The 286,574-nt window shown below is 45.3% G+C and overlaps 6 protein-coding genes across 18 annotated transcripts; 3 read left to right on the top strand and 3 right to left on the bottom strand.

Annotated features, from left to right (window-relative positions):
* Positions 1 to 22,969: 22,969 nt before the first annotated feature.
* BTRC (beta-transducin repeat containing E3 ubiquitin protein ligase) lies at positions 22,970 to 144,086 on the top strand. Of its 11 annotated transcripts, XM_077182954.1 has the most exons (16): positions 22,972 to 23,126; positions 39,675 to 39,743; positions 50,365 to 50,472; positions 71,482 to 71,559; positions 84,018 to 84,107; positions 114,665 to 114,896; positions 119,462 to 119,648; positions 123,798 to 123,894; positions 124,778 to 124,915; positions 125,395 to 125,513; positions 127,841 to 128,090; positions 128,761 to 128,879; positions 133,040 to 133,150; positions 133,748 to 133,826; positions 137,117 to 137,310; positions 138,327 to 144,086. In XM_077182954.1, exons 1-15 carry the CDS (start codon positions 23,079 to 23,081, stop codon positions 137,276 to 137,278), a joined length of 1,887 nt encoding a protein of 628 aa, XP_077039069.1. In that variant the 5' UTR covers positions 22,972 to 23,078; the 3' UTR covers positions 137,279 to 137,310; positions 138,327 to 144,086. The 11 variants fall into 11 exon arrangements, with proteins under 11 accessions (XP_077039071.1, XP_077039076.1, XP_077039069.1 ...); XM_077182956.1 differs by lacking the exon at positions 39,675 to 39,743 and having other exon boundaries at positions 22,970 to 23,126; XM_077182958.1 differs by lacking the exon at positions 84,018 to 84,107.
* Positions 144,087 to 149,427: 5,341 nt separating this feature from the next.
* Positions 149,428 to 156,832, top strand: LOC129123244 (solute carrier family 2, facilitated glucose transporter member 5-like). The gene is made up of 12 exons (XM_054637521.2): positions 149,428 to 149,632; positions 150,540 to 150,638; positions 151,096 to 151,256; positions 151,338 to 151,462; positions 151,683 to 151,828; positions 151,909 to 152,041; positions 152,341 to 152,528; positions 152,648 to 152,758; positions 153,918 to 154,019; positions 154,684 to 154,759; positions 156,255 to 156,382; positions 156,593 to 156,832. The coding sequence occupies exons 1-12, from the start codon at positions 149,492 to 149,494 to the stop codon at positions 156,830 to 156,832; spliced, it is 1,650 nt and encodes a 549-aa protein (XP_054493496.2). The 5' UTR covers positions 149,428 to 149,491.
* A 17,569-nt stretch (positions 156,833 to 174,401) lies between these two features.
* Positions 174,402 to 184,744, bottom strand: POLL (DNA polymerase lambda). Of its 2 annotated transcripts, none has more exons than XM_077182965.1 (9): positions 184,358 to 184,744; positions 183,286 to 183,403; positions 182,735 to 183,029; positions 181,958 to 182,123; positions 179,102 to 179,425; positions 178,418 to 178,591; positions 177,398 to 177,526; positions 175,294 to 175,462; positions 174,402 to 174,985 (listed from the first exon to the last, which is right to left on the bottom strand). In XM_077182965.1, exons 2-9 carry the CDS (start codon positions 183,398 to 183,400, stop codon positions 174,621 to 174,623), a joined length of 1,737 nt encoding a protein of 578 aa, XP_077039080.1. In that variant the 5' UTR covers positions 183,401 to 183,403; positions 184,358 to 184,744; the 3' UTR covers positions 174,402 to 174,620. The 2 variants fall into 2 exon arrangements, with proteins under 2 accessions (XP_077039080.1, XP_054493102.2); XM_054637127.2 differs by having other exon boundaries at positions 182,735 to 183,032.
* On the top strand, positions 184,717 to 191,850 carry DPCD (deleted in primary ciliary dyskinesia homolog (mouse)). Its single transcript, XM_054637269.2, has 6 exons — positions 184,717 to 184,860; positions 185,121 to 185,201; positions 185,772 to 185,896; positions 186,682 to 186,815; positions 190,426 to 190,528; positions 191,648 to 191,850. The coding sequence occupies exons 1-6, from the start codon at positions 184,797 to 184,799 to the stop codon at positions 191,750 to 191,752; spliced, it is 612 nt and encodes a 203-aa protein (XP_054493244.1). The 5' UTR covers positions 184,717 to 184,796; the 3' UTR covers positions 191,753 to 191,850.
* Positions 191,851 to 192,851: 1,001 nt separating this feature from the next.
* On the bottom strand, positions 192,852 to 252,349 carry FBXW4 (F-box and WD repeat domain containing 4). 2 transcript variants are annotated; one of them, XM_054637039.2, is made up of 9 exons: positions 251,855 to 252,349; positions 240,994 to 241,089; positions 238,032 to 238,217; positions 236,728 to 236,860; positions 234,168 to 234,262; positions 206,708 to 206,773; positions 194,157 to 194,297; positions 193,859 to 194,000; positions 192,852 to 193,607 (listed from the first exon to the last, which is right to left on the bottom strand). In XM_054637039.2, the coding sequence occupies exons 1-9, from the start codon at positions 252,103 to 252,105 to the stop codon at positions 193,491 to 193,493; spliced, it is 1,227 nt and encodes a 408-aa protein (XP_054493014.2). In that variant the 5' UTR covers positions 252,106 to 252,349; the 3' UTR covers positions 192,852 to 193,490. The 2 variants fall into 2 exon arrangements, with proteins under 2 accessions (XP_054493014.2, XP_077039081.1); XM_077182966.1 differs by lacking the exon at positions 206,708 to 206,773.
* A 24,738-nt stretch (positions 252,350 to 277,087) lies between these two features.
* Positions 277,088 to 286,254, bottom strand: FGF8 (fibroblast growth factor 8). The gene is made up of 5 exons (XM_054637532.2): positions 286,223 to 286,254; positions 286,103 to 286,139; positions 283,852 to 284,032; positions 279,543 to 279,649; positions 277,088 to 278,594 (listed from the first exon to the last, which is right to left on the bottom strand). The coding sequence occupies exons 1-5, from the start codon at positions 286,252 to 286,254 to the stop codon at positions 278,313 to 278,315; spliced, it is 639 nt and encodes a 212-aa protein (XP_054493507.1). The 3' UTR covers positions 277,088 to 278,312.
* Between the last annotated feature and the right edge of the window lie 320 nt (positions 286,255 to 286,574).

Raw genomic sequence — 286,574 nt, forward strand, 5'->3', positions numbered from 1 at the left:
ACAAGAAGGGGCTGAGTGTTGTTCCCTGGGATGGGGACTGCTGCAGCTTGGTTGGGCAGGAGAGGGGAGGTGGGGGGTGCAAGCTTGCTATACTTTTTGAGGGGAGGAACACGTCCTGAGCAAAATGCCACTGAAAGAATGTGCAGGCATGATTTACAGCCCACGGCACATCGTGCCAGTGCTTTTTTGGCCCACAGGGACTCACTGCCATGGGATCCTGAATGATGGGTGGGACAAGGGGGGTGGCTGACTCCATCCCCCCAGCTCTACCCACCCCACAAATGTCTCCTGAGAGGGAAGGGCTTAGAAAGGCAAGGGGGCGAGATCAAAGGGCCACAGCAAGGTGCCCACAACCACACAAAGATTTTGCTGGACGATGCCAGGTCTGAAATCAAGAGGGAACAGGAGGAGGGACAGGTGACCCACTTAGGATGAAATAGGAACCATCTGGGACCTCTTCCCAAAACCGCTGACCAGTCCTGCATTGCTATACCTCCGTCAACTCAGCTGTAATTTATGGAATGAAGGGTACATGATCCCAAACAGCCCTTTCACATCTCTGTTTAAGAGCTGTCTTGTACCAGCTAAAGTTGTGACATAGCATTGACATTTTCCTTCTGCCTTTCCAAGTTTGTGTGCAAGTGCCAATGACTTCACTTTTTCTCTTTTTTTTTTTCATATTGATGAATAAATACTCCAGAGGAGTATTGGCTGGAAGCACCCTGTCCTCCCTCTCTTCCAAAATCAGCTTTCAAAGCCAGATTTTGTAAAATGTGCTTGGCTTTCCAAAAATTAGAAGAAATCCCTGGTTGTGATTTTTTTATTTTGCCTTGCTAAGACCCCAAATGGACTCAAAGGCTTTGCAGAATTATAAACAAAACAATAAATAGGGGAGTTCTACTGAAGTGAAAAGTTTCTGCGAAGGGTTTGGTGTGCTTTAAAAAACATTTAGTCCAAAAATATTTTGTCACCCAGCTCCATCAGCACTTGCTGCAAATGAACACAGCTCATGAGCAGGGTTATCCTCTGCCCTTCCCTGCTAAGACATCAGCATCACCAGTTCTTTTGTCTCTCATCTCACAAGGAAAATAAGGCTATGACTCCACTGACTCCATCCAAGTAACACCTTGTTGCTTTTCCCAAAACTACTTGTAGAATGCAAAGCACCACCCTCCCAGGATCTCTGCGTGCCCTCTGACCAGCTGGCTCCTGCAGCAGGCAGCAGATGTGAGGTGGGGCGAGCCAAGGGGTGGAAATCTAGTAAAGAGGGAGATTGCTGCTGTCTCGTGCCCATGAACTGTGTCCCTGGGTAACTCCAGCCATGCTGCTGACCAGTGAAGGAAAATTTCCTCCACAACACAGAGGTCTGTAGACTTTTCCAATGCTGTGCAAATCACACAGTGTTTAGGGAAGACAGGGACTAGCAACCTTCTGTGTTTCCCAAAGTCCTGGAATGTTTATACCTGTTTCATAGAGCCATGGAATTGTTTGGGTTGGAAGGGACCTTAAACTTCACCTAGTCCCAACCCCTGTGCCAAGGGCAGGGATGCCATCAACTAGACCAGGTTGCTCAAAGCCTCATCCAATCAGTCCTTGAACACTTCTAGGGTGCAGATCAGTGCAGAGGTATTGGTGGCTGATCAGACTACACAATTTAATAGGTAGGACAGGGGAAAATACAGACACAGGAGTATCCAGTATCTAGCCCTGAGGGAATGGTGCTCTTGTGGGAAGGATGTTAATCCTGGCTACTTCACTGCAGTGCTTCATGCTGTGCAGAAGGGGACTGGCAAGCAAAGCACCAACAGAATGGCATCAAATTGACGTCAAAAGTGGGAATAAGGAAAAGTTGGGGGTGTTTGGTTTCACTGCAGCAGATGGGGAAAGTAAATTAATATAAGGAATTTAAGAATTTAGACCGGAACCTTGACTGGACTTAGCACCCATCTGGGCTGTCCTTCATCCATCCGTCCATCCAGGGATCTTCCATGAACCACCCATTCATCCGTTTATCTTCCTCTTCCTGCCTGCAGTAATTGTTGGCACAAGGCAGTGCACAGAGGAAACCAGCTGCAGAGCACAATGTCAATTTGCGTGGTACTAATTCCCCAGGAATGATGCTCCATGGTCCTACAGGCCTCTGAGCTGCTCTCTACACATTAACCCTTTGTGTGTGGCAGAACAGCCACCTCAGCATTTCCATGGTGCAGGGCCTGCTCCAAGAAGAGCTTTGCACCCAATCTGCTCCCCATCGTATCAGGACACAGGGATGCAAGGAGGCTGGTGGTGAGGCCAGCAGGACCTGGAGCAAGCAGAGAAGAGATGGAAGCAGAGAGGCAGGGTTTGGATGCAGGCTAGGAGGTACCCAGTGAGGAGAAGTGAGGACAGGAAAAATAAGGGCTGTGTGCTGGAAAATAAGCAAGAGACAGGGGAGCAAAGAGTCAGCAGCTGTAGTGCTGGGAGCAGATGGAGTTGTGCTGTGCACGGGTGTCTTGAAGGGGTCCTCCAGGGAAAGATAGAGCTGAGAGAGGTAATAAGAGAGGCAGCAAGACCTGGTGCCCATGTCCCTTGGCATGGGCAGCGCTAGCTCCCCAGCCTGGCAGGCTGCTCTGTCCATGCTGCTCCTCAGCCCCACTAGCATTTTTCCAGCTGTGCCCCCTCTCCAAGGAAAGCTCTTATTCCAGCAGGAAAATGGCAAGAGAGCACACTCCAAAATGGGATGTTCATAGTAATTCACCCTTCACACCCCTGGAACTGCTGTGGGCAACAGTGGCTGGCATGCTGAATGTGAGCCACATGTCACTCCCATCAGGAATGAGGCAGGTGGTTATCCCACTCCTGTGGCACTGGGAGGCTGCCCTGATGCTGTGTCCAGTTAGGGAGGGAAGTAGAGGAGCTGAGTAGGGTCTGTTGGCCAGGACCATGGCAGGGAGCAGTGAGAACACAGTGGGTCAGCCCTGTGCTGTGAGAGGATTTTTACTGCATTATTCAAGTGTTTCTCTGTGTTTCTGCAGGTTGAACTAGACTTGCAAGCAAACTGAGTTGTTATTTATTTAAGGCAAATGTGAAACATCTCTGTCCCTTTTCTCTGGGATCTATCCTCAGATGGCTCTTGATGCATCTTAAATCTGACCCAAAATGCTTCCCACTGATGAGCTTGGAAAAGGGACCAGGTGCTCTGAGCTCATGATATGCTCTGTTTGGGCAAGTCACCAACAAAGGTTTTTCTAGTGTGTTGGATCAAGGCAGCTTTCTCTTCATTCCTCTCCCCTGCAGCACAGATCACATTGGGGTCAGTCTCACTGCTTCTAGTTGACAGCCTACATAAACCAGGGGAGTCCCCTGGAAACCAAATCCCCCAGGATGCAGGGAACACATACTGAGAGAGGCTGGAGGGTGGCCTACGTGCTGGAGCCTGTGAAGCAAAGTTTCCCCTTTGGAAACATATATGGTGGTATCTTCTCTGGTCTCTGCATCATCACATGGCAGTGAGGTACAAACTCCTTGCGTCACCCCCATGTTCTCTACTGCTTGGTTCCCCTGGAAGCCCCTTGAATTTTGTGTGGCAAACCTGGGAGAAGACACAGCAGCTGCTTTTGCTATTCTGCACAGTTTTCTCCACACCCTTACATTCTTCTTCACATTCACTACTTCCCTGTTCTCTCCAGCTTTTCTACAAGGGAAAGTCTTTCCAGTTTCCCTGTCAGAGGCTCAGCCACACGTACCTAGGCAGGAAAAGCTGCAGTTTTCAGAATCCTTGTAGGGAAAAGAAATGGCTTAATGCTTAAATACCCTCCCTGCCATGTCGACACCTTCCTCCCCCCGACCTGGTGCATGTTGAGCGAGCAGCAGGGTACCCCAGGGAGCTCTGCTCCAGCTGCACGCTCATCAGCCAGACGGGGAGCGCGCAGCGGTGCTTCGCCACTAACGCTCGCCGTGTTTAATCACACATCTGTGGGCTCAAACAGACTTAGCCAGCATGGGAAGGGATGCACCAGGTAGCAGCAGGTGACAGAAGTTGCTGATTCTGGTTAAACTGTGAAAAACTGATCAGTTAGGGACAGGAAAGAGGCAGTGCCATGGGAAGCAGGGAGCTAGGGGCATTCTGGCCTGGGCAGCTGGGGTCAAAAAACATCTGTATGTGTGTGTGTGTACCCATGTCCATATGGGAATAGCCAAATGCTTGAACCACTTTGGTTACTGTAGTCTGTGCAGCCTAGGTCTGCCATGTTCCCACTACCTGGCTCACACATGGATTGGCAGTGCCTGAGCATGTGGGTGATGTCACCACACACAGAACAAACCCCAGATGGGTTTGGGCTGAGAAGTTTGTGAAGCAGTCAGTGCTGGCTGCAATGATCCCATGTGGGTGTGTTGGGACAACAGTGTATTGCTGTGTGTGACAGAGCTCTGTGTGGGCATTTGGCAGGAGGAGACCTTCAGTTTTGTGTAGGTGTTTGCTGAGGTCTGTGTCTGTGAGATGTCATTTTCTTTATTTGTTTGCATGCACCAGCAAAAAAAAAAAAAAAAAAAAAAAAGAAAAAAAGAAAAGAGAGCAGGGGTGCCATGCAGTGGGAAATGATGAAATGAAGTTTTTGGAGCTTGGGCTCCTGCTTCTTGCATGCATGAGTATGTGCTTGTTCTCCCTAATGGCACACGTGTGTGTGCAGGGACTGGGTGTGTGTTGCACACACATTCAACCAAATGCCTGCATGCAGGCTCCTGAGGAAGGATCTAAGTGGGCTGTGGTCTCCAGCTGTTGGCCATGGTACAGCCTGCATGGCACAAAGGCAGCCCAGACAGCCCCTCTCTCCTTGTGTCCCTGGCACAGCCTCTCCTGCAGCTGAGGAGAGAGGGAGATGTCAGCCTGGTGCCAGAGCCAGGCACAGCTGTACTGCCATGCCCAGGGATAAGGAGCCGGGGATGGGGACCGGATCGGCTGCTCATGAGCAGCTATTTAGGCAGTTCCCACTAGCCATCAGCACTGGCAGCCATGAGGTACTCCAGGCTGTACTTTACCCCAGGGATGTTCCCCAACTGCCTGTATGCATGGCCTGACCTTCCCTCTGCCTCTGCTGTCCCTGTCCCCAGTTCCATAGTGCCCTGCAGCCTCCTTTCCTCCTGCTTTTGAGCCCAGCTGGCAGCCTTCATGCTCTCCTGTTTCTCCAGCCAGCTCCTTGCTGCCATCCCAGCTCACTGTCCTTTGGTCCCAGCCTAGCCGGTGTCTGATGCACAGGGTGTCCTGGCTGGCAGCCACGCTGTGACGGCTGCTGGAGGGGACAGGTGGGGTCACAGGCAGTCTCTGCTCTGCAGCATGGCACATTCTGGAGCTGCATTTGACTCCCTCAGTGGGAGGGAGGCGGACGAGGTAATGGCTGCTCTTTTGGGAACAGGAGCATCCATCTGGTGCGCTGAGGCCACAGGGGGTTTGGCACCCAGGAGCTGGCTCTGCCACCACGTGTCATGGAAGGGCCAGGTCTGAGCTCTGCCTGCAATGGAAAACTTGTCCTTCCCTCTGACCTTGGTGCTGAGCAGTCCTTGTGGAGCAAGTGCATCCCTCAGTCTCTCTGCTCTGAAGCAGCTCTCCACACAGGCCAGGCACAATCCAGACTTTTCCTGTCTCCTCCCAGGCTGTGTCATGCCCTGAACTGTGAGAGAAAATCTGGGGGAGACTGCTCTGGGAGCTGCACCTTGTGCGATTTGCATCAGTGCAAAATGTGAGTGGAAGAGTATTTCATACACAAGGTGTGTTTGCAAATGGCTGCATAGCAAACCAAAGGGTGAGGAGTCTGGAGAGGCACAGGAAATTCCCACCACAGTGCTGCAGGTCCTCATGGGGGGTTGAAAGGGAAAAACAGCAGCAAGATGGGAGGCACACAGCTGAGCTGACTAAGAAAGTTCTCTAGTGGGAGTAGAGCACATTTAGGCTTGCTATAAACCCCACAGAAAGAAAGTAGAGGATATTTAGCATATTTCTAATGCTAAATATCTGCTCTTCCCACTTCAATATCTGCCTCACTTTACCTTTGTAAGACTAGTTACATTTATTTTCCTCTTTTTTTTTTTAATAACTTACCCTCTGTTTCCCTCAAACTTTGATTTTTGTTATTCTCTCAAACTATGCCCAGAAACACAAGGTAAATGCACCCCTTGGATGCCAACACATCTCTGCAGATGCAGGAGCCTGCTGGAAAGTGTGTCCTTGGGAGGAGAACTCAGGGACACCAGGTGCCAGTACAACCTCAGTGTTACTGCTGACAGCTGCACAGTTCATAGTCTGTCTTTTCAATGTCTGTCCCTGTGGGATCTAAAAAACTGGTGAGTGGAAGTTGCCTTGTGCTGCAGCATCAGGGCACTTGCTTGAGTTCCAGGCTGAGCAGCAACTTTCCACCCCTGGATCTCCTCTCTGTGACTGCCTGGGGGAAGCTGGTGATCATGACTTGTCCTCATCCCACAGGAGGTTTCCCAAGTGCTGCTGTATGACAGATAGCAGCTCCTGGTCTGGAACATGTTCTTGGACTTACAGGCTTTCCAGGATGCCAGGGGCAGGATGGGACCAGGATCTATAGCAGTCAGACATGAGTGACAGGGTTGACAGAAGAGGAGTGAGGTTGGAGGGTTTTGAGTGTTATCCTTTTCTTTGCATGGATTTTTTCCAAAAGGACTCATCTGCATCCCCACTACCTGCTGCTGCTGCTGCACGGACACCCAGCACTGTCCCAGCTGTAGAGCTGAAGCTGGAGTTTGAAGGAGCAAAGTCCAAGGTTTCTTCACCCAAGAAGCCTTTGGGGAATGAGGGGGAAAGCTGGCTAATGGATGGGACATGCAGAGTCCACAGGATGTCACGCTGACTCTCCATCTCACAGAAATACCAGAGGCATCAATAATTCACATCCCCAAAGCTCTTGCAGTCCTCTGCAGCCTGCAAACAGCACCACGACATTTACACTGATCCCCTCCTCTCGCTGCTCTGCACCCTCCATCACCCTGGATCCTCAAAACTGAAAGCACGGCTCAGTTTCCCTGGCATCACGAGCCAGCCAGGGCTGTGAGAATTACTGACAGGAAAACGCAGCCGGGTGCTCACACCCACTGCCCCCATCCCTGCCAGGCACTGCCCCCAGCCCGCAGCGCCGGCAGCGGCTGGGCAGCGCCAGCCAGCCCTGCCCGCGGCCCCGCGCGGCGGGAGCCCCCACGCCTGCTCAGCATCCCGGCTGCTCTTAGTTTCTCCCTACTGAAGAATTATGTAGCATGAAGAAGCAGGCTCCACCATCTTGAACTGGCAGTGAACTTTGCTTTCTACATATAAATACAGATAGCAATCACACCCCAATCAGCACACAAGCTTCAGGGCATCATCACGGCAACTCTAACTTTCCCATTACGATAATGTGATTTTCACTCAGTCTATAATATCACCAGCCATGAATAAAACAACTGGCTTTTTCTCTCTTTCTCTCTCCCTTCCCTCTCTCCCCCCACCCTCCCTCTCCCTTTCTCTCTCCCCCTCTCTCGGATCACAGTCTTTGCATACTAATGATGGCTGAATAAGGCTTCCAGGGTGCGATCTCTGATGGATAGGGAGGTCAGGCTCTGTGTGGATCCTCGGTGCTCTCCAATCCTCACACACACGGCTTCATCTCTCTTTGACCTCCTGGGTATGTGGAACCGGACTGGACTGACAGAGCTGGCTGGACAGACAGGCAGTCACTGCCTTCTTGTCCCATCTGCATCATGCCGCTAGAGTGGGGCTGGGGCATGCTGTTTGTGGGGCTGAGTAAAGGGAAGGTCCTGGTCCCCGGAGCCTACCAGACCCTGCCCGGCTCCCTGGAGCATCTCCATCTCAGCTCGAATGCTCTGGTGTGTGGGAAATGTGTCAAGCCGGGATTAATCCTGCCCCAGGGCACCCTCCCCCCTGCTGCTCAGCCAAGCTGTTTGTCTAACCCCGTTCAGGTCTGCTGTCCCTGAGGATGTATGGAGGCTGGATCAGGGAAGCAATCCCACTGAAAACAACCTACCACCCAAAAAAAAAAAAAATCAAAACAAAAAATCCCATAGGGATCAGGTACCCAATCCAACCCACCCCACAGAGCAGAGCAGTTGCAGGGTATTAGGGCATTGACTGGATTTTCCCACAGAGAGGCAGCTTGCTGGATCAGACCCATCCTCTTCTGGCTCCCAACATGATTAACAGCTGCTGCAGAGGAGAAACCCCTTTTGCAGGCTTCTCAGGAATAACCCTGACAAGGAGTTCCTGCTCATTTCAGCAACTCCAAAAACTGCAGCCTGGTGAGTTTAAGCCAGCCAGAAAGGGTTCATGACTGATTTTGGTGGTTTCTGGCAGACTGAGCATCACTGTGCATGTTCTGGTGCAAGTGGGGCACCACTGTCCCTGTGCTACATGCCCTGCTCTGCATTCAGCCCCAGCAAACATCCCGTGCCTGCTCTGCATGCCTCTAGCTGAAACTGGCACCCAGCTGTCACAGGAATGGCATGGTAGGGAGCACTCCCATATGGAGACACTCAAGATATGTCAGTTAGATTTTGTTTCCTATTCTCACTCCGGAAACTATCATGCCAAGGCACAGAAACCCAGGAACTTTCCAGACCATACTGATCCAACATGCAAAGCCAAAGTTTAATTCCCTTGCATCCTTCCCACACTTGTTGTCTGCTTTCAAAGTTTTCAGAAGTCTCTTGTTTGGGAGCACTGGTGGAGCACTGTGAGGTTTTCTAACCCCAAAATCTGTCTCAGAGACAAAAGCACTGTTTCTTAAATTCCTTTCCACCCAGTGCTTTGCTTAGGATTATTATCTCATGTGGATAATTAATTCTCTTGAACATCAGCATCTGGCCCTGGGTGGGAGCTGTGCTGGAGAGAGCAGCAGAGCACAGGATTGGGTTATAAGGTGCTAGAACACCTGTTTGTGCCTTTTGTGATCTTCCTCAAATCTATAAAGCAGGAGAAGGAAGGAGATAGGGTCCCTACTCTGCCCCAGAAAGGTGCCTGTGGGTAAGCAGCATTGTGGAAAGGACTAGTTATCCTTTTTGCAAGATAAAGGGATGTATTGAGTACTAATTGCTCAAGTGGCTGTTGAAATGTCAGTGTTCCTCAGAAGCACTCCTTGCTGTGCCAGGAGAGTTGCAGGGTGAGTGTTGAGTTACTGGGGCGCTTCAAAGGCTGAAGCAGCAATAAAGGGCATTCAGAGCAGAAATGGGATAGGATGGTGCCTAGACTTTGCAGTGGCTGAAATTGTGGATGTTAAGTGTGTGCTTGCAAGTTTTGAGTGCTCAAAGGGGAAAAACAGGCAGGAAAACACAAAGGAGCAGCAACAGCCTGCATGGGGCAGACTCTGATGCTGTTAACCTGCCAATTCCTCAGTGGGCTGTGGCTGACCTGGCAGGACAGTGCATGCAAAACCAGCCCTGCATGCACTGAGCCTGAAAGCACATGGCCAGGGGCTGCCATGTTCATGGCACTGCTGTGCAGCACTGTCACTGCTCCTGACTGCTTTGCTGGAGAGCCACACAGGGAGATGGAAAACTCAGTCCCTGCAGCTTGTCTCTGAGACAGGATAAGCAGGGAAGGTGCATATTACAGACACTTGAATCCTAGTTAATATGTGCCAAGGGGTAGCAGACAGGGCATCTCTCAAAATGAAAGACTGAGACAGGCTACCTGTTCGCTCCTGCCTGTGAGCACTCATGACTTGTAAGTGTCCTTATATAAATCAAGCTTCTTTCCCAGCTGATGGCTGTCCTTGCAGAATAAGTGGCTTTGGGGATGGCTCTGTCTCTGCCATCTCTCAGATGTGATATAGGCTGATTCAGAAACTGTAATGGGTCTTGCTGCAATCAGCCTGGAAGGTGCCCTCTGCGGATGAGAAAAGCATGCTGGACTGGTGCAGCACAAAAACCTATGCTGGCATCTATTGCATGTCCTTTTCCCACCCCCAGCAGCCGTCTCAGGTATGGGTCGCTTTGGAGTTACAGAGACAGGGAGGGATGAGTCCTCAGCCTTGCAGCTGCTTTTTGCTTCTCTAGCTGGAAAAGGCTTCCTTGCCTTACCTGACATAAAGAGAAGAGCAGAGGTGCTCCAAAAACGAGAAGGCACCTGTGCCAACTGATCCCAGCACAGGGCTCACCCCACAGCAGGCTATGAGTCCCCTGGTGGGTGACAGAGCTGGCTGAAATGGATGGGGCTGTAATGGAGGTACCTGCCGGCAGGGCTACCTGGGAGACGCTCTTATCTGTCATCTGATTTATCCAGGTTAAAAGGCTGCAATCAGTCACCAAGGTAGATTCATTCCCCAGTAAATAGTGCCCGAGGGCTTCCAGGACCTATTTTACTGCTAAGCACTCTCTTTCCAATGCTTGAATACCTTTGCTCCCGATGGAGCTGTTGCTGGCTGATATATATATGATATGGGGAGTCCCAGTGACTTTTTTATTTTTGCTCTGTACAGCTCCTGGCCTTGTCTCGGCTGCATCGGGCTGCTCGATGAATTATCTGTCCAAGGCTTCTTGCGTCTGGGGGCAAATCCAGCTGAGACTGCTCTCAGCTGCCGGGAGAGCTCTCTCTGTGAATCAGCTCTGCCTGAAGCCCAGACCATTGGCACAGCAAGAGGAGAGGCTTGGAGGGAAGTGATGCTCGGAGTGCAGGTTTTGGGCTGGGGGCTGGGAGGGACCAGCCTCTCCTGCCCTTGCCTCTGTCACTGGGGCATTTTGTGACAGGGGGACGGAGCTGGGCTGAGAGACAGTCATAAGCTGTGGTGCCCAAACAGCTGCTTTCTCCAGTGACTTTTTCCTGCTGGATCTGCCTATCCAGGAGCCTGTCCCCTATCACAGGTGAGTCCTTTCCAGGTTTGGATACCTCCAGGGTCAGGTATCGAGCTGTGGAGAGCAGTCACTGAGATTACTTAGAGGATGGTACCTAGGCCCCAGTGATCCCCATAAAAAGGACACTCTCTGCCCTCTGGGGTTCGTCACCTCTCATGACATGTCACAAAGCCAATCTGATTTCTTCTGAACACTGAGGTGCTCTACCTTGGCCCTGCTCTCTGGGGGCATGTTTGCATTAAACTTCATGGTGGAGAAGAGGAAATTTCTATCAAGAAGGCTGTGAACAGAATAGCAGATTATATCCTCATTTTAATTTTTTACTTCTTTTTTTCATCCTGGTTGAACTAAACAACAGATCCACCAAACTGCTGGCAAGGAGCTGCCATCCCCATCAAGCTCCAGGTGCTACCTGCTCCCCCATCCCAAAGGACAGAGGAAAGGCTGCATCCTGCCCCCTCCTTTGGGGAGAGCTCAGGAGCCCTTGTCTACTACACCTTGTTCTTAAGTACCTTCAAGCACTTGTCCTGCAAACATTAGAGGTTTGACTGCTTTTATTCCTTTTCATGTCTTTGACAAACCTCTTATGTAGTTTATCAACCCAAATCGGTTGTTAACTTCCTCCTGCTCTTCCCATCCCCTCCCACTCCTCCTCCCACTAATTGGAGTGAAGGACTAATGGAGTATTACTGTGAGGGACTAGGCAAGCTTCCCAAAGTGCTTACCTAAGAGGAGAGCACTTTGACTAATAGATGAGCATTAAGGCTGTGCAGCCTCTTGTCCTGAGAGTGGGAGGAGGAGTCCAAGAGTACAGAGCAGAGCTCCAGACATCGGCATTACTGACTCTCTCCAGATATCCAGACTGCACAGTTAGACCATCTCAGCTCTCAGAGTCACCCTTAGGGATGGGTTTCACATCTAACTTGCCCTTTGGCAACCCCCAGCCAGGCGGATTTCACTCCCAGTAGGTGCAACACAGCCCTTTGCCAGTGATGGATATCAGCTTTCCTGCGTGGGCAAAAGAGGGCTTTTCCCCCATGCTGTGTTTGTACAACACCCAGCACAGGAGGGCTCCTTCAGTCCCCCAGGGGATGTTTTGAAGTGCTTGCACCAGTACTTTGAGTATTGGGTCACCCAAAGCTGCCCTGGGACAAGGCCCTAGGACAGCCAGAAGGAGAGCAGGATGAGTGTCTGGAGGCACAGAGCATTTCAGGAGCTGCTGTATACCTAGACCTTCCAGCCATGAATGTCAAAATTTCCTCCTAGTCATTTGACTTTGAAGCCTCCTATGCATTTTCCAGGGACCATATCCAGCACTGGAGGAGGGTTTGAAGTTGTAACTACGCAGAACCACAAATCCTGAACTTTGGAGATGCACTGGGATGATAGGCTGTGATGATCAATATGTGCCCCTATCCTTGCTCCTACAATTTGGTTTCTGAACCTATGCTAGGGTGCAGTACCAAGTAGAGCACCTGATGACCATCACCAACATCATCTGCAACCTTCAAGTGTTTTGTAGCTCAATCCTCTGGACCCCTGGAGGGCATTGCACTGACATTTAAACATTGTAAGTGGCAGCAGTGCTCAAAAGCACCAGGAGAAAGGTCAAGTGCTTCAGTAAGAGGTGGGCAGGTGTGGGCCTGCCATGGGCCTTCAGGGAGGGAGAAAGTATTTCCAGAAGCTAGGTTTGGACAACTAAAGGTTTGATGTCTATAAAATGTGGGTGCTCAGGTTCAGCCGACTCCTGATGGCTGGGTCTGGAGACAGCATCAGGGGACAGCTTACAGTATGTTTCCGAGACCCCTTGTTTCACCAGGGAACCTGCAACTTGCTAAGTGGGTACTGGATGTGCGTGTGGCCACCCCTGCCTTTGCTTCACTTGGGCTCTCCAGATGTCCCAGATTTGTCTCTGCCACTTCCTACTGGGAGTCACCCTCAGGCTGTCTGATCTCTCAGCAATCTCGCCTAGGTAAGTGCTGGCCCTTTGGAAAGCTCTTGTGTGTTCCTGGCTTTGCACCCTGATTAGCAGTAGCACTATAACAGGAGAGATGGAGTGACAAACAAGATGGAGTGATGAACACAGGATGGGTTCAACTTGTCCAGCTTCACTCCCTATAGTCAGCACCTACTGAGTCACCCAGACTTATGATATTCTTTATCAGGATGCTTCAGGAGGAAACTCTGGCAGACTGAGCCCGAGTGATGGGAAATGGCTCTGTGCATCTCATTCATCTCCTCTTACGTGGGGCAAAGGCATGAAACTTACAAGTGCAGACACTGATATGAGAACTGAGTTTGGCCCAGCTGCAGCATGGATTGCAGTTTGTGTCCCTGGCTCTCAGGCTCTGGGCTTTCAAGCACTGGTACCCGACACGGTGTGTGCTGGGAGAATGAGGAATCCATCATAGCAAGAAGAGTGTTCTCAGGACAGCTGCCTATGTGAACATAAAGATGAGGGGGTGGGATAAAACACTCTCCTGATACAGGGAATGGGGTTGTCATCATCCTGGCCTCCCCATGCAAGGGGATCCTTCAATCTCTTTATGTGAGCTCTGGGGAGGAGGAATATCAGAGCTCCCCATGAGCTGGACACTGCTCCCTCCCTGCCCCAGGGAAGGCACAATGAGCGGCCACGGAGCGGGGTCACTCGGCAGTGCTCCCATCAGGGAGGAAGCCTTCCTGTGCCCCGGCAAACCCCTAGTGAAAGACAATCAGGCTCGCTGTCACCGAGCTAATTCCGATGGCATAAAAGCAGTAATGAAATTCACGGCAGGATTAGCCTCTCCATCCAATGGGCCGGCGCCACAGTGACATATCGTGCTTCTTGCCCGAATGTAACACACCATCTAATTTACGTCGTGTAGCGAGCGGGAATGAAATGTTCATAAAGAATTGCTGAATCTTGTCACCTTAACTGCGGCCCCGGGCTCTGAGGCATCTGTCAGGGAGAGGAGAGACGAGAAGGAGGCTCCTGCCTTGCAAAGCTGCGACCAGGGCTTTGGGAAAGGGGAGATGGCTGCATTAATCTTCTGGGTCTGTGCAATGGAGATGTAGCACGTGGGGATGAGGACTCCAGGCTGGAGGAGGGGGGCTGTAGAGCTTCCTTACATGTGCATGCTGTAGAGTGGTGTTAGCAACAAGAAAGGGGCTTTTAGAGCTTCCCCACCAGGAGAACTGCATGCCTGGGATGCATGAAAATGGACCTGTGGTGGCATGGAAACAAGGGGCAGCATCCTTAGAGATATATGTGCTCACAGCATAGCACAAGTTCCCAAATTCCATGTTGGGTCCCATGTGCAGGTACATACTATTTAGCAACTGCAGGTGCTCACCTGTCTGAGGAAGCACGTGCACAACCTTTTTGCTGTGGCTTGGCAGCCCCATTCCCCCTCCCCTCCCCAGTGTTTATTTGCAGTTAATTTTCATGGATTCTAATGGCTCAGATCCTGCTAGGGGGGATTGTGCTTGCCTCTTCAGTCAGAAAGTTTGCAGAAAAAAATAGCCCTTTCCTGTTGTGTTTGGAGTAATAGTGTCTTGGTGTCCAGAGGGGAGTTGGCAAGGAAACAGGGAAGTTTATTAAGAGTAAGAGATTGAATTCCACTGGGTTTAATTGGAAGTGCTTGAGCAAACAGCGGAGGGAATTGTCCAGTCCAGCTCTCTGGAAACAGCAGTACTAGCCCCGGGCTTCATGCCCATGGAGCTGACTAGTTCCAGGGCCACCTTATCCTCTTGACTGTTGGGGAAACTGCAGGGTCTGGCTTGTTTACTTCCTTGGGGTCATCTGTGCACCTCAGCCTTGGCTTTCTATCCCATCAGTTGCTGGGTTCCTACATGGGATCTGGAAATGCCTAAAATACAGTGTCTGGATCTGTATTTTACTTTGGAAGCTGGTTCAGGACATAAAGTATGCAATGAGGCATGGTCCTGTCCTTCCTGTCCTCTCCCAGTCCTCTCCCATGGAAATCTGGCTTTTCTTCTTTAATAGGGACAGTACAGCTCAAGGCTGGGGCTCAGCAGCAGCTGGCTGGGCTGCAGGTATTGGGTATGCAATTTGCAACTGTGAAGTGTTTTGGAAGAGTAACCTAAACTTAAGATGCCTGCTCTGCTTTCCCATTTTAAGGCCAAAATGGAGAAAATCCACTTTTGGATCCTAATCCCCACACCATCCTTCAGGGCACAGAAAAGTCTCCAAGTCAGATTCCCATGGATGAAACCATCTGCCTTCCTTGGGCTGGTCTGGATGCTGCCTGCAGAATGAGCTGCAGCACCACTGTGCCTCCCCTGCACCGATAATCACAGGTATGCAAAGCAGTATGGAAATGTGCCTTTGTGGTAGGAAAAGGAGCCAAGTGCCAAAAGTCTGATTCCCTCCTAGAAAAGCCTCTCCTTCAAGACCTTCTCCCACACCGTGCTGAGTTGAAAGAGGCATCAAGTGTTCTCCTTGCAGATGAAGGTAAATGGGGGCTCAGACATTTGCTTTGCCTTGAATTCAGCTGATCGCTCTGCTGAAAAATTCAAAATTAAAGAACAATAAATAATTTATTACTTTATTTACTTTAATTCAATAAATTGCTTCCCCACAAATTAAGATATATTGCTTCAAATTAAATGTTTCATTAAATCTGAGATTAAACTTTTGGGGGCTGGGGAAAGTAAGACTTTTTAATTTGGCTGGAAACATGAAAACTGCTGTTTTCCATTGCTTTAATTGCAAACTCCAGAACCAAAGTGACACACATTTTACGAAGTATGATTGTGCTGGTTTGGTCTCTGCTCCCACTCCTCTGGGAGATCAGTGGGTTTCTCTTTCTGACTCTCTCACATGGCTGCAGACTTTCAGCTGCAAATCCAAATGGAGCATGTCTCTAATGCCAACCAAACCTCACACAAATGCCCTCTAATTGAAGCACTTTGTGTCTTCTAGACTTTGCAGGGTCTTGTTTCTCCATAATCTTGTTTTTTGGGTGAAATTGCCATAATGGCTGGCTGTGTTCCAGCACACACTATGTTCTTTGTTTCAAATATGTATAAGTTAAATATATATTTATAAATGAAATATTTTTATTATATAAATATATATATTCAATTTTCTTTTGGTTGATGTCCTGTGCTGGGACTCTTAAAAGTGGGATTTGAGTCATATGCTGTTTTCCAGTCTCCAAATACTTTCACCTCTAATGAACATGAGATAAAACCTCATGTCTCTGTTTTCCAGTGGTTTTATTCATGCAGAGCTCTTCTGCAGATTTTCACCTGTATGATGGCCTAGCCATAGAGATGAATGGGACAGGCAGACTTACAAATGTGGAAATCTACACAGACTGAAATGAAAGTTTGCTAGATTCCTGGGCAGTGATCCTCTGGTAATGTACCTATCATGATTGAATCTGCTACAAAGTGGGATCTCTGGCTGCTGGATGTTTGTACCAGTTTTGTAATTTATTAGGGACTGCTGGAGGGACTTCCAGCCAGTTCAGCACATGCCTCCATAGGAACTCATGCACCTCTGCACCAATACAGCCATTGCAGAGCATCTCAGTGCTCTGTGACAAAGTCTGAGCTGCTCAGTATAGGAACAACCTGCACAAACACAATTGCAGGAGCAAACAATTGCTAAAGGGCTTCTATTTTTTTCCCCTCAGACTCTGCAAGCAGATGAACTGTAGGTGCTGTGAAACTGTGCTTCAGGTATCCTCCCTTGCTTGTCTAACCCCTGGTTGGAAGGCTTCAAATGACAGAAGTGTTCAAAGTAGTTGCTTGTGACTCTTTGGTGCCCTCTTTGCCCATGGCTACGGGCTTGTATCTCTGGGTTCTTCATTGTCCTGGTATCTGCTGCAGGTTGCAAAACTGATACCATGGTTGTCTTCACAGGAAGGTTAGAGCAGCAAAAGGAGTGTCTGAGATATTGGGTGATGGAGGAAGAAGGTCTTGTGATGCCTACTCTGCTCTGAAGAGGATTGGTAGGAACCGGGGCAGAGCAAGGCTGCGTGAGTCATTTCCTAGAGGGAAATCTTTCCTGTGAGGGCCTTTTGCTTTCAAGAGAGGTGTCCCTCTTGGGAGTATTTTCAAGGGCTAGGAAAATCTCCTTTTCTGAGTTCTCCTTCAGACACCAAATGACAGGAAAATGCCCCATGAGAAACGGGGTGCACATGAATGAGTGGGTTAACTCTGCAGGGAGGATTCCAAACTCCTCCTCTGAGCAGTGAATGATGCTGTAGCAGCAACCTCCAAGAACTGCATGTCTGTCAGCTCCTGGAACCCAGGCCACTCTTGGACTTGTTTGGTCCACGGCAGAGGGCAATTGCTTTTGGATCTATGCATTGTAATGTGGCTCTGTGATATGGAGAAAGGCACAGTCACTGCAGCAAGTGGGCTTTTGCCAGGAAAACTCTCTTATGTACTTACTCTGTAAGTCAAAAGTATTTACAGGAGATCTTGCTGCCTGTAACTTAAAGCTTTAGCGAAACAAATTGGAATTGCCTTCTGGAGGCCATTGTTATAAATTACAGCCCCAACATCTGTCCACAACTGCAATGTCTAGACAACCCGTCTCGGCTAGAAGAGTGAGCGAGGGGGTGCTGTGATCACAGTGGGGAGGGGAAGCAAAGGGTTTGTGCTGGGGCTTGTGCCAAGCACCCTGGCTCATGCTGCCCCTCTGCTTTTGAGCATGATGCTTAAAGCAAGGTCCATCCCAGCCTGGCCAGGAGGGACTTCAGGGGCATTTAAGGTAGGAGGAGAAACGTCTGCCTTCCTCCATTGCAGATTGATGCCAGCATCAAATTTGGCCCTTGGAAGTCTTGACTGCTGTTGCCTCATTTATTGCATGTTGAAGGATGTGAGAGAAGGCAGTGCCTTCAGCCAGGTTTGTTCCTTGTTTCCTTGGCCCCTGTGCAGCACTTTCGATAAAGAGGCCAGGCCCGTCAGCTGAACGATTGTATTTTTTTACAGTTCCTAGCGAAAACCTTCTCATTTATATGTAAAGTAGCCATTAGTCATAGCTCTGTTCCCTCACACTGCCTGATGTACAATCACATTTTGCAGTGGATGAATCTTTCCACACAGCTGCTCTGCTATGAATAATCCGTTGCTGGGCCCATAAATCAGAAAAAAATCATGCACCTCCTTTGCCTGATCCTTACACAAAGTCATATATTTTACATGAGGACTAACTAAATATTCATGAGGCTTTAAAAGGCTGTTCTGACTACAAGGTACTTGTTGGGGCTGTTTTTGTTCTGTCAGGTCAGGTTTGGTGGTTTGGGTTTGTTTTTTGTCCTTGTAAGAAGAAATCTTTCTTTCCCCTTTGCCACTCTTCAGGCAGCAGCACTGGGCCCCCAGCAATGCTCCTCTGGACTCGTGTTTGCTGAAGGACTGATGAATTTGTCATTGCTGCTGTGTCAAGGACAGGCTGATGGAAGGTGCTGCAAACACGAAAGGACACATCCCAGGGGAGGTAGCAAGGCCTCAGAGAGTGAAGGAGCAGCTTTAAGGGTAAAGAGGCACTTCCAGATCTGTGCCGGGGCACTGGGCTGGCTGGGAGTTGGGGTGCATGTTTCTGTATGTGCCTCAGCCTGGTGCTCCTCACCGTGGCCTCTGGCAAGACCATGGAGACTGGGAATGCTGCTGAATAGTTGGTCTAGTAGCTGTGTAAGAATGCTGTCACCCTGAATTATTTTAATTCATATTTTAAACAAAGCACCTACGGAGTCTATGGAGAGGACTGGGACCAGGGCTTCAGCATCTTCTGCTTCCCAGTGGCCAAGTGAATCTGGTGGGGGAGCAGCACCATGCAGCCACCAAGGTAGGATGGGAAACTGGGAAGTGAGCTCAGATTTAATCTGCTCAGGATCCCTGTAAGGACTCCAAATTCAGGATCTGCCCTGTCCAAGACTCTCTGCCTTGGCCATCCAGAGCAAGGGATGATGATATTAGTGCAGGGAGGGCTCTCAACCCCCAGGAGGGTCCAGAGATCCTGACAAGTGGGAAGACAAGAGGTTTTCCACCTTCTATTTGCTGAATAAGCAGCTTCCAATAACTGGGAGGGAGCAGTCTCATCCTTCTCTGCCCTGGTCCACTTGCCGTTACAGGAGCTTTGCCATTTGGGTGGTCACAAAAAAAAAAAGCCAGTTTGACTTGCCAGAAAAGTGTTTAGTTAATATTTCCTGAGTATAACTTTCCTGCCACTATAGTCAACTAAACCAGCTCACTGTGGTAGCAAACAGGTTTTGGAGTCAGCAGAAGGTGAGAAGAAACACGTGGCTATCAGAGACAGGAGAGAGGATGCAGCTCCCCTTTTCAGCAGCACAAGGGATACAATCAGCTCAACCTGTAAATGTTAATCTACAGAGTACAGTGCTGTGGTTTCTCTGCAGACAAGTCTTTCTGGTCATCCCCTCCATACGTGCAGCCTTGCATGTCTGCTTGTACCAGGTAATGAGTACTGTCCTGCTCAGTGAGCATAATTCATACTGTGTGGTCTGGACTCCCTCCCTTTGCTCCTGCATGACTGAATGTCCCTTTGTCCTAAAAGACCCTTTGCCCACAGGCTACAGGGAGCCATTCTGCCCTCAGTTTCCCCAGGCCACTGCACACCAAATGCCTTTAGCTGAGATGCCAGTGCCCTGGGGGAGCCATGCCACCATCAGAGATCAGCTAGGCTGGAGAGGCTCAGCTGAACCACTGGGATGTTTGTGGTTGCAGGGGTCCCTGTCACCTTCTCACAAGCTCCTATGCTACCGTGTGTTCAGCACTGTGAAACACAGCCCCAGCAGCAGCTGCTGCCACTGCTGCTGCCAAGTTCTTGCAGGACAAAGGGAACAACAAAAGATTCTTCCACCAGTGAACTCCCTTCTTTTCACTTCCCTTCCTTTTTGCTCCAACTTGGAAAGAATGAAGCCAAGGCACTGCCAAAGTAGAGGAAAACAAGGCCAAGCCCACACAGATGGCGACTCCACAAATTTAATTTAAAATCATCCTTTATTATTCAAAATTTAAAAATTCAGGCAATAATGCCCAAAGGAACTGCACTGATTAAAGTTCCCTAATGTTTCATGGCCAAATCTTGCTGCTTCTACCACGGGTCACTGGGACAAGAATGGAAACCCCTCTGGAGTGCAGAGAAAGGTAGGGCTGTACCTGCTGTAGATCTCTTAACCACTTACTTACTGACCCAATCAGCTTCATTTGGAGCAAAGCACCAGCTGTTCCTTACCCAATTAATGACTGCCACAGCAAATTAACATGGCGTTACACCAGGCGTGGATGTGGTCCGCAGAGTCCGGAAGGCACAGAGCAATATGCTAGTGCAAAAATAATCACAGCAATATCTTTACTGTTAGGTAGCATCCTTCATCTGGAAGGATGGTGAGGCCCCTGAGCACTATATGGGCTCGTTTCAGTGCTCTGCAGTAAGGGGGTGGAGGGCAGGGAGGGGGAGTATGGTTGCTGTTTCAAGGAAAAGTAAAGAGGAGCTGGTCAGGGCAGCTCTACTGTGGCAGAAACAGCACTAACTACACGTCCAGGTCCTGCAATTCAAACAAATAATTGTTTGTTTGGTTGTAAATCTGCTGAAGTGTGCCTTCTCCCTGCCTTATACACCACAGACCTCTTCAATTGGTCTCTTTGCCTGCTGTGTGATGTGAAAGCTGATGGTGTCACAGCTTGGTGCGCTGACCAGTCTCTCCTCTGGCCACAGAGGACATAGCAAGCTGGTGGGTGCAGAGCTGGCCATTCAGCTGCAGGGAGCATCCCACAGTGGGAAGGGGCCACAAGGTCAGGCTGCAGATGCAGAGATCCAGGTGAGGTTCCCACAAGGTTTTACTCCATGCTCAGTGCTGCTGAGCCAGGTGCTGTTTCTCTGAGTCCTTCCTCAGTCACTCTGTGCTGTGGTGGAGGCTCCTGCCCTGTCCCTCTGCAGTGGTTCTGCATTGTGGGGTGCTGATGGCAGTGTGGCAGAATAACCAAGCCATGACCTTCTACCACCAAGTTTAAGTCCAGCACCTAAACACTCATTAGTTTTGGCTCCAGAGAGTTCAGGGACATTAATCCCCTGTAAGTTACAGTCCAGACAGATCAATCAGCCTGGAGGGCTTTGGGACACTGGTGTCTAATGCTGAAGCATTACACTTTCCAATTTTCCAACAATTAGGCCAGCATCAGATATTATTGACAAATAAACCATGCAATCAAAGCCCTGAGCCTGCCATGCTGCTACCAGAAGGATCCATTACAACCCAAGCCAGCTGCAGGATGCCTGCAGGAAGGAGACATGGGAGAGCCCTGCCTCAAGCACCAGCAGCCCCTGCTTGCCTTCAGTGCTGTTACAGGAGCCCTCCCTTTGTAATTACAGGATTCCCTCATTATAATTACTGTTATTTATATAATTGTGGTGAGTGTTTTCAGTGCTGTCAGCAGTCTGGAAAGTGCCCAGCCCCACTAGAGCCAAGCATTTCAGGCATTTCACTGCTAAGAGTCTGGGCTCAAAGCATGACGGCCGGGAGCATGGCTGGGTCACTCCAAGAATGGTAGCCTCTGCTCCTGGTGACATGGAAGCTCTGTTTGGGAGACTTCTATGCCCTGGGATTGCAGAGGGAGAACATCAGGTTATCTCTTCCTCCTTCTCTTAGCCCACTGCTCTGGAAGTGTAGATCATGCCAGCATCACACCCTGCAAAGGCTGACATTCCCTGACATTCCCTGTCACCTCTGCTGGGTCACTGGCTGCAGCAGACACTCCTGGCACTGGACCATGAGGCACCACCTAGTCACATGGCCCTGGGAGGAATCCAGTAATGGGCACATTCTCTGCATCCTCTGCTTTCTCTCTAATCATCCTGCCCGAAAATCTGGAGGAGATGGAGTGTTTAGAGAAAATGAGGGAAGGCACTGGGACTCAGGAGATACAGGTTTTGTACCTGCCTGAAGCTTCACTTTTGTTCCTGTGTCAAACAAGGGAATGAAAACAATGAGTTTGAGCTGAATATGGGCAAGCAAGCCCATATGTTTGTGGCTGGCTTCTTTGCCTTTAAATAGGAAGAAATTCAGAGTATCTCACTTAAAATGCAGAGCCAAATATATAAATGCAGCAAGGAAAAGAACCCAAGTGTTTTACTAGATGACAAACTGGCTAGAAATCAGTGTTGTGTTTGCTATAGAGAAATAAGAACTTATCAGGGTCTTATAGTTGGTATTAAAACTACAGGAAGCAATTCCTCTCTGCTGCTCCATATGAGGCAGCCTCAGTTTTTGGGCACTAGAAAAACTGGAAAGAGATGAGAAATTTAATACAGAAGAGGATTAGAAACAATGGTTGCCACGTGAGCTGGTCTTGTAGGGTGTGCAACGGAGAAACGGAGGAGATATGGTAAATATTGTTCTGTCTATATGCAGCTGCTAGTCAAGGAATGCTGATCAATTATTTTTTCTCTTTGCTACTTAGTACAACAAAGAAAACTTGGTCCAATTTTCAGGGAAAATTGATCTAGAAACATTATTAGAAAAAGGGCACCAAAGCAGCACGGGAGGCTTTTTATGTACAGAACGGCCTCAAACAAACACCTCTCAGTAATGATGTCAGCCTACTCGATCCATTCCAGCGATGCAAATTGCCCTGTTTCACATCCCCTGCGGACCTTCGGTCCGGTAACTTTTCCCCAGACATTTCTGGCACCCAGAGCAGGGGCTCAGTTTAGGTTTACCAGCAGCAATCGACTCCAGCACGGAGCGCAGCCGGAGCAAAGCGGGGCAGCAGCCGAGCCCTCCTGGGGGGCACTGGAGAGCGCGGGGCTGTGACTCAGGAGCCAGCCGTACCTTCCACCCCGGGACGGTCTGGAGCTGGAACTGCCCACACCGCACCTGCAGGACGCGCCTCTTCACCGCCCTCCTTCTCCCGCCCGCCCCGAGCGGCCGCGTCCATCCCGCCCCGGCCCGCACCTCGCATCCTGACACATTACTACAACCCCCGTCGGCCCCCTGCACTGCGCAGAACGCATGCACCAGCCGGCTCCCAGCGTGCCCCCAAGTCCGGACTCTGCCGGGATTTGTAGTTTTATCCAGCAGGTCGGACCTTTGCCAGGAACGTGGCCGGGGACTCCATTTCCCGTGGGCCTGTGGAGAAGCGCATGCGCCGTGCGGGCAGCGGGGCGAGGTGGGGGGGCGCGGGGCAGCGCAGGTTCCCGTCTGCGCTGGCTGCGGCCTTCACTGAGCGGGGGGGCGGCCCCGGCCCGGCCCCGCAGGACGATGGACCCGGCCGAGGCCGTCCTGCAGGAAAAGGCGCTCAAGTTCATGGTGAGGGGCGCGGGGTTGGCCAAGGCGGCGCGGGAGGGTGGGCACCTCTGTCTATGGAGGGCTGCGGGGGGGCGAGATGGAGCGGGGGCAGTGGGGAAGGGGAGCCGGGCCTCGGGGCTGGGCCGGGCCGGGCCGGAGGGCGCTGGGCTGGCGGGCGGGGAAGGCGGTGAGCGGGGCCCGGGGAGGGGGCGTCCTGCCTGCGGGGCGGGCAGTGAGCAGGGTCCCCAGATCCGGGCACAGGGAGCTTTGGGAGGAGGGGGAGGCGGCTGCGGGTGTCATCTGGGAGCGGGAGAAGTTAAACTGGAGTGAGGCAGGACCTGGCAGAGGGGCCCACAGGCACCGGCAGCCTTTGCGCATGTAATTCTTGGTTTTTTTTCTTTATTTGTGCTCCTTAGACTATCCTGCTGTACTGCTCACCATCCCTCTGTAATTTTGTTTATCCTCCCATTCTACTGCGAGATCTCTAAATACTGGCACTTGAATGTTTCACTTGATGCTGCAGCAGCATACCACTGATAGGGACTGCGGGGAGCACGTATATTGTTTAGGTTTTGAGTTGGCCTTTGGTATGGAAAACAGTACACGGCATCAAGATGCTCTTCAAATATGGCTAATCTCCATGGATTTGAGGCATTGTGCACTTAAACTGTAACTTCATTCTTTTTTTCTTCATTTGTTGATATTTCTAAGCATTTTGGCTAGAAATGTAAAAATTAGAAATGAAAACAAAGTGTTGCCAACTAAATTGAATGTAAATTTCAGGTGCCCCAAACTGTTCTTTCCCTAAGGATATAATTTTAACGACTGGCAACACTTGCTAAAAGTTTGTTTTGGGTTAGTGCTTCTAGTGGCACAGAATTAAACTTGAGCTCATCAGGAAGAAGGAATTCTATTAAATCTTCAGACCATATGCCCAAAATGAAATTGAGGAAACATTAGCTGCAAATTTTAATTTCTAATTGAGCTTCGATACACTTGTTTGGCTTTTGGTTTTTAATCTGGAAGAACTTGTTTCTCTCTTGGGACTTTTTGATCTGTTTGCTAGTAATCTCCAAGTTTGCCAGATTTATAGTCTCAGCTAGGTGAAGTGGAAAAATGTGTGGACACCTAAATCAGCAAGATAGCAATTAGTAATAATTAATGGCCATCTTTGGTGTGGGATTGGCCAAAGGAGTGTCCCAGATCTGCTGCACTTGTGTTTGGCCAAGCTTGGTAATTACAACCTGCCTCTAGATAGTGAGTTTCGCATCCTGAAAAGTTTCTGCTGAAACATTCTTGCCTGCTGCCAGGCAGCATTGTGAACATGCTATGCTGACTTCTCATACATTACTTTTTTCACCCCCTGTGCTAAGATTCTCATTCAAGGGCTTAGTCCAGGTGGTTTGAGGTTGTCTGTAAGATTGGGCCTGGAAGCTGAGGGAATCCCTGCCCATCCTGCAGCTGGCAGGATGATGATGGACTCCAGCAATAGATGGTATAGATGGACAACAATGGATATTGATGGACTCCAACAATAGAGCTCCCTGACACTGGGGAGAGGCATGCCCATGAGAGGAAGCTGCTCTTCTGGGATGTGCATCTGTTAAGAGCACCAGATAAAGGGAAGAATTATCAAGAGCAGACTGCACTGAGAGCTAAAAGCTAACCCACCTTCTTTCATGTTTTATTAAAGTGCCTCTTGTATGCAAAATGCTTGTGAAAGATGTGAAAGATTTCACCTGCAGTGAAAGATGTGACTTCCCTCTGTCCACTCTGAACTTGTTAGGGTTTTTTGCTTACAGGTTGAGAGGAGAGGAAGCAAAGATTTTGTTAAGCACATCCCAGGCTTTTGCTTTAGTGTGCATCAGTCCAGAACGTGGCTCTTCCTTTAATTCTGCTGATGAAGTGAAGTGTTTGTCAGACTTGGGGGGTCTTCTGGTGTTCCTGGCAGGGTGGCACAGATAGACACATCAGGATAAGTGAGGAATCAGTTGCAAGTATCATCTTGGCCCTCCCTGGAAATGTCTTTTCTGGGCCTTGCAGCACTCGGAGAGTGCTCAGGCACTGCAGTAGTGGCACTGGTACAGTTATCCACACAGAGGTAGCAGATCAGCTAATGCTGAATCATTCACAGTGGATTACCTTGTCCATCAGAGTGTGTGATATGCTTCATTTGCATCTTCTTATTAGGTGGCTCAGAGTTTGGCTAGAGGTGGGCTTTGCTATTAATTATTGATTTTTCTGAGAGCTTCCCAAGGAGCATTGTAGGTAAATATTCAAATACATTTTAGAGGTATGAGGCCTATTATCAAAGGCAGGAGAGAGTTTTGATTTTGGTATGTATTTGGGGTAGGTTTCATTTCATATTGAAAAGCAGCCCTCTAGGTGGTGGTTTGGTTATGCTTCTCTAGAAAATAATGTTTTTTCCACTTAAAAATGTCAGGACTTAATTTTTGACATTGACTTTGGGCAGCCCTTTTGAATCACAAGGTACCAGGCAAGATGGACCTGGTGATTTGATTTTTATTTTAATGTCCAACTCTAACAGAAAAATGTCATGGGAAAGCTTCATCCAGTGCTAATAATATGAATGAAATTATTTTTCTTTAAAGCAACTATATTTGGTGTTTTGAAAGACAAACAGTACTCTGTTGTTTTTCTGTCTGCTCATGTCTGTGCAACTTTTTGGTGGAGTAGAAGGCAGCTGCCTTCTCACTGGCTGCTGTTGGCTGGATTACTTGCCAGTGAAGCAGTATTAAATGCAATATTGCATTTAACTGATATCTGCTACAATTTCCTGGTTATCTGTTCTCAGGTACAATATATATAATCTAATATTTTAAGGTTTAAGTAATTTATTTAATTTCATTTGCTTACTCAGTTTATCTCTATGTCTTAATAAGACCTACTTTATTCCAGATATTAAATTGCTGTGTATTAACACCACACAATACCAAGCAACTCCTCACAAGGGAAGACTGTTTTTGCTGGTGAATGAGAGTCTTGTATCATGTATTCTGCGCATCATCTTTCAAAAGTTTTGTTGGTGTTTTTAGTTTTGTTTTTTTGAATGAAAGATGGTTCATAGGTTTAAAGATGATCTTTAAATAGTCCAGTGTTCTGCAGCTGCAGCAAAGATTTTACCAGAGTCTTAGTTCACTTCAGCCTCTTTTATTTTTCGTACAGTCCTGCTGATGAAAGTACACTCTTTATAAAGTACAGTGTATAAGAAACTGATGCACAAGCTGAAGAGAAAGCAGAACGTGCCCATTAATCTAAAAAAATGCACACAAAAGTCCCACCCAAAGCCCCCTGCCATAGACAGCTCTGCTTTTATACATTCAGGAATATGGGATTTCCGTAGTCAGTCATTTACAAAAGAACAAGAAATCGAGGTGCTCAGTAAGTAACTTTCAAGTTTGAATAAGTGTTTGAAACAGTAGATACAGTAGTGAAAGTACAAGTGTGATAGGCTCAACTGAGACTTTGATTAAATGTCATATAAAATAAACTACATAAGCCTGCATAGAATAGTAGATATTTTTTCAAAGTAGCTTCAAATGGTTCTGTTAAGTATACGAATGTTCTGATGATTATCTTTTTAATTAAAATGAGAAATCTTTGTTTAAAGTGGCATTCTTTTTTACGGCCTGTTACAGTCTCTGTAACAATCATTTCTTAAGTCTGAACGTTTTTAATTCCAGGAATCCATTTATATAAAACTATGTTTAGACTTAATTAAGGAACGATTCTTACAAAGCTTGTAAATAGCCAAGAAAAAAGGGACAGAAAATAAAACTGACATTCACACTTAACAGAATGATTGTTACAAGGTATGTAATATGCTATAAAAATACAATAAAGCCCTTTTTATAAGAGTTCATATTTTTTGTTCCTCATTTTGAAAGGTATTTAAGAAAAATATCAAAGCTCTATGAAGCGACATCTGTTTTCTTGAATGGACTAGTGACAACTTCAGTTGTGTTTAATTAGCAGTGCTTGGAACAGTACCTGACCAGTTTGGGGTCCCATGTAGGACCATTTGAGAGGCAAAAGCTTGATACTTAACAGACTTTCACTTTCTCAGGCTTTATGAATTAATTAATTTGCAATAATTTACCTAATTTCCTGGCTCATGAATAGGAAGAAGTCAGCCTGAGTGTTCTTCGTGGTTTTTTGCTGTTTCACCCCCAAAATACCATTTTCCTTTTGGTTTTGGATGGTCAGATTCTAGGACTTGCTGATGGGCTTTCCAGTTTCACAGGAGAACCAGAGCCTTCTGGTTGTATTTTAAGATTCATCTGTGGGTTGTTTTTTTGGTTGTGGTCTTTTTCTTGGGAGGAGTTTTTTTGGTGATTGTCTTTTTTTTTTTTGGTTGTGAGTTATTTTATTTTTTAATGAGGGAAAACTCTGAAGTTCATTAATTTTTATACTTGCATGTTTGTAGGAGCTCCCACATAACTGGCAGGTAATATAGCAAAGAATAGCCAGTGTAATGGAAGGCTGAAAGGTAGTGAAGTTGGAAATTTTTTTCCTGCTGTGTGCATGTATATATATGGAACAGATGGACAAAGGCTTATACCTTAAAAGAGGCTCTGCTTGCACTGAACCTATGTCATTCATGGTGTCAGTAGGACCAGAATTTTTAAGAGCTGTTATTTGTTAGCTATTTAAAAAAAAAAATCTTTTGAGAACTTAGCAGTCTTCCCAGTAACATATTTGTGTCAGGGACATTGTGGCAGAGAACCCTTGGGATCCAAAGCAAGGAAGTCATGAAAGCAGTGAGAATAATTTCGTAAGCTGGGGTAGCAGAGCATTGCCTCTTGAATGTGGGGTTGCAAATCCTGCTTGAATATTACACACGCACTTACCAGTTTTCCCAATGGTACTGAAATAGCATCCTGTTTTTTTGGGTGTTTGTTGGCACTAGTATATTGTATGGAAAACATTGGTTAATTTTCTTCTACCCCAAACTTCTTGCTGTAGATTTTTCTGCACTTGGTGCAGGCCTTTGGTACTTCAGTAACTTCACCCTTGCTTCTCTGGCAATGTTTCATTTCAGCCACTTTGCTCCATTAAATGTATGCAATTAGAAAAGCAAATGGCAAATTTGCTATCGCATCACTGAAGTATTTAGTTTCATAGACTTAAAAAGCCAAATTTGTTGCACCATGCTCTCCTCACTGTAATATGTACTATAAACATCAGAGAGAATAGGCTGACCTTAATATTTGCTTCTCAGACTAAATCGCCGCCTTGCAGCAGTTATTTCCCACTGAATAAAAAGTTTAATTTCACGCCCTGATTAGTGCTAGTATGTGCAGGTGGATATTTATTTTATGCAGCTAAACTAATCTGCCTTGGCAAATTATTTGCCAGTCAGCAGAGCTATAATTCCTCTTGAGTATTTGGTACTAAATTATCATTCTCATTAGTGAGATAAAGCAGACTTAGTTCTAACCACGAAGTTTGGTTAGGCAAAGGACTTCCTAAATAGTCTTTGGAAGATACAAGATGTGCAGTGGCCTCAACATTCTCAGTATCCTAAAATGGTTTGTGATATACAAAAAGGTGATGAGGATTTTAGAGGAAAAAATAAAATTATTCCATAGTTGTGTATTATGTCTGGAGATAAGGTAGGAATGTACAGTGTTCAGAGATCACCTCTTTAAGAGGTGCCTAATGAAGAAAAAAATCAAATGGTCATCTTTGGTTGGCCATGAAAATACTCCAAGCTCTGATGTCTGGGCCATAAATGAGATGAAATATAAAGTTATGTTGTTTTCTTCTTTATTTTCAGTGCTAGCAGCTTCTGAGGTAGCAGAAATAATGACTTGAGACAAAAAGTTAAATGGTTGAGGAAACTTCCTGGTCCGGTCTCATTTAAAATTCACACTCTGAAAACATTTAAAGTGGGGATCAGAAAGTATTTCCTGACATACAAATGTTGAGTGGATATGTTTGTCAAGTGAATGTGTTCATCCATTGTTTTGTTTTCTATGAATTTTACTGTTTTGATAGTTTGTTTGCATTATAAAACATGTTAATGAAAGATAGTTATTTTCTGTTACAAGAAGAGTAATTTATATCTGGAAATAAGAATTCTCACTAAGTGGGATCCCTTCACATAATACTAACTTGGTTGTCATGTATTCTTGTCATATTCATTTTCTCGGTGATTACTGCAACAGTATTTAGAGTCACACTTAAGACCAGCAAAACCAGCAAGCTGAACAACTTGATTTTTTTGTATAAAAATTTTCCTGCTAAATTCATCAATGCAGATGGAATCAGCTGTTTTCTCACTTCCTTGTCTGCTTGTATTGCATCATCTTAAACTCCACGCATTTGTGTAATATTTAACTGTCCTTAGTAGCAAGCTTAACTGGTATTTCCAGTACTGAGTGTTTTCTTCAGTCTTCCTCATTTCTTCCTTACAATTCAGGAATGCTCAACAAGGATTATTCTTTATACATTTTAAGTGTTTTTGCACAGAAGGGCTGAATCCACTGTGTGTTCAGCTGTGGAAGCTGGAAATTAATTGTAGCATAGCAGCGTCCAGTGGCTGCAGCTAAAGAGTTAGTGCTCAAAATACAATTAATAAGCAATCAAACATGAAGCTGTTTCCCTGACAGGGTACTGATTAGTGCTGTGAAAAACTTCTTCATACCACAGAAATGGTTGAAAATAAACATCCTGGGAGTTGCATTAAATATTTCCTGCTTATTAAACAACATAGCTTTCTAATGACAGTTTTTCTGAGGTGCTGGGGAGCTCTGGTGTTGGACAAATGCTGCCACTGCTTGCAGAAAGAGAGAGCTGAAGCTCAGAAATTTGCCAGGAGTCATGGACTGGAGGAATTTGTGTCGGGTGATAATGTACACTGATAATAGGAGGCAGAATACAAAGAAACTAGTTCTTCTAATAGCTACCCTTGTGCTTCTGACCATGTTTTGGTTAATTTTACAATTGGCTAGCCACCTGTTAAGATAACCCATTTTATCATTAAACAAAATTAATTTTAAAAATGGCTTGAAACTGTCTGATTTTAATGGGATCTGAATATTCTTAGTTTTAATCTGCCTCATGAGGCTTGTCTTTCTTCTGGGAAGTACATTGTTACATCATTAAAATATCATCCCCTACTGAGAGAGAAATCGGTCCCATTCACTAAATGGCAATGCAGAAACAATGACAAGTATTTCTAAAAACTGCATTAAAATTCATTTTTTTCTCTTCGATGTGCAAGTTCCGTGGTCCCATTAAGCAATGGGTGCTCAGCCTATTTGCCACTGTGCATGCACAGCCAGATTTGTTAGCTGGGGTGGCAGAAGGGTTCAGAAGCAGACACAATGACTTATAGTTTTAAATTGTTTCACTTTTTCACAATGATTTTGCTTGGAAACAAATGATTGATCATAATTTTGTTCTCTCTAGCTACTTCTAGTCTTCCTCTGTACTGAAAATTGAGAAACATCTGATTTAATTTTCCTTCCCCCACTGCTAAAACAGGGTCTTGTGCAGTCATTTTGATGAGAGCAACGGAAAGGAGAGAATGAGGAAGAATGGGAAAGCTCAGCATGGGGCCTTTCTAGTCTTCTTGAGGGAAGGACAGAAGTGTTTCCAGTCTGTGGGCAGGAGACGTGCAGCCTCTTGGCAGAATACATTGGAGTAACCAGTTTGGACTAGAAACAGCAAAAAGGCCTAATGCTGGTTTAATTTGCTTCATCCCATGGTGAGAAGGGAAAGGTTGCAGGGGCATACTACAAAGGAATGAAAAAGTTTTTAAGTACAGTTTTATGTTAGCAGAGCAATAGTAAGTATGTTCTTTTAACAGTAGTCTAGATGGACCTATCTATTTCAGAAGCACCTGAAGAAGATGGTAGAGAGGGAATTTGGATAACAACAGCCAATGCAGAACTCTGGTGTGAATTTTGTCAGCTGGCTCTGTGCCCTGGATGGGATTTTTCCATTTGTAGGAATACTTGCTCATGATATTTCCACCTTAGGACACAGTTATTCTTACAGAATTGTAAGAATTTTCCTCAAATAGAGTGGGATGGATGAAACACTGTAGAGAAAGGTGATGGCAGTCTTTGCTTGGATACTAATCAGGGCTGGATTGTCTGCTGACTAGAAAAGAGTCTGAATGTTTCCATGCTTACCCATATAGGAACCAGAACAGTCTGTAGTTGTTTCAGAGAAAAATGGTCTATCATGAAAGTCTGTCATACAATGTAGTCAGTCTCCCTCTCTACACACATCATCTGTAATTTATTGTGAGAGCAATACAGAATGGAGCAGTGTTTATGTGGGAGTTGCTTTTAGTTTATGGATAGTTGGCCTTGAATCCTGTCTATTAGGAAGATGTTGGCAATTCTCCAGGGGGGTTGTTCATTGGGACTGCCCAATGCCCTTAATTCTTTTTTGCCAAAACTGCCAGCGTGATTGAGAAATGCAGCCAGCTATCATTCATCTCCTGCAAATTAGAACAATGAGAAGGGGGTGTAGTCTCAAGAAATGATGGATTGATCTTGTTTTAGAAGATGAGTCTTAGAGGCATCTCAACAGAAAGAAATCCAAATAATGTTAACAGCCTCTTCAAACGTGACAGAAGCTGTTTCCTCTTGTTAATATATTCCAAAGGAGAAAAATCTGCATTCCCTATTCTTTTTGTAACTTTTTCCTTTTTATTTTTCCTTCTCTTGACTACGATGACTCCAGTGAAGGGTATTGCTCTAGCACTTTGTTACAGCTGTTGTTATAAGCAAGCATAAATACCCTGCAAGTTTTTTACTGACAAAATATTCCTGTAATGTCCTGACCTTAACATAAGAATTTAAGTGGGGGTGATAAAGGGCCCATCAGCGAGAAGACGTGTCGATGTTGGACTGCAGTAGGTCTTGTGGAGCATGGGTTCAAGTCTGATATTGGCAACCAAAGTACTCTCTAAAGCTTTCACAAACTAGTGAAAGCAGTTGCTAAGTGGAATTCTCTTTGCTATGCCATTGCAGAGCTATTCCAAATTTGACTACTTTGAAAGTCAGAATCCTAGTTCTTATTGTCCTGCTTAACTCCTTTCATGGCTAATTCATTCTCATTAGTTCATATGCCAGTGTCCTTGAGCTTAAACAGCTCTCCTTGTTCCCCTGTGTTCATCTGCAGATTCTTGTGGAGAGCAATCATATTCTGCTCTGAGCTGGATCTGGTCAGGCTAAACAAGCATTCTTTAATTTATTTTTCCTTCTGTTGTAAAACATTTCCTGGAACTTTTGATCATCTTAGTAGACCTTTTTAAACAGCTGCAAAATTTGATTAGTGTTCCTGAAACACAAATGATCAGAGCTATACAGAACATTCCAGGAAATATTTTATGGATTCCTTGTGCTAAAGCAGTGATCCTACTTCCTCTCTTCTGGGAATTTTTTACTTTATACACTATCCTGTAATAGTATTTCCCATTTATTTCTGCGGCCACATCTTATGGGTGAGCCATCATTATCTAATGAGTAACATATCCCAGGGCCTCTTTCCCTCTTCTCAGTTACTGAGTTCCTAATTTATAATGGAAATAATGTAACTTTTTGATTTATATGCATCATGTGTCACTTCTGTTACCAAATCTTCAGGATGCTTTGTCCTATATATTTATGATGTCTCTTTAATTTCATTAGCACATTGGAAATTCTTGAGTATTTTAGCCATTAGAGAGAATATTTAACATTAATTTCAAAAATAAGAATAGATTTCAACAAGGGTCATTCTCTGTACAGCTTAATGGTTCCTTTTTCAAAATTGCCTGTGATGCTTTACAATTTTTAGTTTCTTAGCCTCCTTATAACTCCAGTATTAATCCTAATCCTCTTAATTTTAACTAGTAACTTCCTACATGTCATCTATCAAATGCTTAACTACTTCTAATTTGTCTGGACTTCAGTGATCTTCTTAAAGAAGAAGATTGGGTTAGTCTAGCACTAATTCTCATTTGTTCTAAATTGGGAGTAGATTTACTTAGCCTCCCATGGTGACTGTTTCATTTTGGCAATAGTTATCAGTACTCAATCTCAGTAGAAGCCCTTTCTTGGGAGACAGGACATCCTGTTGTTATTTGGCTTTGGCTTTTTCTTTTTTGGCCAGCCATTTCTGCAACATTTTAGGTTCACTCTGGTTAGAATTACAGATGGTTGTTCTGTGTGAGGATGCTACCAGGGGCTGCCCATTAGATGTCTTCAGCTGCTGCTGTTGCCCCTGGTTCATTCTGGCATTGCAGTCTTCCAGGACAGAAGGTGATGCTTTGGTGTTTCTTGGTTGAAGGAGGAGTTTGCTCTAGTTAAGCCAAGCAAAGGAATATTTGAATCCTATGCCAGGAATTGAGAACTGTCATGGAGCTGAACTTGGCACAGGGTATTTACATAAGGAAAAGAAATTTAATATATTTTGGTAAGTTTTTGAGGCAATTAGTTACAGATTCCAAGTTACTTCTGATGGGTGAAAAGGTCCTGCATTGTAATTGTAGCAGAATGCTTTGTAAGGGAAATGTATTTGGACAGAACAGCCATTCCTGCAAAGAGGAAGTGTTTTGGTTACTTTATTGAACAGGAAAATGTTTGGCTAGTGCTGGAGCCTGCTCAGAAGACAAGAGCTCAGTAGCTAAGCAGAAAATGTGGTGGAGTGCTGAAGTGTGCTCTCCAAATTGTCTTGTTCTCTTTAGAAAAAAATGGTGTTCCTTTTACAAATTCATCTGCTTAATGTGTGAACTGCAGATTTCCTTCCAGGATAGTTGGTACAGACCTGTAACCCATCTCTCCTGCATGCTTTCTTGACTGTTACCTAAAATTCAGCAGGAGATTGGGAAGGTGAAAGTTAATACTGTAGGTTCTTAGGCTGATTATGGAGATTGTCATTTTCCAAACTCAATTTTGTTTACCTTGGCTGTATTTTTGTAAAGTACAGGACTTTCTATTCTTGATGCGCTGAATTTTAGTGAAAAATTAGAATCCAGGTGAGGTCTCTGACTTTTCTAAGGACTTAGAAAAAAAAGACACAATACTTGGAAGGCAGCAGCTTCATTTTGTTGATCTCTGGACTAGCTTCCAGCTGCTGTTTTATACATAAAAGCTTGCACTGTGAATGTCACTGTTCCTGTTGATACTTACCTGGCACAAAGTCAGGAAGTAGCATGAGAAATGGTCTTCACCACAGATCTTGCAGTCTTGAACGAGGCTGGATATAGCATTTGAATTTCATACTTAAAGTGTCAAATGGTTGTGAAATCAAGCATGGGCACAAAGAGAATCTCCACACTGCTAGAGTAAGCACGTTTGTGGATCTTGCTGTTACTTTGCTCAGAGATTAATGGAGTGCTGTCATGGGTCTCCATTTGGTTTTCAATACCTTAGGTTAATATTCTTGTGAGCCCTAAAGAAGGTGTCCAGGTGTTTCATGTTACAGAAGTAGTTTACCTGGTTGCTGCTGCTCTTGAAGGATATAAAAAACTCTTGCATCTATTTATCTGTCAAGTTGTATAAATAGACCCTCTCCAGTGGGAGTTGGTTTTGAGCTGATCTCAGTCGAGGAACTCAGGCAGGTTCATTAAAGAGCTGGAGTAGCCATGTTCACCACGTGCAGTGAACTCATTAAGTTCACAGGCAGTCAGAGCCTACTGTTTGAGAGTGCTGTGTCCTTCTGAAGGAGCTTGTATCAAACTGTGAGACCTGACAGTCAGCTGACTCAGTGTTTGTTCCTTCTTTCTACAAAATCTCACAAAGGACACACTTAAATATTAGCAACTTAAGCTTTTAGGATCAGATAGCTCATGGGTTTTTCTCCTAATAACAATGAAAGATTTTGAAATCGTGTGTTTGGTTTTGTTGAATTGGAGTCCACAGATCTACCTCTGCCTTATTTTGAGTATTGCTTTGGGCAGTAGAGTCAGGGATCTGTTTGGGCCATGAAGTTGTATCTTCTGTAATAGGAATTCAGTTTATTGCTGTAATGGATACAAACTCATTACAAGTTCTAGGCCACAGGAGATACTTTCCTTTGCTGTGGAAGTCATCTCAACTGGACAATCTTCAGTGCAACTGGCCATGCCCTTCCATGTCAGTGACTGACAGATCTAATTCTGCTTTTGTAGCCGACAGCCTGTTAGTTAATGGAGTCCTGAATATTGTTACTCAGAGGCAACCTTCAGAGTATTAAAATGCATTATTCCTGTTCCTCACTTGATAATTATCAAACAAGGTGTTATATCTAATGAATTCAATGCTATTGTCAAATAAATACTGTGTGTAGATCATGACTTAAAAGAAATGGTAATATAAGTCACTTCATTATTGCTTTGCAGTGATGGAGAGAGATGGGTTTAGTTTGCTTGTTTAAATCCCATGTGATGGAAACCCAGAGTGAATGTCTTCTCTGAGGGAACAGCAAGCATTATGGGTGATATGATCAGATTAATAAGATCCTTAGTACATATATATTTCATATAAGTCTCAATTTTCTCCCTCCCTCATTTCTTTTTACATAGAAGCAGATGAAATGGAGAAGCAGCAGTATTGCCTTGGAAGTACCATAGTAGGTTTCCTTTCATAATTATCATTCTTGACATATTTATCCTTTCTTATGGAAGTGAAGATGCAGATATTTAAGAACCCTTCTTGCACAAAAAAGCCCAATTTCCGCTCAGTACTTAATTAGCACTTGTTTATGACACAGCATCTGATTTGATTTTCGAAACAAATTGCACAGTAAAGAGGCTGATATTTAAACTGTATAGTAACCACAGCTCCAGCTGTGACTCAAATCTTGTAAGCCTTCAGGGGTTGTGTTTAGGCTTAGAAAATAGGAACTCAGGCCTGTAATTAAATGTCCTCTGAAAATCAGCCTTGGTAGAGAGTGGAGAGGGTACCACTGAATTTTAAATTACTGACTTGTTCTCAAGAATCATTCTCTTGTTCTGGGCCTTGCTAGGGACTGCAGAAATCAAAAGGATTAAAAATGGAAGAGTAGATTACTAAAGGAAAAAAAGTCAGGGGTTGCAGACAAAGAGATGAGCAAAGTAAGCTATTTTGGCTCCCCAGTTTATAGACGTATGCAATATATATAATTTTAATACATGGCTAACGTATAGAAAACAAGTTCTGTGGACACCAGAAAGACTAGGGAGAGTTAAGATTTCATACACAATAAAACTGCATTTCAGAACTGTGAGTAAGGTGCTGATGGTTGTGGAATAAGCCATCTGGGATAATGGAAGGCTCATTTTTAAACCAAGGCCTCAATAATAAACATGAATGTCTTGGAAAAGGAAGTAGACTAAGTTATATTACAAATTAGTCACTGACCTAAATCAAAATGTGAAATATTCACAAAATAGCATGATATAAATTAGCAGTTAGAGTGCTTTCAGAGTTACTTTTTGAGGAAAGCAATCACTGTTGATGCTATTGAAAAAGAGAGCAAAATTCCCCTAGCAGCCTGACTTCTAGTCAAGGAAAATGCTGGAGCAGATGCTACGAGAAAATACTGTGCTTATGAATGGTATTGAACCATGAGCATAAACGATGTGTGCTCATGAAAATACAAAAATGAGTAGGTCTTGCTGGGCAATTAATTGTATTGCTGGTGGAATTGCTTTGAATGGATCATAATCATGGAAGATTTTAGTGTTGATTTATAAATTAATACAGCTTCCAAACAAGACCGTGTTCTGGATCCTACATATTTTTAAGACTGGGGGAAAGAGGGGCAATTTTATTTTATTTTTTAAAATTGACAGTCCTCTTACAGACCTGTCTGCTGTCATTGGGATACTGCAATTCAGAATATTTTAACCAGATGTATTACTTTAATTGCCTCTCTCTGCTGAAGAATGCATTCCTAGGGGTCATTTACAGTGTGCCTTGGAAAACCACAGAAATTCAGAATGTAGGAGATTGGCTAAACTTTTACAACCAGTCATCAATCTGAGAAATTTTAATTAAATTATGCTTTTCTATTGTGCTTATTTTGATGTAAATGGGGGTTCACTTGTGCAAATATCCCACTTTAATGGCATAAGCAGCAGTATGTGGGTAATGACACACATACCTTGTAAATGCTGGTAAAATTTGCTTCTCTTCTGTGTAGTCTCTCATTTCTTCTTAAATGAGAGCAGGTTTATCAAATGCAGAGGAGACGTACCTCTGATGAATACAGTATTGAGAATGAGTAGTGGGTCTTAGTTTCTCCTATTTTTATGTTTCACTTGTCAGCATTGAAAAATAAATTGAGTTTACAGTAGCTGCTAATCTGCCAAAAGTCCTGATTGCTTTTATTACAATACTCAAGCAACTTTACTTTTGAGTCACAAAAAATTGTGTTGGTAAGAGTTGTCTAAATAGAAATGCATTGTTATCTTTACTACTGGAAACACTTCTGTTGGAGAGTAATCCTGTTGCTGGCAACAGATTTGTTAATACACTTACATATTTGCAGGACCAGGGTCTTCAAATTAAATGGTTCAAGTCAGTGTCTTTAAATCAATTATTCAGACTGCTCTGGAGTGATGGACTACCACGTGTTAAGCAGCTTGCTGGTCTGAAGAGCTTGACTGTTATCTTTTAATTCGTAGGTTAGGTGGCAGAACTACAAACAAATGAAGTAATTTTTCACAATTTATTGTGAATGCAATTTGATTCTAGCATCACAACAATTTGTTGTGTGAACTTGGGCACATCTGAGACTGGTATTCAGGTCTCTCTACTTGTGACACTGATTTCAAATGATTGTTTCTGCTTATGAGGACTTCTAATTTTTTTATGAGGACTTCTAATTTTTTTCCTGGATAGATACATATTGGGCTGTGCTACTTTGAAAAAAGAAACTGAAGCACTTGAACCAGAACTATACGTATTTCTGTAGTGTTCTTGCTAGATATACAGTACTTCATATAGTTTCTTCCATTTCCAAAGCACATAGAAATGTCAAGGGCTCCACTCAGCAAACCTGTGAGGTGGGTTAAATGAGTGTTGTCCCCATTTTACAGTCATAGAGAGACTAACCACCCATGAAGTTAATGCTGAAGGAGGCTTAGGTCTTGGAGGATGATGCTTCTAGCTGTGGGAGAAGTCTCCTAAAACAGAGTTTGTTAATGTGTTAAGCATTGCAAGTGCAAACGCAGCAGGTGAATGCAGTAACCAGACATACTTGACTTTAATTTATCAGCACAATGGTGGTTATTAAAATTCATGTTCAGCTGAGATCATTGGCTAGGACACCAGGGCATAATCTTACTACTACTTTGGAAGATTTAGGAGGATTTAAATTCAAACTGGAGAGAAGCAAAAATAACAAGTGCTTAAAGTATACTGCAAAATCCTGAGTGTGTACTTCTCTTTAGAGGCAAGATTTTAGTCCGTTCTAGTTCTTATTTTATTTTCAAATTCCAAGGCTGCCCACCATAGGTGTGAAGGTTTGTCATTCGGCCATAACACTTTTTTTCTCTCCAACAAATTGTATTTTTTGGTGTTACAAGTACCAAAGTGGATGCAGTTTGTACAAACTAAATGTTGTGTTGACTCAAGAACAAGTGAGAGTAAGCTTATCTTCAGTAGAGCCATTCTGAAAATGAGTAAGCTTTTTCCAGCCTTCCAGGAGGAGTGAGTGGTAGGGGCACACATCTGATTTGGAGGGGAGATACTGTGAGTTAAGAAAGGGATTGTGAAGTTGTTTCAAGAAGTAAGAAAAATCTCTGGACTTGGTGTTTGTGGATGTTCTATCTGGTCCTGTTGCTTAGACATGATTTTAATTTCTAAGCATCTCCTGTTTTGGGGGAAGGGGAGGGGGAGCACTTGAATCCACTTGAATGAGGGAGTATCTTTGAACTACAAATAAATGTCACGTCAGACAGTGTTTTGGGGTTTGTTGCATACTTTTTCCTAGCTGAAAGTTATGTTATATATGTTTTGTGTTTCTAGAGCAATTTGGTGTCTTGCCTTTTCTTCAATCCAATAAAGCATGAAAACAGTAAATGGGGGGGAGATTATATTTGTCTGTCGATTTGACACAAAAATTATGGCTGTGTGTAAGTATAATAACCTGTTACCCTGGTATTAAGGCTACACTTCTTCAGGAATTTTCTGTCATATCTTCATGTTGTCCAGTGTCTGGTCTTGATCATGTTGAGGATGGTAACTGTGAAAACATTCATAGCTTGACTACTGCTGTTTTGACACCATTTGCTTTTTATGTAGCGTCAAAAGCATTAACGACCATTGGTCTTTGCTGTTGCACCCACCACAGAGGCTGTGCTTATCCAAGTGCATTTTTGTGGAAATTAAAAGAAATACCTATATATATACTGGACTGAAATGTAAAATGGTGTAAAACATAAAAATGGTGACTTCATTAAAAAAGTGTTCTTGAAGCAGCTGATATCAGAGCAGTAAACGAGAACTAATCTGGGGACTAAACCTTCATATGGTGCTTAAAAAAATCTGCATTGTTTAAAGTGCTCCAGAATTTAGACTTAGGTTAGCTAGGTCCCAGTGTAAAAGGAGGTCTCTCTTTATGTCTATTCTCTCCTAGCCCCGAATACACATGCCAAAAGATGGATTTCAACTTATATCTTCTGGATACCAAGCATGGCTAAAGCAGGTTGGACTGTATTATTGTTATTCATCTCATGTGAGGGACCGTGTTAGACACCTGTGCTTGTCTCATTAGTGAAGTACATAAATGAGGGTGTAATGAAGTTACAGTGCCATGTTAGCTGATAAACCTCATAGCCATCACTGTTTTGTGTTTATGCATGCTGTGTTTGTATAACATTTTCTCACCAGTCTGATGAATGTGCACTTCCTGTAAATAAAAGTTCAAAATGCAGTCACCTGGAAGCGAAGAGGGTCAGAGTCTGAGAACAGATCTACAACAACAGCTTGAATTACAGAATTAAAATGGGCCTTCAAACACAAAGCTGCATGGTGGTGGTGCTGGTAATAATGGGGAGGCCACTGGGTTAAAACTCAAGAGAATTGCATCTAGCATCTAATTCAGATCTGCCTGGGTGAATCAAGTATGGACACTTACTCACATCACATAACAATTGTGCAGTTTGACACAGTCTGACACTGTGGGGAGTCCCCACTCGGAAGTGGCCTAGTGCTATATTACTCTGGCTATTATTAAAGGCCAGGCTTTAGATGTCTCAGCAGTCTGCCTCTAGCAATTGCTGTCAGCTTTTCACTTTTGTGAGTGAAAAATCCCCCTTCAGAAAAAATAGCTTAATTTACAAATGGCCTGTACAGATCTGTTCTCTGATGAACATATATGATGAATCCTGTGTCCTTGAGAATACATGGCTTAAAGTTGCTGTTTCTATAGAAAGCCAGAATGTGTTGTTATGGCAACAAAAACTGAAATATGAAAACAGCACAGATAAGCTGCATCCTGTTGTCATGGCAACTGCAGTTGTGAAATGACAAAACGTGGTGGTGTAGGGATCTTCAAGGTGGTACTGTGAGCCCAACATAAACAAAGAGCCAACTCACTTGAGCAGAGTGTGAGAATGAAAAGCTGCACCAGCAAATCCCCTTAAAATATGAGAGTTTCACTGAAGGTGCTAACAGGATGGTTTTGATAGTCTCCAGTCTTGTGTCAGTATCTTAGAAGCAGTAAGTAGTAGTGTGCTTGTGCAAGCTGCTTACTGCTGTCAGCTTCAACAGACAAGAGCTTCAACACCAATTAGAAGATGGGCACCAAATCTTATATTTGCAAGCCATTTCTTTGAATGAGTGATGTGCTGCAAGGGTGAAGTGTGCTTTGGAGCTTCTCTCCGAGAGACCATTTCTCTCTCTCTCCTCAAGTCCACTCCAGTGAAGGTCAGTTGGGACACTGAAGCTTCTGTTTTCTTGATTTAAACTTTGCTGAGCCGGAGGCAAGGTGTCTCAGAGGAATCTCAACTCTGCAATTATTGTCTCACAGAGCTCAAGTTTGTTGACCTATGGGGCATGGCATCAGTTTCTGTTTCTTATGTGGATTGGGAGAACAATAGGAAGAGGGTTGTGTGGCTGTTCTGTTTTCCTTTTACTTCTGAGGCCAAGAGAGCAGCTTTACATTACCAATGCTGTGATGCAGGTTGGATATATGCTTTTTGGACTCTGAAAAATACCAAGGGGGTAAAAAACCTAAAGTGCACAGTAAAATTTCCAAGGAGGCTTTACACTAGGCAACCTCAAATAATAGAAGAATTTGCACTTTTTGAAAAAGATATTTTTAGTAAGCATGCTTTCCCTTTGATTTTTAATTTATTGATATTCGTTCTAAAGTCTATCTCAATCTTCTTACTCCTTGATCCAAGGAAAAGTTATAAACCTGTGCTTGTCATCAGCAGATACTGTCGTGGAAATAGCTTTGCTATTCCAATTTCGTGCTGTGATTTCACCACAGGAAGTATAAGGGTAAGGCAGTTGATACAAAGGCTGGGAAGAGCTTTCATGAGAAGCAGAGAGGTTAAATTTTTTTGAGGTGAGTTTGGTTTGGTATAGGATATCTATCAAAAGTACTACCTGTAGGATTCCTTAAAACCATGTATTGAAAAGAAAGCCACTTTTGATGTATGTAAAAGCATAATCTGCCTTTGCATCCAGATGGAATGGGGGCTGTGCATCAGGTTTATTCTCCTGTTGTCTGTATTTTTAACCAGATCCTAACTTAATGATTTTTTTTTTCCTCAGCGGGGCTGAGTATTGATCTGGTGCCTGACTTACACAGGATGTGAGAAGTATCCCAGTAACATATTGTATTAATGTGGACTAGAAGCAGTTTATATTACAGATGAGGTGGAGGAAGATGGAGTTCTGCAAGACTGGACACACACTATAAATATCCATAAAACTGACAATTTTATCTAAAACCAGTGCTGGCTGCATTTGCATATTTTCAGCCTTCTTAAGCTGGAGATAATAGTTGAACACTACCTGAGCATGGGTTGCCCACACTGATGTCATTACCCTCTGCCCTTTAATGGCAGGTTTTATATTTAATGTTGCTGTGCTGTAATGGAGAGTTGTGTTGTGTTTTTATGTGGGCTAGAGGAATACAATACCAATGGCCAGAAATACATGTTGCTTTTGGACTGGCATTTTAAGTAACCTGCATTGTTCTCTTTACTCTAGCTCTTTCCTGTTTAGGTGTTTGTCTTTTTGTAGAAAATGCAGTTGTTTTATTCAGCCTTGATCTTTGTTTAAGCTTTTGACTTGCTAGCAGTCTGTAACATCCCATCACCTAGATGCTGCCCCTTTGGAGACATGCCACAATTGACTTCCGAAGGGAAACAGGGAGAGAATGTTTGTGTATAAATACAGTCAATAGACATGACATTTTAATTCCTATATTATATGGGCACTTTCTATAATTTAAGCCAAACTATGAAACTGGGCAAGTTAAGCTAATTAGGTAAAATACTTACAAAAGCTTATTTTGATTACATAAACAGGGAAGTAAAAGTATCATTTTTAGGTGGCTTCTGAAACATGGTAATTCAGAAGCCTCCCTTTTTCATAGCATTGTGAGCAAGTATGCATCACGTAGGATATGTAATGTAATGCACTCATCTGAGCCTTTCTGCCTCCCACTGTCTTTTTGTAGTAGAATTTTTAAAGCCAAGTTATAAACCTGTAAATGTGTTTTATGCTGGAAATTCTTGGTGATACCTTAACTAGATTGGTACCAGCAAAGGCCAGTATAATCAAAACAAGGCACTTCAGATATTAATGGTCTGCACTTCAGTCAAGTCAGCTGGAAAAGAGAGCGTAAAAACCAGGACTGTGGTGAAACCAAGATTCTTCTGCTAAAATTGCACTTTGCTGAGAGAAAAATGAAATTATTCTGGATATATTTTGGTTTTGTAATTTTGTCATTTAGCATCCTTTTCTTAACTTCTAAAACATCTATTTTCAGTGGATCCATATGCTTTTTAAAATTCAGATACTAACTCCTTGGGTGGAAAGTTGAAATAAGATTTCTTTCTGCAGTTCATTTATTAATACTTGGCACTCATATAGTACATTATGTCCTCAAAGTGCTATGCAGGCATATCAGTTATCCTTGAAACACTTTTGTGTGGTAGGTGCATAACAATAACTCAGAGATTTTATGGAATTAAATAAAGCTAGAGATGAGGGAAAAATCTAATGAAACTTCTGTTTCATATCTCCACCAATGTACGTTTTTTCTCTGCAGTTTGTGTCATGAAAATAGAGAGAAGTTCTAGAAATGTTCCAAGATGAAGGGGTTTCAACACATTCCTTAGTATGCTGTGTTACTCTGCCCAAACTCATGAGGAATTGTTATTGATCAGGCTTTAGACACAGAATTATAGAATCATTAAGTTTGGAAGATATTTCTAAGATCAGACATAACGGAGCTTAGTGGCAATTGTGTTTTCTTGCTTACCAAAGAGCCAAGTCCACTTGGTCTAGTAAAATCTCCATTTTAAGCCTTCACATAGTTTCATCTTTAGACCTTGATGAGATTGCTCTTACTAAGTTTGGTGTTGTTTAAAGAAGCACACACAAGCCCCTGCAAGTTTTACTCCTTAAAGCAGGGTATGGCACCTAAATCTTAAATCTCTGCAGCTGCGTGGCTTTAGATTTATCATCTTCATGCATTGAAGAGCTATAATTATGAAAACATTAGTATTGTCGAGTTCAGATGTGATCCATATAAGTTTCCTCAAACACTTGGCAAATGAGGATCTTGTACACCTTATAAATGGCAGCTGGCCCCTTGCTGGGGCATGTAATTTCTGTTGACTTGAAATCACAGAGGTTGAACTCCAGTAACCACTCTTGGGGAAAACATTTCTTCACAAACATTTACCTAAAAGCTGTGATTTGACTCTCCCAGATCCCACTCAGGTAAGTTATTATTTGGATAATCTGAATACGTAAATCCTTTTCCATGTGTCTTATCTTTGATATTTAGAAGTAGTTAGTGAACTGGAATATCTTGTAAAAAGTTACTGTTAGCTAGGGAGTTACCAGAAGGTTAGAGAAGAGTTTGCATAATGCGTACGTTAAGGAAAATTTACTGAGCAATTACACGCAAAGTGGGTGGCTGAAGGGAAAAGAACCCTTTACAGCAGTTGGAGTTCTGTGTGCACAGCAAAGCTGGCAGAATGTGGTAACACCCTGAGGGTGAAGGGGAAAACTGCTGCATTGAAGTCAGTGATCTGTACCAGGCTAAGAAGTCCAGTATTACCTAAGTTTGGAGTCTAGGAAGAGTGTTATAATTGAATCTAGTAGCATGTTTCAGCTGCTGATTTGTGAGACCTAATTGTTTGGAAGTCAGACCCTGGTTGTGCCAGAAAAATACGCTCAGCTTTCCCAAAGTGAAATGTTGGTTTGCTTGATTCATGAAAAATGATCCAAGGGTCTTTAATGAGATAGCTCAGCTTTTGTTATGGCAAAGCAGGAGCACAAGCCACTTTGAATCATACCCGTACATGCTTGTGGATATGTGACCAAGGTGTCTGAACACAGTAGAAGATGAGGAATTGTGCAAAGCACTGGTTATTACAGCAGCCACATCTGGCCCTTCACCATTTGGGTGCAGTATGTGCAGTTAGAACTGTTGGTGGGCTGGTTGAGCCCTGTGAGATCCTTCCTATGGTCACACTCCAAGGATTACTACAGTTGTCTCTTTATTTTTATAAATTAATTTTTGTACTGTGGAAAGACTGTCAAGAAAAACTGCCAGTGATAAAGTCAGAATTACTTAGTTATAAGTGTGGCAAACTGGTCTGGAAGGAGATGCAAGGAGGTGCACAGTTTAACTGGATGGCTTTTGACTGTTGTTTTTTTGTCTTAATTAAGACAGCTTTTAATGTTTTTCTTATTTTCAAGTGAAAACAGGCAAAAAACTTTCTCCAAAAGTTATGAAAGTATTAATTTGCTCTGAGACATGCTAGTCTCTTTGGTAAGTTCATAATTGGGCAGAATTTTTTTTAAATGCATATTCTTGTCTCCCAGGTATATAACTACTTCATAACTGGTAAATCTGTATTCATATGTTAGGGTTTTTAAAGGCATATTATTTACACAATTCACTTGAATGGCTCCTCTGAAAGCTGTGTGGCTCTCTCATGTAATTATGTATTTAGTATGCCTTGCATCCATTGTTGGGATAGGGGAAAAGAAAAAAAACAACTAAGCCAACTAAGCCTCACAAAATCTACTAAAATAAATAATAAAAGAATATTCTCGTTCTGTTTTGGCAGCTTTTTTAGAAGTTGTATTATATACTTTTTTTTTCAGATAAGAAGAGCTACCAAAGCTAAAAAATGAAATATGTGTGGCAGGTTTTTTAATTGCGAAAGTATACAAGATGCACTGGGAGTATTTTTTTTAATACTTATATATATTTAATCAGAAAACACCTCTCAGAACAGTAGAGGGAAAAATAAGACATACCATTTCATTTTTATGTGTATGTGAGAGGTTAAAAGAATGAAAAGTGGACCAGGGAAAGGATCCAAAATAATTTTTCATCCAGAAGTAAATTTCTGGCATTGTTATTAAGTTTCATGAGACCAACATTTGTAATGTAAATAGCAGCTGCCTTATCTGATATGTTTCATGCAATGTGTTGCATTCTGTGGTGACAGGAATAGTGCAGACTGAACACAATGTGAAAGTGATGTATGCTATATTTTTGGCATTGGCTTAGTTAAGTATGTGACCAAAAAAAGTGTAAGAGGAACAGAGTGAGATTGAAAGGTATTAAAGTTTGTTCTCCCATTTTTTGTGGTGTATGATAAAAATAATTCTGAATATTAGGAATCCTAGTAAGATCTGAGTGTGTGTTTGATAAAGGATTAAAATTCCTTAGGCACATTTCCTGAGAATTAGGTTTTATAGAGCATGCAGGAAACAGTAGTGTGAAAGAGACTTTCAGGGAGAATTGTTCTTGCCAGCCATCCCATATTTGCTTTCTGAAGTGGTGATCTGTCTCCTCATATCAAGCTCACATCTGGTTTATATATTTCTAATACCCTTCAGAGCATCCTGTATGTTTTATCTGCTCCAGTTTGGCTGGTAGAATTTCTAGGGCCTCGTTTCCCCTCATGTCTTGGTTTCTGTAAGAGTTAGAAATTGTGATTGGTTTATTTTTAGAGTTCACCTGCGTAAGGTGCTGAATTCTGTACTGGAAACAATTCTGAACTAGAGAAGGACTGCAATAGATATGGTTAGCATCTGAAATTAATTTTATGTACAGTACTCCAAACACCAGCCCTTGGGGAGAAAATTTGGTTTCCTCTTGGGCTTTGTCACTAATTTGTGAAGATGTACAAAAAGTTATTAGGCTGCCTGTAAATCAAAGGTGTTTTAAGTGCACAGGTTATCATAAAGTTCAGGGGTAGTAGGTAATACCTCACTATTTTAAAATGTTCCACAATTAGAGACAGTAATTCTATACTACTGTCTAATTAATTTCTCTGAAGTGACTATGAAGAAAATATCCTTCAACTACTGTTTGGTTTTCTTTTGGTCATTCTTGTCTTACAGTGAGCTCAGTATAGTCAGTTTATGCTTTCATACCTGTGCATTGTAGTTGTGAACTGTAGTAGTTCAAGAGCTTTATTTTTCCCTGTGTAGAGCCACTTAGTTTTACAGGACAAGGTGATATATTTCTGACCTGTAACACAATTTACTAAAACTGTGTTAGTTACCCCTAGTATATTGTATTTGCTGAAGGACTAGAAGAGAACAAATTTGATAAGAAAAACCCAGTCTGAAATGGTAATGTATAATCTTGTAATGCAGTAGCAAATAAAGTAAATAACCAATTTTTAGCACTGGCAAAAATTTAGCCATTGAGTGTGTATTGAAATTTGTCTTTAGGACATCAGATAATTGGAAGAGAGGGTAGACTATTAGAGGCAGAACATCTGATGTAGTCAAAAAATGTTCTTGCAATATAATTACAAGAATAATTGAATAGGTTAAAATACATCTTCCCTTCAGCTAATGGTTACTGTCCACTCAGCTCGGGCAGAGGCTGTCAATGCTTCTAGCCTATTTTAATTCAAAGTAAGGCAAACCCATTTTAATCACCAGTGGAGCAGCTGGAACCGCCTCTGTCAGAAGGAGGATGCTGGTCTTGTTGGAAACTGTACTCCCTGTGTTTGTTTAGTGGGAAAATACATTTCAGAGTTCAGGGAGTGGGATTTTAAAATCAATTGGAAAAAGAAATTGGGTTTTTCATCAAATAATTCCCTGTTTTATGCCACTCAATGTGTATTAAAGATGCTTTGCTTTTCTAAATAAAAAGCTTTGCGTCTCTGGGTCTGAAAGTTGTGCAGACATCGAAGTATTAATGCAGTTGGGAGTTAGGAAAGTAAAGAGATTCTGCATCCTGGCCCAGTACTTAGCAAGCAATACCAGCATTCCCATTTGGCTCTGGTCCAAGCACTGTGCTTCTGTATCTTTGTTTTGATGAATCGATGTAGATTGACTTGAGTTCAGGAGAGGATTTTTTCAGTCAGCTTTCAAGTCATGAACATTGAGGCCAGTCCCTTGTTTGTGGAGCTGACAGTACAAAAGTGAGTGTTTGACACGTGGCTTGCTCAGTGCATGGGGATAGAGGCTGTTGAGATTTTTCAGAGATCAGGCTCTAAATGAAGTTGTTCTGGTGGGTCACTCATCTGATTTACACACAAGCTGTTTCTATTGAAGCACCTGGGGCCTTTTGTTCAGGCTTGTGAGTAAGCCTCTTTCAGTCACCAACAGTAATTTAGTGTCTCTGCTTCCTTCAATAGGTAAAAGGCAAGTACGAGAATGACATTTCCTTCCACACTGTGCAACTTCACGCTTATGTTTTTGAGATAGGTAACAGAACTGTGCCACTAATGTAGATTCTGTTATATACTGGAACAGATTCAGAAATCATCTAAGGTATTGGTAGTTTTTTACTTTGTACTTCCTAACTCTGGAACAATACTAAATGGCAGGAGTGCATGGGTGAGGAGTGATATCCTCTGTTGGACAGAGAGCTCTGCAGAATAGCCCTTCAGTGTTTTCCTTTGTTATTGTGGCAATTTTAGAGGAAGACATTTCATTGCCCTGTAAGTTCCCTGGCACAATAGACTGCCCTACCTGCAGATTGTAATGACTCTGACTTGAGCTGTAATCTCACCTAAACCTTGAGTCAACTTAAGCTTGCCTTTCCACTGACAGAGTGCTCCTGATTTTTCCTGTCTTTGTACCTTTCCATGCTTCAGTCAGTACAAATATTTAAAGTAACTTCTTTTTTTATATTGTCAGTCAGTTTTAATGGCAATCAGTTCTTTGAGTTCATTATCACAGTACAAAAACTTGAGGCAGCCCAAGGGATGGGAAAGCTTGAGAATATGGAATAAATGATAGCTGCCTCTCCTCTGTCATTGTATGAAAAAAAAAATCATCCCATTTATTCTGTATTATGTTATGAATCCTGGGATGGATAATAGTAAGCAGTTGATCCTCACCTAGTGAATTTGCTCTGCATCATCAGAGGAACCATGTAGTGAATCTCCTGTTACTGTGGTGTTCTTGGAGACTAATAAACAACTTTGATTTAAATAAATAAAATTGGTGAAATGCTTAACCATGGATGTCCATTTCATGTATTAATTTTTTTTTTAAAAGGTATTGTCACAACAGTTTTCAGTAGCTGTAGTGATACATATTACATTGCAAAGAAAAGATTGCTGGCATTTGGAAGGTTTTTTATGTGTGGGAGTGTTTGGGAGGTTAGAATGGTGGACAAGGAAGTATGGCTCACTTTTGTAGCTTGTTACAGTACTACAGCTGTAATTTGTAATTTTTTTGGCTTCAGGAGGGGCATTACATACAAGTAGCAAGTTCATGTGATATGTAGTACTATGATGTACTCAAATTCTTGAGTTTCATTATCTTTGTAAAGGGAAGAGTTGTTTGGTTGGTTTTTTTTAAATGAAAATGCAGTGAGGAATGTATTTTAAGGTATCATAAACTTCTATTGAGAATGTTTCTATAGGTTATATTCCCCAGCAGTCCTTAAATACTATTTCTGGAACAGCAGTGTAAATTGCAACAAAGTACAGCAAAGAATGTGGTGACAGACAAGGTTAATCTCTGTGTCTGTCTGCACAGGACCAGATTATGGATGTTGGTGATCACCTTTCTGCTCATTCAGAGATGGGTTATGTTGCTCTTACATACTCATTTAGTGCAAGATTGCGCAAGGTTTTCTAGCCCTCTCAAGAGCAGGAAGAAACGGAGGCTCAGAAGGCAGCTGTCATTTCATACCCATTCCAGCTGCCCTTTCCACTCAAATTTCCTCCCATCCCCTCCCCCTCTATTAAAAAAAAAAAAAAAGTGGGGGCAGGATTGCAAAAAAGAAGCATATGAGAGTTTAAAATCTCCAGCAGCTAATCTATCACATCCTTCAGTTTTCATGGCTATCTGCCAATTTAAAATACACTTGTTTTTTCCTGCCTTGCCAGTAATTAGACAAATGCAGTACTGCTTATGGCATCAAAAACTCTGTGTCTGGTAAAAGCAATTGCTATCATAATGCATCCCTAAATTTAATAGTAGTGGTGTAAAATGAATAAGCAGCTCTCTATTTCAAGGGGTAATGGCTTTAACTATCAAAATGGCTAGTATTTTCCTTGATTGGCTGCTTTGGCTCCTTTTTTGAATTTCTGTTTGTAGGAACTGAATCAATTTCTTATAAAAATTGTATTTTATTTAACAAACAACAAGGCAAGCAGAAACATGAGACTCTTATAAAAGTGTCACAAACTTTCTATTCACCTTGGATCATAGGTTTTTCCTTTTATGCTATTTACAGACAAAACACAAACCTTTTTTTTCCCTGCAAATATTACACTTAAAGTTGCCATTTACTTTTCTGCTTTCCTTGCACAATTGCTTGCCTTGTGTTCTGCCTGGAGCATTGCTGTGGATAGAGAATAGGTCTGATTAATTGGAAATAAACTTTCTATTACTGGGAAAACTCAACACATTGTTGTGGAATATTAATCAAAATTTACTTTCTTGATCCATAGTGCCTTTTTCTTTTGCTACTATGCCATCTGTAAAGCTTCTCTCAAGGAAAAAGATGCTTCAGCAGTTAGTGCTCTCTTAAAGGGCAGTTGTGTTGATGCCATTTGGCTAAGCCTTGAAAGTTCCTGTAATCTGTGCCATCCTGTCTCATACAGTCCCATCTCATAGTTGTCCTTTCTCTGCAGTGCTCTATGCCCAGATCTCTGTGGCTGGGCTGCTCCAGCCTGGCGGACAGCATGCCCTCGCTGCGATGCCTGTATAACCCAGGGACTGGCGCACTCCCAGCTTTCCAGGTACTTTCTGTCTCTCCCCACTCCTTTTCTCTCCATCTGTGTGCGTGTGCATCTCCTTTACTTGCCTGCTTGACCTCTATTTATTCTGGTTCATACTCTATGCCTCTCCTCCGTCATTCTGATCTCTGGTATTTTAACCCATCTTGTGTAGATTCAGGGCAGCTGGGGCATTTCCATTTACCTTGATACAATTATTTTATCTAAGTTGGCTTGATACCATCATCTTTTTCATTGGTTTTAAATTGTGTCAAAAAGATACCACTTAATTATATCTGGCAAACAGCATCCATCACACCATCTCCAATCTGGCTGTTCTGGCTACTTGCGATTCCCCTCTATCTAAATTTTCTGTGTGCCATTTAAAGGGCTGAGAGGGTGAGTTCATTGTCATGATGATAATTGATGCCAGAAATTCTTTACTTCAGCTTTGTTAGCAGGAGTCTGGACATTTTGACTACAGAAAATTATTATCCAAGTAAGCTGTCAGTCAAAAGGCAAATAAAGGAAACCTTTTTTTCCCTTTGATCTCTGAGTTTGTTAGATTCAGGCTTTTCTCTGTCATGAGTCAGTTTTCTGCCAAACCAGTTTGTTCAGACCCTTTGGGTGACAGTGAATCTTAAAAAATGCAGACATTCTCCCATGGGTAGAGAGTAAGACAGGTGCTGGGTGAGCATCAAGAAACCTAGACAAGGATCTCATGATCATTGCAAGCATTTTTGATGGCATGTGGACATAACAGCAGAGATTGGGCTCCGGAGATATTATATTCACTTTGGAAACTCTGAGGTATTTTATAAACTGCAGTGGCTGAGGGCTTTATGAGTATCTCTGCAGAGAACATGTTTTTTTGAGCTTATTGTAGCATGAACATTTACTTTGAGGTTTATGCTGCTAGATTATGCTACTGCTGGCCTAACCTGTGGCAGAGTTTTATTTACCAGCATCTTTCAAAACCAGAGAAAAAGAAAAGGCCAGAATCTTACTGAAATTTTCACTTGTTTTGGGGTAAGTTCATTATGCGCCTTAAAGGAAAGCATGCAAAGATTATTTTAAGTTTTACTTCTTGCTCCCAGAGTTAGGATAGTGCTGTGGAAATAATCCTCTTAGTCCCAGAGGAGGTTTAAGTGTCTTGCAGCTTTTTGGTGCAACTCTTTTTGCTGACACAGCAGTAGCATTGATGGACTCTGGAAGGTGTCCTGCCAGGCCTCCTTTGCTGATCCAAGCTTTTAGTGGGGCTTTCTGTGGGGGAGGGGGAAACACGACTTTTTATTAGTCTAAGAGGACTCTAGAGACACCAGGCAGAGTTTAGACTCCTAATCCTGATTTGCATAATTTGACTAAATCATATGGGCCTAATTTTTGAGCTTTTGGCTATTGAAGGAATCTCAAATCTCTTTAAGCTTAGCAGTATATGGAAAGTAATTTATAAACTCAAATTGAGACTTCTTCCTTTCTGCTTGAATTATTTTTGATTACTTAAAATAGGCATATATTACAAAGGGAAAGATTAATTTATTTAAGCTTAAGGTGTCCTTACTGATGGTAGATATGAACAATAACTGTTCTGCTAATGCAGTGCATTGATATTTGGGGTCAAATGAGTCAGCTGCACAGTGATTCATTGTGCTGGGATATTGGTAGGACTGACATTTGCATTTGCAGATTTTGAGAGACATATCCATGTGTATTTAGTGACTATGGGAATTGGGGAAGTATGTCCTACTTGCCATCTGAAACGGTAAACTGGTACTCTTCATTGAACTCTGACTGTTGTGTTAAGGAGCACATTTACTGCCGGTTGAGGGAGAAACCACATTGCCAGCAACAGCTTCTGCAGCACTGAGTCATCCACATTTCAGTCCATTTTTTTCAATGGGCTCTGATTGATCCTCATTAGCTTGCATGGTTTGAGGAAAACTCCCCTCTGAGGCATGGCTTCTGCATTTTCCAGTGCAGAATGGAGTGGTTTGGAGCCTGCTTGAAGGAGTGATGTTGCAGTATTTCATCATTCTTTAATGCTCTTTTTTTTGGTATCAAATCTTCAGGAAAGCATTAAAGACTTTCTTGTAGCCCAGTGAATTTTCTCATATTAAGTTACTTTCTTTATTCTGTAGCAAGCTTGAAGTAACTGGAGAAGCATATCAATGTTCTTTGCTTGTGGCAAAAGAGAAGATGCCATCTGGAAGGCTACTTAGTCACTGCTGAATTTGTCTAGTTATTTACATGCCTGCCTTCAGATGCTCAGACAGAAATGTGGAAAGATGCTCTTTTTGAATAGCTCAGTGAAAGTCTTGCTGACTCCTCATGGGGAGCATTGGCAGGTAGTTGATTTAGAGGGAATTCTGTTAATATGCCAAGTAACTTCATTTTTCTTCTTTGTGTTTTTATTATTGGAGACAGGTGAAAACAGGATCTTCTGGTTCCTCAGCCCTGTTTTTAGGCAATCATCCTGCAGTGGGAAAGGCTTTAAGGCTAAACCCATGAATAGGGGAATAAGGAGCTATGAAACAGTTCTTTTTTACATCTTTTATCTCAAAGGACTTTGCAACTGATAGCCTGCTGTGTAACTGAATTTCATAGCAATCATGGTGGAAGATGGCAGCAGATTGGAACATGAACTCCTCTAAGGCACTGTGGGAAGTGGTCAAGTCAAAGAGGGTATTTTAACAAGAGAAAAAGGCCAGCTATTCTATTTTCAGTGAGTTGGATGCCAGATTTTATGGTACTGTTAATCTTCAAAGCAACTGAAAATTAGGTTGCATGTAGATTCTCCTAATAATAAAAAATAAATTATGCAGAATATGCTCTTTTTTTCTTAGAAATTTGTGCTTTGGAAGTTTCCAGATGTGCCAACAGGTGTCTGTTTTCATGACATTTTCCATGTAAAGATAATTACCTGTTAAAATATTTTTCCATGCATGCTCACAAGGCTCTATTTATGTTGCTTTTCATAGTTGAAGCTCTTTGAAAATTCAAGTTTACAATTACACCCATCAAGTATGCCAAGGGAATGATTGTATTAATCCTTCCAGGTTTGCAGAAGACCAAAGTATTTTCTTGAATTAATTTCTGTAGGCTGTTGTATAAATGAAGAGGCTTGAAGAGGAATTTGAAAGTCTTGCCAAAGACTTTATGTATCACCATAATAGCAGAGAGCAGTCCACCTCTTCCTTTACACCTAATTCACAGCCAACACATCTAATCTAAACAGCTCCTGTTTAGATTGTAAGCTTCCTGGGACAAGAGTCATGCTTTTACTACCTTTGTCTGGAGCCTAGACACAGGTGGAAAAGAAGAGTTGTCTTGTCAGCTTTATTTTGCCAAATCTGAAACTTTCATTTCTGTAACAGGCTCTAGTAGTCAAAGGGGAGGATTAACTTTTGTGGTGGAGGTAGCAACATCTTGTTGAATACAGAAATGTCTCTACAAAATGTCAGAAATTTGCATTTTGTTTTACCTGAAGATCTTGTCCATAAGGAACTACACCTGTTTGTCAGGTGAAGGGGATGAGCTTCTGCTTGGTTTTGCAGAAGTGAGATGCATGTGAGACTTCCTCAGTCTGGGCTAAAAGCTCTGTCCCGGGTAGGACAGCATGGGTGTACTGTGCTAGGCAAATTGGAGTGCCCTTGAGCTGTGCAGTATGGATGTGACCTCTGTGGACTGAGATTACTTTTGCAGAAAGGTGAACATGCAAAAGATGTTAAAGGTATGCAGTGATGGAACTCTGTGGTCCCTGTGAGACAGGCATGAACTTATTCTTCAAATTACTTTTACTTTTTTTCCCCTAATGTTTATATTTTTGTGTTACAAAGCAGAATATTTGTCAAAGAAGCATTGTCAGTGTATTGGTAGAAACAGTTGTGTCTCTAAATTTCCTTCAGCCTGTTCATGCACTTCAGTGTTAGAAGTTGACATTTTATTGCAGGAAATACAGTGTAAATGTGAGCAGTAGTACATCATTTCTGGTTATACAGGAGGTTAGAGCTAGAGTCTTGGGGTGGGCAAACTGCATGCTCAGAAATGTGTTTGTGAGAAATACATTTGAAGGAAATTGTTTGGCTTTGGAGTCAGTGTTTGCTGGTGTGCCTAGCTCTGTCTCTAATTGGGAAAGATAAGGGGTGTCCAGTCACAGACTCCATCAGCATGGAGACACTAAGCCTGCTTTGTATTCACCCCTCTCGCTCTGCCGGTGAAGCCTGCCCGGGGGCTGTTTACAGTGCACCTCTAAAGCAGAATCCTAATTTTGGTGACTAATAGCCAGAGCATGTGGCTCCAGCACCCCCCTGGCTGGCAGCAGGCTCTGCCCTGGTTGTGAATGTAGTTAGGTGGCCCCCAACTGTTTACAAGACAGCAGAGGTGAGATCTTTGATTGACAAGTCAGAAATGCATTAGATCATTCCTCTGCCAGTCTCTGGTTCATGCTGTTAAAAATGTCAGCCTCTCCAAGTTTGAATGGCAGCCCGAGGGCCTCAGAAGCTTTTTGTTTTCTGAGATGGAAACACAAATTGGATGTGTGCCTGAGCGCTTCATCCTGGGCTGTAATTTCATCTTTTAGCTAAGAACCACAAGGTACATGAGCAAAGCACCCTGTAAACAATAATACTGGGGAAAAAAATAAACAAGGTCGTGTTTCTGGTACGTTGATCCACTGGTGTCCTGACCTCTATCACGTTGAACATCTCCACTCTGATTGCTGTTCCCTTTGGCATTACAATGAGAGGAGATAGACTGACACAGGAGGCAAAGATTTAAAGTTGCAGTGCTGTTGCACATTCCTTGTATTGGCTATGAAATATTGAACTGCCACAATGTGACACCTGTTTTTTTCAGCAAAGTTTCTTGTTGGAGGTGCTCAGCAGCAGTCTTTTCTGTTTTTCCTCATTTTACCGCCTGGCAGGAGCAATTATAAAGGCATGAGAGACAATAAAAGAAGGAGCAGAAATGAAGCCAAGTCGCATTTTTGTGTTTGCCTCCAGCCCCATTTGTAGCTCAGACTTTTGGGAGCTTCACTGTAGGAAGACCACGATCATTAGCCTAGCTGGAGATATCTTTATTTAAAGTGCCCAGTGACTACAGAAGAGCTTTCTTAAACATATTTAGGATTTATCCCTCTTTAAATCTGGTGATGTTATCTGACTGGTGGTGTCACCTGTGCAGATGCTGGGGAGCTCACCAAACTCAGGCAGTTGCCCAGGGTGTGCTGCAGATCTTAGCTCATGGGTAGTAGCAACAGCAAGAGATATTTTCCTCCTGTCAGGTGGCAAAGAAATGAAGGGGACTAGAAAGAAATCTTTCTTTGTGGATCAGTGGGATGGGTTTGGTTGTTTTTTGTGGCACATCACTAATTTCTAATTACATTGAGTAATTACATTTAGTAACAGAAATCGGCATTTGTTCTGCACCCATATTGATCTTCAGAAGTTCCATGTGCTTTTATTAGCTCTTTAATCTGAGTATCAAGAAGTGTGACAGTATCTCTCACTGAGAAATACCACCTCAGTGTTTCCAGCACAATGATTAATTTAAACTGCATCGTAGCTACAAGGCCTCCCCCTCCTTCAGCCTCTGTAGTGATGGTCCGGTTACTACTAATGTGCTTGTCCCGCTAAGGTGAGGGCAAGGTTTCTAGCACACCAGCACCAGTTTGACTGTTGCGTTTAAAAGATGAAACAAAACTCATCCGAGTTTTTCTTCCTCCCTCGTTAGGAGTCAGGAAGGTGTGTAAAGCCGTAGTGACAAACGGCATATGCAGCGCCGCGTTGGAGGCATACAGGTATCTTTAAAGCTAGCTCCGGTTCCTCAGGATTGCGAACATCTGCTTGGAGGTATTGTGGAGCTCCACAATGCACTAATTGAATTACTCTTTTCTGGAGTTGCAGGCTGCGCTAATTGAATTAGAAGGCGGCTGTGCGTGTGCGCGCCGGGCGCGGGCGCGGCGCGGGGCGGGGGCCGGGCCATGGCGCGGACTGTGCTGCGCTCCCCCGGCCGCGCCCGGAACTGCAGCCCCGGGGCTCGCCGGGCTTTGGCACGTAAATAACATTGCAGCGACCCTTCCGTGCTGCCCCAAAGCCTACATCTTTGTCCCTTTCTGTGGAGAAAGGAGGCTCTGAGGGTATCCCGCTCCAAGCCCCTCGCACCGCTCATAGATGGTGCAGTGCGTTCAGATCCAGCCTAGTCCCTGTAAATCTTCCCATTATCGCTTCGGATTTGGTGACTGGGAGGACTTCGGAGGGAGCCGGTGGCACAAGATCAAGTTGTACCTATTTGTGCACAACTGGAAAAAAGATAACACCAATGATTTTAATTTAAAAATACAAATACAGAATTTTACGACAAATTTGGAGAAGTAATGAAATACTTTCTTACCTGCATCTGAATTTAAGCAATGTTACAATTCAGTCGCTCTTAGGAAATATGCAGAGATAGTTCTGAATAATTCTGTATAAGGAGAAGAAAATGAAATATTTCTTCTCTGAAATAAGGTGAACACATGCAAAATTTCAGAGAATCAACCCAAACTCTCTCAGTAGAAATGCACCTGCTAAATCATAAAATTGATAGCTTGAAGAAGTACTTTGCTACACTGTGTCAGATAGATTTCATCTTATTTCCTCTGCTTTCTGTTGGCTCTTACTTACATAGTATGTAAAAATACTAAGATATTCTCTTTCCTTTATTTTTTCCTCTACAGATAACCAGATGACTTACTTTTCCATAAAATCTCAGCTATTTTCACTCAGTTTTATCTGTGTTTGGTAGGTCATTCTCATAAACATAAATCATATCAGAGACAAGATGGTATTTGTTTTGCTTTAATGGTTTCTTATGTTTTGTTATATTTGAAATAAAAATAATTTGCTAGAATACTCTGCAAGCTAAGTAAAATTAAACTCTCCTTGTGAAAATACGTAACCAGTATTCTGTGATATGCATGATTCTTTTTTATGATGTTTGTATACTTGTCCTGTGTCTGGTGATGTCAAACAGGGGCATCTAATTACCACTAAGAATTGGCAAAATTGCTACTAAAGTCATTTATTAACCAGCTGCCCCCGAAATAAAATACAGGTTTTTTGTTAAATAGATTAAACATGTTTTTGTTGCTTTTTGAGGAGAATTCCCAAAGAAGTTTATACTTTGCAAATTCTGTTTTTCAGATTTTATTTATGTTTATAGTTGTTTCTCTCTAGCATTTCACTTATATATTTCCTTATTTAAATATATGTGTATGTGTGTGTATAAGTATAAAAAAAATCACATTGTCAGTCTTCTTGAGTCCCTTTCTAAGTAATCAGACTGCTTCTAGTAGCCATTGTGAATGAAATAGCCAAGTAACTCATTGATCATACCCAAATATTTATTTAGTGCTCATGTCTAGTTCTTAAATGGCTACCAATATAATTTGGTACCATTGTAGAATTTTCTAAATTGTGTCTGTGTATAGCAAGATCAACCATCGCTTTCTGCCTACCTTCTACAAAAAATCCCTGTGATTCATTCCCTCAAAATACAAGCATATATCCAGCGAACAAAGGAAGCAACTCTTCATTCAGCCAATAAAGCTGCATACACTTCTACTCTTTCTTTCTTGCTCTTCTATCACATCTTCAGAGTAATAAACTGTGCAGCAACCCTTTGATGTAGGTAATAACATTTGACCTTGCCACACAGTACGTTCTCTTGTGCAAATGAAGACAAACTTAACACGTTGATGTTGTGGTGGTTGTTCATTAAAAAAATCCAAACACACACACACAAAATTAGTGTGTAGGATAACACACTTATATCCAGTGCCTTCTTTTGATAAGTCAGACGTGAAGATGGTTGTGGTAAGATTGTCACCTTTAAAATAATGTGAGAGTGAATTTGGTGCTGCCTTAAGAGGCTGTAAATGGGAAAGAATCTATTCCATCCAGTGTATAGAGTGCTTTTAAAATCAATCTATTTCTAGAAACTAAATTGTCCTGGGACCAGCTCTTGATATAAAAATTCATAGAAACCTGTTTTTCTGAGTGTGGTAACTTCTTGCCATAGTGCTGTAGTGTTAGAATTCACATTGGCCAGGTTGTTCTGTAAATTAAACAGTGACAGCTTCCCTCGGGGGAACAGCCAATGTATTTATGATGATGTGCTGATTACACAAAATACACTGCAAGCAGAAAACAGCTGCAGAGAACAAACCTCTTAAAAGAATACAATTACAAATAGCACCCTCAGTATTTCTAGTGGTGAGAGCAAAATACAGCATGCTAATGCAGGCTTCTAGTTTGCTTCCAAAGAAGAAAAGAGATCTACAAAGAGGAGGCTGAAGTATGGTTGGATGCACACACAATGCCAATGTGGAGCAGCACATAATCCCCTCCTGAAGGTGAAGGGCAAGAACACACCTCAGGCCTGCTTTTTAGCTGTCCTTGTTGCTGAAAATTCCTGTGACTGCAACTCCAGCAACATTGGCTGGTGAGGTGTTGGGGCTCTCTGGCTTGTCAGTGTTTCGACTGCTGTGGTTCATACCCTGTGTCCTGGTTAAGAGCTGAGATGTGATTAGATGACTAATTTGTGCTACCAGTATGACCATTATGAAGCAGATCGTGGGAGATACTATAGGGAAAAAAAATGACCCTGGTTTAAAGCTGAGCTTTCTTTTGCTGCTAATTATTGCTTTGAGGGAACTTTTGGAAATAAATTCCGATTGTTGTTTGCAGTAGCCTGCAAGTGTTTTGTTTTTAAAAGGTTCCTGTTTTGTATGTGTGGGGCAAGGTCTTGTACAGTCCAGTTTAGGATAAGATGAAACTTGAAACATAATATTACTGAAAGATAATGGAGGTGGGACTGTGATTATAAACGCAGGACACAAACAGACACATGAAAAGAAAAAGGTCTTCAGTTGGAAACAAAAAATGAGAAGTAACTGGAATTGCTTTGTGTAGTGCATCTGTATGCAAGAGAGTTGTGATAAGGACCATTGTGGTGGGATTTTCTGTGAGGGCTTTTTGAAAATGAGAAGTACATGGCAGTGGCAGCTCCCACAACTGCTAATATCTCACTTTGGAGGGATGCAAAAGCAAAAAACCTCCACAATTCCACAGCACATTATTTTTTTGTCTGAGTTGATCTGTCACACTTAAATCATTAAAATATAACGTTCTACTTTTGGCTATGCCATGTATGTATGTGGGAGAGTGAAAATACAAAGAATGCCCTCTCCATCTACTTTTTCAGAGTCACTGATAGGTAAGAATGATGCCTTTTAAAAGTCTGGAATTAGTGGTATTTGCTATCTTTGTTATGTTCTGGGACTGTATCAATAAAACATATTTCAGGCAAAAAAATTACCTTTTTAAAATTAAGAAACGGGGTCCTTTCAACATACAGATGATTTTAGAGCAGATGAGCTAAAAGCATTGGTACTCTAATTTGGAAGGACTTAATTCACTAGATTTGAAGTAGTATCAGGTTTTCCCGCTATGGATTGCTGGTTTATACTAATAGACTGTTATTCATCTGTCTGTATTTTCTTTAAATCGTTTTTGAGCCTGTGTGTGTTGTCCTGCTCTGCTTACATGTATCCCATGTGGCAAGAGGGAGTTTTGTATAATCACCCTGCTTTAATCAATAGAATAATTGATAAACCAGATAAGATTTAAACTGATTACCTCCCCGAGTAGAACTCCCCGAGGGCCTTGGACTCTCTTAATTTTGACATGTATGTTGTGTACCCCGTGGATGAAGTGCAGTTTGAATTATCTGTTTTTATTTGCTTAATGATGGGGAGGGTGTTAAAGTCAAATGTTTAATTAACCCAGCAATGGGCTGCGCTGTCACTTACACACACATCCAGCTGATTGAGATATCTCACCGAGAATACTGAATAGGAATGATAATGTGGCACTGAGACGGAAGATTGCTTTTTCAATCCATTTGCTGGGTCACTGCTTTGAATGTCTTACTGGATGAAAGGCATTCAGCCTGGAAAAAAAATTCAGCATTTAAGTACATTTTGTTTTCCTGGCCCCTTTCCACCAAGAAGTTAAATAAAACAGATATGCTGTAGGTTTAATAAGCCATTCATGTTGTAGCAAAAAAGCTGCAACTACTGGATCTTGAATAGGTGGTGGTCTAGACTGTATCATTTCCTATAGGAACAAAATGTTTGCCAGCCCCAAGGTATCTGAAGGTGAGAACCTATGTACATCTTTATCTTCCCTTCTTTGGTTGCTTGGCTACTCACCCTATTTGATGGTCTCCAAAGCATGTCCAACTCTTTTTTCTTACCCAGTGCAATGAAATTTAAAATAATACTTTATAACTCCTAGTTAAAGAAAATGGTGTTGTAGAGTTGGAATTATTTTACAGTGGTAGAACCTAGTAGTGAGTTGTTAAATTTAAATATTGCAGGAGGGGCTGTTGTGTTGCCAATTTAAATTTGCTCTAGCCAAGTCAGGAGAACCCAAGGGTTTGTTTCTGGGGTGGCAGCTGTTCAAAGGCTGCAGTGCTTGCTAGCCAAACATTATAATGTGCAGTGCCTAATCTGTAACTTTCAATTCTTTTATTAGAAGATTATAATTTTTTTTGCTTAATTGATTGAGCAATCACACTTTTTTTTCATATCTGCAGTGAGGTTTTTCAACAGCACTGTATGGAGGTAAACACGCCCTGTATTGGAAGCTAACTAAATTTGCCTCATAGTCCAGTGGTGTGATTGATGCTTCTTGTGATAAATGTAGCTCTGGAAGCTTGAAAAAGCACCGAAGCCTGACTGTATGGACTAATTACTACTGTGAGGCACATTGGGGAGGTGGAGCTGTGTCATCCACACTGCTCCATGGTGACTCCATAGGTACTTTGAACCTGTTCCAGATTGAGAACCAAGTAGCTTTGGCTGCAGGGTCACCTGGCTCACAGTGCCTAAGACAAAGATCTGGGTGCCTCCACATTCAGTGGTGTGGACAGTGTGCTGTGAATTCCCATCAGTCTGACACTGCAGTGACGTCTCTGAATCCCCATTTCTTAACAAGTGAGCTGCTTTAGGGGAGGAATTGTGCCTAAAAAGTTAACAAGTTTTGTTCCCCTGTGCTGCCATTTTTACTTTGGATAACTTGTGCTACAGGTTTTTGTTTTGTGTCTCATTTTCCCCCTTCCTGCAATAAAAATAAAGAAGGAAAAAACAACAAGTAAAGCATAAAACAGTACTGTGAGATGAGGATTGTGTGGTTGATTTAGGTGTTTGGGAGTGAGAATGCCACAGGCTCTGAGGAAGGGATGTGATGACAAGTGCAGGTATTTTGTCCGTTTGACAGGAAAGCTCAGAATGAGAGGTTTTGGAAAGGGAAAATTATAATAATAAGTGTAGGTGGTGACCAGGAATGAGAGGGGAGGGGGTTTTATAGTCAGGCCAGTGAGATGGCATTGGTTCTTTGAGAGAAATAGCTTTAAAAGTTAGAAAATAGTGCTTGAAGAAGGATGATTCCTGTATAACTTAGATCAAAGTTACAAGGTGCTTATGTAGCTTGAGTTGCAAGATATCAATATAACCTGATATATCTATATAACCTGATATCAATATAACCTAAATCATGACTTTTTATATATCTATATAACCTGATACCTATATAATCTGAATCATAGCTTTTTATATCCATATAATCTGAATTATAACTTTTTTACCTATATAACCTGATATAAATAACTTTTGATACAATGTAATGGCTAGTATATGGTTAACTAGTTGCTTAATGCTGAATAGACAAAAAAGAAGAAAAAACCTTGCCAGGTGGATAGCTTTAGAGACAGATAAGTGTAGTACTAATGAAAGATTGGCAAGTACAAAGCCAGTTAGCCACAAAACAAAGAATTTAGGCTGGTTGAGACCAGACAGACCAAGGAACGCTGTAACTGTGCTTGTTCCAAAGACAAAGTTGAAAAGTTCAGATGTGAAGAAGACCATGGAAGCCTTCATCAAAGGCTCCCGAACTGCCTGAGTCGGGTGGCGCAAGCGCAGTGCAGCAGAACTGTCTGATAACCATGAGCTCATACGATGTAAATCAGTTCTGGCACCTGTGTGATGATGTTGGAGTGACACAGTGACATGAAGCAGTACTCATTGTGTAAGTGGAGCACAGCATTGGACAGAGGTGGGTGAATTAGGTGAGATATCCCCCTCACCATCAGCACTGCAATAAACAAATACCTGCTCTATAGACATCAGTCTATGGAGGTTTATTTCCAGCCTGTCTTTTGGGCATCAAGGACATGAAATCTGCAGCAAAACTAGACACTTCTACAACTGGTTTCTAAGAGCACTTGCAGCTCCTATGCAGATGAAGCTGTAATAAATATTGTACAAAGAAAGTTAAGCTGTGTCTAGAGGATTTTAATAAATAAAAAGTTTTTTTAAAACTCTCCCTGGATCCAGTGGCTCTTGCTAACTGCGGTTAGTACAAGAAATATGCTTTTGGCATGTATTTTGAATTTTGGCTTATATTCTAAGCCTGTAAAAGCTGACTTTGTGCTGTCCCCCCCATCCTACATGTAGGGGAAAGAAATCAAGAAAACATCTTATTCCAGCATACAAAATCACTGATAAAAGCCTACAATTCATGAGCATGGGAGGGAAGAATGCTGTGAACTGTGAATAAGAGTGTATAATTTCAAATTTTAGTACTTTTACACTCTGGGATGAGTGTTGAAAATGAATTTTTGTGGAAGGAATGTAGCAAAATGAAAGCAACAAAGAAGAGAGAGCCATGCCTGGATTGATTCGGTTCTTTTCTAAAAGGCTTCTGTTGCATGCAAAATCCTTCTTCCTGAAGTATGTGTGGCACAATTCAGCAGTCTGGCAGAAAAATTTAACCCCAGCTGAAACTGTTATAAAGGAATTTTAACATGAATTTAAAAGATGGGAGAAATTACTAATGTTGCCCTGAAGAATAGAAAGGGAAGAATATTGTTTTGTTCAATGTGAGGAGCAGATGTACAAGGGTAAATTAGTAGGAAGAAGCAAACTAAAGCATAGAGATAATGATATTCAGAACAAGTCCTGACACCAGTCTTACATAAGTGATCTGGTTGAATATTTGAAAGTATATACATATTATGTGTGTTGTAAGGTTTATTGGATGTTTTCTACCATGCTTTTTTGGGAATGTGTGCTTTCTGTTCCTTAAAAAGATGTAGATGGCTTTGAACTACATAAAATTTTGGAGTACAAGATGTACACTATAAAATAATGCATAGAAAGTGCTACCTATAAAAACATGTGCATACCTGTGAAGGTGCTGATCAATTTGTGCTATTTAGGAAAGAAAATTCCAAAACAGACCTGGCTGTGAAGAAATGCAAATAATAAAATTCAACTAGAGGTCCTTGAGGCTTCTTAAGCTCTAACCTTGTAATGAGGAATGGGGAAGTCAAACTGCCTAATGCAGATGTCTGTGAGTTACAAAAATAACCAGATGTCCTGATTAGCAGAAGCAAATGTTCTTTCCTTAATCCACGTGAAATTATATTCAAAGGCTCTCCGGATGTAATGTGTGTGTAAATAAGGGACCAACAAACATTGGAATAGAAAGAGCCATTGGCCAACTAGCTTGCAAAGCTTGAAAGATTGAATATTAAAAACAAATTTGCCACTGCTGACTCTCTTAAATTCACAGAACAGAACTGTTAAGCAGGGCTGCTTCCTGGGAAACATGGAAAGCCTGTTCTCATTAGCTATTCTCTCTCTCTCTCTCTTTCTCTCTCTCTCTCTGTTGAAAAATATGGGTGAAATGAAACCAGCTTTTTAAAATTCCCCTAAATGACTTGTTCCTAGCATCTGTATTTTGGAGGGGGGTGGTGGTGGTGATGATTTTTTTGTTAGCTACAACTAGATTTTTGCTGTTCGAAATGCATCTGTTCATCAGATCATTGATATTTGTGCTGGGTTCTAATGTTTTAATGTTAAACTGAATTTACTGTTCTAGTAATGCGGACTTCCCACACCATTAAATTACCCTTTATAGCCAACAAGTAATTACTAAGTTAAAGAACATCATAAGAAGCTTTTCTGTATGTTATGAAATTCTGTTATCAAGTCTCGTTACTTGGAAAATTTATACTTTTCCAATTATTAATTTGAATGAAAAATTAGGAAAACCATGAGGATCCATTCTACAGATGTGAAAAGCAGAATCTTGCCCTGGTTGTTGAAACTTTTGTTATCATCATCAGTGTTAACATGGAGGCAGACCAAATTGGGACTTGTGTGAACATGAATGTATGTGTCTGGTCAGAGGTATAGTGTTGTACTTCCCATTTTCACTGCTGTGAGAGATTCAGTTTTAAGAATTTACATTTTAGTAGGTACCTGAGCTGCTTGGGCATGAATTTCAACTTGTAAATGTTCCAGGTGGGGGGTGAAGTCTTCACCCCCATCACAGGGCATTTATAAATGTATTGGAGGATAAAAAAGCACCATGCTTCTATGCAGCTAACAAGCTAATAGATATAAGAAACAGAATAGACATGTGCATGCCAGTCTGTAAAGCAGACACTGAACTGGAAGGCCTTTTAGTTTATTCCTTTTCTTTTTCTCTTATCAGTCAGTGCAAGGCAAGCTGCAGATTCTCTGCCCTCCCATCATTCTAATACTCAGCCAAAACCCCTTGCAAAAGTACCATTTAACTTTAAACTTGTAAGAGCTGGGAAACTTGTCTGTGCCTTCATTCCAGGCTGAAGTCACCCCCTTGTGCCTACACGTTGCAATTTATGGTGTTCTCTAAAAGGATCTAATCTCGGTGAATGTTCAGAGCAGCAAATGCCAAGGAGGAATGGGGTCTGATACTTATCTCTGCATTTTCATTGCTGTGGATCTCCCTGTGTGTTATAGCTGTCATTTTTGTTTTATCTACTGAACAGCAGAGAATTGCCTTCAAACTTGCAGCTTTCATACTTGTTCTTCTCAAAGAGCATTACCAATCCTAAGGACTGGTTTTATATATGTAGTGATTAGCCAAATAAGTGTGAATTGGGATGTTTTGGACCTCATGATAGGAGAAAAAGGAGAAGCTATCCTTACATGTTTTTAGTATATATTAGACACTTTTTTTTTTTAACAGTAATACTGCTTCAGGCTGACACTGGCTATGCCAGGATTCATCCTAGCACTGTTTGAAATGGCTGAGATATTTATAAACTGACAGACAGCATTTATAAAATGAGGATGCTGACAGTCCCTTAACGATAACAATGGACTTGGACTCATCTATCACTTACAGAGGTTATTGGAAAGGGAACATAAGGCTTCTGTGTGCCTCTGGTCTTAGACTGGCACTTATTTCCACACATAGCTCTCTCTTTTCAGTCCTCTCTGGCTGACATTGGCATTAGGCAATTACAGCTAATTTCTCCATACCTTTACCTGATGATGCTTTGTCCTGTTTTCTGCAAGACAACTAACTTTGCAACATCTTGGAGCAACACCCTCATTCTCCCAAATTCCCTCCTTCTAAACAAGAGGAACATCCTGACTTCTGGCAGGCTGCTGGCTTGAATTGGGAGAGAAGAACAGTGTGCCCTGATTGACAGACTTAACCCAGGGCTGGGCAGGGGTTAAACAGGCCTTCTGCCTCCTTTTACTTTCATACAGCACCAGTCTGCATACAGAATGCTGATGTACCTCTTTATTCAGTGGCTCCCTCTTGACTGAGAGAGTACCCTTCTGTCCTTGGTGAGGAGGACCAAGTGCAGCACAGGGACACTTCCAGGAACATGAAAAAGGATGTCACTTATTTTCAGTTCCTGATAAAATGCTGTGTTCATTCAATGCACTTAGGAGCTTGAGGGTCAGGTCATATCAACAGTTTGCACTGGAAAAGGAAAAATGCACTATTTCACTGGTGTGTGCTAAAGCATCTATTTTAGTGTGGCAGCAGAAATACTGAGACAGCTATGTCTGGCATCCAGTTTGCCCTTGCAACATTTACTCTACTCTGCTTGCACACTGTGTTCCCACTGTATTATTTGCTTAGAGACCTAAAATACCCAAGTAGATTTCCTACATGCAGTTGGATCTGCTGATACCACTAAAAGCACACTCTGCACACCCAGGCTTCTGTTCGAACTGATGTATACGCACGCAATGGCTGGAGCGAGACTTGATTGGCTTGAGGGGGTCTATTTATCAGGGAACTCGATTAAAATACAGACTGCACATGACATCAAATTTGTAATCATTTTTCCACAGCAAGCAAGCAAGCATTTTCTGTATTGGATGCAGGTGTTTAAAGCAATAGTGTGTTTTAAGGGCCAGTGCAGCACAAATTCTGGCCTTTGGGATAAAGACAAGTGTTTTGCCTGCATAAACAATATATTATTTTTTTCCCCTCCCCGAGGTCCACACACACCTAGTTTCCCTCAAGCTCATCATCTCTGTCAGGTTAATCAATAGGCACCGTATGGCAGAGGGTCAGTAATCAGTGTCATCGTGCCTTTAAATCGTGTTGAAAATTTGCTTAAAGCCTGGGCCAATTAACATCGAGATGATGAATGGATGGGTAGATGGGAAGAGCCTGGCGCTCAGGGGCTTTGTGAGAAGGAGATGCTCAGCTGTTGAGCAGCAGACACCAGCGAATAAAATCAGCCATTCATGTGAGCTCAGTCCACCCACTCTTAATGATAATGTCAATCTAGCAAAATATATACACATTGGAGTTGTCATGAGTTCATAAATCAAAGGAGTTTGTCAAAGGCATTCAGATTAACGAGGCAGCAGCAATAACAAGTCAAATTTGCATAGAGAATTGCCCGAATCTCAGTAAATTATGATCCTGTTTTTCATTTGATTATTTGCTAATGTCTCAAGAGGGAGAATGATTATATTAGCATGCAAAATCTACTCCAGAAGTAGAAATCCGAGGTATAGCAGACCAGCACACGATGACAATTAATCAGTTTCTGCATACTAGCATAAACACGCAAGGCCCAGAAATGAACTCCTTTTTTATTATTATTTCTCCTTGCTACTGATCCAAATGGTTCAGCTTGACAGAGACTTTATATTGCTTTAACAGTGTTCTGAATTGTGCCTGCAGGCAAGACATAGTTATGCAGCTATAACCAACCTATCCATCTGCCAACCAGATTGGAATTCTCCTATCCAAGGCTTCCATTAACCCCCACTGACAGCTCCAAACAGGATTAAGAATTTGAAAGCATAAAAAATAGTTGTGCTCTTCACATAGACACACGCTTCTCCCCCACCCCCACCTCCATACACTTGGAAAAAAGGCTGTGTCTGTACTCTTTTATAATTAGTGCAGGGCAGAACAGCATCAAAGAAAGCCTCCCCCAGCTGGCAGGGGTTTGATTTCCACCACGAGTGAGGCGGTACTAAAGGTAGCTCTGCCCAATTGGTAGTCCCTGGGAATGCATTTCTCCATGTATTATATCTCATTCCCAGCAGTGTTTTGCTGGGCTGTGTACACAAAATACTGCATGTCATCTCCTGTCAAATGCTTCAGTCTGGGGATTTTGTATGCATTGTAGCGTGTTGTGTTTAGTGGTGGAGGAGGCTTCATGGGGAGAGTTAAATAGTAATAATTTTCTAGTGGTCTTTAAGACAACCTGCCATGGAGTTATATTCTGTTAATTACAGGCTGAAGTTTTAAATGCAAATCAGATTTAAAAGGATCTCGTTACAGCCAGTAGCCATTTTAGGAAAAATGAGCTATGGAAGGCAGAGCCCCTTTGCAGGAATCTTCTGTTAGAGACAAATTTTCAAGGTTACAAGAACTATGAGCTTGGGTTTCCTGACTTCTCTTCTCAGTACTTCCCCTGTCATTATGTGACCTTGGGAAAAAAAAATAAATAAATTATTTTACCTGTCTGTGGAAAGAGGGTGTGCTTTGGTGACTTCAGGATCTAATCTTGCCTATATTTGTTCAAAAGAAGAGACCCTTGCATGCAAGCACAAATGCTTTTAGCTAGTTCAGCTTTAGTCAAGAATGCTTGCCTGTGGGAAGTAAAAATTTTCCCTGGTGGAAGGGAGTTTGTATGGCTTTCCATGTGCACTAGTTTTCTTTGCTTCTTTCTCCCTAGCAAATTCCATCGTTCCCCTGCTATGTATGAAGTACAGTTGCTGCAGATCTTTAATATTCCCAGTGAGTACACCCAACTTACCGTCTGGATACCAAATGCTCCTTTCCAGGTCTGTGCCCGGGACGTGCATTTCAGTAACCACGAGAGGGTGCTCAGAGCGGTTCCTCCCTTTGTCTGCCTCTCCTGTGGCCGAGAGCATCGCTGGAGTCCTGCTGAGACAAACCTTATTCTGACCTCGCACATGTTTATCCCTCCTCCCACCTTGTTCAGCAAGGAGAAATATATAGATGTACCGTTTCAGTCGATTACGTTATGCTCTTCCCTTGGCCATGGCTAAGTGTTACCCTGTCAAGTGAAATTCACTTCCATGCAGCTACAGTTAGTCCTGAAATATGCAGGGTCCTGTAGCTGCACCTGGATTGATAGGTTTCCTTTTCCTGAGAAATGAGCGGGAGTTATAAACATCTGTGCTGTTTCTTAAGTGTAATGCTTTCCAGTCATTCTGTCTTCACCAAGCGTAACTTACTTGCCGACAAAAGTGCATGAGCAGCGCTCCTCTTTAATAGTCTGCTATCGGAGCTGCTGTGTTGGTGCTGTAGAATGGTGAGACGCCAAGCTGTGAACCACCATATGCACTTGGCAGTCTTTGTCTGGTCTTTGTTCAGCCAACCTCTTAGCCTTGCCACCTATAAAGATAATGAATGCAAAATGGTCCTCTGCTTGCTCTTAAAATTAGATGCTCAGCTTAAAGAAAAAGTAGATAACTTGATGCTTTGCAGTAACTAGAAATTTCAAAATACGGGCTAACAGTTCACTAGCAGTTCCTGCTTTTTGATGTTTCTGTGAGGGAGGATCCTTAGTGGCTTTGAAAGGCGAGATTCCACTGTCAAAGAGAGATTATTTGGGAAGGGGAATCGTTCTGACACTTACTGTAGGGAAGGGGATGGGTGTTGAAAATGAATCCAGAAGTACTAAACAACCCCTTTACCCTACAGCCACAACAAAATGCATTTCCTTTAGTAACTCACCTCAGGTTCTTATAGGTTTCACTCTTGATCTTTTTTTTTTTTCCCAAAGAACAAAAATGAAAATTCTAACTTGAATGAACCACTTATTAAACTAAATTTCTTGAGCAGAAAAGAGCAGCTTTAATGTCTGTCCTTCCTTTTTGTATATATGCGATTCTAGCTTGTATGTTTTTATGATCACAGTTCATTCAAAGCAGGATTTAATGTAATAACTTGGTCCTGACTGTGACCTCATACAAAAACTTTTAAAAGCTGCCCTCTTACAGTGATTTATCAGGCCTGTTTAGGATTGATTTCCATTATAAAACCCTGGTTACAGCATTCGAAATGTCATGGTGTCTTATAGGTTCTATATCTTAAAGAATTCAAAATCACTAGTTGGTCTGCAAGCCTTGATTTACTCCTGACCAGTTTATGACATCCCAAGTGTGGTTTTACTGTTGTGTTCCTCTCCCTCCACCCGTTGTCTGCCATTTCTCAGCAGCTTCTGTCCCTGCCCTGTGTCCTGGCTGTCCCTTTGGTCCCGTTGCTCATGCAGCGCTGCAGTGGGCACACACTCCGCGCTGCTCTCAGCTTCCCACAACCACTGCCGTGCTGCTGCTGGCCCTGCGCTGCCACTGCTCTCCCAGCCTGCTCCTCCTCTGCCAACACGTGCCACTTGTGTCTCCTGAGGTGCTGGAAGCTGTCTCTGTGAGAAGCCAGGAAGAGCCATGCTCAGCAAAGGACAGGTTATTTGGGAGACAGAAGCAGAATGCAAACTTCTACTGTAATAGACGCGGTCCTGAGCTTGTCTGCAAGTACCCTTTTCCTGGCAGAGCTCTCCCTAGGCAGTTTTTCTGCATCTCTTTAAAGCCTGTTTAGTTGCTCACTACTGAATGTGTGGGAATGTGGCCTAAGGCTGTGAATACTGTGGTGATCAAACTTATTTTAGATGTGTGTGTGGGATTCCCCCAAAGCTGGCTGTCATTGCTCCGCGAGTGCAGTGGCTGAACCTGTGCAAAGGAAAGCTGTCTTCCAGAGTAGCTGACTTTGGCAGTGAGGTCAGGATTCTCCCCACTGTATCCAGCAGTTTTTAACCAAACATTTGCAAGACTATTCATGTCCTGATACAACTATAGTTTGTCTTTAAACCAAGCAATATTTGGTTTTAATCATGTCAGTAGCATGACAAAAGTTTCCTGGTTGTATTTTTAACTCATGCTGGAAAAGCCCTTACATTTCTTGTCTACATCCTTTTGTCTGACTGATCTTTTTTTTGAAGGTGGCAGCTTACATTTTGGAGAATCAGTCTTTCTAGAAATGGCACATCTATGTGGAGTCAGGCAGCAGGAGAGAAAAACACAGCTGTATTATCATACACTACCTACACAATATTTGGGGGTGTTTTTGGAAGGATTCCCTGACAACCTCTTTTACAAGAATTTAGCTCCACCATAATTTCTCTATTATTTTAGGCAGTCAGGCAGTCAGTGCAATTAGTAATTGTTAGGCAGATTAAAAACATAGAGGCACAGAGGACAACAGTTGCACCCATTAACAACCTTTGTTTTCAACAGGTTCCACTCTTTTAAATGGTTATTCTGGGGTATTCAGGAACACCAGTGTTGCCATGCTGATTCAACCACCATTGCAGCTTTTGGAAGTGGCTGTTCTTGGTAGTTTCAGAAAAAATCCCTAAAGCACGGGCTTCTTCAATAGATACCTGCACTGTATTGCATTGTTGTGTTGAGGAGGAGAAATTCTTTCTCTGCCATAACAAGCTGTTTGGCATAAAAGTACAAGTTAGCCTCCAGTATGTGTATATGTAAAATGCTACAGCCTGTGTAGGAAAAATGTTCTGTTTCTTTTCTCCTCACAGGGTAATATTAGGGATAAGAACTGAATTAAAGCTTACTTTCTTTCACAGAATTCCTCTGAGAGAGAAGACTGTAATAATGATGAGCCCCCTAGGAAGATCATTCCTGAGAAGAATTCACTTAGACAGGTATGTGATCAGTCTCTTTAAAAATGCGATAAAACTTTCTAGCTATTTGAATCCTTAAATGCTTCTGGAAGCTCAAGTCTGGCTTGTGCTCATGGAAATCTTTTATTTTCTTCTTTGAAGTCTGAGCAAGTCACATTGTACCCAGGATAATCAGACACAGAGATTTAGCTTTCAGGGGAGTTTGATGACTCTGAAGAAATCTATGCTTCAGTATAGTTCAGTCAACTGTGACTTTAGTTTTACCTTTCTCCAGTTGGTGTTCATCAAGACCTCTTCAGCCTTTTCTTCTGTAATTGTTTCTGTCTTGTTTGTAGTATATTTTGCTTTGCCTCAGATCAAGACTCTCAAAATGTTGTACAACAATTAAACTTTTTATTGCCCTTGAAGGTAAATTTTCTTGGAGATGATATCCAATTTAATAACCTGAAAAGTGACCTGGTCTTGTTTCTTTTACATTCATATAAATTACTAATGGGTAAAAAGGAGAAAGGATGGTTTACTAAAACAATATTTCTTTGTCCTTTATATATAGTAAAGCAAATTCCTTACCAATTCAAAATAATTCCTTTTTTAATCCCTGTGGCCAACAAAGGGAGGCTGAAATGTGCTTTCTGGGAAATTTAAGTTCGGCTTAGTGATTTCTGATCCATTTTCACTTTGGTCTTTCTCCCCACTGCAACCTTCAGGCAGCAGAAGCAAAATTATGTCCATGCCTTAGCTGCCTGAGGTTGCTGCCTGGTGTATCAGAGTGAAACCATTGGTGAATGTGACTTAAGTGAACACCCCAGGCTATGCATTGCAAGAGCTGAGGAGTTGTTGCATTTCCTTCTGCATCTCAGCCACAGGAGCAGCAGCCTCAGGCAGAGGAATAAGATGGCACAATCCTGCCCCACATCAGCTATTTCCAGAAGTGGGTCATAGTAAAGGAAGACGTATCTTTTTGATACAGTGCACTTGTACTTAGAGCTGTTTGGTTTGTGTGGTTGGTTTGAGGGGTTTTTTGTGTTTTGATAGGAGTGTTTGATTTTGTGGGAGGAGGTGTCATGTGAAGGACTACATACATGTGACTAAGAAAGGTCCATCTAACAGATGTAGTGCATATAAGTCTTTTAGACATGAGGCACTATGCTGGCATAATGGCTGAGGTCCCATTTATGGCTGAGAAGGGTTACCTTGCAGAATTGATTAAATATGTTAGCTGAAACAAACTGTTTCTGGCATTCAACAACAAGCAAGAGCTGGAGGAAGAGGGCAAACCTACTAAGAAAAGGAAGAGGGCAAACCTACTAAGTCTCTACTGTGTATCCCCAGGAGAGGAAACAAGGTCCCCAGCATGCCAGAAAATGGGGGGTTTATCTTAGAGTAATATTATCCATGGCAAGCCATCAGGTTCAGCAAGAAGAGATATATGATTCTTCTTCAAAACAAGCTTCATAGTAAGAGATGTTAATTAAAAAGGATCATGAGTTACTTATTTTGTGTGTCTTCTCATCACACAGAGTCCTTCCTCGTAATTATTGACTGAGGAAACAGATATTTGCAAACTGTATTATACAGATGAGGAAGGTACAGTTTCTTGAACTGGGTTTCCATTTTGTTATATCTCAATCTGCAGAGGTATTCTTAGTGTCACAGGAAAGCTGTCTTTTCCCTCAGGCCCACAATTCATCATAATCAAGTAGATACCAGGAATACAACTGAAAAACCACTTGTAGTGTCCCAAGATTTCATATTGGAAAAAATTCAATAGGCATTGTTTATGTTGAAGATGGTTAGCTGTTTTGCACAATATTGTAGAGACGTTGTGTCAATCTCCATCTTTGTGCCCAGTCCTTACAGTGAAAGATGCAGGATAAAATCCTTGGGTCCTCTATTGCCATTGTGTTGAGAACAGTCTTTGTAAATAAATTCAAGATGTAGTCTTAGTCTTAAAGCAAGTGCCCTCTTGTCTAGATCATAGGAGGTGGTTGTCAATGATTTTTTGCCTGTTATGGAGGGAATTCTGGTTCTTTACATGGACAGAAATAAAGCTGTCTGAGCATTTTGAAAGCTCAGATTGTTCCTCCTCTCCATTAGCAATGGACAGGAGCAGTGGGAGTTTTCTGGGGCTCTCATTCCAGAAGTCAGACACATTTAGCCACGTGCCTAAATACTCACAATCAATGAGTAATGCTTACTGGAAAGATCTGGATCTCCTATAGGAAGGGATGCAGAGTGACTGCTATGTCTTACATATATCCACGCTTTGTAGAACCAACAAAATGTGACCTGCAAATGCTGTCAAAGCAATAATACACAAAAAATGCCTTCCATTTTACTGAAAAGATGCTAACTTGGTAAATATTATGCGAACAGTTTCGTATTTTTTGTTCCTCCTGTGAGACTCCCTTAATATTTCATTATTGGGGAACGTGGACCTACATGCACAGAGAAATGGAGTGTATGGGGGTAGAAGAGGAGTCTGTTTATTTAAATGGTCTTTCCAGTGGATGTATCCTCATATTTAGTACTTTTTGATTAGTCTTAGAAAATTAATGAGATGCATCAGACCACTTCAGGGTAAGTACTATGTCTTGACATGTCCAGCTGCTAACAAGTTTAAGTAAAGGTGGGCTTCCTTTTCTTGCCTTGTTTGCAGTGCTGTTATGCAGCCTTAGCCACAACATTTTCTCAGGTGGGTTTGTGGATCAGACGTACCAGAAGGTGGAGGTGTTAAGGAAGTGTAATGCTTACTTACACATCTGAAATTGTGTGCAGGAGCTGAAGACACCCATTGCTCACTGTTGTGGAACTCTTAGTAAGAGAAATATCATTTTGCTGTTGATTAAAATGGTTTATGGAGGTGGGTGTCTTCAGAAGTCTCAACAAGTGGGGCAGTGTCCTTGAATTGCTGGAAGTGGAAGGCACGGGCACCGTTGGGTGCATGTGAGGGCAGCGAGGGAGAAAAGACATGGAGATTAGCACTGGGAAACTGAAGAAGGCAATGAACTTGACACTGTTTGCTGGAACAGTGAAAAGATCTAAGCTATGACAGACTTTGGAATATGGATGCAGACGTTCAGTTTTTGTTGAGTGCTTGATCTGACAAAATTAAATTTTGAAAGGATAAACTGAAAATCATAGTATGAAAACAGACCAGAAAAAAACAATGACAAGTGGCAAAAGTTTTTGGCAACTTTATTTAAGCTAACAAACGAATTTTCACACTGCAAAGTTATAAATTAATTTTAATAGGCTGATCCAGATGGTCCATTTGGAAAATGGATAGCTTGATCTGTTGAAAATTAAACTAAATTTATCTCTCTCATACTTCAAACTGAAGTAAGCGTGAGAAGAGTGCCCATTAAGTCCAGCTCATACAGATGGACCGGCAGGTCACACATGGGACTAATCTGATTCATTTTAAAAATAAATGCATGAGTTATTGAATCAGGTTCCTGTTTCAAGCCCTGCATGTGAGCGTGTGTGTATGCTGCCCTTTCAAAGGGACTCGCAAATGCTTCAGTGCATTTTTAACCTGTGTGTTTCCATTTTAATTCAACTTCCTTGCCAAAAAACATAATTAGTTTTCAGTGCCTATCATTTAGTGTTAGACCCAAACACTAGATTGATTAGGTCAGCCATTTGTTATTTTAAGGGCTATGTCTCCATCCTTCATTTATGAAGAACATGAGCTCAATAGTCTTGGGGAGAGAGCCGGCCTTTAGAAACTGGGAAGAGGAAACTCTCTGGGGGCCCCTCTAGCCTTTTAGCTTCTGGGTGTTTTTAACAGAGCCATGAATGCAGATTTGTAAATTTATTGCAGTGCCATCTGGTTTTTTTGCAGGAACCGTATTATTGTTGGCTCGTATCTGTCTATTGTGGTGGTCACTCCCCGGGAGCTTGCCCTCATAGTCCTAAGGAAAGTGATGAATAGTGGGGGTCAACATGAATAGGTCACAGGGCAGCTGTCCAGGGCTGCCCTGAACTTGATTACCCTACTGGTTTTTAAAGAAGACGGGCACAATGCTGGTTGTTTAAAACCCTCCCTCCCTTCTCTTCACTGCAGCAATAATGAAGTGCCTTTTGCTGCTGTGGTTCATCTGTGGGCGAAGGTGCCTTGTGGGGAAAAGCTGGCAGCAGCAAGGCTGCCACAGTGTACCTCCTGCAAACCTCACATTGGACTCTGCTGTCTTTCTGCAAGCTTCCAGATGGAAGTCTGGGGGAAAAAAATCCCTGTCTGTTACCCCATTCAGACAAGCCCCTTAGCATTTTCAAGAATTCTCCCTCTTATGGTTTTGGCACAGAATATTACTTCAATTCACTCTTATAGACTTGAGATAATTTTCTAAAATTACATGTAGCACCTAAAACGTGCTTTGGGCACTATTTCAAAGTTAAAATAGGCACAGTCTGATCTCAAGAGTTTAAAACCAGTACTCAAGAAAACCGTGAGAAGCAGAAAGTGGCTGAAGAAGGTAGAGCAAAGGGAAAACAAGAGGTAGCAATTGTTAGTGGTTTACTTTCAGTTGGCAGCCTCATCCCACTGCTTAGGGCTCCTCTCAGTGTGTATTTCTCCGCTGCAAAAGTGTTTCTGCCATGCAAGAATGAAGCTCTCTTCTTGAATGATGAGGAAAGTTGCATGGTGTGGAGGAAGAGAGGGTCCTTCATCTCCCTCCATCTCTTTGGGGAAGATGCTGCACTTCAGATGTGCCTTGTGTTGGAGAGCTATCTGAGGCAGGGCAGTCCTAGTCTATAAAGTTACCTTGGTTACCTCATCTTTTACACAACACGTGGTAATAAGGAGTTGCTGATTGAAAAGCCCCCTGAAATTGCTAGAAGTACACCCTTAGCCTTACTTGCCAGATTATTCTTTCTTTTTAAGTTTTGGTTTTTTTTTTTGCTTATTATTCTCTAATAACAACAACAAAATAATTTCCATTCCTTTGTGACACCTAGTGCGTGTTACAGAGCTGGCCAAAGCGGGATGTGCTGGAGTCTAAGTTACAATGGGAATGCTGCCTTGTGGCGGAAAGGCCACTGGGCTCTTTCAGCATTAGTGCTAATAGGAATCTGTCACCCCGCCGCATTGCTGCATTCCTCTGTAATTGAGTAAATTGCAAGTGTTGTCTGCTCCCCCCTGCCCTTTGTGTCCATGTCCACTTACCATCCGAAGAACGTGGGCAGTGATAAATAAAGCGCTGAACAGGGCTCCCAGCTCTTTGAAAGCAGCATGTTGCCAGCCCCCTAGTTATATTTCTTTAAGTGTTTATGTTTTTCTGTATTCTTTCCCTTGTGTGGCTGGAACCCTGGGGATCCAAAGCCATGAGAGAGGCCAAGAAGCTAACAAAAGTAGCTGTCCCCTTGTTAGCTTGTTCCTTTCTTCTTTAAAAAACAAGATGAAAACCATCTGGCTCAGGGCATTACATTTTCCTCCCCCATGCACCTCTATAGATTAAGAGTTTCACCTGCAGTGAGGGTTTACATTGATTAGGGAGGGAGCAGTAATTCAAGCCTCCATCCACTTCAGTGGTACTTTGCAGTCTTTAAAGGTGCTGACCCATTGAGTTAAACTGTCAAGGGAGGATAAAAAAGGATCTTCATCCCAGGAGGTAACAGCTGCCAGGTTTTCAACACCTTGCACGCTGCTGGAAAAATGTCACAAATTGTCAATGGAAAGAAAAATCACTTGGCTGCCATCTTCCCTTAATGATACGCCTTATAAAATGAAAGATTTAAGGGTTTAAAAATCAGCAAGTAGCTGTTAGGGGTAAAAAAAAGTCCTGGGGGGTTTTGAACAATGGGCCCAACAAGATGTATCTTGAAAGAGTGAGAATAATGCATCCAAGTTAGAACAACCGGGTCTGACTGGGATGGCCATGGTTATGTCTGCACAGTGGGACAAGAGGGAAGTGAAAGGAGCAGCGCAGAGGTCTAACATTACCGTGCCTGTATTAAAAAAAAGTAGGAAAAGTAGTCTGATTCATAAGCCAGTGAACTGCAAGAAGACATACTGTATTTCTGCTCTTCTGAGGACAATTTGTTTTCCAGCAGCTACCAGATGGCTAAATACCACATTTTCTTTTTCTTTTTTTCCCCTCCTTCTTTTCTTTAACAAGAGATCTAGTTTGCCTTGCTCTTTGTTTTTGTTTGTTTTAATGCTTTTACATAGCTGAACAGCCCTGTGGTGTTGGGCATTGTGGCATACTCCTTTTTGTGTTTCTCCCCCTTGTGCACTGATGGATGGGTTTAAAAAAATATTTAGCTTTAATGTAATTTCAGGTAACAAGCATATTGGACTAAAGCTTTTTGTTTGCATTGTCTTGAGGTTTTTTGTTTTAAGGGCCTTTTTTTTCCATGTTTGTTTTAGGTAAGTCATTTTAATTGTACTGGGTAATTAGAAGGTACACACAGCCAAGGGAGCTTTGTTATGGTAATTGCTCAAGAAAACCCACTCCCCAACTGCCATTGCCGTGTGTTAAGACACGTCTTCCCTCTAGTGGCAGTATTAAGGACTCTGGCTTTCACAGTCAGCAAGGTGTAATTGCAATATGACAAACTGTACTTTAGGGAAAATCCTGTAAATGATCTAGTTTTTTGTTTGGCTAGCCGTTATTTTGTCTTATGACTTTCTGTGGAGACTATCCTTCCCAAGGCTGGGCTAGGGATAACAAAAATTTCATCTTAAGAAAATAGTCGAGGTGGATCCTGGGTAATGTCTTACAGCTTGACTTAATTCTAGTCTTCTTTTTAATTACCTCTTTATAAAAACGTTTTTAAATTTGTTAAGATTACTTAATTCTTTCAGAAGAAGCACCTCATTTGAAATAAATAAATAAATTGCATTTATTTTAAATAGTCCATGTGAAAGACCTTTAAAGGGTAATTAATACAAGTCTCCTAAGACTCTAAATAAGATGAAAGCGATCTTTCCAAATCTGCTGGAGTGATTTGTTTATATAACTTCCCACTTCTGCTGAATTCTTCAGAGCCTAATAACTTTTTTTTTCTAACCGTTTGGCAATTTGTGCTTAGCTACAAAAGCCCTTGTTCAAAAAGAACAGTTTAATAATCTTTTCCCTGAAAATGGCTTGAAGGGAGGGTATGGGTTTTGTCTTTTTGCTGTGTTTTTATTAGTGTTATCTTTCTCTGATAAATCATGTAATTACTAACTATTGGGGGGGAAATCTTATTGAACTCCTGGGTTGCAGCTTCTATTAAAAAGCAGAGCTTTGTTCAGGGACTGGGGATTCTTGGAATGAATGGCCAAAGAAATGGATTTCAGTTGGTAGAAAAGCTGCACATACATGGAGTTCTGCCTGGGGTTCGAGGCTTCAGGCTGGTGCTCAGTGTTCATCCAGAGCTGCAAAGACAAGAGCAGAAATGTTTATGTGTTTGTGTCAAAGAGCAGGATCATACTTTCTTTAAAAATAAAAATGTAACCAAAGACACTTACGGAATGAGATCAGATACAGCTCTATCTTTAGTGAACCATAGTCTAGTGCCTCTGTGGCATTTTAAGCCTTTGGCTGAGAGTGAATACAGCTTTGTGGTTCCCCTGCTTCTGACATCATTTGGTGCTCCCATATATTTGTAGGTTTCTTTTTTTTCTTTCATTAGAGCTTGTTTGGCTATAGGGCTGCTTAACACTCTTCTCAAACGGCTTTTGCAAGGTTAAAGAAATGCAGCTTGGTAACAAGTTTGTGTCATTTTAAATATATACCTTCTAGTAAATAAGGAGGAGTCTTGCAATCAATCCCTTTTAGTGTGTTATATGTTTCACCTGACAACTAAACCCTCTATTGATTAACCATTACTTTGTTAGATAATCTTGTGTCATTGAAGCCACTGTAAAAATTAAACTCTTTAAAATGTTTTACCCTAGCAGCAGTGTGAAAATTGAAAACTTGTTCAGAATTACAGCCAGCTTCCACAAAGAGGGTAGTTTTCAACAAACTGGTTTATGTTTGCATGCTTTATATGCAATATAAAAACATATTAAAGCACTCCGACGCAAAGCTATCTGCCTGTAGCGTTGAACCAGGCTACCATTTCAGAATACTTTTCCTTGATGAAGAAACCTCTTATTTTGATGAAAGGTGAGGAGAAACTTGAACAGTTTTGGAGTAGATTAGATGAGATATGTAAAAGGGTCAAGCTTTAAAGGCGAACTTGAGAAATATCCTTCTCTAAGGCTTAGTTTTGGCTTTGATTTTCCTGCTTTTCTTCCAGGTGAGTCAGTGTTCCCATGGGCATTGGAACAAATGGAAGGAGGTACTCTTATGCTGCTCTGTAGCATTAGACACCATCAAGTGTTTCACCTAACATGAAGTGCTCTGCATTATTACTTGATGATATGACATTAATTCTGCTTTCAGAATTCACTAGTCTATTCACTGACCTGTTCACAATAACGATTAGCGTACGAGCAATATCAGTGAAACCAAATCTCCGTGTCCAGCAGCCATTTTGTGTCTCTCAGTAGCCAGTAACTGCTGCCTGCAAAAAGCATTTGGAGACTACCAAAAAGCATTTGGAGACTACCATGTAGTACTGCCTTGACAATATATTCTCCAAGCTTCTTATGACCTGGCCTCATGAGCCAGATGCAGCTTCTTTGTAACATTGGCAGTACATTTCTGTTGAGACCTGTCAAGTAGAGTGACATTACCTCTTTTTCCTCTGGACTTTATGAGAGAACTAGCTTTGCTGTGGTTTGCTTTCAACTCTTTAAAACATACTGTAGAACATGTGTGAGAATCTTCTTTGCCCTCTTTATTCATGCCACAAGGCTAATAAGGCATTCTTCTGTGAGAATTTGAAAATAAGAAGAACGTTGTAACTTTGAAAAAATAGTATTGTATGTCAAACTGAAGAGTACTTTATGTTTTATTCTCAAATATGCATCCTGATGTGTTGAATCCACAATATATACTCTTCTTAATTTTCCCTTTTTCCCTTTTACTTCTACTGAGAAACAAAGAGCTGCTGAAGGACTAAATGGTCATCTGGTAATTTGGGACATACATAAATCCTTATGTAATAAAATTACTGTGTAAAAGTTGGCTCTTACTGTAAAAGCATGTTCTTCTCTCCTTCTATGGTTGAAAAGGTTGGGAAGAAGGAGGAAGGAGGAGTTCCTTGGCATGTTCTCAAAGGGCAGAGTGGTGTACTGATAGCATGAGAATGCCCAGATCAGTCAGACAGAGTCAGCTCATCCACTGCCAACTCCAGCACTGTCAGTGGAAAGTGCTGGAGTTGAGTGGGAGCAAGGAAGTCTGGCCTCTTTGGTGCCCCATTGCCCTCCTGTCCCTGCAGCATCTACTGCTGTTGCACTAGGGATGTCTGGAAGATATCTGTGCTGAATATCTGTGGAGCTGCTGTCCATGAGTTCGGTTAGTCCCTTTTTCCACTTCTGATGATGTTTCTCTGCACAATGTCCTGGGGCAGGAAACACCAGAAGTTCACTGCCAACTGTGTGAAGAAGTGTTTCATTTTATCCTCTTTAAATTTATGCTATACTAGTTCTGTCAAATGTCAGTAGTCCTGGTATTGTGGGATTTGACAAACAAGTTATGCTGGAAGTTCAGTTGGTACTGTTCAGTTGGTACTGTTACTGGAAATGTAATGTGTGGGTGAAAGTAATCAAAACTAAGCAATTTACTAGAATAATTATTTGTATTTGCATTCTGACGTGTATGTAAGTTTTGAATAGTGCACAGTGCACTTCTTTCATTCTCAGAAAATGCTGATCCCAAATCTCTAGGTTTAGTATTTAGTATTTCACATTTTGTGTTTGGATTGTCTGCTCTTTCCCATCTGTAAATGTGGAGAAAGCCTGTTGTAAGCCCAGCTTTTAAAAAGCTGGCATGCAACCAAGGTTTGTGCATACCTGTCTTGGGAGGAAAAAGACTGACAAGATTTGAGTTCATGGTTCAGTTCACAGAGCCACAGACTTCTTGTTGCTTTCAGTAAATGTTTATGTGGCTGAGCTTTTGATCTGCAAAGTGGAGTTAGTAGTAGCTTTCCTCAATCAGGGCTTCTCATAAAACTTACAGTGTGTAACAGACAAGTTGTGCAGAAATACTGCATATGGAATTCTAGGAGTTAAATTGCAAGTGAAAAAAATCAGATTTACAATAAATGGGTTAAATTACACAAATGTGAAAACTGAACAAAGAATCTTACCAACTCTTCATGGATTTTCCCCTTCGCAATCTGGTTGAATTTAACTAATACCATGCCTGTAAAATGAAGTTTGCATGGTATTGTCTGAATGTCAGTGCAAAGCAGATGGTATCAACTTTTTGTCTATCAGTTGGGGTGCTATATCTAAGCCCCAGTTTATAGCAGTCTATACCGTTCTGATCTTTCTTCTGAGGAGAAAGTTTTATGCATACCAGGGTGATGGTTTTATGATGTTGGCAAATATTTGCAAGAGGCAATCAGACTTCTGTTTGCTTGTGGCCTAATCCAGTTTCAATCTGAGCCTCTCCTGCTGAAAGATGCACTTTGTTCATCTGCACAGCACCTTGAAAGAATTCATGTGTTTGAATTTTTGAGTTTCTCCTTCTGGGTCTAGAGACAGAAATTGCTTGCTGGCTGCTAGTCAAAGCAGATATCAATGTTGTGACATGTGAGGAGAACTGCTGGAGCCAGAATATTTTGCATTCCTGTCTGTCACTGGTTGTTTTCTGGTTAGAGAGCTAGCTGAGAAATAAAACATGAATGCTAAAGCAATGGAGAAGATAGGGCTTCTGTGCTCTCTTTTGTTTCTGTTTCATGGTGAACTTTAAAGGGGCTCTGTAAATAGATAGAGTGTAAAGGACTGATTTCCTTAATTTCTCCAAGAATGTTTGTACTGTGCTGGTCCAGTACAGATCCACCGAAGCCAGTATACTGATTTCCCATGGTGTGCAGTAAGGAATGTTTCATGGGGATCATAAGAACTTAGGTGGATGTTATAAGCTGATTGTGAACACTCAGTGCCCATCAGTTGGTGTTTACCTGAGCTGGGGGCTGTTGGGAACATTGGCTTTGTGGACACATCTCCTATTGCTCAATGTAAACCCCTTTTAATCTCTTTGCATCCTTGCCTCTGACATCCTTTGCCATGTGCCCCTCTCCCAGTCTTTGTTGCTGCTGACAGCATTTTGCACAGAGTCAGGCCTCTGGCAGAGGGGCAATAGAGGGAGATTGTTTTTTGTTTCTTGGCACTGAGGGAATCTGGCTCTGGTGATGGAGCTTTAGGGCAGAGGGAGAAGTTTACGAGCCCTTATCATGCCAGTGTTGTCCACAGGTTTTGTAACCTATAGCAGGTTTGGGGTTGAAGTCATTTCAAATCAAGCAAATGGAAATCGTAGCAAGCCCTAAAAAAACCATCTCCAGAGATTGCCAGTGAGTATTACAGGGAGATAACTGACAGGCAGCTCACTACAAGTCTTTGTGCATCCTCCCATAAAGGCAATCTTAAAATATAATGAATGTTAGTATGCTTTACTTAGTGCTCTTGAAAATGTCTTTGTAACAAGTTTAATTTCATTATTTTTCAGCATCTTTCTTGAGGTTTCCCCACACAGCTTTTTGAGGTGGCAGCATCTTCTCTGTGGTCCACTTTCTATTCTTGAAACAAATTAAGTTGGTGCTTGCTTTTGAGCTGCCATTTTTGCATGAGAGCATTTTTCTGTAAATGGTGGCTCGTGTATTAATCCCATACTGAAGGTCTTAGATGCAAAGGTGCTGGGGGTGAGGAGAAGAGCCTCAGTTAGAAGCTTTTGAGTTCTTCAGGCATACTAGTTAAAACAGCCAAGTAAACCAAATTATTTTAAGCCCATTTTGTAAGTATTTTTCATACACTTCCCTCAAAAGAGTGAGAGACCACAAGTGATGTGCTCTGCAAAGACTCTGAAGAGTCTGCAGCCCCAACTGGGCATCACTTGGGCAGGACAGCGTTAAAGAAAAAAAGACATTCTACTTTAAAAAAATTTTGAAAGCTTTATGTAAGTGAGAAGATTAAATACAGCAATGAAATGTCTGCATTTGCTCCCTTCTGATTATAACCTTCCTTGTGTCCTGTGTATTTTACATTTTATATTCTGATAAAGTCAGATATTTATTCACATTTGATGTACTCTCTGATAACCAGTGTGTAGAAATCACCTTGCTTTAATTATTCCATTATGCAGCATTTCGTGAAAGAACGAAAATTGAGATGAGATTTTTTCCCCATTTTCAAAGGAACAGAGAAGAAAAATCTTTGTATTTCCGTACTGTAAAATTGTACATGGCTTCTCAGAGAACATGCATGCCCTGAACATAGACTTTCCTATAAACTAGTTTATTTTGGTTTGAAACATTTACTTCTTAGAAAAAGGAAATGTTGTAGAGTCGTAGAGTTAGTGTAGGTTCCTGTGCCAAAAATGTGGTGCCTGAAAGAAAATTGTGTTCTTCTATGCATAACCATTTTAATCTTTCTGCAGACCTACAACAGCTGTGCCAGACTGTGCTTAAACCAGGAAACAGTATGTCTAGGAAGCACTGCTATGAAGACTGAAAATTGTGTGGCCAAAGTAAGTAAGAGAATGGCTTTGGTTTTGAGGGATTCTTAGCAAATTGTTTATTGTTAGTCAAGGAAAAGTTCTTGTTAAATATTACGCTTAGGAAAAAATATTTAAACAAAGAGTAAGTATTTTGGGTAGGCTTTTCTGTCCTTCAGTGTAGGATTCTGTTTTGCTGTTTTTCTCTGCTGGAAATGATTACTTGAGTCCTGAGCTATGTGGGATTGAAGGGTTCATTCTGCCATACAAGTAATAGGCTTTTCCAGTGGGATGACCTATGCCAGCCATGTAATTAGCTGTGGCAACTTCAAATGACAAATGTCCAGATATATATTAGAAATACTGCATGAGAGCTCTGTGTATCATGGTTCCCTTTCTTAGCTACCAGAAGGGAGGTGCAAAAAGACTTTTCAATTTAAATACAGTGAACACTGTATTTAAAGGAAAGGGGCAAGGGAGATATTGCAGTCAGACTGGTAAGAAAATTAATTTATTAGCCTGTCACAGAAAAGTAATTTCTTGACAATTAAGGTAGATGTGATTGGAAAAGATGAGGTGCCATTAGCCACCCTCTTTTCTTAGAATTCAGCATAACTAGAGTAAAAATGTACAGCTTGGTCTGTTTATGAATGGAGGACATTTGAACCATGATGATGTGTGGAAAGGCTGCATGAAAGATGCGTTTAGTCTTGTGTAAGCTTTGTATTTCCACTGAAAGGAAGTTCAGAATGGGCATGCAGGACAGATCAGTGCATGCAGCCATCTGTTACTGAAACCAGCTGGCATTTTGTGGCTCCTCTGTCACCACAAACCTGACCACTCAAAAGCCTGTTTTCTCTTTCAGTTATTATTCCTTGATCTTTTTGAAGTCCATTTCTTTCATACTTTGATTGGTTGTTGAAGGTGCCTTGTCCCTTCAGGGGCCACTTTTGTACTGACCTTTAAGATAATTTCCCAGCGAAATCTTTGCTGAGGTTTTGCTGGTGAAATTTGGATGTCCCATTTCTTTTGACTCTTGTCAGGGAATTGGCTACCATAGAAGTTTGTAATGATGGTTGCAGGTGGCTTAGCTCTCATAAACTGTGCTTGACATGCCAGTTACCTTCCACTGGAGAAGCACTTCTGAGAGAAGCTACCAGTCCTGGTACAAAGTTTGATACTGGCACTTCCCTTCTTAACATGACTGCTCTTGCCACTTCCTAAGGTGCTTTATGATACAGACTAGGTGAAACTCTTTAAGCAGAGCAACTCTGGCTGAGTTGTCTCATCATAGAGCACTGTTCCAGTGCCATAAAGCAGCTCACAGCAAGCTCAGGGAGTAAACCCATTCAACCCCATCTGCTCTACAGTATCCTGTTTGACCTGATTGTCTCACTAAGGAGCAAGGGTGTGCAAGAAGTACTGCCAATTTAGGTGGTGCCTCTTTTAAATAAAAGCACATACTTTAACAACTTCATGTACTTACTAATAAGCTCTCCCAAAGTTATGTTTTCAGCAGGTTTGTGGTGAGAGGTGTGGAGGTGTGGGTAAGATTCAAGGCAGGAACAGCAAAACTTGTTTCATGCTGTTGAGGATGAATTTGAGACATCAGCCTGGAGATAAAAAAGTGTATGTTTTTGAAGTATCATGTCTCTATATGCTGTAGGGCAGTATATGTGTATATATACTCTTGGACAGTCTGCCATCATATAGGTATGGAAAACCATATATAAACATACATATATGTATGCATACATACATGCACATACATGTGTACATATATATATATATTTCTATAAAAAAGCATAAGGACTTTTCTGGGGGTATAATTCCTCTATTACTTGCTTGCCTGGCTGTTGTACTCCTTTCCTTTGCCTTCCTATCTACAAACCAAATGAAGTTGCTTCTAAGAAAGCTTGTCTTTCAAATTCCAGAAGTTTCAAAGCATTTATAAATCCAGCTATCTAAATGCAGATGGTTCAGTGATGGCATAGGCAAATGGCACAACTCTTAAATGTTCCCTAGGTGAAGGGCTTAAATGGGATTTAGGGAGTCCAGAGGCTTTCTCCGACCACATGCACACAGCGAGTTTTATCCTCCATGACTGATGTATTTTCTAGCCTCAGACTTTAAAATGTTTTGTCAGGGAGGTGAATACTGGAAGGTGCTGCAGTTTTCATTATCTGCAGCAATTTTCCAAATGTAGGGGGTTCAATTTTTTTTTTTAACATTCAGTGAAACACAGGAAGGGTTACTTTGAAAATCTTTATTTATTTTTTCTGATTCTGCAGTGCAGTATCAGCCCTGACTGGGATCCACTGTCTGCAATATCAGCTGCTTGTCAGATGTGTCAGTCAGCCTGCAAGATACAATGTTTTTTCTGAAACTAAATTTCTGATTCTGCACCTGCTTTCAGAAAAGATAATTGTGCTCTTTTAAGACTGTATTAATGGCATTTGCTGATGGTGTGCTTGACATTTCTAAAAGTTTGTTCAAAGTTTGTTCATGAAATGCAGTTCCTTTGCGCCCACACGTATCAATATTGAGATGTCTTCTCTCAGACTGGAGCATTGCCCATTTGTTAAACTCTCTTGTGAACAAGTGCTTCTGTGCAGGACATCCAGTGTAGACTACCAACCTAACAACTGGCATTTTCCTAAAATAGAGGGGGAAAAAACAGATACACATATTCAGGTGTGGAAAGCAGCATAGGGCCACAGTATTTTGATCAGTCAAGGAAGTTTGTGTTTGTTAGGAAGCCTTGTCTGTCTGGTTTGGTGTACAGTGTTATGCTGACTCTGCAGCCAGGTGCTCAGAGCCTTTTGCAAAACTATGAATTAACTGGTTTTATTCAGACATTTTAAAATAAAGCTAGAATATAATATTTTGGTGAATCTTTGTGTCTTGTTCTTAGCCCTTCTTTTCTGGTATTTGTCCTCTGAAACTCCATTGATAGGACTTGGACCTGTTTGGGTAAAAACAAACAAGGAGCATTAGAAATTGTTTCAAGTGTGTGCATGTTTTGACTGAATAGCTGGGATCTTAAATTAAAAATTATACATTGTGATGCATAGATTTCATATGTGTGATCTGTGACATCATTTCTCTTGCATGTGCCTGAGTTTTTCCGTTATTTTTTGGCATCTTTTTGCCCATTGCCTTTGAGCGGTCAACAAATCTGATGTATATTCAAGCTAATGTCTTTTAAAAGGAAATGCAATCTCTAATTGTGTTTTTTCATGTGTGTGTATACACACACAGGCATATATATAGAAACTCCTTCTTATCGTTTCTTTAAATACCAAAAAATCTCTGCAAGAGGGTTTCTTTTAATGATACTACTGGTGTGCAACCAGAAGTGGACAACTTCCTCAGGAATTGGTGCTAGGTGCTTAAATAAGGTAGAAATGTAGCATGAACCTGGGCTCCAAGGACAGGGTGTTTGATTTTAATGAGGCTTATTGAAATCTGGCCAAATGAGCATCTGTTCCTATTGTTTGTTCCATATTTTGTAAGCCAGTATCTTCAGGCAGATAATGGTGCTTCATCCTCAATTAGAGAGGGACATAGTTAAAAGTCCCCTGGCATCTGGTATGTCACTAGGATTCTTTTGATGCTCCTGGGTGTGCAAACAAGTTTCTCTTCTGTTCTGGACCCAGGAAGTCTTTCTGTAGTGGCCTTCACACTTTCTGTTTGATGTGGGGTGAGGGATGCTCTGGTGTGTCTCCAGTCTCCTTGGCTGAGTATTTGCTTGGATGGATTGTATACAGTTCTGTTTTTAAACAGAGGTCTTGCCTTTTCACACCTTTATGTGGTGTGTTAGGTCTGAGTTCTGCTGTTTGCTTCAAGTTTGTTAGATTTTGCATCACCCTGGATCCTAGAAATACCCTTTTGATTCCAAGTGCTCTTTCCTTTCCCAACGGGAGATTGTATAGCTGATCTCAGAGCTCTGCAGTCAATACCCATTTCCTCCATTCATTAGATAGGTCTTACTGTTTGTTAATTCCTGCAGTTGGTTCCAGTTCATCTGTATCTCCTGTACAAAGGAGTGTTCTCAGTTTCATTTTGCACTTTGAATTCTTTCCTACTTGTGCCAGAGACAGGCACCCTGTGACATCCCTGCAAGAGACAGCACTGATGAGACACCTTCAAAATGGCATACAGCATCCCCAGGTTTCTACTTAGTTCTGGACCCAGCAGCAGCAGCTGGGAGAGGTTCTCTGCCTCTACCATGATCTAAGTAAAATTGGAAGAAGAAAAATATAGTCACGCATGCCACCCTTGAAAAATCAGACTTTTGTTTCAGACCAAGCACTGCTTGCTACTCACATAACTGGTCCTACCAGTGATAACTGGTCTTGCTTTTTAAGGTCCTGGCAAACTAAGGGACTTCTCAGGGTCTTTTAAGCATTTTCTGTCTTTCAGGGAATCTTTGCTGTTCATCATACTTCTAAAGGTGGGACAGAGCTCTAGTGTGCTTAATTCTGGTAACACAGAACAGGCCTTGGCACTTCCAGCATGCTATGTGAAATTTCCTTTCAAAGATGCATCTTATTATTTAGCTGTAGCTACACATTTACATTCAAGGGTGATTCAGCTAAAGCAAGGAGTGGTGGAAGTAGCTGGTAATTGAAATCTTCTTTCCTTTGTCAGTTCTTTCTGCATCACTACTTTTGAATTTTTAGAACAAACATTGTCTGCACAATAATAACATTAAGTCTGGAATTTTTATATGAATTTAAAGGAGCAGCCACAAGCACTCTTTAATAAAGAAGCGTTTAGGGTTCCAGGCTGGATGTTCCAGTTGGCAGTAGGACAAATTGATCTGAAGATGTCCCTCTTGTACTCTCAAGTCCCTTTATGTCACAGATTGATGGCTCTTTTTTTCCAGAGTGTGTGTCTGCATTTACTTTGCATGAATAGCACTACCAGCTCAGAGTTCTGCTGTGATATACCACTGAGTCTGTGCATCTTCAGATAATGCAGTTTTCTAGTGCTTTTGAAGGCTTTCCAGTCCTTCAGATTGAAATGATAGCAATTTAATCATGAACAAATATTATTCAACTAGCAACATTCAGTTTTGAAATATTTCTTCTGCTGTTTAATAAGAAGGTATGTTAAGAATAAGAAGCTTCTGTGTAATGATGCAGAAGGACTGTCAGTGGATGTGCTTCCAGCCCTAAATCCCTCAATAAAGTGTCCTCTACTGTGTCTTGGATATACCTTTCTCTGGGAGGGACAGCAGTCTGAGGTTGTTGCAAACTGGATAAACACCACCTCAGCCACTGGCTGATAGAGATGTAAGCATGTCATTTTACCCTTCTGTTGGAGGTATTCTCTCTGTAATGAGAATTGTGTGAATGGCAGGCATTGCAGGGACGTTGCTGGGAGTACTTAACATGCAAAAGGTGCTTTGAAAGGGAATTCTCAGGCAGAAGAAATAGAAAATGGCATTGGAGTTTTATCTAAAAGCTTTGCCCTTAATGATGATTTTCCTGTCACAAATACGACTACTTTTATCTTCCTTGCTAGTTAATCTATCTTTTTTTAGGTCAAGACAACCTTTATGCTTTAGCTTTATCTTGGTCTAATAACCTCTTTGCAAATGATGGAGAAAGAAATGTGATATTCCTGCTCCCCCCACTCCACCCCACCATACACATTCTCCAGATTTTGATAGACTTGTTTTATTTATTTCCAAAATTATATCCGCAGGAAACAAGCTGTTTAAATTCAGATTATGCTGAAGCAAAATGGTCCTGGTATGAGAAGCAACGTGCTGTTTTATGAGCGCAGAGTCCCTTTTCTCATAACTGATTGATAGTAAATATTTTCCTGAAGAATTATTGCCAACCATGAACAGTGCAACTGTTTCACTTTTTTTTTCTGTGCTACTTGCTGTACCAGCCATTGTCTGTAATTAAGATCTACAATTCACAATGCAGACGTTTGCACTTCCTCTGGGTCTGAGCTATTTATAAGGCATTTCAGCTGTTCAGAGTTTCTTTTGAGTGTTAAACTATGTGTAAACAGGCTTCTTTAGTCTTCAGTTACGCAAACATTGTGGAGTGGTTGTCATTTCTGCTTCTCTTACCACCCAAAATGACTTTGCATGTCAATGAAACCACAAATTAAAAAAGAATTACACTTGGGGTTTTTTTAAATGCAACAGAGACTTTGAAGAAATAGCAATATAAAAGCTAACTCATACATTGCTTTGTAGCTGAGGGTCTCTTAAGCATATTATGGAGATCAGTTCTCCAAGCTCTGCAGTAAGGATGGTCAGGCAGGGGATAGGCAAAATCTTGATATGAAGAATTTTTTTCAAAATTTGGTCAACTCAATGGAGATGTTTCTACACTTTGGACCCCATGGTTTGGAATCTTGATAGAGCAAATTGCATTACATTTCAGATTGAGTTCAATAAATACTGGAAGGTCCCTCCACAGATCATCTCATGTTTGAGGGGTGTCAAGGAAGAGTTTTCTTGTGGTGATGACAGTCAAGCTGGAGCAGGTTATTTGTGGAAGGTCTGCAGCCTCCATCCTTGGAGTTTTACAAGACCAGGCTAAATGAAGCCGTGAGTTCCTTGATCTGACCTCATACAGCACCCTGCTTTGAGCAAGAGGCTGAGCTGGAGAACTCCAGGGATCTCTTCTAAGTGAAACCATATTGGAATCCCCTCAGTGTACAGACAGTGAAGATGTAATGGAAGTCTTGTAAAATGTAGAACTTGACCTGGCATCCTTAGTCAGAATTCCTCTGCGACAATATTAAGTGTAGGATCACATGCTGTTGTTCCTTGCTGTGTGTTTGCTGGTTTGGTGATGGGTACTCTGCATAAAGAATTACAGTCTTGAGGTCTTCATTCCAGATCATTGCATCAAGCTTGTAAGAAGTGTTGACCAGGATAAGTGTTACAACCAAACTGGACTTGCATTTACAAAGTACTTTAGGATCCTTCACGCTGGAAATATGAAACAATTTGGGATCCAAGTCATCTGTGGCTTTGGTGATAAATGGTGGCAGACATGGGAAGCATTGCTTTTTAAGAGTGCTGCAGTGACAGGACCCTCAGATGGTACAGAATGCATGACATTAGATGTATTTTTAGTATTTTTCAAATACAAGAATTAAAAAAGTTGTTTGAAAATATGCCCAATTCTTCTGCTAAAGCTTGTGGTATGAAATGCTGTAATAGCAGTTTCCTAGTGTAGCCCACTGCAGGGAAGCCACTGATGTGGCCAAGTATCACATTTCAGAAGGCTGAGTGAGTTCTGAGTTCAGCCTAGTAAGAGAGCACCCAAAAATGAGGCTGTTTTTGTAGCCTGAGAGGGACTAAGGTGGGGTGGGCTCCAGCATCTTTGCTGTTGGGAGCGGGCAGAGGAGGGAGGCGGCGAGGAGCGGGTTCATGGCGAGGCGCGCACTGCAGCACTGCCCAGTGGTGCATGCCGGATCACCCGCACGCAGAGATCACATGGCTCCTCCAAAAGTCAAACGATCAATTCGCCTCGTTTTGGCTCTGTACTTAATGCACAAACAGTGCGATCTGCAGGGCTGTAATTGCATTGTTAGGGCCAAGGAACAAGCCTGTGCCTTTTCAGCAGACAGCTGGCAGGGAAAGAGGCATGTTGTTAGGAAAGAGAGAGGCAAGGCAAATAAAATTACTGCTAACGCTCAGAGATCGGCAGGAGTCCTACTTGCCTAATCTTACCGGTGGGAGCAAGCGGCTGTTGTAATCCAATTATAGCAGCATAAGCAATTTGTTAGACACTCCGCATAATGTAACAATTTCCCAATAAACTCTGACTTGTAATAACGTCGGCAAGAGCCCACATAAATCTGCCCGAATGGTGGGGGCTGGAGTGTTCGGCTGGGGGCTTGTAATTTGTGCCATCAGCACGTTTTGTGGAGTGTGGTGTGGTGCAGTCTTTCAGTGCAGGAATTTTAAGAGGAAAAGCGTGGCACGCCCCTCCAAGAGAACACCATTAGCAAGGGTCAAAAGAGATGCCAAACAAAGCTGGGAGGTGGCTTTTCTAGGAGGGAGGAAAAATCAAACCCCAAACGCACGGCCCTAGCTGATGAGGATTTAAAAATATTAAAAAGCAGTAATGGAAATTGTAGCATTTTAAATTACATCAGAGGGAGGAGGGGGAACTAGAATTACATCTGGTTTGGAGCGGGGGGGGGGAGGAGAATACCCTTCTTCATATATTAGCCATTTAAATATTAAAAAAGAAGCTCAAATCTTGAAAGGGATGCTCTGTGCTTACAAGACAGAGAAACCACAGATCCTATCCCAAGCAATTCATAATCGACAAAGGAAAAAATTAAACCTTTTCTACTATCCAGTTACTCTCCCGTTGTCTTTCTTGCAGCTCCTAGCTGGCTTCATGCATATTGGCACAGCATCTTGATGATGCATCTGAGAGATAAAACGTAGGTCTAGAACCATTCACTTTGAGCGTACCCCAGTGAATTTAACTTTTTTGGCACAATGATGAATGTCCCCTCTGGTTCATGCAGATCTACACAAAGAACTAATCTAATTTAGATATTATTTAAAAGTAAAATCAGTCTGCTGTGCTCTGGCTGTCACTCTTGGAGTACGTTGCCAGTTAGAGCATCGTAGACACCAGTTAAGGGTTTATGTTTAGCAAGATTTAAGGTATCATATTTCTGTTAATCCCATTATTTAGCATTTCCCTTTGCTAAGATGCAGATAGGCAGCAGGCAAAATAATGTAGGACCCTTTATATACAACATAGAGGCAGTCAGAGGTCCAGAATTTTCAAAACACATTTTCTAAACACTGTTGTGGTGTAGAAATTTCTGACTTCATACTGCTAACAATACTTTATTCATTTCTTAGCTCTGGGATCCTGTGAGGCTTTAGTGTGGAGTGACATTTCTGAATGTGTTCCCAAATTGTGGCAGCATAATGCCTTTGCGTAGGGTAAAAAGTAGCTCCCAGCCATACAAAAGAGTTTCTCTTATTTGGACCTTCTGCTACTCTCAGACCCTGTGTTTTGACGCTGGGCTATGCAGGTTCTTTTGCTTAGCCAAAAAAAAAACAACAGAAAACCAAACCCAATACTAAATCACTGACCTTGTACATACAGCTCATACAATCATGCCTGTACCGTGTCTTCCTTTACGGTAGTACTGTGTTTTGTGTGATTATGGGGTGTATTTACATATTCACCTGCCATACTAGTCCTGAGATGATTTTTATTTAAACTATAGAAGAGTAGCTGAGACGTGCACGCAGGCTGCCGTGCAGATAATGCTGCATATTTTGCCCTTCTTTATGTGGAAGTCAAGCTTCCATTGTTCTTAATCTTTGTTGTCTGCCAGCGTATCAAGATAACAGGCTGAGACAGTGAGCATTTCCAAAAGTATCCTAATAAATATTTTCTTGCTACATAAGTGCACCTTAAAAAGTGTGTTTAAAGAGGACAGGTATTATCTTAGTTTACCGAAGCTGAATCAATAAACTGCAGTGCTTCTAATAAAGCCACTCAGTGTCTGGGTTTAACTAATGGCTGATTTTCACGGCTTTGACAGTGAGCTGTGTGCGTTATTTTCTCCTGATATTGTAAAAATAATGAGAGCAAATTAGAACAATCAGTTTACCCCGATAGCTGCTGATTGGAGGTGATGGGCAATATGGCAGCGGGTAATCCATCTTCGGGCTCCTGTCACATTAACTTCAGCAGTGTGGAAAAGATCAGGCGGAGCGAGTGGGAATCCTGCCCAATCAGAAAGCTGAAATTAATGAGAAGAGCATTGTTCTGTGATCAACCTTTTAATTAGCAAGAGTGGAGATGGAGGGAGTGATGAAGCTGGCAGCACAGCTGCACAATGTTGGGCATGTTTTCGGCGAGGGGGAGGAAAAACATGGGTTTTAAATTACCCCTTCTGTGCTCCCTGTACACCAGCAGTGTGTCTTCATTCTAACCCCCTTAAAAGATCTTAATAAACAGCCACATCCAGGTTAATATTGCAAACGTGGCTGTTACTAATGAGTAGTTTCGAAGTAGGTCGTTTCAGGGGTCATTTAGGAAAATGTTGATCACTGTTTACAAAAAAGAGAGAGAGAGAGAGAGAGAGAGAGACAGGGTTTGGTGTTAAAGTTTCACTGCATCAAGGAAAGAAGAGGAGGGAGATGGATAAAATTAGAGTAAGGGACTGCCTGTTTTAATACTCCTCTCCTTATTTAGTATATGTTTGAAATAAGATTCCTCAGCATATATTTGAAACAAGACTCCTCAGTTAAAAATACTGTGTGCCATGTGGCTTTCAGCAGCAAAAAAAGAGGAGACATCAAATACTGGGTTGATTTCCTAATGCTTCTTTTTGTTGTTTTTTTTTTCCAATGTGGTTTTTTTGCCCCAGTATTTTTTTGTTTATTCACTTAACAACAAGATATTGTAATTAAAAATATTTGACTGTTGTAATTGCTAAAATTGACTTGATTTTTTTTCCTGGTGGTTTGAGAAAATCACAGTTTTCTCAAGTGCATTCTAAAAACAGATACTGGAGTTAATGGCTGTCAGTTCTGAATACCAGTCTTAGGAAAATCTTTATTTTTGTAAAGGGAGAAAAATAATGTGGGGGGGGAAGTGATATTACAGAGCAATTTCTGGAAAGGAAAATAAGAAATGTTAGAAAATAATATTTATGTTTGCAGTGGGAACGCAGCTCCTTCTGATTGCCACAATTCCTGTTTTTCCTTCCTTGCTCTCTGTATTGTTGTTTTCAGACAATTCTTTTCTCCTTCCCCGTAATACCTGAAGAAGTTGTAGTGGTGGAAGAGTGAGGCTCCATCACACTGTGCACAGCAGCTGTGCTGCTTTCCTTTCATTTTTCCAGTCAGAACACAGACTCTCTTTACTTTGAGGTATTCCACTTTGTGATGCTGAACAGCAAATAAACTCTTGTCAGTTTGCAGGAGGAGGCAAACGCCGGCGCCCTGCACGCAGTGAGCCGAGCAGGCTGGTTGGGTGAGTTCTGAGCTCACTCCCACCGGCAGCTTCGTGCTGCCTGCTTTGGGTAGGCAGCACTGAGCTGGGGAGGAGAGCTGCTGTGGGTGAGCTGGGCTCCTTTGGGGTTCAGTTCCAGGCAGATCTCACCATCATTGCTTACTGTAGTATTTGGGATATTCCGAGTTTTGTAAAATCTTTATAAAATGAGGGCTTGGTATGAGTTTGGTGGTGTCCACATAGCTTTTATAAGCTGAAAGACACTGCATCTCCACACAGAAGTTAACCTGGTAAAACACAGGCTTTTTGTACTATCTAACCAGTTGGATTTCTAATACAATAATGAGGGGGGCTTGCAGTTCTGCCTGTAAAGGTTGTCTTAATATTTTCGTTTGTACAAAACAGTTCCAATTTTCTATAACTTTTTCACTATTTAACCCTTCAAAGTAACATTTTATTTCAGCCTCCCACTCCCTGCAGCCTAAGGCAGAAAAAAAATTTGGTGTGTGGGATGAACTGTATTCACTTAACAAACAGCTGTTCAATATTTTATTTTATTCGTATTGCTTGTTCTGTGCCCCAGGCTGTATTTATTGCATGCCTTTCAAGTCCTGGTCAGAATATGGAAATAGGGACTGCCTCCTGGGGGTTTCCCCTACACTTTCAGTGCTTCACAAACCTTAATTAATCCTTCCAGTGTTTCGTGGAGTGAGTGTTGGACTCACAGCATCCCTTTTTTGCAGAGAAGTTCAAAAGTTATTTTAACAACTGAAATTTAGGAAGGAAATAGTTTATTTGTAGTAAGCAATGAGGTCTCACAGGAGGAATATTTGATTAGGAATTATAGCACCAGATTTTGAGATATCTTTTATCTTTGCCATAGTCTCCTTTTCTGTCTCAGTTCTTTCATCTGTAGAAGGATAATGCTGCTTAACATTTCCTCCTTTGACTTTTGGGAATCTAGAAATGTGGTATCAGTTGAAGCATTTTTTGTATTTAAACACTATTTTTGTTCATATACACCTCATGTTGATTTGGGCTCTGTTCTTGTGGCATCTTCTCTCACCCCAGGACCATGTACATTTTTTAAGGGCTGTGTTAGGCATACATCTTGGGAAAGATGCACTTACCAATGGTTGCATTCTAATGGCAGTCAAATATGATCCTTGTGGGAGGCAAGGGGAAAGTCAAAGAGAAAGTGGACAGTTACTAAGCCAAACATTCTTGTGGCATAAAACACCAAAAGCTCTCAGCACCTTTTGTTCTCCTTTAATAAAACTCAAGACCCAGTAAATTATTCCACAGCTGCTTAAATCAGTTTTTCAGCTTCCAAAGAGATTCCCCTGTGGGCGGAAACCAAGTGGTAAATTCTTGCCCCAAAGTAATCATACTGCAGGAGAATAACTGGAAAGATGCAATGTGTTGCAGAATCCACCTTAAGTATGGAGCTTACCACCGTGACTCTGTAATGTGATGTCCCAACATGGGGTATAATATCATAAATACTGTAAATATGCCATTTGTGAACTAATAGGCAGCCTTGGGATTGTTAATGTTTGTATATATGTTAAAATGAACGTAGAGCCAATATTAATTCTTTTTTAACCTAGTAAAATAATTCATTCTAGCTCTTGGCTGGGTTTTGCAAGAGTATGTTTTTATCAGTGTTGAAATTCTTGGTTAGGTCTATGTTTGACTTAATCAAATTACAATTTCTTTCTTTGCTCTCTGAGGGCTAGCAAACTGTCTACTAGCTGTTGACAGAATATCAGCAACATTTTTTTAAATTCCTCTCTTTTTAAAATTTTCTATAAAAACTGTGTTAAACAGAATTACAATTTTCAGACTCAATTTAGCCTGACTTTTGCATGTTGAAAAGTAACAGCAAATTTCATATATCAAAAGGTTTTGTATGGTTTTTGTACCTACATTAGTAATGCTCTTCTTTATACTCTTTTACATATAGTAATACTCTTCCACAGAAATCCTTCTTTTCTTAATGCAGTAGTATTTATTATAGGTGAAACACTTTAAAATTTGAGATTCAAAATTTTCACTTGATTTTAACTGTCCCTTCTCATATAAGCAGTATGAGTCAATGTGTGATACATAGTAATTTTGTTTCTTGGGTAGTCAAACATAGTATCTGTTCTATAAAATGTAAGTATGTTAAATTCATTTTATTAATTACCTTAAAACACAAGGATAACATTTATTTTAAGAGAAATAACTTCGTAAGTTTGCTTATTAAGGTTTTTTTGTTAGCTAAACTGTTTTTGTTAAGAAAAACAGTTTTTGTTAGCTAAACAGTCACTTATAAACTGTTCCAGAATGTAATTTGTCTTTGAAGAGATTATAAGACCTTAGCTGTACTAATGAAATTAATGCATACTTTAAAGTACTAGTTCCTGAAATATATCTTGCAGTTCCTATGAAGGTGGGTCAGAGAAATGTGAATTTATGCATTGCATAGATAAGTTATCAGTTGGGAAATGGGAGCATCACTGTTGATTCTGCAGTCTCGTATCCTACAGTAATGCTTAATAGAGTAAAGCAGTTCTCATAGGACAACCTGATGTCTTGGCCTCAGTTTACTTCCAAATATGTAATTACCTTTATTTCTGGGCATTTGTTACCATAGTAGCGTCTTTGGGTCAAGTACTGACAGGTGGAACCCCTTCAAATATGAAAAATCAGATCAACGCACTTCAAATCCTGTCCTCAGGTGGAGACACATTTTCTTTCAGAGTTTCCTGATACTGCACTAAAGAACTTTTCATCTTACGTAGGACCTCAAGTGACTCAACATAAATAGTTTGTGAGGAGGTCAGACACTTGCCTCTATCTCTATTCTTTCAAAGTAAATCACTATCAACTGTCAGGAGAGGTTTTGTTGGTTGGAAGAGTTGATTTGGAGTCATACTGGGATCCAGCTGGCACCTGAGTCTGAGTTTTTGCTCTTTGCAATCTCAGGAGTTTTCAGATAGCCACTGCAGTCTATACCCACATAACTGATCAGTTAAAGGCACAAGACAGCAACAATAAACCATGTAACTTTTCTTGTAATCGTAGAAACAATAGACAATTGGCCCTGGAGAAAATGGAGTTCATAGGTGCAGCATCTTGCTGCCCAGCAGATCTTGGCCTGATCTTCCCAGTAAGTGACTTGAAGGCAACTCCTCCAGTAGAAGTGCCTCCATATCAGGGACTCTAAGGTCACTTGCATTTCTCACATCAGGGTCTTCATCTGACATCCAGACATCACATGAGTGAAGAACTTAAAGATTTGTCCCAGGTCCTGTGAGAGATTACCTGGAGGCAGTGAAGGTATGAAAAGAGATATTCTCTGTTCCCATGTAATACATTTATTATAAATGTATCAGGCACCATGAGGGATATCCTGTGAAACCAGTGACAAGCACAGTGAATATGGCCTCAGGGCAATTTGAAGTTACCTGGGAGTTTCCTGGAGGCAAGATTGATGGATAAAACCTCACCAGAATAGGTACTGTTCCTGTGTGTCATGTGCAACTCAGCAGTTCAGCACATGGTGGAAAGGTGTAGGTTGTACATTTCATAAATCTCAGATAGGCTCGAGCTCACTGGGCACTTGCCAGGCTGAAAATTAACAGCTCTTCCAGACATTCATGGGAGAGGAATGAAGCCCCATCTTTGTGTATTAACAAAGTGGAGTGTACAGTCCCATCAATGTTCTCTACTCATTCAAAGTCAGTTTGCTCAGCTGCCAATCAGCAAGTTTGCATCTGTGCCTTTTCAGGTTTGCTCTGAATGATGAATGTCTCTTGCAGAACAAGACATTATCAGCCTTGTTACACCAGAAGGGCTGGAAGGAGGATCCAGGGAACTACAGGCACCAAGTCTGACCTTGGTGCTGGGGAAGGTCATGGAACAGATCATCTCCAGTGCCATCATGGGGCACATATGGGACAAACAGGTGATCAGCTCCAGTCAGTGTGGGCTGTGAGGGACAAGTCCTGCTTGTCCAACCTGATCTGTGGTAAGGGAAAGGCTGTGAATGTGTCTACCTAGACTTAGTAAATCCTTTGATGTCATGTCCTGCAGCATTCTCCTGGAGAAACTGGCCAAGCCCAAAGAGTGGTGGTGAATGGAGTCAGATGCAGCTGGTCACCAGTTACCAGTAATGCTCCCCAGGGCTCAGTATTGGGGCCAGTTCTGTTTAGTATCTTTATTAATATGGATAAGGGGATCGAGTTACCCTCAGTAAATTTCCAGATGACACCTAATTGGGTGGAGTGTTGGTCTGCTTGAAGGTAGGAAGGCTCTGCAGAGGGATCTCTGGATCTGTGACTGGCTGGGTCAATGTACCACGGCCAACTATGAGAATCAGGAAAGTGAAGTGCCAGGTCCTGCACTTGGATCACAACAACCCCACACAGAGCTGCAGGCTGGGGCAGCATGGCTGAAAACTGCCCAGTAGAAAAGGACCTGTGGGTGCTGGTCAACAGCAGCTGATCATGAGCCAGCAGTTGCCCAGGTGGCCAAGAAGGCCAATGGTATCCTGGCTTGTATCAGAAGTAGTGTGGCTGGCAGGACCAGGACACTGATCATCCCCCTGTGCTCAGAACTGGTGAGGTTGCACCTCAAATTCCAAGTTTTGGACCCCTTACTACAAGAAAAATATTGAGGTGCTGGAGTGAGTCCAGAGAAGGGCAGCAGATCTGGTGAAGGGTCTGTGAGGAGAGGCTGAGGGAGCTGGGGGTGTTTGGCCTGGAGAAAAGGAGGCTCAGGGGCACCTTATTGTTCGCTACAGCTGCCTGAGAGGAGGGTGTAAAACAGTGAGAGTCACCCTCTTCTCCCAAGTAACAAGCAACAGGACAAGAGGAATTGGCCTTGAGTTGTGCAGGGAAGGTTTAGATTGGCTATTATAAAAACATTTTTCACTGAAAGTTTTATGGAGCACTGGAAGCCTGCCCAGGGAAGCTGAGTCACAGACCTGGAGGTATTCAAAGGCTTGTATATGTGGCATTCAGTTTAGTGGTGGACTTGGCAATGTTAACATATAGACTTGATGATCTTGGAGGTATTTTCCAACCTCCATGACTCTACAATTCCACCTTCTGGAACCTTGCAGGTCACTGGTTCCAGCCTCTTGTAGATACTACTACTTTCCAGTGTCTAGTAGATACTACTTTGTCCCTTTAGTGAACTTACTGAGTTTCATCTTACAGTCAGTTTAAGGTCTGGTCTGCAGTCTTTTTTTCCACTGTTTCCATCAGAAGATTTTTCCAGAACCCAGTTGTTCTAATAACTGGAAATCCCCAGCTAGAGTTTCCAAGTTAGTTCATTCATGGAGAGATTGTACCACTGGTTCCTTGTTTCTTCCTTTTGTTTTAATAGTTCTTGTTCCATTTTTGATGTTTATCCACATACAGTTTTAGAGAGCTGTCATACCCGCTTTGTTTTATTAGGACAAATTGAATGGTCCTTAGGGAGTTGTATGATTTAAGAAATGGAAGAGAAAAGATGTTTGAGCATTTGTGGGGTTGAAGACTTTGTTTTCTAGGAAGAATTTATTTATGTTTACTTTTCTGATCACTCTCTCTTAGACAAAAGTTGTCAAATTATTGCCCTGAACCGTACTTCAGGTATTGACAGTCTTACATACATGTAAAGATTTAATCCTTCTGGCTGATGCAGTGATACAGCCTGCATCCTTCTAAAAGGAAGAGTGAGCTTGGTCTAATCACTGCATCATTCAACTTGTTATTGTCAGGTATCATGGTCCCTTGATTTTCCTGGAATATTGTTCTACCCTTTGCAGTACTCAGCAAATACTACTGCTTGACTGGAATACAGAATCATCAGTAGTCACTGCCACTAATTGGCAGATTTTAAAATTTATCGTTTTCTCGGAGGGAACTTGTAATGGGAAATAACTCATGTTGTGCAGTAAAAGCAACTGTTCCATATTTTCCTTCATGTATATTTAACACAATCTGTAATTTACAAAAATAGATTTGAATTAGTCTGCCTGTGGAAGCTCATACCTAAGATAACTTGAGCAAGGCAGGCAGTCCCTTGTTGCTTGTAACCGATGGCTTCGTTGAGGCTGCAGCTTGGAGGGAGACAGCAGTAGTCACTGTATGCATTGCTGAGCCTTACTGTTGAGGAAAACTAAAAATAAGCAGCAAAGTAGTTGTGCTCACTACTAGTCCTGAAAATAGTATTCTAAGTGGCTGCAATCTTTAAAATTTTACCATAATAATGAATCTTGACAGGCAAGCAGTCCTTAGCTGCTCAACTCATGTGACTAGGCTGTTTGCCTGAGGCAAAGTTGCCTTCATGATGCCCTGAATTTTTGAAATACAATAGGTCTATCCTAAATGCATGTGCACAGGTTCAGATTCAACTTCTCATAATATTAAAGTCTGGAAAACTCCTGTTGCTTCTCAACACACAGTGAAACCTTTGTAATGGTGATGATGAACTGAGAATTCAGTTAAAACAAGAATAAAATATTTCAGCATTGTTTTTTTCTGACCTCACTTCTCTCACTTTAAACAACTGCTTTTGTTTAGACTAACATTCATTTAGAAGAAAATAAAAGTGAAAACCACTTAACAACTATACTACAAAAAATTAGATGGTTAATTAACTAAGACTTGTAATTTCTCAGCAAAGAAAGCTCCCTCTCTGACAAGTAAACCTTCCTTATAGGTCTTTGATTGTAGGTAATAAAAATGTTCTTAATTAATGCCAATTATGTGCATTTGTTGTTTTCTTTCAAGTCACTGTATTTTACAAAATTGTGTAAACTACAGAGCTGAATCAGGTTGTTCTCCTGCTATGTTGATTTAGATCTGTCAGCCTTATTCTGGATCATAATTTGTAATCCCAAATAGTTCTGAGCCGCGTTGTAATGGGAGTATTTCAAGGTTCAATTTAGAAGACTGCAGATGATTAGACTTCACAGGCAGTTCATTAATTGTAAAACCTGAGTTTTGAAATTGGCTCAGGTCATAAGTGAAGATCTGTTTGGAATTTAATAATTTGTGGAGAGTATCAGCTGAAGTTCCTAGAGAACACAAGCATCATAAAAAAATCGATAGTTTTTGAATTTTTTTTAATAGTTGGACAGATGTAGTTGAAAGTCAGTATTGGATGTCTGAACAGATTAATACTGCTTGCTCTCAGCTTGTAAAGCCAGAGGGCAGGTATATCTGCAGTACTCTTGAAGAACTTGGTCTTTAGTGGCGAAAAAATGAACAGCAAAGGCTTGTGAACCCTAGAGTTGGAAAGTCTTATTAAAAAATAATTGTCTATACAGCATCTTTTTAAAAGAGTTCCAGATTTTGCTTATGATAAATTAAATACATCAACACCCAACAATTGTCACTATCTAAAAGCCTGTTAAGTGTATATGAACTTTGATAGTGAGGTTAGAAATACAGGTTGGAAAAGACCTCAGGAGGTCCAATCTTCTGCTCACTGCAGAATAGTCAGTATTGAATTCATTACTCCCAAGTAAGCTCCACTGCCAGGAACCTGCTTCTCCTGGGTTTTGCATCTTCAGAACATCTGCCTACTATCTGAGGTCTCAGACTGCACAGAGAAATGAAGCCAGCACCTGCTTTGCATAAGAAGGGCTACATTTTGCCCTAGCTGCTGCCTGCCTTTATCTCCTAAGATAGCACCAAGGACCCCATCAAGTTCTGTAGTCTTGAAGTAACAAAGACAGAAAGCCAGCTGCAAGCTGTTTTCCTAAAAGGAAGGGAAGTATATTGCTGCTAATATACAGAAGTGATCACAGATCTCAAAAGTTTCAGTACTCGGTCATATATGTGGGGGGAACTGCTGCTGCTGCCTTCCTGCTGTGTGGTCAGCACCACCTTTTGCCTGTCTCATTCAGACCTAAACCACAACTCTGTGGAGGTGGGGGGAGAACAGATGGGTTGTGGTGTCAGCCCAAGAGACACCCAGCTGAAGGTCACCAGTCCAACCAACAGATCTGCAACTGCAGAGATCTTGCTTTCACTTGAGATGTCCTTTCACTGTTGCTGGACAGGTCAGATGTCACACTATAATCCTTTCCTGCCACATGCAGGAAGTGTGTGGAGAGAGAAGTTGTTGCCAGTGCTTTTCTCCAAGTCCTCTTAAGGGGATAAAAGGAATGGCCTTGGATGCCATCTGTACTGCAGAAGGAAGGTCTGTGTGTCAGGATTTGGGTGCAGCAGCAGGACTGTGTACAGAGTTCGGGCCCAAAATGGCAAGGACAGCTGACAGATGGGACTGAGGGACATTGGCAGGCAATGTTGGGAAGTTTTGGTCAGGTGCTTCTGTCATCTACTCGGGTCTAGTTACTTCTAGTCTTTCTTGTTGGACTTGTCAGAGACATAAAAACGTAACTGTGGATAGCCTACTAGCACATCCTACTGTATTTCCTCATCTCTGTCACATACAAATATTAAAATCACAAACTTCTAAACCCAGGCGATGTTCTGAAGTCCCCCGGTGGTTACGCGTCAGAATTGCTATGATGACTAAAGAAACTTACCTAAAGCATATCCTCCCTAGGGCACTTACCTTTGGGATGTGAGTTGTTGCCATGTCTGTATTGATTTTGGAGTGGTAGCTGGGTGTTTCAGTTTGAGAAAACTCAACGTGAAATTTTTCATAACACTCGCCTTTTGGTTCTGCCTTGGAAGGCTGTGGAAACAATTAGTACTGCTGCATTTTTTCTAACTGGTGAAGTGAGACCATGCCTTTACTAACGAGTCTGTTTTGTTTAGCTTTCACATGACAGATTTGTTTGCTGACACTTGAGAGGAAGTTTACACTTGTATGGTGTGGTGTCACTTTGTGACATTGCCCTCAATGAGCACCTTTGGTGCTGGGGCTTCCTTCCCAGCATTATGCAGTGCTTTGTCTTTGTGTGAAGTGTGTTGGGACACATCTATTCAACTGATAGGCTTGTGAAATGGAATGGCTTGCCTATGGCAGGACAGGAAGGGAGTGGGAGAGATAGGAATAAAACTCAAAAGACTTGGCTCCCATTTCCCTTTCTCATTTTTACTGTTGCTCTGCCAGCTTTCAGTTTATCAAGAATTAATAAGTAATAACCTATGATTGAAAAGGCCTGACACTCTTTCTGTCGTGAGATGTTTCTCTGTCTTCAGCATTGCGCAGAGCTCAGAATTGTTGCACCTTTTTAGCTTTACTTAAGCGGCATTATTCAATATTTAATGTGAAATAGAAACACATTATTCACAACTGCAGTCAGCTGCATTGGGATGTTCGTCAGCCAAAAGGAGGTGAGGTAGCAGGACTTTTTGATGCCATGAAAATTGAAAATTTTCAACAACTTTTTCATTTAGTTTCTTGCTGCATCTCACATTGTACACACAGCTGACATGATAATCCTTCAGCTTGTCCTAAATTGCATTTTAAAATAGAGATCAGTTAATTACAGCAATCTGAATATTTTTAATCAGTTGTAGAGGGAATTTCTAATGACACTTGTTTCTCTTGAATTTCAGATAAACTAGTGGATGTGTTCTTAATTATGCATTTGACAAAAAAGTAAATCAAGTAAAAATTACAAACAACACTACCCAAGACTGCTTTGAGTGAGATCAGATAGTCACAGCTCAGCATCTATGACTCTTCTGTGTGGAGAGTGCTAGAGGGAGCTCTAACCCCTCGATCGAGGAACAGGCTGTCAATGGTGCATCTCAGAGTTTGGGCTCTGGCGGGAAATGTTGACTTTTTTTGACATTTTAATTTTATTTTGTAGCAGGAAGTTGCATATGGTTTTTCCAGTCATGAGCCCAGATTGCTCTTCCTAGATGAGAAGATGCAAATAGTGTGTTTGTGAGTGCACTATTGTTAGATTTAATACAGCTATTGTGAGCTACCTGAAAATACAGAAAACAAGTGAGAGGTATCACTGAGATGTTTAGCAAATAGAGAGTGCTAAAGTCTAATGGTCTTTTCCTTTCACAAAGGAGAAAAAATTCTCACCATAGAAGACCTAATGGTATTTAAAAGAGAATACATTTCAAACTATTGGAAGCAGAAGTTACTTTACTCAGCATGTAATAAGTTCTTAGATGTTTAGCCAATTATTATAGTAGAAGTTATAAAAAATGGTGGTGGTTGTTAGATAAATTTAGAAATGGGATGCATCAGTGTATGAGGATGGGAGAGATTTCTCACATCATATACTCCACACTGGTAACATTCTTGATATGACACGAAAGTAACTCTCAGAATGGGATGAAAAAAAGAAGAGAAAACTTGGGTTTTATTTGTAGAAAGGAAAATACAGGTGAATTGATGCTATTTTCATTGTTTATTAACAAACTCACTAAAAGGAATTGCAGAACCATGGCTTTGAGTGGAGGAATGTTATGTGGAAAATACAGTGTGTTGAAGGACCAAGTGAAGCTAGCAGATCTGTTTTGCCACAGTTTACTGGGGGATTTATATTGTTTATATGCTACATTCAAACCTGGCCACTTTGATTGAATCTACTGTAGGGAGAAGAGTAATGGAAAGCTTCCTCCCTCCTTTAGTTTGAGGTATTTTTTTGAAAGATTATTGGCAGCTAAACAGTGAGCCAGGAAGGGATCCCTAGCAGAACAGTCTGTGACTTCCGCTTCTGAGTTATGCAATTTTTAGTGTCAGCTGATAGGGATAAAGTCTGCTCAGCTGTGGAGCTGCATATGCCTTTCTGGAGTGCTGTTATGGTTAGACCTGGTACTTTGCTATAGCAGAGGGTACTGGTTTCTGCCTTTCTTCTGTCATGTGCTTTCACATATCAGCAGCAATTGGCCTAACCCAACTTAATGCAATTTCTGAAGATACAGAATTCATTGTCTGCAGCTTGGATTTTTGGAGTTTGTTCCTCAGGTCATTAATCTTTTGCCAGCTACCAATGAAAGAATGGACCAACACAATCTTAAGATATAAAGTCAAAGAAAACTTCAAGGTAGGATGGACCTGTGGAGGTCTGCAGTTCAGCTGCCTGTTCAGAGGAGGATTACTTCACAACCAGTCCATTTTGCTTGGAACTTTGTCCACTCATATTTTGAATATCTTCTTTTTAATGTCCAGAGCTTTGCTTGTCTGCTGCTGTTGCCCCTCTTCCTGTTGTAACACACTTCTGGAAAGATTCTCTTTGCTCTGAACCTCCCTTTAGGTAGTGGAAGGCTGGTGGATAACCCCCAGACTTCTCTGGGTGAAACACATCCATCTTCCTTAGCAATCCCAGGGGTCCTCCATGGGAATCACCCTGGTTTGCCAGGAAGGTAACGTTTGACTGAAAGTTTAGCAGAACAGCTTATCTGGAGAAGACAATGCTCATTAGTGAGAGAGGGTTATTGCATGACCTCATAGAGGTTATAGGAGGCTACAAGGCAAAATCTCAAGATTTTGGCTGCAGACCACTGACCAACTTTAACTTGGCACTGTACAAGAATATTTAATGGATTTGTCCTCTTACAGCTGCCTCTGTGGTAGCTGCTAACAGCAGTAGCATTGGTATCAGCCAGTGTGAGTTGCTGAGATGTCCTCTTCTAGATCTGGCTGTAGTGGTGGAAAAGAATACCATGCAGCCTTTGCCTGGCTGCTGCAAGTTACTGCCCTCCAGGATCTGTCAGCAAAACTGCAAACCTGCTCTCAGTTAAGATGAGGTGTTTTAGTGTAGACAGTTTAAATAGCAGGTCTCTGCTAACAAGCTTATTTTGACTGAAATAGGTTAGGGAGTGCTCATGTAGCCAACTCCTCCAGCAGATCCAAGGAGTACATTTGCAATGGGAGCAGAGCACATACATGAATCTTGTGCTTCTTCAGAATGCTGCTGGGTTTTTGTTCTTTACATCTCTCCAGTATGCCTGGAAATAGGTATACTCCTGTAGCTGGGAAATATTATATGATACCCAGCATGTATATTCCTGACTTCAGCTCTGAATCTCTCACATTGCCTTGGCCAAGTAGTTTGGTGTGCTTATGCCCTCTTTGTTGTTGGTAACAAAGTGCATCTCAAAGGAAAAACTCATGGAAAATACTACTGAGTAAGTCATCTTGGAGGACTTGTGTTTCCTGGTGCTGAAAGTTTTACATAGGCAGAACCAAGTGGTTGGAAAATCTCAGTAGTGTTATTGAGAGCAGGTTTTTACGATCATTCTCTCTCCCGTTGTGTTGTTCACAGTGGTATCAGTCTTCTCTGTTACTTAAGCCATGTTTTGGATCACTTGAGTCCATCTACCTGCTCCTGACTGCCATTCTCTCTGTTAGGGGAGCACAGGAAGTAAGGGGGAAATCAACAGTAACACCCATTAAGAGTGACTTCACTCAGGCAGTAGATCATGCTTGAGTGTTTTAAAACTAGGAGCAACTGTTCCAGAAAACTGTAAAACTGCTGCTTAGAGCATTGTTTACTTACGTCTCTCCCTGACATAAATGAGCACTTTGCTGCTACTGGCCATTACCTGATGACTTCAGTAGACTGGTTCTCCAAGTCATAATGTAAATATTCCTTCCCTCCATTAACAGTAATAACATGTAATGGTCCCAGCAATTCAACTGTGGTTCTGGTAGCCATGCCAAGGAAGAAAGCATTTCCTTTGGTGGTTTCCCCTGGAAGAGATTTGTTGCTGGAGTATCTGCTTTGAAATTAGTATATGATCATTTTACAGCCAGTAAAAGGTGTGCTCTGAAATCTATCCCTTTAAGAGTGATGGTGCCTGCCCTCCCCCCCATATGTCTAGATAGGCATTTGGTCAGGGATCATAGTTTGGGAAAGTAACATATGCCAGTGCTGTGCTGATGCAAGCAGATTTCTCATCAGTACTTGTTATTTGCAAAGACAACTTGGAGATGAGGAGGAGGAGAGGGACTCCCAATTCACATCCATTGCTGGCATCAGAGAAATTTTATTTTGGAGGTTTTTGTCAACACTTAAAATCTAGGTGGGAGACCTATATCGAAGGAAAGTTTACAGTAAGAGCTATGAGATTCCAGACAATTAAACTTTATTAGCCTGTCTGAAACATTAAGTATTAGCTTAAAAGAATAGTTTTTTAATCTCCTCCCTGTTGCTGTTTACCGTGTAGCAGTGTGGGAGGGGAGCATCTTGTCCAGCAAGGTATTATTGCTGCTCTTTGTATAGCCTATGTGCAAGTGCCCATGGCTCAGTCCTATCTCCCCAGTCCCAAGAGAGACTCCCCACGTTCCTTCTCTGGTGCTTGCAGCTTTTCCTGGCCTTGAACAAAATCAGCCTTTTCCCTCTCTTCTGTATCTGAGGTAATATCCTTAGCCAGGTGCCCTCCAGGCTGACACCATATCATAGGTACTTAGATGGTACTTCTGAAAACTATTGCCCTCCCAGGATTTCAGAAAGTGCAGCAGGTTGGGCTGCTGTGTCCAGCGTAATTCCAGTGATCTTTCATCTAGATGTATCCTTTCTTACAAAGCTTTTCTGCAGTGTGATTAGAAACCAGATGTGGACAAGCAGCCTAAAGCTCCAGAGAAGCAAAATTGCTAGTTCCTAGGGTGCTGTTAATTTCAGTATGTGTGTTTTGAATTTTCTCTTGAAAATAAACAGTAGAGATGCTGTGGTTTCTTTCATGGTGCTTTCTTTTTGACTCTCAGATGTGATTGATGATCATCTACTTCTGGGTTATGTTCGTTTTTCAGAATGTTTCAGTGAGCTTTGCAGCGTGGAAAGTAATTCACTACTGAGCGAGTAAGTCCATATATGAGCTAAACCCATGGTTAACCTCACAGAGGCTGTTATGTGAGATGGAGGCAGGCAGAAATGGGTAGATTCTAAACTGAGCTTTTAAAATAAAAGTAAATGGAGTGAGTTGTTTAATGACCTAGCATTGTAGCCTTGCTGTCAACTCAAACACTGGAAAAGCAGGTTCATCCTGCAAAGGAGAAAAATGAGGAGCTGGCTGCCCTACTCATGTCTCTCAGGTGCTATGGCTCATGAGATCGTGTTTTTTATGGTGAGACAACCCCCTCACCACCTCCCAATTCTCAAAGCAAAGGAGTTCTTTTAGAGGGAGCTGCCAGTGAGGAGCTGCAAAGGAACTGCTTTCCTTTTTGCTTCACCTTGACAGTCTGGGAATCAGTTCTGCAGCATTTGGCCATTGCAAGCCTAAAAAAAGAAGAAGCCAGCCATGGAAACTGAACCTGTATCCTCTTAATTATGGTGTTACTGCCTTTAGGCCATGCAAAAAACACCATTTGAACTGCATTCTCAAATAACTATCCCTGCCTTTAGCATGGAGGGCTGGCATACCTCAGCTCGTTTCACCACTTTTGTTACATTGCTGTGGTTGCATTGTGTGGCATTGAGTGCTACTTCATCAAGGGCAGTAGCAAGCAATTCCATGGCCACACAAGTAACTTTGGGAAAGTCAGCTGGGCTGAGGTTCTCTGGCACCTTTTCAGGCATCAAACCAATTTATCCAATGGCCATGCTGGTACTTTTTAATCCCTCTGCTTTTCCCACATGCTTCTAACTTGATCCAGAATTCCTGAGCTTTTGCTGCTGGTGAAAATAGTTTCATGTTTGGATTCACAGTTGTGTGCATTTTTAAGGTGGTCAATCTTGAAGAATATTCAGGATATAGAGACAAGCATGGCTTTTGCTTCCATTGTGAAGTTCCTGTCTTTCTCCACCTTCCTTGGCCCCTGGACATACACCTCTGTGGTTCCTTTCTTTGTCATTCCATTGCTTGAGTTTTTTCCCCCAGTGTCTTTTATCTTGTGAGTAAAGTTTGAACAGTACGCAGAAAGTTAACTGCCTGGAGTCTTTTAAATATAAGTAACACGCACCCAGTAATAAGCTGTCGGTTGTTTTTTTGCTGCCTGCAAAGAAACATAAACACAGCGCTCATTTCTGGCAGGTTTTTACTGTCAGAGTTTCTCCTATTATATTTATCTTACAATTTGCCAGGGGGTGAAGTTATTAAGTTTTAGCAGCAGCCATCGATCAAGTTCACAAGTTAACACGATAAAGGCTCTGTGCCGCTCCGATCCGGGAAAATGATGATCCTCACTCGGTAATTAACTAAATGAGAAAGTTAAATCTTACTTGAGAGCTGGGAGAGATGAAAGAGAGGTGTTTGTCAGTTTCTCAGTGGAAATTAGAAGCAGTTTTCTGCAATTCCCTAAGCTGCTGCTCTGTCATATTTTACATAAGCACTGGGAAAACGTCTTGTAATTAGTGCTGTCATGGAGGATTTTTTTTGCTGAAGGATGTTGGAATAATTCATTAGATTATCAAGAAAGGCTTGTGTCCTGAAATGATTAGCACAGTGAAATTTAAACCATTAACGATAACAAGTTTAGAGCTTGCTGCAGTGCAGAGGCACCCGGGGTATGTCTGTGCCTATTTCAATCATTTCTTATAATTAAACATTATGTCCTCTTTTTTCCTCCCCTTCACTAAGACCCATCCAAAATTCCTGTTAAGGTGGCTCTGTCTAGATCAGTGACTTAGCCACAACGGACGGTGCAAGCAATTGGAGGTGAAATGCTGCAGTTGCAGAAAAGCAGTAAAGGACATTTGTCTGTGTCAGAGCCTGTAGTCCCAGTGAGTCCAGGAAGGAGGGAGGAAACCCAGTATGACCTGTTGGTACTGGACTGTGGAAGAGAAGACCTTTCCTTTTATCTAGGGAGAAACTGAAATTTGCACTGGTGGTCTAAGCTCTCTCAGTATTTTCAGAGCTTCAGTGTGAAGATGTCTTGAAGGTTCAGAAGGTGCCAAACCTTGCTGGGATCATTTAAGTCATTCTTATTATTCTAGGAGGCAGTTTCTCTTTGACTTGAAGAGATATCTTCTTGCATTGAGTAGCACAAAACCTGAATTCATCTACCCAATGAAAGGTGCCTGAACAAAGTCCTCTGCAATGACTAGCAGATATAATTTTTTAAAAAAGTGTATAAAAGTTGTGACCACTCACATTGGTGGGTAAACATATTGTTGTACTACAGTCAGGGAAGTTGCTTGGTTTTGGTTTTTTCTGTGCTTTAGGAGGCTCCTTGGTCCCCTGTACTGAACAAAACCAAAAGTAACCTTGGTTATCATATATGGGTTACAGCTGTGGTTTACCATAGCTGGTTTGTTTTATGTGCAAAGCAGGAGATTTATCCAGTCTTTATTTATCTGTGTTGAAATATTGCACCTTCCTACAGTTGCAAGCCATTATTTAGATTAAAGTCCTTTCATATATTAGTCCTCTTCTACTTCACTGGGCATACAAATGTGCTTTGTGTTAAATGTAGCCATTTGGAGAAATGGTCTTGTAATTACGGGCTGCACTGGAGCATAGTACATGGATCCCTGAGCTAGTACCAACCTGAGGCACTCAGTCCCCTGGGTTTCCTGGCTTATGAGCTCAGCTCAGCATTGTCAGAGGACACCTCTGCCATTCCTGCAGATGAGTTGTGGTGCCCAGAGCCAGCTGGGGCACCTCTCAGCCCTCACACACGGGCCTTTGTGAAAAGGGACTTGGGAAAGCTTCATCTGTTCCAACTTAGTAGTTTGCTCTGTTATACCCAAATTTCCTCCCAGATGATGAGCTACCAGTGCTTATTCTTCTTTGCCATTTTTGGAAGTGAAGTTTATAGAAAATGTGATTGTGAGCAGTGCATTTGGATGGATATTTACCCTAGCAGTGTGGATGGCAAATGGAACAGGTTTTTCTTTATCAGGTGAGGCCTGATTATTGTATCAAGAGAGGGAGGAGACTGTAGATGATTCAATAATACAGATGCTTGATGATGTTGTTTTGTTGATGCTTTATTTTGTAATAGGCCTTTTTAATTGAACTACCAGTGGATTTTCAGGAATCTTTAAATTAAAATTCTGGAACTTTTGTTCTAAACTGCAGTTTGAGTGATTTGAGAGCCCTATCAGTTTATCTGTCTCTACTCTGCAGAGCTGGTGTGTTCATGGCACATCTTGTCTTCTTGGTCCCCTGCTGGCACAAACCATAGGCCTTTGTGGGCACACTCTGGGCTTATGCTCACTGCTTTTGGTGTGAAACCAGAGCAGGCAAGGATGCAGACCAGGTCTCAAGTGACATTATAAGAATGCAGCTGAAGTATGAACCTAAAAAATATGGTGTTCTCATGTCCACTGATTTGGACATAAACACTGTAACGTGCTTTTCTTAGCAGAACCACTTTATAAATCTGGAGTTTCACTTCCAGAGCTGTTAAAAGTACTGGTCAATGGATTCTTTAATTTACTCATTATTCCTATCCAAGAAGCCTGTGTTCAGGCAGAATTAATTGTTTTGTACCATCTAAGCCATCTATTTGCACACACATAAGCCATGACTTGTATTTGCAGATGTTGCAGCTTCTGTTTGATGCCACAAGCCAATGTTTTAGATGTAATTGGGAGTTGAAAGCTGCTGGGAGAATGGTGTTCAGAAGGCAAGGAAAGGCCAGAATGTGGTGCCACCCTGTGAAAGGAGCTGCCCCTTCATTGGCTTTGCACATGAGCTGTATGCTCCACTCAGGCTCAGCATGTTAGGCAGACTTCAGAGTCCCTCAAATTAAAAGACACTTGCATAGGTTTTTAATAAATGCTTTGTAGAGACAACCTGTTTTTGTAAGATGCACAGCAAACAAAATGAAAAATTAAATGAGATCAAACTTGTGGGTTACAATATCTCCCCACTGTCTTAACCCAGTATTTTTACTGGGATGCCTGTATTGCAGGCAGTTTAACTGCAGCAAAAATTACCAGAATCTCTTTAACACAGGTGTTCAGTCAACTCCACTGGTAATCATCTTTTGCCAGGCCCTTAACTACTGTGGACTTTGCTAGAAAAACTCCAGTCTTTCACACACAAGACTTGATGCCTACAGTCCCTTTAGTGATTTCTCTTGGCCCAAGAGAGAGTTTTTCTTTCCTGCTGCCCAGTAGTGGCTCTATGACTTGTTTGCAGTGGTGCTGTCCACGTGAGGATTGAATGAAATCATAACTCGCTGTCCTTGTCTTGCATGATCTTGCTGGACACAGCCACACACAGCCACAGCCACACATTTGCAGGGAGGAGTGGGGATAAACCTGAAAACACTGAGCTGCAGAATGGAGCACTCATGATATGATCACCATGCTCTGTGTTCTGAAAGAAGCTTAAATCAAACTGTAATCCAGAAATAGAAAAGAGCTGCTTGTTAAAAATCACAGCTCTTTACTGTCTTCTTCTACCAAAGGAAGATCCAGCTCTCTAGAAATGTTAAAAAGAGTATTTAGGTGCATTATCTCTAAGAAAATGAAATTTGTATGGTGATCAGTTAAGTAGATTTTCAGATTTTCAAATTTTGGTGTTCCAAAGTCAGGATTCCTGTTGGGATTGGGAGGTATTGAAGTTCAGGAGTTATTTATTCCCGAGAAATGAGAAACTTCTGTATTCCAAATCTACTACTGGTGACTAAATTTTGTGGTGTCTAAATAGCCTGCTGTTTTGGCACTTGCTGAAAAGAGGCTTTTTTGTTGTTTTTCCTTTTCCTGTAAAATCCATTAATCATTGCATTTCTTTTAGTTCATTAGATATCTTTGCAGAGAGATTTAAGGATTCATTTTTTTCCCTTAAATTTAATAAGGGCCCCTGGCAAGGTCAGTGCTTGGAATTATCATAGAACAAAAATAAGGCATCCCTACCTCAGTATTTTATGTGTTCTTAGATCTGTAAGTTATTTTAAATTATTTGATAATTAATGAAGAAGCTCTGTGTGTATTTTGACAATAAAAATGATGTAATGATATTAACTGTTATTATAATGCTGTCTGGTGTGAAACTGTTGCAATGAAAAAGAGAAAATCACATGTTTTCAGCAGGAAATAGAAACTATTTGACCAGCATAAGAAAAATAATTTCCCAGCAAATGGTTAATCTTACTTTGACAAAGGATACCCTTGCAATGCAAAATGCAGACTTTTCTTCCAGTTAAATCATTTAGAAAGCAGAATTTATATCTTACCATCAAGTAGTAAATTGAAATGTCAATGTTTTGCTTTGTCCCTGAAACTCTTCTTTGAGCTGACTCCTTCTGACAAGATATTAACAGTGCTCAGAAAGTTGAAAATATTTTATTCTGTGAAAGAAGTATTTACCAAATGTCAGGGTTTATTTTAGCTGGCTTTGCTCTCGAGGTGTAATTCAATTTTTTTCATCCCTTTCATGCATTCCCTATGAATTTTAGCAGCAATCCATTCTTCAGAAGAAAAAAAAAAACAGAGTACAAATGCAATTTGCTGTAGGTGCATTGAAGTAACTGGTATATGTACATTAGAAATCCAAATGCATTTTACTGTCTACATGTTAAATAAAGTTGTGTTTATGTTAAAGTGTTGCTGAAGGTCTCCCTTGTGACCAGAGTCCTTTGTGTGCAGCTCTGGCACGAGGCAGCGCATTGTCCTGCAGGCTGCGCTCGGGCTGATGGCACCAGCCAGGACCTGTGGTCTCACAGCTTTCATGTGTCAGAGTTCTTTTTGCCTTCTGTTGTCTGCCCCCTAGAAGAAATTGTACAACTGCTTGTGTTTCTTCTCATATGCGTTATTTGGGTTGTTCCTCTCCTTCCTGTTTACAGACAAAACTTGCCAATGGCACTTCCAGTATGATTGTGCCCAAGCAAAGAAAACTGTCTGCAAGCTATGAGAAGGAGAAGGAGCTCTGCGTCAAGTACTTTGAGCAATGGTCCGAGTCTGACCAGGTGGAGTTTGTGGAGCACCTCATCTCCCAGATGTGTCACTACCAGCACGGACACATAAACTCATACCTCAAACCCATGTTACAGCGGGACTTCATCACTGCACTGCCAGGTACTTCTGCAGGCAGAGGGGGCTTGCTCCTTGTCTTTCAAAAAACTGTTCTGTTCCACCCTACCCTGCTGGAGAGGTCTCTTGTAGAGTCAGTTTGCAAAACAGATAATAGCTTTTGAATAAAAAGCCCTATACCAGTATGAAATGTCATAATATTTTAATTTGTGTTCCTACTGTATGTCAAGGCATGATCTAACACCATCATGGTTTGTCTTGGAGTAACTGATAGCTAATCTCTGTATTGCATGGGTAGTTATCCCAAGCCACAGGGCAGGTAGTTGTGCTCTTAATGCCCACAATGATGCATGAATAACAAAATTTTTTAAATTAAAACTACTACTCTTTCTGGTTGCTCAGCTGAGGTTTTCCCTTTTCTTATTTAGATATTTGTCTCTCTTTCCTACTGAAATAACTTCCTGAAGCCATTGCTTTGATTATGTGTTTATTGCTAATAGAAAATGGAGGGCATAAGAGCAAAAGATGGAAGTGTTCTGGTTTTTGCACCTTTGTAGTGCTTTCCATTGAAAACATTATGCCAGCTATTCTCAGATGTGGCATTGGGCAGATCTCACAGAATGCACACATAAAGTAGTGTACATGCAGTTTTATATCCCCCCTGTCTTATAGATTGGAAAACTAAGGTGGTGAGAGATCAGATATATACAGCAATAGAGTTTCAGAACCAAACATAAATTCCTGACTCTTTAGGTCATATTTTTTCAGACCATTAGGTCATACCTCTGTAGATAGATAAATAGTTAGATACTTAATAGATTAGCATTCCCACACCTTCGGTCCTTAGTTTTTAGAGGGACCTGAGCAAGAAGTGGTACAGGTGTTGTCTCTAAACAGCCAGTTGAAGAGAGGTCTTTCTTGCTAAAAGCCTATTCTGTGGATACCTTTATAGAAGTGCTGAACTTTTGGCAATTTGATCAATCTAGTCACTTGATCATTCTTCAGAAGGGAGTTCTCAACATGAAATATAAATTCTAGCCTTAAAAGATGGAAAAAAAGCATGTTTAACTGTGAATTGTATAAAGCATAAAGGCACTGCAGGAGTTTTGCTAGGAAGTTAAATAGGTAGACTCATTGGATTTTAAGCTCATTGTGCCCAGTAATCAAATGGCTGTTGTAGCATTAAAAAAAAATCTTAGTTATGCTAAGTACCTGCTTTATGTTAGTTTTTAGTAGTCCAATGGCAATAATCTTCTTGTACTTAGAGCAGCATTATAACTTGTGGAGCTGCTCTGTTTCAGAAAAATAGGAAGTGTTTGGAAACTGCATTGGTTTCCCCACTATTAAAGTGGAAATATACATGTTGGTGCTTACACAATTTTTCCAGGTCTTTCTCCATGGGACCCCATGAAAGCACCCCATGAAATCAACACATCTCACTGCTCCTGGTTAATTTCTTCCTACAGGGCTTTTTCTGAGAATTTTGGGCAGGTGCTATAAATTCTTATAGAGACATTCCAAATTTCTTAGCCATACCATATTCGTTACTGGTCTATTCCCAGTTGCCCAGGAAGCAGCTGATTTTAGTCTATCAGAATGCAGAATAAACAGGAATCAAGCAGTTAATATGTGAGTGTTTTAATAGTTGGGGGAAATGTGTATGCAAATAATGTATGTGCATCAATTTGCATATTTACAAAGTGCAAGTGTCCTAGTGAATATCACTCTGAGGGAGAAAATTAAAGGCAAGGAATTGCACTGGTGCAGACTCTGTGCAGGATGTCCTGAGTATAAGCAGGTTCCAGTGAAGGGAATAGGAGGGAAGAAAGTAAGAAACTGCCTAGGAAAAGGTGATGAACACAAAATTCTAAATTAAGTCATATAAGGAAAAAAAACCCCGTAAACTCTGAAAGTATTTTTTCACTTTCTGAAATTCTCAAGTGTTCAGTATTCTGGTTTCATTTTTACTACTTCATTCTCTCTCCTGCTCTCCCCCTTGAGTGAATAAAACAATAAAGCTACTTCAAAATCATGAGGCATCTTATCTCTGTCCTCCTAGCACAGTCCCAAGGAATGACCAGAATTAAAGGTAATTTCAGATCATGGGCATGTGTTACTAATAGAGTAAAGTTGGCTCAGATTATTTTCCCAGTGCTTTGAACAGAATTAAGGTTGTTTGAAAAATACAGCTTAGCTGTGTACTTAACAAAGTTTGTTCAGTTTCTGAAAAAATAAGGCTTCTGCTTAGCATTTTCAAGCTATTTAACATTTTTTATGAGGAAAGTAATTTTGATAAGGATTTCATGTGTGAAATAGCTGAAACATTCTTGTTGGTTCAGAGGGCTGAAGGGCTAATCGTGTTTCACATCCATTTAGCAAAATCTTCTGTGAGCAGAGTTTTCCCTTTTTAAGGAAGCAATGCTTTGTTAGATACATGCCTCAGTGAGTTGTGCTGGTCCTAAGAAACAAAATAATAAAACTGAGTTTGCGACCAGGCCAGAATAGCTCTGCCCATCCACTTATCATAAATGTGAGGAGGTGAGGCCAAACCATTAGTATTCTTTAGCTGCAAAGGGTCTAGTATCAATGGCAAAGGATGACTTAAGGACGTGGCATAAGTTACAGCACCTTATTGCAGCCAAGATGTAAATTGCAACTCCTGATGAAATAGAAAGGGCACATGGGTGAAGATTACTGTGCCCATGTGTTGCAGTGTAGCCCTGCTTCCTAAAACCACCAGTTGTTCCCCATATATAAAATTAATTCATCTGGTGATGCTGCTGACTTAAAGCCACCTGTAAGGATTCTATGGAGGCAGGCATTTGTAAGTTTCCTGGTGGGTCTGTAAACGTCTGTGAGCCTGCTGGAAGCAGCACAGACTGGGAAATCTGCCATTTCCACACAAAGCTTCAGGAATGGGGCAACAGGATGTCCACGTCTACCTCTGACACTTGTGGAATTCCTGCAAATTCCTGTTGACATTCACTAAACCATTATCTTCCTCTTTCCACAATTTGCTGTGAAGTCAATCTAAATTTATAAACGCTTTTGTTTTTTAATAGTGTACATGTCTTTAATAGTGTACATGTCTCTTCAGATTAAATACATAATAAAGGCTGATGATGCTTTTATTTTGCAGGTTGACTTCTAATTTTGCATCTCTAAAGATAAGAAATGTCATACCTCTTTCTCCACTCTCTGGCTGTGCCTGGAATCATTCACATGCTTTTTCTACATAAAGATTGAAGCATAAAATGCTGAGCAGAATATCTGACCCAAAGTGTATTCTAAGTTTAGTATATTTGAAAGCAGCAGGAGGAGCATGCTGAATTGTCTAATTTTCATGCAGTGGGAGATACTTTTGAGATCTTTTCATTAAGGGAAAAAAGGTTGGGCCATTTTTGTGTCATGAACTCTAACCAAAGTCAGCTGGTTGCACCCAGTTTGCAGAAGTCCAGACATGTGATTGTAAAAACGTACTTACTGCTTTTTCTTACTCTCTCACAAGCAGGGCCTGATCTTTGAGGCTGTTGTTTTAAAAGCAAGAAAACATGTATTTAACTTTGTCCCAAATGTGAACCAGAGGGAAGATGCATGTAATACCAATCTGCAATGCTTCATTTTTGCTTGGATTGAACATTATGCCTGAGGGATGATGTGGTCTAAACTTTCACAAAGCGTATGAAATTTAACCTGTGAAGTGAGATAATCTCTTGGTGGTGTGTCTCACTTGTGAACCAAACAGCCTTCAAGAGAAGCTGTATTTACACAACTTCTCATTTAAAAGGCATCTTGTTTTCCTGAAGTTTTGATTGTGATTAAATTTGAGTTGGTAAGGGCACATTTTGACTGACTACATCCATCCAGTTAAGAAATACAGCATAACCTTCCCTACATAGACATTTCGTTGAGCTGCTTGGTGCTAACCAGGCAATTGCTTTACATTTCATTCCAGTCATACTGAAGTAAAGCTAGTCCTGGTATTCACACTGGGAAATATTTGCAAATGATGTTATTTTGGTGTGTATTTTTCCTTCACCTCCTAAAATAAATGAAACTAGCAAACCTGCTTCACTTTCTCCATACACAGCCTCTCCTTCCCTCTTGACGTCCCTGTGCATCTGCATATCCTTCCCTCCCCCCTGTCTAAAGGTACCACTACCCTTCAGGGCACACATTGGGAATATATATTTTTTTCTTCATTACATTTAAAAGCTACTGCTTTAGCAAAAACAGCTTTTGAGCCGTTGCAACATGAGAACAGCTGTAGCAGTGAGATGAGAAATGGTCCTAATATAGAGAGATTTTGGGGGCTGCGTTGCTGAGTTGGAAATGCCATCCATAGAATATCCCCCTAGTGCTAAAACCCATCGAAGTAGATTGGAATGACTTCTTGGATTCTTTATTATTTTTAATGACTTGTTGTTCTATATCCAAAGGAAGTTGGATAACACTGCTCACTCCTGATCTTAGCCTCAAATGCTCTTCTGTGCATTTTGTCCAGCTCCGCATGCAGAAGAGGAGATGGAAGGAGAGTGTATCTTTGTACTAGCAGGGGGAGTTGTCTGTCCAACAAATAATGTTTTCCTCTTGTTGTTGTTCTCCTCCAGCTCGGGGATTGGATCACATTGCTGAGAACATTCTGTCATACCTGGATGCCAGATCTTTGTGTGCTGCTGAGCTGGTGTGCAAGGAGTGGTACCGGGTGACGTCGGATGGGATGCTGTGGAAGAAGCTCATTGAGAGAATGGTCAGGACAGACTCCCTGTGGAGGGGTTTGTCAGAAAGGAGAGGATGGTAAGGAAACTGAATTTTCACCTCTTTTGCCCCCATTCAGGACAGCAGGGATTGTGTGTTTCAAACCATATTTGAAGAGGGTTATTCAGCACTGAAACATCATGTTAGTTCCAAACCTGACAGTTGCTTACATCAAAAATCAGGCATTGGGGAGTTAGGTGCCACATTTAGCTATGTGGCAATGTGGGGCATTTTTTCCTCAACTTCCTTCTGATCATGCTCTTAGCCCACTGTGACAAGTGAGATATACAGACTGAGATTTTTACACCCAGCTGTCTTTCAGTTCAAATTAAGAAGCTGTGTGTGCCTCAAGGGAACCCTAAACCGGTCAGCAGTTCAGAGCAGAAGAGCTTTTTCAGGAGTGGCAGTGAGGGAGCATGTGCTATGAATTAGTTCTTTCCTGATAGGTCTGTTTGTTTTCCTCAGCAGATTTTCACTATTAGATATCTGTTTAATTTTCAAACTGGAAGCTGAGGGTAGGTACCATGGAGAATAGGGGACTTTAGAAATGCAGATAGATTAGTTAATAATCATCTGGAATAGCCTTACTACAATGTAGGTCTCACTCAAGTTTGAAGCTGCTCTGCTAACATTTCATTAGAACTTTCTCTCTCAGGGGTACACCCTTTAATACATAATTTTCTTTTCCAAGGGTGTCCCTAGGATGTTGGCAGAAGGGAAGCTGGGTATGAATATTTCATAAACAAGATAAAAGTGACAGCTCAGGCATTTTGGTTGCTATTAAAAAGATACAGAGTTGCAAACAAAGACTCCTGGTTTATGGTTAATTTTGTTATACTGTTTGTCTCAGGAAGTAAAGGCAAGTAAATCAGGATTATGAGACATTCTTTACAAATAAATACTACTTTGATCTGTTTCCAATAGTGCAGTGTTTTAAAGAGTATAAAATAAACACAAGCATGACAGTGGTAACTTTTGCATTTCTTTTAGTGACTTATTCTCTTGAGGACTTCAATTTTTTCTCCCTACTGTTGAAGTCACAGTAGGTCCTAAGAGGAGCTTGAGAGGTCATTTAGCCCTTTTTGTTTCCCATAGGAAGGGACAGATTTTTCTTAAGTCATCCCAAATCTTTGTCTTAACTTGTTCTTAAAATCCTCTATTTATAATAAAGCCTCTATTCTGGCCTTATCATCAAGCAGTGCAAGATAGCCCGGGAGCCCAGTCCTCAGGGAGACAGGGTGCCCCAAAGCTGGGCTAGCTCGAGGCCGATCGCCGCGGGCTGACCCCCTTAGCAAGCTTGGTGATTATCAGCTCTTTAGTGATTGCAAGCTCTCTTAGGATCTCAGCTCTTGCTTGCTAAGGTAGGGTGCTCTTGGCTTGAGGCTGCAGCAGACAGCGAGAGAGGAGAAGGAGAGGTCCTGGCGTTCCACAGCCATGTTTATTGGGGGAGTCTGTGAGGGGTCCCAGTGACAGCTCTTCTTCTGTCAAATGGGCTAAAGCAGGCCCCTTTTATAGGGTTAAGGGGAACCCAAACTTGACCAATAGTAAGGGTTAAGTAACATAGCCTATAGGGTTACAGAGATAAGCTTTGGGGTGGGGGTCAGGAGAACTTATGTTGCTGTCTCAGTAGTTCCTATTGTTCAGTTCTCCATGGGGCCTTAGCCAGGTCCATGGGATTTACTAAATCTACTGATGGAGATTCCCCAGGCAATGCCTGGGAAAGGCATTCGATGGTTTCACTTTTTTACTCTTTCTAATTTCAGTGTTTGAGAGGTTTTCCTGATATCTAGGCTGTCTTCCTAGCTACAGTTTGACTTGTTGCATTTGACCTGCACAGATAAGCAGGACAGTTTCTCATTCTCCTTTTTGCAGTAACCTTTTCCACGTTGGAAGATGAGCACATTTCCTATGTTTTGGCTGCACTAGCCAACCATAATGATGTGTTGTCTTGTCCTCTTACTATTTTCAGTTTTCTCTGTTTAGACCCTTCCCAATACTCATACTCCATTCTTGGAGTATGGTGTAATCAGCTGAGTGTCTTCTGCTGAGGCATCACTGGGGTTTGCTCCCTCCACACTTTAGAAATAACATTAGCACCAAATACTGGTCATACAGACACATTACATTTCCAAAAGACAGGTGCAAAATTTTGCTTCTCATCTCAAGGACAGTCACCTTATTACGGCACCTCTTCTTCAGGTTTGTGCTATGTGCTGGAGGTTACTTTGACTCAAGAGCATGTTGTGCCCAAGTCTTTCATATTGCCCTCTGGTTATCTCTGTGGTGAACAGGTAGAGCTGTGTGGTTAGGAGATGCAGACAGAAAATACCCAGTGCTATAGAACTTCATAGCTTGTAATCAGTGCTAGCTCTGTGCATGGCAAAAGGAGATTACTAACTGGACAGTTCAGAATGATGGACAACTGGTGTTACAACTGGTGACAGCTCCTCAATTTGCACATGAGCTGCCTGATTTCAGCATTTGCACCTCATGGTTTACAACAGAACTCCCCCCCAGTTTTGCAGTATGGCAGCCTTCACTGGCAGATTGTCAGGGAGCAGTAAGAGTTACACAGATTTAGAGAAATATAAAACAGAAGCCCAAAATCTGGGTGTGCTTGTGTCCATCTGATTGAATTGGCTGGTCATCAAAACCTGTAAACAATAGTTCCTTTTATCCCAGAGCCACAGCACAACAGCTACTGGGATGCCATGGAAATTCCAAGCAATCCTTCAGCTGAACAGTAAACAGCTGACTATGCATGCAGCACAGCACAACTTACAGGTAGCAACCAGACTTTGTGTTACATTAGCTAGTAAAGTTAGAAAGAATTAAAAGGTTTTTAGGCACACAGGCTTGTACACAGGTTTTTCTAGACCTGCCCCAAGTCTTCCAGGATGTCTCCAAGGTATTCTGTGCATCTCGAAAGTGGTTTTCATCTTCCTTGGCCAGTAATACTAATTTTCATGAATGCATTTCCAGGCTGGATCACAGGAAATAGGCATCTGTCTAGTTAGTGGCTTGTCTGCATCCATGTATGCCATCTTCATGTGTTTGTTCCCATATGCATGTCTGCTGGTCATTATATTTGAAGAAAGAGGTAATTCCTCTGTCCAAACATGAAAGCACCTTTCTCTTGAGTTGTACTTAGAATTCTTGATTTAAAGAAGTATCAAAAGTTCTTTTCCTGAGCATTTGTCATTTTGCTTGTCCAGTCCTGTAGTTTGGTATTGCCTTACAACCCAAAGATTTTGGTTCATTGTTGTGATCTCTCTAGTTCGAGTGTATCAGGGCAGCTGCAGTCTCTGAAATGGGTTTTGAGGTGTACTGTATGGAAAGGACAGGAAGGAAATGCACAAGGAAGTATTGAACAATTAATTATGCTGTAATGGAACAAGGGAGGGAGAAGTGGAGAGCTGGCCCAGTGTAAACTCTGTGCCTCTGATGCCAGGATTACACTCGGAGGCATTTGTGCCTCTCTCCATTTTGTGAGGCATGTTGCCAGGCAGAGCAGCAGTTAGTACGCCCATGGTGGGGTTTACTAGCTTCCACACCGTGTTTGGTGGCTTCTTAACTTCAGGATGAGGAATTAAAGTTTTTTACACAGCAGGCAGTGATTGCCGTTTACAGATTTTTTTGGTAACAAAACTCTAGCTTGGGATGTGAGTATTCCAAATCAGTGTTGAGATGAGGGAGGCACCACAGATGAGGTGTTGCTTACCAGCACAGAGTAGTAGCAGTAAAATGTCCGTGTACCCAAACTGATACTGTTCCTGCTAATGCAGATAAAAGCTAGCCTTGAATGTGTAGAGGGTTTGAGGGTTCCTTGGCTTCTTTCCTTTGCTTTGCATGCTTTATTTTAAAGGTGACCTCTGATAATGTGTGTGAATATTGCAAGCATGAACCACTGTCAACCCTTACTGTGCTGAATGGGCCCATGTCCATAATAGAGAATTTATTTCCCTTCCCCAAGTTACTAGACACAGATTTTTCTTGGGTATTTCAGTGTTAAAATGCAACACTGACACGTTGCAGGGCAAACAAACAAGGAACCATCCCATCTTAGTAAATTAAGTTTGACTGTGAATCTGTCAGCAGTGGTTATCCATTTGTAAAATGCCAGGAGGACCTTTCTCCAAAATGCTGAAAGATGATTTGTGTTCAGTGGAAATGTTCTTTGTCTTCCAGGGGGCAATATCTATTTAAAAATAAACCTCCTGATGGAACTGCGCCACCCAACTCCTTCTACAGAGCACTTTACCCCAAAATTATACAGGACATAGAGGTAAGAAACAGCTGCCAGATATGGTGGTGTTTCACTATTGCTTTTTTAGTTTTGTTTTTTTTTCAAATGTTCCTGATTTATTCATGATGCTGAAATTCTGGGGATATTCCATTGCAGTGTAGTATTTCATTAAATCTGACATGTCTGTGTTTGTCTGGAGTTTGTAGATATGGGATACTAATAAAAGATCCTGCTGCTCCTTTAGACAGAGGATGAGTTGGATTGTGCAGTAAGCTGTTTGCAGGTGGATTCTCCACACTTTGCACATCAGATATCACAGCAGCACTGTAACATCTTGGTTTTCTCTGTTCCATGGTACTTTGCTCCTCCTGGTGCAATGAGACCTAGTAGGCTGTTAAAGGAGAATATCAAGAACTGAAGCAGGGAGAAAGTGCATTTCTGAACTCTGCAGTCCTAAGACTCAGGGAAGCAGGAAGCAGCTGAGCATGTTTGCCTTGCATTTAGTGTCAGCAAAATGGCATGTTCTGGTTGTTTCCTAACGACAGAAGCAGTACTCGGGCACTGTTGTGACAAGTTTGTAAATGCATTTAGAGCTCAACTGAGACTTTCTCTTCAGTTATTTAGCTGTTGAGTCAGCAGGGGCTAAAGGTTGGAGATAGAAAAAGACTTTTAGGTTACTTCTTCCTCACCATTCGCAACAGCACAGATCAGTTTAGCCACAATATATTTTCTAAGCATTTGTCTGTTTAATTGGTTTTATTACATGTATTCTAGAAAGCAGTTATGTCATTGTATGGGCCTGATTGCAGGAAAAAGCGTAAAGAAAACTGTCTGCTGCCTTCTCAACCAAAGGAAAAAAAGGGGAGATAGTTCTGTGCTTTTATTTTTCCCCTACATCTCATTTGTCTCCTATCTCTTCAAGACGATAGAGTCGAACTGGCGGTGTGGAAGGCACAGTTTACAGAGGATCCACTGCCGAAGTGAGACAAGCAAAGGGGTTTATTGTTTACAGTATGATGATCAGAAGATAGTAAGCGGCCTACGAGACAATACTATTAAGGTGAGAATGCTCCATCATGGCATACTAATGGCTTGGAGTGCCTATGCCATAAATAATAGTGTCCTAATTTCAGTGACACCTACCCAGTCTCTTGTTAGTAACCTAGCCTTCTCCTTCCCCTTCCCCCATCTCCCACCTGCACAGCAGCTACTCTTTTATCTGGCTAGAGAGACCCTGTTTGCAGACAGACAGCCTTCGCCTGCAGAGTTTCTGTCCAGCAGTAATTACAGGCTATGTAATTACTGGGCCCTGTATCCTTGTGAGAAAGTAAAACCAATATTCGTAGTAAAGCCAGTAATATCAAAGATGTCAATGTATTGCACCAAAGAGCCTGTAGAAGACTCTGCAGATGCCACTAAATGTGTTCTAAGTGCACTATGGAAGATGTGCTGTAGTAAAAAACAGTCTAGTCAAACGAGTAAGTGCTGAAAGATGAAAACCTTACTGAACTGTCCAGTTTTGAATGTTTGCTGTCTTAGATCTGGGATAAGAATACATTGGAATGCAAGCGAATTCTCACCGGCCACACAGGTTCTGTCCTGTGCCTCCAGTATGATGAACGGGTGATCATTACTGGATCTTCAGACTCAACAGTCAGGTGTGTGCCCCTGATTTGCACCTTTCTGTTTGCCTCTTAAGATTTCAGGTTTGCAAGCTGCTGAAATGATCTCTTCTTAAATGTGTGCCGTTCAAGCAGTTCCATGAAGTTGTTCAGCATTGTGCTGTCCTTATCAGATGTCCATGCAAATCGCTGTCAGGGAGAAATGAGAATCTAAGCCAAGGCCAGTCAAGGTCAAGATGACTTAGGAAGGCCATCTGGCATTTCACCAAGGTTTTGCATGTTTTGACACTCCCTGAGAATGTTATAAATTCTCTTTGAGAATAACTTTTTAAGAGTTGAGGTTTTCAAAGCAAGTTTGTAGGTTTAGTTGTCTGTTGTCATTTAATTTTAACAAAATATGTATGACTAGATGTCCTATGACTTCAAATTAAATTTTAGCATGATGTTTCTTTTCATTAAATCTTTCTAACCTTGCTTTTCTTCAAGTCTCCAGAAAAAGGATGGACACCTCAAGATAGCACTTGTGATGCATGTTGTGCATTTGTGAAGTCCACCAGTCATATTGGAGGATACCAAAGAGTGTAACACCTGTAGTGTAAATAGAGGCACTTATGAGTTAATGAATTGCAATATGAGCTTGGATGTGAAGGGGCAGGTCTGACTTCTCCATGTTGTTATATACTCCCTCCTTGTCAGAGTACAAGCACTGCTCATGTAGTGAAGTTAGACAGCAAAAAGCTGCATTGGTGGCCTTTTCTGGAGTTATTAGCATGCATTCAGATGGCTGCAAGCTCCTCTGTGCTTGTGTAAAATACTATCGTTAAGCTCATAGTAGTATTGTTAAGCTAATTAAATCGAATTATAACATGTGATGCATGCAGTCTTGCAGTTCTGCTAGGTTTTGGGGTCCTGTCATTCACAGGAATCCAGAATTTCAGCAACACTGCCTGCCTGGAGGTGATGTGGGAACTGCACTGGGCTAAACAGATCACAAAAGGAGAGGCTGATTTCTGTAACAAGCACTGTCATTTTCCATATCAGGCCAGGCAGGCCAAATTGCAGACTGGCTACTTGCCCAGGAATACTTTGTCTCCCACTGTATCTATAAATGTTTGTGCAGACCCCAGAGGCACATAGGATGCATCACTTTTATCCTTGGGTCTCCTCAGGAAGAGAGGCTTCATCCAATAGACAGTACAGATGGGCTCTTAATGCTTCTGAGATCTCAGGGATGCACTTGTCCAAAGAAGTCAGTGGGTCTCCAGCTCCTGTTCAGTTTGGCAACCTTGTCTGCAAACTGCTCGTATGTTAATGGCTCAGGTCTTTAGTATTTTCTCCTTTGCATTTTCTAATTGGAATGTGGTTTTCCTTCTCATTTAGAGTTTATAAGTTGATGCACTTTAGTTTCCATAAGTTAGAAAATAAGACATTAGAAGTGTTTCTCACATCTTGCCTTTTCTTATTGCTTGCCTTATTGGCAGCAGGAAGTTTTAACTTCTGCGAGGTCTGATGTGCCTGATGATACAGCCATTTTCTGCTTTCATATAGTGTATCTGGGATAAAGGTGTCATAGTACCAAAAGAAATCTCTTTATGGAGGGCAAAAGAAGTTTGCCAACAGAATAGCCCAAAATAAATATTTTTAAGGCTTAAAATTTTCATTTCAGGTACTAAAAGTTCTGTATAAAGCTTTTATCTAACTTGCATCTTAAATTATCTTTCAGTTGAAACAGTTGGTTCCAATAACATTAAATTGACATAAATGCTATGTCTTAATTTGGGTATTCAGTGCATTCCTGGAATGTAGCTGTGTACCAGATGCACCGCAGGGTAAATGCAAATCGTGGTGCAACTTGTGGCAATTACTTGTATTTGTTTGAAAATAATTGTCTTGTCTTCTGCTTCTGTATAAATTACCACTTGAGCTAATAGTCCTGTGAGAGAGGTCAAAAATGAAGCCTGTCAGGGAACTTACTTCTCCACATTGGCTGGAAATGAAGTGTATAATAGGCTGGCACAACCAGGAAACACCAGTCAGTAAGGCCATCAGTCTGCTACCTTTCCTCAGCATTAAATTTCCTTAATTAAAGAATGCTTTTTTCCTGGGTGCATTATTTTTATGGTGTTAACTGCATTGCAGGGTTTTTGGCTGCTGGACTGTCTCAATGTACACATAATCAACAGGTTTATCTAATACATTTTTTAATGAACTATTTAATAGATGTAGATATAACTTGTGGTGTTTGCTTCTCTAATATCACTAGAGAGTCAATTACCTCTCCCTGTCCCTCTCTGGCTCTGCAGAAAATTCGCAGTGCAGGTTGTTAACTCTCGTCTGTCTGGTTTGAAATGTGAACCTTGCAGAGTGTGGGACGTGAACGCAGGCGAGATGCTGAATACGCTGATCCACCACTGCGAGGCCGTGCTGCACCTGCGCTTCAACAACGGCATGATGGTGACATGCTCCAAGGACCGCTCCATCGCCGTGTGGGACATGGCCTCCCCGACGGACATCACCCTCAGGAGGGTGCTCGTAGGGCACCGAGCTGCCGTCAACGTGGTGGACTTTGATGACAAGTACATTGTATCGGCATCAGGTGACAGAACTATAAAGGTGAGGTGTTTCAGAGGCTTTTTGTTTGCTGCTCTGGGGTATTTATTAGCAAAGAACAGTGACCAGATGGGGAAGATGGCCCCTGGCAGGATCTTCCTTTAGAAGCAGTGTTCTTCCTCCTGCTCATTTGCAGTTGTCCCTCCTCAGTTGAGCTGGCACCGCTTATTTACAGAACCTATGGCAAATCAGTTCCAGGTACAGATGCAGTTAAAAAAGAACATTTTTTTCTGTGTTCTTTTTCGACTTGACCACTTCCATAACCTGTTCAGTCATTTAAACAGTTGTTAGAGGGCAGCGTGGGGACAAAAGTGAAGGTGAGTTGATAGGAGATACTTAAGGAGGCACTTAAGTGTTACTGCTATGATCCCAGTCTGCAGCATTAAACTTCAGGAGAATCTATATCGTGTGTAAACAAAATCATAACCCAAGAATGCTGAACCTGGAAGCTAATTTGATACTGTGTGGCAAAAATCTTCTGTGTACAGTGACCCACCCTGCTATCAGTTGCAGACTAATCACAGGTCATCAGAGGGGTGATTTTCCCAGTCTTAATGGTAGCATCTTCATTAAGAGCATTCTGGATGCATCTATTTATCATGCAGACACCATCTTTTGTTAGTCTCTTCGTAATAATTTGTCTCTGTGGTTCCCTCCCCCCTTCCTGTCACAGGTATGGAACACTAGTACCTGCGAATTTGTGCGCACCTTAAATGGCCACAAACGAGGCATTGCATGTCTGCAGTACAGAGACAGGCTAGTAGTGAGCGGCTCTTCAGATAATACCATCAGGTGAGAGACACACTCCCCATCACAGGGTTCTGTGCAAGCACACTGTCTCTGGTGCCTTGGGACGTGCTGAGGTTAGGCAGCTGAAGTGCTCTGTACCCTTGTCAACTTTGAAATATGCTTTCTTTAGTATAGAACATTGGGAACTACTGGAAAGAGATATTAGAAGCCTGTTTTACTGTGTTGTCTTTCATCCTCTACATCTCAAGAGGTCCCATACTAATCAACAAGTTGCATTTGCTCTGACAGTTCTGGTGTATGAGGGAGCTGGCAAGTACCACTTTCTACGATGTCCTCTTGTGATATTTTAATTGGACTATGTGTCTAGTTAAAGGGGTCAGATTTGCAGTAAGAGGCATTTAATCCTCTGCAGAAATCCTCCTGGGCTCTCGCCAAACTCTTCTTGTGGTACTTGGCACCTGGTTAAGTTTGGAACAGCTGGTTTAGAGCATGAAGTTCAGTTTGCTGCCTTTTGCACTTCTCCAGCTGCCCTAGTTGCAGTCTGAGATTTAACTCTTTCTGGTATCACAAACCAGAATTTCTCCCTACATCCTGCAGATGCTGGCAGAGGGATGTCCCACTAATTTCAGGATGTATGGAACAAGCTTGAATATTAGTTACGTGATATAAAAAAAATGGCTCTGTCATGGAAATGGGAGTAACAGCAACCTCCCTTTCCCTTTGTCATTTTTTAAAGTAATTGTCTGCCTTTTGGTGAAACTTGAAAGCTGGGTAGTGTGAGCAGGAACCCTTCACTTCACATGTAATAATTTTTCCTCAGTGAGAATGACCTGTGCTGTTGTTTGCCTGTGGACTTGGTTTGCAACATGCTACCTCTCCCTGCTCTGCATTCTATAGAAAAACAGTGGTCCTTTGGTTGACATCACCAGGTCACTGTTCCAAATTTTAGTACAAAGCTGTCTCAGAGCATGACCAGGAGAGCTAAAACTTCCATCTCTTAATCAAGGGAAGAGGTATTACAGGCATTGTGTAAGAGCAGCACCACTGCTGAGAACTGCACTTCAAATAGAAAAAATAGCCCTCTGCAGTTGTACCATGAAACTTGGCCACAGAAGTAGAGCAAGAAATAGTTAAATACTACAGCAGCTAGGGAAGGATCTAAAATATGCAATGCTAATAAAAATAAATGTCAAGATAGTGATAATGCTAAACAGGAATACAGTTACTTTTATGCTTGCATTTGACAAAATCCCTACTTAAGAGATAAATTGTGCTAGAATTTCAGGAATGTCAACAGTGAATCTTAATGGGAGTCAAGTTTAGCAGCAGTGTGAGCAAGGCAAGAGACTTAGCCAATGCTGAAAGACAGTTTTCTCCCATCCCAGCCATTAGCAGAGGGCACAAGTCAGTAGAAGGATGATTAAGAAAAAGTTTCCTAAGTCATCTTTGTGGATGGCTTGGTGCTTTTTAGATTTGATTTTAATCCACTATCAGATGTTGTGTGCTGGACTTCAGTACAGGCTGATCTAGAACTTAAAAGCCCATTATTCCTCAGTTGCAGAGAAAGTTTTTTCCAGAAGATGAATTTGTGATTTCTAGTTTTGCAACTGCAAACGTTGAGGACATGTAAAGTAGCTGAGACATAGAAAAAATGTTTAGGTTTTGATTTAAGCCAGAAATTTCACCTGCTACATAGACATCACTATCATTGTGCTAATTTCCATCTAGCAGAAACTGGTCCGTCAAGTTTAATCCAATCACTTCAGTATCTTAGCTTCAAAGTTCCTAATTGCTACAGCCAAAAAAAAAAAATATGTAGAAAAAAAAAGGAACCAGAGAATTTAGGGCAAGAAAATAAAATTAGACAATATCATGTTGGGTTAAGTTTTTAATGAGTGGTTGGTCTTCATGTGTCTGTTTCTAGGATGTGCACACATAAGGATCTGATATGAATTTGTTTAGACAACAGCATTCTTTCTAAGAGGTGGGGATTCAGATTCACCTGCCTTCTGTACATCTCCCTGCTCTGCTTTCAAGTGAATTAAAGGCTGAGATAATTGCAGACCTCCCTCTATTTCCAGAAGTTCTCTCAAAGTTATAGGAAAGAGCAGTGGTAGTGTTTTTGACTGCGTACACAATTGAAATGATTTTTTTTTAGTTAGTTCTCAAGCCTTAAGTTTAGTTCTTTTACTCTTTGTTCCTTTGAGTATTTAAAAAAGTAAAAGTTAGAGAAACTTATCAAATCTGAGACAGACCCTTGGCACCAACTCTTCTAAGGGACCCTACTCTTAATAGCACTTATCCCCTTTGTACATGAAAGCCCATTTGCTATGTGACAAGGGACATGATCACCTCTTGTAATCCCATCCAGGTAAAACCTCAGACTGGGACCTGAAAATACAGGCCTGAGTTAGTGTGATGCAGCCTCCCAGAGCTGCTGGCAATTTCATGATCAATGGCAAGGAATGGAAACACATGGCACAAAAGTTCCTGGCACAAGATTGCTCTTCCAACCTTTCTGCACCAGTTAATGTCTGGCATTGTCCATCCTGTTTACAGTCCTTGAGAGAGGTAATGCTCTCTAGCAGCCAGAGTGCCTTTGGCTGACCTTTTCATGGAGTGGCTTGCTCTGACCTTGACTGGTGTGCTGTACTCAAGTAAAACTGTTGGGCCCTTCATAGATTCCTGAAGGATCAACTTCACAGATTGAAGAATCACTTGGAGCTCCTTGTTGGCTTCAAACATGTGCATAGACCTATCCTTTCTCAGTTCCACAGTGACAAAAGCGTTCTGTTCATTCCTCTGTTGTCCAAAATGAGAGCAACTTGTTGTGGCAAGACAGCTGCAGCCATTATCCACCAGCCTTGGGCACACATCAACCAGATCTGGATTATTCCCTGGGGAACCTCAGGAATAAAATACAAGGGGGATGGTTTATCTCTTTCTTTGTCTCTCAAGCAAAAGTGACCTGACCTCTCAGCAGCTGTACTGCTTCAAGATGTGTCACCCAGAGAAATTCCACAAACCCCCATATTTCTCACTGCAATGAAGTTCATGCCAGTCAGAGCACTTACTGAATGAGCATTTGAGAACATTTGTGACTGCTTTCTTTCTGCTGTGTGTCAGGGACACAGAGCAGATATTGCTATTACAGGATTGCTGTAGGAGCAGAGCATGTCTCAGCCAGAGATGGAACACCTCTAGACTATACATGTCAAAGAATTTCAGTTCTTGTAGGCAAATAATCTTTTTTTATCCATGGTAATTGGGAGTCATGTCAAAGAGCTGGCAAAAGTATGGAAAACAAATAGACTTACTTCATAACTGTTTGAAGCCTTTAACTAGTTTTCAAGGTAGTGTGCAGGTGTAAAAATTATGTATTTTAATTATTCTCCATGCTGAAAATCCATCACAAAAGCTAAAACTCTGGGATAGGTACAGTTGAAAGAATAATGTGTTGCTGGGCCTCTTACTGTATATTGGTTTGGGTGCCAGAACTTTTTAAAAATACTGTATTACTAGAAACAGTTCACATAGAGCCACAGGAGTTATTTGAGAGCAAGAAAAAAATGCATTTAAAATAATAAACACAGAGCATCCATTTTAGTATATGCATAAGGTGCCTGGATTACAGATTAAACATACCTTCAGGAGGAGAAACGACAAAGGAAAAGGTCTTGTTAATTCTTGTACCTCTCACCACTATATTGATAACTTAATTTGTCTGATGGAAGTCTCCAAATCAGAAATGGGCATGTAGGGGAACAGAAAGGTCACATCCCCCTGAAGGTGATCGTATCAATTGAAACAAGCTGCTGAGAGGATTAGTAAGTCTCTCTCTCTCTTAATATCTTAAAACCAAGGCACAACACTTTTACAAACTATGAACCTCAGTAAAATAAAGTGAGGCTCAGTGTGAAGATAACTGGGAGATATCTTGTGTTACTAGAGCTGTAGATACTAGACACAACTGGTTTGTGACTCATCTCCTGTGTGTTACTGTAACATCCTAGGGTCATGTGGAAAATCATGTATCTATTTAACTGTGGGGAAAAGAGTGATGAGTGTGGTTTCTTTCTTCTTTGTTGTTCCATCATAATCTTTATTTCCAAGTTTCCATTAACTACAAGGAAAGACCAAATGTTTCAGTGCAATGCTAAGGTATTCAAAAATTCTTAATGCTTCTTTGTACTCTCTTCCAGGCTGTGGGATATAGAGTGTGGGGCGTGTTTACGAGTACTGGAAGGCCATGAAGAGTTGGTGAGATGCATACGCTTTGATAACAAGAGGATAGTCAGTGGGGCATATGATGGGTGAGGATATCAGTGCAGTCAATGCTTTGCATCTTTCTGTCTGTCTCAGTGTCTCCCATCCCACTTTGTGCATCTTCTGCATAAATATCAGACTGTCTGTCATACTAAGAGGACCTTTTCATGGCCAGTAAGTGAGAACCATGCTAAAGAGCATAGCTTTCATTCTTCTTTTAAAATAAGTCCATGTGATTTGATGTGTGTGGTCCAGTTCTTGTGCTTGGTAAGAATATCTGACTGACTCAACCTGAAATTCCTTCCAGCTCAACCACTTTTAAGAGCAATCTTTCCCATCTGTGGTTGTCTGCAGGACCATTTGCCATTACAGACAGGTTGTCTGCACTCCCATGTGTTTCTGTTAGTTATTACCACCTGCTTTTTATGTGTTTTACTTAACTGACAGCATATTTTTACCTCCCATTAAGTTCTATAAGTTTTACAAAGGGGAAATGCAAGAAGCAGGTCTCAAGAGCAGAAGGATTGCTGTAATTTTCCTTAAACTGGTGTATTAGCTAAGTTGTACTAACAGTTATTTTTCTGTGAGTACTTGCTCTTTTCTCTTTAACAGAGCCATGGTGTTTGTCTATTTTTCACCACTAGGAAAATTAAAGTATGGGATCTTGTGGCTGCTTTGGATCCTCGTGCTCCAGCAGGGACCCTCTGCTTGCGAACCCTTGTGGTAAGAGCTTTAGCTAGAGGTGTTGAGGAAAGTGTGCTTGTTCAGAGCTATCTTGAGCTGTGAAAACTCAAGTCAGTTTAGCCCCAGTCTGCAGGATCTTGAAATAATTTCTAGGAGTCTGGCTTTTTTGGCTGTCCAACTTCTAATTTTGCAAGCTATTAATTGCAAGCATTAAAAGTTAGAATCTCTGACCTTTTCACTCCACTCTGGACTTTTGAACAGTTTTATTCTGTGATTTGAAGTTAATAACTGAATCCATTTTTTACCTCATCCTTGGAATCCATATGCTAGTGGGTTTACATTAATCTGTGTGTACCTGATGATGTAGTATAAGTTCTATGAATTGTTGGCATGAAATTTCTTAAAAACAGTACATTCCCAATTTGAGGAACAAACACACTTGGGATTGCTTTTAACTGCCTTTTGGGTGCTTAAAGAAAAAGCAGGACAGAAACAGAAAGTGAAATTGCCTTATGCCCAAACAGCAACTACTCTTTTCATGCTGTCCACTGGTTTCTAGTGCAGGTCAGTGATGATGTGGTTGAAATGTCATTATGTGAGTGTTAACAACATTCACAGTCATGTTTAAAAATGGCTCTGCTTGGTCTTAGAATAATGTGGGAAAGTTTTGAGAAAAATGCCAGGACAGCCAAGGCCTTCGGGTGGTTCTGTAAGTGTTCCTCCACCACGTTCCATGCAAAAAAAACTGCACTGTTGCTGGGGATAAAGCAAGATTTCAACCAGTACCAAAATCTCATTGAAAAATAAGTACTGTATGTTTTTATTTCTTAGGTTGAAATTGTTTGGGCAGTGTTTCAATAGGTATATGTCAGAACTTTTCCTGCTGTGGCTCATGACTGTAGTCTGTGCTCTAAAACAGGATCATACCAAGGCTATCTGATTCTCTAAAAAGTGTGGTTACTTCTCACCAGCTGAGCTGTGCTGGCTGACCTTCTGCACACCCATCAACCACCTGAATTGCTCCTGTTGTAGATTTCACTGAAGTACTTTATGTCACATTTGGTGCAGGCTGTGAGGTTACTGGGACTCAGTTGACAGGCAGTAAGATCATTAAGTCATGCTACCCTTTTCCAATCATGTATTTGGACCATCAGCTACAGGATCAGAGTCCATGAGAGCTTTGGATGCCCACAGGTGCTACGTTGAAAAACCTTCTTGTTAGCCAAATAGAAGTGCAAATAGTTTCATGGCTGAAATCCAGAAAAGCCCTTTGTCATTGGTCACCCAGTTCCAAGCGATGGAACAACTCTGTGCCCATGAGCTCATATCCTGAGAGTCTAAGACTTAAGACTTGGTATTAGTAGTGTTTCTCTGCTCCAGCCTGAGACAAATGTGTGCCTAGTAACCTGTAGACTTAATTTAACTGGTGTGATTTCCTCTGCATGTTCCAGCAGTGGACAGCCAAAGTGCCCCAGCTAATTATATTATAAATCAGAAGCGGTGGGATGGAAACACTGTAGGAATCTCAACACATGGATACTCATAAATCCCTGTTTGATAGCAATGGAGGGGGCCAAAAGCAGGGTGGGGAGCAGAGGAAACTGTTGCAGTGCTTTTAGGACTTTTATGACAACAGGGTGTCCTTACACCCGCTTACCCATGCTTTGGTGTTTTTTTTCCTCTTCCCTCGTCCTCCAAAATTAAACCTGGCTGCACAATGAACATCATGAGTCTCCTGCTGCTTGTGTTCAATTTTCAAACAGTAGGAGGAAAGTGCACAGATAACAAATGTTCGCTGCATGCCAGGTCCCTTCCAGTTTTGTCTTCCGTTAGCTGGAACAGTGCGACATGAATTTGACAGAAGCTTTCCATGAACAGAATAAGCTCATGGTTCAGCTTTCCTTATGACATAAACAGTCCAGGTAGGGCAGCCTTACTTAGACCACAGTGACTGGGATCAAAAAGAGAGTTCTGAACAGAACTTTTGAAAGTACCCCTCCCTCTCTCTTCTCTCTCTCTCTCCCCCCACCACCATCTCAGTGAATAATCCATCAGTGGATCTGACTGTTGTAATGATACTTTTTGGAAGAACTTCTTTACTGCTATAATAAAAAACCTGGAAAAACACTTCCCTTAAGAATAAGTGGGAAGACAGAAACTCATAAGATGTTTATAAAACAAACTCAAATTAGAAGATCAAAAAGGTTCCATTGATTAGAAATTCTAAAAAAAAAATCTTAGAATCTGGCTTACATTTGCATTTATTCTTAGATAATTTTGATTTAAAGATTCAGAAATTCACTTTAAAGCATCTGTTGTTCTTTGTAAACTGAGCTGTATTTTTGTAGTCTTGTGCTATAAGACAAAGATTTCCCCTTTAGTAACTAGCAATTCTCTTTTGCCTAAATGTTTGAGAAACCTGTAGATTCAGTATTAAAGCATTTTAAGACATGTTTTTTTCCTGACCTTCAGAATCCCCTTACAATGTGTGAGCACTAAAGAGAAATGTGTGTTCATGGAAGAGGCAGGGCTCACTGTCACTGCACAGTTTCTGTTCCCTGGTGACCGAGGAGGAAGCCACTGCTCTTGGAGTGTCACGAGCACCAAGAGAAAATAGGCAACACACAAGTGAAAGCAGAGTGGATTTGCTCTGTGAAATCCAGGATCTTGCCATTGCCTCCTGTTAATTATGGTCTGAACTCTTGCCAAATTGTCATGCCATTTCCACTCAGCCTCGGAGCAGAATGCAAACTGCCTATAAAGAATGCCCTTTCTAGATCATATTTTTAGAACTGCTTAGGAGGAATTACTGCTGTGTCACTGGACTTTACAATAGGCTCCTTAGTGTCCTCCAGTGTTGAGCTGTTCCCTCTTCAGCAGTGGCAATGATGCCAAGTCTTGAATGCAAAGTTCTCATCTCTTACCCTGTAACCTACTGTACCTGGGAATGCTGTAATTTCAGGAAGGAGTTTTGCCATGGAATAAGGAAGACAGTGCACCTGTCAGCCTCACCAGATGGAATTATATGGGGTGGGAGTTTGGTTTGTTCTGCACGGTGTGTGTCTAATACTGGGATTTAAGGAATAGTGGGACAACTGTAATGTAAACTGCCTGCAAGTCAAGTACTCAGATATTTTCCTTGTACCCAGACTTTTCCTTGAGAGAGGGTTTAATTTATGCTCTGGGATGGTGATGCACAGTGTGTCATCTAGGGTTTACTGACAAATTAATATGGCACTAAAATCAAGCCCAACTTCATCTTTCCTACCCCATCCCAGGTGCCAACTAGTTTGCAAAGTAACATGCTCTGTCTCCCACTGGCATTTCAGGAGCATTCTGGAAGAGTCTTTCGACTTCAGTTTGATGAGTTCCAGATCGTCAGCAGCTCACATGATGACACCATCCTCATCTGGGATTTTCTGAATGACCCAGCTGCCCAGGCAGAATCCACTCGTTCCCCGTCCAGAACATACACCTACATCTCCAGATAAATAACACTACACTGTACCTCACACTCGCACAGGTAAACAACAACAACAAAAAACCTTTAAAAATAAGGTGAGGCTCAAAGGTGGCACTGGATGTCGTGTGAACCTGCTGTTTGAATAACTGGCTGGGTTTAGCAGTGTTTGTCATCTTGGTTATACAGTAATTACAGTGTCCTGTAAAAGGACAGGAATTGTTCTGGTACCTTAGAACAGGGACTTTATTTTAGGATTTGTGACATGTGGTGCCTATGACTCCCCCTGAAGAACTCCTCCTCCTCTGTCCATCATCATCAATAATTAAATCAGTTACACTGCTGTCCAGAAGGAAGAAGGGTTTCTGCAGAGTGAGTAGAGCAGCTGCTGCCTAACAAGAGGATGCAGATGGCCTGACCCTGGGCAGTTGTCACCAGGCAGGAGGGCTTTGCCAAGAACCTCCCTCTGAAGTGATGACCATTCTCCTCACTCTGCAGCAAGCTGATTCAAGATTACAGTTTGGCTAGGGGAGGAGACACTGAGGCACAAGCCCAGGCAAATTAAATTGAGATGCATCAATGTGCAAAATAATTTACGGATAGGGCCTATCCCTTGTTCTCTCTCTCATGCCATGGATGTTAAATTATTCCTATCAGATCCTGCTTGGTTTGCTCATCACCTTTTGTCTTGGCCAGCACAGTATGGGGAGTACAAAATGTTTCATATGTTTGGGTCAGCTGTAGAGTGAATTTGAAGCATATGAGTGAAGTGGCATAACATGATTGCCTGTGTTGGTGGGTACATGCACAATTACTGTTAATAGCAGTAAACATAAGAGAGAAGAATGGCAGAAGAGCTGACAGGCTTCTGCAAAGGGGTGTCCACAGTGACATTTTCCCATGAAAGTGCTCTGTCATGGGGCACATCCTGTATTCTGTTTGGTAACTGTACCGTGATGCTCTGGACCTGTCAGATCTTGATTTTCTCAGACACTCTGGTCAATCAGATGCTATTTTAAATCATTAAAAGGCTTAATATGAATGGGGTTTGTTTGGTTTGTTCTGTTTTTTGTTCCCAGGACTCATTTAAGCTGCAGTATTTAAATGCCAGGACAAAAGAACTATCCACGTAACCAATACTTGCTGAAGAGAGAGGCTCTCAGACTTGTTTCTGGAACAAAGTTGGCATGCGGTTGATCTCAGACAGGGTCTACTCAGCGCGGCTGACTGCTAAAGTGCTGCTATATCAGAAGATGACTTTTATCTTTCATGAAGAGTTAACATTTTTAAACCTTTCCATCCCTTTCTTCCCTCGTTCCCCTCTTCATGTTCACTCTTCCCTTTACCCCATTTGATTCCCCTCCAAGCCCAGTCATCAATGTCCTATGAATATATTTAAGATGTCGCCAGAACGTGTTGCTTTGCTGTTAAGCAGAAGACTTACAGCCACAGTGCATCCTGCTGAGAGTCACTTCAGGGTGGGTGGGAGGGTGGGTGGGTGGGGAGGCTGCTACTCTCAGGCTGAAATCAATATCCATTGCTAGGCCTTTAAAAAAGCATTCAGCTTTGAAGAGCAGCAGAAACACTTAAAACAGCCAGACCATCATCCCCCCAACCCCAGCTTCCCTGCGGCTTTTGGCTGTTCTAACTGCAGACTTATTATTTGTGGAGAGAGGACCCTTGAAATTTGACTATTATGAGCCAAATCCATCTCTTTCCTCTCCTGCCTGCTATGCTAACCCTTTGGAAGCTGGATGTGTATTGTAGTCTCCTTTTAACATCAGCTTTGCTGGGGAATGCTAGTCAATGAAAAGTTAAACTCTCTCCTGCCAAAGTCCCAAGCATGATGGACTGGGGCTGAGATCCTGTCCACCCCCACCCCAGGTGAACTGTTGGCCCAGGACAGTATTTCACTAGCAAAGGGATTGTCTCTACCATCTTCCTACTGCTGTTTTCCCTGAAGACAGTATGTTGCTGATGGCTTATGAATCATTCTGTAAATTGGAGAAAGTTTGAGGCTGGGCTGAGAAGGAAAGCTGGACATTGCTCCTATCCTTCCATTCCTTCTCCCTCAGAGAGGCTGTAGATGGGTACTGGAAGAGGGAGCTGTTAAAAATTTCATGGAGCTCTCAAGTGCCACCCTAGAGTGACACACTAACAAACATTTTGGCCATGACTATAAGACTTTGCCTCACTTGAATGAGCAAATGCACACCCTGGAGATGGTGGCTGAGTAAAATGAGTTGGCCATGAGGACAATCATTGCATTTAGCAATGACTCCAGGCCAGTTCTGCAGCATTTTTGGGACTGGCTTTGCTAGAAGGGATTGAGGAGTTTTTGGTCTGCTTCTGTAACCTATGTACTGCCTTGCAGTTTAGGGACACAGGCTGATTAGTCCTTTTGCTGATAGCTGAGATGGGTCTTTGCTTTCTGGCTGAGACTTCTGCTAATTGTCATTGTTTAGAAGAAAAAAATAGCCCTGAAGAGTAGGTACATGAGAAACAATTCTGCATGTCTGAACTAGACAGAGGTCTGGGGGTAAACAGCTCTCTTCACAGAGCTGGAACAAATTGCAGCTGGCCTGCATTTAGATTAGAAAGGACTCTGTAAATCAGTCCCTGGCCATTCCAGGTTTAGGCCCAGATCTTCTGCTGTAGGTATGGAAAAATCTCCACTGCTTTAGTGGGGAGTTGCTCTAATCCCACAGCAGGAAATCAAGGTCCTTTGTCTCTGGGCTGGAGGGCTGCCTGCTTTGTTAACACCCTCTGAACTTGGCAGATGGGGTTTTTTTTAATAAGTATTTCTCATCAACTTCACTTTGCTGGGGAAGCTGTTGCATTGTTTGTAATTGCTGGGGATGCGCTTTTTCCACCAGTGAAACCTAGCAAGGAGCTGGTCCAAGAGTCCCCAGAGAGCAGTCCAGAGACTTGAGTAATTTAGGTGATAGCTAGGACAGACAAGAAGGCAATGGAGTTAGGGAGGAGGGCAAAGCTGGTTCTTGGCTAGTACCTAGTGCATTTCCTGAAGCATGTGGGCAGCAGTGTCAAGCATCTCAGAGCATGTGATGACACTCCTCTTTTCTGTTTGAACTATTCCTGTAAAAGAGTCAAACAGGTTAACAACTCTGCTCAGGTAACAGTGACAGAGTGACTTACCTCTGCAGAGTCATAAATAAGTTTTGAGTCACAATGTTTATCCACAACTAATTTTAAGTCCAGGAAGGCTGTTTTGGCTTTCAGGCAGCTCTACATATCATGAATACTGCAGTCCCAATGCCAAAGTGGCAAGGGATCAGAGAGAATCAAAGTTCACATCCCAAACTTTGTTGAATTCAAGTTCTGAGTCTTAATACTATTTTAAGAGTCTCTCTAAGTTCATGTATTACAAGGTCTGCAGCATGGCTGCATATCAGCAGGGGTTTATATGACCTTGGGTGAAGATTTAATAATTATTTTCCTCAGTTTGGTCATCCTCTGTCTTTTCCATTTCTGTTACTGTAGAAAGCAATGATCTGTTACTCCAGCTGCTGAAGGCTGCAGAACTTTCTAATATGTTAATTACATCTTTGTGGCCAATACCTTCAAGGATGTGTTGTATTTTTGGTGGTTGAGAGAATTTGGGAGAACTGGCAGACTGGCTGGCCAAACACGAGAGATGCCACCACTGCAAATTGTCCTTGGTTGTCATAGCCCTGCTGCTCTATGCTGCTATTCTGTTGGGTCTTCAAGTGGTACCATACTGTATAGAGTGGTACTGTGCTGTATAGAGCTCTTTAAGGTACATTTAGCAAGCAACTGCTGGAATCCATTTTTGGCACATGGTAAGAAAGGTGTGTCACCCTCACAAAGGGACTGTGTGTAGGTAGGGACAGGACTGCAGAAGGGTGAGGATTCCTACCCCACTCCCCAAGTTGTACAAATTTTCTGATGGCTAAGAAGGAAACTGAAGTTAACTGATCTAACTTGAACTTGAAACTGCCACAGCCTGACATTTGGTGGTGGTTATTGTGCACCCAGGGAGGAGCAATCTGGTAAGTAGATCTCCCAATGTCAGAAGTGGCTTTTTCAAACTCCTTTCCCTTCCCTTAGGATATGTGTGCATGTGTGTGTGAGTGTTCAAGAGTGCATGTGAGAGAGAGGTTTCAGCATGAACAGGATGGATAATCCCTCAACCAGATTGGAGTAATTGCAGAGTTTATAATGAAAAGAACTAGAACATGCCTGCTGAAAGGAGATAAAAAAGGGCTGGAAGTGTCTGTGGGCTTTAAGTGTTGCACATTGCTTTGAAATGAAATACCTCTGCTGCTTAGATCGTCACTTCTCCCGCAAGTAGGAAGCTCATGCTAGCCTTCCACCTTGGATTATGGGATGGAAAGTACTGGAGATGTGGGACAATCTGTTGTGGCCACACCATCTCCTGCGTGTGACTCCTTTGCAATAGGGCACAGTTTTGCTGCAAATATTTCTCATCCTCAGAGGAACACAGCTTGCTTTCAAATATGCAAATAGAAAATGGCAAGAAGGAGATTGCAGTGAGATAACTTCTACAGATGTCTCCTCTGGAGCGGCTCCCTCTGCTCCCTGTTAACATTCAAGGACAGACACATCCACTGTTGGAATGGAAGGATTCAGGTGACAAGTTGAGAAGTCTGTGATCATCAGAAACATTGAAATGCTTTACACTTGTTCCTAAACTGGAAGCTGACTTGGACCACCATGCTCTACCTACCCACCTCCTGCTCCAAAGGATCCTTTTTTCTTTTTCTTTTTTTTCTTTTGAACACTGAAAAAGCTGGAGAGTATCATGCGTATTTCTCCACTCCCAGGTATGTGTATCTGCCCCTTCCACATGTCCCTTCCTCAGTCTGAGCAGAGCTCCAGGCTTGGTTCTAAGTTTTTTTGCATCCCACCTCCATTGGGAAGCACCTCTCTAGATTGGGCTCTTGCCTAACTTTGTTAGCTTTCTTTAACATGATTTTATATCTGCCTTTTGTGGCCTATTATTCCTTAATTCACTGGGAAAGGACAATATTTGCATTTAATAAATCACAAATACTAGCAGCTCTCCTTAGCTAGAGAAGGGAATAAGAAGGAATGTCCAGCCTTCCTATTGCAGGCTTGCTCTTAACTGTGGGAGGAAGAGGAGGAGATGACACAAGTGGTTGAAAACCTGGCATATGTGGGGATGGAAATGGATCTCTACAGAAGTGGGGATGGTGCTGAAAATAGATCTTTTAGCTTGTGTAGTTGGCTGTGAAAAATTGAGGTTTTCCATGATCAGGAGTCATCAGGAGGTGATCAAGTAAGGCCTCCAACTGTTGAACTTGCCAGCTGATGCCCCTTTTAGGATGCAGTGGAGATATAAGGAGAAAGGGATGGTCTAAACTATGCTTGCCAAGAGAAGAATGAGCTTTGCCAGGGTCTCCAAGTGGCATGCATGATGCATTTGACATGCTGAGCTTTGCCCTACTGTTCCCCCCAAAATGATAAGCAGCAACTTCCCAGAAGGAGGGGGGAAACAGCAAGTGACCCAGCTGTCCTCAAAGGAGGTCTCCATATAAAATTTGTCTATCCTGCTGGAAACTGGGTTGACTGGCATGAGGGGGTTACAGTCTTTCTGCCGCTCTTGTAATTCAGAGATGGGAGCAGCAGGTCCCTTGGGTGTGTTCCTTCTCCAAAATCCCAGTAATGGGTTGAGAGGAATGGCTACCTGCTGAGACTGAGCATTTGGCTTCCCCTCCATTCCCCCCTTGCCCCATATTTTTAAGATGAGGTGTAGCCAAACTACTGGGCAAAACTCCCAAAGCAAATCCCATGGGGGAGCCTTGGCACACTGCCAGAATAGATCATCCTTTGATTGGTCAGAAAACTCTTCCCATGACTTTGTGCTTGTTCCCAAAGATCACGGGGCCTCCACGTATCTTGTCCAGCAGATAACCCATGGGAGTTGGCAACACTGGTTGATCCTTGGGGATGTTAAGGTAATACTCTCAAAATCACAGAGATTCTGATGTACATGGATGTGCAGCAAGCCCTTTAGATACTATAGACAGCTCCTAAATAAGTCCCCTTTTTTAATAGCCCTAAGAGATACCTTGATTTCTGCTCAAGCAGGAGCCAAGTACAGCTGTGGCCAGAAAATCAGCGTGAAATACAAGTCTTCATCACAGAGCAGCTGTGCTCGTTCCTGCACAATGAACAGGTTTTTGCCTTCACAGGCAAAGTGTTTTAACCTCCTGGCACTGGAGCACTGGTTTACCTCTGAGCAAAACTCCACGTACAGGAGGCGGGTCAGTGGGCTGTTTGCAGTGGCTTTTACAAGGAGCTACCTATGAAAATTTTTGGGCAATTCAGTGTGAAAATCTGGAGCTGCTTTTGAGTGTAAAACTTTGCTTTGGCTACTGTGTCTTTACCATGCAGGCACTGCAGGACTTAGCCTAGCCCCAGTTTTTAGCATGGCAGAACAATAGTGTGGACCTCAGCAAAGTGTATTGTCCTGTTTCTTCCCATCATTTTCCATCACTGCATTTAGGAGAGCTGCATGCCTGCCAGGCCAGCCTGTGCTGCATCACTCCAGCCTGCTCAGGCTGGGGGGGCTGTGGAAGTGGGAGAGGTGAGAAAGAACATGGTTTCTCCAGAATTTTCTGTTTGTTACTCTGCTATATTTGTTATCTGGATTCTTAAATAATGAGTGCTTTGAATTTTGTGATTATGTTACGGTGATGTGTAGTTAATGTACTAATGTTCACTTGAGCTAGGATCATGGTAACAGTGTGGTTTGTTTTTTTTTTTTTTTAACTGTTCAGAAAATAACTTAAATACAAAGATTAAGCTGTGAATCTCTCCTGTTTTCCTTTTGGGGGGAAAGATGCTGTCAAAATACCAATCCTGTATCTTCCTCAAACCCATGTGTGTGGGATACACTTCTGCTACACATGTACTGTACACAACATCTGCAGTGTGAACACCTGGCAGTGCTGGGGATGGAAGGTGGACAGCTTTGCCCCAAACCTGAGGTGGTTGCAGCTTCACTGGACACAGAGTCTGCAGCAGCCAGTCCCACCTCAGAGACCAATGCAGCATAAAAGACTGCCCTGGCAGTCAGAAAAAAAACCCACTTATTCCTAAAACCACAGCATACTTTTTAATTAACACTCTCTCCATTCATAGTTGATGGCCTCTGGCTGGGGCAGATGAGTCTGCCCTGTGAGCCAGAGAGTGGATGTGACTGATAGAAAAGAGTTGCAGCCATCCTGCCCATCAAAAAAGTGTGGGGGAAAACCTGCAAAGATTTTGTGTTTTTCTGGGTATTGTTGCAAGATCCTGGTAGGAGAAGCACAAATTTGTTTTATAAGCTAATCAGAATCCTGCTGTTCAATAATGAGTGAGTAATTGACATATCGCAGCACCGCCACGCAGCTCCATGGCTGGGGATGCTTCCACGCTCACCGCTCGCCCAAATCAGAAGGCAAGCACCCTCGCCCTCAGAATACCTTCCTCTTAAAAGTGCTCCTTGGATAGCAGCCTTGGATCTTCCCATTTGACTTAACAGCCCCTTTTAAAACAAAGGCCACCGCAGTTTTAAGATCCTGACTCCAGGGGTGGTCAGAAAACAAACAAACCCCTGCACTCCCGACATCTCTCTCCCTGCTGGCTCCATTCTTGGGAGACAGCGGGGGACTGGAGATTGGGAAGGCTCCTGCTTTTCTCAAGTGCTGGGAGCAGGATTCTTGTCACTTCCAATCTCCATCTTTCTTTGTGACAGGGTTCCCAGCAGCCCCGTGCTTTATTTGGCAAGGCTTTGGTGTTTATATGTATGCGTGGATGTGCACACATATATAATAAATATTTTATATACATATTTTTATATAATATGTAATATATATATATATTTGCACTGCTTTAACCTCTTCTATTCCCTCTCTGCTATTTCCTCCCATCCAATAATAGATTTGGAAGAGGAGTTGCAGTGACAGGCTACATCCATTGTTTTGGGTTGGTCTGTAACACAGAATGCAGGCTTGATTTCAACAACCTGTGAGTGCCAGCACACACAAATGAAACTCCTTCCATACCCACAGCTCCAGTTGTCTGTGTGTACCCAAACAACACACATACTGCCTGCTCCCATGAGAAACAGGTTCTCCTTGTGGGTTATTTCTAGATGTTCCTTAGATAGTCCTTCCCCTTCTTCTCCTTGATGTTTAAAGATGAGAATCAGGGTCTTTATTCCAGATTTCTAGGACTAGGACAGTGCTGTCCTGTAGGGCATGAGCTGGAAGACTTCTCCCAGGAAATCTAGACTGGAATCCAAAAACTCAAGTACTAAAGAGAGTCTTTGAGAAAGAAAAGCAATCTCAATTGTAAATTTCCACTGGAAAAGGATGAACAGCTTATCTTAAATAGATTCAGTGGTTAATTACCCTTTCTGTTTAAAAATGTGTGCCTTATTTCCACTTCAGATGAAGAAGGAAAGTAATGTTTGCCATAGCTTCAAATTAACAGCATTTGATCAACCTACAGCTTTAAAATGAAATCTTCTCTTGTTTGGTGGTTTTTTATTGTTATCTTATATACATGCTTCCAAGAGTATAGTAAGGTACTTTTTGGAAAGGGGGAATTGGCCAGCTTATATTAGCTAGGCTAGAAAGAATGTAATTCTTACAATAACTGTTTAGGATGAGTTTAGCAATTGGTGGTTTGAAGAGGATGATGAGCTCTCAGGAGAGGAGGCAGCATGGCCAAGGAAACAAAAGGCCCTGAGCAGACAGACATGCTGTAATGCTGCCAATATATTTCTGTGGGTGAGCTGTCTGTCTGTCTGTCCTGGGAGTAAGGGCTGTTCCTGGCTCCAGCAGTGTCCTGGCCCCTTTTGTTCCAAGGCAGTGTGTGGCACAGCTTCCTGTGCAATGGCACACATCAGTGCCCAGGATGTAGAAATGATTCCATGTTTTGAATCATAAGATGGGAATAAGGTGGGAATAATAAGGTGGAATAAGAATAATTTTTAAAAAAGGAAAACTAAACTGCTGCATGCACTCTCCCATGCAGTGGGCTGCAGCCATTAGAGATCTCAGCCTGACCCCTTTGCCAGCTGATCCATGCCCAGCAGTGCATATCTGTGAGCACCAGCCACTTTGCTTTACCCTAAAAGAGCTTAGACCATATTCATTATATCCCCAAGAGAGATACTCTTTGTTTCACATCCATGTTACTGTCCCATCCTGAGCTTTCTTTCCGAAATCATTTGCTGACATGCACCTGGCTGGTAGGAGCTGCTGGAAATCTCCAAAACCACAGAGAGGTTGCTGAGCTGTGAGGCTGATCAGCCTCACCACTGAAGAGGATAAGGAATGTGACCAGGGACACCTGGGCTGGAAAGGTCTCACCTGTCCAGGTAAATTGCCTGCCTGCAGATGGGGAACAGTCAGATGGGCTCTCCAGTGCAGCAAGGCAGAAACAGCAGCCTGAGCAGGGCTTTCACTGGGGACTGCACTGACCTCCACAGTGGAGGCCACTGTGGTTTGAAGAAACTCAAGCCCCTGGTTAACATCACACAGCTGATGTATCCAAACTCCCTGTGCCATGCCCCAAGCACCCTGCTGGCATTCCCCAAGGTGGATCAAGGTTTCTCCTCCAAGGGGCAGGAAGGTGGGGAAGCTGCCAGACCATCTCTGTTTCTGCAGTGTCACCTCCCAAAGGGCAGCCCTGGCCAACTGCTCTGACCTTCGGAGTGGCACCAATGTCTGTGAGCAGCTCTGCCTGCCCAGCCCCTGCAGCCCAGTTCCCTCTCCTCCAGCACAGGGAAAGGGGTCAGTGGCTGCTAAGCTATGCATTGTTTTGCCTTTGCATGAGCTGCTTATTGCTTCCTCGTGGAATTTATCTAGTGTGGACTAGATGGTGCTGGGGAAACCCCTAGAACCAGCATCCTTTCCAAGGGATTTCTATCTCATCTTGAAAAAGGGGACAGACCTCCCCATGGGGAGCTGTCAGCTCAGGGGAAGCCCTCAGGTGTCCCAACTGCTTCTCCATCCTCCTGGCCTCAGCAAATGCCATCACTCTGCAGGATGTGTGCTGGGACCAGCTACACCTGCTGCTCTGCCTCTGCCAGTTCTCATGGGTTTCTTTGTGTGCCTCAGGCACTGTGTCAGATGCCTTGAGAAAAGGAGCTGTGTGAGTATCCCGTGACATGGAGTGCTGGGACAGGAGCCCTGGGAGTGATGATGGGTGGGGATCAGGGTGGTTTATGGGCTCACAGCCACTTTCCCAGCTACAGGGAATATTTTAGCCAGGGACACCTTGCATGGAGTCAGAGGAGGAATGCCTGTAAAATGTGGAGACAAGCTCCCTTGCAGCTCAGAGCAGTGGCTGTTTCTCACCAGCCCTTGTCTATTGTGTGCCACTATCACCAGGTCAGGTCACAGGAGTGTCTCCAATTAACCCAGGCCTCTGGTGAGCCTTAATTGGCACTCCAGGCTCTCCTCCTCCCCTTCTTGAATTTCTCACCTCTACATCTGCTGCTAAGCCTTTGCTCCCAGCATCCCAGCCACTGCTGGGAACCAGTGACCATAACCCATTTTACTCCCTAAATCAAGGCAGCAGCCATCCCCTGGCTTGGAGCTGTGTCCTGAAGATGTCCCTGCTTGGTGCCCAGCATCAGGCTGTGTGGCAGGAGGGATGAGCAGGGGCTTGGGGACAGGTGTGGGCTTCAGTGCAGAGGAGCTGGGAAGTTCCAGGAGGGTTTTTTGGTAGGTACTTGCTGAGAGAGTACCAGAGTGGGGGAGAGATGGCTGCTGCTGTTTCCTCTTTCCAGTGCTCTTTCCAGAGACCTCTGGAAACATTTTACCCTCCACATGCTGCTCCCAGAGGTGAGCCATGTACCTGAATGACCAGAGTTGGAGCAGGCTGCGGGACACAGCATGGCCTGGCTCATCATCCTGTCCCAGGTTTGCTGCTTTGCTTGGGGTGAGTCCTGGGCATGTTTAGGGCTGCCCTGCAGCACTGCAGGTGCTTTGGGCATGGCTGGGACCCACAGGCTGCATGTTCTCTTGCTGAGTCATCTCACCCATGGTTAGGTCCAATAAAATGGATCTTCATCCTGCTGCTCTGGGAATGAACCAGGACCATCCCCAGAAGGACTGAGACTCCTGCAGGTCTCCCCCACTGTGGCCCTGTCACCAAGATCTCTGCAGTCACCCAGCAACACCTGCACAAAGGTAAGGGTGATGCCCTGATCCAGATGTGAAGAAGCCAAGTCTGGGCAAGACACAGGAACTCCTGAGCAGGGGCCAGCCCTGGGAAAACTGAACACTGGCAAGCTGGCAAGGGCTGGTGGCTGGGGGAGAGGCCCGATGCTTTCAGGAAAAGCTGGAGGCTCGTGGACAGGAGGGAGACCAGGGCTGGAACATCCTCCGTGGGAGAATGTGGTGCCTGGACTTTCCCACAGCCCAGACAGCCCGGCTGGGGCTGGCACTGCAGGCCTGGGGTGCCCGTGGGGCTCTCCCAGCTCTGCTCCGCTCTCCTGGCCCCACGGGACCGTCCTGAGTGGGGCCAGCCTGTCGGGACCTGTCCCTTTTAAGCCCTTGGAGCTGTTGACAGCCGTGGCTTAGTGGGGTCCCCATCCTTTCAACTGGCTGTTCGGCAAATTAAGAGCTTGCTATTAGGCTGCTAATTAAAGGCACTTCATTAGCAGCAGGGGAGGCAGCTCCTGGCCGCAGCAAAATTGGATTCCTCTGAGCTGCCATGAGCCGGTTCTCTCCTCTCTGGGGCTGGGGGCTGTGTCCCTCCGTGCCCGGGGAAGGCAGCTGCCTCCAGCCATGGCCGGGGGCTGCCAGCCTCTTCCCGAGCGCGGGGGATGGGGCACATCTACCCCCGCTGGGCGAGGGGCCGGGGGTGATCGGGGTGTTGGGTGATGTGGGGCCGCCTCTCGCCGCCAGCCTCGGGGATGGTGCAGTGCTGCTGCTGCCCCACTGACGGTTCCCGGGTCACTCCCGTTTAGAGGGGACACGCGAGAGCTCTCAGAGGTGACAGAGCATCTGTCAGTGGTTCCGCTGCCCCGGGCTGGGCCGGGACCCCTCCGCGGGCTGAGCAGTCCGGAGTCGCTGCCCCTGCCCCCGGCGCGGGGAGAGGCTCCCGGACTCCTCCTCCGGCCGCTCAGGCGCCTCCAATGAGCCCCGGGGGCTCCCGGGCTGCCCTGCCCTGCTCTGCCTTCCCTTCCCTCACCTCCTCCTTCTTCCGTCTAAAAATGGGAGAGAGCAGCCGGGCCGCCGCACCGGGGCTGCCTTCCTCCCCCTCTCCTCCTCCTCCTCCCTCCCCGCGCTCCGCCCGCAGCCTCTCGCCGCCGCTCGGGAAAGGGACCCCGCGGCCCGGCGGGGACATCACCGGGGTGAGCTCCCTGCGGGCCGGGAGGGCTGCCCGTCCCTGCTTCCCGCCTCCCCACGGTGTCCCTGTCCCCCTATAGCCCCTGGCCTGACACCCCTCGGCCTGACATCCCCCTCCCTTTTTTCCCGGCTTGGGATTCCTGATGGGATTAGGGGGGATTTGCTGTGCGTGAGCCGGGAGCTGCTGGGTGCTACGAATCCGGCTACCGTGCGGGAGGGGCGGGTGTGCTGCTGGGGAGCGGGGCTGCTCCTGGGGACACAGGCTCGTCTCATGTCCACGCCCTGCGGGGACTTCCATCGTTCCGGGCATTCACTGCAGCACCCCGGGCTGTCCCTGCAGCTGGGGGTGCTCTGAATGCTCCCGAGCACCCCGATCCCGGGCTGGGCTGGGTCAGAGCTGCAGGGGGCTGTTCCCCCGCACCACCGGCTCCCCGCAGTGAGGAGCCCCAGCAGGAGCGGGAGGCAAAGGTGTTGGAGGGGATGAGGGTTCAGGAGATGGGTCCACGTGGTGTTTTGGGGTGCCCTGGGACCTTCCACGGGAACATTTCAGTGGTGTTGGGCCACTCAGAGCAGCCCCACTCAGCTGCTCCACTGAGGTAGGGGGATGGGTGTCCCTCCTTTTTCCATCTGCTGCCCATCCCAGCTAGGCAGGGGTGCCCAGGTTACCCAGGCTGGGTCACCACCACGGTAAAAAACCTCACACCACAGCCACAAGACCAGCCACCAGGAAGATGGATCAGCTGGGCTGGATGCTGGGCACTGTCATGAGGCAGTGCTCAACACAGGATTCCATTGTACTGGAGTCTTTGCTCTGGGCCAGGGTCATCCCTCCTGGAAAAGGGGCAGTCCATGACACTTTGGCTTCTAGCTCTGCTGGCCAGGACTGTGCTGATCCTTCCTCCTCTTTCCCAGCATCTCACCTTCCCCCTGCTGTCTGTCACCCTTCTGGTATCCTTTGGCTCCTCCATGCTCTATGGCTACAACCTTGCTGTGGTGAACTCACCGGCAGAGGTAAGGGATGGGCAGCCTCTCTGGGAGCAGGCAAAACAGCCCTGCATCCCTCCCTTGGAGGGGGGAGGGATAGCTGTCCAGCAGCCCCACATCAAAACACTGGCACTTTCCTTGAGCAGTCACCCAGAGATGAATGGCATAGGAAGGACATCAGAGTCCATGTTCATGTACTCCAAACTGGTCCCCCCAGGAAAGCAGGGCCTGGAAAGCTGGCCACAACCTCCCTACTCCAGCCTGAGCACTCTCTTTGGTATCTCTAAGTCATCCTTAGGCCTCTCAGGTGCTGAGAATTGCTGAGCAACCAGACTAGCACATCCCAGTCATACCCAAACATGTTCTGCCCTGCATCTCCTTTGATGCTGTTAAACCCATGATATTGTCCCTCTAGGTCCTCTCTTCCCTTGCCTTCCCCTTTCTGCCAGCACACCTGGTGCCCGTGTGTGTCTCTGCCCTGCAGCACATAAAGGCTTTCTACAACACCACGTGGTTCCAGCGCTACGGGCATGGGCTGGGCCCTGCCCCCCTGACCCTGCTCTACGCCCTGACTGTCTCCATCTTCGCCCTGGGCGGCCTGGGGGGCTCCCTGCTGGTGGGGGTGCTGGTGGAGCGCTATGGCAGGTAAGGGTGTCCCACCAGGGGCCAGGGTGGTCCAGAGGTGGGGTGGGACTGGAGGAGCCGCCTGCTGCTTGTGCCTGCCAGGAATGGGGCTCTGAGCCGCAGCGCTCTCCTCGTCCTCCTGGCCGGAGGCTTCATGGGCTTCAGCCGGGAGCTGGGATCCCCCGAGATGGTGATCATCGGCCGCTCCATCACAGGGATCCACTCAGGTGGGTGCACAGCCCCTTCCTCATGGCTCAGTCCCCTACAGCCATTCCTGGGGGGATGGAGAAGGCTTTGTATCCCCACGGGCTCTGTGGAGGGGTTCTCTGCCACCTCCAATGCCACAGGGTCCCCACTGTGAATGATGCTGGACATGGGAGGAGATGGACCTAGGGTCTGGCTTCTCCTTTCTGCCTCTGCCATCCCAGTCCCTCCTGTGCCCCCCAGGTATCTGTATCAGTGTGGTGCCCCTCTACCTGGGAGAAATCGCTCCCAAGAACCTGCGGGGATTCCTGGGCCTCATGCCCAGCATCTTCATCTGCCTGGGGGTTTTCTCTGCCCAGGTCCTGAGCCTGCCAGAACTGCTGGGCAAGGTGAGCACAGTACCCCAGCCCACGCGTGCTGGACGCTGCTCTGCTCTCTCCATGACACATTCCATTTCAACTCCTCCCAGGACAGGTTCTGGCCCCTTTTCCTGTCAGTGGTGGTTGTTCCTGCCTCCCTCCAGCTCCTGCTGCTGCACTGCTTCCCTGAGAGCCCTCGGTACCTGCTGATAGAGAGAAACGACGTCTGTGGTGCCACCAAAGGTGAGAGGATATCCTTGGACAGACTGGCTCTGGAAAGTGCTGGTCCATTCTTGGATGTCCATACCTGACAGCCCAACGCAATCCTGATGGTTCAGCCCTTCTGTCGCACCTGGTTGTGCCACAGCATTTCCATGGTGCCCAGCACTGCGGTGTGAGGCTTTTCCCCATTTCCTATGGATGCTGAGCCCCATACAGGGCTACTGGGGAGGTTGGGCCAGGGTAGAGCCAAGCCCTTACCTGGTGCCATACCTGTGAGCATCCACCCTGTGCTGGGTGTCCATGGCCCGCTCTGCCCACAGCCCTGCAGCGGTTCCTGGGGAGCCCCGAGGTCCAGGATGTGATCGAGGAGATGCAGGAGGAGCAGCGGTCGCTCTCCTCCATGGAGATGGCGTCGGTGTGGCAGCTGCTGCGGGAGCGCTCGCTGCGCTGGCAGACGCTCTCGGTGGCGGTGCTGAACGCCGGCATGCAGCTCTCGGGCATCGACGCCGTAAGCCCCACGCACCCCTTGCCCCGGCACACGGCTCTGCAGGCTCTCAGCTGAGGCCTGGCAGGGCATTTCCCTGAGTGGCTCCATCCCCCTGCTCATGCTGTGTCCCCTCCTGGCAGATCTGGTTTTACACCAACACCATCTTCGAGAACGCCGGGATCCCCGTGTCCCAGATCCCCTACACCACCATGGGCACCGGCGCCATCGAGGTCGTTGCCGGGCTGATCGGGGTGAGTGAGGGACAGACAGACGGACGCAGCCCCTCTGTGCCAGAGCCTGCTTGCCAGCTCCCAGCACCATCAAACGAGGGGACAGAGTGGACCCCCAAAATATCATCTGTGCCACAGCACAGCACCTTTTCTGGGGAGAAAGCATTTGGCATGGAAATGGGGATGGGAGATGGGATGAGACAGGCTCCATCTAGGAGTGGTGAGATAATTGTAGGGTAGCAGGGAGGTTGGGTAGAGATGGCAGGCAAGGAAAAGGTTGGAGATGATGGAGAGGAATAGAAGTTCCTTCTGGCTCTCGCTTTCATTGTCCTTCTCTTAGCAGAGTCACATGTCCCCCTTTCCCCCGCCCCCAGCCAAGCACTGGCCTGGCCCCAGGCAAGCAGCCCCCCCACCCCAGCCAGCCCTCATTTAGCTGGAGAGTTAGCACTGGGCCAGGCAGATTTATGGCCCTTGTCCCATCTGCAAGTGTCACCCAGGGCCAGCCCAAGCCACCCAGCACTAAATCCACTCCCTGACAATTACAGAGATGGATGGGGGTGGCTGCTCCCAGAAAAGAGGGAATGAGTGGGGGGCTGCTCCCCTCTCCCATAGCCCAATCCAGAGCAGAGTGGGGTCCCCTGCCTCTCTGAAGGGTACCCCCTACTCCCCTCCCCTTTCTGTGGGGGTGTCCCAGCCCCCCAGAAGTCGCCTAGCATAGAGCCAGATTGCTTGGGAGCAGCCCCACAAATGGCCCCTGATGGACATGCTGAGATTGGTTATAAAATTACAGGCATTTGTTCTGCTGTCAATACCCTGCCTGCTCTCACCGCCGCTGCACTGCCTGCCCACACCCTGCTGTGCCCACTGCCCCACAAACACCCCATTCCCCAGCACCTCTGCCTGGCACTGATGCCAGTGTGGCTCGTGGGTCGCCCCAGCCAGCCCCAGCCCTGCACCCTAACCCCTGCTCCGTGGGACCCATCTCCTGCCCCATGCATGCTCACCCCTGGCACTTTCCATGCCCCAGCCCCAACCCTGGAACTCTGAGCTGGGATTTCCCCCAATCCCCAGATGCCACCGGGAGCATCCTCCCACCCACAGCTGGATCTGGGGTTCAGAGATGGTCCCATGCACCCTGGAGCTGCCCAGCACCCTGTCAGTCTCTGCTCTCTCTTGGCAGTGCTTCACCATCGAGAGGGTGGGCCGGCGGCCCCTCATCATCACTGGCTTCTGTGCCATGGGTGTCTGCTCAGCTGGCATCACCATCTCCCTGCTGCTGCAGGTAGGGCCTGGCCACTGCCACCCCCTGGGCCATCATCTGGGGCTCAGTGGGGGAGGGATGGCTAGAATCCTGGGGGAAGGAGCGTGCATGGAAATGAAAGCTGAGCTGGCTCTTCCAAGTCATATTTTCCCTTCAAAGTTAAAGAGAAGGTAAATTTAGCACCAAGAGCAACAACAAAAAAAGAAAATACAAATCCATAGGAGAAAAATCCTGCTGCTTCTGGTAGCTTTTTTTCAGAAATACTTGTTCCCAGGGAGGCAGATGTGAAATGCCAGGGCAGGTGAAGGGTCCTTCTCCTGCTGTCTGCTTCCAGAGGATGCCCCTGTGGCTCTGGTGATTCTGCACCATCACGAGCTGCTGAGCTTGGCTGAGGCTGACCCTCACCAGCCTTACCCCAAACCACCCATTGCTTGTCTGCATCTCACCAATGTGTCCTGTGTGGTTGCTGTCCCCAAGAGCCACCACCAGGCCGAGGGCAGGCCTGAAGCCATGTCCCAGGGACACTGAGTGTGGAGCTCTGGGCCAGCCCCAGCAGTGTCCCCAGCCTGGTGTCCCAGGGATGCTGGGTCAGGGCCAGCCCCAGCAGTGTCCCCAGCCCGGTGTCCCAGGGATGCTGGGTCAGGGCCAGCCCCAGCAGTGTCCCCAGCCCGGTGTCCCCTCGCAGGCTGCCCTGCCCTGGATGCGCTACGTCAGCGTCGCCTGCGTGGTCGGCATCATCGCTGGCTTCTGCATGGGACCAGGTGGGTCTGGGGCTGCGGCACTGGGGAGCACTGGGGTGGGAATGGGGCTCCAGGAGAGCAGCAGTGGGGTTTGCAGGCAGGTGACAGGAGCTGGGCCTTGGCCCTGTCCCCGTGGTCCCGCCCTGGTTTATGATGCTGTCTCTCCAAGTGAAACCCCTCCAGCCCCACACATCCCCAGGGCACACTCTACCTCCTCCTGCTGGGCCACGCTCCAGGAGGAAGCAGAGTGAAGCCCTGGCAGCCTTCCCCAGACCTCTGTGGAGGTGTCACAGCTCCTATCACAGTGCAGCTGGTGAGAATCATCCTGCCCCTAATGGACAGGCTCCAACAGCCAGGAGTGAAACCTGGACTGGTTTACCCAGTTGATGTATTAGCAGAGCTCCTAACAGATCTATAATTCATCCTCAGCCCAGACTTTATTCACTGTAATTACATCTTTAATTAGGATTTTAATGGCTCATTGTTCACAAACAATGATGAATAGGAGTTTTAAAACAAAAATATATATATCTCTGTTCTGGGCGAGCTGTGAGTAAGAGTCCGTCAGGGGCCCCACTCCTCCCTCACACTTGATTTTTGGTTCATCTTTTCCCTGCATTTTGTAAAGAGGTCCAGCCAGCCCTGTTTCAGGCAACTGGGACCCCAGGCATGTCACCATATCAAAAACAATCCCTTGCCAGATTCCTGTGTGTTTTGGAAGGTACTCTGGACCTCGGATCTTGCCCCCCAGCACAGGGACAGTCCTGGGACCCAGGACTTCTGGCTCAGTGACACTTGGCTGGAGAGGCTAAGTCCTTCTAGAAGAAATAGCCACAACCTGGGTCCAGTTTTCAGACCACTTACAAGTTGGCTTGGGAAACCACCTCCATCCATTCTGGGTTTTTTCACTCTGCATGGGAAAAGCAGGTTGGAAAATGGCATTTCTGTGTCCTGAGGGAGATTGTGATGCTCAGAAAAGTGGTTGCTTCTTTCCTCCCTGAATCAGCCAGAGGAGCAACAGAAGCTGGATGATAGAAGGAAGTTTTCTAAAGTCTTTTGATCAAGGGAGTCTGGAAAGGGCATTATGGAGGGTGCCAGGAAGATGGTTCTCTATGCCTGTGATCTCCATGAGATTTAATATATCAGCATTTAGAAACATTTTTGGAAAATGAGGATCCACATGAAATGTTCCACCTTTATTTTGACTCAGTCAGAAACTTTCCAGTCATGCAACCTGGGGAACTGGCCTGAGCACCCAACAGTGTGCCAGTGTGAATGTCAGGGGACATCACATCACCCCCCACCAGACATATCCCAAGGGTATGGACCAAGGGTAGGACACTGCTCCACCACTCCCTGTCTCCTCCAGCTCTCCCAGCACCACCAGTATGAACCATGAGCCTTGCTGGGCTCCAGCCCTTTGGCCACAGGACTGAGGTGGGCAGAACCTGTTGACCCCAGGGGTACCTGAGTCACCCTGTCCTCCATACCCTCGATGTGTCCCCTCCCTCTGCAGCTGGTGTTCCCTTCCTGATGACAGCTGAGCTCTTCACGCAGTCCCACCGCCCGGCTGCCTACATTGTGGGGGGCTCTCTCAACTGGCTCTGCAACTTCACCGTCGGCTTCATCTTCCCCTTCCTGCAGGTACCAGTCCAGAGGGGCTCTGGGGGATGGAGGGAACGGACACAGCCCTGCTGTTCTCCCAGGATGGGGTGCCAAGGCAGGGATGCCTGTGCTCTTGGCTCAGCTCAGTGCTGGAGAGAGCCAGCCCAGGGCTGGGTGTCTCTGCCTCGTGCCATGCCCAGTTTGGGAATGCCTGGCAGTGTCTCTGCCTCATCCTGCTCTTGTCCCCAGATGTCAGCTGGTGCCTTTTGCTACCTGGTTTTCTGTGGTGTCTGCCTGCTGGTGGCCCTGTATGTCTACCTTGTCATCCCTGAGACCAAGAACAAGACCTTCATGGAGATCAGCCACATCTTTGCCACGCGCCGCTCCGTGCTGTCCATGCCAGCCCAGCTCATTGGCATGATGAAGCTCAATGGCTACGGGGCATTGGAGAGCAGCTCCCTGGAGGGCTCAGGCTCCAGCCTGCCCTGATCTCAGTGGGCTGATGGGGATGGGGATGGGGAGGAGGCTCAGGGCTGGGGAAGGGTGTGGGGGCCAATTTGTTCCAACCTGGTCATCTCTGGGTCTCCCAGGACATCTCTCCATGGCACGGTCTGGGCCCAGGATGAGCCCCATTGATGCACCAAGGTTGCACTGACTGCTGGGCATGATCCCCATGCTGGAAGAGATGCTCCCACAGAGACAAGGGGACCTCCTGAACCAGGGGGTTCTCATTGCTCCTGGGTGTGGGGCCTTGGCAAGGGCTTCTGGCATGAGCTGTTTAATAAAGAGCATTGCCGCCAGAGTCATTATTTGGCAAGTTTAGCCTGGAATGGCAGCAAGCAGGAAGGTGCTGGAATGGGCAGGTGCTTCTCCGGCACCAGGGAAGAGCAGAATGGGAAGAGGAGCTTGTCCTCCTCCCCCCTGTGACTGACTGGAAAGGTCAAAGTGACCCCACATTTTCTAGGAAAGGTGGTCAGGATGGTTCCCAGGCTCTTGCATCTCACCCCAAGTCGGTCATGCAAAGCTGGAGGCTGTTGCAGAAGGGACATGGAGCAGCTCTGAGCTGGGGGGGACTGTCCAGCCACTGTGCCCCTCCAGAAGCTGCTGGAAGCCCTTGGTGCCTGGCCTCGTGTGCTGGCCCCACAGAGTGCTCCCATGGGGACTCTGCGCACTCCCAAACTCCCTGGAGGACAAAGGATCCAGGATAAACCCTCATCCCCTTACTGCACCCTGTGAATTGCTGACCCCAAGTGCTCTCCAAGCACAACCTCTCCCATGTCTCTGCCCTGAATCCTGGGGGCTGTTTTTGGAGGGAGAGGCTGTCCTGTGTCCCAGGACCCCCCACAGCAGCTCCCACAAATACCATGGTAAACCATGGGGTTCCTAGACCTGCCAGGAGCTGTCATTTGCAGGAAAGCAACACCATTTTGTTCCGGTGAGAGATAAGCCCAGGTGGGGGGGAAGGGCTGTGTGGCCAAAACACTCTCATGCCAGCACGAACATCATCTTGTTGCAAATAATTTAGCCCTTTTTATTTTTTTTCCCCCAGTTTCCCTCCCCATGGCAGGTCCACAGCTTGGTGTTTGGCGTTTGTGGTCACTTAGTGAGGAGCCCACCCTTCCTGCGTCCCTTGGCAAAGCCTCAGGGCGCTGCTGGGTGTGTGTGGGTGCTGGACCCGTGGGGACAGGGCCACACTGGGTCCCCAGTGCCTGCTCCCATCCTGAGCCAGCAGCCGGGGGCTCTGAGCATGCTGGGCTGTTCAGGACAGCAGTGAGAGCAGGGTCAGGCTCTGCAGCCCCGGCGCTCCCCGCCCGCCTCCCCCGCTCCCGGCAGCAGAACAGAGCGGTAAATATGTGCAGCATTACATATGTATAATGGAGTGTAAATAACCCCAAAAAGTGCATTGTAAATAGACTCCAAGTTTATCCTTTATTAATGAGGCACTGAGTGCCCTGCTGTTTTAGAGCAGCGAGACTTTGATAATATCAAAACCTAAATTACACTTGTGTCTCTCATTCCCAGCAAACGACAGCATCATTTCAGGCCTCTTTGCCACTTGTATTTATTTATTCTGGTATTTATCTATCTCTCCCACCCAGCATGTGGGGCAGCTTGGAGGATGCCCCCTGCCCTCCATGTGAGGGCAATGGCCCCCCTGGGACCAGCCCCCCATTCCTGGCGTCCTGGCATAGCCAAGGAGTGGGAATGTTGCCTCATGGCCAAGGACTGCTCTAAGTGGCCAGTGAGATGGGGTAGACCTGGGAAATGTGGGGTCAGGACCCATTTCTGTCAGGGTTTTAGATGCCACCAGAGCCAGAAGTGCCCTCTCTCCAAGGACTGGGGGTCACTGGAAAAATTCTATGGTGCTTTCTGGAAGTATTGTTCCTGGGGACTTGTTTGAGGGTACCATGTCAAGGACGTCCTCTTTTCCATCAGGGCCTGGGGGTGAGGAACCCCCATGCTCATGGAACACTGGCAACTCATCAGTTTTTTCTGAGGCTATTGGGGCAAGGGGTTTTTTCTTTTTTGGTTGTAGTTCAAACTGCCCCATGCCACTGACCTTTTACTCTTACAAAAGAGGGATTTGGGCTTCCTCTCTGCGTATCTTGCCAGGCAGGCATTCCCAGCTCCTCCACTGCAGGCTTCTCAGGAAGGATATGGCTGGGTGAGCTCTGAGCTGCTTTTCCTTGTCCAAAGCTGCTTCCCCACGTTGAAATCCAGCTCCCTGGATTGAGGCCTCCAAAAGCACTGGTTCTGTCTGGTGAGGATAAGGCTGTATTCTCTAGTAGTGTCCAAGCAGACCTTGAATAAGTGGAGAAGGTGCCAAGAAGAGTCTGAGAAATTACTTGGACAGCTGGAAATGCTGCTGATCCTCTTAAGGTTTGCAGAAACAAAGATGAAGGTGGCTCTCTCCAAATGCACAAGTGCCTTCTCCTGGTGTGCCCAGTGCCAAAGGCTGGGTGGGTTCAAGGCTGAGGTATTCACATGGAGGCTGGGGCTCAGCCCTGGACAATGTGGAATGGGAGAGAAGAGGGTTCAAACTCTCCAGATGCTTTGAATGGTCCTCAAGGAAATGCTCATGGCCCATCACTGGAAATGTGCAGATCCTCCATGAAGCTCTCTAGGCTTGAGCTCACCTGGCTCAAGGTGAATGGTCACATCCCAACTGGAAAGCTGATTGAGGCTTGCTGGAGACACCCTGGTGTCCCTGTGCAATCTCTGGGGATTAGTGAGGCCACAAGTGACCTCAGAGCGTGGTCAGACAAGCCATGGAGCTCTCACACTGCCAGTGCCCTCAGTCCCTATGGCTCCAGCAGAGGTGGGCTCCAGGAGGAGGGATCCTGGGGATCCACCAAGCCTTTGAGGCTGATCCCTTCTCACACTGGTTTCACCAGGTGTTCTAACAGCAATCTATCCCTGTCACCAGCACGGGGATGTCTTCACTCCCCACAAATCTCACCTGACTGCAGAGCTCCACCAGGGACCAGTTTTGACTGAGGGAGGTTCCTGTGTGCTCCACCTCCTCTCATATTCCATGTGGGAAAAGCAGTGCTGGGGCAGCACCCTGTTGCCCCAGAGAGTTTGGTGTGGAATTTGTCCCTGCCTCTTGTCTCATTAAGGCTGTCCATGCTCCCAGCTTAGCAGCCATGGGAGAAGGGTGCTGGACACAGGGAGCATTGCCTGGGGTCAGCTGGGTTTGGAAATAGACCCCGTGTTTGCAGCCTCTGCCCTGGGTGTATTTGAGGGGGTCAGGGACTGATTCAGGGACTTGGAGATGGATGAGAGGCTTCACCTGACCCTGCAATCCATGCCTGCAATCATGCCTGGGAAGCCAACCATGTCCTGGGCTGCATCACAGGAGGTCTGACCCACAGGTCAAGGGGTTCTGTCCCTCTAGTGATTCCAGGCTGGAGTACTGTGTCCACCTCTGGGGTCTCAGCACGGGAAGGACATGGGCCTGCTGGAACAAGTCCAGAGGAGGCCATGAAGATGCTCAGAGTGCTGGAGCACCTCTCCTATGAAGACAGGCTGAGATGGCTGAGGTTGTTTAGCCAGAAGCAGAGAAGGCTCTGGGGAGGTTTCACTGCAAGAGGCTGCAAAAGGCCTGCAAGAAATTGGGAAGGGACTTGGTAGAACTGCATGTAGTGATAGGATAAGGGAGAATTGTTTAAACTGACAAAAAGCAGGTTTAGATCAGATATTAGTGAGAAATTCTTGAGTGTGAGAGTGGTGAGGCACTGGAACAGGTTGCCCAGAGAAGCAGTGGATGCCCCATGCCTGGAAGTGTTCAAGGCCAAGTTGGCCAAGTGGCTGCCATGGACCCATGGGCACTGCTCACATAAAAACTGCCAGGATACAAATCCCCCAGAGGGAAAAGATTGCATACTCAAAATTAGGACACCCCCCCTAAATGGTGAAAATTCCTCTCCTGTTTTGACATAGCAGAGAAATATTTCAGCACCATCCCAGGGCATCTTCTACCTGGGAAGGGTGATTTCATTAAGGAATGGTTCCTCTTGGAGCCTTCTTTTGTTTCTCCTTTGCCTGGTGGTGTCAGGAGTTTCCCAGGGAGTGGAACAAGCACACGGAGGCAGTGTAGGTGTGTCCATTGCAGGTGTCACAGCCCCATGGACACTTTTGTGCTATGATAAATTTGGCTCCCTCGTGGCTGAAAGTCATCCCCCAGCGGAGACCCAGGCTGAGAGCACAGCTCTCACCTCCTTAAAGTGCAGAGCCAGGTCCAGCCTGCAGTTCTCATGGACTCTGACCAAGAGGCTTTCTGCAGGCAAAAATATAAAATGGGTGGGGTTTTCTTCTGTGTTCTGGGTAACAGGCACTCAGCTGAAACCCAGCACTTCACCGAGGGGTGGAGAACAATGATTTGGATATTTTAAAAGCCTAAAATATTTCTCCGGCACCAACAATACCCACTCAACTTCAGAAAAAAACATATATTAATGAAAAATATTTACAGTTGGGTGCGGGAAAGTGTTTCTTACCCTGTGAGAAATATAATAATTCTGCATGGATGCCTGCAGGCCCGTGGCTGGTGCTCTGCAGATCTCTGCAGCAACTGTGGGGCGCCAGGACGGGCCCGGGCCGGGTGGCCGGAGCGAGGGTGCCCGGCGGAGGGTGCACACCAGCAGATGGCACTCCCAGAATTTATTGCTACAGCAAGCTGCCTCTCGGAGAGCAGTCATGTAGGAGATGTCCTATTATATGGGCAGTTGACTTTAATAGTCATTGTGTGCTTAAAGCACAGCAAAACAACAGTGGGAAAAAAAAAAAATCCCCACTCCACTTGGATGGCCCTTTTCCCCCCAGCCCTGCTAGTCTATTTGTACAGTAAATTAAAAATATGAATCACTTCTCTCTACTGCCTCCCCAAACACTCATCCTGTCAGGCTCTGTGTTGTCTTCATTTGTATTACCTTAATTTAATGTTAATTATGTTCTTCATTTACAAAGAACAAGCATTTACACTCCCTGTCTGGGGATTTTCCACACTCGCGGTCTCCACAGACGGGAGAAGGGAGCGGGAGGAAGGAGCGGGGCCGGGAGGAGCCGCTCCCGGACGGGGGCGCGAACGGGGCTGCCCCGCCCGGCGGGCCGGTGGCGATCAGCGCTATTGCCTTTCGATTTATGAAACCGTATCGCTGCCTGTGCTTAAATCCCCCCAATAAATCCTTTTTAAAAGGTCCTCGGCCAATGCAGGGCAGTGATTTATGGCGGGGAGCTGTAGTGGAGGGAGGTTTGGTGCCAGGGTTTGCTGCCGGGGGTGTTGGGGATGTCACAGGGCTGGGAGCCTGAACACTGCTGGGCAGTCCTAAGAAAATTTCCTGCAGACTTTCCTTTTCCCTGATGTCTGCAGACTTGCTGGATGTTGCTGGTGATGGGATGACCCGTTTGATGTGGATGATTCACAACGTGGATGAGCACTGCAAATCCTTGCTCCATGCCTCAGTGTCCCCACCAGCACCTGGAGAAAGCCACCCCCTCGCAGCTCTACCTATGCTCAGGGATCACCAGTGAGCCAAAGGTTGGGGTGCACTTACAGAAATGACTGATGGGGATGTGTGTGCAGCAGTGTGTGTTCATGTGCACACACATAAAGGACCCAGGTCTCTAAAAACACCCCACACCTCATCCCTAACCTGACTTTCTCACGCACAGAGCCTGTGACTGGAACAAGGAAGGACGGAAGAGAAGAAAAAGAAGAAAAACAATTAAAGAAAAAGTCGTGAGCTTTCCTGGGCTATGGGACGTGTTTCTCTTCACAGGCTGCCCTTGACCATCCCTGGGATGGGGGACATGGGGGTGAAGGCTCTGTGCAGCCACATTTTCACAGCGTGCGCCCTCTGTCTGCACTCAACAGGGCTTCAGCGCTGCCCACGCCTGCCTGAGCCCTGCCATGGCCTGTTCTTCTAGCACTGTGTCCAGCCACAGGTTGGGAACATCAGGAGATTTTCCCAGGGATCCTGAGGATGGGATTTGAGCAAAGGAAGCAGCATCTTTGGTCTCATTTGTGTAAGAACTCCTGGAGTCATACTTTGCAGTGCAAATTGGGGTTGTACCAGTACATCATGGGAGCTGGGTAGAACTGACTGAGATGCCCATCCCCAAATCTTTAAAAACCCCCCAAAAAATTAAAAAAAAAAAAAAAAAAGAAAAAAAAAAAAAAGTGGCCCACCAAGCCTTCCTGTTCTGTATGACACAGGAACCCCAGAAAAGTCCAGAAAACAAACTCCCACTGCCAGGAAACCCCAAGATACCACACACCCACTCCTCCACCCACCACCACCCATTTCCATAGCAACAGCCACATATTCTGGGGTGGAGACCTGAGCCCCCTTGTCACTAAATGGCCTCAGGACCAGGGCAGGTCTCCTCTCTGGTTGCTTAGGGGGCACATCTCAGGTTTGACCCTCTAGATTTCTGCCACGAGTGCACCTTGCAGCTGCAGAGCCCTGTCCCAAACCCTGTTTGCAGGGGCTGCAGCCCCACAGCCCATCCCACACCCCACTCCTGCCTTTGGCCAGCTATGGAGCAACCCCACTGCAGGGTTTCCTTCCCTCTACCTCACCCTTCTGCCAGGTAGATTTGAGGCCACTCACTCCATGACAGAAGTGGCTCCACTGTTCCCGGTGGGACACACACGGCCCCGCTCCAGGGGGATGACAATCTCCTCCATCCTCCACTGGCCATGCCTGCGCCCTCCCCACGTGCTCCCATGTGCTCTCCCTTATTAACAATGACCTTTCCACCGTGCTCACCGCTGATTCCCCAGTCCCAAATATCTTTTAAATGGGTTTCAGGAGCTGATGTGAGCTCCGTTAAAAGGCCACCGCGCCGCACCCGCCCCGCGCCGCGCCCTCCGCGCCACGGCCCCCCGTCCCCACGCAGTGCCACCCGCACACGCACTCACACTCTCACACTCTCACACTCTCACACTAACATTTTAATTAATGAAAACCCCCTTTTTTTTCCCCCCTCCCCTCCTAAGCGCTTTAATGTGTGTTTGCAGCCCGGCTGATCCCCACAGCCATGGAAATATTAGGTTGACGGATGTGGTCTGTCGCCAGCGCTCCCTCAACGGGTCTGCCTGTCAGCTCGGCGATGATGACATTAACACGGGAAGAAAGTGATGACAAATGCCCGTTATCAGGGAACGAGGCCTGTGACAAATCGCACGGCGCCTCGCGAGCAGCCCCATTACGCTGTAATAAAAAAAGATGGATGGCTCAGCGCACCGGGGCCCCGCGCTAATGCGATTTCGCCTGGTCTCTCCGGGTTCTAATTAAGGCAGAAAACGGAGAATGAACAGGAGTCCCTGGTGCCCGGCTCCCACCTAGTCCCCCCCTCCAACGCCCCACGGTGACGGGCACTCGCCCTCAGGGACGGTGTCCCCCAGCTGCCCTGGTGGCCCAGAGCCGTGGGACAGGGCTCTGGTGGGGATGCAGATGGACACGGAGTGCAGATGTCTGGGGTGTGCAGGGTGGCTGGGCATCCCTCAGCCTGTGCCTGCCCCTCTTGCCTCTGCCAGGTGGGCTCAAGGTTCCCCCGGCCGGGGCGAAGGGAGGAGGGGGGACACGGCCACCGTCAAATGCGTCACTCGGAGACAAATGTCACCTCCACCATCTGCTGCAGCGTGTGAACGGCGGGGGAGCCGCGCGGCAGAGGGGGACGGGCGGGACAGCGTCACCCTGGGAACAGGCTGTGGAGCAGGGACACCAACGCTGGCCTGTGGGGACACAGAGGGGGTGGCCAGTGACGGGGCTGACCGGGGTCCCTGGGATGCTCACGGGAAGCAGTGATTGGTTTTTGGACGGGAGTGGGAGAAGGCAGCTGTGGGGGGGTCAGTCCCTCCAGGAGTCCTGTGTGTCCACAGCCACTGAGCACACCGATGGCTGTGCCCTAGGGGACAAGGACACGACCACAGCTGCCTCTGAGGTGGGAGCACCTGCTGGGGGAAAGGAGGAGTCAGCCCCTGACAGGGCGCACAGTGGGGATAAACACCCCACAACATGATGGGGTGCCCAAACTGTGCAGGCAGGCACTTTCCCCGCTGTCCCCACACCTCCCCACTGCCACCCAGCTGCCTGCACACCCCTCACCCCCTCCCAGCTCCCCAGCAAGGAGGTAGGTCTGGTCCCCCTCTCCAGCTCTGCCCACCCACATCCCCAGCCTCCTTGGGCGCTTTCACCTGGAGAGAGAGATGTGCAAGTGACAGCTCATTGCCTGTCCTCTCCCCAGAGATCTGAAGAGCACTCACAGACATGAGTCAGACTTGTGGAGTGTCTCAGTGGGCTGTGGAGACACCCAACAGCACCCCCAGTCCAGCTCCTGAGAGAGGAGCAGTGGCACTGCCACCAGGGCCCCTCTGCGGGCCTGGACCCATCCCTGACTGCACCTTGCAGATGTGCTGAGGGGCCACACCAATGGAGTTCTCCCATCTTTTCTATATGCAGGGAAAAGCCAGCCCCCACCAGACCTGATGAGGGTGGTGCCAAGGGGATGCAGCCCCCCACACACCCTACACCCCACAGGATAGCACAGAGCAGCATCTCCTGCTGCAGGTCCTGGCCACATCCAGCACGTATTTACCTCATGCCAGGCAGCCTGCAGGCTCATGTTCTCCATTTATTTATCTTTGTGCCATACATCTTCATAATTCCAGGTAGGACACAGCAAGGTATGGGAAGCAAGTGGCACAGGGACCTGTCAGGGAATGTCCCTGTCCTTGGGTGATGGAGGAGGAGGCTGGGACAGAGGCTGGGAATCACATTGTGCTGCTCTGAACATGCTTTTGAAAGTGCTTTTCCTTTTCTGGAGAGCTAGGTTTGTTCAGGAAAGATCCCTGAATGATTCCTGTCATGTCCTGGGGGATTTATTGGTCATTTCAGGAAGTTTTTTAAGGCTTACACTTATTACAGCTCCCCATGCTCCTTTCACCTGCCCAGGCCTTCAAAGAGGCTTTGACAAACTTGAAATATTGCTGGAGCAAAACTGATCCCAAATGGCGACCACTGTCAGTGGGAGCATCCCAGCTCTGTTGTAAAAGCTGCTAATCTGAAGCCAGACTCACCTATCTGTTGCCATCAACTTTTGTATCCCAGATCTAATTTTAGACCTATTCGGAGTGAGAGCTGAGAAAAGTCTTCCAACAGCTTCTTCTGGATGAAACTCAGCCTCTGGTGCTGCCTAGCAGCCTAGATTAAACCTGCTCTCCTGGATCCAGCTGCAAATGTAAGTGCAGAGGCCATGGAAATTATTTTGAACAAATCACCTTTGCTGAGAGCCAGCTGGGAATGCACCAGGTCCCTGTTTTTGCAGCAGGTTCAACCAGGGGACTTGCTTCCCCAGCTGGGAAAGCTTTGGATGCTGCACTGGACCTGTCAGAGGCCAGAGCTCAAGGGTGATGCTGAAGCATTGGCTCAAGCTGCTGCTGCCTGAACCCAGCTTAGCCCTAGGAAGGACCCTAAAAAAGATAAATCACCCCTGTAACATTGCAAAAGCAACCTACAATGGGGTCATGTGGAGGATTTGACAAACCTGTTGGGGAGGGGTTGCTCAGAAGGATGGGAGCTCTCACTGCAGCCTTGCAGAGCCAGTAACACTCCTAGAAATGTGTGCTAGCAGGTGGGAAGCACAAGCTGCAGTCTGGACACCAGCACAGCCTTCAGTGTGTGACCAGCAGCAGGAGCCTGGCAGGACTGTGACACATCCTCTGCACCTGTGGGATGGCCAGGCAGGGCCAGGAGGGGCCCACAGAGTCCTGCCTGCCCTGCCAGGGTGTTGTTGCTGTTCACCAAAAATGAGCCCATCCCAGCACAGGCAGGCAGATACAGCTTGTCCCTGGGAAAGTCCTAATGCCCTGCTCAGATTTGTTTTGCTGCTCTCCCCCTTCCCAAGCAGAGAGCAAAAGCAGGGTGGCAGCAAAAGTGTTCTCCCTTACTGCTGGACAGAGGGGAGCTCAATGTGTGGCCAGGAGTGGCATTGGGTGCCTTTTATTGCACCCCCAAGGGCTCCCCTCAACCAGCTGAGATCACCCAGGCTGGCAGGTCAGGCTAGCACCATGCTAGGGTGTAGAACAGCTGCTGGGTGGGCATGAATATCCAGGTTTACAGCCATGGTCAGGTCTCACCTCAGCAGTTGGTGCAGGCAGGGATGGGGATGGCAGCTGATGTAGCTGTCCCCAGAGCTCAGCTCCCATAGCCTGGCTGGATGCTGGGCTGGTCATCCACAAACAGGGCTCACTGCCAAAGCACACAGGGAGTGTGCTGAGGTGGGGCTGAGTGACACAGGGACCGTGCACACTGGGGGACTGGGACCTGGAGCTAAACCTCTCACAAGGAGCAGGAGGGAGCACCCCCACAGGAGGTTTCTGCACCCCAAGGCTCATGGATCAAGCAGAAAGTGAGAGCCACAGACCAAAGGGGACGTTTCAGGCCTCCAGCAGTGGCACTGCCCTCTGCTGTACCTGCATCAGGTCCTCCTGGCTCCTCACCCTGAGTCCTGGGCAGGAGCTGGGCTCAGACACCTGGTGCCCTCCCTGGCTCTGCAGTTGATGTTCATGAAACCATCAGTCCATGTGTGCTTCAGTTTCCCCCACAAGGAGCCCTTCTCCAGGCTTGATACCACTGACCAGAGCATCCTGTGGTAAAAACAGAAGGAGAGTGTGGTGAGAAAGAGAGTTCAGGAGCAGGGGATGGGGTGGGGGGGTACACTGGCAGCTACACCTGCTTCACCCCTGCTGTTCACTGCTCTGGGCAGCTGTGCTGCTGGAACTGGGATCCTCAGCACCCCCTGTTCTGCATCCCCCCTGCCTGACCCACACCAGCCACTTCACTTCAGCTGTAGCTCCACTGACCTGCCATTAGTTATGATGCCTGAGCCCAAGCAGGAGGTCAGCCAGGCTGGCCCAGACATAAATCAGCTCCCTATGGGCAAGGAGACTTGGGGACAGCAGTGACAAGTGCCCACCAGTGCTGTAGGACCCTCCCACCCTGGCCCTGGGATGATTCCCAGGGATGGAGGCCTTACCCCCATCACATCCAGCCAGGATCCCTGGGGACCCTGCTGTCCCACCAGCAGCTCCTCAGGGTGAGCAAGGGGCTGTGCCACAGAGAGAGGCAATGAAACACCGGGGCTGAGACCCTAAAAGCCCAAAAAGGGCATTGAGGGCCAGCTCAGCAAGTGTCCACCACAGAGCTGGGCACCCAGAGGGTTGATGTGATGAGAGGTGACACCACGGGGCTGAGGGCACAGTCCGCAGGCTGGGGCACCTCCCGCTGCCCTGCTAGGGGAGGCTCTGGGTGAAGAGGGATTTCTCTGCCGCTTTGGGGCTCCCTGAGCGGCCCAGCCCAGCCCAGCCCTGCCCGGGCTCCCTGTGCCTGCCCGCGCTGCCATCCCCGGTCCTCCAGCTCCCTCTGCTGCCGGCCGGACGGCGGCTGATGGAGCCGGCCGGATCCGCGTCTCAGCCGCCCCAGGTCCCCAGCAAGGTCTCCAGCCACGGAGGACAGGGCACCAGCATCTCCCACAATTCCCCGATCCGCTCACCTGGAGAAGGGTGCGGGCAGAGGATGCGCCCGGCAGGCTGCGGGAAACGTGGGACAGCAGCCCCACACAGCCCCGGCGGGGCTTGCCAGGACCAGTAGGTGGCTGCAGACCCTGGAGATCCCTTGGAGAGATGGACTGTGGCAAGATCTCAGCCTCACCACTGGACTGACTCCACGCCGAGACTGCAGCTCCAAAGTGCAGGCATTTGCAAACGGGTCCTTCCAGCTTAGGTGATTCCTTTTCTCTGTGTAGACAAGTGTGTTCATGCCATGCACACTGCAAGTGTCAGGAGCTGCTCAGCAGCCAGTCTGTTTCTTTTCAAAACTTGACATAAGCAGGTAAATTATCCCCAAGTAACACATTTACCACGAGAGGAAAAATGTCGGTGCTGCTGCTGCTGCCACCAAAGCAGGAGCTCCTGCCTCCCATTCCCCACGGTGACGGGGAGCCTGAGTTATGGCCCTGTTGGAGAGACAGCAGGGTTGTAAATGCCTCTGTTTGTGCTGTTTCCAGCCCAACCAGAGCCCATTGATCACTGGGACAGGAGTGAAGCCAGCAAAGAGAAGCAGGAGCTGGGATGGTGGAGACATGCAGCCAGAGCCATGCCAGGAGCTGGACATGTCCAGGGATGCTTGGATCTGACCTTCTGTGTTCTTCTGCCTCTGTGAGACCCCTGGTCTAAGGACACAGACTGCTTCTTTCACCCCTTGGACAAGCTCATTTGCTTGGCCAGCAACTGCAAAGGGATTTAAGTCAGGAGTCTACAGCAATACAGAGGAAGGTCCCTATGCCAGTGTGGTGCAAGCACAGAGCCTTATGGCACACATATTTGGTGTGAAAAAAGGCTGGTTTGGGGGTGAGGACTGACCCTTTACTTGGCCACAACTCACAGCCATTAAATGCTACCAAGGATGCTGAGGAACTGGGATGTTATTTGCACCCAGAGAAAAAGACACCCTGCCCAAAGGAAAAACAGCCTCGGGAAATGCAAGGAGAGAAACTGAGGCACAGAGGTCCCATGTGGCGTGCAGAGACATCCTGGGTTTCAGCCAGGGCCTCAGCATGGGGGAATCCTTTTACAGCCTCAAGCATTTGCTGTAGCACAGCCAGTGCTGAGATTCAACCTGAGCAAACACAAACTGCTCTGAGTGAGCTTCCCCCAGGCAGGCAAAGGAGGAGCCCTGTGCCATGTCTGACCTGCACCTGGGCCCACTGGGGACTCACAGCCCCCATGCTGCAGCAGCCCTGCAGCAGCTGCCCTGCAGTGACTGAACCATGGGACTGGGCAGGCACGGGGGTTGTGTTGGAGACAGCCCCCCAAAAACACATTCCCTGGAAGGGGGTGACATGACACTGACACAGCCAGGCACATGAGAGCCAGGGTGATCTAGGCACATGGCTGCTGCCCCCATGGCAAAGGCACTCTCTGCTACCCTGGGCCGTGCACAGAGTTGGGTGGCTTCAAACAGAGGTTAGGGACGGCCAAGGGGCTGTGTAGAATCAGGACATTCTGAGATCCTACAAGGCAGGCTGTTTCCTATAGCCCAGGCTGCAGGGAGCAAGGGAAGGTGGCAGCAGGCCCGTCCCAGCTGCACCATCTCTGCTGAGCCATGGGGAAAGCCATTTGTCTACCAAGCATGAAGCCCCTGTGCAGACCACTCCCATGGGATTGGGGTCACAGTCCCTTCACCAGATGGGGGGGATGATTCCGAGGGAGCACTGATTCCTAGCTTTGAGACACAGGCTCATGCAGACCACAAGACACTGCCATGGCATCCTCTACAGAACATGGCCCAGCATCCTGCCACGTACCCATGCCATGTTCCCATCAGGGCAGCTCTGCCATCACCCAGCTGGATCTTATTCCAGACAGAGGAAACTGCTGGAAACAGGGACTGCAATACAAACCATCACAGCGGGACCTGATGCATGCCCTGCTGCATTCCTTGCTCCTGCTGCCCACTGGCTGCCCAGGCAGGGCTCACTCTGCACCCACTGGCCCTGAGGATGCCCTGCAGGGTGCTCTGCCCTCCAGGCCTTCTCCAGCCAGGCTTCCCCAGCAGCCCTTCCCTGACGCTCCGCACCGCGCCGACGTCACCCCGGCCATCAATAGCGCTTGGTTAATTAATTTGATGGGAACAGCAGGGACCACACTTTGCATTTAGTGAACTTCTGAGAACTTCCAACCTCATCTTCATAATTGGCCTCATAAATTCGAGGAAAGAGAGAAATCAGCAAAGCCAGAGCAGCGCGGGAGGCAGGAGAGGCCCTGCACGCGGGAGGGCGGGCGAGTGCGTGAGAAGTGACTCTATTTGGTGTCCTTATTTAATTTTATTGCACAGATCCATCTTCGCCCGCCCCCTCCCTGCCTAGCCCTCTCTCTCCCGCTCTCCCTGCTGAGTTCACCTAATCATGATAAATTCATATTCATTTCCCTGCCTGCTCCGACGGGGGGAGCAGCAGCTCCCCTACATTCGCCCAGCCATGCTGCCATTAGCAAATATTTACTCATGAACACAAAGTGCCAGAGTTGGAGGCCAAACTACCCTCCCTGCACACCCTTCCCCCAGCTCCCTTCCAGGATGAGCAGGAAACTAAGGATGGGTGTCCTTCCCACAGGGTAGGGAGCAGGGTGGGAAGGGCTGCCTAACACCCAGAGCTTTTTCTTTGTCCAGAGCTTTTCTTCCTTTTCAATGAGGGAGGCAGAGAGATGCTTGTTGGGGGGACAGGAATTGCCTGAGACCCCAATCCAGACTCACCTTCAGGGTACAGGGATGGCAGAGTGGGAGCAAGGGGCTCTGTGGCAGAACCTGAGGGCCTATCCCAGCTCCACGACTTTCCACTCATTATCTAAGTGCTGCTGCTTTTTGTTTTATTTTTAATTTTCAGGATGATCAGACTCACAGCCAGGGAGAGCAGGAGGGGGTGTGCTGGGCAGGGGGGAATAGCTGAAGCCCCTTCCTGGGAAGCAGAAACCAGGCAAGACCTCGTTAGAGATGCCTAAAACCATGTTTGCTCTCCCTGCCTGCACTGATCCTGGGGACTCAGCACCCACCTCTTCCCAAACTCCCCAGGACCCCATCCCTTGTACCTTCTTGCCTAGTGGGGCATGCTGTGGTTTAGAAGAGGCAGGAGGTGGGCGGTGATAAGGGAGTGGTGAGTGATTAGAGGTACAGAGAGGAGCATGTGTGGGGCAGCTCTGTCCCCTCTGCCCAGGGCAGGGCTGACTCACAGTGGCACAGCCCAGCCCCTCATGTTTCTCCCCTTGCACCAGGATAAGGGAGAAGCAACATCCAGGAAGGTCACCCTCCAGCTGCTCTGGACAAGCTCCTTGTGCTCCTTCACCTCCTGCCCCTTTCAATCCCATACCTACACCCAGGAGAAGTGGTCCTTATCCATCCTTGGCCCACCTGGCTGCAGTTAGCCACATGAGGGCCCTCTGCCCCCTCCAAAGCTCCTGGGCAGGGATTTGTGGGCTGGGAGGGGACAGACAGACATCAGGCTCATTCCCTCACAGAGCAGGGGACCGGTGGGATTTCTGCCCCAGTGGCCTCTACATGACACATATGTACTAGGGCCACACCCCTGGCATTTCCCAAGGGGTTGGGCACAAAGTCTTGCTCCTGTGGAGCCCTGCTTCCATGCATCCCCACATCCAGCCTCTCCCTAAATAAAAGCAGGACAAATAACAGGGTCAGGTGCTGCTGCAGCACCCCTTTTTCTGCCTGGGTGTGAACTGTGGCCCTGGAGGAGGAGTGACAAAGGGGAAGGAGTTGGGGGCCAGCAGTGCCTATTTCCCATACCACTACTGATGCCTTCAGCACATGGTCCCGCCGAGAAGCAGCCTCAGTGCTCCAGGAACAGCTTGCCCTGGCATCCAGGGCTGGAGGCAAACCTGTGCTCATCAAGGCACAAAGCTGAGCAGCCCTGCATTGTGCTCCCTGCCTCAGCCCAGGCAGAAAAAGGCCCGTGGCCTGTCAGACATAAGGCAGCCTCCCCATCCACCCTCCCTGAGGGACAGGACTGTCCCCAGCCCTGGACAAGGCCAGATGTGGTGCTGCCCAGCCAAAGCTGGCTGACTGTAAGGATGGGGACCCCTTTCCCTGGGCTGCACAGCCCTCCCCAGGCCAAACTGTTTTCCCTGGACCTGACAGGCCCCTGGTGTGAGGCTGCCTCCCTTCTGCTCCTGGATAACCCAGCTCAGTTCTGGCTGCTTCTGCCTCAGCAGCCCTTGTCCTTCTCCAGCTTCTCCATCTCTGTCGAGCTAATCATTCCTGCTGCTCATCTCCATGTGCACCCTTGGCTCCCAGGCTGTTCAGATTCCCCTTGGATAACAAAAGCATTTCCATGCTCAGGACCCTGAGCTGTGTTCCAGGCAGAGAACAGGAGACAGAACAGCAGCCAACTCCCACATGCCCTACTGTTTGAGGCATATGGAAAAGCTGACAGCAATCCTTTCCTGACTCCACACCTGAAGAAAGAGCTCAACCCAAGGTCCAGAGCTCAAGAATTCTGAGTCAGGGAACAGCCAATCCCAGCTCAGCCACATGGCCAGCTGGATGCCAGGACAGAGGATGGTGCCCAGCAGCTCCCTGCCCTGAGAGCCAGAAGTGTGGGTCCAACAGTGTGATGATCTCCACTGCGTGCTCTCCACCTCCACTGAAACCAGGGAAATGGACCAGCACAGGAGGAGCTCCTGGTAAGCCACAGGAGAAAGTCCCAACAGTCACAGTGCAGACTGCAAAAAGACAGAGATACCAAGGGAAAAGAGAGAAGGGATTTATTTATTTATTACACTTCAAATTTCAAAGCACCAAGACATGCCAAAAGACATTCATTTCCCCAGGTGTCCAGCAGAAAGGCTGGGTTGACAAATGCCACTGCTGGGGTGTGGGCCACCCTAGCAAAGCCCCAGCCCTGCTGGTGCCCAGCAGCCACAGGAACTGTGCAAACCCACCTGGTTTGTGCCTGCCTAGCAGCAAACATGCAGCCCTAACCCTAACCCTAACCCCATCACTGTACCTGATGGGGCCAGATCCCCCACAAGTGAGCAAGAGCCCCAGGGGCCTGGCACAGAAATGCCCACCATGGCACCTCTGCCAGGAGCAACCACTGCAACACCTGTAACAGACAGAGCACTCAATGTCTCTGGGAAATTCATCTCCACAATATAAAATAGTTGAGGTTTCCTGAGATATAAAATTCACTCCCATGGAACTGGTGGGACCAGCCACATGCACATGTATACAGACACACACACACTTTCCCTGATCAAAGACCAGATGACTCCATGGCTTCCACATAAAAAAGGGAGAAGGTTTTGCTTTGCCTGAGTTACAACTTAACTATCTCCTTGTGTTTCTCTCTGTCTCTATGCCTCCTACAGACAGACACACAGTCCTGCTGGGTTACATTCAGTGCCATTACATTCAAATCCTTCCCAAGCTGTGAGCTCTGCTCCAAGAAGAAAGGAGGTCTTGGGCCAGACCAGGGCTCTGAGTAAATCTGGAGGATCCTCAGAACACGAGGCTGGGAACAAGCAGGTACAGCACCTCAGGTCCCTATGTCTCTTTCAAGGCTTAGCGGGCACCAGGGAAAGCTGGTTGCAGTAACAGCAGCCTGGCCCTGTGCAATGGGAACCATCAAAGGACACATCAGCTCAGACAGAAGGACACAGCAGCAGCACAGGTTAACCCCTTGAGACTCCTGCAGTAGCAGCTGCCAGCACTAGTGAGGAGGAAGGCTTGTCACAGAACCAAGCTAGACCTCTGCTACCTTCATTCACAGCTCAGAACAGAAATTTCACAGTGTCAGTGCTCAGATACAGAGGAAGATGCATCCCACTTCCTTTGTTCCCAAGCACTGTCAGGGGCTGGATCACAAGGTTCCAAGGTTCTGCAACCCAATCTTCCAAAGCTGGGGAGAGGGGGACCAGGGTAGCTGATGAGCAGTGAGCCCTTTTGGTAGGCACACCAAGAGAGCACTTCCCTTTTGGTAGCCACACCAAGAGAGCACTTCCAGTGTGGTTCCAGCCCACAGCCTCTGCTGAGGAAGCCACAGAGCTCTGCCCAGCAGCCAGGCCTCACGCTTGCAAGGAGCCCCAGTTTGCTGGGAGATGTTCCTCAGCCTGCAGGCACCACAGAGCCTGTCCATCTCTGGGGAAACCAGATCCTTCAAAGCAGCAGCACAGCAGCAAGCCCAGGGTGACAAGCAGGCCTCACCAGTCCCGTTCGGAGGGCTCCCGGTAAGGCAGCCCCAGCTGAATGAAGACGTCTCTCTCGGTGGGGGTGGGCAGAGTGTGGCCAGGTGCCACCTTGGCACCGCCAGGGCCTCGCACCACGGCCGAGCTGAGCGCGTGCTCCGACAGGCTCATGCCCTTGGTCTTGGCCAGGGCGCGCATGGAGCGGTTGAAGTGAGCCGAGCCCGTGAAGTAGAGCAGGGCGCAGGCGAACTCCCGGTACGGCACCACGATGATGTCGAGCCGGCGGTGACGCCGCGCGGGCCCCGGCAGGCGGCACACGCCCAGGTACTTCTGCTGATCACCGTTGTCCTCCTGACTCACCAGGTCGTCTGTAAGGAAGCCTGGGAAAAGAGAATAGGCCAAGAGGAGCTCAGTGGTAGATGGACACCTCCATGCTGAACTCTCCACTGCCCAGAGAGCAGCAGAGGTGTCCCATAACGTGCTGTGGGACCCCAGGGATAACACGCTGAGCTGCAACAATATTCCCCCGTTAAAACTATAGCTGAGCCAGGTCCAGGGGCAGTAATTATAAGGACTAACAAGATGTCCCATCCTTGGGAGTAGTGATCATCTATCCTTCAATGAATGCCATCCACCTCATTGCCTCCTCGCCTTGGCCATTCTAAGAGCAACTTCCACGCCCTCTTACCGCTCCTGCGGAGGCTGCTGAGCAGCTTGCTGAACACCCCACGGTGAGACTGCCCATCCGGGTGAGTGACCAGCACATCCACATCTCCACACGTGGCCTTCCCCCGACGGTAGGAGCCACAGGCAACACACACGAGGCCAGGCTTGATGGCCAGGGCAGCTTGTCTGACCTTCGAGAAAAAGAATGAGGAGTCAGAGACCAAGCCCTTTTCATTAAGGCAGCAAAGGATCTCGTGCCTGCCTTGAGGCCTGTCCTGTATCTCCAGATGCAGGCATGGCACACTGCCCACCAAGAAGGCTGGCCTGCTGTCAAGGGAGGAGTGAGCCAGAGTGGCCTCCACCCAGTCCTGCAAACATCCTGCACAATGCCACACCATACAGTGATCGACCATCAGCTCTTGGGAGCACTGGGTTGGGACAAGCAGGAATATGAAGGGGCAAAGTACTGCACAAGCTTTCAGAGCCTTCAGTTTCTGAGACAGCATGAGATAAGAGGTTTTTCAGCTGTCCTACAAGCACAAGGCTCACCAGCTCTGCCCACAAAGCAAATCAGTTCAACAGATGATGGTCACAGGCCCTGCTTCAAAAACAGGGATGGGCTTGTGAAGTCCCTCCAGCAGAAAATCTGTGAGTACCCTTTGGAATTCACTCCTGCAAGGAGCTCTGCCTCTGCAGGAGAGCTGGGCTTCCTTACCCAGAAAAAGCACAATTGTCCCATCATTTTAGACCAAAGGGATGCCAACATGCTGCTGCCAGCAATCAAACACGTAATAAGAACTTCCCCTATTACAGTCTTCTCCAAGCTGGACCACAGCTCCTGTTTTGTGCAGAGGGTGCTAACTCTGATGGCTTCATTCATTACCTGTTTAAGAAAGGCTCCCAAGTCTCTGACAGGCCTAAAGTATTCTTGGCCTGATTGTGCCAATCACCCTGCTGGCAGCAAATAATGAGAGGCTCAGCAATTCCTAGTGATGGGGCCATCACAGAGGCTGGGGTTCAGCAAGGCAGTGTCCGTGCCCACAGCCCCTTGTCACTCTTGGGGATCATCCTTCATTAGCAAGAGATAAACCCATTAACCTTTGCCCCAAAGGTGCTCCAAGAAGCCACAAGCCTTTCTCATGCGGAGCAAGCCCTCCTCTGGTGTTTTTGCCCCCCTTCTGGCTTTAAATGAAGATTTCTAGAAAACTCCCAGCCCCACCCGAGAGCCTAAAAGCTCCTCAGATCTCACTGTGACAGGCAGCACAGACAGTGACTAATCCCTCATTCTCTCTCCAGGGCCCAGATCAGAGGTGTGTGCAGTGTGTATGGAGGGAAGCACAGTAATCCCATCAAGATAACAATAGACCCACTCCCAAGAGTCAGCTCCTCAGCCCAGCCTGCCTGGGAAAGGGACCACTCACCACCAAAATGGCTAATCCGGCACACAGGACTGACACCCCAGCAGGAGCCTGGCAGGAAGGTATTCTTCATGGCCAGGCCCTGTGGCCGAGTGACAGGGTCACACTGGCTGCTGCTTCCATGGTGACTGGAGAGCACGGGGGTAGCAATGACAGTGTGTCCCCCAGGCTCTCTGCTCACGTTAGGGTACACTGGCTTAGCACCCCATAGTCATGGAGTGCCACTGCATCCTACAGCAAGCAGCACTTGTTTGTAGCCTGGATCCCCTTTGCTTCCACCAAGGATATCCACCCTCTGTTCTCTAACTGACAACTAGATCACGAGGTGCTCACAGCTTCCTTTGAAGCAGCAGCACCCAGGACACCTCAGCTGAAAGCAGACATTCCAGACATGATGAGAGGCAAGAAAGCAGAGCTGGGAACCTGCCTATCCCACCATGCCACATGCAGCCACCTTCAGAGCAGTGTGTAGGACTGACCCCAGTGAAGTATCCTCCTCCTTGCCAGGCACTCAGACTGAACTTCCTTATGGGTCAAGGTAGGGGCCTTGTGTGCCCATACCTAAAAAGGGTCCTCCAAGCACTGACCCCACTCAGAGGAGAGGCTGAAGAGCTCAGCTATAACACAAGGGCTATTTTCACACCATGTACCCTCCTGTCATGTCCCAGAAGGTACTGCACTCTGAGGACCTGTGGCCAAGCTACTCACAGTCTGCTCTATTTCTGCAGCTTCCTCCCGAGGCATGCGCTCCAGGAAATCCGTGTAGTGCTTCAGCCCCACGGCCTGCTGGCTGGTCAGAGTGGCCTTGCTGCGGATGTCATCCAGTGTCCGGAAACCCTAGAGCAGACCATGTGCTGATATTCACACATCTGCCAAGACTTTGCTCTTCACACACTTTCCACTAAGATTTGGGAAGACTGTATTTAGTCTATCTCAAGTTCAGGCCAAGTCACAGCTTCTGAGATCACATGTAAAGAACACTTTAGGGCCTGGTTCTAAAAGAAGGGATTTAGGCAATGGCACTATCCATGCACACCTCTAATCTCCACCCCTCCTCTGACAGAAGGCTACTGCGCTTAAGGCATGGTGTCCCTACACCCTGAAGGAAAACACATAATGCAGGTAAAAGAACAACACCCACAACATCCCAATGAGGGAAAGCTGACAGCATGAACAAAAACGTGTTTTTAAGTCAAGAATCCAGTCACAAACCAACCACTACAAGAAACCAGGCTTCATTAGCTCATGCTCAGGAGACAAACTGCTTTTAAAGAAGGAACCCACCCAGTGGGATGGGCTGCTCCTGTTGGCACAATTATTTCAACCTCATTCTTGTAACTCTGAGACAAAATGGATGGCTAATCTGACAGCTACAGGCCAACAGTCAGCAACTGCATCAGGAGCTCTCATGGCCAAGATGCTCTGATTCAAGCCTGGCTCTTAGCAACATCATTGCCATGACTAGTGTGACATGAGCTCCAAAGAGTGATTCTCCCATTCCTCTTCTCCACATCTTTGTCCTGTACCTGTCCCAGCACAACTAAAGTCTCAGCTGGGTGCTAAGACACAATGGGACCCATCCTCATAGTTCCTCCCACAAAAAACAGATTCAAATCTTACCTGTAGATATCAGCAATTAAAAACCATTTGTGAAAGTAATTCTCCTACACTCAGCAACAGGCGTCAAACCATAACCAGAGAGCCTCTTGTGTAAGGCACTGAACTTACCTGCTGGTACCACATCTGAGCTGTCTTGACTCCTGCTCCCCAGATGTTGGAAAATAACTCCAGCACAGGCACACTCTCACTAATGTGATCCAGCTTGCGCAGGTGCCCACTCTCCAAGATCTCCAGGATTTTCTCAGCCATCCGCTTCCCAATCCCAGGGATTTTACAGGCTTCCTAGAAAGAAACCAGAGCTGCTACTGGAAAAGCAAAGATCATAGACAAGCTGGGGAGCTGCTACTGACTCAGAGCCTGGTTGGTCATTAGATGAATAAACAGTATGTGGCAGGACTAGTCCTGCCTGATGGTCTCCTCTCTAGCCCAGGCTTACCTTGGCTGATCAACTCAAGTGGAAAAGGACAAGCCTGTAGAATGGGACTAAAACATGAACACACTGAACTGCTGGACTGTCACAGCCCCTAAGACTCATATCCAGTCAGTTTTACATGCTATTACTATCAGTGGCCACTTGCTGTTGATGAAGAGGAAGGTGAAAATGTTCCTACATTGCGTCTAAGGAAGGCACTTATCTTCAGAGTGTCCAGATCTGGCCCTAAAAGGCTCAGATTCTATTTTTCTACTGTTCTGCAAACACTGCGTGTGGTCAATAAATCTCAACTTGCACTTGCTATACAACCTCCATGGAAGGTCCATCTCCCTGCTCCACCCCGTGGGGAGGTGTTTTACCTGGTAGGAGGTGACTGGTTTGTGGTAGCTCTTGAGCGCATTGATTGCTTTGGAGTAGCCCAGAGCTCTCCATTTGTCCCCCTGGACAGAGTAAGCCTTTGCCAGCACTTCCAGCTTCTCTGTGATGCACTGGTTGTGATTTTCCTTCTTGGTGTTGGAAGACTGGGCACAAACCCACTTGCTGGGAGGCTGGGCCACTGTGTCAGAGCTATCAGTGATCTCCTCTGATGATTTCACAGGGTAGCGGCCAGAAATCAATGCTTCCAGGTCTCCCTGGGTGACACCAGCATCTTCTCCTTCACTGTCTTCATCATCAGAGTATTTCTTTAGGGAAAGATCAGAAAGCAGCCATGTGAGAATAAGTACATGCCTCATACATCCCCTTGGCATAAGCAACTTCTGAGATTAGGAAAGCAGAGCACTAACCACCCTCCCTCCTGGGCACACCATACTCCAAATGCCACCTCTAGAAGTGGCTGGTTATATGCACACCACAGTTCCTCACACCTCAAGCTACACAGGCACATCTCACACTGCACAGGAGACTGTACTGCTGTCTACCTGTGATTCAAGCACACAGGTCCCTCCTACAGCCAAGCCCCTAACTGAGGTAAGACACTGAGTAAGTGAGCAACTGCTGCCAGCAGCAAGGTGTGACAATGCCAAAATCCCTGGCTGGCAGAGATGCTGATTCCCTACTCCCACTGGGAAACCTTTAGCTCGTCTGGTGGCAGCATAGGCACATCTCTCACATTCAGACTCAGCAACCTCTACCCCATGATGCAGATGACAGCAGATAGGCACAGAACTTTGTTTTCAGTTTACAGACACAAAATCTTAACAAGACTAGTAAATTTAAACCCCCTCATTTTCCCCATGGCTATCTGCAAGAGAAAAGGGGAGGAAGGAATGACACAAAGGACTCCACATTCCTCAGTGACAGAAGAAAGAACCAATGTATGCATTTGCTGATACCCTCAGCATTAAGATGCCTCTGTGTAGACTTAAGAAACAATGAGCCTCAGCTTCAGGTAATGAACAAAAGGGGATAGAAGTGGAAAGCCACACAGAGACTTTGGAGACTGCTTTGCTCACTGGGGTTCCCATCTCCCCTGATATATAAACACAGGAGTCTATGAAGATCCAAGAGCTTGTGGAAGTAACTCTGAATGATGCAGGGTTGTTTGGGATCAGTCCAGCCATTACATGCAGCACACCATGTTCTGAGTTTCAGCAATGTGAGCCTAAGGAAGAGCCACATCCTTACAACCTCTGGTTCTGCTGCCTGAGGAGGTAGGAGGTCTGGAGACACATAGATGGGATGTGTTTTGCAGTCTTGTTTTATAACTCAAAACTGGGTAAGATTGAAGATTTGATAGATTTAATCAGTTTAATTTGTCTTGAAATGCAACTCCCTTGAGATGCTGCTCTCTCTAAGGGCAGCAAAGCCTCAGAAGGCTCAGATAAGTCAGTAAGCCCCTTAAAAGCATATAAAGGAGCATGTTACCCATTCACAACACAGAGAACTCTGCAGCTGGAGCTGGAAGCAATTCCCATCCTCTTGGCCAGTAGTGTCACAGAGGTGAAACAGCCCTTAAACCCCTGACTCTCTACACTATGGCAGCAAAGCTGATGGACTCTTTACAACCACATGTGCAAAACCAGCTAGTAGCAACAGGCTACTTGAGAGGGAGACAGGCAGCCTGGGGTGACAGCTCTGGGTTCACAGAGAGTAACTGACACTGCTTACAGAGGCTGCCTTGCAGAGGACCACTGCATCTGCATGCCAGTCAAAGAGTGTTGCTAGTCTGACTGTAACAGGATTTCCACATAGGAGTTTATATCCAAAGGCAGAACTCCCAGATCAGTCTCTGTTTAGTACAAAACACTGACACCCATCGTCTCTGAGAGAAAAAACATCCACCCAAGCTAGAAATGACTCTGTGCTTAAAAGCTACTTCTAAACTAAGTTTCAGCTTTATTGCTGCAGCTGGGTCTCAAGTATCTCATTCCTCCCCAAATCACATATCCCACTCCTCCTCAAGTCACACAGATCTAATCTTGGGACAAGGGATTTTACTGAAATGTCTACAAATGTGGCTTTTGTGCCCTCAGTGAGCTGCCAGGTAGAGAGCAATTTCAGGCTTTGGGCAACAAAATTTTGGACTGTGCTGCAAAACAGATGCCAGTAATACAAAGCAGCTGCTGGGGATGTTTGAGGTAACTTTGCTGCAGATAGATTTGAATGACACAAATGCCCAAGAAGAATTCAGCAAATTTGATCAAAAATGCAGAGAAAGGCAAGAAAGCTAACAGCAGGCCAGAGATGCTGACTCACAGCAGAAGCCACTAATAGCCCAACACAGATATTTTAAGAAGACCTCCATGATCCTTCTGGTAGCAACCTGATCCACTGTACAAACATGTGTCTGAATAGGGTGTTTGCCAAGGAGTGGAGAACTGGTCCATATGGCTCAGGCAAGAACATGGGATGAAATATCAGAGACAGCTTCCTGAAACGAAGATATTCTCAGACAGGGAATATTCCTCAAAAGGACATAAGTGAGTATCACCATCGTGAGCCTTGTCCTGATCAGGGCACCAGGACAGCTTCAGCTGGAAAGGTTCTGATGGGAATAGCAATTTAGGGCCACTGTTTCTATTCTTAGTACCTAAAAAGGACAAAAAGAAGCAGTAACCATGCCCACAGCCTGAGTCTGGCTCACTGGAATATCCAAACACCTTCCATTCACTGAGAAAATCTCACAAGGTATCCCTGCAGGGATGCTCTTAGCCAGGAAAAGCAGCATGCAGGATCTGCTCACAAGGAGATGGATCTGTGCAGGAAAGCCTCACCTCAGCCAGTCGCTGCTGTCCGAGGGTGCCCAAGCCTCTCTGTGATGAATCCTCCAGCTGTGATTCAGTGCTTGGTTTCACTGCTCCCTCCTCTGCTGGGGGCTGCATTTTTTCTCTGTCCAGGATCTGCTGCTGTTCTTTCTGGAATTCCCCCTCCTCCAGGTACCTGCCATGGATCGGATGTCTCAGTACAGAAGAAGGACTTCTCAACCCCCAGAAGTTTGACCAAGAAATCCTTCTGCATGTTTTGGGATGGACCAAACAACCCACATGAATTGTACTCTCTCAGATCACAGATTAATTACTCTGGTCTTAGCCCAACTCCCCAGTTAACATCTACCTTCCTGACCTGCAACTTCCACTCCAACCTACCTCACTCTTAGACTCTCTTTCCAAAACATTGCAAACCATTCTGATCCTAATCTGTGCCTGCTGCTCCATTTTTAATTTCCTTTTGTGCCTAGTTTCCAATTTCTCTCTACCTTCCAGCTGCAATAAATAAGAAACAGTATTTAATCCTCAGTATTTTTAAGAGACATCTTGTTATCACTGATGGATCAGGAAGAGGTGCCTTTAGCAGCTGTAGCAAGTGACAGGACTTCTGGCAGTACTTCTCGGCCCTATTATATGTTTTGCTACCACACAGAACTTTGAGTCAGGCTCACAGGAGCCGCAAGGAGTTGCAGTCCAAGATTTTGAGCAGAAGTCAAATTGTAGTGCTGTTCAGTTTAGGACAGAGGAAATGCAGGGAGGAATGGCAGAGTGGCATTTGCATACCTGTGAGGGATAAAGATGCCATAGCCAGCAGTACTCAGCAGCTTCTGGTCCGTAATGCAAGCACTAAGCCAGGCTGCCTTCACCAGCTGCAGCCCCGGGGGCAGCTTGGTGAGCCTGAGGAGCCGGAAGGCGCGATGGCAGTCCATGTCCTCGGCCACAATGACGTGTGTCACCTCGGAGCAGAGCTGGCTGTGAACCACGCCCCCGTTCTGCACAATCTGCCTGCGGAAGATCTCGGCCCTGGCCTGGCCAATGCCGGCTTGCAGCACATAGGCAACGACTGGTTTCAGCCACTCTGCTGAGGAAGGCACAGGGACACAGTGACAAGAGAAACCCCAGCCCAGCAGGGCTACATCTCTCACATGGGACTTGATGGCACCAGCCCTGGCAGGCAGTCTTGGGGGGCTCCAGCTGGACACACCAAACCAAGCTGCCCATGACCACTACAGAAAACACACTAAGGGCCAGAAAAAGCCTTTGGGGAACAGCACTTGCAGTTAACACACTGGGTGTAAGTATTATATCCTGCATCACAGGGACACAGGACTTACCCTCAGGTATCTCTGTTCCTTGCTCCTTTGGGATCTTTGGAGGGATGCTTTTCTCTGAGCCATCCCTCACCTTCTTTCTCTTGGGAAAAGCTTTGACAATCCCTCGTGGCTCCATAGCCTGGTGGGAAAGTTAGCAGCAATTGCTAAATACAAACAAGAAAGAGCAAGATTGCTTAGATCTTACCTAACCACAACCCAAGATTCACTCATTTTGCTCACTGTCTTTGTTGTTCTGAAGTTTTTTGTTGTTGCCTTCCAAAAATGCTCAGCCTGAGGGAGGCAATCAGAACCAAGAATTGCAGCCCACAAGGTCAGAAAAACCAAAGTCAGAAAGTCACTTAAGTTAACCATACCTGAATGTCTTAGAAACCTCTAGAGCTGAGTTCTTACAATGGAAAGCATTCAACTACTTTAACAGTTTAGAACTCCTCTATGCTCAGCCTAAAGAAGCAACTTTATTTCCCAGGTATTTCTTAAACACATTCCCAAGAGGGAAACAATTCTCCTGCCAGGATTGAAATCCAGTTACCTATGAGACAAAACATGGATTGACACCAAGTGTTTCACACAGCCACAAGAGGAAAACTTTCTACCTGGCTTCATCTGGAAATAGCAAATTACTAAAGATTAACTAGCCAAGTTCAACATGGGTACAACTGTAGCTTTACCATGACAAGCCTTGCAAATGCAAACTTTGGAGCTTGAACTACTGGGACACAAGGAAGCTCAGTTTTTTGTAGCCCAAACAAGCCCCGAATCACTGCATATCCCAACAGTCCCCTCCATATGGCTGCAGCACTGAGTAAACACCAGCATGGTTTCCTCTCTGTGCAGCACTCTGTGTTTCTCTCAGAGTCCTCACACACAGTCCACCACAAACGTATCCTACCCAACCTGGAAAAGCCAAAAATGGTCTCATCAGGCCATGGCTTCCTGCTATGGTCACCTTCTCATCTGAGCACTAAACATAATCCTCTGAAGACCAACCCAGAGCTCAACTCAAACCCTCACTTTTGTGAGGAAGAGTTCAGCTCTATGGGAACAGAAATCCTGCTACATTTCTAAAACTCACCTTCGCTGAAACGTTTCAGTTTTCAGGACGTTTTGACCAAAAAAAAAAAAGCCCTCTGGAAACAGGACAAAAGACCAAGAAAAAACCCACACCAAAAGCCCGCCAAGGTTCAGGGTGCCCAAGTCCGTTCCAGGGCAGGGCAGTGTTTCTGCAGGCTGTATTTTAACTCCTACAAACCACAACGCACCAAACCTGCCTTGCCCGCCTCCTCAGGCCGCCAAGGTCTCAAGGCCACCAACCCGGGGCTGGCAGCACCCATGACCTCGGGGGCAAGAACGACCCCCCAGACTCGCGGCTGTGCCCGGGGGAGCCGAGGGGAAGGGCCCCGAAAGAGCGCGGGGCCGGGCCGGGCAGGGCCGCGCTCAGCTCGGCCGGGCCGGAAGCGCTTCCGGGCGGCGGGCGGAAGTTTCCGCGTTGCCGCGGCGACGGCGCGGCCGCCATGGCGGTGCCGAGCTGGCTGGAGCGGCTGCGGGCGGCCGGCAAGACAGCGCTGGTGCAGGACGGTAACCGCGGGGCGAGGGTCGGGATAGCCCTCGCCTGCCCCCGCCGCGGAGTGAGGGGTGGTCCTGCAGCGAGCGGCCGCGGAGGGGAGCGCTCCTGGGCACGGCCCCGCACCCCGGGCCCCAGGGAAGGACACAAGGCCGTAACGCGGACAGTGGGACGGGGTCCCGGACCATGGGATAGGGCCCCAGGCAGTGGGACAGAGCCCTTCACCCAGGGGTGGGTGTATCCCGTTTCCTCTCACCACCTGCCTTGCCTCTAGGGAAGCGGAAGATCCACTACTTGTTCGAGGATGGGAAGGAGATGGCCGAAGAGTACGACATTAAGACTGGCCAGTTAATAAGTAAGTGGTGCTCTGCAGGGCAGTGGGTCTGTACCACCTGGTCAGGAACAAATCATTCCTGACAAGCATGTCTGTAGCAGAATTTATAGGGCCCAGCTTGCAGCCAGGGTTCTCTGACTTTCATGGCATAGCAGACCTTGCTTTAGCCCAGGATCTCCCCCAAACATCCCATCTGTCACAACAGACTAGGATGGACTAGATGGGATTGCCATCATAGGTGCCAGGCACCAAGTCTGTACCACATGAAGGGCTGAAATATGCTTTTTGGTGGCTTCTGCTACCGCAAACAGTGTTGTTTATGGCTCCTGTCCAAAACCACATCAGCTGCAGCACAGCACCTGTTGCAACCCCACCATGGCTTCAGCGCCAAGTAGCAAAAAAGAGACATTCAGCACAGAATTTCTTACCTAGGAATAGGCTGACTAGCAGATCAATTCACACCAAAGTCGAAATTACTGGAATTAAGATACATGTATTCATATCATCTCAGTGTGCTGGGCAGCTTTGGCAGTCAGTTGCTGGAGTTCTTAGACAGCAGAAGAATGAAAACCCTCCTTCTCTCTTCCCCAGGTAGAAAATGGCGAGAGAAGAACACCCTTGGGGGCACGGGCAAGTGGCAGGTGGAAGTGGGAGAGCCAACCTCGCCACTCCTGGGAGCACTGGAGTCAGAGCTTATAACAGAGAGCAGCTCAAATGTATGTAAGGGTCTGCAGGTACCACTGCACCTAAAACTACCTTGTCTTGTGCTTACAGCAGTAGTTGGTAGAGCGCAGATCACCAAGAGACAGCCATAATGCAGCCAGCACTCTGCTACAAATCACCCCAAAACTGCAGGGCTGACTAGAAGGCACAGGTTAGGTTTTTTAGGAGTCTTCAAGACATTTGTAGTTTCCTTAAGTAAAGAAACTGTACTGCTGTGTTGGCCAACTGCTCTCCTGTCTTGAAAGAGGAGGGTGACAGGAAAGCCAGTGCTAGGACAAGTCAGGGGATGGAAAACAAAGATGATAGCAATGAAAGGCACAGGCAGTGCATAGCAGGCTGCTCCCTAATAGGGCACAGCTTCACACCCCTCTAGCTGAAGACACAGCTGTTTTAGTTTCTCATCATCTTTTCAGAAGCTGTGCTTCTGAAACACAAGCACAGCTCTGCACCACAAATTGGGGCAGAGCTAGGACTGAATCCAGCATGTTCCTAGAGCAGGCAGAGCTCAGTATTTGGTTGTGTGTGACCCTGTAACCCTGTACTGCAAGACTTCCTCAGTAAACACTTTCAGCCTCCTGCAAGCAGTGCCCTGGGCAAAGGCAGAGCAACTTTAGCTGTAGGAAGGTGGTGCTCAGGCAGCTTCTTGAGTTACTCCCTAATGCTCTAGTGTGAAAGAACAGCTATTCCCATGTGGAGTCTCACAAGGTAGTACAGGAAGGAGACAGGGAGGAGAGGAGACAGCTGGAGGGGCCTTGCTAAAGGTACTTGTTTGCTGTAGCCTATCTTCATGAGGAAGGATACCCTGAGCAGCTTCCAGTGGCGGATCCGTAACCTCCCCTACCCCAAAGAGGTCTACAGTGTCTGCGTGGAGGAGGAGCAGCGCTGCTGTGTCATCCGGACCACCAACAAGAAGTCAGTAAGGACAGCACTGCCAGTGCTGACAGTCCCCTGGGGTGGGCTGGCACAGGGGGCAGGCTAGTGATGGCACAGGGGGCTGTTCCCTCTTCTGTCCCAGTGTGCAAGGGCTGAGGGGCCTCACCTTGCAGCACATGTCTCCTGCTACCCAGTTTCCACTCCCAGCTGCCTCAGACACGTTTACAAATAGGGCCCCCCAAGCTCTGCATTGGCCATTGCAAACTAATCTTGGCTCTTGTAGGGTGGTGCTTGCAGCATTTGTACCCTGTCAGATATCACTTTCGTAGAAAAATAAAGAGCCTTGCAGACTTCTTGAAGCTAGAACATTCCATTTTCTCCCTCTGATTTAGTCACTGCATCTCGGGATGCTGCAGGATTCAACATGGACAGCAAAGTTGTGGGAACCCAAACAGATCCCCCTGCATAAACATGTTCAATAGTCACAACGCCAGTGAGATGATCTGGAGGTAGCAAGCCAAAAAGACAGACTGAATCTGGGAAGGAAGTACCACGGTGTTCTGCCAAGAGAGATTTGAGATGGGAGGATGAAAATAGAAAATGCTGTTAAAGCCACATCTTGCAGTGTGTCAATACATGGCATCTCACATGGAATGAAATGCACCCTGTGTCCCAAAGCATCTACAGCCTCAGCTAAGCCAAGATGAGCTGTAGTATTGGGAAGTGAGTGCACGGAACGAGCCTTGGGAGCTCACGGGAAGGTGATGGAAGTGGCTGTAGGTGGTGCTGTCGGCACAGAACTGCGGCCCCTCTGCTGCCGAGGGCTTCGCGAAGCGGCACCCGCGAGTCTCCCGGCAAAGGGCTGCTGGAGCTCTGCACATCAGCACACCTGGGGGCTCAAAACCAGAAGGCTGGGAAAAGGAAAGTTAACCCATAGAAACAGCAAGCAATTACAGCTTTAATACAGAAAGATGTTGGCCTAAATGCACACAGAGGGATTCACAGAACAGTGGTGCTTTAGAAGGGAGACCCACGTAGCAAAAGATGAATGAGATTCCCATCAGCCGCACATGGATATCCATGGAGCTAGGACAGGAATGGAGTACTTGATCCTAAATCCAACCACATGCTGCCACAGACAGGCTTATCTACTCCCAGTCCTACTGATAGTGGTGTGTATGTGGGAATTTCCTACGTAGGTGCCATAAGGTTATAATGTAGCACTGAGGCTTTACCTATGCCCTACCTGACTTCTGGCTTTTTTGTACTGCTCTCAGGAGAGTCTTCCATGAGCAGCTGACACTTGTTCTCTCACAGACTGGTGCCAGAGGACCCAACAGCAACTCATGGCCTGTGTTAAGGACTTTTAGAATTAAAGCTGAAAGCCACCTCACTGAGGACAAGAATGACGTTGCTGTCAGTAGGGAGCAGGGACAGACACCAGCACTAGCACACTTAGTACAGGCTCCAGGATATCTTAGATCATTTCTCCTGGGTCTCGGCCAGGGCAAGGCACCACTCAGCAACTAATTCCAAGATAGCAACAGCAGCATGGAATCCACAGAGAGAGTGCACATCACTACGGGAGAGAAAGGAAGCCTCGGAGCCTCTCCAGCCCTTGGAAGTCAGCCATGCTGCTTCTGAGCAACAGAGCTGTGCTGACCGCCAGCCAGAGGCACAAGTAACAGGATGGGCTGCCAAGTCACTACTAAGTAGCTCAGCTCTAAATTCTCAGCATACCAGTAGCAGTTTTCCCTACGGGCTAACAAAAAGTGGGTTTCCAGTAGGAAAATAATAGAGGTGATTTTACATTCGTACTGTGGATCACGGGCCAGGACTCGGGCTCAGAGTGTAATACAGCCCCTTGGCCATGGGGTGAGAGGAGAGGGCAGAGAATCAGCCTGCATCGGCTGGGATAACCACCCATCAGCTACCTCCCCAGCCCAGACAGGAGCTCTTCACTTCCACCAGTCACTCTGTTCCCTCTGGCCACGGCAAGGGCTGCTCAAGTGGGATTTGCTTAAAACCTCTTGCTGTAAAATAAATCCATTAAACTGAACTCTAAAAACAAACCTAGAAAGCCACCTCCCCAAACGCCAAACCTGATTCAATTATTGTAGTGAGAGGCAGTGGTAATGTTAGGAGGAGGAGGGGTTGGCAAGGCAGATCTGGTTTCCTTTGATCTTGTCACAGATTTTAGTTTGAGGCCAGCCAAAGCCATTCTTCTCCACTTCTCCTTAGTCCTGGGGCAGCAGAATGCTGCTGTTTCATTGATGACTCCCAAGGCCCTTTGAAACAGTGGGTTTTTTCTGTGTACTGCTTTTTTTTTGTCTAATCGGTAAGAAGTTAACACTTCCTTAACATGTCTTTGTGTTCATCTAATCTCTGCTGTTTAACCTTTGACATCTCCCTTATTATCCATGTCTGCCACCTTTTCCAAATACCGACAGCAGTGACAACACAGAACAGTTTGAGCCCTGCGGTAACAAGCCGTGTACATTCCTCCCACTGCACCGGGAAAGCCATTTGCCCTTTGTAGCTGTTTTCACCGTGACTTGGAAAATAAACTGCAGTTTGGGCAGAGGTAGTTCGAGAGGCCAAGCCTCACACACAGCCAGCTGAATTGAGAACCACCCCTCATGGTAGCAGCCACTGCCTATTCCCACTTTGCTCCAGGCACCTCAGTACCAGCTACAGGTCAATTCCTTGGAGAGCATTGCCCACAAGATGTTGGAAGAGACTGAGAATCCAGCCCTGCCTCTGGGTGGGCATAGGACCACAAGCCAGTGTATTTGGTGCAGCCCCAGAGAGAAGCAGTAAATGCAAGGCAAGCAATGCCAAGCACAGATCTCAGACAAACACAGGCACAGGTCTACTGGGCTCTGGCTCCAAAGTTTTAGAATATCTCTTAGCTGGCAAAAACCTCTCTTTCCTCTGATTAGATGTGAGCGGTTATTGGAAGACTGGGATAGAAACCAGGGAAGGAACAACTAGGAGAGCTGTAAATGCAGAGGAACACCACAGACACCATACAGGCTGCATGGAGATGCTGCAGAGCAGAGGCTCAGGTGATTGTGGGCAGTTACACCTGGAGATCTGTGCCCGGGGTATGCATGAGCACCACCGTGCCACCAAAGCAAGAAGCTACCTAGGAAGTACAGCAAGAAGTTAAAAAGAAGGGTTGAGGAAGGATTGCAACACAAAATGGTGCATCGCAGAGGAAAGTAAGTCATATGGCATAAGAGCTTTGACAGCTATTTTGACAAAAGCTAAAGGAAGCTGTTACTTAGAGGGAATGAGAAGCCATGAGCAGGGAAAAAGATAATGAACACCGTGGTAGGGCTGAGTAGTCTAACCATAGCTGGCACTACACATACAGGCAAGCTGGAGGGACCAAGCCTGCTGTCACACACCAAAGCTCTTCAGGACTTTGCCAGCTCTGGTTTCCAGTTTGGAGGTTTGTTTCTAGTGCTCCTGCTAACCTGGGGGCAGCAGCAGGCACACAACATGGCACAAGGGCCTCCTGCCAACCCTGAGAGGTCTGTTGTCCTCATGTACACTTTGTAGACCAGCAGGCTGTGTATCAGCACTCCTAGTGGCAGAACAGAAACCCCACCTTCCTTATTTCTGTCTCCTCTCTCATTTGTAGGTACTATAAAAAGTTCTCCATTCCTGATCTGGACCGATACCACCTCCCCTTGGATGCAGCTGCCCTGAGCTTCACCCATGCCAACAACACCCTGATCATCACGGTGAGGTTTTAACCATGCAGATCAGCACTCTGCCCCTCTCTTTATGTCCACAAAGAAGCTGAAGTTCCTACACGTGGGGAAATGAAGCAGAGCTGAGGGTCACCCATGCAGCTCCTCCTCTGTCACACAGACAGTGGGAGTTTCAGATTACACTGGGCATGCTGACACTAGCCAAGGGATCCCAGGTGGCAGGAGAGGCCCTGCTTGCTGCTCAAGGTGACATGCAGGTGGAAGAGTGTCTGTCATGCCCTGTTTTCCAGGTATTCCCTCTCACAGGCCTGAGCAAGCCTCCACTCTCAGGGACATTAAGTTTCTCTTGTCTCAGAGCATAAAAGCCCAAGGACCTGCTGCACTTTGAGGTCTCAGAGTCTTAAAACAGTATAATAAAAATAATCACCTGCTGCTTTGTGTCAGAGAGGGAACACTTCCAGACACATGGTGGAAGCAAGAGACTATCAACATGGACACACACTTCTTGTTGCAAGGAGCAGATAGATGCTTTTGAGCAACAGGTGTTTGCCTTATTCAGTGCAGTCAGCTACACAGAGGGCACACCCTCTGTGAGAAACCTGACAGCAGACCTGGGCTGCATGTGCAGAGGAAATGGGCCAAGAGGAGCACCTTGAGTCCTCCTGAGCTTCTGTTTGCTACTGGCCAAACCTTGCAAAAAGCACCTGCATCCACCACTAGGCTGCAGCTGGGTGAGAGGCCTCTGAGGGGAAGACAGAGGAACTGCAACTCTTACTTCTCTCTGCATTAAAAAGAAAGCATATTTTATATACATATATATATATATATAACACTTGTGATCATACGGTCAGTGAGCACAGCAAGGATCTGCTTGCCAGGATATTCCAGAGGGGTTGGTGGGGGCCAAGATTCCACACCTAACTGGAAAGTTTTACTTGCACCATAAAAGACACTCCAGAACTTGGCAAATGTCTTTACCTTGATGGCACCACCCCTCTAAACGGGCTTCAGAGGCTGCTGATAATGGCAAGGCCTCCCTTGGCAGGAGGGCCCTTGTGGGCTGGCAGCAACAGGCTGCAGTTGGTCTGCTTGGAGCAGAGGCTGAACAGGAGTTCAGGAGTGCTAAGGGCATTTCTCTCTGTCCTACAGTACCAGAAGCCGAAGGAGATCCTGGCTGCAGAAGAGCAGCTGCAGAAGGAGCTGAAGAAGATAAAGGCAGCTAACAGTGGGGATGGAGACTGTAAGACCCAGTAGGCAGTGGCTGCTGAGAGGTTGAGGTGAGGGGCAGCTCTCTGGCACAGCTTCATGGTGTTTATTTTGCCTTATCTAATAAAAATGGGTTCTGTTGTTAATAGAGTCATTTGGAGGAATCTCTGTAAGCCTAGGCAGGGCAGTTGACCTGTCTGCTGCCCTGGCCTGCTGATTTATGCAGACATTTCATAGAACCATAGAATGGTTTGTGTTGGAAAGGACCTTAAAGATCATCTCGTTCTAACCTCCCTGTCATGGACAGGGACACCTTCCACTAGACCAGACTGCTCAAAGGCCAATCCAACCTGGCCTGGAACATTTCCAGGGATGGAAGATCATTCTATGACTTGTGGGAAGCTGTAATATGCAAAGGAAGCACACCACATCCACAACCAGCAGCCCTGTCCCCATCCAACATGACACCTTGGGAATTCCCCATCTGCCACCATTGCTGAAGGCAGTAATGTCTGGAAAACAAGAACTCCCTCCTCACACCCATTACTTGCCTGGGATATGCTTGAGAGCAGCTCCCTCCTGTGCAGTTATGCAGCTCCTCCATGCAAGTCAGGATGCTCTGGTGACTTTTCTATCTCTGCAAACAGCATCAATGTTTAGACCTGAGTGGGCACAGCCTATGAAACAGGGTAAAGAGGAAGACATGCAGCTGTTTCCTTAGTGCCAGCCATCCACAACGTGACAGGGCTGTGCAGAGGGCAGGAACCAAGATGCAGCTGCCTCCATTTGCATGGCACGGAGGGGAAGCAGTGGCAAAGCCCACTTGGATGTGTCTACAGGACCCCAGTAAATCACATCCAGGTGTTCATACTAGTCTGGTTTGCTGCTTCATTAAGCAGGCACCAAATGAGTCACAGATCCTAGATCCTACTTTTTGAATTCTTGTTTGAAAAAGTGACAGGAGATCCAAACTCCCAGGAATCACCTTCAATGCAGCAGTGTCATAGGGTCTAGCCAGGGAGAGAGATCTATAAGACATGGAGACAGCATCTGAAAATAGGTCCAACCTCCCCCACCCACCCAGGCCCCCGCAATCAGCAGGCAACATCACAGCCCCTTCAGAACTTGAAACAAAACATACAATCTCTTTTGTTTCCTTTCAGTTTTATTTAGCAAAACACGACCATTTCAGCCCTGCCAAGTGCATAGCCTGACCTGACGGCCAGCTTGGGGAGGCACACTGAAAGCAGGGCTGGCTCTGCCTTTTAGCTCAATTGTTGCTCTTGGCTGTGAAGGACAACACAAGCAGCTGCCAGAACAGCAAGTTAAGGAGAAAGGTGGGCCTCGCTCCAGGCACCCTTCCCTTCCACCAAATCAGTTCACCCCACACACAGCCTAGTCTTGTTTCACATGCTTAGAGCTTGGCTGATCTCAAACTGACCAGCACACAGCTGATGGGGCATCCTGGCTCAACTTGCCCCTCAAATGACGTATCCACAGGGAAAAAAAGGAAGGAAGAAGAAAAAAAGTAACACAGTTAATAAAACAATTCCTGACTTGCACAAAATAAAAAGGGTAAAGGACAATTGGCCTGTTATTTTCACTAACAGGCAGGTACGGTAGAGAAGGTTTGGCCCTTTGTGCACTCTTCATTGTAGCTTTCTGGCAGGCAAAAACATCCCTTCAGAAGCCTTGTGGGCCTTTCTCACCTCTCCTGCCCTGCAATTCCCTGAGCCAAGTGTCAGCTCTGCTGAGCTGGGGTCACCAGAAGCAGCTGTGGTGCCCTTCATGAGGCTGTGAAGTCGAGGACGTGCAGGGCTGATGCCAGGGCAGCGTACAGGTGGGTGGTACTGAAACGAAGGCAGTACACTGGGCTGCTGGTGGGTGAAGACAGGTGAAAGCTCTGCAAAAAACAGGAGAATCAACCTTTCAGAAACAAGGTCAGCCCAAAGATGCTGGCTGGTGTTACAGATCCAGAGGGTGAGATGTCTGAGAAAGCAGGTTTTCCCTGCATATAGGGTAGGTTTGCCATGGTAGACTAGCCCCAAAGACAGCCCAGCAGCCCCTCTTTCTTCTTCCCACAAGACATGCACACTGGGCTGCCAGAGAACAGCTGAGAAGCTCTGCTGTGCTCAGTCTCCCACTGGTGCTCACCTGCAGGCACCGAGTCTGCCGCTTATCCCAGAGGCGCACCACACCGTAGTAGGACGAGCCGCTGGCAATCATATGGTTCTTATCACTCCTTATGCAGTACAGGGCACTGTCATGGGGCTCCTCCCACTCCTGGACGCACTTCCTGCAAGGGCAACACAAACCAGAGCAGGGCTGAGCCTCCCCTCCTCCATCCACTTTGCCTGAAGGAGCTAACTCAGTGAGGGCTGAGTTCGCAGACGCTGCACAAGGACAGTGCAGGAGCCTTAGGGGGCCCCAGACACCAGCAGAGCAGGCTCACCTGGTGCTGGTCCGTATGTCCCAGTAGCGGATGTAGGTGTCATACCCACAGGAAAGGAGAAGGGAGGGCGTTTCGTAGAACACATCCAGGACTCCAGCCCCACGGTGGAAGTCGGTCCCTAAACAGGTCAACAGCTGACCACTGCAATGAAACACATTAGGGGAAGAGTCATTCAGAGCAAAAAGCCCTTCCAGTTCAGCTGGCCAGAGCAGAGATGGTGTCACAGAAGTCTTCCAGATCTCATTTCTGTGATATAATGGAATACAAAAGCCCACACAGTTTTTGTCTCCCACCCCCAGGTTCAGCTACTGGTTGGGCCATTAACCACGAAGGGTCATGAAGGGTGACCAGCAGGAGTCCCAGCTGGAAGAGGAAGAGCCAAGGTACAGGTGCAGCTGACCCCCAGCAGAATGGGATCCCGTTCCCTGGGAGAAGTGACCAGTATTCTGAATTATATGGCTCCACTTCCATGGAAGACAACTCCCAGCTTAGTCAGACTCCCAATAGTCTACAAGAGCCATTTACATGTTCAATCCCGTCCCATACTCTGTCCTTCAAAATACTGTCCACTGGGGTATTTCCCTAGATCTTGGACACACAGCACAGATCCACAGGCAAATCAGACTTTTCCAACCCAGTCTGCCATGGCTACTCTCCTCAACCCCCTCCAGTTATACTACATTCTACAAACACCATATCTGGGGCTGAATGTGATAGGTGAAAAGCAACTACCCCAATGATCAGTCATCTCATCTCCAGATGAGACCTTCCAAAGGCTAGATTTTTCTCCTTTTCAATTCCTTGCCTGTAGTGAAAGAGCAAAAGCAAGATCTCCATGAAGCTCTATGCTGAGTGCTTTGTGGTGGTATCACTCTGCTACTTGTTTATATGCAAACCAGCAGCTCACCTGGTGGAGAGTGTTTGGTAAGGTCCCAGCCTGCCAGACTTCAAGAAGAAGCTTGAGCCTTGATGAAGGAATTGCATCAGGTGCATGGCACAGCCTGTCCCAGTGTCATTCCACCTGCTGCAGCAGCCAGTGGTATTCAGACATGACAGACTCTTGGGAATGGAGTGGGCAATCTGCCCAGATTCTTGAAATGGCCACCTATTGCAAACCCTCCTTTTTTTCCGTCTCCTTCTCCTCACACCCTCTACATCAAAAATGCTGGACACAATAAAACTTGAAGCACCTGCTTTTCAAACTCTGCTGCATGGCCACCCCTCACCAACAGCCTCCTGGCTCTCAGGACAATGAAGCAGTCCTGAAAGCCAACAGCACGGATCCCGCAGTGGGGTCACTCTCAGCATCTCCCTCCATTATTTTGTTACATTCTGCTCCTTGATCCAGCATCACACAGTTCTGAGGCACATCGCCAAATGCCTTAATTCTGTCTGTAATCTCGGCTAAAGCCCTCGTCGGGGGATAAAGACCACACAAAAGGAGAAATAGAGTCCTGGGAGATGTTAAAACAAGTAAACACCTTTGTGTCAGGAGAGAGAAATCGCTGATAAAGCAGATTAGCGCCTCGAGCCCTGGTGTCCCCAGATCAGAAGGCGAGCCCTGGCCGATCTTTGCAGCCAGCACGCTTCTATGATCACAGAGCTGGCGGCATGCTGGGGCCAGCCTGTTTCCCCACAGTCACTCTCCAAAGAGCAGATTATGTAGAATAACAATTTCTTTGTGGCTGTGTAATTCCCTCCGTGACCGTGGCTGTGGGCAGCTACATTGGACCTTGATGCCAGGGCCCTAGCAACCATTTAGAGAGGCCAACCAGCCCTAGCAATGGCCCCCCCATGCAAACCTCTCGGACAAGCTTTAACATCAAGTGCATGAATTAATCCCCCCCAACACGAATCCAGGGGTGCTGGCTTATTGGACTTTGTGTTTCTCCAGGCAAGGAATCGAGAGGATTCCAGGCTTCAGCCCTTTGCAACCTTCTCACAATACATTAACCCTTGGAAGGTTACTTGTAAACCAACTCAGCAGCAATTCTGCACCTGTCTGTGGGTTGAGAGATGGAAGCACTCATGGTTTGAGCACCGTGAGCAAGAGCAATGGGGTTTGGATGGCACAGATGGGTCATCAGATCCACTCTGGAGTGAGACATGGATGGACATGAGTTCTCTTGCACTCCCCCACCCTTCCAAGCACACAGATCCCCTCCATCTGCCATTCTGCAAAGCCAGCAGGACAGATGGACATGCACACAGCCCTTATCAGGGCTTCTGCAAAACCTTCTTCATCCCACAAGATGTATTCGTGGCCCAGAATTGTAAGACATACCAACAGAGGTATGAGGAGCAGTCAGCTGCTCTCCCAGACAAGAATCCTTGGATGACCTGTGAGATGCATAAGAAGCCAGACTGCCCAACTGACAGGATCTTCTGCCAGTTGCTCAGGCAGGAGCAGGAGTTACTCCCAAGAGGTGAGCTACCCCAGCAAGCTCTAGGCAGCACCAGCAGCTTGGACCCTCAGCACCACCCAGGTGCTTCACTCCCAGTGTTTCTCCTTGCCTTCACACCTCACTGCAGTGGTACCCAAGCACTTCAGAGTCACACCAGTTTTCTTCCCTCTGCTTACATTTCCATCCCTGGCAACAAAAATGAAAGAAAAGGCAACAAAAAAAGGAAGCAGAAAAAGGATTGGCTTTTCTCTGTAGGCATAAAATGAGCACAGATACTTGCAACTTATGGCAGCAAAGTAAACCTTACTTTGCTGGTTTGTTAATCAGTTCAGTTCTCCTGGCCCAAGAACAGGTCAGCCAAAGCAGCTCTCAGGTGGGATCTGCAGCCCTTGGAAACAGGAGCAGCTCTTTGGCAATTTACAGACGCAATGTGGTAGCTGCTACAGTGAAGCACTTAACCATCTGGAACCAGGGGAAAATTTACTGTGCTCTACACTGGGGACACAAAAAAACCACCAATGTGTTCTGGCATGGGTACACTTAAGGTGAAAAAGATGCAGAACACGATTAGTATTTCCCCTTTATTCAGCAGATTAAGGTGTCTCTGGACAGCTATCACCATGCCAGACTAGCTCTACGTGCTGCAGCATACATAGCCATGCTGAACCCATGCTGGGAAGAGAATTCTGCCACCACAACTCTTCCACTCTTGGGATCACAAGTTAGTGCATACCAATTGTCCACTCCTGGTTGTCCCAAATAATCCCTCCCCTCAAACCTCATACCTGAACAGCTTCCCCCTTTCTTGGGAGCAAAACCCACAGATAATCCTTAATAACCCATAAAGGATCAAGATAACCCATGAACAGGCAACAGAACAGCAGCAACTACATCAGCACATCACCAATCAATGGTTTCTAACAACTTAGAGGGACAAAAGATACCTTCTCCATGAAGGACAGAAAGAGATGACATAGCTATCTTGGACATTTTTTATCAGCATCAGCCAAACACAGCAGGAAACAGCTGCCGCCTTTAATCTGTGGTCCCTTTTTCACCTAAACACCTTTCAAATCCCAAGTAGGCTGATCCTCAGTACTTCAGAGGCCCTGTCCTTGTTATGGGCTGTGAAGGTTGGTCAGGAAGTGTCTGTGAAGACCAAGCAAGCCCAAACAAGGAAGGGCCACACTGTCTCCCCACCCTGCCATGGCCCTCCAGCAGCAGCAAGTAGCTGTTTTGCTTCCAGGTCTTCTTCAGGCAAGCCAGAAGTTACCTGTGCAGATGGTTGAAGCTTTGCTTGTCTTTGTACTGAACAGCCTGGGCCAGATAGGCCCACGTTCAGTCCCAGTGCTGGGGAGCACCAACAGAAACAACTCTGCACCAGTGGAGCTCTGTGAGGCAGAATCACAAATGTGACAGTGCAAGTCTTCTGGAAAGACCACTCTAGAGCAAGAGCTCTCAATGTCAGCACTTTAACCACAAACTACTTGGGCCAATGTGGCACCTACAAACACAGAAGTAAGCCTCAAGTGATGAGGAATCTCATAATATTCCTAATTTTTCATAATTCCTGTTAAGCATCTAGACAGACTGAATAATATTGGCACTAATCCAGTACCTGCCCACAAGGAACAGAGCCAGAGCAAATCCAGCAGCTTATTTCAGCCCTAGTACAGGAAAGTTGTGTTGGCACTAGGCTCCAGACTCCTTGGTGATAGAACAAGATGTTTAAACCAAGTCGATGTGCCTGGTAAATGTATCCAACTGATGAGTCCAACAGTGAAAGGCATTTTGCTCTATACAGAATCCTTTAATTCATCTCAATCAATTACCAAGTTCTTCAAGACTTCTAAAAATTACTTTTAAAATCAAAGGATTTTTTTTATTCAGGATTTCCACACTTCATTCTTTCCTTCCCATGCTAGAAATCTAGCCATGAGCATAGCTCTCCTGATACCTCCAGAAGCCCAGAAGCAAAGTGAAGGGAAGAAACAGTCTGGTTTCTTTAAATTCTTGTTCCTTTTTTAAAAACAGCTTCAAGTTCTATTCCTTCTCAATCACTAATATGAAGACAAAATAAGGTCAGTCATGGGAGAGCCCAGATGGTTTCTTTCCAGATAACTCATGGGACGTTGCTTCACCAAGTTAAAGTTATATATGGTCTCCCAAGCCACTGCAACTATTTGTGTGGCCATAAAAGCTCAGGATCTCTCTGAGATCTTTCTGGTAGTCATAGTCCAAAAGAATTCTGCACCTACCTCCCTGGAACATTTGCTGAGTATCTTCCCCAGCTGTCTCCAGTACACAAGAAACTACACTCCAAAAGCTGGAATGAAAAAACATTTTTCTCCCTACCCTCAATTTCTGGTGACCCCCGTTTACTAGAATTGATATTATATAAATAAGCAAACTCTAGGAAACTGCTGAATTTTGAACATCTGTTGAAAACAGAGATGTGCAAAACTGAGGACAATTCACTTGCTCTGGAATCCTCATCTGTGAACTGTGATCATCCACCAAAGAGGAGAATCTATTGCACATAAGCAGATGACTGTTCAGAAAGCAAAGAGAGCTGTAAACCAGTATTTCAGTTCCAATAACTATTTGAAACAAGACAGGTGGGAAGTATATACTTTAAAAAAAAAAAAGGTATAAAGAGCCCTGTTCAGTTCCAAACACTAGGATATTTGATCTGAGTATCAAACAACAAGAAAGGGAAAAATATCCATTTAAAAATAATTATCCCAAGTGTAGCATTTGCACAATTTCTATCACCCAAGAGAGACTGCACCAAAACCAAAGGGAAGAGATGAGCTGCTGTCTCTTCTAGGTGCTGCAGTAGCAGCTGAGGCACTGAGGAGATGCAACAACTTATGCTAAGAAGGAAAAGGCTTGATGAAACAACATCTGTATTGTACATAGGGAGAAACTCAGATCCTTAACAAAGTTATTCTTCTATCCTACCCCAAAGTTGCCTCTGCATTTAGACCAGGCTACTAATTCCTGCAGGGAGGTGTGGGATTGGATTGGGGAATTTTGAGGGAGCACCTCCAAGTGAAATGGCTCAGAGATGCTGTTTCAAGTGATTTTCAGGGCAAATGCCTCTCTCTGATTCCTCAGTGCAGCTGAAGGGACTCAAGGCAGTAGGGGGGAAAGACACCAACGACGGTCTGAGATTGTGTTGAGAGGAGAGACAGAAAAGGGAGTTTTGCCTTCTTTTCTTCTGCTTTCTCTGAATTGGCCCACACACATTTTAAATGGTCCAATAAAAAGATACAATTTCTTTACCTTTCCAGCTCTGGGACCCTGTGAGTTTTTGTTGTTCGGGTTCCCGTAAGGTTAAGTTCAGAGGATAAACTGACACACTGGGCTATGGGAAAAAGCCAGTTTCTTCAAATAAAGCCACAACGGTGCAAAAGAGACCCTGCTGGGGCTTTTATTTGGGAAAACAAACAGAAATGGCACCAAGCCCTTCTGCTTTACGAACCAATTTAACTATAAAACCAATGTTCTCCCTCTCGGGGGTGAGGAGGGGAGAGAGACAGGACATGACAATAGTCCAAAACCTTGAGGGGAAAAAAAAAGAAGATAGGACAAAAAAGGTTGTCTATCCCCTTTCTTTCTTGTCCATGGCTCCTTTTCTTAGCACACGTGTGTTCTTGTAAAAACGATTAGATTGCAATTTGTATAACATGGTGACCCCCAAATTCAGACATTTAACCCCTTTTCTCTGCAAAGAATGTCAAGAATGTCTTCTCTGTCTTTCTTTCCAACGGGAGGAGTAGGGGGGAATTCTCAAACTGTGATTTCTTGGAGGAAGAGAAAAAGAGGGAGGCGAGGAAAAGAAGCAGGGAATTCTCAAAGCCTCTCGCCTTTCGCCCCACTTGTGTGGGAACAGGCGGCTGTATTGCTCCCTTTCTGGACAGAGCTCTGCAGGTCTCCTTTACTGGGGAGACAAAAAAATTGAGAGTCCAAATCAAAACAAAGCCATCTGTTTAAATGAGCTACCACTAGCCAGTGACAGAGGGGGTTCCTCATTCACTCCTTCCCATTCTTCTCTCTTGCCTCTGTTGATTCTCTCTCAACCCAGGGAAAAATAAAGATTACTTTTGCTTTGGCTCAGAGGGATGAAACTGATTGATGTGCTTGGAGTGTCCAGCTCCCACCCATGCTCTCTGATTGTTCAGGGCCTTGTAAAGTTGTCATAAATATGCCTGAACAAGAGTTCAAAGGCCGCAGCATGCCCTGAACATGCACACATCCAAAAGGCAGGAGCTGGCCTCATGGTCCTTTCTAGTGGGACAGGGCCAAGACTGCCATGGGGAAGAAAGGATTTAGGATAAACACCTGTATGTTCTTCCTCTTACAATGATTTCACATTTAGGTTAAGATGGACCAGAGCCCTCTTAACATAAAGAAGGGAGAAGATGCCCAGCTTACGTGAGAGAGTTCAGAAACAGTGTCACAAAACCAAAGCCCAAGCAGAAATCAGTAAAGAACCACAAGGCCTCAGTTTTGAGAAAACATGCATACCATGGGAATACATTGCACAGACAAGACTGAAGCTATCCATTATAGACAGGAGACAGAGTTCTGAACACAACAAAGTCTTCTAAAAGGGACAGTTATCCAAGAAACCATGACTTAAGAGGCTCCCTGCACCAGCAAGCTTTCTCCACAACAGGTTCAAGCTGGCCATAGGCCTGGTGTCCTGCTTCCAACAACACTCAAGATCTCAAGGTCTGGATTGATCGTTGTGATTTAAAACTGTGTTCAGCCAAGACAGAGATGCTGAGAAAGAAATGCAAGTCTGAAAGGAATAAAGAGCCTCTTTCCCACAAAACCTGGAGGAGTTTCCTTGGTGAAAAAAGATGCCTGGCATATGAATCTATAGAAAAGCAGGCCTGGAAAGGGTATTCCACATCTACTGCTTTTACTCTGCTGCTCCCCAAATCCTGTGAAACTGGTATCGGTGACAGGTAACATTTGCTATTGCTTGTCTTTCCTGTTATCAAATATATGCACCCACTTCTCTGTGACTGGATAAATCCAGTTTAAATGCCTGGGTGAAACAGACACCCCACACTTCTTGGAGTCAGTTACCTTTCCTTTTGATCTACCAACTCCAGTTCTGAATATATGTGCTTCCTTCACCCAACAGCTCCTTTGGTGATTAAATTAGAGGGTCTGAAACTTGCATAAACCTTGGAGTTCAAAGCTGGGGAGAGAATGCTCTTCTACAGAAATTATTTTAGAACACAACATTAAGAAGCCTTGAGCCAAGCTTCTACATTAAAAACATTTATTGAAAACATTCAGCAAGACTTATAACCAAGAACTAGACCTGCAGATTTTCATTTCACTCATCTACTTCCACACAATTAAAAAACTGGAGCACAACAGAAGACAAAGTCAAGAAGGACTGGATTTAAACAGGAACTCATCAGTAGGGATCAGCTGACCAGAGTGTTCAGTGCTATATGCTTCAACTCTCAAGTTACATTTGTTGTTTAAGACCAGCACAGGGAGCACAAATTTTAACTCCATGGGCTCTGAAGAGCCACTGAAATCGATACAGATCAACATAAGCCAAAAGTTGAAAAGACAGCAACTCATTTTTGCCCCCTCCATGGCCCAGACAGATGTAACCTAGCAATGGACCCATGGAAACACACACTAGAAGTACAGCAGCAGCATATGAGCAAACTTCAGCCAGCTGCTTAAAGATGGTAACACTCATGCTGGCTCTTGGAAAGAAAGAGTACAGTGCAATAACACTATAGGCAGAACAGATTATTAACCTGCTCAGCAGCTGCCTGCCTACCTCAGACTCCTTCCCAACACTCTGCTGAGGGCACCATCCATACACCTGAATCTCCCTTCTCCTCCACTCCCAAGTCACTCTCATGAATCCTCTACCTCCCATCTCCCCAAAAGCTGCATACATCAAAGGCACCTGCTTTGAACACCTGAAGAGCAGGGGGGCCTGACAGTCAAGAAATGCAACTCTGTATCTTCCCCTTCCATGCACTCTCTATTTTTTTTCTCCATCTCTTTGAAAAAGGTGGCAGAGATAAATGGAGAACAAAGAAACAAGAAAAAGCCACAGCTCTGGCCCACACCCTGCCTATTACTTAAGGGGGAAGGAACTCTTCCGAAAGAGGAGGAAAAAAATGTGCTCCGACACAATGGCTCAAAAGGCCAGGCAGCAAACCGGGCCACTTTGTACTGCTAACAAGGGAAACCTAATTACAGGAAGAGGGCAAAGAGGGACAGATAAAAGGGATACAAAATTTCAACATCTGTTGCCATAAAGGGATAAGAAGTGGGGAAACGCAAAGTGTCAGTTTGGTGTCAGTGACGGCATAAAGCTACTTTCAAAGGGCTCAGGAGCAGGAGAAAAACCGAACAAGAAATTAGAGGGTTCTTAAAAAAAAAAAACAAACAAAAAAAAAAAACAGCAAAAAACCAGAAAACAAACAAACAAAAGCCCCACTTTGCCAAAAATACCTTCAAAAGGGGGGAGGAGTTGGACAAAGACTGGCTATTTAAAAGGCAGAGGATCTGGGTGGCTTGCAGGGCACAGATAACTTTGGTTGTTTTCAGAGCTCTTGTGCCTTGCAGCATGTCATGTCACAGGAAAGAACATTGTAGGATTTGTGCATTTAAAGTGTTTATAGCATGAAGACTACCATGTAAGACAGATCACTGGTCCATTTCAAATGTCAGGCTTTGCAGAATAACTCCAAGAGTTGCTGCAAAGAGACCTCTGGATTATTCTATCTTATGGAGAAGCATCCTTGAGACAGGGGCATTTGTCACTTAATGACATGCAAGACCACCCCAATAACATGGGAAGCAACAGTTCTCTGCAGGCAAATGACAAATGCTGGCCTTGGAGCTGTCAGTGGTGCATGACCCTCATCTTCCAAGGAGTTTAAACTCCCAAAGCAATAGAAAGAAGAAAAAAGAGGAGGAGGATTTGAATAAGGTTTCCTTTTCTCTTGCTTGCCATTAAGTGGCTGTTCTGTTGAGCCACACACTCACACTGGCAAACAAGACAGGACGGTCTGAATAGAGAAAGGCAGAAGTGAGCAGAGGAACCTGACCTGCAAGAGGGGCAGCTGCCATCATATCCTTCACTAAAGGAAGGACAAGGGTACTTGGAAGAGGACAAGGAGTTAGCAAGCTCTGATACTTGATGCAAGGACACAGGTTAGTATCATGTGGCCCATATTGCTCACTGTTCCCCTTGCAGGCCTCTAATCACTGAACTTAGAGCTGCTTTTACATACACACACCTTGATCCAGAGTGGGAATAAGTACACAGCAACTTCCCCACATCTAAAAGCAATCAGATGGCACAGGGTAGCATGTGAGGGGTGAGAGATGTCCTCCACAAGTGCAGCTAGCCAGCTTCAAAAGCATATGAAAAAAATCTAAATCCTCCTTCATTACAGGAGACAGGGCCAGGTGTAGCAGCAGCTGGAATTTCAGCCATCAGAGACAATGTTTTGGCATTATGCAGTCATTCCCCTGCTTTAGACTCCCTTGACAATTGCTTGTTGCTGCCTGTTGTGGCTTTGATCCAACGCCATCATCTCAGCAGAGTCAGAAATGAAAGACAGTTGTGGGAGCGGGATGCAGCAAGAGGCGTTTCCTTTCCCCACTAAAAATTTCCTCTGCACCAAAACCAGTCAAGCCCTTTTCAAAGCAAGGACATATTTACAGGTGAAGACATTATCCCCTTCCTCTTGGAAGGATGAGAATGGCTGCCCCAGGGTCAGGGAACAGTGAAGGTCATAAATACAAAACATACCATGACCAACAGTGACAAGCACCAGCCAAGGACTTATCTGGCCTGGAACTAAGATGATCAGTACACAAAAGGTTATTTAAGCTTTAAATCCTTTTGTAGCACGTTCCAGATCTCAGCTGTTGGGCAAAAAGACCACCTACCCCAATGGAAGAGAATGGCACAGAAACTGTTGTACTGTTGCTTACTCACCCCCCCAATGCAAAGAAAATTCCCCTAGCTGAACTAGCTGATCCTGGACAGCACTAAACACCTCAGTGGTGCTAAGGATCCTCTGGTTTTCCAGAACACACCTTATGCATTATTCTACCCTTCCCAATTTTTTTTTTTTTGACAGAAATTACCTGGATTCTGTTCTTAGACATCCTTGCCATGTTCAGCCTCTGCGGGGCAGCCTCTGGGCCCTTTTGTGGCCACAAGAAAAGGGTAAGCAGCAAACTCAGAAGCCCTGGCTCTGACTGCCAGATGTTATCAGGACACATTAAGCTCAGAAGGAGTTTTTAAGTCCTAGGTGGCTCTAAGATTTTAAGTTCTCATGCCACACTCTTACTCCTGGAGTCTGACCAGGGAGACAACATTCAAAAGCCTCAAAGGAACAGACAGCATTCCCTACAAGATCACTTCTGGCAATCACTAGAGCCTTTGAAGATGGATCCAAAGCTCTGCTGGGAAGATGAACAGTTTATGGAGAGTCAAGACCTGGAAGGATAGCTCTGTACTTCATTTCTATCAATAATGACATCAAGCTTCACATGCTAGAGTCCCAGCCATGCTTCCTACTCAGCCTCCTACCCTGCACATGCTGACGAGTCTACCAGCTCACACACAGGTCCCTGCAGAGGAAAAGACCCAGTGGCATGGTGCATTCCAGCTGTGACAGGTGAAGAGGGAAGAATAAGTTTGACACTCTAGCCATTTCAACAGAGGCCCAGTGGCCTAGGTTGCCTTGGCTTTTTTATTTGCCTGTCACTCAGGCTTTTACGTTATTGAAAGATCAAACTCCGCTGTGCTTGTTCATTACCTTAATCCTATTTTCTACACAGCTTTATTATCTCTTCAGGCTTCCTTGGGAAAGGCTGTCAGAAAGGTTGGGGCAGGGGGGAGAGGGTTGCCCATCTCCTCACCCCTGTCAGATGCCTCTATTCAAGAACAGCCAGAAGACTTGAGAGGCAGGGGTATCACAGCCTGCATCCTTTTGGGGTACATCCTTCTGGGGTACTCCGAAGGAACCACTGGATGGATCACTAAGAAACATGCACCATAACTAATGCACTGGTGCTCTTTCCTGCTCCAGCTTGTCCTTAGTAGGATGCATTGTTGGAAAGTATTTTTGTTATTTCAGAGAAAAAAATGTCTGGTTTTAATTTGTATTTGATAGAGTTGACTTAAACAATCTAAACTATTTAAACTATAGATTAGAAGACAACTGGTCTCAGACCTACCCGGTGTCCACACCAATCCTCCTCCACTCCTTTTCCCCAAATACAGGGGCCCTCAGGCCCCTTCTGCCATTGCTCACCTCACTTCTGACAGCACTCCTTTGGATAATCTGGGCCATGCCACTCCTACCCAGAGCGTCCTGGTCCTGGAAGGCAGGGCTGCCATTCCAATAATCCTGTGAAATATTTGCTATCTGTCCATCACTACACTAAGACCCTCAGGCTGAGAGTTTCAAATTTGTCAGCAGTTGAGTTGTCACATCAAGATTTGAGAACAACATTTCCCCAGTTGCTAAGGTCAGCACCTTGACCGAACAGGAACTACTCAAAGACCCCAAATCAGAGGCCACAGCAATTAACCTCCTCGGTGCTTATTAGGACAAAGAGAAGACAACGTGCCTAAGTCACTTCCATAGATAACCTGTTGTCACACACCACCTCTCTGAGCTACTGGAATTGCCAGCCAGGACAAGGTGACTTCAGAGCCTGTGTTTGCCTCTGGCTTCCCAGCGCCACAGAGAAGTGGGTGAATGGGAGGATAAGGATCACCTTCCTCACCTCCTCTGGCTGAGGCATCAACAGAGACAGATGAAAAGGAGGGTGTAATGGGTATATTTTGACTGCATACAGGTAATGGGAAGAAACCAGGATGGCTGTGCCATCAACTGGAAAAGCTGAGAAGAAAAGCCAAGTTACTGAACCAGAACCACCCCCCACATATGCTTTTCCACTCCAGTTTGCTTTGTCCCCCACTCCTCAACACATCTCATCTTCTATCATCCCTTCCCTATATTGACAAAAGGAATGATACCCTTTTGCAGCATTTCCAATATTGCATTGCTATTCACTTTTCTTGTCAAGTCCCTCCCTGTAACCTGGAAGCTCACTCACCTCTCAAGGTCCCAGATTCTCAGAGGTGAGATGTGTCCACAGCAGGCTGTCCCTGTCACAAATGAGCTGTTTAAAAAAAAACAAAGAAACAAACAAAAAAAACTTACTAATCCTCATGTTCTGAAGAAAGTGCATGAGCAAGACAGAAAACAGGTTACAAGACAGACTTTGAATTCTGGTTCAAGATGATTTCAGCATGTCCCACCACATTTCACAAGGGACAGGCAGCAGCAAAGGGAGAGCTGCCAAAGGACTCTCACTAGCTGAGCTTCCCAGATGCAGCAGGTCACAACTGCAGAGAATTGGCAGGACATAAAATGTATTTGTAAATACAAAGGGAACACATAAACAGGAACATCTGTAAACAACATTTTCAAATGAGTCAGTACAGTACTTAGCATGTTTCATACACAGTCAGTGCTGTAGGCTGCAGAAAGACCCCATGGAAAATTTATTGTTATTTCCTACTTCATGTATCACTTCTGCTTGTTGGCAACTTCTGAGTACATTCATGAACTGGCTGCAGCATCACAGGCCTAAAGAAACACAGAATAGAGGTCTCTGGTCCAGCCTGCTCAAAGCAGGGCCAATTTCAAAGCTGGATCAGGTTGCCCTCCCCAATGCTCAGGCACTCTCTGTTAGAGGCAGCACAACTCTCCTGCAGCAATATTTGGCTCCATTTACACCCTCCAGCAGGGCCCATTCCAAAGTCCTCTTGGCAATGCTATGTCCCTCCTGCACATGCTGGCTCCAGAAGTCACCTGACACCCACTGGCCTCATACTAGTTCATAAGACAGAACAAATCCTTAAAATCAAGCATGAGGAACATGGTTGCTGTGCTCTCCAAACCACACTGCTTGTTTTGTGCCAGCTTCCCATTCTCAGTCCAAATAAGAGGAAGCAGCTCATCCAAGGATTTCTAAGTAAGTTACAAATGACCTCTCACAAAGCCATATTTATTGCAGCTACTGAGAATAAAATGCCAAAACTACATTTAAGTCAATGCAACAAGGATAGCATGAACACAGGAAATGGAACCTGCTTTAAATAAAAGCCATTTCTATGCTTTGCCTAAAGATCTTTTGCAGTATGACACAGGGCTAGCAGCTGAAACATGAAAGCAAAATAAGAAAACAATGTCATGTCTATAAAAACAGCAGTTTGAGCAGTTTTTAACATTTCTTCGATCCTCTATAGCATTCTCTCTTTGAAAGTCAAGGTGTCTGCAAGCCTCTACTGCACCAGGAATGGATTCTTGGAGCAGCCTTGACTTCTGTGAGAAGCACTACTGCTGCTGCAAGAAGGCACTCAGCAGCCAAGTGGCGAACACAGGCTCAACTCAATCAAAGCCAGAGAAGGACCAGATGGAAGCAAGACTGGAACTCAGGACTCTGTCTACTCCTATCTCTGTGGTTTAGCTGAGCAACTGGTTTCTCCAAACCATAAGGCCAAAGCAACACTGACAAAACACTCTGCTAAAGAGGCAAGCAGATAGCATCTAACCATTTCAAACCATCAAACCACACCATGGAGGAGTCCACAAGTTCTGTGGTGCTTAGCTGCCCTTTAGGCTAGAAAAGGCCTGCAGAACTAGAGCTAATTCAAAGTGTCTCCAACCAGGATGTCTTACATGCAAAATTCCAGGTTCATTGGCAGTGCACATGCAATCAGCCAAAGCACCTGTAGCACTGGGCTGTCCCTACAGGTGCTGCAGGGTGCTCACATTAGTCTTCTCTTCCTGCTGCTGTGCAGCAGCCACTGCGATCAGTTAAGAAAGCATGCAGCATTTCAACTTTGGAAATATGGTTTCTGCTCAATACCTGCCTTCTCTCCACCACAGTACAGGACAGGAGGGAACATTTCTCTTTTGCCAATGTCACCCACCTCAGAGGAAAACAAGCAAAAGACACCCACTTTGACAGCTTGTCGGTCAAGCCTCACGTCTGGAAAGCAGCACTTTGGTCAGGAGGTCCCTCTGCTACAAAGCTTGGTATTGGGTTTTGTCCCCCCTCCCCAGCCATAATCCATTAATAACTACTAAAGTCAATTACTGTGGTTAGAAACACAATAGCAGTCAGGGAGTCAGTCAAGCAGGCAATTGGGTGCTTAAGATTTTTCTTTTGGGGGACAAACTGAGAGAACGCTCTCATGTGGGAGACAGATCCCTTTGTGCAGAAGGTATGCACAAGGCTTTGATGGTTGCCACAGGTCTAAATTACCATGGAGGCACACCAACAGGGAGAAAAAAGTGGGAGGAACAGCTAGGTTTAATCCTCCCTCATGCTGTCAGTTCTGGACTTCAGCTTTCCTTCCTTGGTCCTTACCCCCCACCCCTCAGAGAAAAAAAAAAAAAAAAAGAGAGAGAAAAAAGCATTAGATAAAGAGATTTTTCTCCAGCATCGAATACAGGCCTCAGGGCCACAAACAAGTCTCTTCTAGGTAAAGCTGACTCCATTCAGTCAACAGGAATTTTGTCTCATACTTCAGTGGGATCAGGTTTGCAGGCCTTATCTTTAACAGCCTGAGCCCATTAGCAAGCAAAGATAAGACTTCTCCCACAGGAGCAGGCCACCTTCACTGCAGCATTAGAATGCAGCATTCACAAGACAACATGCACAAGAAGGGGTATCCAATGAGAAATTCTTGAAGCCTGAGAGTGAACTGACCTTAAAGTCTGGATTCCAGGGCATGATACAGGGCCCCTCACCTTGAGTCTGATCTGCAGGCACCTTGAAGCCTCAGGTGTCTCATAACTGGGAACCTCTCACAGGTGACAGTTTTACTTCAGGTAAAGAGCAACACAAGTCAGCTTTCGTATGTCTAAAACAACATGCAGATTGGAAGAAAGCATGTAAAGCTTGGCTCCAAAACTTCTGAAACTTCGTTTAGTGTGGAAGATGAGGCTGAAGCCTACTATCAGACTTGCTTCTTTTCTATCTTCAACAAGGCCCTTTAGTCTTAGAGAGCACAGAGCACACATAAGAAAACCCTCCAACTTAGACAAGTGCAGCTTTTTCACAACTGTTGTTGCCAGCTGCCCAAGAAAAACAATTGAAGCTGAGTTACTAGCTTAGGGAGTGCCATTCATTTTGCCCACACTACTTTCTACAGTCAGACTGAGGAGAGACTAGATTGGGAAGAGGGGAGTACAGGATACCCTAAATATATTAATGCAGGCATGACTCATCTACCTGAAGTATATACAACACACTGATGTACACTGACTCTGATCAGATGCATCTACATCCACCATAAAAACTGCCATGGCCAGTCTCCAGATGGCCTTGGAGATGTAAAGCCCCTTCCCCACTATGCTTCCTTCTGTCCTTTGAAAGCTGCTGGCTACCATGACTATAAGCTCCCTCTAATAGGCCCTTCTAAAGGGAAAAAAAAGCACCATTGTAGGGCTTCCATTACAGGGCATGTTGTCTTCACAGGAATCCCCTAGGAACTAAAACCAAGCCAAAAACCAAAGCAGGAAGGCAAGAATTTTGCACAGCATTGAGACACACATACTTCATAAACAGCATATTTTTGTTGTCCAACACAAGGAATCTTCCAACTCATCTGATACCTTGATGTCCTCTTTCTTATTTGAAACTCCCTACTGACAGAGAGGAGAGGAATAAACAAGAGGGGGGAAAAAAACCCCAACAGAACAACCAAGAGTCTGCTTCTCCAGAAGCGAGACTTTCTCTATGTTGCAGAAGAGACATTTCATTAGACATCATCCCCCCACAATACTAGCTGGGCCAGGAAATGAAAGAGAGCACACATCCTGGCAGTGCTGTTGGAAGAAACATAAGAACTCTCCATCTGACTGAATTGTGGTTGTTGAAGATCCCATGGCATTTCTGGCAACAGCAGTAGTGCTCTGGCTACACTCCAGCTGCAATAATCCCATAGCTGCTCCCAAGGTGCCAACTACAGTTTGACTCATGTAGCATCCCTCTTTACCCCATCCTGGACAGACCATTGCCAGATGTGAACAAACCAGAGGGACAGAGGTAGATGCCCATTAGTCCTTTTGGAAAGATGCTGTTTATCTTGAGGCTTGGAAACAGGATCAGCTCCAGAAACACAAGTCACATCGAACAACACATATTTTCCCTGCCATCAACCCACCCTCTAGAGTGGGTCCTGCCTGAGCTGGGAATCCTGCAATGCAAAGTCATTGAAGGAACCTGGGTAAAACAGGTCATTTCCCACCTCTTCTCAATACACCTCCTCTGTGCCTCAGGCTTGTGCCCTTCCCTGTACTGTAAACAGATTGCTTCTCTAGTTCCATTCTGCTCTTCAGGGATTTCAAATGCAGAATCTGCTTGACACATGCAAGAGCCCGTTCCTTCCTCCTGGCGCTCTCCCCCGCCCCCTGGAATTGGACATCGTTGTTCCATTTTGGAAACTATTATATATGGAGACTCACTGGACTGGGAAACAAAGAAGTTATTACTTGACAGAGCCCTGCAGCTGGGAATGTGGAAGGTGGGGGGAGAAAAGGGGGAGAACCAAGGGAAACAGGATGGGGCGGTTGGTAGCAGTGTTATGAAAGCGATCAACAGAAAGGACAGGTCAAAGATGGGAAACATCTATTTTAAAAAGTCTCAAGTGAGATGAGAAAAGGAGAAGAGAAAGCAAGTCCAAAAGGGAGATAGGAGAAGAGAGAGAGCAGTTGGTGCCGACGGTGCCGCGGGTTAAACGCACGGGTCTGTGGGTTTGTGTAGCCTTTGATTCAGCACTGACACGCTTTGGCAAGGGAGGCCACCGGAGCTGTCAAATCCTTCACCAACGTGCCCATCAATTGTATTCAGCTCTCCCCGACCCGCACTGGCATTTTAATTACTGTTGGGTAAACTAATTTGTACAAATGAAGGCAACTCTGCCTAATAGAATATGCAAGCTCTCTGACCTCTGACAGGCGATGACACAAGATACAAAGGAGGCAGAGGAAGGCTTTTTATCAGAGCCTTATTACTCTCTATTACTCCAATTAGTTAAGCTCCAGTGCTCCTAATTGGGGGAAAAAATTGCAATTAAATCAATTTTTGATGGGCTGAAAGTGGGTTACCGAACCGCCCTGCCTGTGAAACACTGATATTATAGCAGCAAAGGTCAAAGTCTTTGTCGGCACCTGTGGGGCCCCCACCTCCCCTCTCCAAGCCCCTCTGTGCCCCCCCAGCACACACACTCAGCTCGCTAAGGCAAATCATTAGAACATGTCATGTCTTATCGTGGCCGCCACCATCCCGCCAGCCTCATCAGTTGACATCATTATGGAAGGTAACTCCTCCAGCATGAATACAGTGCTAAGGTCACACAAACTTGCTGGAGCCCCTGCTGAAGAGCAGATGCAACAGTAACAACATTGTGAAGGGGAGAGGAGGAGGTCAGAAACCCAGCACAGGGAGTTTTGCCACCTCCAGCATGAGACTTCTCCAACAGACCAGATACACACAAAGGGAGAGAGACAGAGAGTGCAGGGGAGCAAGTGCTCCTTCCGCAGGGGCATTTAATTTGCAAGGAGGAAAAAAAAAAACCAGCATCAGTTTAGCATCTTCTTTATGAGCAAGCAGGCACCACAAATATGCAAGAAATCCCATCTGTCTTAGATGCAGGCAATGCTGGACAAACCCAGGACTGGATGGTCATGCTGGGTTGGTGTTGCCCTTTCACTGTCCTAGACCAGTTCCTTTAGCTGTACTTTGTACTTCTCAAAGGATGACCAGAGAACTGAACCAAGTATCTTCAGTATCTCAGAAGTCAAGACAGTTGGATTATATGTTAACATTCTGTAACCATAAATTCAACAAAAATCAACAGGTAAGACAGCACCTAAAGCTCACCTGAGCAAGCAGAAGAATCCCACTGCAGCACAGCCTCACATTTGTTGAATAACCTTGCCAAAAAGATCCAACAGCTGAAGGCAAATAGCCAGGCTTGTTCCAGAAACAGACTGGAAAGCTCTTGCAGGTCTGCTGCTACTTCTCTGAGCTCATGTGCATGCTACAGCATCCCCAAGGCATCAGTCAACTCAGAGTTAAACTGTGCTCCTGATATACCTCATAAATGTCACACAGAGAAGGTACAGAAGAGCTCTGCCACACCCCACCATGGACTCAGCACAGACAGAAAGCAAAATGCATAGAGAAGACCATGAACCCTGCAACGCTGACAACCACTACTGCTCCAAGAGGAAATGCTGTGCTCTTGCAAGGAGCACCAGTGACACATGCATGAATAGATGCACTAATAACTCATTCATATGCCACCTCAAGTGGACCACTGAAAAGTGGTCCCCAGAAAGACAGCATTTACATTTTGTACTGAAGGGCACTGTAGAGATGCTGGATTGAAACACAAAGTCACATTTGAAGCAGAACTCCAGCTCATGAGATAGAAGAAATGCTCATGTCACTGCCTCCCAAGTCATATACTTCATGCCTCATGACAGAGGGAACACCAGCTTCACCTCTCCAACCTTCCTCCTTGGCCTCTAACTTCATGTCTTCCTCCAGACTTCAGAGACACTCAGGCTGAAGAGCAAAAAAAGCTTTTCATATTCCCAAAAGCCCAATTTCCCCTACTCTAGCAAGCTGCTTAGCAGGTGTCCAACCTAGACACCTCCATCCTGCCTTCACTTCCTTGCAGTTTCACCCCAAACTCAGCGCCCAAGTTACCTGCAACCTTGATCACTGTCCCTTCAGCAGCCCTGCAGCAGGTAAGTTCTGTGAAAACAAGCCACCAGACACAGAGCACAATCCTCATTTCTGGAAAAAAACTGAGCTCAATGACATAAAGACAAAGATTCCAGACAGGACAAACACATGCACACTCTTCCACACTACAGTATTGAATGGGAAAATACCCTTGATTAGAAACTAGTGATTCAATGCACAAAACAGTCCTGATGTTCCTAGGCCTGTTCACATCTAAGTATCAATGCTTTCCCCAATACTCCACATGACACAGACTTCTAGGAAGAAGCAAATGTTCAAAAGAGGACCACATTCAGATTAGCTCTATAAAAGCTGATTTAGGATCCTCTGTGTTCCTGTACAAGAGGAATATCGGAACAGTGCTTTTCACAGTGCTGCTGTAATTTTTCAGAACTTCGAACAGAATTGCTTTTGTAGCTATACAAGTATTTGACATCAACCTGCTCTTTTATTAAAAGAAAAGTCTTGAAAACCCGTTTTTAACAGTGCAAAATACATATTTACATGCTATGTCCAACAATCTTTATCTTTTCTCACTCCCCAAACCTCTGCACTTGCCAGGCATGGAGTAGTTGTTCATGCAGAGGTCTTTGTACAGAAACTCCTTATCTCTCTTGAGACCAAATTTAAACCCCAAATGATGCTTAAGTAATTACTGTGATTGCAGGAAAAAAGAGACTCCTTAGCAATAACAGAAATTTAATCCAGAACAAAATTCAGGCACTGATCTGAATAACTTGTACCAAAAATCGAAGTCCATGCCAAAGCTGATTTGTCTGGGCATGCCTACCAGGCCTTTCTGTGAGCAGAGCTCTCTGCAGGCAACCACTGGGGTTACATCTTAGAAGCTGAATAATGAAGAAACATGACTCAACTGAGAAATCACTTCTGAGTCTAAAATCTGGGCTATGCAAGAGATACAGCTCTCTATTCCTACCACAGAGAGCTTTCTGTGAAAAAAAGAGAAGGGGAGAAAAAAAAGAAGAAAAAGGATGAAATCTGGGGACTTTCCGGTCAGTTTGAGATTAGGTGGCTAAACACCACTACAGCACAGTTATATCAGCTTATCAGTAACCAGAACAAAATCTCAAAGAAAATATTTAATGCTCAGAAGCTATAACATTAGAAATTCAAAGAAAGTGGCTACTAAGGTTACATTTGTGTTTTGAGAAGTTAAAGGTTTATTTGGGTTTTTTGTTTCTTTTTCAAGTGCAGGTGAAATAACCACAGCTGGTGTCTCAACTTCCTTACTCACACAAAGCATTCTCCCTTCCAACATCGCTACAGAAATCTCAGCCATCTGTAGCAACTTTATCCTATGCTCTACTCCCCAGAGCAGCCTTTCAAATACCAATGGGCAAGACTCCTGAGAGGTACCCACCAGACAGCATGCTCTACCTCCAACTGCTGCACATGCCATCTGCAATACAGTACATGGGAGTTGTAAGATAACTTCATAAAATCTCTATCTTGAGAAAATTCCCTGGTTTTTTTTGGAATGAATTGAAAGGAAGGAACAGGTGGAGCTGCTGACTGAGTAGCAGAAAAACATGATCCCTGGATGAGATACATGCACAGTATTAGACACTGGACACCATTTGTACCTACAGACTATCATGCACCTTGGGCAGATCTCTGAGGGCCTGGCATTCACTTCTCACCAATCTGCCCACCCACTTCCAGCCCTCATACCCATCACATTTCCCCTCTCTATCTGGTCAGTACCGTTATCCTTCCCCCTTGCCCCCATGGGGAAGACACCCTGAGCTCAATCCTCCCCTGCCCCACAGCCCCCTTGAGCTTGGGGCTCTGGGCCCACACACAGCCTTACAAGAAGCTCTGAACTCCAGCCCTCACTTCCTCAAAGCCTGCCCAGGTGTAAAGCTCCAGCGATTCCTTTTTCTTTGCCATTTTCCCTCCCTCCTCCCTCTCCTCCTAGCCCCACCAACATTTTCAGGCCACACAGTGAGCAGGGAGGCTGGAGTACATAGGACCATTGCAGCAGTCGTGCTGTTTCAGGCCCCCCCCAACTCAAGACAATTTCTAAGAGCCATTTTTTATCCTCCCCTCCGTGAAATGATTTCTGTTAATTGCCTGGTGGGAATCAGTTATAGGTGGGGGAGACTCTCCCCACACACACACACCCTGGCCCCTAATTGGCTTATTGAAGTTTTAACGGGGCTTTCACCTGGAGAAGCTGGTAATTATTCCCTTCATTCCCCTCTTGCTTGTACCTGTAGCTTCACACTTGGGGCCTGCCTGGCTCCACGGGGGGGACTTTGTTCCCTCTAACTACAGGCCCCACACAAATGGGCCCAGCAGCAGGAAAACACGGCAAAGTGGTAATTTTCAGCCCCACGTAATTAGCCAAGGTTCTTTCAGCCCAAACTGCTGAATGGGGAGAGGGCTGCTGGGGAGGGTGCGCCATGTGGGAATGGAGGAACGGGGGCTGCTCTCAACGGGCGGACAAAGAGCTCTCGGGGGCTCCACTGCGGGCCGAGCAAGAGGAGGGGTGGGAGCGGGACAGTGCGCCTGGCACAGCTGGGCACGGCCAGCACTGGGACACAGCCCGTGGCATCCTTCCCCCAGCCTGTGCAACAGGCCAGCGCAGGATGCCAAAACTCAGTAAAGGAGAAAAGAGATCCAGTGATGCACAAAAGAAGCATGTGAAGGGGTGCGATGCATGACACAATTCTTGAAGGCCTGGTGTAGCCTATGCTCCCAGGACAGGATTTCTAGTCTAGTACCTTCACACTGAGATTTAAAAAGGCAATAGACCCAGGGAGAATAAGCTGGACAGTGCAGGTCCCAAATAGGATAGCAAGAACTGCGAGAAGGACAGAGTGAGAACTCTTATTGCTGAGAAAAATCATCATAAAGTAAATCAACTCCAGCAGCATCTGCTCCAAAAGTCAGGCAACCATAACCAGGAGGACAGCAAAAAAGGCTCCAGGTTCTCTTTTTGCTGAGGCATCTCCCATTAGCAAACCAAAACTGTTTATCATAGTGGGACCTCATTTGTTCTGTCTCCCTTTCTGCTACAAGACTTTGGTTTTACAAAAAACTACCAGGAAACCTGCTGCATGTGGCTTCAAAAAACCTGGCCACAAGTGTATCGCTCCTGTGTTAAATCAGACTGATGTCAGATGTCCCACAAACCAGAAACTGGCATCCTGTGTGTGGCATGCTGCCTCTGCTGATTCTCAGGACTTGTTAGCATCTATGCTTTTTTTGACTTATCACCAGTGCCTTCAGGATAGAAATGCTTGTCCTGACTTGTCAGGTCTTGTAGACAAAGTAAAGCTGCTGCTCAGCTGGATTAATCATCACAGTTTCAGTGCAATGGGGTCTGGGGGATTTTTTCTTTGACTTTAAAGTTTTAAAAAACCCACCTTGTGTCTCTTATGATTCCAATATCCTACTAGAAAGCAAGAATTGTCAAAATCTAAAAGCTTGGTCCTGATTCTGCAATGAAGACCAGGTGAAGACCCAGCAGGGAAGTGAAAAGATGCCACTATTATCAAAGGACAGGTATGCTGGAGTGCTGAGCAAGCCCTAGGAGATGATGTAATTACAACAATCCTGACAATAAGGAAAGGAGATCCTCAGGGACTCCAATTGTAGGAAGGGAGCAGGCAGGCAGCACAACCCCCAGGGCACAGACTTTTAATTTCTGAGCTGCCTAAAATACAACAGTGACACAATGCTGCAGCAGGTTGCAAACTAGAGAAGCAAATTGCCTGATTCAACCCCATGATTCTGGTTTCTTTTCAGGCCATATCTATATCACATTTTATGAAAGATTCTTCCAGAAAGGATCATTTTTCAATTTCAATCCTATTTATTTCAGATGCCTTAAGTACCTGCCACAGACAGAGCAGTTCAGCCAGATACTGTGTGCCTTTGACCCATCAATTCTCAAGACTTTTCCTTAGAACAACTTTTGACACCTCTGGACAAAGTATGCTTGCTGTGAAATCCATGCCAGCATCTGAGCAGCAGACACCAAGAGTGAACAAAAGCAGGCCCATGTTGACCAGGCCAATTTCAAGCCTGTGCAGAGAAAGAGTGAACACTCCCTGCAACGGTGGGAAAAGATATGTAATGTCATCTCTGCTCACACTTTATCACAAACCTTATAGTGTCCAGGGCTTTTTCTTCTTATAACCTCACACTCTACAAGAGGACATGTGGAATTGATTTAATATTCCAGCTGTCACTGCTTTGGACAAAAGTCTAAATATTTGCTCATGTGTAGAAAATGCTTAAAGAATCAAGATGCAAAAGAAGAAAATCTCTTCTATTTATAAAATACCACCTTTCTATTTTTTAAGGTTTGGGACTGCCAAGACCAATCCCAGTATTTTTTCAGATGTGACTGGCAAATTTTCAGTTAACAAGTATTGTTTTAAAAATGCAAGCATATATATATAGAATGACATTTTATATAAACTTTTCCATTAGAATCTATGACAGAAAATTACTTTTCAATAAGCAGCAATCCATGCATGCCAGTGAGGTCAGGGGGAAGGGAGAATCCTTTCAGGTCTGCCAGAACAACTAAAAATCAAGAATGCTTCAGTTTAAAAGTGGAGGTGGAAGGAATCTCTTTTACTGGTGCCACAAGCCACAAATTATTTTTGTCTTTTTCCTTTTGCCATACAGACACATGTATAAAAATTCAAACTATAACATTTAGAGAATTTTGAAAAAAGTAATCAGGATGGTGAGGAAGAAGAGGAGTCAAACTTATACTTTCCTTATCTCAGCACACAGGGTGCAGCAGTTCTTTCTCAATACCATGCAGAGGCAGGAGCTGTACTTGTTCATGCTTTTAGGGGAAAGAACCCAAATCACAAAAGCAGTGTGCTTGATCTTCCTCCTCTGCCTTGTGATATTCAAACTATTTACAAATTAAGTCTAAATGAGTTCTTCGTCAGGGGAGAGGGAAATAATGCTCAGAGGGTTTTAAGAAGTCAAAGAAAAGGTGAAAGGGGAAAGGCATGTATATGGAGCACATGTTACACACAGAGAGGGCCAGGACACTGAGGCATGGAGACACAGGTGCTCTGTGGAGGAGGGAAGCAAAGCCTCATCTGCGTTTAACTCAGCCATGAAATGACTCCTAGAGCTTTCCTGTGCTGATCATTCCAGTCCTGACGTGGACACGCTTGCAACAACCTTAATCCACTTGCCCCTAAAGCTCTGGGCAGCTTCCACCTCCCCAGTTCTCCACTCTCCACAATATGATTTGCTTCAGGGTTTTCATACTACGTGTTTGGAGCATGACAACTCTTCAGCCCTAAGCAACCAAGATCCTGAATAAAACCCCTCCTCCCCATCTGCAGGTTCAGGGCATGCTTGGTTGTGAGCAAGCACCAGAGTGAGAAATCAAACCTGGCAGTCAGGCCAGAAAGCCCCAGCCCTGCATGCAGAGAAAGGCATACAAGGTTTCATTAACAGATAATACACATCTAAGGCACAAAGAAGTTTAGTGGCCACGTCCCACATGGATCCCAAACCACCCAAAAACTCGCTGGAAAAGTTTTGCAGAAGCCAGAGTTCAAACCATGCTAACATCAATAAGGTACAGTTTCACAGCACAGATTATCACCTTCAGTATCTGTAATCAGGCTGGCCTGCAAGACAGGCTAAGAATTATTACATTTCACTGATAACTGAGATAAGCCAAATGAAAATAGGAAAGTGATCAGGCAAAATAGATGGCCCAGACATAGGGAAAGGATAAGACAAGAAGATTAGCAATAATTTATTACAATGCTTTATGTCAGTATATTGGGAAAAAAATACACATAAAATGGTATAAGAGGGAAAGGATTGCATTAGAAAGGACTGAGAAAAAGACTCTTCAGGCACACATCTCAAGTCTGCAACGGAACAGAGGACTCCCTAACATACATTGTCCTTTGATGACAAAAAGTATCTGATAAAGGGATATTAAGTACCACACTGCCTCCTGCCACTCAGAAAGCTGCTGTTCAGGTGAAGCAGGACAACCTGCTGGCAGTCAGTCCTCTAAGACTTCAAGGAACAGAAGTCTGGAAGCTTTAAATGCATAGGCAGTTTTGTGGGTAGGAGTGTGAAACCACAGTTTCCTCCTTTCCTTTCCATTGCTTGCCCTATTTCCATGTGCTCTGAGAATTTAAGAAGTCACATCCAAAAACACAGCTATTAAAAGAACAATTTCTACTTAAGTCAAACACCCACACGTCCTACACTGAAATGAGCACATTACTCAAACACCAGTATTTGATTCTGCAGCCAGTTACAAGTGTCCCAGTCAAAACTGTCACTCATCTTTTATCATGTGAATACACAAGAACCAATTACATGGCCATCAATTCATGTTGGGCTGCATCTCTGTGGGGTCCAATCAGAGGCTGCACTGGGAGGAAGTGATGAGCTTACCACAGCTCAGGGATGCCTGAACTCCACTCCAAGCAACAACTGGCCAGCAAGTACCTGCAAGTTGTGGCTTGCTACTGCTTCACACAAGGCCATCAATACTAGAGTTGGGGTAGCTTAGGAAAAATATTAAAACTTTAAACAGAGTGAAGGGTATCCAGAGAGAGAAATCATTCACTGTATAACCACATAGGACAATCAGGCAAAAGGTTTAAAAATGGAACAACACGTTTCTTCTTCAGGACACAACACTGAATTTAAAAGGAGCCTGTGAAGCCCAGAACATTAACAGATTCAGAAAGAAAAGATGAGCTGCTCACAGAGCTATCTTCTGCAAATATGAAAGAAACAATGGTCCAGATGAAAACTCTAGCCAGGGAAACCCTGACCTCTCCTCGTTGGAAGCTGGGAAGGAATAGGCAGGAAAGGATCTTTTGCTCTTGTTTCTTACTTTCTCCATAGACACTTACTACTGACCTCTGCTGAACACCAAATGCTGGGGTAGAAGCATGCTGGACTGACCCACCACGGCCAGAAGAAGAAGAGAAATGCTCACTTTTGTCAAGCCATGGCCCATCAAGCTCAACTTTTTCATCTCCAGTGGTACTGGCAGATGCTGTTCAGGAAGAACATGTAAGCTTGGCAACCTTCTGTGGTCATTCACTTTGCACCCACAGTTTCTGTATTAAGAATTTTAAAGACTGTATCCCCATCTAGTTCCTCATTATGAACCTGCCATTCAAGAATTTACAAAATCACTTTCAAAACTGCTGTCATTATTCACCTCCACAACCTTGTGCTCTGTGACCATCAGAAAACAGATGTTAGAGAAACATTACTCTTTTCTAATATCTGGAGCAGGCTCCCTTGCTTCTCGACTGTCAAAGAGGAGAAAATCCAGAGGAAGTGTACAGAAAATGAAAACATGCTCTAGGCCAAGACAGAAAATCAGATGCAAGAGAGAAACTCTTCAATCAGACAGTCCTGCTCCATCCCCATCCCTCATTAAATCAGCCTGAACAGCCAAAGCAGGTCACTGAACAAAGCACAGGTGTAAAGCTCAACACAGCTCCATCAGAAGGAAGAGACCAAGCACAGCAACAGCAGCAATTGCTGCTACTGAGGAGTTCACTTCTTTCAGGAGTGGGGAAGAGGTACACAGCTTTCTTTTTCCCCTGAAAAAAACCTAAGCTGTTGGGTTCCAGCTTGCAAGACTCTTCAGCCCCCACACTAATAAATCTTTGGGACTATAAATCACCTTGGTACAGGTCTCTCCTCACAAAGGAAATGGGCTCTCTCTTGTCATTAGCTGCCTGTGTCTACCAACCATAGCAGGGCCTCATTCAAGTCCTCTTTGATGGACGGTTAGACTTAAAGGAATATGTACTTCAATCTCAGAGGGGAAAGAACAAGAATTTACTAATTAGACAGGATAGGATTAGACAGGCAATGCACATTAAAAGCTGGCTTTAATACCTGGTCGCAAATTAGCCCTGCACCTGCTAAGTGTGAGGATGCCTACAAAGCAGTAAGAGTACATCCCACATGTAGGGATGGTGAATGGAGCATCATGAGCCCACAACACCTCTTCAGAACAAGAAAGTGGTTGCAGTGGTTGTGTTCCATGCAGTTGGGAGGGAAGGTAGAGAAGACCTGACAAATCCTAGATAATGAACCACAGAACACAATACAGGCAACACTGCACAGAAAGAACAGACTTTCCACTCTGCCTTCCAGTCTGTTACAGTCTCACACTGCTCTGAAAAGAAACCAGAGGCAATGGAGCCAAGAAGAGAGCCAGAGCCACACAATTCCGTCCACATTTCCAGTGTCCGATTCAACTCACAGCAGAGATTCAGGATGCCAGCAAGCCAAGGAAACTGAAGCTTAGCTACAGGCAAGAGGCACTCTGGCATGCTCCATTTGAAAGTGTATTAGCATTCAAGCCAAATGCACACACAGAGGAGAAATTCCCATTCTTCAGAGGAACTGGTTTCCCTTCAAGGATGACTATCTTGGGTTACTCATTTGCTCCTTTCCAAATTTCAGCCTCTCTGGTCCTGTTCCCCCTCTTGCCTTATTTTAAACAGTCTGCCAAGCATCTTCTGTGAGGACTGAAGTGCCAAGGAGCATGTTGCAATGGGAGACATCATCCTCCTGATATGTGCCAGACCTAATATAGGAGAAGCCCATCTCTGAGCCATGCTTTCATTTTTATCAGTATTTTCTCTAAGCCTGAAGATATTCCTGTGGGCAGTGCTATGTTCTGTGTCAAAATGCCAAAATTCAGCACTAAGTGATAAGTCAGAGATTTACATTTATGTCTTCCGTAAATTCATACCATCTGAAACCTCATCCTGAGCACATGGATGACAGAGCCTGCCCAGGATGAAGGCAGTGCTGCTGCAAACATCTCCCCCTCTGCCAGGAAACACCTTCTCTGTAGACAGAACCCTTCCTTCAGCAGTTTCCTAAAATCTTTATTGATACACTCATGAATTCTCTCTCCTGAGCTGGAACAGAAAAGTTTGTAACTGTAGATTGGAAGAGCAACATACATTGCATACCACTCCCCCTTCTCCTCTTCCCCCAGCCTTTCCTGAGAGCACTGACTGATAAATAATCCAGTCCATGCTTGGAAAAAAGAAACTGTCCCCCTCTACTTCTAACCAGGAAATGCAATGTAAAACCTTGTCCCTTGAATTCTCTCTGAGTTACTCCTTGCCCCCATTCATACATACAGATGTACATACAAAGCACATCCATGTCTGCCTGTTCCTCAAGCTGGCACAAGCTATTTGGATCACAAAGCTGTGCACAAGCCCACCAGACATTCTGTGCTGGAAGTTGGCCTGTCTTCCCATGGATATGTGGAAATTTCTGTTGGATACAACAGCTCTAGATAGAGGTAGAACCAGGCAAATACACATTAAACAAGTGTGTTTTGTGCAGCATGGGCTTGATATGCAGTATAAAGCAGGCTTGAATTGACTCCATTGATCATAATCAAAAACATATCCCTTTGCTTCAAACAAACTAGTCCATTTTGGATAGTCTAGAAATTTGATTCAGCAATCAAAACTTGAATCAGAAAGTTATAATCACCTGCAGCCTCCTGTATACTTTTTAGTTTCCTTCAGGAAACTAGGACTAGCAACTGCCTTTATGTGTACACAATCATTACCTTCTTGCCTTAATAAATAAAGAACTGGTGCTTTACTATAATTCTTCCTCCTGCAGCAGTCTGAAAGTTTTACTCTGATAAATTCAGTACTTTTGCATTTCTCTCCCAAATTTTTTTTTTTTTTTTTTTTTTTTTTTTTTTTACTTCTAGAAAAACCAAGGGCAGGGGGGAATCCTCTAAAGAGGCCCAGTGCTTCCCTCCTTGTAATGAAACCCTGTAATGGAATGCCCTGCACTCCAATTAGGAAGAAATGCTAATTTTCTCCAGTTGAGCACCCCCTCTAGATGTATCTAATTTGTTTCACTGCTTTCATCTCTCCCCTCCATCACATTTTCATTTAAAGGTTATGATCTGTTTGTGCCCTCCGTGCCGCGCCCTGACAAGACACCCCTATGAGAGGTTGCAGGGGCCATGTCGCCCTTGCTAACCCCCTTCCCAAACAAAAACCAAAGCTTTTTTCCCTCCACTGCCTCTTTAAGAAATGCAGAAAGATGAAGGGGAGGAGCAGGGAATTGGGAAGGCAATAATTAAAAATAAGAAGTAAGCCCTCTTGCAAGTTAGGTTGTTGGTTGTTTCCAACAAAAGGTTAGAGACCTTTGCACCACGACCAACACCAGTAGGACCAGTGGAGGCCAGCCAGGAGCAACAGCATCACAGAGCTTTGCTACTTCTGCAGATCCATTTAGGAACACTGCCATGCAGAATACTCTTTTGCAAAAAGTTTTTAGATGCAAAATTGTTTAGCTCCTTGTAGGTCTTGGGGAATACATTTTGTCTCGTTTGTCACAGTGAGAGTCTGGTCAGAAAGGACATGAAGAGCTGGCTCAGCTGAGGAGAAATTCTCAATAAAGCATTCCCACTCCTCTCTGAATGGCTTATGCCTTGTTCTGGGACTCTGTGTTCTGAAAACTCATTCAGGAGAGCAGAGACTTCAGATGGGTAGCATAGGCCTTGGAATAACTCTTCATGGCATCCATAAGTTTGTGCTGCCATGGCTGTGGCTGGACAGACATGTAAAACCTCAGGGTAGAACCCATCTGGACAGGTTACCCACCCAGAAGAGCTGGCACCACATAGGGAAAAGGCATCCAGATGTCCTTGCTGGTGCCACACCACTTCCCACAGAAATTTCAAAGTCACCAAAAGATTATTACTGAACAAAAATAATAAAAAATGCAGCCACCATCCTACCTCCAAGCAAAGCCTCTTTGAAGCCTGCCCCAGTATTCTCAAATAAAACAGTATTCCTGGATCTGAACCCACAGTCTTCCCTACATACAAACCCTGTTCCTAAGCCAAGCTATTCATTACTTGTGTTCAGCCTCTCCCTCCCTTCACTTCAATTTTCTCCATCAGTTCTTGTCTGTTCGAAAGGAAATCATAGATCTACACTCTCTAGATACAAGTTTCAACACACACCTATTGTCAACATCCTGTAAGTAGAAAGTGACCAAAGAACCTCTTTGGAGGAAAAACAACTAAGTGGGCCCTGATTGAAAAGGACTGGAAACTGCTGGGTTCCACTGGTGGCACTGCCTGGAAAAACCACCCTCTTGGAAAAAGAACAGCTGGACACGCTGCCCAGACTGAGCATTGAGTAGCCTGTTCTTGACAGTAAGATAAAGATGGAAAAGTACTGCAAGAGTGTTTTCTGTTATTAATAGGCACTTTGCTAATACTGCTCAAGATGGTCAGCTCCCTCTCAGTCATTTCCTGCTGCAGCCGCTGAATCCCATTGGTCACAGCACTATATGGTCCATTACAAGCTATTTCCTCTCTACATTTGCAAAGCCTCCAAAAGCTTTTGCAGAAAGTGCAATGCCTCCAAAAGCTTTTGCAGAAAGTCCTGATGATCTCCCTTCCTGCCTCCCTCTACAGACACAATTCCCTCATAATTTGACTTTCTGGGATCACAAATGGGGAGCGGGTAAGAGGCACACAAAGATTTACTCTTCATGGATAGCAGCCTTGCCCCTTCTTCCCCTTCCAGGCCCCCTCTCTATCTGGTCCATGCAAACAAACCCTGAGTGGGAAAGAGCGTTTGGAAGAGGCCTGTGTCTGGGCCAGCCGCCTTTCATCCAGAAGATGCCTCCTCCTGTTGGAAAATACAAGCATTGTGTGAAAACATTTTAATATATTCATGCACATTCCTATAGCTCGCAGGAGCGAGTGGGTCTCAGCACCCTCCCCTCCCTGCCTTCCAAATGATTTTCATAGGCAACGATGCACTGGGAATACCACTTGTTTTCTCAAATGCCCGCAAGTATGTAAATTGTGGGAATATGCAGGCCAAGGGCTGTGGTTTTATTGTGCTGCAGAAAAGATTTTACTAATTACTTGCCTAAACTCCAAAGCAGTACGCCTGCTTTTTTACAAAGCGGGAGAGTGGGGAAGGTGGGGGTGGTGGGAAGAGGAGGAGGGGGACTAAAGAGAAAAAAAATAGCAAGGGGAAGGGAGAGTAAAGGGAAAGAGGGAGAAGGAAAGGGAGCACAAGGGATGCATTTCAAAGTTTCTCCAGCAATTGGATGGGGGGGAGCTGGGCCCAATGTGAAATCATAGAGGTCAAAGGTGGGTCTCCCTCCCTTGTGAGAAAGTGGTGAATCAGGACGGTTTATCAAACGATCATTTTCTTTTGAAACTGGGAGGCAGAGGCTGGGACAATTCTGCAGATGTGCTTGATGAGTTCGGGACAAAAATGGGCCGCCTCCTCCCCCCCCTCCCCCCTTTAAAGTCTCCCATCAGGGGTTGCTTCTCCCTCCACTGCTTCCAGGACCCTCCCCTCCCTTCTTCAGTGGTCAGCTGAGACCCCCACCCACTGACCGCCTTTGTATTCCTGGCCTTTGGACACAGTGACAGGGCCCTTTATGAGACCCCAATCAAGACCCCCATGTCACAGGTACCTAGTAGAGATACCAGACCCTTTTCAAATGAGGAACAACAAGGAAAATATGCTGGCCCATTGTCCCAGCACAGCACCAAGGGAGATGAAAGGGACAGGCTGCTCCCTCTCTGCAGACTGCCTGCCAATCAACCCCAGTTATTAAGGTCACAATGTGGAAACTCTTCTGACCTACACCTAATCAAAGATGCACCAAGGACTTTTGAGACAACATGGGGGAAGGTGGGAGAGCAAGCATCCCCCTGTCCTCTCCACCCATAAATACAGTGGAGCTTCCACAGCAAATTAGTAGGAGTTACCCCAGCAAGTGCTGCAGCACGCTTGCCCCAAGTACCACTAGGGCAGCCAAGCAGAGCTCTGTGCTGGCATGCAGCCTCAGAAGAGCTTAAATTAAAAGCATTTCTCACTGAAAAGTTACAGAGTGAGCAACACTGGAGGTGGCTGAGAAGCCACGGTAGAGGACACTGTGAGACAAATACTAAGCATCCTCTTTCCTATTGCTGATATCTTTGCGTGGACTGTGGGTTTCACCAAACATGGTCAGCACCATCCAACAGAGAGTCTTGAAGAAAAACTCAGTAGATGTGAATCTCTGAGTCTCCAAAAGCTGAAGCACCTGCAAGAGTGGACAGATGCCAATAGTGCAGAGCAGACATTCTGACTCCTCCCTTGCATGATACAGGATGAAGATACCAAGATGATGCTGATGGTGGCAGTTTTTGGGACTACACAGAAATATCTCACAGAGAGGAGGTAGGAGCCATGTGCACTGCCAGAACTACGAGATGAAGACAAAACAATTAGAGCTTGGGTCAGATGGGATCAGAGAAGCACATCCCACCAGACAGCTCGAGAGCACTTGGAACATGGACAAGATCAACTGCCTCTGAAGGTTGTTCTGCATCACTCACTGAGTCATCACCATACACTCAGAACAGTCAGACATAATACTTCAACCTGACAAGTGACACAAGAAATGACAGACTACATTCTGTGATAGTTCACATAAAAAGGAAAGGAAAAAATCCAAACTCCATAACAGGAACATTATTCAGCATATATAGGATGCTTCTGCAAGTGCATGACTTTGAATTAGGTCCTCCAGAAGAGCCACACGGTGGGTGTAAGTCATAGACACCACTGGCACACTTATGATCAGTCTTGAAGAATCCTAAATTTTTGACACTCTTCTTCATGCACCTTAACTACTGTCATTCAGGGAAAACCCTTCCTGATCCCATGCCAGCTTGCTGCTCTCATCCTGTTGGCATTCTTTAAAGCCCACCTGGATGAAGGTTTTAGTGAAAGGAGAACAAATTTGGGGTGGCAGTATAGTGAAGCCATAGAAAGTGGAACAGTCACAGCAACCAAGCTGCAAGTTTCTTTATGCTAAACATTGCTCACGTGTTGGCTCATTTTCCTCTGTCTTTTAGCTAAAAGGTACCAGTGCAGTGCTACTGGAGCCCCCCATTCCTGTCAGACAGCCTGCAGAAGGTAACAGCCTACGAGTGGTGACCAGCTGGGTAAGAGATGAGAAGTGGAAGATTTCAAAAGAGCTCTGGGACAAAGATTCATGTCTTTACACAAACCCTACTACATTGCTTCCCAACTGCAAGTCATTGACATTCCTAAAACTATACCTTTGTTCCTTGGCTTTTACACAACTGTTGAAGCAGGTGGAAAACAGCTTTTTTTTTTCTTGATGTTGAACCAACTGCTTAGCCATGGCAAGGCATGGTCTGGTTTAGGTCGTTGCAAGCCAAGATCCAAACTGACACCTCAGACATTGTAAGCTGCTGTGCTCAGAGCAGACATTAGTTAAGCCCTACAGCACAAAAGACAGATATTGCCTTTACTTCAGGGCAATATCCTCCACTATCACCCTCCTTTCAAATGCCAATGGCAGGCTGAGGGCCAGTCTCCTGCTGTCCTCAGAGTGAATCAACACTCCTTTAGAAGGGCCAGGCTGCTATCTTAGGACACTGCAACTTCACTTCCCACCTCAGGGCATGAGCTTGCATCCTCTGAGTGACAGGTTCAGCCTCATCTGGGAGGAGTAACGGTGGAAGCTGAGCCTGCTTAGAGGCATCTGCACCTGGGGCTCTCACCGTGCAAGAAAGGTCCATCCCTCTGTGTCCCTCCCCGCCCCCAAAAGCAGTCATTTGAAAGGCGGGGAGGGAACAGACACCACTCTAATTGTAGGAGTGAAACCTGGCATCCTCCTGCTCATCTACCTTTGCACTCCATTTCTGTTTCTCTTTGAACCTCTGGTACAGCTTGTCAGGTCGCTGCCCTCCTGAGAGATCAGAAAAAAAAAATAAAACAGTGATTACTATTGTACACTGATATGCACGCTGGAGAAAGAGGGAGAGAAAAGGAGAGAGAGAACAGCCTCCATGTGTCAGACTATGAAAGGGCTTCGACTGAAGCCACCTGAAAAACAAACCCTTAATTTAAATGTTAATGAAAGTGCTGAAGAGACATCAGAGGCTTTCATTTCTCTACAAGGAACAGAAACACCAGGTCTAGAATTTATGGCCCCCTTCACCTCCCCTCTCTTCTTCTCTGCTCCATCAGCCACAGAAGTAAGGAAAGGAAAAAAACCCTAATTTTAACATTAACTCCACACTTCCACCCTAGGATGCAATTGCTAAATTATCTGTTGGCAGGACACTGATCAAAGGTGGAAAAACAAAGGCACACTGCACAACCGAGCAAAGGTAAACAGCAGCCAAGGTCTGGTGAAGTTACCTTCTCCCCCTGCGAACTTAAAAAGCAAAGAGAAAACAATCACAAACTGGAAATGGAAACCTCAAACCATAAGGTTGCCATCTCCCTCAACTAAGTTTCTTCTGTCACATCGATTAAACAGTCATGGATTCTCCTGCGCAAACCATGCAGCACAAGAAAGATGCTTCCTCCAAGCTTTCTGAGACAGACTTTCCCCTCAAGCAAGGGGAAAAATGATAAAAAACTGCAGGGGGAGGAAAAAAAAATTCAATATGCAACACAGCTCAACACAATTAGAAACAGATGTCTGCGTTCCAATTCAGTCAGCTACTGCCTTCCAAAACCTGCTCACCTGCCTGCAACCACTAGTGAGACAATTCACACAGTCACAGAAAATATATACATTAGAGTATTGGCCAAAAGTGACAAAAAGGGAGGAAGCGATCAATCACGTGAGCTTTAGAGGGCAAAAGAAAGAGACCGAAGGGAAGAAGCTGCAGTTTCTCAATTCATAGAAATGTTTGCATATTTGTTTGTTTCTAGAGGAGAGGGAAAACAAACACGCATGTTCGTGTGTTCACCCACGTGAAGAAGACCAAATAGAGCTATTATCACACAATTAAAGAAGGTAAAACAAAGTCTTTCTTCCTCCCAACATCAAGGGAACAGTCAGGGCAAATGGATAAGACACAGGTGTCATTTTAGCTCCAGAGGGGAGAAACTGATACTCATTTCCTGCTCCTCAGCTTTAGGGTGAAAGAGCACCAAGTCAGTTATGACTATTGCATATACCTAGAAACCCACATCCAGATCGCCCTCTGAGGTCAGTAAAAGATGGTAGTTAATGCCACCACTAACTCTGCACGTCCACTCTGGGATCTCACAGTTGAGCAGGTTCTTCCTGCCCTGCTTAAGAAACAGCTGCAGGTCAGAGTCCCCTCTCAATTATTCAAACCGACCAGGCTCTGGGAAGATCCCCAAGGACAGCAGAGCTATTGCTGCCGGCTGTTTTGCTGGCAATGCACAAACCCCAACAAAACTCAGTTACTTCTCCCAAGTCCTAGCAGACTCAGAGAGGTTAACTGCACAAAGCAAGGTCAAAGCAGAGCACACTACGGCCAACAGCTCATCTTGATATGCAGTAGGGGAAACCTGCTGATAAAATCGGAGTAAGAAATGAGGGCAGGGGAACATTATCCAACATTTTAACTTCTACCCATTAGGGCTTCAATTGCACAGTTAAAACCACTGCAAAATTGCTCTGATTCTAGTGGGTTGTTTTGCTCTAAGGCAACCTGCAAGATCAAATTGTTACTCTTTCACAAGAAGTTTCTAGATAGCCATTAAAAAGAAGCCCTCGATATTAATCATTTTGATCGCTCCCAATGGAAGAGAGGCCCATTCAGTAAAGTAACCTTTCTCTTCCTTCCTTTCCCCAATGAGTTTGGGGCATGTTTTACAATTTGCCTGAAGTTGTCCGTAGAAGCAGAGATCTCCTCAGATATTACTTCCTCATAATAATCCATGGGAGAGGCAATTAGGTTAAAATCAGCATGTTTAAACACAGGAGTTGGGTCTCAACTACAACACTGCATAAACAGAAGAGCCAGCCCAGCTTTTTAAATTTAGCTGTGCATGTAAGTACATATTTTCCTTTAAATTAGGCATCCAATGCAGACAGCTAGTCTTCAGTACAAACTTTCATTCTCTCTGCAGTTAACTTGCACTTCACCAAGGCAATATCCACAAGGAGAGGTCATCTATTGCAGCAGACTAATGAAAAAGTCAGAAAACAAGAGACTGTCTCTTGGGCTTACACACCCAAAGCATGCTTCTGTCACAGTAGGGCACTTTATGATTGCCCCAGAGTGTACCAGGGGTTTCCTAGCTCTCTACCTACAGCTGAAACCTGGCATCCTGCTGCTCATCTACAGTCGCACATTGGAAACCATCTCTGTGCCTCTGTCTTCTCTTTGCTTCCTTTAAAATCTGACACACTTTGAGTACAGCATCTCATGACAAATATTTAAATATTTAAAAATGAAAATAGCAAATGCCAGTGGCCAGGCCTGGCAGGAGAAGTCAGCTTAGATCTGAGTACTTTTTAAAATTCAACACAAAAAAAATCTGGATCCAAGATTAATAATGAATCTAACATGAAGGTGCACTCTTTTCTTTCCCCTCCAGTTTACATTGTACACTGCTCCTATCTCTTCCCTGGCTACTGCCACCTCAGGGAACCACAAAGCATGAAGGTTCCACTGCTCTACCAGAAACTCCCAAGTTTGCCTCACTTTGCACATTTGAATTGGTCCACTGCACTTAGGCTTGCCCTGGTCCCTGAGCACAAATAAGTCACTGCAGTAAGCACCAGTAAATGAAAGTTTAACATCTGCGTGATGCAGAGTTCAAGAGGCAAATGAACTCATGGGGGGAAGAGGATTATGAGCAGCTAAGAGATGTAGTTTAGGGTATGAAGCAGAGTAAGTACAGCATTTTACTAAGCCATAGAGAAGGACAGCTTCAGAGATCAATTAAACCAGTGGCTGAAAGAAGCTGAGGTACCCATATTTTAAGTATCCTACTTTAAGAACTCTCTCAGAATCTCCTCTAGTCACTTATGAGACATGCAACGTGTGACCTGCTATTCAAAGCACACCAACCAGCATAACTTTGCAGACTTGATGTCAAGACACTTCCATGGCTGAAAAAGTTATGTAAAGGACAAAGCACAGTTTTCCCCTGCACAGTATGAAGAGATGATCCAATATTCTTGGTACCCTTTTAATACCTTTCCCCCTACCTCATCTCTCTTACAGGAATCATTCTGTTTGCAGATCTAGAAACATCCAGAATAGCAGCACTACACTAAGAACAAGGAAGCCTCCTCCTCCAGCTCTGCACATCTACAGGATGATCTCTGTAGTGACACAAGGAAACTATGGACAAATCAAAGCAGAATACCTAAGGGAAAATGCCTGAAACCAGAGGAGCTGTGCTCTAAGAGCACAAGTCTCTAATGTTTAGCCTGAGTGTACAGGCACTGTCCTCTAGAGTAGCAGCCCAGCAGTGCATGACTACAGCAGCCACGGCAAAAACCCAGTGGTGGGTCAGGAACATATGGGATACTTTGTAAGAAGCTTCACACAGAGGAAAATATCACTGAAAAGATGAAAAGTTTCACACCATTAACAGCTGAAGTTCAGTAAGAATACCACCCTGACTACTCTAGAGAGTCTAAATCCTGGCAAAGTTCCAGGTCAGGAAACTACAGCTTCTCCAAAGCGATTTTGAACGGCTAGAGTTGGAGGAGCCTTTCTTGCTCCTACCCTACTGAACAGAACTGTTCTCAGCTCTGTGTGCCTACAGTAGACACAGCTGCCATTTCTTAGCATCAATGGGCCAAAATACTGAGGTGGTTGGAGCCTTACTCCCCAGCAGTTATACAGCAGTAGAACTACCTGTCCTTATGGAAGAGATCTCAGTTTACATCAGCACAATTGAGAAGGGAGAATCAGAAGGTCACCTTAAATGTTTAGGAGGAAGTGGAGGTTATAGGTCATGTTCAGCCTCACTGGGGAACAAATGTATCCAAGCTCTGGCTAGAAGGATGGGGACTGCAAGGGAGGAAAAGCTTTAGACATAAGTGCATAAGGAATGCATATGGGTGAAATATGGGCTCTTGCAAATAAAACAGAAACCACAGAGCTCCCCAAAGCAGACTTTCCTAGAAACCAGATATTATCTTTTTGATACTCACACTCATTAGACAGCAAGTAATAAAACCTATTAGTGAAAAATTCATCTCCCCTGCCCCTTGCCCTGGCCAACCCCCACCACATGCCCTCCTGCTCTGATCCTCTCTCTCTTCTAGGATGGCTGCGATTTGTTCTGAGAAGCGACAGGTTTATAGGTTAGCCGACACCTTCTCTCTGTGGAATTTTAATTAACTTCTCCCATCATCAATATGTTAAGGAGCAGGGTTCCCATTATACGAGGTCAGCAGCGTGTTTCAGGCCCTGCTATATCAGCCGTCAAATTGAAGAATTAATGACGTGGCTAATTGGCTCTAATTCTCCACACCCCCCTCCCTAAAATATGGAGGGGTAAGGGGGGGTGCAGTAGGCTGGGCTAGTGGGAGAGGCTGGTACAGTCCACAGTCTCATAAAAAATGAGAGTGGACAATTTAAGCCCACTTGTTCATGGGTTAGCTGTTCCACCACCTCCAATTTATCACCCCGCAGGGAGGAAAGGGGAGGTGGGGAGACTGAGGGTAAATATTGTGACAGAGAGTGTGCACAAGCACGCACACCACGGAGAGGAACACCATCCTGACAAGAGGCCACGGCAGTAGGTCATCACTTAGGAGTAGGAAGCAGAATGCCACTGGCCTCTAACCAACCACAGATCCTGAGCCAGAGCCTGTCTGCCAGAAAAGGGACCCTTGCAGCACAGAAGACAGCAAAGGGCTTCTATCTCACATCTTGCAGCAGAACTAACACACATGGCTATTCTTCAAAAACACAAATTGTCTCAAACACTCAGAGCAAAGGAACAAGGCAACAGCAAAATCATAGTAAGCCTGGAGTGTCATTTCTCTGATAAAGCCATTAGCTCTGTACCACTGAGTTTCTGCTGCCTGCAAAACAAGCTTGGAAAACTAACAAGGACAGCAGTTGTGGACGGTATTTTGGTTTTGCACAAGCCTAAAACTCAGCGGTTGCAGACATCACATGAGCAGCAACAGCAGCTCTTCTTCCCCTTTTCCTGAGGTATGCTGAGGATGAACCTCTCTTGCATGCAGGCCAGTTTAACAGGCAACCAAAGAGACAGATCACTGTTGGTTGGTGTACAATTTTAACAGTGAGAGTTTCTCAGATTTTCACTTCCTCAATAACAGGAGAACTTCAAAGAACACCCTGGAAGACACTGGTGTAGGTATTGCCCTTGCCTTCCACACTGAAACTGTACTTGTAGCATTCTATGCACTAGAAGCACAGAGCTACAGGCAACAGAGGCTGGAAAACCACATCCCTGAACTCTACTTCATCTTTGCCAGTTCAACACGTTCAAAAAAACCTGAGTTCTAACCACTGCACGCAGCTCTCAAGCTTACTCAGAATCTCTCCTGCCAGAGAATGAGAATACAAGTTGGCATCTTTTCAGCACTGAAAAATCTCAAGAGGATCCAGCTCACTGTTTCTAATTAGCAAGTCAGCGTTCCTTCCTCAACAAAGAATGAACAGGTCCCACCTGCGGCACTAAGAGGAACCCAGGACCACCTTCATGGCCTCTTTATAAGGGGATCACTCTGCTGGTATAGGAAATGAGGACCACATGCTCTCCCCTGAGCTCCTGCTGCAGGCACAAGCACCTGATCAGCCTCCACACAAATCAAGTCCCTGACCCGTCACATTGGTGCCTCACAAAGATTTGTGGACACACAGCCTATCCAACTCCTTTACTTCTCTCTGATGAAAATTGGGAATAAAGAGATGTGTTACCTTAATAATGGGCTGATAGCAATGGACCACACTCGATCCTCTGTCTGCACTGTATGTAGACACTGACCAACTCTGCCCGCGGACAGGGACCAAACCTGAAGAGAGAGATGCATGTTATGCCACATCACCCAAAACTGCAGAAGGTAGGATGCATGCTGCTAATACTGTGCTGGAAGAGCTGCCCAAACTGCCATGCTTACCTTCCCACAGACCCTCTGTGAATTCCAATTACTTATTTTGGGAATTGCTGGCAGAATCAAGCACTTGAAGTCAGCTTATAAGAAGGACCTTCCACCCCATTGGTAACAGAGAGAGTACCCCCATCACCACTTGCTCTCTAAGGGCAGCACTCAACACAAACTCCTCATCTTCTGTAGTTAAATAAATGACAAATAGGATTTGCTCAAATCTGTTCTCTTGAACAGTGTGGGAAGACTTAGTAGCATCCCTGAAAATTTTCCATTAATATTAAGTATAAAGTTAATCATTCACCAGCCTGTAAAATAATCTTCTTTTATAAGACCCCCCCTTTAGACCAAGTTTTTCAAGTGTACCCCAGGCTGCTTTCAAACAGGCTGCCCTTGCTCACTGACAGTATGAGAGAATTCCTGCCCTCCCCCAACAGTACAAACACACACATCTCCTTCCACCAGTTCATCCCTTTGTTTCTGCGTCCTAATAAAGGTCCCAAAATTCTTGCTGGGGCCTCTGCTAGTGGCCCTCATTTTCTCCACCTTGCCATCATTCTTGGCCCACAGGACTCAAGCCCTCCAGTTGTCTGTAACCGACCCCCAGTGTTTTGCTTCAGGACTTCAAAGCACGGGAGTGCCCTATTTGTTTGTTTGTTGATAATGCCCAGGATTGCAGGCTATTCTTGTCAGCGGGGAATTTAGCACCTAGTGTCAGCAAAAGCAGCAGAAAAGCTTAACTCCTTTAAGGCATCCCTATCTCCTACAGGTTAAAAATATTGCTCAGAGCACACTATCTGCTGCCTATCACACAGGAATGTACATTAACAGCTCTTCAGAGCTTAGTCCTAATCAACACTCAGCAGAGCCCTCAATAGCTTAGACACTTAGAGCCCCTTTAAAAGGTTGGTAGGGATTCCCTTCCACCCTCCAAGAGTCTCATTCACGCAAACAACACAGCCTACAAAAGGGATGATAAAAAATAAGAGGTGAACATCCCCAGAGTATATGCTGTGGGGAGCACTGTGTGGGCAAGATCTCACACTAGCTCTAAGAAAAACAGCTTGAAATTCCCCTCTGGGCTTCAGGAATTTGTTCTCAAGGTCGAGGATGTCTGTCCTCCAGCTGTCAGAGAAGTAGCAAGAAGGCACTCTCCCAGAAAAGAGGATCCACAGACCAGAGAGGAGCAGCACTGCTGAAGTGTGAGACAAAGCAGCATCAAGGTCTTGCTCCCAGGAGGCAAACAGCAATCCCAAAATTGCCTTTTGCATTGGAACATTGCTTGCTTTACTTGGAAGTGATTTTACTCAGGAGTACATCTGTACAGAGGGACCAACAAAAATAAATGGGGTCATGCTGCTTCACACCCTTCCTACAAAACCTTGAAAGAGAACCTTAAGTCTTTCCTTGCTTCAGCTTCCCCTCTTCTAAAACAGCAATTAGCTGGTTTTCCTGTTACTTCATGAATGCTCTATGATATAAACCAGGGACCAAGAGTGTCTATCAGCCTACCCAGAGCAAAAACCAACATATTCAACACACAGCAACCACTTCCAACAATGAAACAAGTGGTTGTGAAGATACTACAGGTACTGCATCATGCTAGCAGGGTAAGGGTGAAACATCTGTGTAGAGCTTCCTAAACTGATCAAAGAGCTGATTACAGCTCAGATGAACAACTCTCCAGGTCCACACAGGAACAAAGCATTGCCAACCAGATCCAGAAGGACAAAAATCAACAAGGTCCTGCCCCAAAAAGAAACAGCCAAAAATTATGTGACAGCACCCAGTGATGCCAGCTGGAAGCGAAAAATGGGAGCAAACAATTCTCATAGTCTAACTTCATTCCTGGTTTGCAAACCAAGAACCATTGGGAAAAAAAAAAAATGAAAACCCCCACACAGATAACTAAACCAAAAAATTAGTAAATAACCATAGATTTGGAAAAAAGCCATCCTATCCTTTACAGAGATTGAATATATAGCAGAGAGTATGTTAAACTATATTGCAATGTTAAATCACAAAACAAGGATGGGTTTGAGATCCATACAGCAAATTTCACACTAAATGGCATGGATTTCCACTACAGTGTAGATGGATGTACAGGGAAAGAAGCAAAACATCAGCTGCTGCCTTCTGCACTTCCAAGTTTAAGGCAGCAGCTGATGCTGTAAATTACTGCCAAATCTCTTTCTAACAAGCCTGGCAGAGCAAGCATCTTTTCAGAGACATGAGCCAAGACAGTCAGCATTCCTCCTGCAAGGAGTACAGGGCTCACAACAGTTCTGCTGACACTTAAATATTCATGGCACAAGACCTCTGAAGTCACCTCTACAGCAGCACCTGCAGCTGCTGAAACACTCCCTGCTCACCTTCGCCGTTCGGTCCCGGGAGCCGCTGACAATGAGGCCGCCTTGGAAGTCCACACAGTTCACCTCCTGCTCATGTGCAGAGAACTTGACACTGTAGGAGCCATGGAGCTTGTGAAGGACAATACTTCCATCTCTGAAAAACAAATCACGGGCAGGGAATTTGTACCTCTTGGACATGCACCTTCCACTAATGCTTTGGAGTGCTACAAAAAGACCAGGACCGGTCTCTGACAGAGCTGAAATTCATGCAGCATTATTAACCCTCCACTCCTCACACATCACCTGTTCTCTTGCAATTTCACATCTGGCCAGTTAAAGCCTAATCTGATGCACGTGAAAATTTTCCTGGCTATCTTTCCACCCTTCACTTTGTGTTAAGCTGCAGAAACTATAGCAAAGCAGCCATTCCTCCCCCTACCGCTTTGAGCTTGCCAGAATCCTGTCTGTATGCTGAGTGGCTGGAGTAAGGGAACAAGTGAGAGGACATTCTCACCCATGTCCAAGCCTCAGCTTTTCATTCATTTCAGAGCAGCCATGCAGGGTGCTGTGCTTTGAATTAATTACCCAGACATTTAGACCTTTTTCAACCAACACAGTTACTGGAATTTTAAATGCAAGCCTTCATTTTCACCTGAATTTTGGTCTATAGTTCACAGGGGAAAGTCTCACAATACCCAGGGCAGACAGCCATGCTTGTCTCTCCCAATTCTGTGCTTAACTGTTGTGCATATTTTTTATAGTTTTAGCCATTAATGAAAGTCCTGTCACTTGCTGTAACTCTAAAAGTCCAGTGAAATGCAAAATGAATTGGAGAAGTGTGTGTGCGCTGGAAGGCCTGGCAGTTTCTCCCCTCTCCACAATTATATCAATGGGTCTAATAAACACACACTTGTCTCTAGAAAACTTCCTGCACTAATGCAGTCCCAGCTAACCGGCAGTACTGATTATTGGAACAGTCTAGCTACCCTGGCTCTAACAGGGAAAGAAATGAAATTTGCATAGCAGTCAGGTTTGCCTGATCAGTCATTCCCAATTCAACAATCCTGTGGACATCAACACAAGTTTACAGAGCAAAGGACACTTTTTAAGGTCAACGGTATGAAACTCAGCTCCTTCACTGCTGCAGGAGAAGCTTTTTCAAGTCAGAACCAAAATTATAAGAGAGGAAGCAGCAGCAGCTGATCACAGCCAAGCATGAGGACGCTGTGTAGCAAAACTGGCTCCTCTGCTCTGGCCTGGAGTTACACAGAATCTTTCCAGCTTCAGCAACAGAACCCTCAGGCTCCTTCATTCACCCAACTTACCCCCCTCCACTGACAATGTGGGAGTTGACAAGAACAAAGCGACACACATCCTCCTGGTGGCCAGAGAAGATGGCTTGGGGGTGACGCTGCAAACCTGTCCCCTCTGCACAGAGCTGGTAGGCCTGGATGTTCTCCGCTTGAGACAGGTAGAGATACTCGCCATCCAGCTCCATCCAGGGCATCAAACTGCAAACAGACAGCAGGTTGGGAGCATGCAGGAGTGGGGAGAAGAAAACAAAACAAAACAACCTCACACAGAAAAAGAAAACAAATTCCATATGCAAACATATCAACAAAAACAAATGTCTGCTCAAGAAAAGTGAAGTTGGAGCAGCAGGTGACATGTAAAAGCAGGGCTTAATATAGCAGCACAGCTACTAGTGAAGCTTCTCCAGCAACATAAAAAGAAGATTACACTCCTGGCATTTTTCTAACCCACAGCTGAGGAAAAGGAAGCATGGAATCTCTGAAAGAGAAGATGGCCAAAAGTCTAGTGAACATAGATAGGAAATACTTAAGGGCCCCCAAACCTGCACATGAGCTCTGTACTTTTTAAGCAACTAGACTGGTGTTGGTGAGCTATGCTGAGCATTTCTAAGAGAGCATTCAGTGGGAGGCTTTTGGTACAAACAGTCACTCTTGATATTTGCTGGTGCCCAGCAGAGACCACAAAGCTGCCGCTGTTCCACACACCTCTAAGCAGGGGTACATGTCACCAAAATACCACAGATCTTCCTACAGACAGAAAGTCACCTGCCTCCTGCACTCTGAGGCTACCCAAGAAATTTATGCTTATCATACAGAGGACATATTGTTCTACATTCACACTTCTTCCCCTGCTGAGCCATAAGCTGTAGAGCAAACTCTTGGTTTCTCTTGCCCATCTCTTGGAAGAGCCCATACGCCCTTTCTACCCACTGCTTTATGTGGGACAGTGGCAGGTTTGTATGGAATTGTATGATTCCAGGCCATGAGCAGTGGAGCCAAAAAAACTATTCCAAAGTATTCTGAAGATTGATGTTACATATGGAAAATATGCTTTACCTTCTGGGAGATCAAGAAGAGGACAAGACACTCATGCAATATCTGAATTAAGTCTGCCATCTCAAGAAGTTTATTTATTCTTGAAACAAAACCAAAATATAGAAGAAAATAGGCTACAAGACACACTTAGGCAGTGAGAGCTTTTCTCCAGATTTTGCTTTTTTCTGTAGCCAACAGAGAATCAGCAAATACGATTTCTGGATATAGTGAGGCCAGACACAAAGACATGGGACTCATGTCCTGTGGGGCATGGATGTGTGAGATTGTCTCTGCTCTGCCATCATTGCCAAGCGCACCAATGTCCACAGAAACACCGAGCAAATCCAGAGCCCTTCTACAGAGCAGCCTTTCAGTTTTCAAACTATTCAGGAACAAATGGCTTTGAAAGCAGTGGGGCTTCTCATAAAAACCTGTCTCCCTCTTTTTTTTAGATCATTTATCCTCAGAGGTCACGATTTTCTGTGTCATCAGAGTCATTACACACAGCCGTACCTTGTAACATCACAATGAACAACTAGACACAAGTTAAGAGGACAAGATTGCTCATTAGACAGAAGGTTCCAGCTTGACTGTATTCATCTCCAGTAACAGGCCTTTAATCACATGGACAAAGTAGTTGAGTTTATAATATTCATCTGGGACTTGATCATATACATGGAAAAAGTAAGAGGCATCTTTAGAGCAGGAGCTCTGGGTTCAGGCAGGCTTTGATTTCCCCTTCCTTCCTCCACTCCTACGCAGTCCTCTAAAAGCAAGTGAATATCCAGCTTACCTAGACTACAGCCAGTTTCTGCAGCTCTCCTTTTGCAGAAGTTTAGCTTTTTACCTTTTTCTATGGCTTTTTCATAAGGAGAAGTAAAAAATCTGAAGCAGAATAAATGAAAATTAGGAGATGCCATTTGGATGGTGGCCTCATTAAATCAGTCCTTGCCTTTTCACTTGGGAAGCTGGTTTAGTAATGATCTCTAACATCCACAGAGCCTGTCTTCACAGATGGTTGCAAGCACTTCAAAGGCAGGTATACAACCTGCACCAAAACCCACTCTGCTCATTACAGCTGTTCCCAGGACTCTAGGCAAGAAGTGGCACATTATGCACCACTTCAATCTACACAGCACAAAAAGGCATGAAAGCTCAGTAGAAGGTCCCTGTTCTTCAGCAGCTAACAAACCACAGTCTTTCTCATTTTTCCTTCAGTCTGATGATGTGAAGGCTGAAAATTTCAATGATGTGAAGGCTGAAAATTTCAACATGCTGAAGGCTGAAAATTTCAATGTGCAGCTCAGACAAGAGACCTATCGTATGCTTTGCTTTTAAAGCCAAGTACACCTTTGCAAACAAGCATTTAACAACAAGCTCCTATCATTAATGTCAAATATACTTTTTTTTTTAAGTGAAGGAGAGAAGCATGAAAATGAAGAGCAAAAGGCAGATGAATGGCAATTAGCATTTTAGATTTGTACATCCAAATCAGAATCCAGGATAAACCAAGGGAGACAAAGCATTTTTGAGGGAACACCTAAGTCCACATCTGGGATCAAGGTGGGCTCATTGTGAGAGCAGGACAAAAGATTGCTCCTGGTATACAGCAGTAGACATGAATGCAACGGTTTGTAGTAAAGGTTGCTAAATGTGAAAACTGCTAAATGCTAAAACTGTACAGATCAGAACAAAGACAAATTCAAATTACTAAGAAAGAAACTCTTGACACTCAGCATGAATCCCTAGGGCAAGGCAGCAACTCAGGTTATCCCACACCCAGCTAGCCAGGAACACCCAAAACAAACCAGCAACAATCACTTGTAAGACCCCATGGAGCACAAAGAGCAGGAAACACCTCATTTCAGGGCACAGGCACACACCCAAGGCCCCACAGCTGCTGTCACATAACAAAGAAGAAGAGGAAGGAGCCACTTGCTTGCATTTCCATTTCAGGACTGTCTCCCTCTGGCAGCGTCCATGCCTCCAGTTCTGAGATACCTTCACCCTTTCCTTCACTGGAATGCCAGGAGCTCTGCAGAGAGAGGAGAGATGAGATTAGCAACCAGGGCTGATGCCTTCTGGACAACAAATGCATTCAAGATGGCCACAGGTAAGCTCTCACCCTGGTTCCACAATGGTGAACTGACACACACTGATGGTGCAGTGCCACACTACAGTGAGGACATTCATGAGAGCTGACAAGAAAGGAACACTGACAAGAGTGAGGGATTACCAGCTAAGAAAGCCACCTCTGATGATCACAAACCTGAAATATGATCAAGACTTGACCAAGTATACTGAATGCAGCACAGGTTCAGACAAAACGTAATCCAAACAAGATAACACAGAAAGAAACCACCAGCATATCGCTGGAAAGTTTTCTCTTTACAGTCAGATAAAGCTATTGATAAGACTATTGCTGGACTACAAATCAAAGTTATTGGAATGAGCTGAGACAAACCAAGATCAATACTCTTCAAGATGTGACAAAAAGTAAGTACCACGAGACCTGGGACCAAGGTCTCCTTAGAGTCTACATGAATATACCCAGCTCAAGCAGCTGTTCAACACCTGTTTTGTTTTCATGATCCAGAGTTGATTAAAGACATGGGGAATGGCAACTTTAGCTCCCATCTTTCTCATATCATAAATTTAATTATTCAAAATCCTTACTGGAGCTGCTTAGATAGAAAAGTTCAGAAAATACAAACAAGAAGAAACTCTAGAAATTATCCTTTGTAACTAGGGGTTACATTTACTAGACTGCAAGAGTTTATCCCACATTCATGCGTTTCTCAACAGCCAACACAGCCAGATACATAGAGAGAAAGGAAGATCCTTGAGAGATGGGAACTGGTGCCTCATCAGGACCAGTTTCTTCCTCCCATCCCTATAGCCCCTCCAATCCACTTCCCAAAAGTAGCATTTTCGGGTACTCTGTCATTTTTAAAACAAAGATTAGCTCCCTGTAAATAAACATCTCCTGTGTTAATGGGTGCAGGAATCTCTAACCTGGCCCTGGGGTCTGGCCAGATTCTTATTTTCCCAGCCTTCCTTCCATAGCCTCAGGCTCCTTTTTTTCTGCTCACCCTTCCCTCCTCTTTTCTATGCTTTCCGGCACTTAGTCACCATTATAATTTGACTGCATTCCTGGGCATGTGACCCATTTTAAACAAAAACAGAAACCACACACAGAAAAGCTTTTCATCCTCCAGAAAGCTTTGCAACTTTACGTTTATGATCAGTAGAGCCACACCAATTAAAACTGAATTTAGAAAGCTACAGGCTTTTTATTTTTCATAGCCATTTAAAAACAAACAAACAAAACCAAAATAGTTAGACTAGGCTGCAAGAAGAGGAATTCCTTTTTTAAAGGGAGCACTTGCAAGAGCTCATGAGGCCAGATAGTGTGTGAGATGAGGAATGCACAGTACCAAAAAGTCAGGTCAGATCCACTCTCATCATTGCTTATTACTCTCCCAGACAGAGTTCAGGCTCTCCGCCTACATGCAATTCCATTCATTACTCCAAAACACTTCTCCTCCCTACGCTCAACCCTCAGTTAAGTTCTCCCCACATACAGATTTCAAGTCACCAGCTTGCACAGTGATGGAAAACACACTCATGCCACATCCCCCTCCCAACACATGCTGGCCCAACCAGACATTCTGAGCTCAATGCATAAACCCTACTAAGACTCGATGTAATTTCCAAGGCTCTGAAAAAGGTGACTCCAAGGTCAAAAAAGCAGCTTCCATCTTGGCTGCTCCCTCCTCCAAAGGGACCTGCTGGTCCCTTTTCTAGCAGGCCTTGACCCTCCTACTGCTGAAAATGGAAGTTCTGAAGAGTCACGTGTTGGCTCAGCCCAGAGCCCCAGTTCACTATTGCAGTTACTTTTGAAACAGACACCTCATTCTTTCCCACATATCAACAGTTCCTGTCTGGAGGAGATGAGGGTTGGGTGGGGAGACTATATATAGGGGAGGTCTGATGGGATTTGGGAGGGGATGGTCATGGTGGTGTTTTGGTTTTTTTTTTGTTTTATTCTTAATAGATATATTATTCATCCAGCCTTCCTCCTCCATACAGCAATTCTGGATCCAGCTAATTTAAACATGTCTTAAAAGCATCCTGATTTTATATCCCAGACATTTTATTTATTCAAAATAGATGCAAGAAAAGGGACAGATGATATGGAGAAAGATGATGTAGAAAATTGGACTGATACATCCCTCCCTTTTGCAAATTATGGGGCAGCAAATGCTGAAGTGCAGTGCTGGTCTGAGACATTCGATCCCTCACACCAGAGCTTAAATCAAGCCCAGCTATGGAATCAACTGCTGAGATACAATTTGATCACCTGATTTGCTTCCTCAACAGCATCCCTCCAGAGCAATTCCCAAAATGCATCAAAAATGTGATGAGTATCACTGCAATGCCTGAGAACAATTCTCAAATCTTAGAAAGTTAAAAATGTCATCACCATATAAACTTAACAATTTGATTAAAAAATTCCTTTTCTCCCCTACAAGAGCCTATTTTGTTTCAGTCATGATCAACACACTTTCTACACTTGCAAACTTTTAAGAATTTTTCCATGATGACCAAGGCAATCAACAGACATCACACATCTGCACCGAGTGGTTGACTTAACTAGGTACCTCTTACTTCAGCAACTGTGTTGAACATTCAAAGATTCAGGAGACTAAACCACCATATGAAGCCAAATGTTAAACAAAATGCTATGGAGGGAACACTATCCACTGGCCAATGAATACCTTGATCTTTCTTAGTATACAATCCAGAAAAATACTAAGCCATAGGCTTAAAATTCAGGACCTGCTTAACTACTCTGAGAAATCAAGATCTTGGCATTTGTGTTCCCAGAGAAGGCACCCAACAGTGAACTTCAAGACTGCTGAAGGCCGACTCACTGAGGAAAGACTGGTATTTTTAGCGGGACCTACACAGGCCTGAATCAGAAAGCAACTGAGGTACAGTCCAGCATCCTAGAAGGATGGCAGGAAACACAGGATGAAGGAATGAGTGAACACTGATTATAAAAACACAATGAAATTCAAGCAAAATGTTCTTAAAGCCCTTTAGAGTGTGTCATCTTACACCTCTGCTAGGGCATCACAATTATCAATATTTGATAAAGTTACATTACTCACAACATACAAGTCTGCCTTTGTTATTATCTAATTACCACCAAAAAGCACTCTGTCAGGATCCCAAATCATAGTGCAATACATGACCTGAGCCAATGCATGTTTCCAATTGCATGCATTCCTGACGGAGGCTCCCTTTTCAAAGACTTGGTTATACTAAGGAAGAGAAGGTAAACATTTCTTACAGCCTGAGAGGGAGCTCCAGGATAAAAATCATCCCAAGCAACCCATTATAAAGGATTTTTCATTTCCCCCTTCCTACCTCTCCCCACTCTACAAAAAAAAAGCAAAAAGTATTTTCCTCAAATTATGAATTTCCTCTCTTTCTTGGCAGAGTTACCAAAAGAAATGTAATATTCCTTCTGGAGCCCACTTCCCAGCTGCTGAAGTAAGAGACTGGAACTGTCCCCACACAGCACCAAGTGACCCAGGTGACCTCAGGTACCAAGGCAGTTGCTGGCCTGGGCCCCAAAAGAAAGCAATGAAAGAATCACTCAGCCAGGGCATACCACCTCCTAAAGCTTCACCTCCAACAGATCTTGCCTTCAATGATCCCCTCCCGATCTGAAGTCCTTTTCCACCAGAAATGGTATTTCTGCAACAGCAAGAGCGTCTGTGCTGTGCTGCATCCCAGGGAGATTTCTGCTGGCTGTCTACAATTTCAGCATGTGCCAAAACAGTGGTGCCTGCAACAACATAGGCCGTGTTACAGAAGATAACACCAACATGTCATGCTGTGTATTTTCCCAGCTGCATGGGGCACCCTAACCCACCAAAGTCCTTCATGTTTTGCTACATCCTAAGTACTGAAGAGCTCATCTGGAAATGCAAGTCTGCAGAGACCTGCTGGGACTGAATTTCTTCTGTGGACAAAATCTGCTGTCTGCATAAAAGCTGTCACCAGCCTGCCTGAGGCCTGACTGGAAGGGTCATAGAGAGAACAAACAGGTCACAGTGGCTAAGCCCCACTATCAACCTTGGCCCTGTGGCAAGGCCGGCTAACACAATGACCAACTGCACTTATTTGTGTAGTCGGGACACACCTGTTGAGTCGCAGGGTCTCGGTGCAGCTACAAGTCATGGGCCACCAACAGCCAGCCAGGAGGGAAAAGCTATTTATGTCAGGAGCCCCTGTTACTGTCCTCAACAAGTTGGTTGGCTTGCTAAATGTCTCTTCCAGGACAAAAATTCCAACTGAATTCCTTAAGCACATGACCCTTATTTAGCTTACTGCCATGTTCAGCCTGTCCCCTCTGCTCCCCTATCCCTATGGGAGATGGGTTCAAATAACTCTGAGATGGAAAAGAGTTCTGCTGACTGTTCCTCAATGTTCCTTGCTTCCTCTGGTGTGTCTGTGCCATCTCAGATGTTACCAAGCTGTCAACTGCTCCACCAAACAGCTCTTGTCAACAAGTCACCTCATGAAGAAGGCAGAGGCTGTCATAATACTCAGAGGTGCTAACAAATTTTTGTGCACACAGCAAGGACACACACTTTCACAAAGGCTTCCCAAAAAATCACCACCACCAAGACTGAGCCAGGCCACTCTGCCACCAGATGCCCTCTCCCTTACAAGTGACTGCAATGGGATGCTGGCTAGAAAGTCCTGTCAGGATTTGGACTCTCTCGGAGAGTTTCGTAGGATTTTTGGAGAAAATCTGGGCTTATTCAAAAAATGCACTGCTCTGGAAAGATTATGAGAAAACCTGAAGCTGCTGAAGAAGTGTGAAATGTATTTGAAAGAGTAGATTGTCAAGGAAGTACTTGGACAGAATGAAATAACCCATATCTAGTCCAACAGGGGTAACAGCAACAAACAAAGCACACATATTTTAAGCCCTGTACTACATAAAATTCTTCTTTCTCTTTGTACTAGCGAAGATCTTAAGGGAAGGGTAGGCAGGCCTCAAAGAACTCTTACAAACAACTTCACATTCCCAGAAAAAGCAGTAGTTTCAAGGTTGTGGAGCTGTCCTGGCAGATCTGTCCTGCTCAGCACTAACAGTTTAAGGCAGAGTAAGAATAAATGTAACAGCCAGTTTATGAAAACCACTGACTTTTCCAGCACAAAGCAAGAGCTGCATTCCCTCATCCAAGATTTTTTTGTTACTGCAATATCCTCCCCAGAGTATCCCCCTCTGCATCATCTGCAGCAGTTCATTGCCTTCTTCATTTCTGTCTTAAAGTAATGAAAGTTTGTTTTTAAAACAAGTTTTAAAAGATGAAGGAAACTGAAGCAGCTTTACAAGCATTCACTCTCCCTCCCCCTCCAGTGGTGAAGGCTGAGGTCTCCTATGATTGCTGCAGTTTGCATTTGGATTTGACTTGCAGAGATTGGCCATTTCCTGCTCCTGTAGGTACATACATTTTTCCAAGATCTGGAGAAAACACAGCTTTTATTAACTCACCAAAATGCTTACACAAGCTCTTAAATACTCATAGATGATAAATCTGTCCATTAATGAGTCTGCTTCTCTGAACTGGAGAATATACCATGATCCTAGTGGGCAAGGCAGAACAGAAGACAGGGAGAAAACATGCAGTGGAACACTTCATATTTTGATGTCTATTAATACATTACAAAGAGCAAATTGTCAAGCTATTTAGGTTCCAACTTTTAACCTGCCCTCTAAAATTCCTTTGTAACAAAGAGGAAATAAGTTTAGCCCAGCTGCAACTTTACTCCTTTCTGCCATGCCTTAAATAAAGAATCACCTTACAATGAGCTCTTTGCCTCTCCGATTTCTCCAGTCCAAGGTGGTCCAGCAAGCAGGCCCTGGATAAAGGCTTAAAGCACCCTCTGCTATTCCTGGCTCTGACACTGACCTGCTGCACAGAGGGCAGCTTGGTTGACATCTCCCTGCCTCTCCTTCCCCTCCAGCCCCTGTTTACCCTGGCTATTTAGGCAGCAAGCTCGCCAGGGCACAGACTGCTCTTGCTGGGCCTGTACAACAGCTGGCAAAACAGCCACAGACTACAGGACACAACTGTAATATCACTATATCACCAAAACCCCCAAAGGCTTTGTGTTATTACTCAGCTAGAGTTTAGCTGCAGAAAGTGCTGTTAAGCCTTAACTTTTCTGTGATATGCTGCCACGCATTTTTGAAACAAAAAATTCTTCTTTCACCTTACATCGTGAAGACATGGCTCAACTTTTACTTCAGCTGCTCCTGTGACTGAGTAAAGCAAAAATCTTAGCATAAGGACTCTTTTTTTATCACCCTCATGACAAGGTCTTGTAGCAGTGCAGGTCTATACATAAAATTAACTTGTTTATACAGAAAAACTGACCATCTGATCTAGAGAGACTCACAGTTCAGATGCCAAGAAGCACATCCATGTAAAGCCACTCTGTACTTCCATAAGAGTGACACAATATCCTATTTAGCATTTAGTTACTGCTGATTCAACGAAGAAACAGCACATTTTTAACACTGAGAATGTGCTTCAAGAACTCTTCCAGATCAGCCCCTACCATCCCTAACATACAGTGACTCAGGTGGATGTGAACCTCGTGATTCCCTCCCCTCTGCCAAAGGAATGAAGTATACAGATACATCCCTCAAAGCAAACTTCTTTCTTCTCCTACAACTGCACAATTGAATCCATGCCTTAAACACTTAACTTGGCTTACATCTGTGCCTCCCATTTGGCTGAATCTACCAGAAAGTGAAAACATTAGAGATTGTCAATATTGTGAATATGCCTTTCAGCATAACAGCTAGTGTCTGGGCTTAAGTCCACATCTTCCTTTGACATCATTACCAACTTAGTTTAATATCGTTTAAGCACAAGCATGTATCCAGAGATAACCACAGCTGGCAATTTTTAAAAGTATGTAGTCAGGATGACAATTTTAAAAATTAAATAATTTTGGTTTTACATATACTATTATTTTTCTTCTCCATGCTGCTAACAGCTGGGGGTTTGCAACCAGTTTCTTATCAATCTTACCTCTTTCCTATTTTGGCAGAAAGAAGTTTTATAAGCAAGCTGACTGTTCAAACAGTTTTTTCACATACAAGATAAAGCTTCTTACTTCTGATCTTTGTTGTGACAATTATCTGAAGATATACCCAACAGAAAAAGCATTTTAAAGAAAGAGTGTCATTTTCAAGTTTATCACCTTTTTGAAAATGGGAAAGTGGGGGCAGGAGTTAAGTTTCACAGCTATCTCCTTTAGGCTGAAATTTATTGCTATTTACAAAGCATTAACAGATGGCTTATCAAAAGCCACTTAACAGCAGAAATGATCAAACTATTCTGAGATGGATTTTTGTCTTAAACTGTAAATACTCCCTAGACTAGTTTTTAACTTATGCCAGCCTCCCAGGGACCATCAGTTTAAGATCTAATGTGAGAACCATGCATGTTATTTCATTAAGTATATTAACCATAAACGGTTCCAGCCTTTGCTTTCTCAACTGCACACAGTATTGCACAAAAACCTCTCAAGAGAAAAAACTAGTGTTCACCTCATGCAACATTAGCCAGCACATGCAATAGAAGCTTCAGCTCCTGAGTGAGTCAAAGCCAAGTTTGACAAACTCAAGAGTTATTCCATATCACTAAGCAAGCACAGTTATCAAGAAGGTCCAGCTATCCAACATCTTCATCACCATTCTATTTTCACAGTAATATTTTAGCTTAAATATCTACTCAGCTCAAATTTAACCTTCAACGAGCAATCTACCAGGTTTCTACTTAAAATTGCTATTAAGAAGGATGGTGTGCCCAGAAGCTTGCCTAAACTCCCTCCCCAACTCATACTGACTACTCAAATAAAATACAGTATCTCTCTGCAAATCTTACTCCCTCAACTGCAAGAGCAGCAATCTGGGAGATGGCTCTTGATCTTGGAGACATGCACGAGGAGCAGGTGCTACAGAAGAGACATGGTTAGTTAAAACGCCTGAGCTGCCACAGAGACTGTTAAACTCTTCTTCAGCTTTGTACTAAAATTTCAGTACAAATTTTACAATTGTACGACTCAACACATGCAGCCATATTGGTTCTTCTGCAGATATTCAGATATCCAGACCTCCTGGTTCTGCAGTATGCCCTTGCCTTGTATTTGTTGCCAAACTCTCTACCCTATTGGAATAAAACTCCTGCAACTGCCCCCAGATGCTGGATCTCCACCCTGTGAAAACAAGTGTTTGTTTTTCAGGTATTCTCCCTAGGATTTGATATATTATTCAAGGAACTGGAGACTGTCTGAGCCTTATATGAAGTTAAAAGTAATTAAAGGAATCATCCTCCAGATATATCTCAAGGTTGCTTCACAACCACTTGTAATGCAACTTAGTGTGTTACCTATGACTGAACTCCTCAGGACCAAGGAAGTGTTGACCAATGCTAAAAGCAGCTCTCAGTACTGGAGTTGTTTGAGGAAAACTTAAAAATAGGACACAGCACAAAAGTATATCCTAGAATTACTAAAAAAAAAAAAAAAACAACCTGTTCATAGCAAATCCAACAGCACTGAAATCCTTGTGAGTTCAAAACTCAAGCAGCCTTCCCTTCTCTGAAGCCCTCTGACCTAGCAAATCTCTTCTGTAGCTGTTTATAGACCTGCATTCCTCTGCAGGGGGAAGTGGTGGTCCTTACACATACTGCACCTGCTCTGCTGTACACCTGATCCCTCCTGCAACTGAAGGAGCGGAGTATCACCTTATTCTTAATGAAAAATACAGAACTTCATTTCCTCAGGAGAGAAAATCATATATCACAGTAGACAAGAGTCCAAAGCACAGCCATTCCACAGTGCTTATTCCTCCTGACTTCCAAGGGAACTGTGCTTAACTTCCAACCTGTTAACACCGAGAGGGTCTGAAAACCCAACACAAGAATTTTCAGCACCAGCAAAGTTCTGCTCCTGCCAGCAGAAGCAATAAATGTTTCTCTAAAGTCTCTGCATTGATGAGACGGCAACATCAGACAGCAAAACAGGGGTCAAAACTCACCATCCCTTCTTTTGAGTCATGTCAGCACAGTGTTTATGGAAACAATACTGAGTCACTGAATGACAAACAAGGTCCATGCTGGCAGCTAAAGAGAAGCCATAGGAAGGAATTTGTAGATCCTAAGAACACAAACTTCTCTTAGGATCCTTAAATGAGGAAGGAAGACCCACTTTGTGAAGTTGCCTTCAAGTGGCATTTGGGACACAGCCAAATTTGAGAGAAGAAAGGCAAACTCTGGATCAACACCAACCACTGCCAAGGCCCAAGCCCCAAAGGCACTTCATCTAAGAAGATGGTGTCATGCACACTGCAAAGCCTAGAGGGCTTGACCCTATTCCTAACCTGTGCTGTGCTGTTGAACTGGGGGAAAGATAAAGACCCCAGGAAAAAAACCTCAATTCCTACTCACAAAACTTTAAAACTCAGAAGCCATGAAAAGAACAGGAGCCACTTTCTCTGTGCCAGCCATCACCATTTATACCAGCAAGCTGCTCTGTGAGAACCTAAGACACATGTTCCTGAGGGCCCACAACAGCTCTTTCACCCAAAAATGCACTAAGCCCACTCTCCAGCCTTTTCCCAGGATGCCGTCCCAGGCCTTGCTCCCTTGTAGCTTCTTCTCTGCAGTGTTTTCAAGACCATGGCAGAGATCACTGCTCAGAAGTGGGGAGAGCGTGTGGGCATACAGGATCCATGCCAGCTGCACACAGCAGCTCCATCCATCTCCTCGTGTTCCAACCTCCCCCAGCCTGAAGCCCCCAAGCCTCAGTGTTTGGAGGGGCCTGGGGACTGAGAAGATCACAAAATCACAGAATTATTAGGGTTGGAAAAGACCTCTGAATATAATCCAGTCCAGCCTCCCTGCCAAGGCAGGGTGACCTAGAGCAGATTTCATGAGTCCAGGTAGGTTTTGAATGTCTCCAGAGGGAGACTCCGTGCCCTTCCTCGGCAGCCCGTTCCAGCGCTTTGCCACACTCAGCATAATGTTCTTCCTCATGCAGAGGTGAAACTTTCTTTGTTTTAGTTTATGGACGTTGCAACTCATCCTGCTGCTGACACCTGCCTTTGAGACACTTATATGCATTGATGAGATCCTGCTCAGTCTCTCTAGACTGAACAGGCCTGGCTCCTACAGTCTCTCCCCACAGGGGAGATGTTCCAGACCCCTTATCATTCTTTGCGGCCCCCGCTGGACCCTCACCCATAGCTCCCCGTCTTGGACTGAGGAGGCCAGAACTGGACACAGTTCTCCAGACATGGAAAGGGCCTCACGCTCCAGCACTCCCGCTGGGCCTGACAGTGAGACACGCCGCGAAAGCCCCGCCATCCTCGCCGCTCCCTCGCGGGGACAAGAGGCGCCTCCCCCAACCCCTCCGGGCAGCGCCGGGGCCGGGCCCCGCCGCCCTGGTGTGCGCCATCGGCCGCTCCCTCCCAGGGAGGCCCTTCCCGCGCCCTCGCCGCCCCTCCTGGCGCAGGGAAAGGGCGGCGCAACGGCGCTTCGGGAATGGCCCCGCGTCCCCCGCCCCTCGCGGCCCAGCGGCGGCCACGCCAGGAGCGCAGCGCGGCCCTGGCAACCGGCTGGGCCGCGGCATCCCCGGCCTTTCCGGGCCGCCGCCGCCGCCGCCCCCCGCCCTTCCGCCGGGAAGGCCGCGCTTACAGATCGGTGCCGAGCTGGGTGAAGCCGGAGTTGAGGCAGCCGCGGGCTATGCGCCTCCAGAGGACATCGCGGCTGCTGAGGAAGCGCAGGCGGCGGCAGACCTGGGCCAGGCGGCCCAAGGCCTGCGCGTCCAGGTAGGAGCAGATGAGGAGCAGCAGCTCCTCAGGTAAGGCCCAGAACGGGGAGGGGGGGGAGGCGGCCCGGGATCCCCCCTCCGCCTGGGGGGATCGGGGGCTGCCCTTCCTCCCCATGGAGCAGCAGCTCCCGCCCCTCCTCCCCGGGAGCCGGAGCTGCGCTGCCCGGGGGAGGCCAAGCCATGGACGGGGCAGCCGCTCCCCAGTCACATGGGGCAGAAGCCGCTGCCTGTCACTGCCCCCTCCGGGGGAGGAGGCGGCTGCGGGACCGGAGGGGCACGGGCCGCCGAGCCCACCCTCGTTAGCGGATTAATTCATTAACGGGAGCCGCTGGGACTCCCCCTGTGCCAATTGCCCTCCCCCACACCCCCTCGCCACGCCACGACCGGCTCCCGGGTCTGTATCTTCCCATCTGCGCTTAGCAACGTCACCTGATCTGAGCATTCATTAATAACGTGAACAATTAATGGTGGGGATGGTGATCCCAGGTAACCAGAACATCTGCCTCACCACCTGGAGCAACACCAGCTAGGTACTGCACTCCTGCAAAGGAAGGTGAACAGCAAGGTGATTTAATGCTCATTAATTATCCTTGACCAGAGTCGGGAGCACCTGTCACCCACGAAGTGACGGCAGGGGTCATCTGGTGCTGCACAGCAGTTTTCAACACTCCCAGGTTCCTGTGACACGTAAAAGAAAGGGTCTTCCCCACAATAGAGCAGGCCTTGCTACAATGGATTTAGGGCTGGCTTTTCACCAGCACCCTTCCTTGCAGTCCATTACCCCCTCCAGAGCTCCACAGAGTGGGTGGGGTCTGAAAAGTGCTCTCACAGTTCACACGTGTGTGTACACATACACAAGCACACCAACCTCGAAAGAACAGTTCATAATAACTGAGTCATTGTTGCCATCCACAGGAGCCTGGAGTACTGACAACGCAGGATTCTGATCCAAAATGGCAAGACAGTGGAGCAGGAAAATATGAGTCTAGTGTTGTGTTATTCTTTCTTACAGTACTTTCCACTCTACAGAAGCCTGAAATGCTGGGGAAATTTCTCCCTCAAAATAAAAAAAAAATTAGGTAAATTATAAGAAGTTCATCATCTGCCAAGAATGCTTTGAACAGGTATCACTTACCACCACAATCAACATCTCATTTTGCAGGGTGGAGTAGGATAATAAATTTTAGCATATAATGAGGTTACCATAGTATACAGGCCACTTGACAGTACTTGCATCCTATTCCAAAAAGTCATCTTGTCTGTCTAATCTGAAGCTCTCAAATACTCCTATGAGTAAATCAACAGGTCTGGAAGCCTCTTATTTTAGAGGTTCAAAACTGCTGGATAAGGAGCTCTCTGGTCCATTTACACTGAGTTTTAATATATCCTGGAAGTCAATGAAGTTTCAGAAGGCAGCAGATTTTTTTATCAGCATTTTTAAGGAGTGATGTCTGAAGTAATTAAAAATTTCTCAACCTGAGTTTGAGCTCAGGTGAAATAACAGCACATCTAGTACAGGACTTAAGTAGCCAGCTGAAAGGGAGGTAATACAACAAATTTTGCTTAAGATTATGGAAACTTTGTGTGAATGCCGTTTTGTCAATTTCATATCTTTCTGATGATATGAAACTTGGTTCTTTTTGTATCAGACTACAATATTTTCTGAAACATTAAAATTATTAAAAGCTGAGTGACTTCTCTGTCTGAAATTGTTATTGTAAAGACATACTTACTTTCAAGTTGGTCTTTCTCTAGCAGGATCCCACAGAAACTGCTTATGCACACTATTTAATATATTTACTAACATAATATTTACTAATCTGAAAAAAATCTGAAATCCTTCTTAGCAAAGCTTTGTAGGAGGCACAAAGCATGGAGCAAGAGGCAAAGGATGCTTATGGCTGCATAGCCCTAAGTTAAGTTTAGGCATAATCACATCATATGTATTTCAATCTAGCCAAATGTAAAGTCTCACATCTAGGAACAAAGAATGTAGGTCACACTGAAAGGATGTAACTCTATCCTGCAAAGCTGCAATTCCGTAAAGACTTCATTAAGATGAATAATCAGCAGAACGTGAGCTCCTTCTGCTGTGCTGTGACCAAAGGGCTGGTGCTGTCCTGGGAAAAAAAACAAGAGCTCAGAGTTCTTTTACCTCTGGTTTTGACTCTGTTGTGACTGTTTTGGAAATAATTTGTCTAGACAACACTTCAAGAAGGATGTTTAAAAACTAGAGGAGTTTCAAAGAAGAGTGGTAAAGAATGATTACAGGACTGTCAGACATGTTTTGTAAGACCCAAAGAGCTCAATCTATTTTAGCTTTCTAAAGAGAAGGTTAAGGTGTGAGGGGATCTTACCTTAGGAGCACTGAAACAGGAAGAAAAATCTGAATCTTCCGTTTAACAGACAAAGAGATAAGATCTCTTGACAGAAGGTGATGGGAAACAAATTTGTGAATGAGGTGTGCTTTTGGAGTGAATAAAATCAACTGCTGAAACAGCTTACCAAGATTTATGGTACATTCACCATTACTGGATTTATAAAAAACAATACCGGTTGGGTTTGGTTTCGGGTTGTTTTCCTCAGAGAGAGAGAGAGAGAGGCTTGACCAAAACTGCTAAAACTTCACCAGGAATTGACCTGGAGAGTCCTAACTCAGGATATCAGACCAAGAGAGTCCAAGGGGATTCTTCTAGTCTTAGGTTCTCTTACTCTGCAGAGGCAGCATGTGCATAGTACAGGTCTCCCTGCACTGTGTGGCACCCAAATCCCAGTGGACAGTCTCCAGCCTCTGGCTGTGTTGCTTTACCAAGGAAAACTACTTGGTGCAGAGCAAAGGAGCCTGGGTGCAAAGTACATGTGCAGCATGACCCTCTGGGATACCAGGTCCAAGGTATGGACAAGTGCATGTGAAGAAGGGGGACCTCAGTGCCTTCCAGTTTGTAACCCAAGGTATAAACAACTGTGAAATATTTGGTTAGGATGAAAGGTGTTTACACCCAGTAATCTTGGAGAAGGTCAACTATGCTTCCAGCAGGGGACACAGAGCAGTATGAAAAAAAATTACAATACATTCCTCTTAAATATAGCATTGTTTTCAGGTATGGACAATTGTCTTACAATATAGTAACAATAGTTATTTTTTGCCCAAAATACGGATGTCATCCATTACTTTCTCTGGGTTCTTTTTTAAGAGAAATATACCAGCAACTGCATACCCTTGCACACACTTTCTCAGGCATGGTTTTGGATACTGCCTGTTGCAGAGTTGTCACAAAGCTGTGCATTGCAGACTGAGAACCCATAGTCTTACTCTTTGCATCAATGCCAAAGTAAGTGCTTATGTAGGTGTCTGCAGGAGCAAGAACTAAGGAAGGTTCTGAACCATTCCTAAAACTGTATGTGTAGCATGATTATTTTGCACTGCATTGTTCAGACTCTAATAAAGGACTCAAAGCAGGTGCTCAGTGCAGTGTAAGCATAATAATGTATCTTTTCCAAATCTTACAAAGATCCCAGTCCTTTTCATGGCTCATGACCAGTCTGAACCTCTAGAAGAGGGGGTAGGTTCTGTGCTGAAGTAGCAGACCATTCCAGTATAACGGCTTGTAAACTAAGAATCAGGGGGCTTAAATCTGCAAAGCCTTAACAGCACAAGTCAATGAAATCCAGCTTGGAGAAACACCATTTGAATACCTGCCTGTCATTTTTTTTTCTGTCTTCAAGGGGTTTTATTATTTGCAGTGCCCTCAAATACACCTTTCCACCTAAAGACACATTCATGTGGACAGCTCTTTGTTTTGTTTTTCCTTCCAACCAATGCTTTTGTGTATTTCTGAAACTTAAGACACCTCCTCTGCTACTACAGTACTTATCTGTAACACCATCGCTTTGAGGGATTAAAGCAGGTTACTTGTTACACACTTAGATCAAGAGTTATCTGAGTAGAAAGTCTATCCCGTTAGGGTTGGCGGAATCTGTTTTTGATCTTGAGTTGTTTTGATTTTCTCTAAGAGCAAGTAACATGTTATTTTAACTTCTGAATAAGGTGTGCTACCTGACTGTGTCTCTTCTGTTTGGCAGAAAGGATTAGAAACCTCCACGGAACTTGCACTCTATTAAAGCAGAGTGCTCACCATTGAGAACCAAGGAGCTGAATTGTTTTCAGATTATAAGTGTGTGTGTGTCTTTCCCACATCAAAGACTTTGATGGAAGCTGTTCACGCTATTGTCAGGAATGCAGGGATTGGCACAAAGGTGATTAGCAAAATTGCTTTTCTGTAGGAGAAGCACAAAAATTATCAAAGGATTAAAGAGGATAAAATTAAAAGGTGATGCTAAATTTGGGGGCAAATTTTCTGCTTTTAAATTTTCTCCCAAATTACACATATTGATTTGGTTTTACCTATAAAATATTTGCCAGAAGAAACCAGGATTAGAAGCTGTTTCATATGCGTTCTGTTAAAGGGAGGTGAAAAAATCTTCCCTTAAAAATATTCTCAACAGACCCTATTCCAAAACCCATCCACAAGAAGCTTTTGATGAGTACTATGGGCACACAGCTAGCAGCCGTCCCTACGATGTTCTTAACAGCCACAGGATTGGGGCCTTTAGTCATGATTATGCTGAAAATTATGATAACAAACAATTCCATAAATCAGTTTGTCATCAGTGATGCTGTTTGTTTACTTTTCTCACTACACTCTGCTGACAAAGATACTAAACTGAGGGGATCACTTTCATTATCCACTTGCTAGGCACATGCAATGCTTTTGTATTTTGATCAAGCAGCTGAGCTGCTTGAATGGTTTGGGAAAAAGGCAATAAAAAGGGATTCTCAAATATTTTAGTGTATCAAAAGGAACAGAGCCTTCCAAAATCTTTCTTGCTTGGCAAAACTGCAGTGCAGTAAAAAAAATATATCACCTCCCATAGCCAGCAGAAGTGTCTTATCTTACTGGTTCAGACTCTGTTTACTGTGCATTTTATTTTGAACAGTCCTCTATTATTTGCTAAGTACAAGCCATATACCTATTTCTTGTCTTTGCATTTTGAGTTTTGTTTGTTTGTTTTACTAACCTGTTCTTCCCAGGAAGTCACCCGGAATATTTTATCTGTTTTAAACCTCATTTATCAAAGTATTATCTAAAGCATCGGTTCAGAAAATGTTTTAACTGTTTTCCCAACAATGACCTTCTTCCTCCCCCCCAGGCCACATCAAGTTGTCATTCACCAGACAGCTGTGGAATTTGGAATCATTCCTTTTAAACGCTTTACAATTCCAAATGGTAGATTTCTAATGGCACAATATGATTGCCACAAAGATCTTTAAATTTCCCAATCCTCCAGGCATCAAAGGCTGGACCGTCCTTGATCTCCTGAAGGAATGCTTTTGAATCTTGTTCTTTTATAGGGGCTACCTATGAAGATATTTTAGGGGCTTTTTCCTTTCGTACTTAAAACCTGAGGAACTAAACGTTCAAATACCACTGGCATTTTTGGGAGTGAGATCAAGACATACAAAGTTGTTTCTAGGGATTCTCAGTTCAGTTTTTATTAATTCCACAGGTAGTTCCAAACGTTTTTGAGTATTTATAAAGCAATAGAAATATCTTTGGTGTAGCAGTGACTGTGATACTGTTTTATCCTGCATTTTCCTTCCACCTCCATGGCTACATTGTGCAGTTCTCACCTGCCTTGAGCAAGTCAGAGAGTGCCCTGACTCATCCTGTGTCCATGGGTACAGAGGGGTTCATTGCTCTTGGAGGATTCACTGCTGTCATATCACTTACAAGGTAATAATTTGTTTAAGTAAGGTGAGCAAACCTAATCCTACAAATGGTTTTGGGTCTGCCTTGACCAGGCAACCAAGACAGAGCCTAATTACCTGCAACAACTACAAATAAGCAAAAGTATTAGAGTCCTGGGCTCACTTCTCTCTTTTTCTACAGTCAGAGGAAACATTTCACTATTTGTCCTTTCTTTCACAGTAGGATTTCTCAGTCTGGAAGCTGACAATTTTTTATTTCTTGCTGGTTAATTCTATTTCTTACTACTGAAACACAAAATTCATTAATTTGAAGTTAAGAGACTTACAGTGCAGCAACAGGAATCTGGCTGGTGCTAGAAACAGCCTTTCTTTCTATTCAGTTCAGCTTATGCCAACACATAAGGCAGGTTTTACCCTCTCTCCTCTTACAAATGAAGCACACATTTATAAAAAACCAAGGACAGTGTCCCACTGTCCACACACAGTAGGTCCTAGTGCTGCTGCAGAGCACCACACTTGTACACAGTCCTCCCACACAGATTAATGATAAATTTGGGGTCTTCAGCTGTAGCCACCTTGGGGAAAGCACTGTCCTTTCTGTGCCCCTACAGTACCTCACACGACATGACCTCTGCTGTGACTGAGCCTCTCAGGTAGTGTTAGAAGGAGCAATTAATGCTTTGTCACTGCAGTAAGTGTATGTTTAGATACCCCGTTTAGGCAGTGCACGTGATTTTTAAATAGTCGGCAGCCTAACCTCAGGTTTTGTGACGACAATAACAAACTGCAGGAACCACTGATTACTAACCCAGTTTATGGGTCAGGGAACAGGCCTTAGATCCTCATTTACACAGTTTCTTATGATCACGTAAGGCCCCACTCTCCAAGACTATTTTTATTTGTTTGTTTAGATCAGTTTAAAAAAAATCCCAGGTCCCAAAATAGAGAATGTTTTCCTTTGGAACTGGAAACAAACACACTTGATGGCTTTAACATCTGTTGGACAATGCATGGTTGGGTGGTGGGCACCTCACACAGTTTTGTGACAAACACATGTGCATACAGCGTGTCAGATTATAAATCCAAGAATAAAGAGTCATTAAAACCTCCCTTCTCTAGCCCACCTGCCATGAAAATAGGCTTTTCACTCTATCTATTTAAACTGAAAATTGAGTATTCGGAAGAAAAATGCCGACATTCCAGGGATTCAAGTCAAAATCTCCCCCTCCAGTAAAGGAGGTCTGTCAATTGAACATAGATTGATCCATTGTCTGTCTCCCATCAGGACCCACAAGCCACCCCATGCACATATGCTTCTATTCTGGCTTGAAACAGACCTCACAGTCCCAGGCCATCACAGTAACATTTAAATCTGTCATGGGCTTGATTTGAAACTGCACAATTCTCAAATACCTTTCTGGTTTTAGCATGTGGTGCAGTTTTTGGGTGCAGATTCCAGTGAGATTAGCTTGCTACCCAGCAGAGCATGAGCCCCCTCAGCTCCACCATGAGTACAAACCTTCCTGCTCTTGGAAGGGAGAAAAGGAAAAAGAGACACTTGCACACTGGATCAACTCTTATCAGAATTCACTTGACTGCCACGAGTGCTAAATTCTGCCCTATCCTTTTTCTTTTCCTCCAGTTTGTAGTGGATTTACCACTGTTAGAATGCCTGAAGTGTTAGTAACAATGTATTGAAATGCATTTCAAGGACAAAACATCCAAGCTGGACAAGATATCCATGCCCCTGCAGAGGAGAAAAGGCTTCTGATTAACAGACATAAGTTGTGACTCTTGAAACTGAATTGACTAGTATGGTGAAGCCTGACAAATCACAGTGCTTCTCACAGATTATTCTCCTCACTTGTAATTGTTCTTGTTTATCTGTTTAGCCATCATAAGCCTTTAACACACTCTGAGCATAGTAACTGCATTAGTAATGCCAGGAAGAAAACAGCTTTGTAAGGCAGGTAAAGCCCACAGCACTTTTTCCCTTTTGGTTATGTCTTTTTCCATGCGCACACATACAAATGTGCCTTTTCCCAGCATGAATATCTGTACAAGGAACCAGTGAAGCCATCTCCTTGCTTATTTTCTGTTGCCCCTCTGAAGTGTGGGGCCCGTTTGCTGTGTGGATGCTCTGGCAGGTGTTTGGATGTGCAGGTGTGTGCACAGGCAAAGTCCTGAGCACAAGCACAAAGATTCAAATATCAGGACCTTTCAGCCTGAACCTGACACTGCCACTTTAAAACCAGAGATGTGGACATCAAAGTTTTCCACTCCCCAGAAGGAAAGGACTATTTTACACGATGTCTCTCATCTCTCTGCCTTTCCTACAGCCTTCTCTCTCTCTCTCTCACATACACACTTTTTCTAATACCATCCCTCCCTCTCCACTTCAAACCATGGGAAAAACCTAGGAAAAGAAGCTTGCCGACTAAGGGACCGTTTCACTGCATTGTGTTTTCCAGCTAGACCTGAACAGACTGAAATCAATTCAGCTCTCTCTTGCTCGCTCTTTCCCTCCCTCTCCCATGTCTTTTTTTGTTTCTCTTAGATCGTGCTCTCTGCCTTAAGAAAGCCCGGTTTAGTTATATCTATCCCCATAGCAATCAAGTGACCAGTGTTTTTTTATTGCTTGTAAAAACACAGTATCTTTTTCATGGGAGTCAGGTTCTCCTTTGGTTTGAAATGCTCAGTGAGCAGTGGCAACAACCTGCAGAATCTTTGATCAATTCTCACATATCCATTTGAAGTATCTTTAGTAGACCCATCAAAAGAAAGGGGCTTGGTAATTAATATTTTAATAGAGTGTACCAGCCTTTCACTGTGTTATTGGCAAGAGGCCTGATTTAACAGGAGCACACAAATACCTCTGTCTGATCTGAACTGCTACGTGCTCTAAAAAAATATACGTTATTAAAGCTGAAGTCCAGCTGTTGCTATATTAATATCCTCTGTTTTTTATTTGCTCCTACCTTTTGGAAGGTTTCAGTTTTCATTCTGAAATTTTCCAGGCTTGCTCCCAATACTGAGGTTATAACTGCAGGGTAAGAATCAGAGGAGAATGCAAGAAGGTTCACTGGAAACTTGAACAGGTGAGATTCAGCACAGCAGAGCCAGCAGCCCAAAGAAGACAGAAGTGTCACTTAAATTTTGATTGTACAACCTGTTGACAAAAGGACAAAATTAAGATGTGTGTGCAAGCTGGCTCTTATGCCTTCCAATCTTTGGAACAGTTAATTTCACAGTGAGTGTTCCCTTAACATATTTTTTTCTTTCCCAGAGTAGTCCAGGGTCTCAGGACCAGACATGAGGGTGCTGTAAACAAGAGTTTTCACTAATTTTAACATAATTATGCTGCTTTATATTAAAACAGGTTGTCACCTAAAGAAAACACAAAACTTATCCACCTATCCAGAACTTCCATAATAAAGAAAACGCAACAACAAAGACTATCCACAAAACAAATATCCAGTGAAAGCCAAACAACACAATTTCAAAACAGTTAAAGTAAGAAAAATGAAGGTGCTGTGAAGTTGCAGGTTATCACCAAGTGGATATCACACCCAGTGGCCCAGAGCCCCAGTCCTGCAGGACATGAATAACACTCTCCCAGGCAAACTGGGCTTGCAAAGTCCAGCCAGCAGGTAATGGCACGCTGAGGGCTTCTTCTCATGTAGCCCCCCTTGATCACAAAATGATGAGGTCTTGGTGTGCTTTAATGGCAGCTAGATCAAAACCAGCATTGCAGAAACCCAATCACCACTTACCAGGTGTTCAGTTCAAGTCAGCCGCCGGTCCCAGAGCGGGTGCATCCCATTTGAGAACTGAATTGTCGCTTTCTTTGCTACCTGTGGTTTCCAGCTGGAGGCTGGAGCAACCACAAATACAAGCACTAAAACCTGCCTTTCAGACTGACAAACTCAAAAGTCGTTTGTCTGTCACTAGCTCTGAAAATCACGCAGAGTATTGTTGGGTGCTCAAGACCACTGAGAACATTTTACTTCGGTGCCTAAATACTTTTTTCAGTGTCTAGTTTCTGACTCCTAACACTGTATGTGCTGTGTCTCACCTACCTTCTGCACTGTTTTGCTGTGGTGCAAATTTTAATACTACAATTCCAAATTAATTCCAAAACTGTGCTGCACAGCATGCCTCTATTTCCTCTACCACCTCAAATGCACTGGTAGTAAAAGTCTTGAAATGTAACCTATCCAGAATTTGTAACCTGTATCCTAATTTTGCCTGCACCCAGAATGTGGCCTAGTTATTTTCAGCTAGCTTTTCAGATCTTTATTCACGAGAGGAGGTGATTAATTATGACCCTAATTTTATGCTACACAGACTTTTAGGTAAAGGAATTGAAGATCTTAACTATTCAGGTCAGCATCAATTCTATTTGGTTCACACATGTCAGTGTTATGTGTGTGTTTATAAATATTCTCTGTATTTAATAAACAATGTATTCTGTAAATAGAGGTTACCTAGTATTTTTCTTAAAAATGAACATATGCTGAGTAATGTGCATAGGATTACAACAGATTCTGCACAAAATTGGAGAAAGGGGCAAGTAACGCTGTACAATGAAGAAATCCTAGATGATAATAGATATTTGTCTTGAAGATAAAGAGAGGTGCATAAAGTTATCCTTTCTGCAAGGTACCTCCTGGTTTGTGTGCTTAATCATACAAACTTCTGGAAGCATTAGCAATGTTTTTTTGGGTTTTTTCTTTAGAGAAAACACTGTGGTTAAAAAAAATAAATTAAGAGAACTTAAACATGGGGCAAAGCTTTGGTGTGTTGTTATTGTATGTGTATTTTCAGAAGCAGTTTCCCAACCAGTCTTTTACATGCTGTGATTCCTTCTGATTGTTCTGACTTCTTATTTTATATAATACCAGATTAAAATCTAAATACAATTTTTTCAAACACTTTTAGGTACTGAAATTGCCTGGCAGCTTTAGTTGCCTACTTCCAGGTCTGCTGAGCTTTTCTGGCTTGCAAATAATTGTAATGATTGTGTGTAAATGCCATCTCTTGGGACTCCTGTGACAGATACTGTAGGAATGCAGCTCCCTTGCAAGTAGCAGACAGGGATCCACTTCCCTACCCATCTTAAAACATTCTTTGGGAGAAAACTTTTTCTCCATCCAGAATCTCAATTATGTCCCTGAAAATCCTGAGAAGAGGGTTGAAAACAGGGTACACACTTCAAGAAAAAAAATATTAAAGTTAACAAGGTAGTAGGGGAGAATAAAGACATTTTCTAGCTCACATGAACAGATGGACAAGAATAGCCTTCTGAGCAATCTGAACTTTGTACAGGAGCATAAAGACAGCAGATGAATGTTGTATTAAAAAGGCAGAGGAGAGAACTACAGTGAGAAAGGAGAAAGATGGTGTTGAGACATTTTCGGGGGGGCAGGGAGATGATTCGTTGGGCCAAGTGACCTTTTCCCATCCAGCAATTTCTTCTGTCCCAGTGCAGAATGACAATGGGAACCCAATGGCAGCGCAATCTGACATCCACGTCCATACTGAAAGAGATTCAACTCGACCGTGCTGCACTGCTGTGGCTATGGGATGCTGTGAAACAAGCCAGACCAAAGTTTCCAACTTGCCCTCTTTTCTGTTGTTGTTGTTATTGCTGTTTGTTTCCATTCACCCCCTTTTATTCTCCATTTTTTTCTGTCTTGACTCTGATGGGGGCTCTTTTTGTGCAAAACAAGCCCTTCTGATCTCTTTGAAAGGCCAGCTCTTGTCATTCTTCCAGATCATCATTGTATGACATGTTTTTATATCAGACTGACAAAGGAGCTATTTGATCAGGGGGTATGGTGTGTGATTGTAAGAAATTCAGCTAGCCGGTGGCAACCATTGTTCCCCAAAGCGGCTCCCTGACCCCATTCTATTCAAGGAAAAACTCCCTTGGAGTGGCCTCTATTCATTGAGTAACACCAGTCCGCAGTCTCACTCCAGGAGTATGCTCAATTCAGAGGTGTGTCACCGATATTGCCCATCAACCAGCCTTTAACTCTTTCATCAGCATTAGGTTTCCAACACAGCAGCTGTTATCATAGGATGAGGTGGGGAGGGGGGGTCGCGATGCATTCCAGCGAGCTGGAGCTCTCCTTATCTTGGAGAAATTTAACCTTCCTTTTAAAAGTTGCCTTGGAAAATATCTGCCTGCTGCTTTCTGTAAAGTGCAGTCTGAGTCATTTGCCTTCCCATCCCTGCGTCCTAAAATGTCACAGTTTGTTACTCAGCTTCTAAAACAGGAATCTCTGTGCTTGCTCAGGCTAATGAGGGGCTTTGCATTGATATTAATGGTTTTTGGATTTGGCCTAAAATTATCTGTGACCCTCCTGCACCACAGTCTCACAACCTTTTCTCTCCCAGATAATCTTGTCCCCATGTGTGCATCCATGGTATCAGTGCAACTGCTGGCTGTAAAAAAGAACACAGAGCCAGGAATCTTCTGTCTCCCTGGGAACCATTTCATCTCACATTATTAGCAAAGAAAACTTAGGGCATCCTCATCAGCTCTGAGAAGGCACTTCACTAAAACTGCTCCTGCTTCCTTCAACTAAACTCTGTGCACTAACATAGAGCCTCCAAAACCAAGGGAAAGCAGTGCAAATTCTCATGCTAGGTGGCTCAGGGCCACTGTCCTGTGCTTGGAAGGTTATATAGCATTACCATGCAGCCTGAATGGGATCAGACTCAGGCACAAGGTGCTGAACAGCTGTGGATTTGGCACCATAGTGATTGATGGCTTTGAAGACTGTTGGGAGAGCTGTCCAGATGACAGGATTAAAACTGGCCAGCCCAGTACAAGTGCAGGTACACAGGTTGCTGACTGCCTTGAAGTAGCCTCTGAAGTAAATTAAACTCAGTTCATCCATTGTAGTGTGGATCTGCTGCATCTGTTGATGGGAAATGCTCTCTCTGTGCAGTGAGCCTGTCTGCTGGCTGCTGCAGGCCTTCCATCTCTTGATGCTGTTGCAGTGTCCCAGGAGCAGAGCTCCTTGCAGGGCGTCTTGGCTCACCATTCCCTTGCTTCCCTGGTTGAAAACACAACCCTGCTTTCAACATCACTGCTAGACCCCTTACTCCTTCTGCTGCCTTCCTCCAGCAGCCAGAGTCCTGCCCGGGGTTTGGTACCACCTTGATAGCAGCCATCTCCGGGATCGGGATTTGTTAATAAACTCGGGCTCCCTCTGCTGGGACAGAGCACAAAATACGGGAGGGGCTGGGGGGACGAGGAGGGGGCTGTCCGTCTGTCCTGCAGGACAGAGTGATTTCACTGCTGGGCAGTTGGCTTTTTTTCCCCATGACATTTCAGTGGATGTCACAAGGAACTCTGCATTTTTCTCCACGTGGTGATAACGGTGGAATAAACAGCAATGCTTTACACTGCAGCATCCTTCCCTGCATGCTCCACAACTCCTGGGAAACTTGCATTAAACTCCCAGTGACCTGTGGAGTGATTTGGCACCAGCTCTGTTTCACACGGGGGCAGGAGGAGCTCAGGTGCTCGGCCACTTGTTCCATGTCGTGAGCTGGAATGTGTGAGGCTCTCCACTGCCCATTGAGACACATGTACTCCCAGTGCACAGTGCTGAATTTTACACCTCTGGGAACAGTCCTTTAAAATGCTGCTGTCACAAACCTGCTGTCTTCCACTGAAGGCTTCCCATCCCCTCAGATAACTGCAAAAGTTGCAGCAGACTGGAGAAACCTGCTCCTGCCCTCTCCCAAGAGCATGCTCTGCACAGAGACCCATCTGTGTGCACAGGAAACTGCTCCTTGGAGGCTGTGTTTGCCACCTCTGCACCCCCATCAGCAGACACTTCCCTGCTCCACCTGCACCATGCTAAGGGCTCACCCCATGATTTAAAGCATGAGGGAAAGATTCAGGTGCAGCCTTACTAGCCAAGCTATTCCCAGTGTGCAACAGTGTCCAGGCAAGAGTGAAACCTGCTAGGAAGGACAAGCAAACCCAGTTATTGAGTAGAACAGATAAAGCTGCAGAGGAGACACTTCAGGGACACTTTCCCAGTGCGTCTTGGACTCTTCCCATCTGCCACCTGTGAATTCAGCATTCTACAGTATCTCTATGACCTTTAATCCACCCCTAGTCACTGTGCAGAATGTTACTGCATCAACATTTTTTCCAACAAAAACTGCAGTGTAGATCAAATTAAATGCATTTCCTCAGCAAAGCTGCTGCCTTCATCGCTCACATCTGAGCTTCCTGCCCAGAGATCACTGCTGAGGGTAAGCAGGCTGCCCTGCACACTCTGGTTTCAAGGAAGGTCAGACATTTCCTAGCAGCTCAATACTGGGAAAGAACTCCAGAGACCTGTTGCCTTCCATGACAGCTCCCACCAGTAAATGGTGCACCCAGCTTGCAGCTAAGTCTGTGTTATGGTCCTGCAGCATCCTGATGTTCACCTGCTGCCTCGGGTCTTACCTAGGGCTGAGCCTTCTCTGTGTAGGCTGTTGGCAGAGGTATGGATTCACTGCTTTGCTAGGGAAAGGTTTGCTTCCCCACAATGTATGCTCCTGAAATAACATACAAACTTCCTCAGAGTTCCTACCCCCATAGGTTCTGTATAGGTTTCATGCAGAGCAAGAAGCAACACAGTAATGTTTCTGGGGATGAGGATTCTGTCCTATGTTGATGAGTCTCCTCCTCCCCATCCTGAGCTCTTCATGCCCCACTGGCACCCACTCTACCTTTATCCTTATGACCTTGTCTTATGACTGCTTCCCACATGGCCAGCTTCAAGTAACAGCTCCAAACCTGCTCCAGGCAACAGCAGTGGCAGCATTATCCATCCTATGCATACAATCCTGCAAGTTGGCACACTCAGAGTTTTCCTGCACTGGCACCAAGGGGCAAGGCCAGATCCATAAGTACCCACCAGTGCACAGTGCCTGCAATGCTGCCCAGACCCAGAGCAGAGTCTGATCTCAGTGTCCAACATCTCCCCCAGGAAGTCAGTGCAACCCCTCTGGACCCTTCATCAGGACAGGTCATGGCCAGGTCATCCCAGCTTGCCATGCCACAGGGTGAACCTGCCTCTGGGGTGGAGCAGGCAGCAGAGGAACAGTGAGCAGTGGGTGCTGCCTAGTAAAGTAGCCATGGAATAGCTGTCTGTGCCCCACTGCCACTTCTCTCAGAGACGTCCCTTGAAGCAGCCCCTTAGGGGTTCACTTGTTCTCAACAGCAGAGACTCCACATTTGTCATCTCCTGAGTGACAAGAGGACTAAAAGCCTATGTGCTTCACTAACCAGCTCCAGCTTCCTTCTCCTTCCAACATTGCCAGGAAACCTACTTTAGGGAGCAGAGGATGGGACCCAAAGCCTCTCCTCACCCTTCCACTGGCTGCTCTGGCTGCTTCTGCTTTTCCATGTAGGACTTGTCCACACTCCTGCCCGCTTTGTCCCCTTTGCTGTTTGTCCCTCTGCTCACAGCAGCAGTACAGCTTTCCACACCCAAGGTAGCAAATACACAAAAGAAATGCCCCATCCACACCACCTGTAATGTGATCCATGTCACAGCACTGAGGATTTGTCTGAAATCCCAGGCTCACAGAGTATCACCATCAGGACAAAAACCTCAGCTGTAATTTTCTCTTACCTGCAGGGAAGTTTCTCATCCTTTCTGAAGATGAAGGCAAACTGTCTCTCCCAGGGAGCCCCAGACTTGGTTTGGGAAGCCCCAGCTGGTGACTGGAGTGTCTGGGACCATAGTGGCCTGGAGGCTATCACATTCACCAGCTGGCAATATGGCCCCTGGAGGTGCCACCTCCACATCCCACCACACCACTCTGGAGTTTGGCCTCATCCTGGGAATGCCACCACTCTTGCAAGGAGGGTGGAGGGGAGCACTGGTGAAGGATAGGCAGATGCTGTGGTGGGAGCAGTCATCAAGCACAAGTCATCCCCCTGCACTGGTGTCAAGTGCGTGGCAAACCCACGGCTCTGCAGGGCGAGGTGGTGAAACTCTCAGCTCCTTGCAGTGATCTCTCTGAGAGGGAGTGAAGTGCAGACACCTTCAGGCTCCACAATGGAGGCTGCAAGGGCTCAGCACATGTCAGCAACTACTGCTCTCTGCTCTTGATCCCACCAGTCCTGTAGGGGCTGGGGATGTCCCTGTACAGCCAGCAGCAATTAGTAAGAAAGAGCTTTTCTTATCATTAACCAGCTTGTGAGAGTGGTGGGATTTGGGTCAGAGCAGCAGGTGCTGCACATACTGCCACAAGCCACAGCCATAGCCTTGGGAATTTGCAGTTTCCACAGCACTTCCTGCGCTATTGTGCCCCTCCACATCTCGGTCCCTCCTCAAAAGTGCCGTGGGACAGCATCTGGGGTCAGAGACCAGCTCCAGAAACACAGATTCTGCCAAAACCCTGGGGTATATGAAAACTTGTGCTCTCACTGCTGTCGCTGTGCCAGCTTAGTGTGAGAGAATTGCAGACATGGGCATGGAGGATAATTAGGTCAAGCCACCTTCTGCCCACATGTGAACTTATCCACAGTGGTTCCAGTGAAATTGGAGGAAAGACTGTGGCTTTACCCATCACAACTGAGACCAAAAATAGATCAGATGTCAATATAAAGATGACAGGAGATGGAGTCCTCCTGGGAAGGCACAAGACCCAGCATTTCAGATTTCATTATAAAATAAATGCTGCATTTGCCTTAGAGATGTGCTGTGGCCATTGCAGCTGGATGTAAAGTGTGAGGAGACTGTAACTGCCTTACCTGCACCTCCTGTGAGGACCATCCATGTCTCTCTCCTTCAAAACAGACTGGAGTTACAGTGGTCCCATCTGAATGAGGACTACAGCTCCATGGTTGGTTTTAATTGCTCTGCAAGTCCTGCAAGACCCTCTTGGAAAGCACCAGCTCTGAGCAGAGACATCACCCCAGTGGGTGGTCGATGCATCTTTTCTCCTCTCAAGGTCCTGGACACAACCAAGCCAACACCAGACTGTATTGCCAGATACTGAGGCCAAAACACTTGGCTGCACTTCACAGGAGATATTGACAGATGGGAATCAGCTTAAAAAATCCCTACAAGAGCTCAGAGGTGCATCGAAAACCTGCTTGCTCTGCCTGGAGAAACTTGGTCAGGTGGGATGACACTGTAGGCTGGAAGAGGGCAAGATCAAGTGCTGTGAGTTGAAGTTAGGCATTTTAGGCCAAAAATGACAAAGAATATTGAAACGTGGGGTCCCTGCAGAATATCCTTTCTTCCTGTTCCTTAAATAAGAGCTGTGACTTTCACTCAGAAGGCACTGAGCAGGTTTCTCTCACCCAAGTATGGCAGAAGACTAGGATGAACATTTGGAATATCCCCACGACCTTGAAATCTGCTGATGTAACAAATCCAGTCAGCATTCAGGACAGGGTCCAATCTTCAGTCAAAGCTGAGGAATTGGACATGAGGTTTAGAAAAAAAATCAGGTTTGTGGTTTTATACCTCATTTATAACTCAGATTATTGCATATATGCATTGCTTCTCCCACTGGACCACTGCCATACCTTTTCTTGGCCTCTTACAGATTGATTCAGCTGATTTGCAGCTCTGCCAGAATTTCTATCAGATGTTAATCTTTCTGGTTACTGATTTTCCCCACACCTTCTCTAAAGAGGGGCTGTGCCACTTGCATTCAGCTCTGGCTGGGAGCTCCTCTGTGCTCACCCTGTGTCTGTGCAGAGCCCAGAACAGCATCAACTGATGTGGCACAAAGTGTAAAGAGGAATGAGGATGTGATACTTTGGCAGAAGAGCTCTGGAAAGTCTGTGCTCTTCTCTTGCTAAATTCTCTGCTGAGGGTTTGGCTCTGTTTGCATTGGCTGCTGAAAGCTAAGCCAGCCTGGTGATGATGGAGCATTTTTGATGTCTAAAAAGAGCCCCCAACAAAACCAATCGTTTCTGTTTATAGCTGACCTTCTCTGGTATACAAAAAGTCTGAGCAGGCAGAGCTCATCCAGCTGCAGCAGGCAAGAGGCACCCACCAGCACCCCCTGGAAGGATGTGCTCAGCAGCAGCTCAGGCAGAATGGGACACACAGAAGATGCGCAGACTGGGACTGCTGTAACTCAGCCCACTCAAATAACCTGCAAGTAAAACATTTGCTCACAGACACAATGAGTGAGAAAATTGGGTTGTCTGCTTGCCCCAAACTCCTCGTTTTTGATTTTGTAAGAACCAGTTTCTTCTTGTACACACTGGAGGTGAAACCCTGCCTGATCTCCTGGATGCAGAGGCTCGCTGAACATGCACTGCCTGGCATGGGGGGAGCTTCAGCTGCAACCCAGACCCCCAGTATGGGTGGCAAGGTAATCCCAATGTGGGAGAGAACACAGCTTCTTTTAGTAGGTATCTGATGAAATAAGCAACTTTGTCCTGTTTGCCCAAGGATCTATTACAGCTAATTACAGAAAAGGTGCACCATGCAGGGGTATGTGCTGGTGGGAGTCTGGGATGACCATACTTGCAGTGAAAGGACAGGAAAGCATGGCTCCAGGGAGAACCAGATCTGTACCTAGAGGAACCCTGCAGGGAGATCTTTGAAACATCTGCATGGGTCTCAGGAGCACATGTCCTGCTGAAAGACACCAGGTCCCAGCTTCAGAAACAGCTCAGGCTTCAGAGCTGAGGCCCTGGCAGGAGCACAGGCCCCTGAGTACCCACAAAAGCACAACCACCATGGTGCTGCTCACAGGGTGCTCACTCCTCACCCTGTGTTGGAGCCTACATTTCACAAAATCAGCCTCTGCCGTGCATCCTCTGCATTTTCAAAGTCTTCCCTTAACAGGTGGCTGTCTTCCTCCTCCCCAAACATGCTACAGCTTGAATCAGACCCTTTGATCAGGGGGAAAATATCCCTGGGGGAAAAAGCTCTTGATGTAACACCAGCAATGTGTTTGAACCAGCCTGTCAGGGCACAGTGGAGAAGCAGGACCTGAAACTGTGGAGGGGAAAGGATGAAGACCTGACCAGCAGCCTTAAACAAACCCTGCCTGAACCCAAAGAGTAAAATACCCAAAGTGTAAAATACCGAAAGAGTATTTTATAGCTTTTATAGAGGTACTCACACCTGCAGAGGAGTCTCCATTGCCTTCCAGCCAGCACAGTGTCCCAGGCTTCTATGGAGACATCCCAAGCTTGCACATGCTGATAGGAGCTGCTGTCCCTGTGCAAGCTCCTGGCTGGTGGTACAGATGGAAATGGTGTTTGTGGAAACACCTGAACATCCAAACCAGATACATTAATCTGTGCAGGTTTGCTGGCTGGAACAGTAACTGTGGAAGAGAGCTGGACAATGAGCAGTTCCCATCCATGGGGGCCTAGAATGTTGTGATGCCCCCTGAGTATCAATGGTTGCCCTACAGAGAGTGGTGCCAGCCTTCCTGGAGCACTGTGTGGTGGCTGCCAGTTCACCCCAACACACGCCAATGACCCCTACTTTAATCAAAATGGACAAAAGTTCTGGTCATCCCCTTGCCTGCTCTGCTGGTGTGGGACAACTCAAACGTTTGCCTGAGCCAGATGCATTCACAAAATTTTGGTTTTAATGGCGTTTTGTGACACAGGTTGGCTCCTCCACTGCAGCCCCAACTGCTGAGAAATCAATCATTACCAGCAGTTAGCTGTTTGATGGTTAACAGCCTGAACCCAAGCCAAACTGGTTGTTAATTGGGCTAACAACTGATTTCAAGGGGTTGTTTTGCAGGGCCCAACACTCGCAGCAATTGACTTGGAGTTGTAACTAGCAGCCAGGCAGCAATTAACAGAGCCCGGGGAAATTCGCAGGCCATTACCAAAGGGCTGGCTCCCAGCTGGGCTTCTGCTTCTCATGGGGAGATAGGGAGCACAGCCACAGCCCGGGGCCTGAGCAGGCACAGCCAGCACTCAAGGTCCTATTTCATATCCTGGTAGTCAAAATGCTATGGATGTACAGCCTAGGTCTGATCCTGCACTTCAGGAGGCTCTTATGGGTTTTTTTTTTTAATGTTGTTATTGGAGTTTTCCTAAAGTTTGCTATGAACTCCCACAGGGACACCTTCCAGCTCTTCTTCAAATCCCTTCTCAGGACTCTCTTTTGCTGTGGTAGCAACTGGACCCATGCTTATGTTTATCTGGACAGCTGAGGGCTCCTGCTACAGTGCACCATAGGAAACATGATGTCTTTGGGCAAGGGCTGCTCCTTACTCTGGGAGCAGCTCATTACAGAGGAGATTCCAGCCACCAAGATGTACTACCACAGCAGAAAGAGTTTGCAAAACAATCACAGAAAGAGGCTGAGATTTTTTTCCTTCTCCTGCTATAAATCTTTGAGAGGAAAACAATTAGAAAGCTCTACTGGCCATATTGGCAAGAGAAGGCGGCCCAGGAAGCAAGGGCCCTTCACAGTGGCATGGTCATGGTTAGAAGGGGTTACTCCATGGCTGAACAGAGGGCTTGGATGGGAGCAGTGGCACAGGTCAGGCATTCACCCAGCTGGGGAGGCTCTGACAGCCCCCAGCATCCCATTTCCAATCCACAACAACCAACAGCACAACCTTAGCAAAGTGATAATACCTGGACATGGCTGGAGTGGTTCTTCCATCACAGCCAAGCCTACCCCAGCCTCTGATCTAGGAGTATGATTTTATCTTGGACACCACACAGCCTGGAAGGACATTCCAGTGTTACAGATACTATAAACACAGGAGAGATGCTGTAAGGCACATGAAGCCCAAGAACATCCCCTCTGCTCCCAGAACAGCAAATCTGAGGTGCATTTCCTTGCACAGTACCTGACCTTAGGCAACCTGGAGAACAGCCATAACCTTCAGCCAATCCACACACGAGCCCTCTCTTGTCTGCAGCTGATGTGGTGCAGGGTCAGTGGGTGCACAAGAGGTTCTGCTGGAGCCTGGCACCAATTTCATGCTGACTTTGACCCTGCAAAGGCTGCAGGTTCCCATTAGCTCAGTCCCAAACATCCCTCCCACCTCTCCCAAGATGTGTACCAAGCCACAGGAGCCATGTCTCCCTGGGCCCATGGCTTGTCAACACCAGAGGCCACAGCACATCCTTGTCCAGGAGGAAGGCAAACAGCAAACTTAGCCATCAAAGGTCTTCTGCAGCAAAGCCACAGGAACTGGAGGGCTGCCCCATTTCTAAGGGAGAACTGATAGTGCTGTAGGTAAGCCTGGGGAGGGGGCAGAAATGCTGCAAATGGGAAGCAGAGTGGTAATCAGGAGCATATGTGTAGGTGTTGGAGCATCCCAGGTGCTACAGAAGTGCTAAGTGTTATTACTGTGGCCAGGAAACTGGCTGTGAAAAACAACTGTACTCCACATCCCCCCTCTCTGCATCTTCTCCTGGGTCTGGACCTGAGAGTCCCCATCAGACTCAGGAAAAGAGGAACCAGCCTGGAGGTGCCTTTGGCTGCACCCTGTGGTCAGACAGCCTGTGTGGGAAGGAGAGGAGAGGAGCAGAGAGGGACCAAGGCTCAAAAGGAGCATTAGGTCTGGTCCCCCTGTGGCCAAGGAGATTTTGTGCCCTGTCAGAGTATGGTGCTGTCCCTCAACACATGTTCAGTGCTGTAGCAGCATAGAAGGAGGTTTCCACATGTGAGACTCATTTTGTAGCCACCCTGCCCAAAGGAATGTATCTCATGAGCTCCTGGCCCTGGAGGGCCATTCCCTTGCGACAGCACTGAGCTCATTTCTGCTCCACTTGAGTCTCCCTCCAGGATGCTCCACTTGGTTCCTCATCCAGGCCTTGCTGGTATGGAGCAGGGCACAGAGCAGTGCTGAGCCCTCCCTGCTGGCAGGATGCAGCCCACCAACAGCCAGTGTGGTTTGGAGGGGCCAAAATATGAGATCCCCACGGAGTCCCTGAGCATCCCCATTTCTGGCTATAAATCCCTTCCAAGGAGGAGTCTTTAGAGAGGGGGGCTGAGATGATCCACAAGCTGCAGCCACCCCCCACCCCCTCCCCGAGAGGAATTGCTCTCACACAAATGAAATGTGTGTAATTAATGGGCAGGGGGCTGGACAGGTCTGAGATGAAAGCGTTTCCTGGACTTGTCCTTCATTTGCATGGTATCAGAAGCTGTTCAGAAGGTGTGACTTTTCCCACAGGGAGCCCTCAGTTCGGTGGCACAATAAAGCCAGAACTTCTTACCCAGAATTAATTAAAGGAGGGGGAGGGGGATGGCAGGGAAATGTTTGAAAGCTGAGCCTGATGCAATAAACAAACAGCCCAGTCGTCCTTCCCAAGCTAAAGCCTGCCTAAGGGAGCCTGGGCCAGCCCCAGCCATCCACAGCATCCTACAGCCCACCCTGCTCAGTGGGCACCCATATCCAAGCAGACCTCGTGGAAAAGTTGTAAACAGAGAAGGGGTGGGAGCAGAGACAGCTTGTGCCAAAAGGTTTGGGATTTGGTTGAGCAAGCAGGGGTGCAGCCCCTCCTCAGACAGCACATTCCCCTTTTCTTGCCACTTCAATTTATTGCTGCCTGCTACTTTATTTCTCTGCCATAGAATCACAGAATGGTTTTGATTGGAAGGGACTTTAAGGGTCTTCTAGTTCCAAGTGCCCTGCCATGGACAGGGACACCTTCCACTGGATCAGATTGCTCAAAGCCCCATCCAACCTGGCCTGGAACACTGCCAGGGATGGAGCACCCACAGCTTCTCTGGGCAACCACAGCAGCATTTAACCTGAAAACAGCTCTTTCTCCTGCCTGATGCTGCCCTGGTGTGCTCACCCCTCATTTACTTCTTACCCTGTGTTAGCTGGCTGGACCAGATGGGCTTCCCTGTGCTCTGGCAAGGTGGAGTCTCCCAAACCTTGCTCAGCTGCAGCCTTGTCACTGTGTCCTCATGGTGAAGCCCTGTCCAAGCAGGGACACCACTGCTTGGAGCTCAGGATGGGGCATCATCCCTGCTCCAACAGCAGCAAGGCTCCTCTCCTGCTTCATCTGCCACCTCCCTCCAGCCAGCTGGTGGCAGTGAGGGGGCTGCAGGGTGACACTGGGAATGGTGGCATTAGCAACACCACCACAAGGACTCTGCTAGCTCAAAGCAGGGGTTTCTGCCCAAAACACCCATCTAACAGCCTGAGTTAACAAAAGCAAACCCCCCTTCCCAGCCCTCTCCTGCATCCAGCCTCATTCTCAGCCCCCTGCAGTCCCCAGGGCCCTTGGAGGGCTGTGATTCTCCAGCTTGGTTCACACACCTGCTGATGAAGAAGGAAAAAGGAAAAGTCCCAGATTCCTGGGTTGATGATTGACCCTATGCATTCAAATAGCAGCCAGAGTCCCTGTAACTGTGGAGGGACAGCAGATACCACCAGGGACTGTCCCCACCTCCCTGCATGGGTGGTGGAAGCCACCAGCCCTGGGGACCCTGTGTAGAGCCTGAGCTCCTCCAGACTTACCAAGGATGAAGTGGTATCAGTGCAGAGACAGGATATGAGGAACCATTAATTAATTCACTTACTCATTAACTTACTAGAATTAGGGTCTTTAATCTTCCGAGCAATGGTGAAACAACCTTTGTTGACCAGGAGCTAAAGTCAGACAAATTCAAACAATAAACAATTCGAGCTGTAGTTCTCCATGGCCACCCAAAAGCCCTTCGATGAGAAGTGGCTGACTAACCATGGGCCAGGTGAGCTGGGGATCCCTTCCCAGAGGCCAGGCCTGGGTGCCTTCACTGTGGCAGAGCAGAGAGCAGGAATTGGGGGCTGGTGTGGTACAGAGCTGTGTGGGGACACACGGGTGTCCACATCCACCTCGAAGCCCAGGCTGCTGGCTGCATCCCAGGATGACAGGGGTGGGGAACAGCCTTATGGAGGCTGAGCACCCACACCATGCCCTTCCCTACTATAGCCGGGGCATTTGTAACAGGACAGGAGACATGGGGCCAGTCCTGAGCCTCTGTTACCCGAACCTGCAGCAGGCACCAGGCACCAATTCACTCATGTTCACAAAGCCATTAGGAAAAGCAGTTAGACAAATTAAAGGAAGAAAAGCAACCATTAAGGACTATCAAACACCATCTCTGCCTGGGGAAAGACCAGGAGCAATTCACTTTTAATTCCTGCCGTCTGTAAACCACAACAAAGTCTGCCCCCACTGTCATCCTCAGGCTTCTGCAGCCCTTGGGTCCCTCCTGGAAGAGTCAGACAAAAGCCATCCATGCTGTCCTGTGGCTCAAGCAACATCCCTGCTCTCCCTGATGCAGCAGCGATGCTCAGGTGCAGGGCGAGGCCAAGTGCTCAGCCCCTTCTTTTCCCTCCTTGAAATTATTGACAAATCCTGCCAGCTCAGCCCAGGCTGCTGTGCCAGCCAGGGCAAGGCTCAGCCTCACAGACCAGTCCCAGCCTGTCACAGGCACCCCATGAGCATTGCAACCAACCCAGGGCTGGAACCAGGGATGCTGAGATGCACCTCGCAGGGCTGCCACACTTGGGCAGTTTAACACATTCCACAGTTTTATTCTTGCATGCTTCCATACCTTAGAACCACTCCATATCTGAATCCCTGATCAGCTTCTGTAAGCAAGACCCAGCACTGCAGCAGAGTTGAATATTCTCTCAAGGAGGGGATGCAAAGCCCATTTTGCAAAGCCCCCGAGCTCTTCTGGGAAAGAGAGGAGCAAATAGCAGCTTTCTCTTGGAAAGTTTCATCCCATCCTTGAAAGCAGTGGTCGAGGCTCCGTTACTCTGTCCCCATTCAACCTGCAGTGGGCCTTGCCCCCACACCTCAAGAAGTGGCATCTGCACATTAAATCCAGAATCTGCTGCAAGGAAAAACCACGATTTCCACAAGACTCATCTGGGTCCAAAATCTTGGGGCAGTCTCCCATTTTCCAGTGCTGTTCCCTTGGGAAGGAAATTGCACCAACCAGCAGCCTCAGCCCCATCCTGCACCTCACTGCCATCCTCTGTCATCCCTCTCCAATGCCTGTCCAGCCCCAGCCCCTCCCTGGAAAGCATCAGGCTCAGTTAGACTAATACAAACTTTTAATGCACATATTAAATAAATATTTCAATCATTTCATATTCAATTTGTACACAGCTGAAACAAAACAAAAATCCTCAAGGAAACAGGAAAAACCTCAAACAATCAAAAAAGATTGGATGAAAAGTCACCCCTGGTTCTGGCTCCTATCCAGTGTCTTTGTTTGCCCTCCCCGTGAAGAATAATTGGTTTAACCCTTTGGAGAGAGTCACAGTCCCAGGGCAGCATGTGCAGAGCAGGGCTGGCTGAGGATGTTCACTCAGGAGATTAAATGTTTCCTTTGGTTTGTTTTTTTTTTTTCTTCTAAATATAAAATTGGGCTTCTGTCAACACAGAAATTTTGAAAGAAACCCCCCTCCTTTCCTGGGGGGGTCAAGGGTGGCAGTATTTCTGATCAGAAACCTGTAGGAGATGGTTGGCAATGGAAGCACCAACTATTATGACAAGATACTGAATATCACAACAAAACAGCCTGAAACGGCTCCACAATAATTTGTAAACTTAGTTTAATTTTATGGATGAAAACTTGCATCTCATAAAAAAATATAGACAGAAAAAAAATATCAATTTTTGGTGAGAAGTTCACATTTTCCACATGGGGAAAAAAATAATACCAGTTATCAGCCCGCTCCACAGCAGCTGTACCTTAGTACTTTAAAACAAACCAAATGCCAAAGATGCTCCCGTGGGTAAGAGGTACCAAGTCAGTTCAGGACTTTCTCTGGGGAATCCATCACCCCTGTCCCCTCCTGAGAAAAAAAGTTAAGTTGAGAGTTGTGAAGCCAGCAGCATTCTCAGAAAGATGCGACTTCCAGCAACCCCTTGCTCAGCCGGAGAAGTAGGCACGTCCAAGGAAAGAAAGCACCCAGTGGTCCTCACCCCAGGTGTCACAGTCAGCCCCCACTGGCAGTGTCCCCACATCACCCAGGCTGCAAAAACCACCTAGGAGGCCTCCAACCACCTCCAAAATAAATCCCCTCCTCTCAGCAGTTTTCCAGCTTCTCCATCTTCTCCAGCAAGCATAGCATTAGTTCAGTTCATTTAAGTAGCACATCGCTTCCAGATTTGGATTTCTATGGTTTTTTGCTTGTTTGTTTTAAACATGATTTTTTAACTCCTTTCCCTCTAGAGCTACAAAAAAAAAAATTACAAAATAAAGCGCAACCCCAAACAGACTAGAACATTTCTAAGTGAAGGGCTCTTCTCCCTTCACCAGTCTTTGAATGTTTCATTACTTTTAAAGCTGGAGTACAAAAATAGAGCCTCTCTCATTTTTTTTCCTCTTTTTTTTCTTTTTTTTTTGTAAAAACCAAACACACCCCAAAAAAGTACCAACAACTAGAGCAGGTAATTTTTTTTTTTTATCCTCCCCCCTCCCTTTCTTTTTTTTTTTGTTTTTGTGTTTTCTTTAATACCCATATGGGAAAGTCTCTACATATAGTCCACCAAGCTCAGAGGAGCATCCTCCAGGAGAGATGCAGGCGGAGGAGGCGGGGCAGGCACATCAAGGGCCCGCTCTGGAGTTTCTAGTCCTTTTACTTCTCCGGTTGAAGGGGTAGTTGAGGAACTCAAAGCGTCTGTGGGGCTCGGTGGTCTGGTGGCCCTTGGGAAGCCTCTTCATGAAATGCACCTCGCGCTGGTGCTGCCGGGTCTTGGAGCCCTTGCGGGGGCGGCCCTTGCGGGTGAAGGCCATGTACCAGCCCTCGTACTTGGCGTTCTGCAGCGCCGTGTAGTTGTTCTCCAGCACGATCTCCGTGAAGACACAGTCCTTGCCTTTGCCGTTGCTCTGACAAGGGGACAGGAGCAGAGATTTAAGCAACAGGCACTTTCTCAGAGGGCTGCTTCTCACTGCCCCACCCCGCGCTGACTGCTGGTTGCAGAACTTGGGGGCAACCAAAGGCTCACTTCTCCCACAAGTCAGAATTGCCCAAAATGTGCTTTTCCCTAACAAGCTGCAGGGAGAAGGCATCGTGACACAAACACTGCTTGCTGCTGCTTTTGTAGCAGTCCAGCTGGTCCCAGCCTTAACTTCCACCACATCCATGGAGGAACATCCCAGCCTTAACTTCCACCACATCCATAAGGGAACTTTAGCCTCCCTCTGTGCCTGGATGTAACCGTAAGCAAACTCTCCATCCCAATTCACCCACCCATCCTGTCCTCCTGGGGTCTTTAATAGAAGAGGGACGTCAAGGAGCATCGAGTGGCAGGAGGGGTGACACAAGGTCAATGGTGACAGTGCCCACAGATGGTGGGGGAGCAGGGGGTAGCCAGGAACTGAGCTCCCCCCATGATGGGCAGTAGCAGGACTAGAGAGGGACCCACATGGGGCAGCTCCCAGGCAGCAGCTGCCGTGGAAAATCCTTGCAGATAATCACTGGTCTGGAGGGATTTTGCATGTCCAGACCCCCCCACCACGGGAAGGGGCATCAAGGCACAGAAGCTGCATGACAAACCAGCAGGTGGTGAGGTCTGGCCTTGGGGCCAGCCCCATGGAGCATCTTAACATTCCTGGCACTTGTACCATGTAATCGTGGAGAATAGAGCAGCAATCCGCCTATTTGTTCCGAGAGATAGAAGGAATGTGCCCCACACGGCACCCGCCCACCTCTCTGGCTCCCCCTCGGGCTGCAGGATGGCTTTTCCTCTGCCCCCAAAAGCAGAGCTCCTCTCCAGGCAGTCCCCACTCGTGTCCCCAGCAGTTCCCTGCCCTGCCCTTACCCTCGCACCCTACCTTGCCAATCAGCTTCCCCTTCTTGTTCATGCAGATGTAGAAACCCGTGGCTGCCCCCTTGATACGCACGCGGCTCCCAAAGGTGTCTGTCTCCACGATGAGCTTGGCTGGGGAGAGAGGGAGGGAGGTCAGAGGGGCTGTGGGATGGGCTGGCACAGGTAAGGAGGCCCCAGCAATGCAGCCAGATGCTGAGCACTGCAGGTATGTGATCTCTGGCAACTGGGCCAGAGAGCCCTAAAATCAGCACATGAGGTTAAGATACAGCCTGTCCCCCCACGCCCTTAACTTGCCCCTGTGTCCCTGCATGACCTTGGACGTGTCCCTCTGCCCCTTGAGCTGTGCTGGACGGGGAGTAGCTCTGTTTTACCCAGCTCCACAGGCCTCAGTGGTTCAGGTGTCACAGAGGTGTCCCAGATGGATGCAGGGCAGTGAGCAGGGCACACACTGGTTGGCAGAGAACAAGGCAGCTGCCTGCAAACTGAGGCAAGTCCAGGTGTGCCTGTGGGCAAGAGTCAGACAGCACCTTCTGGAAGTGCACAGTGTGCTGCCAGCTGTCCCCAGCCCAGGGGACACTGCCCCGTGTCCCTCTGCCAGGCCAGGGCTGCAGGAGGAGCAGTGACTTTGCAGCTGGCAGGGGAGGCGTGAAGGGTACAGGCACCCTTTTAATGCCTTTCACCTTTGCACGAGTCGAGAGGGCGTATTGATTTGGTCTCAGTTTTTTAATGGAGGCATCGATCCACTTCCGAAGGAGCTATGCAAATTGCTGGGTCGATGGGCCGCCTATAAATAGACCTGTCACCTTCCCTCCCTGCCTTCACCCTGGGAACCCAAGCCCCAAAGCCCATCCATTCCCAGGGAAGGGGGAGGATGGGGACAGGACATCCTTCTTCCCGCTCCTGCAGCTGCTGTCCCCAGAGCAAGCCCCGCTGGGAATGGTGGCTACCTGTTTGCACCTCAAAAGGTCTGTGCTGTGCCAAGCACCAAAGAATCCCCCACGATGCTGAAAAGCCAGCTGTGACTGTCCCACCACCTCTTGTCCAGCATCAGCCCACAGTACTGTAAATGCTATCCAGCAAGGCAATTAGAGGACAGGCCACAAAGGTTCCAAGCCTACATTCTTATTATGGGTTTTAAGTCCGTGGATGCCTTATTTATCCTCTCTGATTCCTGCACAAGGGCTGCTCAGTTTCTCAGGACTGCAGCTCACTGCAGCTTGCACATCTCTACCCCAGGATGCTCAGCCTCCAGCGAGCCCCAGTAAGGGCAGTGATGTGGCTCTGGGATGGAAGGCTCTGCAGGAGGATGCTTTGAATGGCAGAAGGAGGCTGTAGGTGCACACACAAGTTAAACTGAGCCTAAATCACACCCTGGGCTAGGGGCAAATGCCTTTCTGTCTCTGCAGTGCCTCAACTCTGCATCTTATGACAGATGCTACTGCCGAGGTCAATGGCACCAAGGGTGGGGACAGCAAGCAGGCAGTAGTGGCAGCTGCTGAGTTGACCAATGGAAAGGTCATCCCCAAATTTGCTGGGGCCAACTGATTTGGTGCTGTTAGACCAGCCAATCTTGATGGGCATGCAGGCACCCCCTCCCTGCACCCCCTCCTGTCAATATCACCCTGCAGCATCTCTTGTCCCTAGGCTACCATGCACTCACATCCCCCTACTCCTAGGCAGGCACAGATTGAACTCAGAGACAAGAAATTTGGGAAGAGTGAACTCCAGGCTGTGCTGATCAATGCCCAGAGCCTGACAAGCACCTAGCATCCCCAAAACCACCCACGGGAGCGATGGCACTCTGCAAACAAAGCACTGAGACAGTGACCCCCTATTTATCTATATTGGGGAAAGGGGTGGAATTGATCTTGGAGGCAGTAAAAGGTTTGAGGAGAATTGATTTTTCTCTCTGAGAGATAGAGAGAGCTGGGAGGGAGGGAGGAAGGGAGGCATGAAGAGGGATAGAGGGAGGGAGTGGGGAGGCCTTGGCCCCAGTGAGCACAAAACCCTGCTTTAAAGATGCACATTGCTTCTCTTTTGGACTTTTCTCTTTTTTTTTTTTCCCCAAAGGGCAGCTGTGATTTACAGCCACCAGACGGGTTTGCTGGCCTGCACGAGCCCAGCCCATGTGTCACTCCAGACCCCTTATCCACAGAGGATGAAGACAACCTGGCCCCAGGGACTTGCACCCCTAGACCCTTGCAGGCAACCTGTGAACCCTGCAAACTCCAGCCCCAACCCACAGAAAACCCTGGGCACAGACAAAAACTGGCGAGTGGGCAGAGAGCTGTGCTGGTGTCTCCAGCCACTCGTGGGGTTGGGTCCAAGCTGCAGCTGGCAGTGGTTTTCTTGGTGGCAAGCACAGCCTGGGAGGGACGAGCTGGGCTGCACCAGCCTCCTGCCTTCCCTTAGAATTAAAAAAAGTCAATCAAATATTGACAATTAAGACAAATAACTGAAAACACCGGACTCGATGTTAAGTCGGCTGTAAAAATGTCAGCGTGGGGAAAGGGGTCATCTGCAAAAATAAATCAACCCCTTATACACGCCCACCCCCAAAAATGAGACTAAAAAAAAAGAAAGAAAAAGCAGAAAGAAGGGCTTGGGGAGGAGGAATCTTTGCTACAAAAGTGGATTTCTAAATAACATTTGGGGGGATTCCTTTTTTTTTTCCCCTTCCTCTTTTGGGGAAGGGGGGAGGCTTAACGTTTTCAACTCTATTCTTTCATTTAAGTGACAGATTTATCCCAGTAAAATTATGTTTCATGCTCAAACTTTGAAGGGAAAGTGGCTACGTAAATGCTGAAAAAATGCAGCGAGACACACTTGATCCCCCAACTGGACTGCGAAGAGGAGAAAGTATTCAGGAAATGTTAAAAAAGGTGAAAGTAAGAAGCGTTTTAATAGTTCTTCCAGACATGGGGGCCTCCCTAGAGATTCATACAGAACAATCCTGAACCTCTATTTTAACATTTACAGACTTGCAACTCTTTTAAAACTTTACATCTGAAAAACTGCTTGTTCTCTTTCTGGTTTAGATCAGTCTTCATTTTCCTCCTTAGCTCTTCAAATGCTTAACCTTTTTTTATTACATTTTAATAGAGTTTTTCAAGCCACCACCAGTCCCCTCCTTCTGGCCGTATTTAAACCTGGTTGTTATTTAAATATGCACTAACTGTTTTTTAAAATCCAGGCGTTAGAGGTCTAAAACAAGATGGGATTTTCTTTTTTTTGCCTCGGAAATTAGCTACTGCCCTTTCAAGTTAGAGCTGCTGCAGGATGGGAATAATTCATTTGCAAGATTAATTCTGGATGTATGGAACATCACTGTGCTTGCACTGATAATGTCCAGCATGAAATTTTCAGCCAAAGCAAAATGAAGAAATAGCCCCCAAAAACCAGAAAGGCAAAGAAAAAAAATATTTCTACTAATCTAGCCAAGGAAGAAAGGGAAAATGAAGCTAATACCAAAGAGGATTGGCTGTGATACCTGTGTGCAGCACACAGGAGCACAGGCACTTCCCTGCCCCGGGTGCAGGACCAGGCCTCCCGCAGCCGGCCCCCACTCACTGACCCCGGCACTGCATCCGACCATCCCAACACGTCAGGAGCTCACACGATCAAAGTATCTGGGCTTCGAGAGTCCCCAGCAGAGGGACCGGTCCCCTTGCCCCAGAGAGGGTGGAGGTTTTAGGGAGGGAGTGCCAGGGTGATACAGAGGGGCCGTGGCAGAGCACAGGCTCTCATGCTTGCAGAGTCCCTGCTTTGTCTCTGGAGACACCGCAGCATCTTTGCCTGCAGCTGACTGCCTCGCTGACCCTTTCCCCATGATTTGTTTTGAGAAGGAAGGGATGGGACAGGAAAATGCCACTTTAGACCGTCCTAGATGAAGGAAGGCTTCCAAAGTAGTCATTCCCTTTCTCCACCCTGCCTCTGCTTTTTCCAATTTACCTTACATTTCTGTTTCAAAAGAAAGTCCCAGGGAATCCCATCTCTGCAAAGAGCTAGGATAAAACATCTTATGATGCTCAGGATGCTATAGCCCCAAGCCCTCTGAGTCAGGTGCAAACCAAGAATTAAAAGGAAAGAAGCAGAGCCTATCCTTCAAGAACTTGTCCCCTCCCTTGGCACAGGGAACCTGCCCTCACCTTGAATCACACAGCTGCTGATTACTGACCCCTATGTTCTCCTTTTACAAGCCCCCACAAGCCGAACGATTTTAACGATTTCTGGCTAACAAACAGGACGGAAATCATCAATCGCCACGCTGGGCTGAGAACACCTCCCCAGCTCCCCCCATCGCGTGTCCTTACCGTGCACATCCCCATCCTCTGCCATCGCATTGATTTTCTTGTTGTCCAAGATCTGCACATGTTTCCCGCTGGTCCGGCTGTACAGCTGGTAGGTACGGACAAGCCGCCGGCTGAGCTGATCTGTCACCAGGCTCTGCTCCCTCACATGCTGTGTAAAATTAGGTGGGGACTGAACAGTTACCTTTAGGAAATTAAAAAATATACAACACACCATTATAATCTCTACTCCTCAGCGGGGCAAGCGGGCTGAGCTGAGATCGCTGGCCTCCAGCTGGGCTTTACGGGAGGCCAGGAGCCAGGACCGCGGCGGTGCCTCTCTGTGCCATCAAAGTCTCTCCAGGAGAAGGAGCACTAAGCTCGGGGCCACAGTGACAAGAGCCCTCTCCAGACATGCCCTAAGCAGTGGTGCTGGTAGCTCGGGAGTAGAACAGGGCTTGGTGACCCCAGAGGCCCCTCCAGGACTCAAATGGGTCCTGACTGGGACTGGGGTACCTTGAGATGGGCATCAAGGCTGGGAGCTTGATGGGATCCAAGGAGGGGAGCAAGGTGGGACACACAGGACAGCGCTATGTTGTCCTCTCAAAGAGCTGATGCTTTCATCCCACACCTCTCTCACCTCTGCAGGAGCACACTACTGCTCCAGCTGCCCTGGGCACACACCCCAACAGTTTCAACAGCTGCCTGTCCTCTGGGTCTCAGGCTCTCTATTTGCTCCCAAGTACCCCACTTATTAAGCTCTTCAAAAACAAAGTTCACAGAGATGGTGGAACTATGAGGCATAGGAATTACAAGAAAACCATACCCCAGCACAGGTATTTAGAGGTATAACAACCCAAGGATATCAACATGCTACCCGTGCAAACACAGCTCTCATCCCCTCTCAGCTGTTTGCTGCCAGCACGGGGTCATCCCTAGCCCCAGCACACCAAGCCCTTTAGTCCCTGAGCTGCAGCTGAGCCCATCCTCTCCAGACCCGACACTGCTGCTCCTGGGCTTTAAATGATTTTCATGAGCGGCCAAACCTGCTCCCCCCTCAGCCCCGGCTCGCGAGCTGGCACAGAAGTCTTTTTCCCCCCTCGTCTCAAATCCCTCTTTTAAGTCTGGAAAGTTTCGCTGCTCCCTGACATTTATAAAGATGTATTCTGAGCAAATGTTAGGAGATCGCTCCTTTCAACATCAGAAGGCTGGGGCTACCCCCCACCACCCCCACGTCAAATGGGAAGATTTCCTCCTGTCTTAAACAACAACAGAAAACCACAATAAAAGCAAAAGCCGCTGCTCTCCCAAAGCCAGCTTTATAGAGATATCTCCCCTTGACAATGTCATCTCTCTCCCTCTGCTTCTGCCTGTGCATGTGTGTTTCCTATAGAAGGGTTTTGGATAATGCAGCAGGATTCTCTCCCCAGCTCTGATGAGGGTACCATGTGGAGGAGAGGTCATTAGCCATGCTGCTATTTGGTCTCCATTTCATACTCCAAAATATTACAGCTATGTTTTTATACAACTGCACAATCCCAGTGCTCTGCTCCCTTCACTTTTCAGCTGGAAACTCCATTTTTTCCCCCCCAAGCTTCCAGGAAAATAACAATAATTTTTAAAAGTAGTTTAAAGGGCATTTTAAACAAAGCTTCTGCACCTGTAACCTCAGGGGGAAAGGGGGCTTCACCCCGGTTTGGAGGCGCACCGCTCCCAGCGACGCGTGCCTGCTGGTATGCGGGTGTTGCACAAGCTCTGCCCGGGACGTTTAATCTATTCATGTCACTTCTGTCTCTGCCGATACAAACCAGCGATGCTAAAGTCTGACACTTTTAAGCTGAATCAGAAGCTGCGCTTTTTACTAAGGGCTTTTGCAGGGTTTTCTTTCCTTTTTTTAATTCTGCTTTTTTTTTTTTTTCTTTGGATGAAGCAATATAGGGAAAAAAAAAAAAAAACGGAGCAGAGGGACAGGGGTATCCACAGTGTAATTAGAGGTCGCGGAGAGAGGAATTAAAGCTGCTTTAAGATAACCCTGCGTATCTCCTTGAAATCTCGGTACTCTCTGCCTCGCAGCCGGAGTCCCCCGCACTTTATTTTGCGTCCCGGGAAAGGTGGGGTCTCCCTCGGCTCCGGCTTTTTACAACCAGGCAACTTTTGTCTCCTGGGTTTCAAACTGCTCCTCTTCCCTGTCTCCCTCCCTGCCCAGGCGCTCGGCGGCGGGGCACCCCCCATCCCCGCGGGGCGAACAAAGCCGGGCAGCCCAGCGGGCACTTACCTGGGCTTGCAGGCAGAGGACGAACAAGTGCATTAACCTGGGAGGGGGAAAAGCGGAGAGAGGTGTGAGCCGGGGGGGCTGCGGGCGCGGGGCGGGAGGGCTGTGGCTGCCGCTACTCACACGTAGCTGAAGAGCGAAGAGCAGGGGTCCATCGCGGCGCCGGTGCGGGGCCGGGGGCCCGGCGGCGGCGGGAGCGCCCGGGGGGCGCGGCGCTGTCTCAGCTCCTCGGTTCCTCTCGCCCTGCCGGCACGTCCTCGCCCCAAAGAAAGGAGGGCACAAGCGGCTACAGAGGGGAAAGGCCCGGCGGCCCCTCCGCCCGGTCAGCCCCCGGGGCGCTCCCTGCCGCGGGGAGACCCCCGCCCCGCGGCCCCGCTGCCGCCGCGGGAGGCGAAGCCGACCCGCAGCCCCGACGGCGGGGGCGGGCGCGGCCGGGGGGCGGCAGCCGCCACAGGGGAAGCCCGGCCGGACCCCG

This window comes from Agelaius phoeniceus, chromosome 9 (genome assembly GCF_051311805.1).
Source record: "Agelaius phoeniceus isolate bAgePho1 chromosome 9, bAgePho1.hap1, whole genome shotgun sequence".
In the NCBI taxonomy this organism is placed as follows: Eukaryota; Metazoa; Chordata; class Aves; order Passeriformes; family Icteridae; genus Agelaius; species Agelaius phoeniceus.

Excerpts from the sequence above, each read along its gene's own strand:
- BTRC (XM_077182954.1), top strand. The coding sequence starts at position 23,079 with ATGGACCCGGCCGAGGCCGTCCTGCAGGAAAAGGCGCTCAAGTTCATG. Across the intron at positions 71,560-84,017 it reads AGAAGAATTCACTTAGACAG|ACCTACAACAGCTGTGCCAG; the intron begins GTATGTGATCAG and ends ATCTTTCTGCAG. Across the intron at positions 133,151-133,747 it reads GTCAGTGGGGCATATGATGG|GAAAATTAAAGTATGGGATC; the intron begins GTGAGGATATCA and ends TTTCACCACTAG.
- LOC129123244 (XM_054637521.2), top strand. The coding sequence starts at position 149,492 with ATGGGAGAGAGCAGCCGGGCCGCCGCACCGGGGCTGCCTTCCTCCCCC. Across the intron at positions 150,639-151,095 it reads TGGTGAACTCACCGGCAGAG|CACATAAAGGCTTTCTACAA; the intron begins GTAAGGGATGGG and ends TCTGCCCTGCAG. Across the intron at positions 152,042-152,340 it reads CGTCTGTGGTGCCACCAAAG|CCCTGCAGCGGTTCCTGGGG; the intron begins GTGAGAGGATAT and ends CTCTGCCCACAG.
- POLL (XM_054637127.2), bottom strand. The coding sequence starts at position 183,400 with ATGGAGCCACGAGGGATTGTCAAAGCTTTTCCCAAGAGAAAGAAGGTG. Across the intron at positions 178,592-179,101 it reads AACCAGTCACCTCCTACCAG|GAAGCCTGTAAAATCCCTGG; the intron begins GTAAAACACCTC and ends GTTTCTTTCTAG. Across the intron at positions 175,463-177,397 it reads CTGCAGAAATAGAGCAGACT|GTCAGACAAGCTGCCCTGGC; the intron begins GTGAGTAGCTTG and ends TTTTTCTCGAAG.
- DPCD (XM_054637269.2), top strand. The coding sequence starts at position 184,797 with ATGGCGGTGCCGAGCTGGCTGGAGCGGCTGCGGGCGGCCGGCAAGACA. Across the intron at positions 185,202-185,771 it reads TAAGACTGGCCAGTTAATAA|GTAGAAAATGGCGAGAGAAG; the intron begins GTAAGTGGTGCT and ends TCTCTTCCCCAG. Across the intron at positions 186,816-190,425 it reads ATCCGGACCACCAACAAGAA|GTACTATAAAAAGTTCTCCA; the intron begins GTCAGTAAGGAC and ends TCTCATTTGTAG.
- FBXW4 (XM_054637039.2), bottom strand. The coding sequence starts at position 252,105 with ATGGGGAGGAAGGGCAGCCCCCGATCCCCCCAGGCGGAGGGGGGATCC. Across the intron at positions 206,774-234,167 it reads GCTATCAGCCCATTATTAAG|CTCATTTGTGACAGGGACAG; the intron begins GTAACACATCTC and ends TTTTTTAAACAG. Across the intron at positions 194,298-206,707 it reads AGAATCTGGGACCTTGAGAG|TGGTCAGCTGTTGACCTGTT; the intron begins GTGAGTGAGCTT and ends GTTTCATTGCAG.
- FGF8 (XM_054637532.2), bottom strand. The coding sequence starts at position 286,254 with ATGGACCCCTGCTCTTCGCTCTTCAGCTACGT. Across the intron at positions 286,140-286,222 it reads TCTTCGCTCTTCAGCTACGT|GTTAATGCACTTGTTCGTCC; the intron begins GTGAGTAGCGGC and ends TCCCCCTCCCAG. Across the intron at positions 279,650-283,851 it reads AGAGGATGGGGATGTGCACG|CCAAGCTCATCGTGGAGACA; the intron begins GTAAGGACACGC and ends CTCTCTCCCCAG.